Source organism: Dromaius novaehollandiae, chromosome W, assembly GCF_036370855.1.
Source record: "Dromaius novaehollandiae isolate bDroNov1 chromosome W, bDroNov1.hap1, whole genome shotgun sequence".
NCBI lineage: Eukaryota > Metazoa > Chordata > Aves > Casuariiformes > Dromaiidae > Dromaius > Dromaius novaehollandiae.
In genome coordinates this window covers 45500819-45789176 of record NC_088130.1, presented here as the reverse complement: position 1 = coordinate 45789176, position 288358 = coordinate 45500819, and the positions used below count along the sequence as shown (strand labels likewise).

At 38.3% G+C, this 288358-nt stretch overlaps 4 protein-coding genes and 1 long non-coding RNA gene across 11 annotated transcripts in view; 2 read left to right on the top strand and 3 right to left on the bottom strand.

Annotated features, from left to right (window-relative positions):
* LOC135324432 (cardiomyopathy-associated protein 5-like) overlaps positions 1 to 33168 on the bottom strand; it is a 45669-nt gene extending 12501 nt beyond the window's left edge. The window contains exons 1-8 of the mRNA XM_064500736.1: positions 33029 to 33168; positions 14470 to 26803; positions 11999 to 12094; positions 11117 to 11350; positions 9391 to 9413; positions 7263 to 7384; positions 2505 to 2654; positions 1375 to 1521 (exon numbers count right to left, since the gene is read on the bottom strand). Of these exons, the coding sequence (XP_064356806.1) occupies positions 1375 to 1521; positions 2505 to 2654; positions 7263 to 7384; positions 9391 to 9413; positions 11117 to 11350; positions 11999 to 12094; positions 14470 to 26803; positions 33029 to 33168 (13246 nt within the window). The remainder of the gene's footprint in view (positions 1 to 1374; positions 1522 to 2504; positions 2655 to 7262; positions 7385 to 9390; positions 9414 to 11116; positions 11351 to 11998; positions 12095 to 14469; positions 26804 to 33028) is intronic.
* Positions 25282 to 32352, top strand: LOC135324433 (uncharacterized). The gene is made up of 3 exons (XR_010385809.1): positions 25282 to 25409; positions 25668 to 25718; positions 32218 to 32352. It is a non-coding gene; the product is annotated as an uncharacterized LOC135324433 (long non-coding RNA).
* A 688-nt stretch (positions 33169 to 33856) lies between the features above and the next one.
* On the bottom strand, positions 33857 to 83831 carry LOC135323465 (poly(A) RNA polymerase GLD2-like). 4 transcript variants are annotated; one of them, XM_064500720.1, is made up of 15 exons: positions 83591 to 83831; positions 80986 to 81174; positions 80226 to 80351; positions 77735 to 77984; positions 76518 to 76632; positions 76306 to 76397; positions 75221 to 75287; positions 68129 to 68198; positions 64435 to 64511; positions 60884 to 61012; positions 56790 to 56833; positions 50217 to 50353; positions 44311 to 44402; positions 39721 to 39800; positions 33857 to 38267 (listed from the first exon to the last, which is right to left on the bottom strand). In XM_064500720.1, exons 2-15 carry the CDS (start codon positions 81138 to 81140, stop codon positions 38193 to 38195), a joined length of 1509 nt encoding a protein of 502 aa, XP_064356790.1. In that variant the 5' UTR covers positions 81141 to 81174; positions 83591 to 83831; the 3' UTR covers positions 33857 to 38192. The 4 variants fall into 4 exon arrangements, with proteins under 4 accessions (XP_064356790.1, XP_064356792.1, XP_064356791.1 ...); XM_064500722.1 differs by having other exon boundaries at positions 80226 to 80342; XM_064500721.1 differs by lacking the exon at positions 83591 to 83831 and adding an exon at positions 82941 to 82963.
* A 24844-nt stretch (positions 83832 to 108675) lies between these two features.
* Positions 108676 to 202911, top strand: LOC112987053 (homer protein homolog 1). Of its 4 annotated transcripts, none has more exons than XM_064500727.1 (9): positions 108676 to 108862; positions 133017 to 133173; positions 140575 to 140706; positions 145530 to 145622; positions 153533 to 153675; positions 178446 to 178602; positions 191611 to 191721; positions 193430 to 193510; positions 199166 to 202911. In XM_064500727.1, the coding sequence occupies exons 3-9, from the start codon at positions 140605 to 140607 to the stop codon at positions 199352 to 199354; spliced, it is 876 nt and encodes a 291-aa protein (XP_064356797.1). In that variant the 5' UTR covers positions 108676 to 108862; positions 133017 to 133173; positions 140575 to 140604; the 3' UTR covers positions 199355 to 202911. The 4 variants fall into 4 exon arrangements, with proteins under 4 accessions (XP_064356797.1, XP_064356798.1, XP_064356796.1 ...); XM_064500728.1 differs by having other exon boundaries at positions 108676 to 108933; positions 133057 to 133173; XM_064500725.1 differs by lacking the exon at positions 108676 to 108862 and adding an exon at positions 109075 to 110103.
* Positions 202912 to 211398: 8487 nt separating this feature from the next.
* LOC135324427 (junction-mediating and -regulatory protein-like) lies at positions 211399 to 282495 on the bottom strand. The gene is made up of 11 exons (XM_064500719.1): positions 281167 to 282495; positions 262666 to 262839; positions 249328 to 249478; positions 247124 to 247293; positions 237296 to 237461; positions 233209 to 233396; positions 227484 to 227570; positions 224880 to 224975; positions 223074 to 223626; positions 220301 to 220611; positions 211399 to 216872 (listed from the first exon to the last, which is right to left on the bottom strand). The coding sequence occupies exons 1-10, from the start codon at positions 282073 to 282075 to the stop codon at positions 220304 to 220306; spliced, it is 2802 nt and encodes a 933-aa protein (XP_064356789.1). The 5' UTR covers positions 282076 to 282495; the 3' UTR covers positions 211399 to 216872; positions 220301 to 220303.
* Between the last annotated feature and the right edge of the window lie 5863 nt (positions 282496 to 288358).

The following is a 288358-nucleotide window of genomic DNA, read 5'->3' as shown; positions in this document are numbered from 1 at the left end:
ACAGCAACACACTGAAGAACTGGTTTCTGTCACTATTGCTCACTTTTCCACCCTTGGTGTTAAGGGGACATAACAGTTTTGTCAGTGCTTCAACAGTGTTCCCACAAATCTACCTGGCAGCTTGACAGAGGGTGTTTAATGAGTTTAATTTGCACTAGCTTGTTTATTTTCCTAAAGAAAGAGGCCAAAACCAACCAAAGACTCTAAGAAATTAACCTCTTCAGAAGGCTTCAGTTTTGAGGAAAAGAATGGTGAGTCTGATGCCAAAAGGCAAATACAGTTCTTAAAAATAATAGCTTCAGAGAGGTGAGAACCTTTTTTAAACTATGATTTGTATATTAGAAATAACTCATTAATTATTTGACCATTTAAGAGGATTTCTACACTGTGCTCTACATTGTTGATATATAGTAAAATCTGAATTTCTGCTTTGAATTCTTTGGAAAATCATCTTCGCTAAAAATATGAACTACAAATTGAATATCAAAGAATTATCCAAAAATCTGATGTCCAGTGGATTAAGTAAAAGACTTGAAGCTATGGTTGCTGCCAACTGATTTCAATAGTTCACTTGGCGCTGTACAGAGTTACTTCAATATTAAATTGTTAAATATCTTTGTCCATGTTTTGTAAATTCATGAACCTAATGATTGTTTTTACCCTGCAGCACTAAAAAAAATCATCTGGCAAGAGGTCTCAGTCAACGTCTAGAATACAGGATGCTTCACTCTACTCATAATTCAAGAAGCAACAGTTTTGTCAATACAAATTATTTAAGAAATTAAATCTCAGAAAAATTAATCAGTCAAGTGAAGCTCATAAGAAATACTTGTCTAAATACTCATCATAATTTATACCACTTAAACAGCAGCAGAGCCTCTCAGCCACACCTGAGATTTGTGCCCCACTGGGCTGGATGCTGCACGTAACCACTATAAAGCAGGCCTTCCCCTGAAAAGTTCATCATTTAAATCAATGCAACGTAGATGTATTTGGAAGGATGGCAGAGAGGCAAAAAATGCAATGATCTCCCATATTTCCCAAAGGTGAGGCGGCAGCACAGAGCAGGCGGGTGGCTTTCCTGGAGCTGCCTTGAAGCGTTGCGGCACACAAGGGAAATTCATAACGTGCCCTTCCAGTGCTGCCTGCACAAGGCCCAAGATTTAAAACACGTTCAAATCTGAATACTTTCAACTTTCCTCCTAGGAACAATTACGCTGCTATCTTTTCACAAAAAGGCAAACATTGTGAGCTGCCTATGATCTGCCAGATGGACTAGACGAAACAGTTTCTTCTGTTTTAGTAACAGTATGACCTAGAATTTGTTTAAGAACCTGAAACCCATAATAATCAAATGCCAGAATATATACATACCTGTTTTAAAAATGGCTTTTTCACTGGGTAAGCTACATCCTGTGCAGTTCACAGCCATGACCCACACACTATAACAGCGATCTGGCTCCAGGTCCTCCAAAATGCAGTGGCTCTCCTTCACCGTCACTCTGTACTCTTCCACCAAAGCTAGGAGAAACAGACACGCACACAGGCCATGATACTCACGCACTTCATTTGCAGGGCCTCTGATTTCTCCTGTCAACTAATATGTAAAAAAAGAGACAGCTAAAAATTCAGAAGGTGTTACTAGGCAAGATCTCAATGTTTTACTCAAAATCAGTTTGGACAGAAAGTTTTTGACCTGCCCTTGAGTTCAGTGCCCTCAAATCCCATTGAAGGCAAGGGGAGAGTAGTCTTCAATATGATAGGCTGCAAACTTGGGACATACAATCAAGAGCTGTCAACTTTGTTTTCACCTCTCTAGAACATAATTTCTCATGATGGAATTTATGTCCGATGCATCCTTCAGTACACAGACACACACACGCACGCTTTTAAGCAGAACCCAGGTGCTTTAAGTGATTCTATGATTAGCCTAAGCTTTCAAATGAGCAAACATTTCAATCCTCTTTTCTCAATTTCCATATTTAAGAATTAAAATATCTTAATGTCATTTTGAAAAAATCTGTGCCCATACGTGGAAATACTGCATTTCTGATTATCCTTTCTTGTCCTAGTTCATTAGGACACATTTCCAAAGTACATGCAGGGCCCTAAATTCCTAATCAGACCCTTCCTCTTGGGAGCTCTGTCTCCGGTTCCTGTCAGTACCAACAGTGTGATAGGGACACATCCACTCTGACAGTTGGGCCACTTCCATAAAAGTGCCTAAACAGAGATGCTGCTTCCCTGGAAGCAACTGCCCTGCACTTTGTGGACCAAAATATTTACCTTGTATTTTGGGGAAGGAAGGGGAGGACAAGGAATGGCATCCAGCCTGCACTCTCCCGCTCAGTTACCTGTCCTTAGTCCTATGCAGAATTTCTTCACAGCCCCTCCTATCACTGAGCTGTGTGCACCTCCCCTGTACCTCGGCCTCCGCTCTGAACGGAGATCAGTGCAGCAAGGGCTGCTGCAGTCACAAAGGTGGGAGGCAGGTCGTTACACACCACTTTGGTCTTTGTTAGCTTGAGGTTCCTCCATACAATAGACCTGGAAGCAGTCGATGGCATCCCCTTCGCTCACAGTCCAGTAGACCGCGATGGAGGTACTTGTGGCTGAGTTTGGTTCCTGAGCTATCAGAATTGGTGTCTGCGGAACTGAAAGAAAAATCTTTAGCTGTTTGATTCACACGCCAGTATTTTGAGCCAAATTAACTACATGTTAACTGTGAGACAACCAGATCCCTTATTTTCACTCAACTACCAATATTTGAGATGAAAAATAATTTAAGTGAACAAATATGGCAAATATTTGGAATAGGGACAACACTGGTGCAGGTTTAGAGCAGTATCTTCATCTAAAATAGGGAAGAAAAAACTTAATTGTTCAGCATGGGATTCTGATTGCCCATTTCCCTCACAGTATGGCCAAAATAAGAACCATTACTGGGATCACCCAATAAAATAATCTTGAACCACAATACTTCGCCAAGCGCCTAGGCTGGACACTACAGATTGAAGGTAGATGAAGACAAAGGTGGGGCCCAGCGGCGATCTGAGGGGAAAGGAGCTTGCTCCTGCATGAGGAGGGCAGGGAAAATGCCCATGCTTTGCCTGGGGCAGGGTGACCCCAGCCCTCTTGACCTGTCCAGGTCCTTCCTCATGGGGAAGTGCCGCCCCAGCAGCAAGCAGGGCTCTCCCACGGCAGAAGGGAGACCTGCTCCTTTCGGTCACAGTTGGAGCTTTCCAACTTAGTGCTCCACTCGGAGGCACACATCCTGATGAAACCTCAGAAGATACCTAGCAATTTCAGGCCATGTCCTCAGAGAGTCCATCTCCTGCAGCACAGTGCAGGCTGCTCTGGGGGACGGACTGTCCTCTCCATTATTTAATCTTACCTTGCAGCACAGACATTAGAGTGAGAGATCACCCTCTGGAAAGGATGTGAGAGAAGAAAGCAAAACGCTTGCTCATAGCAAATAGCATAAGATTGCTCGCTGGTGGGAGGGGAAGCTCGCAGAAGAACAGAGTCTCCTCCAGATGCGGATGTAACTGATCCCCAGAAAGGTGGTCGGGGAAAGGACCCTAGGCACTGGGGGAGAATAGTTTGTCAGACCCACAAAAACCTTGACAACAGCAGGGGTGTGAAAAGAGGTAGGAAAAGGAAGGCACAGACTTCTCACACTTGGACTCTCACAGCTGGGGCAGGGGCTGCTGGGGAGCAGGTCCACCACCTGCAGAGAGGCAGGCTTGTGCTGCAGGTATGGGAACAGGACTCCTGCCAGCACAGCCGTGGTCCCCTGAGACCCAGAGGAGAGAAGGTCCTCTGCGGGCAAGTGAGCCCAAGCTCTGCTTTAGCTAAAGAACCCAAACCTCATCAGGCATCGCACACACATTCCTCACTAAAGTGCCTCAAAGCCCCCCAAGGCCCCCTAAACTTCTCATAAACACCCCAGACTCTGCTGATCTGCACATATCCAACCCAGATAAGACACTATCCCCTGCTAAGGTCATGGCTTAACAGAGAAGGAGTGGAAAGAAGGAAGCAACCCCCACACCCCCCATGTTCATTGTTAAAGTGATTGCAGGGAACAAAAATATGGTTCTCTCGTCGCCCAGTAAATTTCCATATTGCACGCATTCTGGTACGATCTGAGCAGAATGCTTTTGCTTTTTTCAGTTATCTTCACAGTAATGATGATGATCCCCTGTGGCACGAACAAGGCAAATGCAGATGCTGGCTGTTTCCTTATGATTTATACAGAGAGCTTCAAGTACAGCAGGATTGCATCTGCTTCCCATTGAAAAAGTTTTCCTTTTCATTGCTAAAAACAATCTACATTTTGTCTCTTGACTGCATCTAGATTTGACCCATTTAAAAACTGATCATCTTTAGGAAAGGACTTCCTTTCAATGAACCCAGTGGGTAAACCAGTTTTTTTCCTGTGAAGTTGCCTAGAAAGTGTTACTTACGATTACAGAAATCCCACAACTGCAAAAATTATTATTCCAAAACTGAACAGAAGATTTCTTAATGAATGAAACTTCTGAAAAAAAGTTATACATCAAAATTCAGTTTGGAACACTGGAAAACATTTGATTTCTAATTTCTGTTTGCATAATATGAAATAAACTTTTGAAAGGAAGCAATTTATAGCAAGAAGTTGACCTATTTTCTTCAGAAACAGAACATTTCCCTGAACAACAGGCTGGTCCCCTTTTGAAATGAAATTTAGTCAAAGAATGGAAACATTTGCACCTCAGGTTTGTTTGACTAAATGACATTTTCCAAAAGAAAAGTGGGTCATATTTTGATCAGCTTCAGTTTTCACTGAAGTGCTGTGGTATAAGGGAGTTCTTTCCTTGTTGTACCTGATCTCCACAGCCCCCAAGAGAATAAAACAATAATCCCAAATGTTTTATAGAGATATTTACACCTTGCCAGAGAAATGAGGAATAACATTTCCTTGGCTTTGTGGACTTGAAGAAGGAGAGCAGTTACACTCCTCTATGACTTTGACGGAAGATGGTGGCCATCAGCAAAGGTCCTCATCTTCTGGTATAAATGGGCAGGACTCATGGCAAGATTTGGAAATAATAATGTTCTGATTTTGAAATTATTCCCACCCTTCCTGACAGAGCCTAAGTTCTATTATGTTTAAGAGTGTGCTGCAAGGGTTTTTGATGCTTATGAATTTGTTAACAGGGCTGCTTATAGGTGAAAAGAGGAAGGATTTGAGGGAAAAGGACTTTTTTGTGTGTGTATGGAACACTGTTGGAAATGGAAAGTATTTTGACGAAAGCTGTTTCTGAAGTGGTAAAAATAAAGTTCTATGAAATTGTTCAAAGAGTGTTCCTTCTGAAGGAAAAATGTGTGGACTGGGGAAGCATGGAAAATTCACATCTATTTCATCAAATGCTTTCAGTCAAAACAAATTCTGAGAAAGGTTGACATTTGCCTCCAGTATTTGATAAATGATGTACTCAAGGTTTTCAATTCCAGATAAAGTTTTATGTATGCATTTACCTCTTTTCCTTCAGGAAAATAGGCAGGAAAAGGACAGAAACTTGAAAAATTGTGTATTTTTGGTTTACTGCTCACCGAAGTAAAAATAAAAACCACAAGAGCAATTAAAGTACTTAGTAGTGGAAGAGAAGGATGAAAATCAGGCATTTTAAAAAGAAAAGAGAAGAACGTATAAAGGATGAGGAGTTTTGAAGGTCAGTTGCTAGTGGACAAACTCATTCATCTACAGTTTGTCAAAGCAAACCCAGTCTGGAGCCATGTGGTGTTCAAACACAGCAGCTAATGCAAATCAAACTGAAAAGCATGATCTCAGCAGCATGGGGAAAAATATCTTGAACTGACCTGTGGGAAAAGGAAATACAGAATGACAAAATGTGTCTCTCAGGTATGACCTTACCAGGAGGTAACAGCACAGAAGGAAAGATTGGGACTCACAGGACCCATAAGACTGCAAGAGGGAATCAAACCATAATATGTAGCACTTTTTCACCACTCCATTTACAGAGGCTGAGAGCAGGTTACGAAGTTCTTTAGGAAATCGGACTAAGAGACATGAGACTGAGATGACGCTGTATGCATGAGCATCTATGCAACCTCACCTGCTAAGTTCTGAAGCCCTCATGGAAATTCAAACAAATTTGACAAGGAACCAAAGGTCTGAGAGATATTCAGTACCTGTAAATCTAATAAAACTAAATGACTGTGTGGAGGAGAGAGACTCCAGACGGAGATACTGCTGCATCCCCTCAGGTCGTATTAGACTGCAGCGAATCTGCACAGGGTGGTGCTATTCCCAGCACCCTGCTAGGCACTAGGCAATCCAAACAAGAGGCAAAAGCCCGTATGGAAACAGATGTTGTAGGTCCTCTGCTCATGCACCAAACTTGTCGGAGGTATTGCTTCAAAGCCAGGAGAGGGACAGCGACAACAGGGCATGTGTGAAGGTGAGTGGGAGGCCATGAGCATGGCAGTGTGATGCAAGTTCCCCAAGCAAAACATCTCTTGAGAAACACTGAAGTGAGACCTTGCCATAAGGAAAAGCCATCCACAGCTTAGTGTTTACAAACTCTTCGTTGACAGCTGTCCGGATCCAAATGATTTCTAAAGCTACATGCACGGGCATAACAAAGTCCACGCAAATAGGCTTTTTACAGGAAATGAAATACGAGATAAAGACATGAACATGGCCCTTTAGTGGTAACTTTTATCACTGGCTGCCAGAGTAGAGACTCTTTCCAGTTACAGTAATTGCTCCCCCCTCCTGTGGCCGCGTGGAGGGGTTTGAAGGTGCCTGTGCTCATCCAGCAGAAATGCCATGAGCTCCTCCGCCAGCCCCAGCTCTGCTGCCCACACCAGCTCGACGGGGCTGCCTCCCTCCAGCAAGCAGCTCAGCAGACCCCTTCATTACCTCATCTCTTCCTGCCCACAAGCAAACAGCAACTTCTTTAGCCTCCAGAGGTTTACAGCTAGAGACCTGCTGTCAGTCTGAGGTATAGGTATTTTAAACGATGCAAGAATCCCACATTTTAGCACTTTCCCCTCTGCTACTCATCTTAATGTCCTACTATAAGCCAAACACTTGTGCACAATTAGACTTCATTTTACATTCAACTCTGATTGCTAATTATATGGTTTGCAAATTTATACTTCTCAAATAGATTCTGTTTTTAGCTTTCTAAAATTTCCAAAGCATTGCCGAAACGTTAGCTTTAACAAAGAAGATATTCAGATATTCTTACCAGCCACATGATTTAAGGAGTGCTGGTTGCTTTTTCCTGGACTGTCTGCATAGTGTTCAAAAAGTGAAAATGCACTGGGCACCTTTTCTAAAGACAGAGTAGTATCCATTGCGGAAAGTAACCTATTTGGAAAAAACACATAGCCATATAAATCTCCTGTGGTACTGCATAGTTTCCAAAGGCCAGAAGCAAAGAACATGTGACATACACATCTCTAAATACTTCTCATGAACTTGAGGACAACATGCAAGGAGAAGCTGTTTTCCTAATTTTGAATATTTAGCACATATTATGATTTTACATAAGGAGCACAGTGAGAATGAACACAATCTGCATATGCTTGATCCATGAGAACGTGAGGATTTGAAGTTCATAGCAAAATTCCCAAGAATACAGTGGCTGGACTTACTAACACAGTGCCTTTAAAGGTTACAAACGTTAGAGCTAAACTAAGGCAGCTGACTCCAGAGACATAATGTAAAGCAGCTGCTTCTGACAAGCAAAAAAACAAGAAGGGAAATGGATTCCACCTAATTAGCCCACATTTTCTGAGTTCATTATAGGAAAAAACCAACATATTTTTAACTTTGAGGCAGAAGCATCTTCAAGGAAATGAAAGATTATCTTTTCAAAGCAACTGAATTTCACCCCCTGCCTTTTTTCAATCACTGAAGTAGTTAATTGTGTACAATCTTAACAAAGCACAACAGATACAGAATATATTTTCTTTAGAAAAACATGCATTGCTATAGAGATCATCATCTTAACCTTTTTTAGAAAATCAGGTATTATCAAAATAAAGTAATATCCAAAACCATGCGCAAAACAGAATAAACACTAAGTTTAGTGTGTAAGTTAATAAATAAAGATCAAGTATACAGAAAGTCTTGAAAATTTGTTTTGTCATATTATACCTGTTCTAACATTTTATTATGCAGTAAACTACATGCAGATATGTGGCCAGACTGTCACATCTTGGCATACAACAGGGAAATCCAGCTTTATAGCCCTGATTCTGCAAATTAATGGGAACCATAAAGGGGTGTTTGGCACAGGCTCTTCAGACCACTCTCCTGGAGTTGTAATTTGACCACAGACTGGAACCCTACTGTCATTTCTATACCCCCATCCATCAGCACACGTAAGCAGGCATGCGCTGTGATGAGGGAGTCAGCGCTGGCAGGGGTACGTTTGTTATGCACCGTGCAACGCCTGGGCCCCGCTGGCGAGGTCAGCAGGCGTTTCGGCAAACGGAGGGGACTGGGCAGGATTTCCCGCAGTGTGGGTGCTTGCACAGGAGGAGCCTGGAGCCAGCCGGTCTGAGCGTTCACAGGTCACCCCAGAAAATTTATTGGGAGAAAATGAGCTTGTAAGTGAGCACTTCCCTCATAAAGGTTGGGTCTCACCAAAAAGACTGTTTGGAGGCAAACCACGCATGGCAGAGAGCTGTGTGCAAGTGCCTCTCTGTGCCGGTCAGTGCAGGTGGGGCAAGATGCAGCTGCAACAAGGCACAAGCCCTGCGACACGTCCTGAATCAGGTGGTGCTAATGGGGGGGGACAGGGACAAGGGGAGGTCCTGCCCCTTGATATCCTGGTAAGCTCCTGAAGAGAGCAATGATGGAAATTGTGGTTAAAATAGCTATTTAATTTCAAATTTTTCTGGAGCTGTGTTCAGAATATAGTCTGGCAACCTAGTCCAGCCATGTGAATAATAATTTGCATTATGATCTTTCATGGAAACCACATAATACAGAATCAGGCTAGTGAAAACAGGACATAACAGTGATGTCTGAGAGATGCAAGCATGGTCAAAATGTTCTACAGTATATGTTTGTGTATTAACTACAAAGAACACCTGTTTAAGAATGTCTGTGTAGAATTTTAAGGTGAGCCGCCATTTTAAAATGCTCTTTAATTGATGCACTACAGAACACATGCAAAACACTTCAAACTAGTCAGTTACAGTAAAAAGTATAAAACTTCGTCCCTTAATTTTATTATTTGCAAGGTTTGTATAAGTAGCTACCATACTAGCAGTGTGTTTCCAAAGCTCGAAAACAGTAAACAAAGCATACAGCATGCTAGGCCTAGTACTCACTACAGTGCACTTAATGACTACTTCATATACCTTTTATTCAATTCTTTAGATGACTAAGGAAGGAAAAAAAGAAATGTATTAACAGTTTTTAAAAGCCTGAAAATATTGAAGAGCCACTCATCTAACAATTCTCCATAGACATAAAATACACACAGCTTTATTGACTCAGTGTTGGCTGGGATTCTGCTCATTCACACCAGCAGAGAATTTGGTTCCTTAAGAATATTCCACTTCAAAGCTCTGACTCAGCAGGCTATTAAAGTCTATATTTGGCTTTAAACTCCTGAGGGGGCAATATTCAATATCTAGGTATAAAGATTCGCGCACAGTCAAATGCTTCTCTAAATCAAGGCTTTTACAGAAGGAAATAATTTGTGCATTAAGAATACTTTTAAATCCAAATTCTGTCTGAAATCTTCTTTATAACTTCTGATTACCAGATGCTGGGTGAGATTTGCAGCCATGGAGTCAAAGTTTCTCCCATACTCTAAATCTTCACCTAACATTTGCTGGCTCATAGAAAGAAAGGCTCCCATACTGTATCACTAACAGAAAGTCTTCAAGGTTGTGGGAAGTCATTCTTCTCATCCTTTCCCCCCTCCCCCCAAAATAATTACAGATTACAAAGATTTCATTTTGCTAAAGGACTGCTCCAGTACCTAGTGAAGTACAGGAAAATATGATGTATTTTTCATCCCTCTCAAAATAGCCCATCTCCCAAGGCATTCACTTGGTTACAGGACACTAAGTCCTCGAGTAACTTGTAAGAGTGGGGAATGCCAAAGACGGCCCACTGCTTCTGTAACTGCTGGCATATGAGCTGGGAACTTCTGCTTGGGGAGCTGTTTTGCATGAATGATTAGTCTTTAAACAGTAACATGAACTTTTTGTTTCTTACAACCCAGGAGAATTTCTGCAGCTTCCAAACTACTGGCTAACTCCATAATGGGAGAAGACTGTTGTCCCAGAAATCCCATCCCCTTCAAAACTGCTGATACACTTCTATGGAGAAGGAAGTGCCACAGCTGAATTAGAGACAATTCCTGCAGCGCAAGAATAATCTTGGAGGCCTCAGGCCATTAATGTTTAACCTACAAGACTGTGAAACCAAGCTCAGGATAAGACTGACTGAGGATTGTATCAGCCAGGTAACTCGAGTCATGTAGATTCACAAGAGATGTTTTCTAAATCCAGAAAAGACCATTACAGACATGCATGCTACCTGCACGTTCCTAAATCTAGCCCATTTAGAAATTTTTCGGTAGTAAACTTTTAGTTTAGCCTCAATAATTTGAGTGCATAACTACACTTAGTGTCTGCTCATTTAAAACAAAAAACAAAAACACCCACAAAAAACTCATCTTCCAATTTTGATAATTTTCAAGTACACTTTCTTGTTTCACCTTTCTTTCCTACAGTAAAGTACCTTCTACTATGACATTTCCTACTCTTGAATGGCTAATTCTAGCTGAATTATCAAGCTGTCTCTTAGCCCTCTCTTCACTGGGCAGAACAGAACCCTTCTGAAGGCACAATGCATGTTCTCACCCTATGCATCACCTTTGCAGTCCTCTGAGCATTCACATGACAAAAGCAAACAATGTAGTGGTTTCAGAGTGGAATAACTGAGCTTGCAGGATTTAGCTGTCTTCAAAAAACCCCAAAGATAAGTAACTTGTTAGCAGCTTAGGTCCTGTATAAATGCTTTCCTAACTAGTATTATAAAAGCTGCAGTGTTACAGTCACTTATACTTACGTTTAGGAAAACAAATCCATCAAGTTCTTCCATTTCCTTTACTGTCGTCTCCAAGGTTTCCTTTGCTGAATCAATAGTTTGTTGAAAATTAACCATCTGTTCATACAGGTATTCCATTTTCATCTTTTTCACTTCCTCCAAGTTCTCTGATTTCTCATCATATTGCGCAACCACTTTCTTTATCATGTCTTCATTCTGCTTTTCCAATAACTCTGCATTTTGCTTACAGTTTTCCTAGAAAATAAAAGCAGATGTAAACTGATCTGTAGAATAAAATTACAGCAGTTAATGAATACACAGAAACTCTCAACTGCCCATACATGAGCCATCCACCAGACTCCTACTGGCATCCTGACAATAAGAGAATTTTATTTCTGTGAGCAAGCTCATCTAGGAGAAATAATGCTAGAGAAATACATTAAAAACAATGGCAGATTTTTTTGTATTGTGTTTAAAATCAAACTTCTATAGCTAAGCATAGAGACGGGAAGTCTGATTACAAAATACCTACAAATCCATACATCTAACTGAAGTTAATACAGTCCTCGAGGCTTAAGAACTTCTGGACATTGGGTAACATTCAGGTTTAACACAGGACTCTAGATATAGACACAAAGAGTGTAAGCTTTTTATAAATGCAAACCAAATTAAGGGAACTTTCTCCTCCAGTCACATATTCCATGTTGCAATAACATACAAAAAAGCAAATGTTTGCATCTTTATTCCCCTCAGTTAACTACTTCAGACAGGAGAAGTCAGTTTGAGGACTGGAGAAACAGCCCATTTTAGTGGAAAAAATGACACTACAAAACAAAGGAAACATATCTTAGAAGCAATTTTGTGGAGGGAAAGAAAACTAGCATGATAAAACACTGGACTTACCTCAACAGAGTTAAATAGAGATTCAATTTCACTCACGAACCCTTCAATCTTCATTGACTTTTCTTCCAATGCTATTAGCAATTCATCTAACTGATCCTGAAATTTTAAAAGTTTCAGTAACTATGTTATTTTATAAAGTTTTTCTACAAAACATATTTTAGATGAATACTTTTGTTTTGCCATGAGCTGCCATTGGAATAATTGCTAAATTAAGTTCAAGCGTCTCCCTGGCTACAAAGACATGCACAGAAATAGCAACAGAAACAGTCACAAAACTGTTTCCAAACCAAAAAAAAAAAAGAAAAAAGAAAAGGAAAAAAAAAGAAAAAAGCTCAGTTTAACAAGGTGCTAAGTGCTTACACAAGTTGTTGAACACTATGACTTTCAAAATAGCTATGCTGGAAGTCAAGGGTACTCAGAGCCTTATGAGGGTCCTCAAGAGACTGTAGAAACAGGCACATAAAAAGGAAGAAAATGCAGGTAATTATCAGGTTAACAGCTTATGCAGTAAAATCCCCTGCAGCAAACTGAACATAAGTCATGATTTTTTTTTAATTATAATTTTAAAGATACTTCTTATAAACCAGAATCCTGAACTGGCAATGCTGACAGCCAAATCTCCCATCGAAATCACCGGTTGAATTAGAACTGCAAACAAAAGAAGTCCTAGGAACAAAAGGCACCAGAGATGACACAGAAATCGCTCTTAGGCAGTAGTCCTTCTTGACCTTTCATGAAAGCAAGCTGGCCATCTGCTCAGATGCAATTTATAAAAATACTTCATTTTAATTAGCTGGCATAAATCTAAAAGGAAGGCTAACTTGCTTTGGTAACACCTTCCTATTAGGGCAAACTTCTACAGCTAGAGCTGCTTGAAAACTAGCATATGACTTTCCCTTAATTATAAATGTCATATTGGACTGTAAAATTGAAGGTTGCATTTATAAATATTTAGGGTCAATCACTGAGATTCAGAGACAAACTTCTGTTTGTCAAGATAACCGACATAATCTGACAGATGCCATCCATAGCTCATTTCTCTTATGGTGAAACTGTGCTCCTAAAGTTAAAATTCAGGTGACAAGCGTTTTGCTGTCTTAATGTTTTCTCAGTAATTATACAAAGGTAATAAGAAACATACGAATGCCGTCTTAAAGTAACTGGAGCCTCGAGTGCTAGAAATCATGTGAAGCCAAGCCTGCGTTGTGGCCAGATTTAATTACTGGCTCCATGTCCAAGTTCCACAGCCAGCGAATGATATCATAGGACATTTATTTGTGGTTTAACTGGACTCGCTGCAATGGGGTTACATTCGAGGGATGGCTGGTATCTGTGACTTTATTACTGATTTACTGTTGGCTAATTACCACTTCTGAGTGAAATATGAATGGCCATATACAAAACGTGATAACATTGTCATACCTCTGCACACCATGGAGATATTTTGTAAATATTGATGTTTGAAACTGGTACCTTAACTTCTCCTACTTGTAATGTTTGTTTCTTACCTATGAGTTAACATAAAAATAACTTAAAAATCAGTGACGTAAGCCCTTCCAGAATTTTAATGAAATTATAAAATCTCCATTATCGGTAACTGTATGTGTGCCAGAAGAGAGCTCACCTTTCAGACACTGGGGTGAGATTAAATAGCTGATAATCAAGGAAGAAACATCTGTTCTTGGACATGAACAAATCTGATGTGGCAGAATTGAGATGTCACAAACATGCCCTTTTTGCAAGCAGAACAGCATTTTAATGAAGAATGAGCTTCTACAGAAATGAAAGCATTTTCACCAGGCATAATCCAATGAAATGGATGGCATGTCTATCTTTTAGAATGGTACAGCTTAGAAATAGTGGGGAGAAGTAGGAATTGCTAAACCCTTACCTGCACTACACTTGAAATGCTACCAGGGGAAGCTGAACATGAACTGAACAGAAAATGAGGACACAGTTATAACAAAACTGTGTAGTGTAAACTGTGTAAATACTCTGATATCTCCAAGCAACCAACACATGTAACTGGGACGGGAAACACTTTATGGTGATGTTGGTACCAGCATATGGAGGTTTCTGTATTTTGTCAGGTGAAATGAGCTGCTCTTCCTAAAATTCTCTCTTTTCATACAAACATCACTCCTCCCATTTCTCCCTCTATGCATACAAACCAGACAAACTTACACAAACTAGAAGGCTAAAAAATGGGAAGTCTATAAAAGCCACATACAAATAAAGTCATTCAAACATCCGAATAAACAAAAACATAATCTTAGCAAGCTTATGACTCTAGAAAATACCTTAATGATAAGAAACTCTCTCTTCCAGCTCTCTCACAGGTTTTTAGGGAAAGCTTTCATTTTATATACTATGACTTAGTCTCTACACTACTCTCTGAAGGCCACTTCACAGAAGAGGTCTAGAGAAATTAGCCTCAGTACCTCCTTCCCCTTACCCAAATGACTTCTTACCTTCATCTTGCTTGCAGCAGCATCTAGTGTTGAGACTTCATGGTCTTTATGTTCTCCAAAAAGCTTATCAATAGCAGATATCGGGTACTTGCAGTGGTAACAATATGTATCTATTTGCGCTTTCTTCGATTCTCTTTGTGGACTCTCAACTTGAGGTATGTTTGTCGATGACTTTTCAGGATACATCACCACAAAGCCTGAATCTTCAAGTTCAACAGGTGTTCTTTGCTCTGGCTCATCTACGAATTCATAACTCTCACCAATATGCTCAAAAGAGTCCCTATCTTCAAATAACAGCTCCTCATGTGTCAGTTCAGAGGACATTTCATCTTGTAGAAGTTCTTCTTGTGTAATCACATCATAGTCCATTGCCTCAGTGAGATCTTCACAAATATCAGGGCGCTGCTCCTCTCTTTGCACATCTGGCTTCTCTGTTGGCTGAATGGTTGGGACATGTGAAAGATATGCCTGGGCATATTGATTGTCTTCACTATCTTCAACTGGTGTCCTGACATATGGGATATATTTTTCCATTTGATGAACTGCCGCTATTTCATGTTGTTCTTCCTGCTTATTGGCTGCTTCTTGAGGTGCAGCTCCCTGATAATCCATTCTTTGCCTACACTCTGGGTGACTTGTTTGCTCTGGTAATTCTTCAGTTGTTTCTACAGGTAAGTTTTCTTCTTCTCTTTGTTCACTGGTAGCACTTCTTGCACTTGAAAGATTTACTTTGCTTCCAAAAGGAATGGCATGCATTGGTTTACATATTGTTGCTTTAATGTCACTATCGACCTGGACTTTCTCTCTCTCCACAACCGCCCTTTCTGGAAGAACCTTAGTTCTGACAACTGAAACATCACTAGACCACTGCTTGTGTTTCTCCCTTGAGCTCTGAACTGAAATATCTCCACTAACAGGCTGATCTTCTGGTATCTGATCCTTCTGAGGATGGCCTACAGCCTTACCAGGAATTTCATCTTTAAGAATGTATTTTTCAAAATATATTCCCGTTCCATCATCTGTGTCTGAATTTCTACTAGGAAATGATGCATTAGAATTACCACTTTCCTCATCAGAAGGAGTCTCCTCCTTTGTCTTTGCTCCCACTGCTTCTGCATAGAGGTCCTTGTATAAAAATGACAGAGCAGGTGGCTCCTCTAGAAGCTCTGGATTAATTGCAGCAACAGTGGTAGGAAATAATAGAGATCGTTCTAACACTCCTTCTTCTGAATCAAACAGCGGGGTCCCTGGTGACTTCTGTTCATCTTCTACATTCATAACTTTTTTACTGCTAATGTCAATTGATTTTTGTACAGGAAAAAGTTTTGAAACACTTGCACAGGATTCCATGCTTTCTCCTTTTACGGTACCGTAAAAGACTTCATCCAGATCCTCAAGCAAGGAAAACTCCTCTTCCAAAGTATTTACCTCAGAGCTTTCTTTAAAAGATGGGGCTTCTTCCACAGGTTCCTTAGGATTTGCTGTCATAGAAACCAATGAACTTGGTCTTTCAAAAGTTGGCTTAATTGGAGATTTGTCATCAATCAAGGTATATTTTTCAAAATAATCCATATCAGCCATGCCATTATTAGGGTCCAACACTGTGTCATCATTATTTTCTGGCAACACCGACTTTTCCTTTTCTGTTTCTCCAGTTTCCACAGCAGCAGTATCTTTGACTAATTCTTTTAGTTCATGATTTCCAGGGTTTTCCAGCACTGAGCTTTCTGAAATTTCAATGGTTGTTCCAGAAGCTAAGGCTCTATGACCATCATCTGCTAATTTTCTCTTAAAGGAAGGATTTGTTTCCAGGTATTCCAGTTTATCTGGCATGTGTTTACTTTCTTCTTGATCCACAGAATAAATATGTGTAGGAGCGTGAATATTCAGGATTTCATAACCTTCTGAAATTATATTAAATAGATCTTTTTGTTCAGTAGGTTCTGGAGCATGTTGACTATCTTCTACAGCTCTCACATGCTCTATTTCTTCCTCTTTTCCTCTTGGGTGATGTTCAGGTACTTTGTCTACACCTGGCTGTTGCGTTGCTTCCATTTTTGTAGGGTTTCCAATGCTAGTTTCATTCTTTGGAACTTTTTCTGGACCTGGATTATCTCTTCCCAAAGATTGTAAATCATGCCTTTGAATTCTGTGACTAGTTTCTGAGGACAATCTGTAGGAAATTTCACTTGATACTACATCAGAAACTCCAAATATACCTGGTTTATTCTTTAAAGTTCTATGAACTGTAAGTTCTTTGCAACTTCCAGCTGGGAATTGTTTTGCTCCAAAATCAGAAGCTTCATTTGGAGAAAGCTGAATTCCTTGCTTGTCTACATCTGTAGCTCTTATTGGAGTAACTGAGCGAGCTTTCACCTCTTCTGCCAGCCAGCTAGCTAGCCCAAAAGAAGATGGAATATCTGGATTCTGCTTTTCATCAGAAGAAATGCAGCAAATGGACTTTGACTCTGCTGAAGAAAGGCTGCCCCCTTCACCAGAATAATGCTGAGGTTTGTGTGTCACAGTTTCATAAATAAGATCTGATGAAATAGCTTCTGGTTGCTCTGAGGGTGTGCATTTTTGCTCTGTAAAATATGGTTGCATTTCATGTCTATCCTTTCCTTCATTATAACTGCTTGAAACGATGTTTGATCGCTTTCCAAGCATGCCTACTATGCCTGATAAAGATGATGGAATATTTTGTTTCTCTTCATCATCAGTGAAAACCACTGACATTGACTTTTCAGGCAATGCATGAAAAGGTACAAATGAATCTGATGACACTGCTTGGTCTGCTACAGCAGCTGCCTTTGACTCCATGGTCACCAACCTTGTCACTTGCTGCACATCAGGTTGCATTGCTTGCTCATGCTGCTCAGCAGTGAATTTGAAGGGAATTCTTAGCTGCTCTGACGACAAATATTCTGTGTCCAATGACTGATCTTGAGATCCTTGCTTGCCTTGGTCTGGTGTGTGCATTAGACACATACTCTCTGACAGTGCAGTCTTCGATCTTGCTGTTTTAGATGAATATAGCTGAATTTGTTGCGGTTCTGTTTCATCATTTGGTGTAATTATATGTTTACACTCTGATTGTGCTGTTTGGGGAATATATGGCTGCATGCTTTGCTTTTCTTCTTCAGCAAGGGAGTATGTAGGAACCAAATATTCAGAGGCAGGTTTTGAATAAGATGGAATTTCTTGCTGATATGTTTCATCAACTGAATAAAATGTAACTGAGGGTTCGGACTCCAGTTTTGAAGGTACAGTTAAATAATCTTGACTTTCTAGGGCTTCTGCTTTATCTATAGGATATAATAGATTTAATTGTTCAGATTCTAATTGTGTAGTTGCGTGAAAGAAATGTGGAGGTTGCTCTCTCCCTGTCTCAGGTAAAATTGCATGTTCAGTCTCTGACTGTACAGCCACAGGTGAATGTAGATCAATTTTTGTATCCCTTGCAAAAAAGAAACCTGACTCAGGTTGTATCATTTCTGACTGCTGTGTTTTACAGGGGGTGTAAGACAAATCTGAGTGCTCAGGAGACAGGCCTGCAGTTGCAGGTGAAGACTTCTGACTTCCTCCCATTTTTGTTTCAGAAACAGAGTGTGAGACACCTAAAGGTACAGACACTGATTGTTCAGGAAGAGATGAATAAGGTTGAATTTTTTGACTCTCTGCTTCCTCAGCAGGAAAGGATAAATCTTGTTGTTCAGTTTCCAACTGAGTAGTTAGAGATGAAGTAATCTCAGAGTCTTGCTTCTCTGAACATCCTGCTCTCAGCGGGGCAGTTTCACGCTGTTCTACTTTGTCAGTAGAACTTGATAAATCTGATTGTTCAAGCTCCACTTGTGCAGTTTCCTGCTCCTCAGTCCTGCCAAAGGCACATGATACAGAAGGCGTTTCTGGTTGCTCTGTTTCACTAACAGAGTACTGCAAATTAACATATTGCAGTTTGGGTTGGGCACCCTCCCTCCGCTCCATTTCTCCTGCAAAGAATGATGTCTCTGTATGCTCCAACTCCAGCTGAGCAATCTGTGGCTGCTCTGTTTCACCGTTGGAATACAATAACTCTGGTTGTTTCTTTCCATGAGTCTCTACTTTGTCAAGAGAATATGACAAATCTGCACATTTTGATTTTGGTTGTTCAGTTTGCAATTGTTCTGCTTTCCCCATGGAATATGAAACATCGGAATGCATGAACGCTGTTTGTGCACTTGCCTGTTGTTCTGCTTTGTCAAGGGAACATAATAAACCTGGTTGCTCCAAGCCCACCTGTGCCTGTTTCTGCTTTTCTTCACCAAGGGAATGCAAAAAGCCAGGATGGGCCATTTTCTTTTCCTCTAGATTGCCAAAAGCCTCCAAAAACTCTGGTTGTTCCAGTACTACTTGGGCAGGTTGTGAATGCTCTGATTCACTAGCTGGATACGATAAATCCATTTCTTCCACCTCCAGTTGTACGATTTCATGGTGCTCCAATCTGCCAAGAGAATATGACAAATCTTGACAATTTGATTTCTGATGGCCAGCTTCCTGTTCTACTTCACTAACAAAATAAGATAGCTGTGGATGTCCCAACTCCGGTAATACCCTTTCTTGTTCTGTTTTGTCAGAAGAATACAACGAATGTTCCAATTCCCCTCGCACAGTTTGTATTTCACCTGTCTTAGCAAGGGCATAGGATAAATCTGGTTGTCCTAATTCCAGTTGTGTAGTTTCTTCTGGCTGTGTTTTGCTAATGGAATATGATAAATCAGGAAGTTCCCACTCTGGATGTGCCATTCCTTGTTGCTCTGTTTTTTCAATGGGATGTGGTGTTACAGGCTGTCCTGATTTCAGCTGCAGAGCCTGTGGCTGCTCTACTTTGCCAGTGGAATGCAGCAAACCAGGATGTTCAAATTCTGGTTGTGCCACTCCTTGCTGTTTTGTTTTGCTAGTGAAATGTAGCAAGTCCAGATGTTCTGCTTCCACTTGAGCAGTTTGTGGTTGCTCTGTTTTGCCAAGGTAAGATGATAAATCCGGTTGTCCTAACTCCAGTTGTGTAGTTTCTTCTTGCTGTGTTTTATCAGTGGAATATGATAAATTGGGATGCTCCAACATCTGTTTTACCATTTCTTGTTGCTCTGTTCTGCCAGAGGAATACAAGAATTCCTGGACTTCCACTTCCATTTGGGCACTTCTGGGCTGCTCTGCTTTGCCACGGGAGCGTGATAACATTGCTTGCTCTGGGTGTAATTTGTAATTTCCTCTTTCTTGTTGTTTGAACTCCAGTTGTGCAGTTTGCTTTTCTTTACTAATGGAAGAGGACAAATCAGGAGGCTCTACTTTGCCCAAGGAATTTGAGACGTCTGGATATTCAGACTCCAGTGGGACAGCCTGTGATCCCTTTGTTTTGACAAAAGAATGCAACAAATCATATTCTTTCAACTCTGATTGTGCTATTTCATGAGGTCCTACTGTGTCAATAGAAAATGACAAGTCTGCAGATTCTGATTTCACTTGTGAAGTTTGCAAGCCTTCTATTTCCCCAATGGAGCGCTGCAACTCAGGCTGATCTGACTGCATTCTTGCACTTTCTCTTTGTTCTTCTTTGCCATGAGATGACGAAAAATCACCTGGCTGTTCCAGTTCTGGTTGAACCTTTTTCTGTTGCTGTACTGTGACAATGGAATATGATAAATCTGGATATTCCAAATCCAGCTGAGCAATTTGTGGTTGCTGCGTTTTGCCAATTGGCCGTGATAAATCCATTTGTTCTGCCTCTGTTTGTATGATCTCATGGTGCTCTAATCTGCCAACAGCATACGATAAATCTGAATGGTTTGATTTTTCATGTGCAGTTTCTTGTTCTGCTTCATGAACAGAATAAGATAACTGTGGATGTTCCAGTTCTGGCTGGGCTTTCTCTCGTTGTCTGGCTTTGTTGAAAGAATGCACGAAGCCCGATTGCTCCAGGTCCTCCTGAGCAGTATGTGGTTGCTCTGCTTTGCCAGGCAAAGATGAGAGATCTGGTTTTCCTAACCCCAGTTGTGTAGTTTCTTGTGGCTGTGTTTTATCAAAGGAATATGACAAATCAGGATGTTTTGACTCTAGTTTTGACATTCCTTTTTGCTCTGCTTTTTCACTATGAGATGAAACATCTGGACCTCCTAGTATTGCAGCTTGTGGATGTTCTGCTCTACTGACAGAGTACCTTGCATCAGGGTGCCCCAAGGCTCTGTGCGCCATCCCTGGCTGTCCTGCTTTGTCAGCAGAGGATGACAAGTCTGCATGGCCCAGTTCCAGATGGGCGGGCGGGCACTGTTCTGTTTTGTCATGGGCATATGATGCATCTGGTTGTGCCACCCTCAGCTCTGCAGTTTCCTGCACTTTGTCAGTAAAATATGCTAGACCTGGGTGTTTGGGTTTCAACTGTGCAGTTTGCAGTTCTCCTGTTTCGAAAAGAGGGTAAGACATATCAGGATGTCCCAGCTCTGTCTGTGCCACGTCCTCTTGTTCTACTACACCCACAGAACCTGCCAAATCAGGATGTTCCATTTCTGGCTGCACTGTTTTCTGTTCTGTTTTTCCAAAGGAGTAAGTTAAACCTGTTTGCTCTAATTCTAGTTGTACTCTTTGTTGCACCTCTGTTTTGTCAAGAGGATATATCACATCAACATGTTCCATTTCTGGCTGGGCCATTTCGTAGTTTGGCTTGTCAATGGGAAGTGATAAATCTGTTTGTTCCAAGTCCTGTTGGGCATGTTTTAATTGCTCTGTTCTGCCAGCAGAATATGAAAACGTCGTTTGCTCTAACTGCTGTTTTGTGTTTTGCTGCTGTGTTCCTTTGTCAATAGAAAATTTGCTATGTTTCTGATCCAACGGTACTATTTCTTGTTGGTTTCTTTCATCAGTGGAATGTGACAAATCAGGGCATTTCATTTCCCATGGTGCAATTTCTGGTTCTTCTGCTTTGCCAAGGGAATATGCCAAATCTGGATATTTTGATTCTATTTTTGCAGTTGCTGGTGGAACGCTTTTTCTGGTCACTTTAGGCAAGTCTTGATGTTTTGACTCACACTCTAGAGTTGCTCGTTCTTTGGCACTACCCAAGAAACATGATAAATCTGGATATTTGGCACCTAATTGTGAAGTTTCTTGTTGGTCTTTTTGACCAACAGAACACGGCAAATTTGGATATTTAGATTCCACTTGCATAGTTTCATCTTGTGCTGCTTCAACCAGGGTTTCTAATGAACCTAAATATTCTGATTCTTGTTGTGATTTTCCTATGGAATATGCCAGCTCTGGGTGTTCTGACTCCCTCTGTACAGTGTCTCCTGGTTTTGTTTCACTGATTTCAGGTGAAATATCTGGATGTTCTATTGCCAAAGGTTCAGTTTCTCGTTGCTTTGAGCTAAATGGTAAAGTTGGATGTTTCAACGTCTCCTGCTGTTCTGCTTTGTCAAATGAATATGACAAATCTGGATAGTCTGACCTCATTTCTATTTCCTGTGGTGCTGTTCTTTCAGTGGAAGATGGCAAAAATGTTTGCTCCAGCTCTGGAGGTATTATTTCTTGTTGCTCTATTTTGCCAGCAGAGCGTGAAAAATCCGGTTGCTTTGATTTCTGTTCTATCATTTCCTGCTGCATTTCTGTACTTATGGAAAATGCCCATTCTGGATATGCTGGCTCCATTTCTATTTCTTCTCCTTGCACGTGTTCCCCACAAGAATATGACAAAGGCAGATGTGCTAACTCTGGTTGAGCCATTTCTTGCTGTCCTTCTTTGTCACAGTAATATGAGTGGTCTGACTGGGCCAAATCCGTTTGTTGCATTTCCTGTGGCTCTGCTTTCCCACAGGTTTCTGACAAATCTGAATGCTCCAGTTCCATTTCTGTAGCTTTTTGTTGGGTTGTTTCCTGTTGTTCCAACTCTCGTCGTACTACTTCTCGTTGTTCCATTTTGCCAAAGGAGTACAGTGTATCTGGCTGTGCCAAATCCAGTGGTGTACTTTCTTGTTGCTGACTGTCAGCAATGGAGTAGAAGGGAAGTGAATGCTTCTGCTCTGATGGTGCCTCTTCCCGGGGCTTTGCTTTGTCAGTAGGACATGAGGGGTCTGAAGATCCCGACTCCATTCCTTCTTGCATTGCTTCTCCAGTAGTAAATGAGAAATCAAGATTTTCTGAAGCTAATGGTACATTTTCATGTTGCTCTGCTTTGCTAATGAAGCATGACAGTCCAGGACCTTCTAAATCTTTTTGTACAGCTTCTTGTGTTGCTTCTCCACAGGAATATGGTGAATCTGCTTGTTCTAACTTTGGTTGTAACATTTCTTGTTCTGTTTTGCCTGTGGAATATGATGCATCTGTTTGTTGCAAATTCAGCTGTGAAGTTTTATGTTGCCTTTCTTTCACAGGAGAATATGATAAAACTGCATGCTCTGACTGCAGTTGAGTAGTTTGTCCTTCCCCTGCTTTGTCAAGGGAATACAGCTTATCTCTCTGCTGTGAATCCTGCTGCACTTCTACTTTGACACCAAAATACGACAAACAAGGATTGTCCAAATCTACTTCGGCCATTTGTTGCTGCTTTCTTTTATTTGTACGATATGGTAAATCTGAATGTTCTGATTGCAGGTACTCCGTTTGCTGTGTCTCAGCTCTTCCAGTGGAATCAGATACATCAGATGCATACACCAATTCAAGTTCTGTACTGTTTTCTTTCTCACCTTCTTCCATTGAACATGATAAATCTGAAGGATTCAACATGAGCTGTGCCATTTCTTGTTGCTCAGCTTCTCTGTGAGAATAAGAGAACTTTGGGTGTTCCAATTCCAAAGGAATAGACTTCTGTTTTCCTGTTTCTTCCCTGGAGAAACAGAGTTCCAGATGCTTGGTTTCCACCTGTATATTCCTCGATTCCAACATTTCTTCCCTGGAATATGAGAAATCTGGATGCTCCTTCTCTAGCTGTGCACTGTCCGATTCCTCTGTTTCTTCCCTGGAATATGAGAAAGCTGGATGCTCCATGTCCAGCTGTGCACTCACCAATTCCACTATTTCTTCCCTGGGATGTGAGAAATTTCGATGCTCTGTGTCCAGCTGTGCACCCTCTGATGGCACCATTTCTTCCCTGGAATACAAGAAGTCTGTGTGCTCCATCCCCAGTGGTGCACTCTCCAAATCTTCTCTTTCTTCTCTGGAATATGAAGAATCTGGATGCTCCTTTTCCAGCTGTCCACCCTCTGATTCTACCATTTCTTCCTTGGAATATGAGAAATATGGATGCTCCGTGTCCAGCTGTGCACCCTCTGATTCCACTGTTTCTTTCCTGGAATACAAGAAATCTGGACGCTCCGTGTCCAGCTGCGCAGTTTCCAATTCCAGTGTTTCTTTCCTGGAATATGAGAAATCTGGACATACTATCTCCAGCTGCACACCCTCTGATTCCCCTATTTCTTCTCTGGAAGATGAGAAACCTGGACACACTGTCTCCAGCTGTGCACCCTGTGATTCCACCATTGCTTCTCTCACATATGAGAAATCTGGATGCTCCATGTGCAGCTGTGCACTCTCTGATTCTACCATTTCTTCCTTGGAATGCAGGAAATCTGGATGCTCTTTCCCCAGCGGTGCACTCTGCAATTCTTCTCTTTTTTCCCTGGGAACAGAAAAGTCTGGATGCTCCGTGTCCAGCTGTGCCCCCTCTGATGCCACTATTTCTTTCCTGGAATATGAAAAAGCTGGATGCTTCTTCTCCAGTGGAGCACTCTGCGTTTCTTCTGTTTCTTTCCCTGTATATGAGAAATCTGGATGCTCTGTGTGCAGCTGTGCCCCCTCTGATGCCACCATTTCTTCCCTGGAATGCGAGAAGTCTGCATGCTCCATCCCCAGTGGTGCACTCTGCGATTCCTCTGTTTCCTTCCTTGAAAAGGAGAAGTCCAGATGCTCTGTCCCCAGTTGTGCACTCTCCAACTCCTCTCTTTCTTCTCTGGAATATGAAGAATCTAGATGCTCCATCTCTGGCTGTGCACCCTCTGATGCCACCGTTTCTTCCCTGGAATACGAGAAATCTGGATGGTCTGTGTCCAGCTGTGCACCCTCTGATTCCACTGTTTCTTTCCTGGAATACAAGAAATCTGGACGCTCCGTGTCCAGCTGCGCAGTTTCCAATTCCATCATTTCTTCTGTGGAATATGAGAAATCTGGATGCTCCGTCTCCGGCTGTGCACTCTCCAAGTCCTCCGTCTTCTCCCTGGAATACGAGAAATCTGGACGCTCCGTCTCCGGCTGTGCACTCTCCAAGTCCTCTGTTTCTTCTCTGGAAAAGGAGACATCTGGATACTCTGTCTCCATCTGTGCTCTTTCTGATTCCTCAGTTACTTCATTGGTATATGAGAAATCTGCATGTTCCATTTCCAGTTGCGTACTCTCTGTTTGCTTGCTTTTTTCAGTGGAAATAATGGGGTGATCCAAATCTACTGCTGTATTTACAGGTGAAGATTTCTGAGTTTCCTGTGTTTCTGTGTGAACTGGATATGAAATGCCAAAATACTTAGATTCTATTTTTTCAGGAATATGTAAATACGGTTTAATTTCTTGCTCCTCTACTTCCTGAATGAAGGGGGGAAAGTCTTGTTTTTCAGACTCTGGCTGAGTAGTTACAGAATGAGTCTGAATACTTTGCTTCTCTAAATGAACTTTTGGGGGATCTGGTACTGGGGTCTTTTGTTTCTCTGTTTTTTTAACAGAATACAGTAAAGCTGAATGCTCAGTTTCTGACTGCGCAGTTGCTGACGAGTGACACTCAGTTTCTTGCTTCTCTGCTTCATCTACAGAATGTGATAAAAACACATGTTCAGGTTCTGACTGTGCAGTTTTAGATGGATGCAGAATCACATCCTCCTGTCTTGTTTCTGATGGAGTGGAATATTTGGATTCAGCTGATGGAGCACTCGGTAAGTAAGACTGAATTGCTGACTTCTGCACTTCTTTCTCAGGATGTTCTGACAGAGGTGCTGTAGACATAGGGAAAACAGTTTGGGGAGCTTGTCTGTCTAATTCATTAATAGAATCTGCTGGAACAGACTGTGGCTGAATTTCCTGCTCCTTCAGTTCATCCAGAAGACCAGGCGCAGTCAGCAGTGATCGGTCTGGTTTCTGGTTTGGAGTCTCAGCTGAAAGAAGTGACATTTTTTTCTCTGGTTTATCACCAGAATCTAGTGGAACAGACGCTGACTGCTGTGTTATTGCTCTTTTGGCCACAGGTGAGTGTGCATAACTTCGCTGCTTCATTGCCTCTTCAGGAAGGCAGGACTCCAGTGACCGTCCCAATACCTGACCTGGAGTCTCAGATAGAGATTGCCTTTCTTTTCTTTCTTCACACTGAAGAGTTATTTCTGCACCAGAGTTTGAAAATGTGCTAGGTTTATCTTTCGTCTGAACAGGTTTAATATTTTGAGATGAAACGTCATCTTTATTAAGAAGCCGTTTCTCAAGAGGCACTGTAGGTGACGAATAGCTTTGATCTGTTTGTGATGCGAGCTGCCGTCTTTGCTCTCTTCTTCTCTCTGATGGTGTTTCAAGATTTCTACTTCTTGCTTTCTGAAAAGGTTTTGGATGTGTTCCTTCTGGAAATGAAGTGAACTTCTGTGATCTTTCTCTTACTGATGTTTCAGGAAAATGTTCAGATTCTCCTGAAATTGAACTAGATCTCTGGATTCTAGTTTTTTCTAGTGTTTCAGGGAAGGGCCCAGTTCCTCCAAAAATTGAATTGAACAGCTGGATTCTAGCTTTTACTGGTCCTCCAAGGATTGGCCCTACTTTTCTCAGTTTGCTTTCTCGAAAAATTGATCTTATTGGAGCACGTTTTACTGGTTCTTCTGCAATGTTTTCCAGATCTTCTCTGTCTTCTAACATTTCCTCATCTGTATCTTGTGCTTCCATTTGCTCAACATTTAACACTGAGCCCTGCACATCTGCTAGAACAGTTCTTGTTTCTTGCCTCTGCATTCCAGTAAAGTCACGTTTTTTATTGCCCTGGCCTCCCTTCAGATTTGTAGGCATCATCGCCCTACTTGAAGGTTTACGCTTCCTTTTCCGAATAATCTTACCTTCATCCATAATAAAAATAACTTTTCCTGGAGGAGAACCTACTGGTGAACTTTCCATACTATAAAGATCAGAAGTTGTACTAGTTTCTGAGGTCCAGGGAGTAGAACATCTGCTTGAGCTGGTTTCCCAGGTTATTCCACTATCTTCACTTTGAACTGTTACCATAGAAAAGGAAGGGTTATTCATGATGTACTGCAGCTTGGGTTTCACATCTTCGTTCTGGATAAGAGCCTTTAAACTTTAAAAAAAAAAAAACAAAACAAAAAACCTGCAGTAAAATCCAATGCATTAAAGTGAAAATAGTTTTCAAACTTGCAAAACTAATGCATATGCATGAATTAAGAAATATGAGCATAAACAATATTATATTTCATCTGACAAATATATTTTAGGTAAATTTTTGTAAGACTTCATGTTGCAAGGTTATTTCAATTAAGTGGAGATGTGTAAATGCTCTTGAGAATGCAGGAAAAACAGTCTTTGATCTGACCTTGCTTTACCACTGCGAGACTGAACTGATTCTGGGGCCCTATTCTCCAGTGCCTGGTTATCTCACAGTATAATTTAAACCTTGCACTAAACACACATAAGATACTGTCAGCGTTTTAACAACACTCACACTTGCTTTGCCAAAGTGTAAGCAATTATACAATGCGCAAAGCAGTAGAGTATCCACTACTTTGATATTTTCCCTGTGTATGTTTCATTCTCAAAGCACCCCACATATTTAACAAAGTAATTTATAGTACACTCAACAACGAAAATATACTAAGCCCCCCACAATGAAATAACCATATTTTATGAAGATAACTTTAAACCTTATAATATGCAACCAGTATGCTATCATATGCTGCAATTGGATCTGCTCTCAATTAAAAAAAGCTGGAGAAACATTTCTTGGGAAGCTTTAGAAAAAAAGTCTTAGAAATAAGAGAGTAAAAGAACGGTAAAAGCAATTAAAAGACAGTAAAAACATAGGATCACTTTTAAAATAATACTATTATAGTTAAAATACTTATTTCAAAAAACATAGAAAGGGTAACCCGTAACAGGCTGAAGCCCCATATTCCTTGAGTAGATAGTAGTTCATTTAGGGAAGCCACGTTAGCAGCTGACAGAGGGAAAAGCAGGGTATCTGCCGGCAAAGGCAGAGGCTTCAGCAGAGGGGAGCCAGCGGCGCAGAGGCGACGCCTTGGCCGCTCTCACGAGGGCTGCAAACCTGCGGCCGCACAAGGTCCCGCTGGTCCCACTAACCAGAGGGAGGGGTCGCTTTCTATGTGATTAAGGTAAAGCACTTCCTTAAAGAAAGGCGAAGAAACGCGGGCTCCTGCCTACGGGATCCGAGAAGCCGAACCGGCCTGACGGACCGCCGCAGGCCGGCGCTCCGCTCGGCGAGGGCGCTGCGGACACCCGGCCTGCAGAGGTGGGGCAGACCCCGACGGGGCGCTCGGAGCCGCTGCGAAGGGCGCCGAACACGCGGTGTGGGACAGAGGCCTCCCACAGAGGAGAACAGGAAACTGAGCAGAGCCGCAATGTCTAGATCCAGCAAATTCGTCAAACTGTGAGACTCTGTGAAGAGCAAAAACTGCTTGGTGTCTATCGGAAGAAAAAAGCACTTCTAATGCCAACGCTTCGAGCGCTGCGAAGGCTACGTTTCTGCGCCCGGGGGACTTTGCTCGCAGGAGTGCAGCAGGCAGGAGCTGCGCGGGCCTGGGCCAGGCTGAGGTCCCACAGCACGTCCCCGACGGCCTGGCCGGCCGCGTGAGGACAACGCGCTCTCCACAGCCCAGCGACGGGACTGGAAGCCAGCTCTGCTGACCAGGCTGGCCCGAAGACTGTGCCTGGCGGGACGGCCTGGGCTACAGCCCACAATTCAAGGCAGGTCTGACAGTGCAATACCAAATAATGATGTCTTAGCCAAAACGACCCCCTACCTCCAAACAAAACCAAAGCCAAAAAGCCTTGCTAGCTCCAGAAGGGAAGATAATACAAAGCAAATAAATCTATCTCAACTTTGCTGCTAGTTCTTCCTTAGCCAGTGTCATGGCTTGAGATTAGCTTGACTTGTGCGTACCAAAGAAAAAAAAAACAAACCAAAACACCAATAGCATTAGTACTGAGGAAGCTATCAAGGTTTATTTGAGTCCACTCTAAGAGATGCCTGATATACATATACTTTTTTTTTCTTTTTTTTTTAGGTTCTTTAACACATAGATAGCCTTCACTTTTTTTAACCTACTTTTCCACGCTACCTGGTATAACTTAAAAAAAACCAAAACCACAAACCCATGCAGAGCAGGGCTCCTACTTCAACTGATCTAACTATTTAACCTTCCTCTGTACCCTCTGATAGAGAACAAAAAACACAGCCAGGCTTTTCACATGTTTCATTCATATATATAGTGCAAAACATCTCTGCTACCTGTGATTACAGGTATACATTCGGCCTCTTTGCTTGAGATGACTGAAAATTATTACGTGCGTAAAGTTCAGTCCTTCATAAACAGTTATGGCGAGAAATACATACTTGACCTGCTTTTTCTTCAGGAAGCACGCAGAGCTTCAAAGTATAGAGTGGAGGGTTTTTCCCAAGTGTTTCAGCTGGTGAGTTTAACTAATCTGTGTGATAGAGCATACAAAAACCATCGCTACCTCAGCAGCACCCAGCCTGCCAAACGACACGTGTTCCCGTGCGACATGCTACTTCATTCCTCATCTTTGCAAAGATGCTGCTTTAACCCAGTTCAGGGTCTAGGAGAGAAAACTGAAGTTAGACACCCTTTCCCCACATCTTTCTTACTTCACTTTGGGGAGGGTACAGCAAACTTTTCCTTGTAAACGTGAGTCACCAGCATGGCCCTTCCCACCCCGTTCATCCCCACCACCCACCTGCTAGCGTGCGTCTCCTTCGCTCGCTCGGACGCTGCAGCTTCCCACGCAGTGTGGGCAGCCCGCTTCTCCGCTCGGCCTCCCCTTCCATCCATTTCACTGCTTATCCCAAGCCAGACCTGACTCTAAAGCCTCCACACCTCGGATCCTCCTACGGTTCCTTTGAAAGGACTGCTTCATTTAAAAAAACAAAACAAAAGACAATTTCCAGAGCTCCTGGTTTTTCTCCCCATTTCCTGGTAGGAGATTATCTCTAAATGAATAGATAAAAGCAGCCCCATATCCACTCCAGGCCAGCCAGCTACAGGGAAGTGCATATAAACTGGCTGCAGTGCCATTTTAATACAAGCCCTGTATACAGACAGGTCCTGACACTTTCTCACTGAAAAGGAAATCAGTTTGGAAAGGTATAAAAGACAGAATCATTTAACATGAGCTGTCTTGTAATGCAAATCAGCTAAATTTGAGAGAGAGAGATATTCTAGTGGATAGGTAAATCAGTTCGGCGTTATCCTTCTACAGTTGGACTTTAATCTCACAGTTAACAATACAAAAATTAAAACCTGTTAACTTCATACTCATGTCTGCTATTTTCCTTAAAATATACAACACTTCCTTCCAAAATATTTTCACTATTTAAACTACTAACGCTACGTGGCACTAGAAACAATAGACATCTGTCAAGATGATCATCTCCCACAGCAAAGTACCCAAAGGCCAGAACAGGCTGCACAAACCCTCCGAACATCGGAGGGGGGTTATTTATGCAGACAAGGACACGATGCCTTATTCCATCCTCATAACCCATCCTGACACCACATGGTAGTCTGTTTGTAAGAAAAACTGTATTAGAAAACGCACAATGATTTAAAGATTACATTGAAAAGACTGATAAAGACATAAATACCCAACTTTTCCACTCTTTATGGGCAATTACTCTCATAATTATTGGGCAAGTCATAAGCTCTGCTGCTGCTTTTTTTTTTTTCCCTCCCCCCATACACTCAGAAGAAACTTCTGGACTGTGGGAGGTTTCCTAGAGGAACGCACTTTCTCAGCTGGAAGTGCCCTGCGTGGGGGGCATTGCAGCCCCAGCTGCGGCAGAGGGATGGGAGTAGCAGCAGCGCAGGCCAGCCCGGGGTCTGGCAGTGACACAGAGGGAGCAGGGTCTCGGGGGCCTCTCTGGGAGGCTCCTCTGACCCTGCCCCGCAAGCACTTTCTCACCTTGGGCCTGCCACTTTGCAGCGTAATGCTTTTAGAAAATAAGAATGGGAATATTTAGCATGCTTGAGAGAGATTATATCCATTTCAATGGAAATAGAGGGAGGCAGTGAGCAGTTTCCTGCTGGTCGCTGCGTTGCAGAATCAGATGTTATTCAGCTGCGCGGAGAACAGAAACAGCAAAGCAGCGGGCAGCTCAGAGGTCTTAAAAATAAACCAGTGACATCAGGGTCCAGCACAGACTGTCTTTAGCCAAGTTTAGGTACTGGTCACATCTCCTCTGATATGTATTTTCAAACCACTAAAGAAGTTCTGTTCTGCAATAGGGGTTTTAAAACACGTTTATAAACTAATAATTAAGTTACAGACTGAACGAGTACATCTTCTGGGCTTGGCCCTGTATCCTTACTTAGCCAACACTTCCTTGGAGTTCTTCATGCACAGCAAGCATCAGAGAAGACCTAAAGCTCAATAACCATACTGACATTTGCAAAATTTAAGCATTAAAGAATCGGTTTTATTTAACATTAATAGGCTATTTCTGAGCTCTCAGTACTGCTACTATATCTGTGCCAAAACTCAAAATTTTACATCTTCATTAGACTAATTAAACTAATCAAAGTTCAATAGTATGGTTAAATATACTCGGTTACCACAGAGCACAGCTGTTTAGAAGCCTCTCTAGCAAACCCTGACCTATCTTATTATCAAACTGAGTATGGACAGATAATGAACAGTATGCAATTCTTAGCAATACCGAGAGCTAAAGGGAACGACTGCTATGATTTGGTCAAACACCAAATTTAACATCCCTGCGATGCAAGGCTTGAGTTTGCGCTGCAGAGGCTCCCAGCCAGAAGGTCTGCAGACAGGCCCCAAAGAAAAGCCACCGTCCCAGGAGTGGCAGGGAGCTAACTGCGGTGGTGAGCACACCCTGTAAGGGAGATGTCAAACACTCCTACCTGTGTTCTAATTTTGAATAGCAGTATTTGCTATTTAATTGTAGACAGCATTAAAAATACCCAGTTGATTAACTGTGTTTTAAGTGTCTGCAATGAGTAACTCCTTTCCGTTGGCTGCAGTTGGTTTTCATTTATGGTTATAGTTACACACATGTGCAATTAACCTTTTTAGTTATGTGGTCCATCCTCTGCCAGGATGCAGCTGAAAAGCGAAACAACCCTCAGAAGAAAATCAGCTTTTGCTTTTGGGAGCGTCCACCCATTTCTCTGGAAAACTAGCTCTTCCTTCTCGCTGCAAGGATGTTCTCCTAGTGTCCTGGCCTCCGCTTTCCTCCCCACAACTCTCAGGATGGTTTAGGATGTGCAGAGTCCCACCACCTCTTTTCTGCCCCCTTACTCTTCCAACAAAGATCGGTAAAGCTAGAAACAGCTTCGGAGTGTCACATACTCAGAAGGGCTGTAAATAAAGGATGGCTCCACAGCACTTAGGTTTTAGGAATTGCATGACTCAAATTTCTTAAGAAAAACATTAATGTTATTGGTTTTGGCTCTTTCTATGGTATCCACTTAAAACTGACAGGCTTTGCTCAAGATATGGAAGAAGTCCTGCAACATGATACACCCAGGTGCACTTTCAGGCCTCCCTGTCTCTTCTGGACGCCGGCACCGCTTGCGCAGCCAAGGGCACCTGCCTGCCGGGATCGAGTTGCAGGCGGCTCTGCGCAGCACGGAGCCCGATCCTGCGTCCTGCAGCCAGCCAGGCTCTCGCCACGCATTTTCCTTACGGTAGGACAACAAATGGTTTCTGCGCAAGACTTATTAAAAATCAAAGCAGTGTAATATGCCTCATTCCAGCCCCCAAATCAGCCACACACATCCCAATCTGTGGCAGAGGACTTTTAGAACATTTTTTTCCTTTTTTGGGAAAGGGGAAGAGGGAGGGACAAGCGGGAAGGAAGAAAGGACAGTAGAAGGAACAAATTAAAACGCACCATTCCAATATTCGACTATTTTCTCACTGACAGGCAACTCTCCAGAGTATTTAAGACCAATATGTGACAGGGAACCAGCCAGAAAGGGAGGAGCAGAGGGCGATGCCACTCGAGCTGGCATGCTGAAGGCTCTTTAAATAGAAAGGCTTTTGGAGAGCCAAGGGCAGGCATTTATTGCACAAAACTTAATTACAGCAGTATTCATCAGAAACACCCCCCATTAACACCACCCACGCATTTTAGTGGTTGCAGTCAAAAAGAGGGAAAAGGAAAAAGGGGGGGGGGAGGGAGGCAAGAAACCCAAACCAGGCCCAAACGCGAGCACTCGCCCAGGGTCGCGCTTTGTGCCGAAGCAGTTGGCTCCATCCGAGGCCACGCACCTCTCCGGGGAGGCCGTACCTGTTAGCCAGCTCCTCTGCTTCCTCGGGATCTACAGCTTCCTCCTCTTCCTCCTCCTCCTCCTCCTCCTCCTCTTCATCCTCTAGGACGGACGAGGTCTCGGAGGCCCTGTCGCACTCGGCGCCGTGGTAGCCCTCCATGCCGCTCGTAGCTCAGGCCCTCGCCGGTGATCTTTACCCCCGACCCTGTCCTCCCCAGGGTTGCCTGAAGCAACTGTCATGCCCCGCAGCGCCCGCTCCTCCTGACTCGGGGCAGGCTTTAAATAGCAGGCGGCAAAGTTACAGCACCGAGGCGCTGCTGCGACGACCCTGGGTCCTAGCACCAACCGGGTGCCCGCGTGGGTGGCAGAGCCCACGGCCAGCGCTCCAGGGGCCCCCCGGGGCCGCCCGCGCCGCTCACCGACCCGCGGAGCTGCCCTGCAGCAGCGAAGGAGCACGGCCCCGGCGGACCTGCCCCCACCGGCTGCGAGGGGCTCGGGCTGCAACACACGCGGTTATCCCACGTCCCCACAAAAAGGTGGATGTAGTACGCTCGAAAGCACGCTGCAGCCCCGAGCCCACGCGGGGATCCAGGCGGCTTCGGCTGCTTAGAAAGGTCAGGTACAGGTGCTGGCGGATGAGCCCAGCACACACGTTTAATAATTCATACAGCAGTGTAAGAGCTATCAGATGCACTGTAATTTTTAATGACATGCAGGGAATGTATCTGAACTCCTAAATTTGCTGAGGCATTAATTCACAGGGCATTTTGAATTTCCCCTCCTCCCCTTCCAACGGGCTGGAAACAATATTAATTGGAAGCAAAGACAAACAATATCACTATCCAGAGTTGACAATAAGTCACCTTTGTCCTTTATTGTTCTCCATTTTCATACAAAATTCAGTGCTTTTCACAGATGAAATGGAAACATTTCCAAACTGTACTAACCAAAGAAATCCCCCCCCCCTTTTTATTTTTTATTTTTAAATAACAGACACAGACTCAGATTATAAATAAAGAACTTCCAAATGTTTTCAGGTATAAAATATTGTATACACAGTATAACCCTATTCCCATTTTTCCTCTTTTGGATCTTCAAATAAATGGCTGATTGTAAGTCAATCAGCAAACCCGTCCTGGAATTCTAAGAACGGAAATACCCGAGCTGTTATTTCCAAGCACAAGCTTTCCCTGCAATGCAAAATTAAAATTCTACTGACAAATTTACATGTTGTAAAATATTTCCTAAACAGCATGTACAGAAAGAAAACATTTTTCCCCAACCTACCCACTGGGGCCTATAGCACACAATTTACAAGGCGTACTCTACACCAAAACATAATTTCTTAAACAAGTGTGCTAGAAATGGATACTAAAATTAAACTCCAGATTTTATCATGAGCACAGCGACAGGGAACACAGCACAATGGAGATTTTGCATTTAAGGTATTCCTTACATATGGAAGACAACAGTAGTGCAGTCTTGCAGAAATGCTTAAAGAGGAAGAATATGTACATGACACAAGTTTTGATTCAATCTTCAACACAAGAGGAAGGTGACAACCCTTTTACCAGGATGCATTCAAGTTATTTTCAGAGCTGGTGTATTTCTCACAACTTAATTTGTCTTGTAAGTAGACCAAAATAGCATGCTCTTTCATGCTCTTCTTACATTTATTATACAGAAAATATGATGCTTGTAAGAGTGGAAGATGCATATCGGTACATACAAGGATTAACAGATCAACAGGATTCCTAGTGAAAACAAGAACTCTACAGAATATACATGAGATCCCCAAAGCAAGAAGAACAGCCCATTGGATCAAGAGTGACATTCTCTGATAGACTTAATTTAACACCAAATATACCATGAATTGCGTCCAGAAACCTATGTTCAAGTAAAGCATCGCTTCTAAACAGGCATCCAGAATGCTTTTCACAAAGGCTACTTTAACTTAACTACAGTTCCCCTTCTATCTATTTACTATGGCTGCTGGATAAACGTTTCACCCTATATCTTCCAAATCACCATGTTAGCCTTCAGTTTCTCAAAACCATTATACATTGAATTCTTTGTAAAGGATTTCTTAAAAACAACCTCTCATAACATCAAAACACCTTTACATACAGACTACATTATGTATGCTTCATTTGATGCTATTTTTTTCCCCAAGTTGGTTCAAAACACATCTAAGGAGAACTAAGAGCAAGAAATTGGTAAGATAAACTAGGTTTCACAATACACAGCCTATGCCAATTCTGGTACTACAGTTATTAAATGGGATGCTCTTGCTCCCAAAGTCATTTGGTTCCCCCATACAAATCTGGGCCTCTATTAAAAGCACAGCTAGAGGACAAAAGAGAGTTCTTAAAATCCTATATGAGACATTAGCAAGTTCTGACATCATATAAAGTGAGAAACAGCACATGAAACAGATGCCAAAGCTGCTCCTAAAAAATAACAGAGCTGAACTAAAGCATTTTTCTTCAAGTCAGTGAGAAGCCTCAGAGATGCTGTCATCTTACACAGACACTGAGACCTCGGTCAGCCATGAAAAAAACAGAGCTTTTACAGAAGGTCTTCCAGAAAACTATTCCTAAGTCTCTATATGGAGTACACCAAGGTTTTTATTTTGAAGTTGAGGAGAAAGGGAAAACTTTGCATTAACACTAAGATTTTATGATAGCCATTAGTGGATTTCCTCACTCTGGTTACCTGCCCAGAGTAGATAAAAACCTAGATCATTAAATTTTCTTTCAACATCTTCAGCCTATGTAGAACCTCCACCCCCATCCCAAAACAATTCATTTTGTGATATTCTATCTGATATTTTCTGTCAAAAGTTACAGCCCACTATGTAACAAGTCTCAGGAATATGGCAGTACTCTGGTGGCCACTCAGCTAAACCAAGACACATCACCTTGCATTTGTCATTGGATAGTACCTGCAGCTTAGCTAACACACTGTGAATTACCAGGAGGTTTTCTGTCCTTAGACAGGATATGATGAACACGCCTGTCCCCCTACATTTGGGAAAATCACCATCTGCACTTCATGTTTCTGATTATAGAGCTTATCAAAAGTACAAGAATTTAAGAACAAAATTGCAATAAGATTCTTTTTAAATGCACAGGCCATTGTAGTTACAGATCTTGGCTTGTATTAAAAGGAACACCAAGTTGGTGGGTCTATAGGCCAACTTATCACGTTACAGGAAAATGAGAGAATTATTTTAAAACAGATGTTAAGAAGCAATTTCAAACATAGCACAATAATTTAAAGTGTGGGATATGTTAACTCCTTAGGTGGCATTTATTTTTCTTTCTGCTGCGAAGTTCTCAGATGCAAAGTCTTGTGGGATACACATACATATACAGTTTCATACCTCACATCCGGCTTGCTCAAAATGCAGTTTTTCCAAGTTTGAATATGCATGTCCCTGCCTAGTTATCTTATTTAGAGAGCGTTTTGTAGACAAAGAGCCACCACCTTTTAAAAAGAGCATATTATAAAAATCCATCTAGGGCTTGCAGAGCATGTTAGAAGCCAGGCATCATTCTGTACTAAAAACTTTGGTTACATTTTACATAAAACAGGTCATTTATAAAGTGAATGTTTCATTGAGACCAAGACTACCACCTTACTAAGAGGGGTGGGTAGAGGGGGGAACATATATACAGAATGAGAACATATTTGTGAATTGCCAGAGTCCGATAAAACCAAGACGACTGTTTAAAGTGTAGAAGGAAGCTGTTTTCCAAAAGCAAGCCAGAATACTAGATAGACTAGATCACAATCAAGTGTGAGTGCTAAGTAACCTCACAGTAGGCAAAAAGTTTACAGTTTCTAAACTTTAAATTCAAAAATTTGAAAAAAATTAAAACTTAAAATCTGCACAAGAAAAAACATTGCTTGTTATTTTACATTGTTATAAGGGCTTTCAGAATTTCATTAGAAAGAGCAGTGGATGAAACGTCTACCTGTACTCAGGTGCAGTGCAAAACAGCCATACAGAAGTTTGAGTTTTAACAAGGACCTTGACTTATACGTAGCATTTCCTTTTCTACACAGTTATAGGAAATAGCAAATATTTAAAATATCCAATACAAAGTAACATCAAGCTAGAAAAAAAGAGCTGTATTTTCCATATAAACTTTATTCCACTGGACACCATACAAAATATTAAACTTAAAAAAATGAAAATATGAATTTGACATCAATGATAAGTACAGTTTTAACAATGAATTGGTCTTCAATAACAAATACATGAGAGGCACAAACTGTGCTACAGCAGGTCTAAAAGAAGTTTCACAACTTTTTTTGGAAAAGCTAAAATTCTCAAGATTATTTAAATTTAATTTACAGTAGCTGACCAATTTACAAATATTTACACAAAATTAAAACAAAAGCCCGGCTTATTGTAGCGGGGGGGAGTGTTTGTTTGCAGACATTACTATTTCAAATATGTAAAAGGAAGCACTAAAAGTTATCTGGACAACTCTGTGTGAATACGAAGTATTTACATATATTGATTTGTCATTTTTTATTTCAACTTCTTTGTAGTAGATCTGCTGCTTGAAAATTCCAGTTTAGATTACAGTTCCTGGTATCCAGAACACTACCAAATATAATCTAGTTTAATTTTCATAAACTGTTGCTTGTTGTTCCATGTAAAAGGGAAATAAAATTGGAAGGTGCCAAGTTGAGCAAAAGTGCATACTGCGTTAAGCAGATGTAAAGCACAGGCTGTCTGTTCACTAAAGTGTGTATTGTGTGCAATGCCTTAAGGATACAGTCAGACTCGCACATTGTTTAGCTCTGAATTCCTTTATTTCATGGTTAAATGTGTCTGAATTACTGATTACACAGATTATGGAAACAACTAGTCAATATATTCCAATATTTTCCTTAAAATGGATTTATTCCTGTGGGCTGCTTTTTGAGTCACAACGGTCTCTTCTAGAAGTCAACAATGTAAGCATTTTCAGAAAACGTATCTTTGAATGAACAGCTGTATTAACAAATGTCAATAATAAAATATGCAATCTTTCTTATAAAGATTTCCTTAACAAAAGTTTAAAGAGAAAAACACGTCATAAAAAAACCATGGGGTAACTGCATCTTGATTTTGATACTGTTCTTTATTTCAGCAGGATCCAATAAGGAGGAAATGAAAGAAGTCGGTTATCTTTTCTGTATTGTTGTTCTTAAAGGTAATACACAGTTCAAGTCTTTCTTGTCTCGTAATATCTGCCAAGACTGGGAAAAAAGTAGAAGGTTTTAAAAGGCTAAATCATCTTCTTTCCCATTAATGTTTAAATACCATTGTAAGCATTAAGCCCCACAGAGCCACCAAAAACAAAACAAAACAAACAAAAGTTGGTACTTTTTCCCGCTTGAAAAGAGATTTCTTTCCTAGGAAAGAAGAATCCAAAGATGCACAAAATGGAATGAACTGTTGAGAAATGTATATCCTTTCAAGAAGGCAGAGGATTTGTGGAGACTGATGTTAACATTCTTTAAACATTACACTGATATTCTGACTGAAAAATGATTGTCTCAAATTCACACATGTGAAAGTGCCCGACATAAGAAGTTATCCTCTGACATTTCCTGAGCTTATGTCTTTAAAATAGGTTATTCCCACTTTTTTCTGTATTCTGTCCTGGAATCGAGGACAACTGTCATATCTGTTAGGCCATGAACCTGCAAATAATTGCACTGAACCTCCTGTCTTTATGCAGAGCCCATTTTAACTACAATGTGTAATAAAATCCCCTCAGGGAAAATAATCTCTCAATGGCAATGAGACAAAGATTCCTTAGGGTTTAAAAAAAAAAAAAAGAGGGGGGGGGCAGACACATTCACAAGTACTTCTTTTAAGCAACTGTCATTTCTTATGGTTCCGAATAAGGAGGAAGTGTTTTCATGGCCATAACATTCTAGTACACAGGTTTCCAGATATTTTGAACCAAACCACCGCTAGGACATTTTTTCAGAAAGCCACACAGCTTTAAAACCATTTTAAATTGAGAACTCTGAAAAGAAAGTTCACACTGATTTCACAATGTGTGAGCCCAAACTACTTTGTAAACCACTGCTGTAACAAATTCACAAAATCAAATATTTTGTGTAAAGTAGTGTGAACAGTTCAGTATTTTATACGCTTAAATAACTAAATACAAGGTAACTGACTTTTCTGAACAGAATTGCAAAGCAAAAAGTCACCCTTTTCTGACTATATAAAGACAACACCTTAAAATACTTATTTTATTGCAAATATCTGGCATTCATTTCCTTCTTTTTGCCAGAAATAGGAATGTTTCCAACAAATTATGGGATAGACATACATATACAGTTTTGAAATAATGAATGCAGATAAAGTTGTGATTCTAAAGCTATCAGCTATCATTAAAATATTTTCAGGTGTAAAATTTATAATTCTAAGACAAGGTTTACTATTTTAGGCACCCATTTCAACTTAAGCCAGATCCTTAATGTCTGTATGCCATTAATAAATACTTCTACCTGATTTCCCTCCCAAATTTTTCAGAATAAGTTTATACACACACACACACACACACACACTTATAAAAAACAAAATATAAAAGCAATCATAACATCAGAAACAGGCAGGTTCACTGACCACCATTTGCACAAATATCTTGAAGACCAAAGTGCCTGGAAAAATTAAATTGGATGCAATTTTTACCTTCATAAATTCGTCTTTGATAATGTCAAACTTCTGTTTTTCATGTACAGCTCTGGCGGTGTTTGTCCCATCAAAAGGCTCTGCAAGATCAAACACAAACATTAAAAGTGTTAAGAACACGAGCGTTAAGCTGTCTTCACTAAGCAAGTAATCAGGCAAAAAAAGCAGAGGAGACAACATACCATTACATCCCAAGAAGGTTTTTAGTAGCTGAGTCCACTTTGCTTCTGCATCTCTATGTATACATACTATTCATTCCTCCCCCCAAACCTGCAGACACTCTAATATTGGAGCAGTAAGTAATTCACAATAAAATCAGACTATTTCCAAAGTATGCTATGGCTGTGCTGAATTCATGCATCTGTAATTACTTATGACTGCTTAATAGTTTGAGATGACCTATTAGAATATGATTTGGCATATTAAAACACTTTGAAACTTACTGCACATATCCCCTCCTGGAACTGTCCACTTTAGATTCATGTCATTCAATAGCTTTTCAGTGAAATACATGAAGTACAGTAAAATATTTACAACTTTTTATGTAAAAACTACTAACTAGTCATAAAAATATATTTTATTAGTTAAAATCTATTCTATGTTATCTATTCATAAGTTGACGATTTGAGGCTTTCCTCTTCTGTTTCCAATAGACTAAAAATTTATGTGATGCTTACTGGTTTCTTGCCAGCATAATCAGTAGTTGGGATTTTTTTTTTTTTTTTATTGACAGATTTAAAAGTACTCCTTGCTACTGATATGGTTGCCTACATTACAGTAAACAAACAGATACTAATGAATAGTATTTGCATCATAATTCTTTACAATGCACTGCAAGCAGACTTAATACAGTTTTTTCTTGCCTTACCAGAGAAATGCTTAAATAACATGTGGCATATTTCACACTGGCAGAATGCATGAAACTCCTTAAGGGCCAAGGAACGACGGAAGTCTTTGCTAAATCAGGTAACACATTTAGTTGGTTATGAATTGCTTTTATTTCGATAGAGACATATAGAGTGAAATAACACATCAAGCACACATCAGAAGGGATTCTGACATTACGGAGACTGGGACTTCAAATCTGGAAAACATTCCATGGCATTGAGCTCTTAATACTGAAAGCTATTTAAACTCTCAATCAAGGAGATTGTTCCAAGCAATAAATGTTGCATTTAGCATATTCCTAGAAGGTTTTTCTTCAAACTACCTACGAAGTATTTTAATGGATGTTTACAGGTAGATTTTACTCTAGAAGGCATCGTACATTGGAGCATCCTATCAGAGCAGAATACTGGCAATCAAATAATAATAATAAAAAAGTATCTAGCCCTCTAAATCTAGTCACATAATTTGATACAGTGACTTACTGCTACTAAGAATTCCATATCCCTTACCACGTGAAGCAGTAGAGCATTTCTTCTACATTTCTTATATTTGATGCTGACTGTTTCTTTAATGGTAGGATGTTTATGTATTTAATGTTGTACGAAAGAAATACTTTTTAAAAGTAACAAGAGCAAAGCTGTACAGTCTTCTAAAACTGACGGGGGGGGAGGGGGGGCGGGCAAGGCACTCCTAGCCACAAAAGCTGACTCACATCTTCCCTTTAGTCTTCTTGCATATTTACCAACTGTTAAAAGACAAGTTCATTCCCTGGAACACAGCAAGAATAATTTAGCAATCAGCAACTATTTACACCACTAACATTTTCTAAGGATCAGGACAGTGAGAATCCGTTGTGAATTATTTTGGTCACACAGAATTAAAAGAAAAATGAAACAACTTCAACATTGTGATACTGGAGGGAAGGGGATCACCTTCCCCAACAAAAAAAAACAAGAAACCATAAAACTTCAAAACTGCAGCAAAAGAAGCTCTGAAGAATTATTTTTAGAAAGGAATTTAACATGTGGATTAAATGCTCCTGGAGCCGAAAGATTTATAAATACAGGCATGAATCAGGCACAGCATAGACAGTTTTCCCTAAATGACTGTCAATTAATGGTCTTACAGAACTGCCAAGTTCCTAGTTTTTCCAAACTATATCTTTTTCAAAAGGAGAATATATGATATTATTTGATATAGACAAGAGTTAAACTAGACCAGAATAGTCACTAGCATTTTAGAGCTTCTGACAAGGAATGTTCCCAAATGTTCACTAAAAACAATGTTCTTGGTATTGCCATTAATGGCGGTAGCTTGCCCTATCTTAAAGTAACTGAGAAAAGCACCCATACTACATTCATTCTTCAAACTGCAGAAATGCAAGTAAGAATCAGTATTAAGGTACATTAAAAGAAATTAAAACAGAACACAACTTTTTCTTTTAAAAAGCTTAAATACAGTGCTACATGTAGAATTATGGCAACTTGCAGGCAGATTTCTACAATCTATGATATATTTTAAAAAATACATTTTTAAAAAATAATATGCAACAAGTAATAACAGTTACTGAGATTTTAGTCCACTAAATGGAAAATCTGACAAAGACTTGGAAACTAGAATACGTCAAGCCGTTTATCTAGCTTTTAAAAGCTTCTCCTCCTCACAGTACAGAGAAGTTTAACTACTTATTTTCTGTTAAACTAGTTCACTTTAACAGGTGTTACAGATATGGAACCTACTCTGAGTTGAAGTAAGAAATCTAATTTTTCCTTCAAAATTATTAATAAAAACTTGATATGTGAGGATTAAGCTCACTAATAAAGTCTTGAAGCACTTGGTAACAAAAAGGAATCAGATGCACCAGCTATAGATATTTGCTTCTTCAATAGTTCAAATGCAAAATGCACTCTTAAGAAAAAGCTATACGTAATCAAGCACATTTAATACAAATTCTAAAATGCCCAATTTCTGTGCTGAGATTCTATTTTCCAACCAAATGGAAGAAAACACCAACTATTCAGGTACTTTCTGATGTCCAGGAGAGTGAGCAAGCCTGAGACAGCCCCGCGCACCACCCCGGCTCAGCAGCACTTGAGAACAGCAGACACAGCTGCAGAGCATTCCCACCTCCCACATTCAGAATGGCAATGCCTTGGCAATATCTGCACTACACTATCCCGATTCATTTCAGCTGTGCAGATACTCTTTAATTCTCACATTTCTTAACTCTGCATGCTTGACTTTGCCATCTCAATCTTTTTAAACAGCTTTCAGTGTACTTTTCCCTATGACTGGTAGTCGATTTCTTCCAGAAGACAAAGAACAGAAATTGTACCATGTGGCTTCGCACCCTCACCCATATGGTTACAGCTAAGTTGGATAGCTCTACTCCACAGAACAACTAACTTCACCAGTAGGTAATTATTCTCTGCAAAGCGCAGCACTAATAGAGGTAATCGCGTGCGCGCACCCCCCCCCCCCCCCCCCCGCAAGACCTCTGAGGAATGTTTACGTCTAACCACTGGACTTCTGCCTTATTCCCCTCTAAATTTTCCCAGTCTCTAACAATTCTTTCCATTTCATTTGGCTCCTCTCAAAATTCCATTCCTCATTTATCCTAAAACTTTACTCAATCTCCTGATCCTAATTGAGTCTCCCATTGAAACCCAGGGCCCAGGCACCCTCCCTCCTCATTTCAGACCTTTCCTCCTCACCCCAGTGTCCTAAGCCACTGGATCCAACTCTGCTCCTACTCCACCTTGGGTCCTTATTCATGATCTCTCGTCCAACCAATTTCCCTTCACTTGCTGTCTTCCGATTCTCACTTCCCTTTCTTATTTGCTTGTGTTAACTGTTTCTGGTTTACACTGCAGCTCCCAGTCCCCTTCCTGATTCTTTTTTCCTCTCCATTCTCCCTGCTAATATCATAATCCTGCTCTTAATTTATTATTTTTTCTTTCCCTGGTCCAAGCTTCATCTCCTATGCATGCAAACTGTTCATTTTCCTTCTCCCTGGAGTCTCCCTGTGGCAGCTCTAAGACCTCAAGAGGACACAAAACAGGTTCCATAGATAGTGCCAGTGCCTGACTACACCTGAGCTAAGATGTCTGAGAGCTGCAGCTCCAAAAGGAAGCCTGGGTTTACCCCTCCAGTTCTGGAGAACTTCATACAGTTACCGTGGAGACATTCCACAGTCAAAAGCCAGTCAAAAATAGTAGCCACAAAGGAATCAACATACGCACAATCGGTCACTGTTAGAACTTGAGATGTCAGAGCATTACTAGAACAAAGAATATTCTTAGAGAGGAATCTGATGATGTGCCCACTGTGTTTTCGCAGAAGCTCAAACTTGGCAAAACTGAAGACTATTTTTATAGAACAGCAATACACACATTACTGTCATAAGGGCCACTCCTTCTCAAAGTCCTGATCCCTGTTCCAAAAGTAACAGGGCAATAAGTCCTCTTGAAGAAAAGGTCAGGAGAACTATTTTTAAACACTACAGAACTTAAAGCTTCCTTCTCAAATTTTTGTAGAGAGACTGTTACATAACTACAAAACAATCTACATTGGTAACACTGTTTTCTACTAAAATGTCACATGTATGCATTATTAAAATATGACTGAGGTAAAGTCCAAGTGACAGATTTAGGTATTTAAGGTCTTAACAGTTAAAAATGATAATGCAGCTTTACATTTTACCTTCCACACAAATAAATTTGTTTCTCCACTCAATACCATCAGGTCTTGGAATAGCTTTGGCCTCACGAACCGAAATCATTTGATGGCTCCAACTAGGAAAAAGGAAAACAGTTTACAGATGTCAAACTGCTATGTCATAATCCTGGATAGCACAGTACTTTATAATGACCTGTAAGAGTGCAAGAGTTTCATCTTCACAATATGAGTAAGGAATGACAGGTAGGAAACAAGAAACATTTTTCCACAGAGACATTTATTTATGAAAACATTTGCAAAACAGAATACCATAGGTTTCCATGAGTAGCATGCATTCATGACAATTTTTTCAGAAACCATTGTCAACTTGAATGCTGAAACCTACAGTTTTTCTAAATTCAAAAGAAATTAAACTTTGTAAATCTATCTTTCAGAATTTTCTCTTGGGAGAACGGAAGGTAATGAATTTAAGCACAGATGAAGTTACATACTGGATTTGATTACAAAGTATTCCATGAGTCAATATAAAGATGCACACCTACAGGTCAGCATTCCTGGTGCAAGGAACCTATTAGAAAGCATTTACGCTTTGTATAGGATGAATTTTAGATCCTCTATAGCTGTAATGTCAGTGCAACAACTACACATTTGATGATAACCTACTTCCTGCGCACAATTTTATAACAGCAAAAACATTGGAAACGATCTTACCAAAGAGGGAACAGCAGTACAGTTTAGAGGGAAATCTTTGATAAATGTGCTTGGCATGACCATATGTCAAACACAATGGCAACCAAATCGAACCATTTGCAGTTTTATGATCTTAACCAATCCTACACAGCCAGTTCCCAGCTGCTCTTAACTAAACCAGGAAACTACCATATCAGCAAAGGCCAGGAATGCCAACAGTGGGTCACCACCACCCCCCGCCATTAGATGAGGACTAGAAATAGGCAGGTAGCATGCTGCCAGCAGCACTGGATTTATGTACAGCTGACTGGAGCTGCTGGCAGTATGGATCTTTTGCCATATCGCAAAGAGAGAGGAACCTGGCTGAGTGTAATTAGCATTCTGCAGTTACACAAATACCAACTGTAAATCAAAACACAATCTGTAAATCATCAGTTAAATTTGGAAGAATTCTGTGCTTCTTAGGTCATAGCTCAGCTGTCGTAACTCCATTGAGTCAACAGTGATAAGAGTTTACACCAGCTAATAATCTGCCCCCACAGATTCTACAAATTAGTTTGGAAACAACTCATGATTAAAGCCACTTATGAAAGTCAGCTGTTTGAACAAGTGTACTTCCACAGCAGAACATACACATTCTTCTTCTTCTATTTAAGAATATGAACAGGGTTGGGTTTTTTTTTGATATTTCAAAAGGTTGCAGGACAGAGCACATGAAGCATACTTTAGGATACCTTGGATTATTTATTCACACATGTCTGTGTATATTTAGATTCCTCTTGATCATCTACATCTGTACTGATTTTTTTAACAGATAGGTCATTTCTAGCATTCAAAGATTCAAAGCAAAGGAAGCTTTCATTCTAATCCATCACTCTTCCTAATTCCCAAAGTAGACCACATTTGTGAGAATCAGAAATATTGTGAAGTAGCAACTACTTTGCTGTACATCAAGCCATCAGGTCTTTTTAAAAACCTGCCATCAAGACAAGTTTAACAAGAAATTAAGATGAATCGCTTAAAAGAAATAAACAAACGACTTGAGCACTGAAGAAACTTGGACTGCACTTCCAGAACATTGGTCATGAGCAGAAGCAGCTGACTGTTCACATCCTCTGCTTTGTCCAAAAGCTTAGTTTAAGAAATCAGAAACACCCAGGCCAGTAAAAAAGTATGCAACAGAGTATTTGATCTATGTTTGGCTAAAACAAGTAGTATTTGAGCATTCTTATGAGCTCGAATTACTTGCATAAATACCCTCATTAAACTGGGTACAAATTGCAATTTTTTTTTTCTAAAAAATATGATCACTTTACTACATGACCAATCCTGCCCTGAGGAGAGCTAAGAGCAGCAATATATTTTGTCAAGATAATAAAACTGATCTTCTATCACATCCAAACAAATACATCTTCATCAGTGAATGAACTTAAACAACTGTTACATAACTTGAAACAATAAATAGAAAAGAAGTAGGGTCCCAAATGATAATCTCTAGTGCCCAGCAATATCTTCAGGATAGAGAAGCAAGGCCTTGCTTCAAGGTCTCACTTTGTGAAAAGCCAGCCAAGCAAAAACCTGCTGCCTTCACTCACAGCTGCACAACTGAAATCAGACACTTGTGAGAGGGCCTGGTAAACATGGGACAAGCTTCCAAATACTTTCTTTTGAGAACACCTCCACACATTTTTATACTTTATCAGATTAGCTGCATAATCAGCAGAGCTCTGATAACATGAAATACTGAAAGCTAAAACAGCACTAAAAGCATACTTTCAGCCTGCTGAATCGTGTGAAGTGTTATGCAGACTCTGAGACTTGTGTAGCTGTATGGCAGGCGAGTTACACAACCGTGCTAGCAGATTGTTTAAGCTTTGCCAGATGTGGTGTCTGAGTCCAACACGTGCAGCGATTTCCAAATAACATTGCTGATAACTTATGAAGGGGAGAAAAGTTACTTTCTATACAGACAGCCAAAAGACCCAGAGTAGGACTGTGGGATGGGCACTGTGCAAGCACATGGCAATCAGTCTCCTCTGAAAGAGCTTACAGTCTAAATAAATGAAGCAGATAAAACAGCAAAAGGTGAAAACACAGCACAAGGAGATAAACTTGTTTAAGGCCGCACAGCATTAAAGGCTCTTGTTTCTTCCTTTGTGCCCCACTCATTGGTCCCATCCTGCCATTAAGTATTACTCACTACCTCATGTAAAATAACAAAGATTTTAATGGAAATACCTACTGGCCTTTGTCGGACTGAGGGGGAAATTTAAAATAACATGTCTCCATCTTCCCAGCCAATACATGCAAATAGGTGATCAGTTAAGCATTGCAGGCAGGTAACTTCAGTGACTCATTCTGTCCAAAACGATGATGATCACACATTATCTGATCATTCTTGACTGCAAGTTGTTCTTTCAGCAAAACACATCCTGTGTATCAAACCTTGTAGTTCTGTGTCCTACTTCATAGATAGGAATCTACTAAAGTCACTTGTATGAATATTGTAGTAGTATTTTCTTTAGGAATCTTTTTATCAAACATATTACAGTTCAAAAGCAAAAGTTCACTGGCACAGTACAGGTCATTTAGATGTGACCTAACCTAACAGTCATGTTATCTGGAATATAAACTCAAAAATTCTGCACATAAAAAAGGCACTAGTAAATGTCTTACAGGAAAAGCAAAGAATGACAAAATTATTCATTACAACAATGAAAATATTTTACATGTTTAGGAGTAAAACACTAGTTCCGCGAAACGCAAAAGTAACAGAGCCCTGTGTTGTGTGTATTTAACTGTCATCCTCATTCCCACCTCTAATGATAATTCTATCCTCCCCAGCATGTTCCCAGCAGCAACCTCAAAGCAAAGATAACATACACTACGGATAGCTTGGAGCTACATTGGTTCTCAGTGGCTGGCTATCAGGTGCAAGAAAATATTTAAACACCATGTTCTGCTTGCTTTCTCCTGAGCAGGGGCACTAATTTGGGTTTCTCTCCTCCATCCAATTACCAATTTTCCTAAGACTTTAAGGAAGTCTAATACCTTTAAGACCTGCACCCTGCTCCTTTCAAACCATGTTTAAAAGTTATCAGGGGTACACAGAGGGTCATGGCCAAGTGAACAGAACAACTCATTTAGTTTTATTTCCATAGGAAAAATAGCTAAAAATAACATAGGTTGCTGCATTATGTGTGTCATTTCCTTATATGACTTCTCAGCTATATAACATTCTCAACATAGGAATTTTTATGAATATTTTCTATAGCTTTTTTAGCATACCATCACTAGTCAAAGTTTAAATATTTAACAGATAGTTAATGCTGAAAAAACTGGCAAAATGTTCATCACAGGTTTGGGGTTTTTTTTTTGGGGGGGGGGGATATTTTCTTCTCTTGACTTCAGCAACTATCCTATTGTCATTCTCTACTTATCCTAACTTTTCCTCTAGTGAGTTTTCATATCGATGCCCTCAAATCTTCATTTGCATTCCAGTCTTCTTTAGAGGGTCCAAAGGCCTTTTGATTCCCTTTTCTTCTGCTTCTATACCTACACTAAGCCCCTCAATCTTTTCAGCCTTTTTTTTTTAAACCAGAAGCTCCTCCATGCCTCTGAGATTAAATTTAGGTAACATCTTTTCCTTAGATGATGATCATTGCTAAAAATAATAATCAGGGATTATCATCAGTTCAAGTAATGATATTGCAGTGTTGACATTTTTCATACTTCCTAGTGCATCCTCAATGTCTTACAGCAGACCAAAAAAAAAAAAAAAATCCTTTAAGCAACAGAAACAGGGACCAGCTCCCAACTTGCACAGAAATCTGCTCCTGGCTGTATGTTGACAGGCACATGAACAAGGAGAGTAAAATTAGATATTTTTCCCAGATTTGGACAAGATTTTTCCTGCTAGTTTGCACAGGCAAACCAGAAACTTCTTCCCCAGTGGAAAAATATTTACTAAATAGATCACTTCCTGATAGGATGAGATTAACAACTCATTATACATATGAGTAGCAAAGGATGCATCTAGTGTCCTACACAAATTAGGAACTTAAGGATGTTCTTTTAAGGACCACACAGCAATATCCTATAATTTATGCATTTAGCAAACAGCACCTGGGCAGCTGAAGAGACAGCAACCCAATGAAATCTTTTAGAACAAAAGACAATTCTCTTCTCTGCAGAACTTGTTAAAGGAAAGCCCTTTATATGAACATCTCTCAAGATCAGGTTTAAGCACGCACAAAGTGCAATTAGCTCATGAATTGCCACAGGCCATATGGATTTAAGTTACAAATTCCACACGCAGTGCACACCCCAGTGATATTTGCTTTGAAGGATTTCATGATGATTAATTTCTTGCACTGATGTAGGATATGAACACTACAAAAAATGATAACAAATATCATCAGCAGTCATACACTTTGTTCCCCTTCCAGAGAACAGTTATGATAGACATATACAAAATAGACAGTAACATGTATGAATCAATGGCCTGAACAAAGTCTTTAAATGATCTTTAAGCTTATTTAAATACAACAATCTAATGTTTCATATGCACAAGCAATCTTTAAGAGATTCTCAACTAATAATTTGTTAAAACATTCATAATCTATGTTTTTTCAGATTCTCTCACAACTTTGTCTGTCTTCTATTTCTCTTTCACAGGAAAGTCCAGATGACAAAATTAAACTCAGATTCTAGCAAACCAACAAGGTTAGTGAACCACCTAGATATGGGAGAATTCCTCAGTAAAAATGGCCTATATTCATGTCTGTTATGGTTAAAGTAATGAGTCATCTGGTCAATAACCTCCATTGCCTTGGGGTGACAGAAAACAAGTGCAGCTATTAGGGTTCAAGTAATTCCAGATCATAAGCAATACCTTTAACTAAAACTAAGAGTAGATCTTTCTTGCACAGGCATATGCAGTTTTAAAACAGTGTAATATAAAAAAGAAATCCAGCTATTTTAGAAGGACAGAGCTATCTAACTTTTGGCAGCTATTTTACAAAATAAGTAGCTTCACTAATCAAAAGACTTTAGACAACACTATTTATATCAGCATTCCCACTGTCCTCAGTTCCTTTCACTTGTTTCCTCTCTGTCAGTTATCACTTCTGCATTGCTGTTATTCTTTCCTCTTTAAGGGACTTAAGATGTTGATGTATCAAACAGAAGAAAGCAAAATTTTACATGTTTCAAAATGCTAAGATGAGTTTAATACTTACTCAAATTCTGTGGCATAATATTTAAAGAAGCCTATTAGCAGATCTCCAAGACTTGATCCATTTTTTGAGAGGTAAGGAGGAATGGTACATGGGGCTTGATGAACAAGGTGCAACTGCATAGTAGGATCAAAAGAGTCCTGTCAAAATAAAATCAGAGAGTATATATACACACACACAGCTTTAATCTTGGCATGTATTTTTACTTACAACAACAACAATAAAAGTCTGCCTCTCATTTGCTTATTGGAATTTCAAGTACAAATTAAAATGAAAAAGCTCTATTTCTCCTGTGCTGCTGTGCTGCATACTAGTTACTCCCACTGAGCTCAGGTAGAATCACCTTGCCCATGAGAGTGAGACCATCCCTTATCTTCTGTTTGCTTAAGAATTTTAACACAGAAACACCTCTGAACTGAGCTTGTGCTTGCATACTAGTAAAACCACATGAGCAGAAGCAGAGTAAGGCAGCCTGCACTGAGCTGGCTGCAGCTGAGCTGAGATAGGGTGTGTGAAGCTAATGCAGGTATCACTAAGTTTCCATACCTGCAGTATAGAAACACTCACTCCAAAAGGAGGGCCTGACTTATTTCCCACAGCACAGAATTCAATTTGCATGTCAACCCCACTAGCTCTAACAAACTTGCATCTTCCCACATAATGAGTCCAAAGATTGTGGCAGCACCTCCTCTATCCAAGCTATCTGAAAGAATAAAAGGTGAGTTATACAACAGACCTGAATACACAGACCCTACCATTTAAGCTGAAGTATGCTTCTCTTTCAGAAATACTGCAGGTTTGCTAAAAAGGAAAATCACCATTACCAGTGTAGAAAGTTCCTTGCTCAAGACTAAACTAACATTGCTTTAAGTTTGCTACACTGCTTAAATGTCCATTATATCATTTAGGTTCCTCTGACAGACTGTAAGTTCAAGAAGAGAACATATCTTCTGCTTTGAAAAGTTGATAATACCAGGATGCTACATTTTACCACAATGCCTTGTGTATTTCAAGGAAAATAAACCCAACACACACACAAATTTAGGAACCTATTCTGTCTTCTTAGTGTATCTCCCCCTCCCCTACTTTCTTGTTTTAAAGAGTAACATCAGGCATGACTTTCTAACTTTATAGTACTACAGTATTACTGAAAACACTACACACTGTAATACTATTTCCATGTTCACACCAGGCAATGCTTCCTCCGAGTCAAATGTGGTTAGTGATCAAACCAGTAGGGTTTGAAAGTTTGGGACTCTTGTCCTTTTTGCCAATTCCAGCAAAATTTTCTGTGACCTTGAACAACACATCTTCCATTAAAAAAGGGCCATGTTTCCAGCTGTAAAAAATTTGGGCTTTTGTTCTCACATCATAGAATTTTGTGTATAAAATGCTATGACAGTTACCAGAGCTCAGAATTTAACACCTTACAATCCAGCAGAACACACCAAAAGCATGGAGGGGGACATAAAAAGTAGATACACGGCATATACTTAAAGATCTAAAAGGGGAACAGAAGCTTTCCATAGATTGTACATTATATATGATTTTGACCCTAAGGTAAATCAGATACCTACTGGAGTGAAAGCCACTCCTTGCCCATGCCCACAGAAAGTTGCAGAAGAGTCATAACAAATAGACCTAGTATGAGCATTATAACAGCTCATGAGGAAATGGACATGGGGAAAAAGAGGAACGAGAACAAGGGCTGTTGACTCTTAACGATAAAAACAGAAATGCAGGGAAGTTACCATGACAGATGTCTACTGCCACCAAACATTTACTTACTAGCATTAGTAGACATTTTTGAAAAGCTGAACGAGTTTTCCTTTATGCTCTATATATTCAAATTACTGAAAACCTCTCAGCTGCAAGAAAAATCTGCCACTGCAATGAGGTTAGTATACTGAGCAGCTAAAACACAAGACTATGGGTTATTATTTTTCAGAATAATAAATAACCTATTTTCTTTAGTACTATTACTAACTTGCAGAGGATGTTGCTTTTTCTTAGCTATCTTGGCATTAAATGTGACTGAAACACGGAAACAAGGATATTGTCTATGTTTTATTTACATTTTTATATATTAATCAAGATTAATTTGTATTAATGTTGTATTAATTTAAATTTGAATAAAGAAAGCAATGAACTAGTAACTGCCGTAACAACAGCAAAAACCAATATATCAGCTATTATTGTAATAAAGCTTATGGCAAAAAAGAGATGTACTTGCATTCTTGTGCATGTATATGCTTAAATCCAGAAAATGGAGAAGAGCAAATGGATAGGAAGGACCATTTTATCCAAACATTTTATCAATTTGATTTGTTGCCAGTTGATACAACATGAAGTTAGGAAAACTTGCAGTTTTATAATCAGAAAACTGTATTTTGAAAATGGTGATTATGACAGAAGTATAGTCCAAATGAAGGCATTTTTCAGAATATTCAGTTTGCCTGTTTCTTCACTGAATTTACAGTTGATCAAAAGTTGTGTAAGCACCACTGCAGCAAATATGAAGGACTCATTTGAGGAGCAGGAAACAGACCACATCCAAAGATTCCCACTTTTGGCAGAAAAGATGCAATTCCTAAATTTTCTATTTTTTTTTTTAAATAAAAAACATTGAGGGCTGCTGATCACCACTTGTAGAGAAGAAAAAGAAAGAAGTGTTTTGTCCTTCTGATATACAGCAAGCCTGCTACGGAGGAAATTGCTATTAGCAGATTAGAAATTTTTACATATAAGACCAAATTAATTATTGCTTTAACCTGAGAAAGGGTATAGGGAAGATTTAATGAAAATTTCTGTCAAAATACATCAATAACCTACAATACAGCCTGTTTAAGGTCATTTCTTAACAGTGCAATCACTCAGTGTCCAGGGAATAAGACAGACTGGCCACAGGAAATCTGGGCTCATTTTTCTGCTTTGCCACAGACAACCCATGAAACCTTATTAGCCTCTCCCCACCTTCATTCACCTATTGTAAAACAAAGATAACAGTTCTTTTCTTCCTGCTAGATGGACTCCAGGAATAACTAGATAAATGGAGCAAGGTACAGATTACAGATAATCTACCTAAGGGAGGCTGGTAATGAGAGAAAATTTCAAAGCATCCTTAAAATTAGCTCAGTTTCAAGTCGGCTTTTCCTGCAAGTTTTCCCTTCTTAACTTGCTCTAGAAGGCAACAAGGCAAGAAATTCAATGTCTTTGAGAACTAGTCCCTCATTTGCTTGCTGTACTTTTGCCTCATAACGTCTTAAGAAATGTAAAAGAAACTCAGGAGCTAATTGAGGGGGGTGGGGGGGAAAACAAACAAACAAAAAAATCAATGAGCTATTCATCATTTCAAAATATTCCAGAAAAAAGGAATGCAAAGCTTTTCCTTCCCCCCCCCCCCCTTTTTTTTGCCAGACCTCTCCTCTAGCTTGGTTGGCTGCATATTCTGTATGCTGAATGACTAGCATTCAGCAAAATGCATCATATTCAAGCTACAATAATGCTGACGCATGTTCTCTTTCCCCCTTACACACTGGAAAAGAATACAAGTGTACATCCAAAAAATCTATACATCAAGATACTCAGATGTAAAATGAGCTTAACTGACTGTACAAGATTCTTCCTCCAAAAGAAGTTTATAATGGTAACATCAGCATAATATTTTGCCTTTTTTGATAGGTACCTGTATTCATATATACACATGCATATATATTTACAAAAATTACCTTTCTCCAGTCTGACAAGTTAACATTTCACTAGTATTTATCAAAAAAAAAAAAAAAAAAAGTGCAATTCTAAGTGGGGAGCAAACTGCACCTAACTAAGGACTGACTCCCAATGTTTGAAGTAGCTACAGTAGCTTAAGCATCATCCCATCTCCTGCACCATCCTTTAGCAAGACACTACTGCTTGTGAAACTGAGACAGCAGAAACAAAAGCATGCTCACGCTAGAGTCACTGAAGTTCCCAATCCAGCGTACTAGTGGAAACCCACCTCCATCTGGATTTAACCCATGTGCCAGACTGTAACCTGGCACATGAGACACTCTGGCATGTACTGCCTTCTGACACCCAGTCAGTTACCGCAACATTTACCTCTGGCAGATGTTCAGGCAAAACAACCAGAACAAGCAGTGCCTTAAGCCACTACAGATTCCCCTGGGCTCACCTGTCAAAGTCCTAATTCAGAGGTAAGTTCTCGATAAGCTTTGGGACCGATCAAACGATTTTGTGGGCTACTCTAGTCTAAGCGGTCAGGCTGGAGAAGAAGGGGCTACCTGCCAGCCAGGAAGACCCAGAGCTGGGCTCCCACCTCTGCTGCACCCCAGTGCTCCCGCTAAACTCGCAGCTGCAAGACATCAGCTCTGTGCCAGCCGGAGACTCCCCACGGCAACCCAACCCGCGGGTGGGCAGAGCTGGGAGCCCTTCAGCACTTCGCACTCGCACAGGTCTGTGGAAGAGATATACTGAATCGGAGAATCTGCCTCTTGTTTCCTATTTGAGGCACATACGCCTCTTCTGCGGGACACCTGCAATTCAGAACAGGCAGTTTTTCAAAGCCCAGAAGTCTTTTCAAGCTGCAGTTAAAGCTGCAAATTTGATTTTGCAAAAAAGCTGATTTTAAGTTCAAAGGTTGTGTCTCAGAAGGGGAGACATAGTATTTGTGTAGCATTAGAATGGGTACACTGCTTTGACCAGCTACAGCCACAAGTAAAATATATCATTTCTTAGGACACTGACATTTTCCCATGCTTTGTAATTATCACCGTAAGCTAAAAGTAAAACCAGAATTGTTCTAGTGTATTTCTTATTTTAAATTTAAAATTTACTTGTAATATCAGTAATTTAAAATTGTAACTTTTACAGCACTTATTTAAACACTTAATTATATCCTTAACAGAGACAGCAGACCAAAAATATATTTGCAAATTTCTAGCGTAATTTAAGTATCTTAATCAATCCATAGGTTTGATTTGGTTTCATAGTAAGCAGGTATAGAATATATAAAATATTTTTATTAGTAATCTTAGAATATTTAGTCTGTCCTCCCAAACACAAGATAACTAACACAAATCTATGTTAAAACAAAATAAAATGTTACTCCTATCTCAGTGTTCTAGAAAGCACACAGCAACCTGCAAGTTTTACCACTTTCATAGGGTGCAAGAACCACCCTTGCACTTTGTACAAATTCAAAATTTTCAGTTTGCTTTAATCATTTAAACCATTAGTATTTGTGAAGTACTCTAAAAGCATTTACACAGTTCAAACTCTATAAACATAAATGTTTGAATAATTGTTATAAAGAGATCAGAAGCTACTGATTCTTACAGTTTTCTTTAAATCGCAAGCCACACAAAACTTAAAATACTGCAGCATGAGCTTTAGCCAAGTATAATTAGCAAATCTGGTAATTAAAAAAAGAGATTTAGATACATGTGCAAGAAATGAAAAACAGTTTCAAATGCTTTTAGCATTAACAATGAAGAAATTAGAAGGTGCATAGCAGAAAAAAAATCAAAATAAAAAAGATCAAAAAGATTTAACAAAGGTACACATAAACAGGATTACAAAATAGGGATAAAACTGCAGTTTACTGTAGTTCAAAGCCTTTTGTATCTTAGTTATCTTAATTATCCAAGCTGGCTGACATCACGGTCTTTCTCCTGGATACACAGTGACATCAATTCTTCCCATTTCAGCATAATAGGAAGTGTATGCAAAAAGAAAGAAAGGCTTTCGGAGACTAACTCAGCACAATTATCAGCAATATTAAACACACACATAGTTGCTATAATTTGGTCTCTCTGTCTATGAAAAAGAATAAATTTGAAGTGATACATGAGAAGGCGGCGAGGAGGAAGGAACAAGGAATTCCTCTAAGCAAATTGTTGCTTAGAACTATTCAGCAATAGCTCCTTTGTCCCAGACAAGTATTTAAGAGGGTAGCTGTTATTTGTAGGTAATCTTCCTTAGATTAAGGATCACTAGTTATGGCCTTGATTTTGCCAAGGATCAAAGCATACAGACCCACACAGTTCTCTGGAAATCAGCAGAGTATAATCTGGACATAACAGCAAAGTCTGAAAAAGGGATTTTCACGTATGAACTGAAGCCCAATTTTGTGAGGTCGCAAGAGCCTCCTTAGGAAACATATACCATTAATCCTCTGAATCAAGAAATATCAGCTGGATGACACAAGCAACTCAACAGCTGTTGGAAGTTATGAAATTCTGATATAGCACAATCAGATGGAAACAACAGTAGTTAATGTACTAAGAAATAACAGTCAGAAAGTTACAGATGACACCGGAGCATTTGCAGCCTAGCAAAGAGAGAATTTGGTGAACAGCACTAGTTATCAAGCGAGTGTAAAGTTCTCATATATTAAAAAACTGTTTTCACTAAAGAAATGATCAAAAGTAGCAACCAACCGTTCACACTCAGCATATTAATGACTATTTTAACAGACTATGCTTAGCTTAACCCATTATAGATGCTTAAGAATTCATATATTTTAGACAATCTTCATACACATATATGATGTAGTAATAATTCATAAGAAACACTTACTGGGTAATTTTTTTGGAGGGATGGAAGGATGGGTTCAGGTAGGGCTATAAAAAAAAGTTTAAAGTTGCTGTGATTCATGTAATTCAGAGGAAACAATATCATATCAGCTACACCAAAGGGTTGGTCTGAAATTCCATGTTAGAAACATCTACTCAAAACTTCACTTTCATGCATTTTGTAAAATAAAACTTATTCCACAAATCTTTATTACTACATTTTATCTATGGTAGAGTAAGAAGTTAATTCAGTTAAGGGAAGCTATTACTAAGATATTGCTATTTGTAGAAGACAAGAAAAATTCTACAGTAGCTGGGTACCACTTGCCTTTTAAAATTCATGTTAATTCAAGGCCATAGGAAACTCACCTAGACTCTCTAAAGAGCAGTCAATCATTTCTTCACACTCTCTCTCTTTTTTTTTAACCATGTAATATAGTCTGATTATATCAAAGCATGGGAAGTCTCCAGATTCTGAATAAGTACACATTCTTCACCTGCAAAGTTTTTTTTTTTTTTTTTTTTTTTTTTTTTTTTTTTTAAATGTTGAGTCTTCAAAAGTAACTTGAACTACAGCTAAAACACCCAACATATTTAGCAGCCATTGCTGGCAAAATCCCCAATAAAAAAATAGATACAATCTAATGCTGTTAGCTGGTCTACTAAACAGCAAGCAAGATAAAGGTTATAAAGACACTAGTGATACAAAAGAAACTAAATAATTCATCTTTTATGAAACTCATGGGCAGGTAAAACATATTGCATACTAAAAATAACAAGATAAAAAAAATCATCTCCCAGGTCAGGTGGTGCTACAGATACACAGAGACAGAAAAAAAATCCCAAAGCATTCACACCTCACTCAACCCTTACAGCAGCTACAGAACTGTTAGATCACCCTTGGTAGTAAGGTTTGAATGTCACTTCATTGGCATGTTTTTTTTGAACAAAACTGGTCTATATCATTCACTAGGGAAAATGATAATTATGTTCAACACACAGGACTTTGACTTGGGATTTAATTCACCCTTGAAACAAGATCTCACAAGGGAAGAGATGTTCAAGCATCTTTTTTCTATAGGGACGAAAAAAACTAGAATAGCAGAATTCTCAAAGCATGCTTGGGATATTTTCAAAGAGTATACTATATTCTTAGCAGTCCTGCTAGTTAATATGATCATAGCTGCTTTAATAATCATTTTATTTTGTTTGTGGGCATTTGGAAATATGAAAGAGTCTTATTTCTACAACATCTTGGATATTTTCCAATTCTCTCCTATACTGAAAGAACAGGCAACAAAATCTGAGCAGTATGAGTAATCAAGATACTTCATGTTAATTTCTGAGTCTGCATGATGCATTAAGATGACAGGGTTAAGGGGAAAAGCTACCCACTTACCACTAGCATTTGCCACCCGAGTTTTTCTTTTCCTACTGTACAAGATAATTGGACCTGTTACCTGGAGGAAAGTTCATGCACAAAACATTGATGTACCTACGAAATAAACTCAAGCCACACTAACCTTAGGTCAAAAGACTTCCACACTAGTATGATAAGAAAATGGAAATAGATTAAGTAGTACAGGAAAGCAATTTGCCTAATGAAGAGAGACCATATTTATTGCTAAAAGAAAGCTTTTATTCTTGACTGTTTTCCTGCCCAGTACCATCAATAAAAGCCCTACTAGCAAATTCTGAGGACACAAGCTGCTTTCAACAGTACCATATACACGCAGTAGAAATGAGAAAAAGTTGTTAAAACTTGAAGGAATAAAACATTAGGATTCAAACAGCTGGCACCAGATATATGCTTAGAGCCACGGCCCTTTTAGCAGAAAGGGCTCATGGAGCACAGGTTAGAAATCCCCACCTCTGGCCTCAGACTGCTGATACTTTATCGGCAGCTGACTGATCCCACAGTTCTGCATGAAAAGAATTATTCAAATCTTCTTCTTCCCCAGACAGCTGTGGCAGCTGCCACAGATGACTACAGCAAATGCCCTCATGCTTGCAGTCATTAACATTACTGCAAGCCTACACATTTATATTTGCTTGCAACTCCCACTCTCTTCCCTTTTGTGCATTACTTTTATGCACAGCTCAGTAATTGGCTATTCATGACTGCACACAGCACCTAAGAAATTCCACACTCCCAGTCTCCAGAGTTACTGTAATATTCTCAAAGTATATTTTCAGGGTAAGTTTCCAAGTGAAAAGGCCTGCTTCCACTAAAAGCCTAATACCAGCAGCATCAAATGCTTACCAAGTCACAGTTAAGATGGTCACTAATTGCTAGACAGTGTAAGGATACTTCTCCTCATCTCTTGCACATGCTTCACCTTTGCATAGCAATCTTTGCACCCAGTAGCGCTCACCAGTTTCACTTCTGTATCTAATCATCAGTGTGGCCATTTTATTTTTAAGTCGATTTGTCATTTCAACTCTTCCGATAAACAATTCATTTTTTTTATAGTTGTTAAGAACCTATATTAAAGATCTATCACCTACAATATTGTTTCAGAGCTGTGGTAACAGACTTTGCAGGATTTTCTTTTTCTTTTCACAGAAACAAACCTATGGAATACCACCACAGCTAACGTAGAGAAAAGGCCATAGGCACAGTATAGACTGACTTACATCCTACTATCCTGATGACTGGTACATTAGTAATATGCACACACTACAGGGATCAAAGAATTCAAAAGTAACCCTACTGGATCTCAAACAGACAAAATGCCTTCCTAGGTCCTACACTACAGATACTGTACAGCTGAAAGAAAACTACCAGCTTGAGTCAACTGTCATAAAAAGCTTCCAGGCCTAGCACAGAGTGGGTGTAGCACGGCCTTGGAACTACTAAACCCTTGGCCACCCACTCTACAGTGGGTATCTATATTCCAGGCCAAATGAGCTGTCAAAGGAACTAAACAGAATCATTGTCTCTTTTTATCCAATTAACAAAAACAAACAAAAAAAGCACTACACAGATTGACAAAGGGAAAAATCTAAAATGAAAATGTACACAGTTTATCTACAGCTGTGATCATAAAATGTTAAGAATACACTTATTAAAATAAATACAATGAACAATCAGCATGTTACAAAAATATTAAAGCAAAGAATGAATATAAGCAGCAAAATACAAAGTCCATATATGAACTGACAGGAATTAAGAAAATACTTCTACATTCATGTTACTCCACAAGACGTATGTCCTACCCCTGGCCTACCCTTCTGAAATCACCTGTCTCCCAATAAATGAGAATCTCATACTGACCTAAATGGTTTCTTATGCAAGTCTTAAGCAAGAATTGCAACTTACAAAATTACAAACATGGATTTCTCTAATAACCGAAACTAATAGGGAGATGAGCTCATTTCAATCTATTCTTTAGGAACACTACTGGACTACATAGCTTCCTTGAATTGTCAACAGGGATCCTTAATTCCACAAGTAAGGCTTCTCAGCTCCAGACAAAAGTTCAGTGTTTTGATATATTAGTCACAGTCGATATATTAAAGTCACAAAAAAAAAAAAAAGATGCTGCCACTGGCAGTCCCAACTTCTCATGAGACAGCAGTCACCTCACAGAAGACAGTAATCAGAAAATCCCCTAACTATATGTGCATTCTTGCATATATATGCTCCCATGTTAAGTCCTTGGTTTATCAAAACAGAGAAAAGTCACCTCACAGCATTTGTTGTCCCTTCAATTTTCTTGGAATTTCCCAAATACAAGAAATTTGAAATTGTGACGTTTAGCTTTTTCTCTTGGAATTACTAAATAATTCGCTACCCACTGCACAGTGGATTATCTAAAAAGGGCAGGTTTTTGCTAACAAGAGCTTGAGTTTATTTTATAGTTACACAACATCCTGCAGGTACATTGATTTTTTTTAAGCTGGTAACTCTGACTCCAGAGAAGAGGTCCACTTCTTAGATAAAAATGCAGCACTACGGAAAGGGAGTAAAAACACCACCTTGTTTTCAGATTTTTCCTTGTGGAAAATGATTGCTGTTGATGTTTAAAATTAAAGAGGAAAACTACACAAATACAAACTTTAAAGGAACAGTTTCAAAAGGCAAAAAATACTTACTCTGTAAATAGTGCAAAACCATCAATACAAGACTATAGCTGCTTAAAGTACCACGACTGGCATCATTTATGTCATGAAAACTCGCCCACTTCTTAACAACCAGTACTAATGGACGAACTCGATTCTCAACTGTAAGTAAAATAAATACTTATCAAAAAAGCACAATAACTAGACAGTGATCAATTAATTTTTATTGCCACCTGATCAATATGACACTTGTTTTGCACTCTAAAGTTACCTCTTGTAAGCCATTTATAGACTTTACTTAGTTATCCTACAACTACTGTCCATCTTAAAAAAAAAAAAAAAAAAAAAAAAAAAAAAAAAAAAAAAAAAAAAAAAAAAAAAAAAAAAAAAAGGAAAAAAAATTGCATTTGAAAATATCTTTTGGGTAGTAAGATCCACAGATGCATTACAAGGGCCATGCCAGGTAACTTGCAGATGAGACAAAACTGGATGTGCCAGTCAATGCAGCAGTTCCCTCCAGTTCTCAGTACAAATTTCCTGAATTAAGAAACATTCCAGGACAGACCAAATGTAAATTTTTTATTTAGATTATATAAGCTTCGAGGACAGAGAAAAAAAATTCTTCTGACTGCAGGACACAGAACTTATTTTTAATTTTTCCTCAGGGTCCATGAAAGCAGTAAACACTGCATCCAAACACTAATTCTAAAATTACCTGGTCCTCAGCAGTTTTTCATAGATGAGATCTATTAGATAAAATATCACATTAAATCAAGTTATCCTTTTCATCAGGAAAGACACCAATATTATAGTCACATTCCAGTTCTGAACTTCCGAATTGCAGGAGAATGTAGGTAGCCTTCTGTATGAAGGTTACAACACATTTTAGGGAGATGTTACTAACCAACATATCATAGGGAGCTCACAGCATACTTCATTTATTATTTGCAGATATGTGGAATTTGATCATCAGCCCAGTGAACCACCTTACAATGGACCAGATAATCACGTGTTTTGGAATATCTTTCTTACCCTGACATCTTTGTGCAAAGTTTGGTATGCTGAACATCAGGACATGAATACATAACTCACAACTGCTTCATCCAGGACAAGAGAGACTTTCTGTAACAGCGCCAGTTGTGTTCTGTGTTATTCTGAAAAATCCTGTCAAACCAACTGCCTCTTACAACTTATTCACAATGGTTCAGCAGACATGCTCCTGAACATGGCACTCTTCTTGAAATGAATGTCCTGAATTACGTCTGGAAGACTTCTTAAAAACAAAAACCCTTTCCATCAGTCACCTGATCCTCTACATCATTCACTAGTGGTTGGATTAAAAATTCTGACTGTTACTAAATAAGATGCAGAAGAATTAGTATACAGACAATAACAACAACATTCTCAATAACAGAAACATGATTTTTCATGAGACAAATGCAAATAGGCTCAAATTCTAAACTGGACTTTTCTTTGAGCATCACAATGGAAAGGATTTCACTTTAGTTAACTTCATTTTGAGATCAGGTTTTGTGTTTGCTAGTATTCGTCGTTAATATATAATGAAATCAGTGTGTAACACTACCAGTAAGTTTTTCCTGACATTCTTACATCAGTTAACAATCTATTACGGTGTATTTTCTTGAGGGAATGTCATTTGCTCAAAACTAAAAGGTCTGGCTTCCACTCTAACTGAAAAATCCCACCCATGAATTGCAGACTTACTCCAGACAGGCCTCCTTAGGTGACCAACTGATAACACAAAAGCAATACATTCCAGTTACTAGCTCTACTTAATCTACCTACATTTTCTCCTTCTGTGGACCTTCTGCTCCACTTAGTCATATAATCTTTGATCTCTTCTACAGCACCTGATGCACCAACATAGAAGGGCTGGTTTGGAAAAGACAGAAGAGCATCCACAGAAATATTTATAAATATTTTTTATCATGCTCACTAAGTTAACCAGCCCCTTGTTTGCTTGAGTATCTAACTCCATGGAACAAAAATATCCATATATCTTACATAATAGAGGTATTTTTTTTTTCTTGCAAGCAGGTTGAAGATCTTCAGCCATGCATATTTTAAGTGAGCAGGCTAATACTTTTAGTGCTACCCACCCTGGTTGATATGACTTCTAAAAGTATGTAAAGGGACTAGATGTCTGATAATAGTTTTCGTTTGTTTTTGTTTGCCTGAAGCCACATGAGAGTTGTCTTATCCCAAGAAGAGAGGACTATGCTTGACAAAGACTGCCTCTTTATGAAGGTCTTGCACATTATCTTTTCAGTCAAAAGCCTCCCTTAGTAACTCACTCCTTGACCTCAAGAAAATAGTAATATTTATCACTATCATCAGGAGACATTAAGTTAATTTTGACTGAGCATATTAAGGAGCCTGCAGTCCTTATAAAGGTGGACACCATGGCAGAAAGAAAGAAAAAAAGTTGGGCCACATAGACCCCTTCCACTGCTTTTTACCATCTGGATTCCTGCCTGTACCTATAGTGATTTGCTGAGAGGAGTAAGTGGTGAGACATAGAAACCAGTGGCAGAAACTGGGAACAACAATGTTAACATTAGACTTAGTGAAGTGACCCCATACCTATAGCTGTAACAAAGATTACTTTTCTAAACTATTTAAGCTTAGAAGGAAATCTCTTTCTAGGTGGATGCCTTCCTGGGTACATGAGGAAGTTACAGTTAAATAACTTTTCCAGGATGAGATCCCCTCTGAATATGCAACACTGTGAAACTACTCTGCTCTAAGTATTAGTCAAAAGTAGTTAGTAAGCATAGCTTGTACTGATAACTTCCTACCCTAAAAAGAAAGGAACTCATGTATGCAAAAACTGAACAAGGTGGTAAAGGGAGAAATGCAGGTGACCTAGAGGCATTAGCCCAAGGTCTGCTCCTTATGCATTTATCTGCCAAATGACATCATGGTGCTAAACAACAAAAGCTTAGCTTAGCACTAAGAGTGCTGTTTTTATTACTTCCCCTTTAGATGTGTGTTCCACAGTCTCCCACTGAAATGCAAACTACTGAGGAGACACAACCCAGTTGTGTTTTGGGGTTAGTCTAAAAACTGAAGTAACATTTCAGATTTCCCAAGGAAAGACTCTGTATTGTAAGACATAGCCTCAGCTAGCTATCAGTCACACATACCTATCAGTGGCTGCAGGGAAATAAAAGAAACAGAAAATGGTATCACACTATAATCACTGGTACAAAGGGAATAATACAATAATGTATTTGGTTCTGCTCCTCTTCCCCCACCCCATTATCTGCAGAAGACTGAAGCAGCCGTTGTAATAAATATGTGGACCTTAATATGAAGATATTTTATCATCTTCTGAATATTATAATATTCAATTAAAAACATAGCTAGCTGATGTTTTTCTCCATACATTTAGAGCAACAAAAAATTACATTAAAGCTATCTAATGCAGCTAATTAAGTAATTATACATGGTAACTTAATATAATACATTCAACTGAATTTTATTAGTTTATCAAGACTAAAATACAAACTAAAACTGCAGGCAAAAATTCACAGAAATAAGAAAATATATCAAAAACTTACTGTATGCATAGGTTCTCAGAAGGAATGTATTTCTTATTCCTACAACATTGTTTACATTCAAGTCAAACTCCACACAGCTATGGAAAAGGAGAAAAAGAAAAGAATTAAATGTTACGGCATTCAGTTTCAGAATATTTATTACCACTAGTGAAAGAGGTAAAGAAGTACAACTTTAAGACAATGTTCTAGGATTTTTCTTCTTCAAACAGTAAGAGTTTTAAGGCTATGATTTCCATTTTGTATTTGTGTATGGTACAATTATAGACTTGAATTCCATAGTTATCAAAATGTGGCTGTTGTGGGGAAGATGCAGGTAGAACTAAGTTTAGACCTTAGGACAACTTAATATATCAAATAATTGTTGGATTTTTAACAAATCTTTTTCCCAGCTAGGCTTCAAATACATGATTTTACTACAGATAGTGGGTTTGATAAAACATCTTTTGATGCCAGGCAGGATTCTCTGAGGTTTTAGTTTATCATAGCCCACCAATGAACTGAGAAGGAGAACTAACTATAGTAGCTCAGAAGGTAAGAATCTCCTTACACATTTCAAATTTAACTACTCTTATTCCTGAGACATTCCAATTTAACACGACATTTCAGTACCCCACTGTTGCTCGACTCTGTTACAGATAAGCAACAAGCACTTTGAAATGAAATTTATCAGTAAACAGTGCATGTTTTGTGAAAATCATCTTAACAGTTTCAGAGCATGCAATTTTTAGTAACTGTTTCATATGGTTAACAGCAAATAAGAGCACAACAAACAAGTATTACCTGCTTTATTTTACCACTCCAAATAATCTGAATTTCATACTGCATATGCAGCCTAAATACAGTGCTCAAGATACAATATCCAAATTTATGATCAACAAGCTATAACAACATTTTAACTTGCAACAAGAAGGGCCTCATATTGACAAAACAGTAGGTATCTGCAATATACAACTATTCATATTCATAAATATACGGAACAGATTTTTGAGATTAACTACATTAAAACATCCTTTGTATCAAAAATATTACACGATTAAAAAAATTAAACATGATTTTTTAGATGTTTTGAGAGGGTAGTAAACAATAACACAACAGGAAATAAACAAGCTTGAGCTACTGCTTGATAGTTGTTAAAATAAGCACAAACACCAATAAGACCATTATTTATAGGTGCAAATATAGTAAAGAATTGTCAGGCAGCATATGTAATTCCAGTTAATTCCAGTTGGCAAGATCACTTATTACCAGATGTTGATTAAACAAATTCTATTGTAGCTCTATTGTACTTTAATACACGCATTTAATAAATGTTGCAGTTACAGCAACTGAAAAGGGATTTGTACTGTTTTGACTCAAGTTCTACCAAAAGCACTAAAGGAGGGGAGAAAAAAAAGTCAAGTGCACATCAAATGCAGTAGAACAGAAAGCTTTTGCATCCTCTGCAGTACAGAAATGTTAATTAATCAAAGGCCTGACTGGTAACAGAGCTGGTATTATAATTATTTCCTGCAAAAGACAACAAAAAAATAGAGATAATAAGTCTTTATGTGCAAGTGACCTTCCCTTACTGTTAGGACATTAAGAAGCCTCCAAGATCAAAAAGTAGAACAAACAAAACCAAACTGATTCCTTTTTCTTCTTTTGCCAAATCAAATCAAGCAGGCAAGGTGTAATTTTCAGGCATTTATGGACAACACATACACTACAATCTGGCTCTGGCTGCAGAGATGGCATCCATTGCATTCTACCGCCTTCCCCAGCAGCTGGGCTTCAAGAAAATTGGCTTTGACAGGAAGCTTCTCACATTTAGTTTCTGGTTTTGGCTAAAACAGGTTTAGTCCCCTGGATACAGAGTATCCAATCCATTTTTCAAGATCTCTTGGAAAGAGTGAATGAGTGTGTATATGAACAGATGGAAAACACAGGGAAGAGGCTGGTAAGAGACTGGAAAGAGACAGATAGTTAGACAAAACATGGGTGGAAGCGAAAAGATACATAAGGGAAAGATATGGGGATGAGGAGGGAAAAAAAACCAAATGGTGAACTGTACTGTTTTTATTCTCCCCCCAGAATGTAATGGGCAGCTTCTAGTCTGAGAAGATATCCTTTGAGTTAGTAGGAGGGAAAGAATTCTTCGAATCCTGTCTGTAAGTATATGAATATTATGACTGTCACTTTTTTTGCAAATGACTATAGTATGGACTATAAATGCCTACAAAGAATGTCCATTTTCTCACCTAATCACTTCCATAATTTAAGTTTCTTTTTAAAGCCCAATTTAAAATTGGAAAAAAATATTTTTCTATACCTCCGTCATTTCTGCAAGATTTTTACCAGGAATTTATCATTTAAAGTATCCATAGAAAGACTAGCATTGTTGTGTGTAGGCAAGCTGTATACCCAAATTTTAACTTGACAAGTTTAATACTTTCAGAAAGTATAGGAGAAACAAGCTACTGTACTGTGTAAAAGAAAAAGTTATTAGACAAACGTTATTTGTATCTTTAAAAGATAGGCAACCACACAGAGGTAAATATGGGATTATGGGTAAATGAAAAAAGTATGTAGCAAAACCCTAAAAAGCATTATATAATCTCAAATGCAAGAGCTTAACTGGAAGGTGTTTATTAGTTCAAATTGTGAACAAAACAGATTCAGTTCTATCACAGCAGAGTTTTTGCTTCAATAAAAGGATACCACACAAAGAGAGACCAGAGAAGTGGGTTGGTTTGTTTTTTAAAGGTCAGAGAGACAGCGTTGCAGAATTTTAGAAGTGTGTGGGCAGGATAAGACAGTTACACACAAAAAAGTTGTTCAAAGTCCTATTTACTAAGAATAGTGAAATTATGCTATTGCATGAAGGCAATATACATAATTCTTATGCAATGTAGTCCTATAAATATAGGAAAATTTGAACATTATTCAGATTCCGAAAGTGCTTTGTACTTTTTTTTAAACTCAGTGTCAGATACTCTTATCACCAAGATAACGACGGCATGGTTCTCTATTCCAGTGCACCCCTCAATTGTTTTCATGTCTTCGTAAACAAAGTACAATGAATACAATAACATACAACACATCCAGTTCTGTCCAATTACTTCCCTCTTTTAAAAAAGGCCACCAAATCAGCACCTAACGCTGTGAATAGAGCATGTTATACTACACATTGTTAAAATACAGAATACCTCCCTAGAAAAGAGCAGAATATAATCTCCTAAAATGAATAGTTTGCACATTTTTAATGAAGAAAACAATGTCATTACAAGAGCTAAGGCTTGTTTTATAGTGTTTATACAAAAAACTGTGAATTACTCCCTAAGTAGCTCAATATTTAAGATGTCTGTACAGAAAGCTAAACCATCTTTCACAGCAGTTTTCTTCCCACCTTTATCTTCCTGTGAGGAAGCATCTGTTAACTGGAGTCTACCACACACAAGTTGACTATAGAAATACACCAAATAATGTTATTAGTTCACATCACAGAAACTAAGCAGCATCCCAACCACAGAAACTGCTGTAGGCTATCAAGGAGGTAAGCTGATTACCACTGCACATTAGCTGTACAAATTTGCAATCTTACTACAGTACAACGTAAACAAACAAAGCGTGACTTCAGCGGAACTACTCACATGCACAATACATAAATACTTTCCTGTATCAGAGTCTAAGAAATGATCTTGAACAGAGTACTTGCCTGACTTTATCCCTGAACTTCACTATTGGCACTTTTGCTCGAATCAGCTGAGGTCGCTCAATGTAGCTTGCTGAAAGGGAGAAAACATCCAATTAAAGTCTCATGCAAAATGCTGATGTTAAAACAAAAAACAAAAACAACCCCCCCCCCCAAAAAAAAACTGCCTATTGAGCTATGCGAGTAACAGCTTATTAAACGTAGCAAAAATATTCTCATAAATGTTGTGATAAACTAAGTAACCTTTAGCAACTGGCAGCAAAAATACAATCTAGCAAACTGTAAAAAGAACAACAAAAAAGCATTAGAGGAAGATTTTTATGTATATTCAGGAAATTTAAACATACAGAGCCCAGTTCTACAATGCCTTTACTGAGCAGTACTTATAATACAAATCCTGAGTAATTACAATCACAGTTCAAAAAGAAAGGGAGGAAGAACAGACCCATCCTAGATGGCCAGATGCCTAAAGCTGGCACTATGTTGTGGAGGTGACACATGATCATCTGCTTGCTTTTTAATCATGTCGTGTGCTTACAGTTGAAGTGATGCATTTTACTGTAAAAAAGTTAACCTTACTGTATCTTCACTACACATAGCTTAGGCTTAAAGCTTCCTTTACAAACTCCTCCTTTGACAAAATACGTACCAAGAAAGATGTTTCCTACTGTATTAATACTGAAAATAAGGCATCAGATTTGCAGCTATGACACCACTTTCCACCAAAGATGGGATAAACTCTATTTGCCTTTTGCTTTAATAGAGATAGGACATGCAAGAGATACAATCACGGGACTGCATCTCAGCTGATTATCCACACAGTACGGACATGCAGGCTTAGCGCCAGGCCATCCAAACCTACAGTTATTAAGCCCTGCCACCAAGTGCGTCTTTGCACTTTGCTCCCCAAAACTCCTGTAGCAGCCACATTATCTGTGATTTCCTAACATCTCTGATTTCCCAATTCAGATAAAAGGCAGTTGACCATAATCCTTAACAAGAAATGTGCCCAAGAAGGTAGTGGAAAAGGAAGAGAGAGAAAAGCAGCGTCCCTAGTTTAACAGTATGCATCTGGCCAAACAACACAGTTTCAGTAATTTATCTTATGTCGCAAAACATAGGACCACTTGAATTTGACCACATTTAACATTATATATTTCCTCCTTATTTGAATAAATTAAGCTAAAATTAGTATGATTAAGCATGACCAAAGTAGGAGCAGTGTAGATTACAAAATGACCTTAAAGAAAAGCTAATCTTCACTTTTGGGGAGAAAAAGGGCATTTCTTTCTGTCAGTTTGGATAGCAACCGTGATTAAAGAGTATCAGCTATATATTGCATTTGGGTGACAACTTCAGGTTTGAAGTAAAACCCTACAGTATAATACTCAATTAAAAACAAATTTTATTTTTATTTATTTTTGAGGCTTTCTGGAAGTAGTTTAATGGAGCTGCATGTTTGGACAGGTCTGCCCTTTTGTAACCCTTTATCTGAATTGGAATTCATTGTTTGATCCTAAGTAACACACAGACTGGCAATCAAAAAAGAGATAATGTTACAAGCTTACTAATTTTAAAGGAAGAATATTACAACTGGCATTTGAGAAGAATTCCAATCCATGTTCACTGACTGCACAATCCAGTACAACTCAGTACAAGTGTCCCCTCTCCCTACCTGTACCCACAGGCACATCTAAGCATCCCTCCTCCAGCATCCCAGAACACTCTGAATGTGAGGCTATAAAGCATGCAGAGCTCTCTGGCTCTTGCCTTGCACTGCAAGATTTAAGACAAAGGTGGCCAACACGCTGCCTATGGCAGATAAGTGCACATGTGCACACACATAAACACATGCTATAATAATTTCATTTTCCTTGCTATGATCTTTCTAAAGATCCCTGCAGAACTTCACTGGATTCATTCTAGTGGCAATCCCCTTCCAAGCGATATGCTTGTCTGCAAGCGATATGCTTGTCTGCAAGCACCTCCCAACCCTTGACGGTACTCATGCCACATTGGCAAACCAGGCAAAGAGGGAAGAAAAAGGAGAGAAGAAGAAAACCCACCCACCCCATCCAATCCAGTCTGTTCTCCAAGGGTGGAACAGAGCAAAGAGGATGTTAGAAGGCAGTGACTTGCTGCTGAGTACCTCCGTTTTGGCTCACGCTGATGGTGCCATTACCAGAATCTCTACTGTGCACGAGCATTACTTTTCATAAATACCAGGGAAGAGCCACATACACAGACTGTGGAATTCTAAGATACATTCAGATTGAATAAATGCCTTAGTAAACTAAATATCTGATCTTGCTGCTATGACGAGAAGGGCCAAAAACCACCATGCAAAGAATTCCACATAGCTGCTCCACAATTTTCAACAACTGGTATGTCTACAAAAAAATCACAGATGCCACTTCAGTTGTAGTGAAAAAGAACACAGTCACTTAAAAAAGTGTTTAGTCTTCTTTGATGTGTAACCCATTCATGCATAATTTCAGAAGAAACAGCTTAAATCTCTTCTTTCTTTTGCAGAAAAAAGTGCAACTGTGCAAAATATTAATCTCAAACATGGTACATACCAGAAAGATTTTTAGCATCCTGCACATGTAGTCTAGTCTTATAGGTATGATTATACTATAGAAAGAACCTGGGTGGCATAGAAGTTCAGATGTAGAATCATGAAGGCTATAGGAGGGTACAACTCAGGGTAAGATGAATTAGTTGTTGACACTTAGAATTCACTTACTTTTCTTTCAAACTGACAACTTTTTGTAAAACCATGCTTGTGACTAAATAGAAATGGTTTTCTTCCACTGGTATCAGAAAACATTTTATAAACTGAATGAGGACCATATACAGGCCTAGGGAACTATATACCTTTAATAAAAGAATACAGAATAAAACTTAAACAGTAACAACAGTGTAGTGCCAACTTATTACTAATAATACGTATTGATCATATGATATTTTTTTATTAATCACAACAGGATACCAAGAGTTCCAGATAGAGCAGCTACTCCAAAACAGTCTGAATGGGAGCAATACTTTTTTTTTTTGGGGGGGGGGGGGGAGTGGGGGGGGGTGTTTGGGGCTTTTTTTTTTAATCTATTTTCAGCTGAGAAGAATATTTGCACTTGAGTATTCTTCTAGGTAAGACAGACATTTTAAATTCTTACATGATGTCATTTTAAACCCATTAACTTTTACCATCTGTACAATGCAGCAAAGCAAGTTAGTCTAATTAATAAGTTAACATTTGTTTTTACAGCAGGAAGTTTAGAGATACTGTACAGTTGCAAAGAATATGCCAGGGAGACATAGCAAGTTTGAGAAATACTGTTTCCAGGTCACATTTATTAAGACACTGACTGCTTTACCTCATTTACAATCTTACCATGAGCAAGAAAGAGAGAAATGCTTTAAGATCTTAATCCTAATCAGGTAGGAATGCACAGAGAATGAAGAGTCTTTTTCAAGGGAACATTTTGCTTTCCACCCAGTGTTTAGGGAAAATTAAAGACAGACTTATACCTATACCATCATGCAGTATTTTATGTTCTCACCTATCAGTAAGTTTTTCAAGGCTGTTCACTCATCGATTTTGAGTTCGAGTTACATTGATTCCCCTCATTGTTGCGCTTTGCCCACCAGACAACTGTTGGGTGGATTCCATCCTGATATCTAGTCCCGACACTACTGCGCCTCTTTGTATAACTAAGAGAAAATGAGCTCCTCCTTATTTATTCAGATATTAAGCACCAGTCAACCCAGTACTGCTCGATTGATGTTCAAATGAATTCAATTCTGAATCTGCAGAAACACAGCACCTAAATTTGAGACTAGTATGTCCCCTAGAACACCGAGAGCTGAATAGATACTAGAAGCTTCCTCCCACTTTACACTGTGACCAGGCTATTCAAAAAAAGAGCACATCTTGATTTTAGTTAGTGTTCTAGATGCAGAGACTGACAACAAAGAAAAGCCTCTGCTATAAGTCTTTAAATTCAATGGCCTCAAATTCCTTACTCACGCTTGTTACCTTTTGCAAACTTGAAATCAAAAGAATCTGGAGTTTATCTAAACTTTGAATCCACTTCCCAGTCTTCCCAGAATCAAACAATTACCTAACAATCACAGTTAACCATATACAAAGGTAAAAGAGATGGCATATAAAGTTTATAAGATGATTTGCCTAAAAGAAAGGCAAACTGTGAAACAGAAACGAAGCTGAACTCGGAATGCTTCCCAATTTATCAATCAATCATGAAATTAAGGTGGGATAAGCAAAGAATCACTTTCTTTGTATTGCCTTCCTTTTGGTATGTACAGAAACACCACAGAGTACAGGAAGAAAGAAAAATGACGCTTTTAAGAAGTACATCTAGAAAAATTTCTCCCAAGTTTCTAAACTGAAGTTTCGCTCATTCTACAACTGAGGAAGGGCTAAAAATGCTTGGAACACTATCTATTCTGCAGATATCCTCTTTATCAAAAATTATTTCTGTTTACCCCTTTAACTCTTTTATAAAACCTGGCAGTCCAAGAATTCAGCTTTAAGTAGTATCAAATGACTTCTCCCTCCTCCCCCTTCTGGTCTCTCACACATCCTAGCACATGTTTACTTCACTTCATGCTTGGCCTAAACTATGTTTATTTTTATTCTCTTATATGAGGCAAGGAATACGTATAACAACAACTCACACACTTGCTGGGAATGTGAATACAGCTGCAGTCTTTCTATCCCAAAACTGAAGAAACTGTTTAAACAGTATGGTCAAAAAAGGATTTCTTTAACATTACAGGATACCATCACATGTATTAACTGGACAGCACAAAACTTAAGAATAATGATTAGAAGAGGTTTCATACCATTTTTGTCATTAAAAAGAGGAACACATGCAACAAGCTTGCTTAATGAAACTGCAGTTCTTAAAGCAGTTCTGTACAGACCAATCTTACACTTGCTTTTATATACAGTAGCAGCATACATGTACTCATGCTCTGCCTTTAAAGGCCACAAGTGTGGCCCTCGTGACCACTGCACCTGAAATTCTGATTCAAGTTTCTAAGCAACAAAAAAGCGAATTACAGCCCTAGATTCCATTTGTATTTAATGTCTCAAAAGAATTACAATTGCCACACACTTCCTCTAAGTATCTGTACTTGTAGATCCCACTTTTGGTGATTAAGCAGCAGATGACTTCTGAAGACAGGAGGAGGTAGGAAATCATTTAAACAAAAATTGCAGTGCTATAATAAAAAACAAAAAACAAAAAAACAAAAAAACCACACACACACACAACCACTAAACTTAACAGCCAGTCTGGAGCTGACAATGAACAGCCATACAAACAGAGTACCACTGAAGCATACTACTAAGACTGTCTACCCAAGAGTAGAGAAAAACCACATGAACCTATCTGACAGCTTTCAAAGTCTATCTTCAAAAGAAAAGTTATTCTGAACAAGTGGATGACAGCAATTGTATTTGCCTAAGTATGCTTTAATCAAAGTAACTGGCACACTTACTTGTTTCAGAGGTATTAGACTTCAGCATAGTTGAGCTATAGCTTGTAAATGGAGTAAGCCAAATGGAAAGACCCATATGGAAAAGCATTTCTATTTTGAACCATGTGAAAGTAAAACAATTTTCAACAACTTCTGTCTATAAATTCTAGCCCTGAGCATCCATACTATAAGAAAAAAAGATAAAGGGCTAGGTATAAGACAGAGCATCATGCCCATAGAGATGTTAGAATTAAGAAAAGATGATCTAAGAGTTCTAGATAACACAACTGACAGAGTCACGCAGGAGCTGTAAGATGAGCAGTGTTTTGTCCTGCCTCACCTTCCAAAGAACATTTGACTAAATGAAGCTCAAGAAAGGTACTTGCTTTCCTAGCTCCCTCTTGCCTTGCATCAGACATGGGCCATGACATAATAAAAACCTTCAGGGATCACTCCCACATGACAGCGATGTCTTTCTGTGACTGGTATTCCCCAGCACACAAACTTGATTTTGTCTAAAGCCATCTCACAGAACACAGCCTCTTGAAAAAAGAAAAGAGGGTCACAAGTTATTTAAACGCTCCCTTTCAGGTCCCTGAAAACACAACTATTTTATCACTGTGCTTCCTAGAAAGCACTGGAATAACTTGTATCCTAGCCATACCAGACTAAGCTCCAGACCGCTTATGCAAACATCAGCATATAATAGCAATAAGCCATTAAACATCAGATGCCTATACTGAGATAGATACATCAGGCTCTCCTCAAGTGAGCTGCTGAAATCCAGGTACAGACACCTCCCAGTGAAGATGTTTTGAAGTCTGCAATGAAATTTATGGTTTGTTCCTCTTACCATTGCAGGACGATTCAGAACAGCAACATAAGGAACGGCATCAAAGAACATATCACAAGTTTGAGAACTGAGTGGACAGTCACTGATATCAAAGATCCTGTTGTCTATTAATAATTCAAAGGATGGTACAGAAACCTCTTTGAAGCAGGAGGTTTTCACTTCTAAGTGAAGAACTGCCCCTGTGAATTCTTCATCTAAAGGGAATCTAAACAACAGCTTACAAGAACTATGAGTTGACCTGTTTCTCCTATACATGCAGATACTGTCAACACTTAATATCTCCTTCACTAGACACCTAGGATAACTATTTCACTAGTATCAAGGTCCGTAAGAAATTTCTACATGGTCTATTGTGAGTGACATCTTACTTTACAACTTTTTAGAGTACTGTCTTGAGGAAAGCACTGCAATCTAAAAGAGAAATAATAGTTCACTAACAGAGGTTTCCAAACAGAAATCCACTTTTGAATCATGGACCACAATTAGAAAAAGTCATTTTAAATGCTACCCATTCTCGAAATCTACTAGTTTGGAGGGTAGCCCTTCGGTTGTTCTGATTACTATCCATCAATTCCGTCATACAAAATAAGAAAGTCTGTTTCGCTTTTCTGCAAAAAAAATGCTATGATTAGAAACTAGACAACATGCAAGTACACAAGTAGTTATAACTGTACATCAACACTACTTCCAGAATTGCCAATAATCTTACCACCTCGCTGTAGCCTGGAACTTACAAAGTTTAGAACTGAAGAGTTTTTGGACTAAGCTGAGTATATGTCTTGCTTCAGTCTTCTGATTTACCTGAAACATGATATTAAAATTAAAGAATAAAAATGTTATAACCCATTTAGGTTTTTTTATCCTTATATAACTAGCATGCTTTACTTTTCAAATAAAGGGAAAGTCTATTAAGTCTCATAATAAAAAGCAAACATGTACACATGCATACCAATACATTCCTCAGTCTACATATATATTTAATTTGGGAAAAGCCACACAAACTAATTTAGATCTGAAGTAACTAGCAGACATTCAGAAATCTTAGAACTCTGAAGGAAAGCTAGCCCCACTTAAATAAAAATGTAATTCCTTTCATTCACGATGTTTCAATTCTTCCAAAAATATCCTCTGTTTACCTTTTTGGTTATGTCTTTTCTTTCAAACTCCACATATAAAAGTTTTCTCTCAACAAAAATGCTTAAGATAGTTTGTATTATCAAGTTCATTTTTGTGACTGCACACTAAAACTTTTGTTGTTACTACCTCTCTAAAAAAGCCTTCACATTATCTTATAGGATTTTATCTCAGTGGGAAGGTTGCCCTAGCTTTTCATATGACAATTTCACCACAGAAACAGTTCTAAAAAGGAGGAAAGTTATTTAACATACACTTATGGAAATGTCTGGTTTTGTTTTTTCAATGTGTTAGCTAAGAATCTAAACAATTAAATAAAACACAAAAGCACTTAATAAAAGTTGTTCCTGTCTCTAAAAGAATCAGAGCTCTTTAATCAACACTTCTCTGTTACTCTGTACTTTGTCCATTTGTGAAATTACGGTAATGCTTAATTTTCAAAGATTTTGCAGGATTAAAATGTTTTTAAGGTCAAATTCATACTTGCAACATTACAGGAGCTACAGTTCATAGCTACTATTAGTGCAAAAATATATTATTAAATCAAAAGATTTGACCATGTTTCTCATTTTAGAATCAAGCTTACTAAAAGCACATACATTTTTAAAATATTTACTGAATTTAAAGTGCTCTGGTTCCAGAAAGTGCACCAAACAGACTTTAATTATATTTTTAAATTACTTACTGGCTCTTCTTTAATCACGAGGCACAAGTCACCATCACTGCTACGAGTGCCAAAGCCATTCAGTGAGGATCCAACCAAAAAGAGTCTGCTCTCTGTAACAAGAGGATCACAGAAGAAAAACTGATGGGACATGTCCTTGTTTGGGAAGAAGGGAGAACTGTGAATGTGAAGAACATTCAAACTGATACTGAATGGTCAGATTTGAGACATACGTGGAAAAATTCGCTGAATTTCCCTCTGGAGTTCTGTTCTGCAGAGTTCTTTTCTGTTCAAATCACAGGTCTGTTGCTGACACGCTTGAAACAGCTCCAAAACCTGCTGACTTAACTTGACACACACATTCAAAAAGTAAAGGTAAAGGGCAGTAAAACATTCTTTCCTATCAGATGCGACTATATGAAAAATAGAAAACAGAAAAGATTGCACTAACAAGCAAATAAATTAAATGCCAGCATTGTTTCCCATAATCTATTCCTTTGTTTGGAGTTTTATCCTGCTTAAATTCATATTGAACACCTCTCCACAAGAAGTTTCTGCAGTTTTTAATATAAAGTTTGTCCAGTCTTAGAAAAGATGTCTATCCAAAGAAAATAAGTTTTGCTCCATCAGTATCTGCAGCTTTTCAGAGATCAAGCAGTGAAAGACCACAGATACCTTCTGCTGACTTTAAAGTCACTAGTTTGACCTATAATAAGGAGAAAAATGAAGATAAAAAACTGATTTAAGTTAGCTTTTTTAATTTCAACCCCACTCAAACTATCAAAGAAGTAGTCATCTTTGGTGGAAGCAGGTGTTAATTGTTTCTTCTTTAATGACAATATTGCTATACACTATAATCAACAGACAAATATTTATACTAAAAAACCTTCCATTGTGCTGATGCAAGATGAAATACAAAGAATGATTAGCTGCAAGGTTTTTTTTTTTTAAAAAAAAGAAACAGTTCCGACTCCATTGTCCACTTGAAGATGACATTCTCTCCTACATATATACAAATGAACAGTAACTTTTATCTCCTTCTGAAGAGAAGCAGAGGGCATCTTTACAGGCCCCATATCATATTTATTCAAAACAGGCTTCTCCCACGTTACTGGCTTATTTCACCAGCATTTCCCTCCTCTCCTTTCTTAATCATGCAACACATGGACCATCCCTCCAATTCCTACTATGCCTAGATCAGATAGGCTGATTTCAGGAAATCAACAACAAACAAAAAACCCTCCAAAACCAAACACACAAACAAAGAGGCTATACAGAACTGGGAGGACTATAGCAGCAGCTACATTTACTGACACACTGCTATTCCTTATAAATAAAGCTCAGCAGCAGAGAGATCATGACACTATCAAAGAACCCTGCGGAAGTTTTTGTTGTCTCCCACAGCATCACAGAGTCTCACCTTCTCACCAGGACAACATAAAGGTATTACCTTATCTTTGGCTACAGGGAGCGTGGTCTCTATAGGGTCTGAAAATGAAGCGTCACGTAATGGAGGAACACATCCAGTTAAATCTGGTACGTAATGTGCATGAAACAGTTGAGATGGAATTGATCCTGGGAAGGAGTATCTACGTTCTTCTGGTAAAGGCACTGTTTGGTTAACTACAGTTGTTTCGCGATGAGGCGAATGAAACCGCTGCCGTTTAACATCATATGGAACATTTTGTTCACTTAGTCTCCTACAAAAAACAAGACAGTAATTCCTCTAGCTTGCAAGCTCCAACATATAATTAAAGTATACTTGCTACAAAGTACAAATACTTATGATTAATTACTGTGGCTATTTCACTAAGACCAAGAAGCATTCTACAGAATCGAAAGGCATGCCCATCCTAGATATCAGGTGAAATAAACCTGGAATGGGAAATGCAAGAGAACACACAACTGCAAAAGTGCAGCTACCCTTGAAGTGGATTGATGCAACTGCTTAACAAGAGCACTTATATTAACCAGCTGAAACCAAATGGCAATTCAGTCAAGCAGGATAACTAGAAAAGATGAATGCTGGTCATACTATATTTGTGACCATATATTTTTTTCTTTTTCTTTTTCCCCAAAAGATACATACAGACTATGTAAGTGTATTTTTTTAAAATAAAAATCAACAGAAGTGCAGTGAGAAGTTTTGTGAGTTCTGAATACCCAGTGATTAATAAGAAATCCAACAGTGGGGAAGGGAGGAAAAAAATAAAAACTTACCACAATAGCCATTCAAAATGTAGCATTTGTCTGTGTAGGCTTAGATTGTACAGACAGTAAAATGTGTAATCTGGGCAAAAAAGAACCACTATTCATTTGACAAATCAAACTAATGATTGTATTAAGCTATGTAGGTCATAAACCTAATGTCTCATTTTGCAACATAAACTTTTATCTCCACATTAACTCATTAGTCACAGAAATTCATATGTACTTAAAAAGAAATCGTGATCTTATGTATAGCCCCTTGGCATCTGAACTCTTTATTAAGAAAAAGTTGTACTGACAGGTGAAGTGGTTGAATATCACATTCTACCACATTAAAGAATATAAAAGACGACATTCATGTTTTGTTTATACATTAAGTGCCTGCATATAAGCTAACCATTATGGGGATATTCACATGCTTAAAAAAGCATGACATTCAAGTGTTCATATTATGTATGAACAAATTGACTATCAATAAAACTACAGTTATCCCTTGTAGTTAGAAAGGTTGGCATCAGAACTGTTTGAGGACCCAGACAGATAATATTAATTAAAGATTTAACTGACAAGACCTCAAGTCATCATTTCAGTTTTCAAGTTTTCAGCTTCTGTCTGATAGAAGTTACTGATAACAGTACCTACGACAGTCTTAAAGGAACTCATAATGTAACATTAAATCAAAATATGAAGTTATTTCAGTATATTTTAGCTGAGAAGAACTTACATGAACTGATCTTCAGGGAAAATACCTTAAGAAGAGTTGATTCAAGATCTAAAGAACTACTTGACTGCAAATCCCTTAACACAGCATAGCTTTCCATAAGTCAGACTGCTCAAGGGAAAAATATGCATGCAGCATGTGAAACCAGGACTTTCTTTAGTTAATGAGATACCTATATAACCAACTATAGCTTAACACTATGTATTTAACTATTTGTATCCTCTCAACTGTTAAATCAAGAGGAATAGTGTACAGGCAAGAGTTTCAAAGATGGGATTACTTAAGGCTTCCTCCCTACCACCTGATTCACAGAATTATTAAAAATTCTACAAACATTTATCAACTATTATTTCTGAACTGATAAGCAGGATAGGAAAATCATTTTTCTAAAACGTTAGGAAAAAATAGAGTCGCACTCATCTGGAATTTCTCTTATTGTTGCACAAAGGAAGTTATCTAAATAAGTAAAGTTTTTCCAAAAAGGAGAAAAATTATGTTTTCATAAAATCCCCCCCCCTCCAAGTGCTTGATTTTAGAACTTTGCATTTGAAAAATAAAACTTCACGTAATTAAGAAAAGCAGGAGAAATATGTAGTGCATCATCGGAAGAACATCATGATTCCCAGAAAACACTGAAGGAACAATTTTATTCTCAACTTGATAAATCAACAAGAAAACATTCAACGTATTGACACAAGCCTTCTAACAGTCAAGCACACATAGACTAGGATCTACTGCAATATTAAAATAAAAGAAAAAAGTCAGTTCTGTTAGGTCACAACTGTAAGAGAAAAACTACACATATTAAATCACTAATGTTGAATAAAGTTCTCAAAAGCAAGTACATGAATGCTTTAAATTGCCATGACATGTGAATGTGGCCTACTTCATCAGAAAGGCTTTATTCACTATTAGAAGTTCCACAGAGATTATATAATGTATGTGCAACCTGAATTCATGTTATACACTGTAATCAGAATTAATTAATTATACACACATATGAAGAACTTACTTTCTTCCTCGGAATGACGTAGGGGCAGCAGATGTATGTATTGGACTGCCATTTCCATAAGTCAATGGCTGAGGCGTAACAGCTGGAAGAGTTGCAAGGTTCCCACTCAACAGAGCCCTAGAAAGACTACAGTCCATAATTATTATTCATACAACACCTAAGATACCTTTTTTGTTTGATTGCTTTTCTTCAGTAAATACAAAACTCTGCAAGTCCTGCCCTTTTTTTCTTAGAAACAATACACCTGTCCTTTCTATTCAAAAAGAAAGTTTCAGTATATAGCATATATTTCATTGAAAAATGGAAGGTGGTCATTCTTCAGAGCGCATATGTGAGAGCTTTCCAAACAAACTAGCTTAAGGCGGCATTAAAGTTAAGAGGCTAAAAGCACTAGTATTTTTCAAATTTCACCCCAAGCATAAATGTTTCTTCCCCTTCTCATCTCCTTCCTGGATTCCCCAGTGAACATACACAATTGAATACACATTTGTTAAAACTGAACTGTAGATTAACTGTAACTAGTGAAGTGATATCTCATGTATTACACACAGGAGAGCATTAAAACTTGCAGGTCACCAACAGAAGTGATACAGTTATATTTTTACACAAGAGACCTTTTTTATATTTCAAGTTTTATGCAGTACAATATTAAAAATACTGACAACCATCCTCCATAAACAGAAATACTTCTTTCAAAAGACAGTTAACTGTCTTTTACAGATCCATCCTCCCACCCCCAATCAAATCTTATTGTACTTACGCTGCATTCTGAAAGTTAAACTGAGCATCAATAATTTGCTGGTGAGAGAGAAGAGTAGGTGGTATGTTTAGAGGAAGCTTATTGAAGAAGTTACTGTGTTGTTGATGTTTTGGAGGGAAGGGTGGACGACCCAAGTTGGAGGAATTTGGGAACATGCTCTTTACTGAAAGCAAACATGTATCCTTTTACCTACCAAAAAAATAAAAAATAAAGAAATCAGGCAACAAAATAACACTAGTTATCTTTTAAACTTTGGGTTAAAAACCTGCAATAATCTAAAATTTATTTCTACAAATTTGCTTAAAAGAATAGTGATTGTGGATGAGTTTATCACCTTTCAGGAGAATATGCTGAACAAAAATACTATGTTCTCCAAGCTTCACTATTACTACTTTATTTATTTATTTTCAAAAAGTGAATTTTTATTAACTTCCCTCAATTTCAGCTTTTACTTTAGAAAGTTACAGAAAATAAAGCTGTCCACTGTCTCAAAGAAAATTAATGTATTTTAATGGAGTATGTTTTATACTTCAAAAACTCCCCCAAGATGCTCACAATATATAGGAAGAAACAGTTGACTACAACACAAGAACATGAAGATACAGCTGATCACAAACTATAAGCAAAATTAGTTTATTTTCATAACATGATACACAAATAGGCAGCCAAATGATGAAAGCAATGTGAAAGTAATCTATTCGCATTTTAAGAATATCACGTACATAATGCAGTTTTGTGTGTGTGCCTGCAGAATGGATTCTTTGATAGTAAGTATGCATTTTTATATCTTTTAAATTTAAAATGGATTCTGGCACAACTGACTGCTTGATCTTGCATCATTATATGCAAGATATTAGCATCATTATATGCAATACATTAGCAGAGGAGTTAGATGAAAAAGAAAATCTTTGCCTACACAACAGGTTAAACTGTGTGCGCACACTCTCTCGTTCTCACTCTACATATCATTTTGCAAATTACCAGTATTTCAGACCTAAAGCTCAACTTACATGCAGGAAACAAGTTTCACATCTTATCTGGCAAGACCACATTAGAAGTTTTTTAAAACCCAGTTACCCATACTGTATACATCTCTTAGCTGCAAAGAATACCCATCATTATTTTCAAGTTTCATCAACCAGTTTTATCTCAGTCTTAAATCAGAATTCTGCAAACAAACAAGTTGTGTCACTAACATAGCTGTTCATGCTTGATTTTAAAACTTTGCACATAAATATTTACCCATTCACAGCAATACTGTAACTCAAATACAAAGGAGGAAGTTTGATCAAATTGCTGTTTTAATTAGAACATTCTGAAGTCACAAGACCAATGGCACTGTTTCCCTAATTATTGTATAAAAACCTTTTATAAACCCAATGCTGCAGTAATATAATTGAAAAAGTACTGGTAGATCCATGCACTGGCATGGAAATCCACTTACCACATCCAAGGCTAAGTTTGGAATAAACTTAATTTCATTTTAGGATCTTCCAATTACCAAACAAAGAACTTAAATAAATAAATAAAAGTATTAACAGCTGCATTAATGGGTGTTCTCTCATACATTTTCTCACTGTTATCACCTTAAAGCCTTTTTTTACTTGTAACTGGGAACCGTTGCCATATTTCTACCTCCTTGGACAGCTCCTACTATGACTTCATGCAGCATCAACATGGAACCTAGGTTAAGTTATCTGAGATGTTTACCTTCAATTCTACTGAAGGGAGAAAATGAAACTGCACAATGAAAAAGTAACCTGATATTTTCGTGTAGTCTGAGTGACATTTATGTGCAATTTGAACAACATAAAACAGCACAAAAAAACCCCATACATATGCAGAAACACTAATTAGCTCACAGCAAAGATGACAGTGGACAGAATAAGGACTCCACTGATAAATTCATAATTTGTTAGAGAAAGCATTTCACAGAAACAAGTCTCTTACATTACCTTTGTAGTACTAGAAATGGAAAAGTGCAACTGTTGACACCTCATTCAACTCTGAGCATTCTGGAGGAACATTCCATAAAGTTACATAAAGTTTACATAAGGATTTGACAGATATCATTTATTGGTAGGAGAACTGTGCATTGGAATTCAGGATTTAGCTTTGAAAGTAACAGGTTTTTGGCCTTTATAGTAGTAAATACCAGGGCAAAAAAAGCAATTAAGTTACTTTCCCTAAATTAAAATCCAAAATAATGCAAGGTAGCAATGCTATTGTCTCAGAGAAACAGCAAGAACATCTATGGCGACTTTCAGTACTGCTTATCATGATGGGAAGCGGAAAGTACGGACTCCTCTCCAAAAAGGGGCTCAACGGCACCACAGTCCAGGCACGCCCTCCTGCGCGGGCCCTTATCCCGAGCCGGGGCGCTCTCGGGGCAGAGCGACAGAGGCGCAAACAAGTGAAGGCTGATGCGTTTCCCTGCACGGGAGCCGAGGACACACGACTGCGGCGCTCCTGCGCCCGCCGTTCCCCGAGCACTGCCCCTGCGGCCCCGCCGCCGCCCCGCCACAGCCGCGGAGCCCCGGCCCCGCCGGGGGGAGCCCCCGCCCCAGGCCCCGCGGCGCGGCCCCGCGCCCGCCGCGACACTCACTCCAGGCCTGGGGCTCGCCAGCGGTGCCAAGCAGCCCCCCCTCTCCGCTCGGCTCCGCCCGCCGCTCGCAGGAGCCGGGGCCTTGCGGCCGGGGCGGCGGCGCGGTGCTACCCCAGCCTCCGCTCGGCTCCGCCGTCCCCGCGGGCAGCGCGGGCCGGAAGCAAACAAACGCTCCTCCAGCTGAGCGCTGCCCTCTGACCCGGATCCAAAAACGCGCCGGCAGGAAGTGGCCGCTCCGCGGAGCCGTCTCGCTGCCTCCCCCCCTCGGCCGTGCGCCGGGGCCGCCTTGCGCATGCGCCCCAGGGGGAACGCGCGGAGGGCGGCGGGGCAGCCGTTGGGCGACGGGCGACCGTTGCGCGGCCGTTCCTCCTTCCCTTCCCCCACCCCCGGCACTGGCCGCGCGGCGGGGGGCGGGGGGCGGGGGGGGGCAGCGCGGCGGGCGGCCCGTTGGGACCGCGGCCGTTACCGGCGGGGACCCGGCCGCGCGAACGGGTAGGCTGCTGGCGGAGCAGGGGCCGAGAGCCGGTGGCGCAGCGCAAGGCGGCGCTGGCGTCTCCTACACGGTGCCCCGGCCGTGGGCACGCGTGGGTCGGCGCGCCGCGGGCAGCGACCCGGCTGAGGCGCCGCGGCGCTGACGGACGCGGGCGGTGTGGGAGGACGCCCCCCCCGCCTGCGTCCGCCCCTTTTCTGCTCGGCGCTGCTAGGCTCGGGGGTTTGGGCTCCCTCCTTAGATTGGGGCTGCGACAGCATCACATCCCTGTGAAGGAGCACGCCAAAACCCAACCCGGCCTCACAGCACCTCTCTTCTCTATCCCCAGCTGTCATTATTTGCAAGTGTCTTGTCTGACAAATGGCTGATAGCCTTTCTGTGTTGAAGAAGGAATAAAAGGAAGAGGTTACAGCTGACAGTGTTCCACTGACAAGCAGTACTGACTAAAGCCAAAAGATAGGAACAACAGTACAGGTATTTTGCCGTTTAAACTTACTGGTGGTTTGTAATTGAACTACAGTGCAGAAGTGTGTCAAAACGTTAATATTTGAGTAAATAAGTTAGAATTTGGCCACCAGAGATGGTAGATGTGCTAGGACAAATCTCAAGGGCTGGTGTCAAGAATTCCTTAAGATGACTGTACTCTGAAAAATTCAGATCAGAATTCAGAGTTCTGAAGATATGAGACAAATCAAGACTAAATTCCTTCCTGGGAAGAAGGACAATTATCACAGTGAACTCAGCACTCAGTAGGTGCTGAAATAATGAGTTTATTCATATACATGGAAACTGTTGAAGCTTCCTTCCTTGAGAAGGAAGGGTTAGGTTGAGAGCTTGTTCACATGAGAGCCTGTTCCTTAGTTAGAAGAGAGGTAAAGCTTAGGGGGACTGCTGGGGTGAGTCTGTGAAGGGCAGCTTTGTACAAACAAAAGAGTTCTCCCTTGAGAACTTTTCCATCTTGGCCATGGTTTGGGGTCTTTGGCTAAGATCAGCCCACAGTTAAGCTTAGGGATAGGGTAAGAGCTATGGCTTAGAAGGCATGAGTTGTTTGGGTGTTGGGAAGAGTTTGCAATGGGATGGAAAACGAATTATGCCCTGTGAAGGAATTCAGTCCCAAGGGAGCTTAAACAGAGGATGAGTAGTATAATCTTTATTTTCATGCAAATCCTACCAATGTGCAGTTACACAAGATTTTAACTTGATTTTCATCTGGAACTCAGCCCTCTTTATATTCTATTATATTTATTTGGAATCAAAACGTAACATGCCGTTCTTCAAGGCTTTTCACATTTGCCATGGCCCTACAATAAATTGTGTATTGATAATAGGCAGTGTTTGTAGTAGTGTATTAACTACCACATTTGTTGTACAGCTAAAAGTGAAAAAGAGAGAGGCTTAGAACTCTTAACACCTAACTTGTGTTGCTGCTTTTTTACTTGTCTGCTTTTCCTCCACTCCACTAGCAGGCACAACCTGCTATTTGTTTGCTTTAATCTAGATATTAAACCTAACCATTTTGGGCATAGCCTGCCCACACTTAAAGGTTCTTTCACATGTCATACCTGCTATCTATTTGTCAAAATAGCCTCACATTTCACTGAGGCACCTAAATAACCTGACATTTTATAAATCACCAACAGCCTTCTGAGACAAATCTCTGTGCCTTGGCATGCTGAGAGGTTTTGTTCTGATTTTTTCAATATGTGCATTGTTTCTTGCTTCCTGATCCTGACTGCGAACTCCGAAAGTTATAGCAGTAATAATGGTAATAGATAGCTTAGATCCTCTTTTGCCAGAAAAGACCTACAAGCCTTATTGCTACTTTTACTCATTCATGACAAAGAATCACAATGCTGGTCAAGAGACACTTTACTGAACAACCTAAGCAACAGGGAATTTGAGAACTAGCACTTGAGATTTCACCAGATCTCCCCAAATAGAATATGATTAGAAATGATCTTGTGTTTATACCTCCAAAGAGATTGTAGATATGGTACATTTATTGTAACAAAACAGTTTGTAGGACAAATTTATTAGAACAACAACAACGAGTCTGAATGAACAGTGAAAGAAGTTTGTGATCTATAATAGCAGCAGAGGCTGACTTCAGCCTTTAAAAACTATGAACAATATTTAGTCCTGAAGGATAGAGAAGAAAATGGCATGCAACATTAGAGTTTCTGTTTGGTATTACTCATAATTTTCTGAAACTTTTTTTGCACTAAAATGTTCCAGGTTTAGTTGCTCTCTGAAGGTGAATAGTGCTGGAAAGTTTGGTCAGAGTAGTTCAACGTTCAATAGCTCAAATAGAAGAAGTGGAGAAAAGCCTAATCTACGGAAACCTGTGACTGATCTTAAAAAGTCTACAGGCTTCTTTCTTTATGTTTTGCACCAGACAAGACCTATGGGAACTGGTCCAGGAGAATGTTTAGAATATGCTTTACCGTAGGAAGCTGAGCATTATGAAAGAGCATTGGATACTACAGCTTTTAAAAGTGTTATCTCATTGAGAATGATTAAAAGCATGTACTCAGTTAACTGTGATGTTTCCCTACTGGGAAACTGTTCAACTTTCTTGAAACATTCTTCAGTCTGGGATGCAGCTACAATGTATCATTTATTTTTTACTAGTCTCCAGGACCAGATCTGGAATAATGAAAGTTGTATCAGCACAGTGTTTCATTTTACATATATCCATTTTCATATTTTGCACTGAGACAGAACATGGCAAGTATATTAAAATAAGAAATGTAACCGCCAATGAAATAAATGGAGCTGTAACGGGGATTAATATGGCTCAGGATCCACAGTGAAGAGTGTAGCTTTTTAATCATTATATCCATATGATACACTTTGCAGTTTGTTTAGAAATCAGGATATTCTGGGATTGAAGCCAAACCAGAGACTTAAGTCTAAAATAAATTTTCTGTACCAGGCAAAAGCGGCTTTACTCATGAAAACAATATAGGATTTTAATAATAATGCAAAGAACTTAGATCAGATGTACATTAAGAAACAATATTAAAAAAGCACAAATCAGTTGCTAGGCGCTGGCAGATGTCCATATAAGTATCCACCTTAACTGCAAGATTCACAAGCTTAGCCAGAAAATACTGAAGGTAAAATTCATAGTTTTCTTCACTAAACAAATGCAAAAGATTTTATGTCAATATACAACAGCCTGTTTCTGACTTAGCAATGATTTTTATTTTATGCCTGTATCCACTTTCTCTAGTGCTTTTTAAGTGAGAAATCAGTTAATATAGTTATTACAATAAGTTAATTTATTTAAGTATATATACCTATCACATAACATACAATGCACTATTTATAAAATTCAATTAATGTGTCATAGATGTATGTATGCCAATGTACATTAACTATACAAATAGGTATATTACATTTATGAATTACAGCTTAAAATTATAAAATATAGATTTTATAAATCTATTATGCTGATCTATAGCAAAATATGTATGTATGATGATTTTTATTTGGGATGACCTAAAAATATGTCTACCCATGAATGATCCCCTGTCTCTTTTTCAGATGAGTTAAATTTGTACTATGCCATTTTAGATTATTGTTGAAAATACAGTATTTGTTTTTGATGAGAATTAAAGCTGTTGGGATAAATGGTCAATGCTGTGCACCAGTTAGATTTATGATTGTCTTAGATAGTAATTTCATGACTTCAGTGCTTTTGTTTTGTAAATTTTGTAATTAAATGCCTTTAGATTTAACTCTTTTTCAAGGAAATGCTAGATTCTGGATTTTCCTAAATTTTAATATATTCTCTTTTGTTTGAATAAAGACAAGTTTTAAAATATAGAAATGAGATCATGAATTTTGATTGAAAACAGTGGAGGATGCCAATTACTTCTGCACAGTTCTACAAAACTGTTTTGTTTCTCTTTGTCTTGTTTTGTTTTGTTTTAATCTATCCTAATCCTGTGAGGATATTCATGTTCCCCAAGTCCTAAATTAATCAGTAAAGTCTTTGAAAGGTTTGCATGATAAGCCAATTTCTGAAGGTTAGTCCTTTAACAGGGAATTTTAGTATGTTATGAAGGTGTAGCTGATATTTCACTGTGGCCTAGTTGGTCTTTTTACCAATAGATTAAAAAACCCCAACTTCTTGTTAATGGATCTAGAGGCTATACGTAATGATTAACTTAACTTTGTGCCTTAGAAAACCAAACTGGGGGGGAGGAGGGTGGACAGATGGACAGACAATCTTTTTTCTATCTTAAAGCACTAAGCACTTTGTAGAGACAGAAAAGCATTACCTCTATTTTATACTTGACTTTACTAAATTAAGCCTACACTTAGAAGTTATTAGGTCTCATCCAGCACACTGAGATTTGAACAAGCTGGAAGGGCCTACTCTGGGCTGATGAATAAAATATAGCTTGCTACCTGCAGTCTGAGTTCTTCTCCTAGTGTTTCATATATGCACTGCCAAAGGTTGGGTAGATTGTGAGAGCTAGCTGTTGGCGGTCAGCTTGAATTCCGTTATACTGCATTTCATCACTGTCTCCTTCAAGTTTTTATGTCTGTTTTTGTTTGTTTACTTCTTTGTGGAAAATGCAGCTGAACAGCCAGTTTATTTGATTCTGGAGTTCTCCTATGTTTAAGAACTACTTTTGTCAGCTAGATTTAGATGACGGCAATATTTTATGGAAGGTTTTTTCTCTAGTGGCTTTGCTGACAAGGATGTGTGTCTGTCAACTAATGCTGGCTATGAAGCAATTCTTTAGTCTTATCCCCGCTGAAAAATTTTTAAAGTTATTACTATTCTGGGTATTACAAACTTCCTTACACAAAAGCTATTTGTAAAGTTTGCCTAAATGTAAAATGCCACTGCACTTGGCAGAATGAGGTACATTCTTATGTACCATAAAAACTTTGAAATAAAATGTTCTAATATTTAAGAGTTTTTACTCAAGAAATCAGAACATTGTCAGGTCTTAAGATTACCTTAAACTAGACAATATGTGTATATCTGTTTTCTTCAGGGCTTTTCTATGAAGTCTCAAAATGGGAATAACTAAAAATGTGTTTTTTACTAGGCTCATCAGTAAAGCAGACTGTACAGAGTAGGACGTATATACTTTGGCTCTGAAAACCCAGGCCTCTCCCTCTCAAGTTACTAGAATTTATGCTACTATCCAACTATAAAAATAATTTTCTTTCTAAGAGGTAGCCAGCCAACAGATGGACAGATTATCTGTTTGCAAGGAATGCCTGTATGTATTCATAGTGAAGTGAGTTATAGATGTCTATCAAAAATTATAGGTTCAAAATTGAAACAATACTGTCCACTGTAGCAGTAATCCATAATGTTCCTTTTATTCACAACCAGCATTTTTCCAGATACACTTGGTATATGTTCTTTGATGAGTTGTAATTCAAATAATCTGATTTTTCCTCTTTTACATTTGCAGACATGTTCCTTCTTGCCTTCAACTTTAATCTAGCATTTTTCAGGATAGATTTTTTTTTTCAGCCAATGTCACAGAGGAAATGAAATAGGGCTCCAAAAGAGAAGCCGCCTACACCTTATCTATGAGGAGGCTACCACTTATCCATAATACATTACACCTGCTTGAGGCAAGTTCAGGCTTTTTCGCGAGATATGTATTAGTACAGTTTCTTCTGAATAATTTATAGTGTTGCTGTGCAAACTGGGTTAGTATTGGGAGCCCTAGAAATGTCAGGTTTCAAAATAATCTTTCTATTGGTAAAAGTGTTCAGTGTGAAATACTATATTAAAGCAACACTGAAGCTGAGCTTTTGAAATCACAAAAGGCAGGAAATGCAGAGTTAAGGTTCCCATGACAACCTTAACTCTACACTTCTAGGTAGGTAGTATGCTATGTTTTTAATTACTTTCTTTTTATACAACTCTATAGGTCCCCTCCTTTTATTATATGGATTCTAATTATATTGAATGTTAATTATAATATATATTAATTACACTGTCTATTCAGCAAACCTTAGAAAACAGGCCTTAACTGTGGCTGACTGCATGAAAATACCTTGCACAATGATATTGTGGTGACTATATGATGTGTATCTAGAAAAGCTAACTTATCTGCCTAGGCATTTGCAAGTGTTTTTTCTGAGTTAGAATAGCACAATATGACTAACTTCACAAGAAGAGAGAAATCTTAGAAAGCACAGGCAATTTACAGGAGGTAAACTGAAAATGGTACTTCCTGGAAAGTTTAAGCAAGATAATGGTCCACTTTTCCAGCAAAGCATGAAATGTGTATTGTTCCCTAACTCCAGCTTGTACTTTACAAGGACATAGCTCTTGCTTCTTCTCCTCCACTTTCCTTCCCAACAACTTGGCAAGCAGTATGAAGTCCTTGCAGAGATAGCATTTGCCTACTAAACTGCAAATTCTCCTGCCCAATTCAGGATTCCTGTATCTGCCTGCCAAAAGGGCAGATTTATATTAAGTTTTGTCTCATTTTAATTAACCTTTTGGGTCTATTAATATGTAATGGATGTACAGGTGTTGGAAGTTAGAAACCTCAAGTCTAGAGACCTGGCAGCAAGTCATTTAACCTCTTTAGGATGGTACCTTGAAAGGTGTAGCAGATTGTATGGTACATTACTCAGAAGAAGGATGTCCTCTGTCCATGACAGCAGGGAATGGAAACAGTTTGTATGGTGTTTGGGAGAATCTGTTTTAGGAGAGGGCACTTTTGCAGCTAAACTTTCCGGTATGTTCATTAACGTTTGGAAGATTGTCACCAAAATAATACGGAAAAAGGATGCACTGTGAAAAGATTTTTAAACATGCTTCATTGATTTTTGTTTCTCAGACTGCTGGTAGCACTTTTGGCAGCACTGTTTGGGTGATAGTAAATGTATTTCTAGAATGTACAAAAATTAAGACAGGTGAGCATGATGGCCAGGTAAAGTAAAATCTTTATGTCCACTGTTGTCATTGGCAACTACCTCCTAGAAGGCCGTAACTTAGGCTTTACATGTATTGATAAACTAATACATTTTTTGGGAGACACATTAGTTACTATTTAACATTGAATGAATAATTAGAGCGCTCACTAAAGCCAGTTACAAGGAAAAAAGAATTCAGAATTAGACTTTAATGGACAGTACTTTGAAAGAGAAATACCTCGAAGGAAAAATCTGCAATCTTGAAACCCATACACGTTAATCAATAAAAGAGTCTGGTGTAGAACTCCATTAAATATCACTGACTGCTTTGTACCAGTACAAACAAACTTACTGCAAAATCATAACCTACAAATAATTACTAATGGATTAGTGATTGGTTTTTTGAAAGGTTGGAACATCACTACTGGAAACAAAAAGGAAGATGAAGATTCAAACTATTTTCTGGGTTTCAACTTCTTTATCTAACAGGAAGATTGGATACATCCCTGTTACAACAATTGTAGATGCTGGGAAATTACTAGCCAAAAAGACCACAAAAAGTAGTCAGGCTTGCATGCTCTCCCTTCAGAGCAGAGTTGCCATTTTTGAGACAGAGTAAGGCATAGGTGGACTGCTCATCTGTTCTAGTGGGGTATCTATTATGCTGTTAATCTACACTATTCAGTGGCCCAACAAAGATGAATTGCACCAGAACTTCTGCTAATACAAGCTGATGATTTCATTCATTTCAATTCCATTGATTTAATTTCCATTTCAGCCATTCATACTATGGCAAGCTTTACTCTGTCTACAGCCCAGATCTTGGCTCCAGGAATTTCGACAAGATCTTTTCTTAATAACTTGTAATATGGGACAGATTTAGATTCTAATGGCCTGACATCTTAGCCCTTTATAAATTTTACTTTCTAAGTCACCTGCAAAGAAAATTTGCAAAGAATGAACAATTCAAAAATGGCTGAAAAAGCAGTGTCAGTCTATTTCCAAATATCAAGGTACAGACTCTCTTAAAAACTTCCATTTAATAAAATAAAAGTACAAATTTGGGGGCAGACCTGACCCAGCTTCATGGAGCTCCTGAGTCAGCAAGGCTCTGCATAGATGTGAACTGACACAAGGACCATAGCAAGAAGTGGCTAAGAGTGGCACCTATTTCAGGAACTCTTCAGGTTGGGGAGGCACCTGACAGCCAGCATGTGAGCAGAACATGAGAGGAAATTGCTAATATCTCTAGCCACAAGAAGCCAAGTAAAAGGGATCCTTCATATGTTCTACCACTGAACACAGTACTTCTTTAAGGTTAATTTATCGGAGAAGGAAGGACATGCAGCTGATATCTGACTTCAGGCTATAAAAGTAACTAATTCTAGTTTGCATTTCAAGTGTGATATGAATAACATGGAATCATGAAGAAAAATTGCAACCAGAATGTCCTATAGTGAAAAACAACTGATAAGAGAAAACACTTGGGAAGACTAAAATGGTGATTTTAGAGCATTAGTGGAGTGCTAACAGTGCTTGAATCTCAGTATTCCTAAACAGACTAGATTACTTGTAGTAGAATCTTAGGGCAGCATCAAGAAAAAAGATCAGCTAGAAGCAAATAGCTGCAAGGTTTCACTATTTCTTCCTGAGAGCTTGCTATATATCAGTAAAGAGAGAAGTTCAACAGTGCTAGGAGCAATTTTATTACAAAGGAGGATCTTGTTTTCACTTTTAATTCCAGCAAACTTTAAATTAGGTGTTCACATCTTCCCACAGAAATAATGTTTCTTTACAATATCCACCCAGGCTTCTTTACGATAATTTGAGCACCACAGCTATATTCCATCAGGAGACCAAGTGCACACTGGTGTGCCTGCAGTCCTGTCTTCCAACAGAAGTCCTGCTGGAGCGCGCCATTGCTTCCTCGCTGTCTGCGCACCTAGATTTCCTTGTAAAGGAAACCAGAGCAGGAGAGGGAAAAAGAAGATGTTGCTTCCCAACAGGTAGCTGGCTCCAGCCAGGGGACACGTCCATCTTTTAGTGAGATCTAGGAAGTGCTCTCAGATCCTGCAATTTAGATGTGTCCCATGGCAACTCAAAACTCCACAGTGGAGCTTCTGAAGGAAAACTATTTCAGAAAGTCTAGTTTCCCCATACTGCCCTACAGTGAACGTATGCTTCTCTAAAGGGTGTTTCAGAGCCGGAGCCTAAGTTAGCTCCATGTTATGAACTTCCTCCATGGCAGGGTTTCTTTTTGTCCAGCAACAAGAGATAGGTTCTAGGGAAACAAACTTCCCTGAATTAATGTACACTTACAAAAACATTCACAAAGCTAACATCAATGCACCAACCTATATAAAATTCATGTTTACATCGCCAGAGTTTATAAAATGTCCAAGAAATTTTATTATTGCATGTCATAGAACCCTACACTAATCTTTGCCTATTTTGCTCTTCTATTTAATCAGATAGCCCAGAGTCAATATCTGAAGCTAATAATAGATTAGGCCCTTCAAAATATTCCTTTTAAATATACCTAAGCTTTTTCAGTTCTAATGGTTTATTCTATGTTGCTAAATGAGATCAGCACAGTGAATACATGTCCTTTAATATAAAGCATTTCTTGCAGCTAATGCATCACCCCACTATTAGTGGTGTACAGACCTCTTTCCAAGTATTTATCCACAATTTTTCACAATCAGCACAAAGGATGAAATACAATATAACATATGCTCTGCACATCTTTTGACACTGATTTCCTTTTACCATTATAAACTTATTTCTTTATGGTGAGATTAAATGGAACTTAACTTGGACATGATCCAGATGGTTTATTGTACTAATAAAATCTTTAAAAAGCCAACAAAGAAATAATACTAGCAATGCACACACCAGCCAGGAAACACATTTAAAGAGAAGTAGTGTAGCAGACTTGGCAGGCCGCTACATTGGGCCTCAGAATACAAGTGCTATATTCTTAGATCTGCTGTTTGGCTTCTGATGACCTTTGACAGGGTTATTCATTCTGTGATTTTTTTTATCTGCCTATTATATGGGATAGTGATACTTAGCCCAGAGGTTAAGAAATTTGAAATATTTAGATGAAGAGCTGCATCTAAGAGTCATTATTAGAAAATGTAATTGAATTATGTCATGATTACTGTTTGGAAGCAAATTGCTATTTCTGCTTTCTTCTCAGTTTCCAGGGGACATCAGTAAGGGTCACAGAAAACATTAAATTTTACTTCTTTTATTTCCTGTTTATTTAATCTACTGTATGTGGGAACAGAAGTGCTGACCAACCTCCTGAATTAGAGAATTTCTTTGTTAGTTACTTCTCCTTCTCCTTTGCCTAATCGGTATTAGAAAAAATATGTAACTTTTATCGCAAAAAGAAACACTGTTTCTCTTCTATGCTTCCATAATGACGCACTTATAAGAATGCTAGTGCAGTTAAGTCAGTAGCAAAATTTGAGTTTAGCAGGCTAGTATTCTCCTGAAGACTGTATTGTTTTGGAGTAAGAAAAAGGTAAGAAGTTGTCGAAGACTTTGAGTTCTCAGAAAATTGTAGAATATGTTTAAATATAAAATGAATTGAATTAGCTTCTATTGTTTTATAAAATTATATCAATTTGTGTTTGAAAGACTGTTTCCAAGCTTGATGATCAATGGCTTAATGGTTTTTAAAATTTGTTTGAAGATTCTGTTACCTCAGCAAGTTTTTTCCTCTTGTGGGACACTGTCCTTCACACTGTTACTTCAGGCCATAAGGAATAGCCACTGTGGAAAAAAGACTGAATACAGGCCAATTCCCTGCAAATAAAAAAGTGTTTCTATAACCTGTATCAGCTCCTTCTGAAAGGCTTGAGGGTGTTGGGAAAAGAAATTGGAAGAGGAGAAACAATATTTTAAGTGATACTTCAAGGTCAAGCAATCAGAACTAGCTACCAACCCAGTATTGTCTCCTCCCACATTGTTGCGCTAGAGTTATTTTTCAGCCCTTCTACTGAGTACTAAAGGATGTGTTAGAGGTTCTTTTTGTGTCCTGCTCCACTCCTTCATATCAGCCAATTCTAGGATGTTTGCAAGTTTGTTATTTTCTAGAGCAGGTCATCCATGAAATACTTTTTTTCATTCTCCCACACTCAATAACCAGCTGAGAAGATATGCAGGTCATTTCTTTCACTCTATTCTTTTTTCTCTCTCTCTCTCTTTTTTAGCAGTGGACAGTGGAGGTTGCTGTTTTCTTTCTTATATGGACCTGCAGCAAGTCCTCGTTTCCTCTCAGAAGCAGGAAAAAAAGAGGCCTCTAACCCTCTGCCAAATTCAAAACCTTTTCTTTCTCAAGATGAAATCATTTTTGGCACCAGATAATTACTGTTTATGATTAATAGCCATTTTGGAAACTGTACAGCAAGTTTCCAATAGTGGTAAGCAATCTTGCAGGTGTAACCTACTTGCCATTTGAACCAACCAAAACTTCAAAGAAAAAGGTTTTGAGTATAGAAGCTCTTACTTTCCTTACAAAATCACTAACCAATCAGTATTGGAAAGATCATCTGTTGTACCCTAATACTGGTACTTTACATATGGGATAACAGTTCTTTGTAATACCAGAACACAGGGGAAGGATTATCTTTTAAGTCAAAGACTGAGAATTTTCTGCTTATTGTAAATCTTTGGGGATTTTGTTTGTTTTTTAAAAGAAGAGTGTGAGCTCTTTAAAGGGTACTTGGGAGGGTGGTATTTTCTGTAAGCTCTGAAAATTCAGATGTTGCATGTTTGGAGGTAACATGTAAAGGAATGAGAGATTGTGTATGGCAAAAAAGATCACAGGAGTATCTTTGGATATGTATATGCCTGGTGAAGCCTTACACTGAGGCATTTATAGAAGTGATATGTCACTCTAATGCGGTAGACTTAGTGGCTATTAAACAGAGTTGTTCAATTTCTATCAAGTTCTGGTTTTTGTTCCTGTGGTTATAAGCTACGGTGCAAGATATAAGCTGATCAGATACTTGAATGAGCAGGAAGGTTGGAGTACCAACCAGAAAAGCTAATGATACTGATGGTTTGTGTGGCAGAAGGTGAAGTGCTTGCACTATTAGCTGATAGCTTATGTGACTGTCTATCAGTATTTTAAGTTCTGGAAGAAGTGAATTAACCAACCTGTGATGGTTTGCTGATGGGAAATGTCCAGTCAGGAGGTGCCGCATGAAATAAATGCTCTAGTTTGCACAAAAGCGGAGACAATGGGACTCATCCTTGTAGGGACTGAAGCAGTGAAGTGGGATTAGTGTATGAATCTTCCCTTTAGCCTTGGTATCCTCTTCCCAGAGCCACTTCCTGCTGCATGGCAAGATTTCTATGGATCTGCTTGAGGCTTTCATTTAACGTTGCTGGACAGTGGTGAGGTCTGAGCAAAAACTTACTCATAATCCAGATCTGAAGCAAAGCTGCCATTTGAACTGCCCTGGCCTAGGAACTTTTAGGAGGTTATTTAGAAGTTGTCCTACTGCTGTTTTCAAATGCTTTTTGTACATGATTGTGTTCACTAAGGAATAGTATGGTCCATCTTTGAAGTGCTATCAGCATATATGCTTTGATACGAGACTGTCAACATGATACTTATATTCTTTATAATAACCTATAGATCTGTTTCCATAAAATCAAACACCAAACTAATACTGGATTTGTGTCCGAATGCATTTTGAAGCTTACCTACCACCTTTCCTGGTGCTGAATGGGAATGGGGACCTGGTCACAAAGGACATTGAGAAGGCTGAGGGACTGAATGCCCTCTTTGCTTCAGTCCTTACTGATAAGGGCAGCCTTCAGCAGTCCCAGGTCCCTGAAACCAGTGGGAAAGTCCAGGGTAAGGTAGACTAGCCCTCAGTGGAGGAGGATCAGATTAGGGAATATTTAAACAAACTGGGTATACACAAGTCCATGGGCCCTCATGGGAGGCACCCACAAGTGCTGAGGGAGGTGGCCAATGTCACTGCAGTCTTTGAAAGATCATGGCAACTGGGGGAGGTTCCTGATGACTAGAAGACAGCAAATGTCACACCTATCTTCAAGAGGGGCAAGAAATAGAATCTGGAGAACTACATGCTAGTCAGCCTCACATTGATCCCTGTGAGGTGATGGAGCAAATAACCATGGAAAGCATCTCCAAACATATGAAGGGCAAGATGATGATAGGGTGTCGTCAGCATGGATTTATGAAGGAGAAGACATGTCTGACCAATCCGGTAGCCTTCTGTGATGAGAAGACTGATTTGGTGGATGAAGGGAGAGCAATGGATGTTGTTTACCTTGACTTTAGTAAGGCTTTTGAGACTGTCTCCCATAACATCCTCACTGACAAACTGATGAAGTACAGACTGGATAAATGGACAGTGAAGTGGCTTGAAAACTGGCTGAACTGCTGAGGTCAAAGGGTTTTGATCAGGAGCATGAAGTTCCACTGGAGACCAGTCCCCAGTGGTGTGCCCTGGGGGTTGTTGCTGGGTCCAATACTGTTTCACATCTTCATTAATGACTTAGACCATGGGACACAGTGCACCTTCAGCAAGTTTGCAGATGATACAAAACTGTGAGGAATGGTTGATAGACCAGATAGATGTGCTGCCATTCAGAAGGACCTTGACAGGCTGGAGAAATGGGCTAGAAGGAATCTCATGAAGTTCAACCTTTGTTGAATGTAAAAGGTAATGCAAAGTCCTGCATCTGTGGAGGAATAACCCTATGCACCAGTACAGGCTGGGAACCAACTGGTTAGAAAGCACCTTTGCAGAAAAGGAGTGGATGTTCCTGCTGGACACCAAGTTGAACGTGAGCCAGCAATGTGCCTTTGTGGCAAAGAAGGCCAACAGCACTGTGGGCTGCATTAGAGAGAGCATCACCTACAAGTCAAGGAAGGTGATCCTTTACATCTACTCAGCACTGGTGAGGCCACATCTAGAGTGCTGTGTTCGGTTCTGGGCTGCTGCTGTGTCCAGTTCTGCAGCTGTTTACATCTATCTGAATTCTAAGTTTTGTACACAGGAGCTTTGAAGTTCAATTTTGTGTAAAATTTTAAATCTCTTGTTCATATTTATTCAATTTTCAATTATATTGAAAATGTTACCCTTCACTTCAAGCTGAAGCAAAGGGAAAAGAACAGGTTATTAGTGTGCATTAGTTATCTTTTTGCCCTCTTTGCCTACTGACTGATCCTACCTCCTACCTTTGTTTCTACTCTGAGACAGTAGAAAGAAAGGAAGGAAAGATCATGCTTAAAAGCTAGTCTACAGAGCAGAATACAGGAAGGAGAGAAGAAGGAGGCTTTTACTTTATTACTTTACTTGCTTCATCAAACCTTAGTTGTGTCAGGAACAGTTCAGCATGGTCCTGGGAGGGAGAAACGGTCTGGCCATGGCTTCCAACATTTTGCTCTAGAGGGAAGATAATTACCCTTTACCATTTTCTATCCTTGCCCTGGTATTGGGTAGAGGAGCTGTCAATGCTCTTTCTGTGGAATGATGCTGCACAGACTTTTTCCTGACCTGCCATTTTTCAGTTATCTCAGAAGATACGGATTTATTTGCTAATGTGCCCCTGAAGAAATACATTAAACAAATAACCATGCAGCACATGGTTAAAAGACTGTATGGACTACTGCCACACAGCCTTCTCGTGTATGAGATTTATTTAGTGTTCCCTAAAATGCAGATTTTGGGAATCTGCATTTTACGTACTGGCAGCACAGAGTCTTGGTGCCTCTCACCAGGAGGCCATGCTAAGCACAGCTCATCTGGTGCTTTGACTCCCATCATGACAGAAAAGCTGCAACACTGCACAGCAGTGGGACAATGTGTGCAGGAAAGCAATGTTTTACATTTCTCTGGCTTCAGTTGTGTCATTCCCCATGTGACGTTCCTGGCACGAGAATTGCATGCAGTGGGTCAGGAAAACGTTGATGTTTGTAACTTGGTTACGTAAGTGTTACAGATTTAGCATAGTTCTCATCCACTTGCCTAGGTAGAACTAAGAGGTAAGTTAGTGTAAGGGATGTATCATCTGAGTATCACTGATGCTATGAATCACAACACAAGAATACCTAGGTCTAAGCAGGCAAAGCACCTTTCAAGCTACCGTCAAAATAGACAGATAGATAACTCGTTTTCACAGAATTCTGTTGTTTAAAGGCATTTCAGTGCCACTTAAAGTTATAGTTTCTTTTTTCTCACTGAGCAAAATCTACCTATGTTTCCCTCTTTATCCCCTTGCCTACTGCCCATGAAGATTTCAGGTCTTCCACGATATAGAAAAGGACTATGAAAGAGGGCTGCAGAGCATAGTATGCTATTGCTCCTGCTACAAGGTTCAGGAAACTCAGGGGTAGTAATTTGCTGCAGGTTATTGAATTAGCCAGAACATTTTGGCTAGCATTTATTGAACAATAAATCCTGTTCCCTCTATGTCAGAGTTTCCACAAACGGGTCAAAGCTAACTCCAGTATTCTTCCTTACTAATGCTGTAACATATCTGCGAAAGCTACTTTGACGAGAGATTGTTCTTATATCTAAAAGGGGGAAGTGAGGGAAACTGGCGTATTCTGCTTACACTAATGGAACTCAAAACTACAGTGAGAGGTTTTAAATGGGATAAATTAAAAAATATGCTTCTAACAACAGATAAGAAGTAAAGTTATGTAAACAGTAATTGTATGCTTTCCATATAATTTCCAAATGTCATCCATATTTGGAGAGGTGACAAGGTGTTGGAAATAATATCCTAATATCTTCTTGTTAGATGCCAGTAAAGGATGAAGTGGGGCTTATTTTTTCTGTGCACATTTATACCTTGTCAAGTCTTTGGATAAACCATAACTTTCTATGGGATAAGCAACTGTCAATCATATGGGGAAAATGACTATTTTATTTGCTTGCTCTTAGAACTGAGGTAATGAAATAGCTGACGGCTCACTCTCAAAAATAACACAGACGTGAATACTACAAACAGGTAAGCGGATACTTTACTATCATAAATACTGGACAATTCCTGTACATAAGTGTTTACAATCTGAGGGCATAGCTAGATATCCAAGAACATAAGTGGATGTGTTTACCTCTAATTCTCCTCACTAGTTAAGGTTAAGGGTTTTCTGTTTTTTTAAGAATCATAGTGGTAAAAAGGTATAAAACTAGTTCTTCTTGAATGGACACATCATGATTTTCCTTCCTCATTTGAACATTGCTTTATAGACATAACTAATTTCACATCTTAATATCTAACATAATCCTAAATACATGTAGCAGGAACATAACAATTGCAAGCTGGAAGAGAACAACCAGACTGTTCTAAAGGAGCAGTTCTGGAGCTCCTTCAGGATATGTTTATTTCCTACCCAGTAGGCATAAATTCTTTAAGACCTTAACTGCTGCTATGACATCACTGTTGTACAAACAGTAAGCAAATAACTAAAGAATAAGCAATAAATTTAGTATTAGCCTACAGGAAATTGAGAGGCAAGCTGGCTTTAAAATGAGGACACATCAAAGGAACAATCTGAATGCCAAAATGATAACAAAATATGATTGACTTTATTTGTAAACAATAAAGAAGACACCCATTAAGGCTTTGAGTTTTCTCATTTGTGGAGGATTCAATCACTTTGGATTTAATAAAAAATATAACATATTTCCTCCTCAAACCACAGAATTTTCTTACTACAGAAAAAAAAATCTTCTGAAAATCTCCAGATAAACCCTTAAAAACTTAAGAAAGAAAAGTAAATTTAAGGCGGTTCCTCAGGAAATGCTTACTATCTTTAAAAAAAGAAAAAAAGAAAAAAAAGCACATCTTTCAAACATCCCACTGCAGCTCAGGAGAAGTTGGACTGCCCCTCATTAAGAGAGAACTGAGAGAACTCTATAAATTATAGCGCCTCTTCGAAACTGCTGCCCTTTCTGGTTCTTCCAAAGGGGGCTGACGTGTGAGTTGCTTGCTGCTCTGAGTGTAAGTACAGCTGAAGATAAAGAGCATTTCAGTGCCTCCTAATGGCTGAGGTGGCTGGCCTCTCTGAGTCCTGTGTCACTGGGATCACCAAGAGGACATGGCAGTCATGCTGAAGGAGGCCAGTTCTCCACTAGTTTGTCTATGGTTTTATTGTACTAGTCATCTGCTGACAGTGAGCCAACAGGGTACTTAGCCGCCCTCCTACCCCTCTTTTAAAATGCTGACGTTTCTGTCTTGGTCCATCATGACTGTTTTTAATATACAGAGGATGGGGCCCTTGACACTTGTCTGGATCCTCTGCATCCTTTATTATGAAAATCAGCAAAAAAGAATCACTAAGCCCCAGTACTTATTTTCAAAAGTCACATGCTGAGCCAGATTTATTTCCAGAGAAAGTATATGAGGAAAGCTGGAGTTATTTAGTATAACCTAGAAGACAGTTAGACATAAATAAGACAACCTTGTGTTCCAGGGAATATATTAGAACTGAAGAAAGAGGAGAAAACTGGTGTATCTCAGAGCATAAGACAAAGAGAGAGTAACCATTTGTAAGCTGTGCTTACCTGGCCTCTATGCTCTGCCCCCTACCCTTTCTCAGTTATACTGGCTATTGTGTCTGTAAAAAAGTTTTTTTTTTTAAGTTACATCACATCCCTATGCCATTAGAGATATAACAATAATTTTTGAGTCTCTCTTATTTATTATGTATTCTATGTCAGTTGAAAAAAAATCCAAACAAAAATTGTTTCAGAGTAGATATCAGAAATCAATCACAGAAGTTATTGTAGGCTTATAACTGCTCTACAATAAAGCATATTAAACCTCAAAAAAATTGGGATGATGGTTAAAAATCAAATATTTGGAAAGTCAAGAATGAAAAAAGAAGCTTAAACCTGTTTTATAATTATACACTGAGAGGGTGGTCTGGGTGGGAGGGTGGGAAATCTATGCTTTCAGGAAAACAGTTTACTCAGCTGTGGAACCACCAAACTGAAATGTTTTAACCTTGAAGCCACTGCACAGTATCATTGGAGGGTACACATATATGTTTTAGAATTCCTTCTGAGACAAGTACAAGGTTATATATAATGCAGTTAATTGAATAACTAAACCATGCTGGTTCTGAAAATCAGATTTTGCCTCCATCTCAGTTTCTTTTTTTGTAAATTTCCTGAAGTAGGAGTTGTGCTCTTCATGGCGTTTCCTATCAGATGAGGACATAGATATCTACCAGAAGATTTCCCAAGGTGCTTACAGTTCCTACAAGGTAAGTGAGTCTGTTATAAAAATTTAAAGTACTACCGTTGGTAGAATACTGTGTTTGTGAGGTGGGGTGGGGCTGTGTGTGGGTCTTCCTTATGGCCTGTGTGAGGATGTTGTGGCCTGTTTTAACTTTCAGCCTCAGACTACATGTACACCTGTATACATGACTACATGTAGTTGATGTATAATGCAGTGTCTACAGTTATATGGCTAAAATTAATATGAAGGAGCACCTAAGGAGATCTAAGGGTAAAAAATAAATATTTAGTCAAGGTGATTCAACCCTGTCTGCATTGGTTTTGAGCACTTCTGTCTGAGATATGTGGACAAATAGTAGCTTATGGTCCCAAATGTCTGGCTGCATACAAGCCCAGGAAAAGGCATGCAACTGCAGAACATTGTGTAGGCTCTCAGCAGCTCTCCCCTGTCCCTTCCAGGCCTGCCACAGGGAGGGAAGGGTGGATGGGACTGCAGTGAAGGCCCTACCCAGCCTGTGAGCCATTAGTCTGACAGACTAGAAAGGACAGAGTAGTGGAAAGGACAGAATGAGGTGTTTGAACCTGTCAGGAGAAGAGGGGAAACAGATTTTTCTTTGGAAAAGAAAAAAGTTTTTTCTTTGTGTGAAAGCAGTAGGAGGACAGCAGTGTCCTGCTTGATAGTGCAGCAAGACAGTGGGCATTGACATAAGGCTGGTATAGAGCTTGTTAAGGTCATTTAGACAAACAGGAGCAAGAGTGTAAGTGAACTGAAAAGACAAAGGTAATAAATGAAACACAGAAGAAAATGCGAACAGAGATAGAGGAGAAAGGTAATATCTCAGTCTGACTTCTCTATTTCGCTGATTTGTAAGAAGGAAAACCTCAAATAATGCCTCACTCCCCCTTACATAAATCCTCACAGAAACAACTACACCAAGAGAATTTAAAATATAAAGCCAAGTATTCAGAGGTTAGGAAATGGCAGAAATGAGTTTGCTTGTGCAACTTTAATTCAGCTACTTTGTATGTTTGCTGTTTTCCTGTAATGTCAAAGCTAGTCTAACATTTTCTCAAGCTGGTCCCAGTCTAAAAGTCTTCTCTCATAAGCCTGAGCTGCAGATTTGTTAGTACATCCCCCAAGTATGTATGAAGAGTCATATTTTTCAAAGCTCAGTCTGCTGTAAACTGGACCAGACTGACAGAGGAACAGAAAAAGAATAAGTGAAAAAAGATATTGAGAATGTTTGTGGTCAAATTTCAATTTTGTACTTCACAGCATGAAGATGTTAGTGCTTCTCAAAGAAAATTTAGGCAAAATTTTCTGATATGAACAAAACAATGAACATGCTAGAACTTCATTCTCAGCAATCACTGAAATTCAGGTGCATGGAAACTCTGTAGAAGTAGTTGGAAGTTCCAAATGATCTATATGGAAAAATTTACAGAAATGCAGGATAATTTTATCCAACTATGACTCCTTCAACATTTTAGAAAAAGTCATGTCTAAGAAGGAAAACTCAAGCAGAAAATTAAGCAGTTTCTTCAAATATTCACAGAGAGATTCTATTGTTAGAACTTCTACAAAAAAAATTTAAAAATAAGTGATAAAGAGGAACTGCTAAAACCAGAAGCTAATTATTCTAAGGCAATCTCATATGCACTAGTAAATGAATACTTCATATACTAGAAGGTTTCAGACCCTGATAAATAATCTTAAAAATATTAACCTATTATTTCCAAAATAGGAATGATACAAAGAATGGATACAGAAATCATGGGTGATATTTGGCATTTATTAGGAGCTTTACAGGAAATCAAACTTGGTCTGGTTTTGTGGGATAGATCAAAAAGAAAAATGCCATATGATTGCTATGACTTAGTCTTTCTGAAAACACAGACCATATGGTCTATAATGTAAACTAATGTATGACTGAAGATTTTTTATAAGTATGTGGTTTCTTAGATGTGACCCACAAAGTACATGCTAGAAGAGATGGCTTTTTGCTTTCAAGCACAATTTTACCAAGAAAGGAATGTTCTTGGAGAGGTTTCAGATCCAGAATACCATTATCGTTACATTTCAAAACTCATAAGTAAAACTACACTGTTTTTTCAATATTTCCAGCAATTTCAGCTGAAATTATGCAAGCTATCTGCAAGGATTTGGGGAACCAAAGCTGACTAATTAATCTAGATAAACTTGGAGTAATTAGACGGAAATGACAAGCTGACATAATCAGTCTGCTGGCATAAACTGATTCTGCCTCTTCAATGGTCAGAAAAAACATGGGAGGGAACTGCAGCCACTGATAAAACTGACTGAAAAACGAAAGCATTACTCAGGGCTCAGTATCTTTAAAAGATTCCTGTATGGGTGTACTGCCACAGAGCTGTGTAGGAGATATGTGATCTATTTCTGGTGGTAAGACAATGAGACGTTGAAAGTGGGTGCCGGAAAACTAGCATTCTCTGGCAACAGGACAGAGTTAGAAATATTGGACCATAAGGCATCTCAGGGAATTATGTCATACAGTTGGTTTCAAAAACAAATCTAGTCCTAGTTTAAGAGTACCACATTTACTTGAATATAAGGCAACACGTAAGTTTCTTCATCTATTCTGGGAGAAAGAATGGTGAATTTAAATTCCTCCAAAATCTGTCCAGGCCCTCCAACCATTCTCCCACCTGATATGACAACGAAGATTTTTCTAGACAGATGAAAATGCAGACAGAAATGTTGGTCTAAGGAAGAAGATGCCATTTACTCTCCCCATCTTCCCTCTATTTCATTTATAAATTAAACACAGATCCAACAAGGGAAAATGAAGGAGAAGTGATCCCACTCACTGAAAGAAGCATGTGTGTGGGGAGAGATTTGCGATTAGACAGGAGAAAGGAGGGCAGGGAAAAGACATAAGAGAGTAGGAGGAAGGAAGAGACACGGAATAGCAGTGATGTACAAAAAGAACTGAGGAAAGAATTAAGTGCTAGCTCCCTCATCTTCAAGGGGAATATATATACTTGGCTTCCTTAAGGATTTTGGAATTCACACTCATCTGGAATTAAACCAAATGGCAGCTGATGGAAGGGAGCAGCACCTTGGAGGCAGTGGTGGCTGCATCCTCCAGCTACCTTCACCTCTCTCACATGGAGGCAGTGAGGGCTGCTGCCTGAGTCCTGTGATTACTCTTCAGTCATTGTTTCTTTTGATCCCAACACTTAGTTTGGAAGGCTGCTTTTGTCCCAGCTTCCTGAAGATCAGCAACCTTTGGATTGCTGGGAAAAGTTATTTATAGCAAGTTTACACCCATTTGTTCTTTTGCCCTTTAATAGCTCTTTTGTTCCCTTGTTTGTGTTGTTCCTACCCAAAATATTTAGAAAGCATAATAGTATGTTGTTTCAGATTTTCATCTCATAGACCAAACAAGCCAATTTTTAATTCCCTACTTGCAAATAACAGCTCTCAGGTTCCCTAAACATCCTTACAGTTTCTCTCTGCTTTTGGTGCAACTATAGTTCCCTTTTTGGAATGTGTTGAACAATGAATTACAGATCAAACCTTTTCAGTGCTTTAGCCAATGAAATGGGATTTCCCTGTCTCTTGTATGAGAACATTTGCCTTTTCCATAGCAATATCATGATGGTGGTTCATAACCACTGCATGATAATACAGATAATGCATGGAGAATGCAAAAGTACAGTGTAAGGTTAATCAAAATGCAGACCTTTGTGGTGCTCCTTGCTTTTGCAGCTCTGTTCCAATGCTGTTCCAGGACTCTGGCCATGTCAGTATTCAGCCAGCTTGAGATCCAGAGGGCGCAGCCATCTGTTTTTTCCCATCTACAGGTATCCCACCAGGAGGTCCAACCCAACACTCCTTTCAGACGTATTGATACTGCTGCCAGTTTTATAGGTTTTGCTCCAGCTGGGGTGGCCACTTAGGGCATGGGTGTCAGAACAGGGTTTGGCAGCTCAGTCATTGGCTATATATGCCAAGAATATGTTGCTCTTAAGCTTTGCCTTGTCTGAAGCCATCAGTCTCTTTCGTTCGATGGTGGCATTTCTTACCAACCTTGCCAAGTCACAGGTGCTGACCTTCTCATGCTTCCTGTATCCTTTCAGCTCTGTTCCCCCACCCAGGATCTTAGCTGTCCCAGTACCCATATTTAATTACTTATAGAACAGCATGAAATGTATGTGGCATTTCACAAGTCAGTACAGACATTGTTGGTACGCCACACAGGGTTGTTCTGGAGATACTAGTTTTTCTTTTCCCCTGAATCTGTTCACACCTCTGGTTCTCATGTAAACATGCAATTCTTTCCCCTTGGGCTTGGTGTGTGTTTGGTTTCTTTTGTATTTTTATGTTCAGATTCATGGAGTTCTGTTTTTGCACCTATGCGGTGGGAAAACATCATACTTCATGCAAGCCCAATATCTGAACAAGTTGAAGGGCAGAGACAGATGGAGCCATCTCTGGGATATCTAAACAAAATACTTTGGACATCATGAAATACTAAAGCATTTTTATTAGCGTGAGAGCTTGAACTGAAAGAACAAAATTGATGCAATAGTTACTCATGTAGATTTAGCCCCTTAACTTCTTTGCTCTCGACCTGTCATTACTGCATGCAAAATGTCATGTGGGACTTTTAGAAGCTAATGAATCTAGGCTCCTAACTACTTGACATCAAGGAATATATTTATAAGCCTTGTTTTGTTTACATATGCATAGACTGAATTATTTTGATCATGGTCTCTTTCACTCTTATCGCTATTATCATATGGAAGAAACAACTGGTGTGGATCTTCATGTTTCCCTAAAGAGCAAAGAGAGGCATACAAACAGTTTTATGTCTAAAAGCCTGTAGCTCTTACCCGATTTTAGTGGAAAATGCATATTACTTCAGATGTTTCAAAGTTAAAATGTGAAGCACAAACAAAAAATGACAATGGCAGTCCAGAAAAGCAATGCAGCTTAACCATAACTGTGCATGTTTTAAGCATTGCCCACAACAAACCTCAGACTAATGCCACTGAGTCTAAAGCTAAATTTTTGTAGCTCTGCGCCTACACTTTAAACTATGAGGTTGCATGTGAGAAATGTGAAACTGAGGAAGCTGTTGTTTTCTCCCTTGTGAGGCAATCTGCCTAACACCTCACTGCTGCTCATAGGAATGATTCATGCTAGGTTTCTTGTGCTTATTTTTTGTTTTGAGAAGATTTCCCTTGCTATTTGTCATCTTCATCTTCACTCTTCCCATAGCTGATTACTTTTGTAGGTCAAAATGTTAAGGCAAGAAACTGTAAAACACGTGCATGTAGAAACTAAAATCACTTTTGAAAATGGCTGTTGTTACTCTGGGGAGATGAGATTGCTGTGTAAATCCGTTCACTATGTTTCATTCCAGCCTCTTTCTGGAATACACTTGGTCTCATGTAGTGGAGCTCTTAGCAGAGGACAAACTTGCTGTTAAAGGAACAGCTATGAACAGATCAGTCTGGGTTTTGTTGTGTTTTGGAGTGCCATAAATAACACATTTGTAAAGTCAGCCTTCCACTTTTACTTGGAGTTTGACATCTAGCACCTCATTGGTATGTCCCCACACGTTGCAATGAACGTTTGACATGCCTTTGGTGGCTACGACACTGCTTAAACAGGAAAATACCCAAAGTGCTCCTAGAAGTAGCGATTAGCTGAGATGCATGTTCTGTCTTTGGTATCCCAGGGCCATTGGCATTGTCGAGGAGTAATTACACCTAGTGTTTATATAGTCAGCAAAACTTGGAGAGTCGATGGAGATATTTGTTGAACCTGAGATGAGGTGGCTGCCCAGCAAGGTAGTGGGGTGTGCTGGAGCCTGGGCTGCTCTGCTGAAGTGGAAGCAGCAACACGTGTTGTCTACTTGCATGCTACTATTGAAGGACGGACTGAGCCAGAGATACTATGGCCTGGCAAGCTCATGATGCTGGCTGTCTCTGTGCTGTACTACTAGCAGGGACGTGTCGGAAGGCACATTTTTGCGATGCAGTCAGAATGGCTGCCATGTTTCTTTCCTGTTTTGCTACCAAGGCTGCAGGGTCTGAAGTCTGAGAACCGAGTGCTAGGCAGGTGTCTCGGGAGCAGGACCAGGCACACTCGGAGCGCTGCGCCCGTCATTCCCAGGCCCGCGGCAGAGGGCTGACAAGCTGCTGCCGCCCGGGGCCGCGGAGCCCGCGGCTTCCCCGCGGCGGGCAGCTTGGCCCGGTTCTGCTCGGCGGCCCCAGCCCCGCGCCGCAGCGGTACTCGCGCGGCGCCGGCCCAGGGCGGCTCGGGCGCGCCCCGGCGGCCGGGGGCGGCGGCGGCGGGCGCGGCGCGGGCCCGAGCCCGAGCGCGGCGGCGGGCGCGCGCGGCGTTGCCGTGGAGACGGCGCCGCGGGGGGCGGGGGTGGGCGGCGGCGGCGGCGCCCCGGGGAGGCGCACGGAGGCGGCCGCGCGGCGCGGCGCCGGGCCCCGAGCCCTCCTTCGCCTCTCCCCCCGCCGCCATTCCCTATTATAGAAGCGCTTCCGGCGGCGTGGAGCACTCTGACATCATCCCCCGCACCCCAGTGACGTCAGCGCCGGGAGCGGTGTGTGACGCCGGTGCGTAGGGGAACGCGGTGACGTGTCCTATTTAAAGCTCCTCGGGCGGAGGATGGAGGCAGAGCGGGCAGGTGCCGCCGCGAGTAGGAGCGGGGCGGCCGCGCGCGGCGGGCTGTAGGGCGCCGGGCGCGGCGGGGCTGCGGGCGGGCGGGCGGGCGAGCGAGCGAGCGAGCGAGCGCGGCGCTTCCCGCGGCGGGAGCGGGACGGGGGCGCGGGCTCAGCGCGGCGGCGGCGGCTGCGCCTGCCCACCGCGAGAGGACGGGCGGGCGGCGGCGGCGGTGTGAGGCGGAGGCGGGGGCCGCGAGCGGGCACTGGAAGCGGCTCGGGGACGCCGGAGCAGCTGGGCACCGCCTGGCGCGGCGCTCCCTCCCTCCCGCCGTCCCACCGGCGGGGCTGAACCGCGGGCCCGCCGCAGAGGAGTGCGGGGCTCGGCGGCCCCTCCCGCCGGCCGTCGGTAGCGACCGACCCGCCGCGCCCCAGGACGATGCCCGCCCGCTCGCCGCAGGAGAAGGCGTGACGGCGAGCAGCGGACCCGCCGCCGCGGGAAGGAGGAGCGGCGCCCCGCGTCTCCGCAAGCGGGGGTGGGCGGGCGGGCGGATCGGGGGAGCGCGGCCCCCGGTGCCCGCGGGGACGCGCGGCCGCAGCCCGCCGCTCGCCGCCGCACGCCGGGATCCTGATGCCAGCGCCGGAGCAGCGGCTCGCTCTGCCTCCTCGGGAAGATGCCTCGGTGGCCGCCGCGCTGCCGGCGGGGGTGCTAGGGGGAGCGGCGGCGTGGAGCTCTGCGCGCACCGCCAGCCCCATCCCGCTCCGCCTCTGAGGCGCGCGGAGCCCTCGGCGGCCGCGCAGCTCCCGGCCAGAAGCGCCGCAGCCGGCCCGGCGCGGAGAAGGCGAGAGCCGCCCCGTCTGCCCGCAGCAGGGGACCCGCCAGCCCCCGGAGCCGCCGCCGCCCGCCGGGGCCCGGAGCCGCTGCCTGCGGGCGCCTAGCGCGGCCGGCGGCCATGGGAGCCCGGCCCGCGGGGGGCGCTGCCTAGGGCGCGGGCGGCCCCGCTCGGCCCGGCGGCTGCGAGCCGGCGGCGCGGCCCCCCGGGCCTGCGCGGCACAGCACGGCGAGCCCAGCGCAGCGGCCCGCCGCCACGGGGCTGCGGAGCTGCCGGCGCGGCGAGGCGCGGCGCGGCGAGGAGCGCCCCGGGGACGCGGCCCGCGCGGCACCGCCGGTGCCCGGCGCCGCCGGCCGCCATGGGGTAAGGATCTCGCGGGGCCGCCGGGCTCGGCGGGGCGCGCCGGGGGGCCGGGCGGGGGCAGCGGCAGCGGCAGCGGCTGCTCGGGCAGGTGCCGCCGGGCGCGCAGCAGAGGCCGGGGCTTCGGCGGCGGGGGGCAGCGCGCCCGTTGGGGCTGGCGGTGCGCGTAGAGCCGGTGCGAGGCGGCGGCGCGCCGCGTGCGGGCGCTGCGTGCGGAGGCTCTCCCCGCCGTAGCCGCACCGCAACGCTGGGGGAGCCGCCGCGGCTTGCGGATCCCCGCCTGGGAGAGTTTTCCCCGATCTCTTACGGATGGGCAGCCCGGAAGCACCTGCTTTTGCTCGGTGTGACATGGTGAAACTTTGGAGCAGCGAAGACTTGCTTTAGCTCTTGTGGAGTCTTCGGTGAATATAAAATAAATGTGCGAATTCCTCAGTATAGTGAGGAAGGCTTCTGTTACAGAAACCTGCTTCATAGCAGGTCCCCTAGGTAACCTGGGTCTTCCATTTGAGGTTCTAAAAAAACCAAGAATGGAGAAATTTTTTTTAAAGAAAACTCATTGCATCTCATTTACTAGATATCAGAGTGACTTAGATACCCGTGAAAACTTCCCACCGTTGTATTCTTAGTGATTTTCATAGTGAGTTCATGAAACAAACCCTTCTGCCGTGCTTGCCTGATAACCCCTGAATGGAATGGAAACTCATCCATATTCAAAAGCAGCAGAAATCCAGTCATGATTTGGCTGACTACAAGGTGGAGGCAGGTCCTCAATGTATTAAAGTCTCAGAAATTGTTAAGAAATTGTTATTACATTATTCATATAAACACATGCTTCAAAGTTTAAAATTTGCAACATGTCTTTTTGGTCGTTCAGGAATTTTTCACATTAGTACACTGATCTGGAAGTGAAAATTTTCTTTTTTTCCTCCTCAGAAGCTATTAAAGAGACTTTGATTTCTCAAAGTATTAACTTTCTTAATTACAGGGCAACAAGAGCTGGGTCCTTGGCTCCATCCTAGTCACCAGGGCACACCATACAAGATGTAGGATGGAATAACTTCTTAGGCTAACTCTTTTTCTCCTGTTGTCTCCTCTTCCATACAAAAAAAAAAAAAAAAAAAAAACCAAAAACCCCACAAAATAAGCCCAAGCTGTTCTTAGCTTGCAGCTGTCTACATGGAGACAATATTCAAGAAAGTGATAATGCGGCATTTCAAAAGCCTAATGAGAGTATAGTATTTATGGGATGTACTCTTAAAACTACTAAGCCAACACAGAATTATATAGCTTATTTAACTCAAATAATGGAAAACATCTTGTTTATTTCAAATTGGTATTGTGTTTGTAGATAGGTTAGTTAAGTACATCCTATTGCTAATACCGAGGAATTGTTGAAGAGTAACAAGCTTTTTACTTTCTCTAGAATTAAATTTAGCACTTTTAGAAACAAAACCTGACTTCTAAAAAGGAAAGATTCCATTTCACGAGTTCCAGTACTTCTGGTGTTCTAGTGTGGTAGCTTCTTAACAAACAGTATAAATCAGTATCTGTGTGCAGAGGGAGTAGAAATACTCCTAAATACTAAATATCTATTAAAAAAAAATAGTTGGAGAAATAGGGTGAAGTTGTTGTAAGATGCTCTTTAAGCAGTATCTTACCCATTGAGGTCAGGAAGGCAAAACTTGCTGGCACATACTCTGAATAGTCTTTAGACAGTACATGTTGGGATATTGCAATATAGAATTTTTTTTACAGAACACCTTTTAAGGAGAATGAGAACTGTAGGTAGGTGTTACTAATAAGCTGTCTGCTATTTAACTGTGAGTGAGTGCATCTGAGCCAGGGTAAACACCAGCTCTGTGGATCTCTCTGTTAAGAATAGGTCATTTGCTAATGTTCAGAGCAGAGATCCTATTTCAAAAGCTATTTTGCGTTAGCATCTAAATGCAATTGCCCATGGATTTCAGGGTGTTTAGAGAGCAAAATACACTAGACTCTTAACATTAATTCACAAAAAAAAAATTTTGATGTTCTACTAAGTTCTTTAAATTAAGCCCTCTAGAAATAAATTGCACAGTAAAATGTTTGATAATCCATGTACTTGGCCAGACAACGGTCAGTGTACTATACTCACTATTTAATAGGTACTGCTATCCTTCTTAAGCTTGTAAATTGAGCTTGTAGTACCTGGCTGTGTGAAGAGTTTACCTATTCCAATAACTAGAACACAAAAAAAGTTGTGATGAGGGAAAGGAAGTGGCTTACCAAAATAGCAGTGGCTTATTTAGTCTTATGTATTATTTAGTCTTACATATTAAGTGTAGTTCAGCCTGTTCAGCTCATTGAATATCATGAGGCAAGCAAGCTGATCATGTGCTGTGTACATGGTGAATACCAAACTGTGGGTGACTGGTCTCTAAAACTGCTGCTGTTAAATGTTTATTTTGAGAAACATGAAACTTCACAATGGTATATAGGGTCCAGTAGTTTAGGAGCAATTCTTGTTTGTGCTGTATCTCGTATGTCTTTGGGTTTCCCTCTTATCTCACAGGAAAAGGTAAATGAGTCAAACCTCCAAGACTGTGCAGACCGGACACTCTAGCATAGGATGTCCACTTCTTCTCCTCTACCTGAGCTCTCTCCTTATTTCCCGGTTCCTCATTTCTTTTGCATAAAGAGAAACTCTTATCATTAACTGCTGTCATGTGATAAACACATTTATTTGTGCAGGCCTTTCTGTTGGGTTGACACCACTGAATGTAGTGTTCTTCAGCAGGAAATTTTTTTTTTTTTTAATATAAATCAAAAGACCTCCGTATCTTCTGTCCTCATTCATAGTGTGTCTTTTGTATTGCCAATATTGAGCAATACAAAATTTACCAGTATTGAGCAATTAGACTTTTCTGAGCAGAAGTTTATTTCTTCAAGATTTTTTAATATAATCGATCTTAAGTAAATGTACTCAATGTATATTAGTAGTCCAGATTATTCCCTTAATGTACACAGATCGGAAAAATAACATGTTAAAAACTGCAATCCGTTACCTTATTTTACTGATCCGTGGAACTATTTCTAGTTCAGTCAGGTGCAGAGGAGTCAGGGATTAATATTTGTGGATTACAGTGTAGTCATTGCTCAGACTAGAATAAATACACTTCATGCAGTATGGAAGCTGCACAGCCATGGATGGTGGTAAGGTTGAGAATCTGGTGTTCTGTTAAATTTAATCTCCTGGATTAAGGCCTGGTTTATTAATCAGTAGTCTCTCCATAACTGTGTTCCTTAATGGCCCTTTATGCTGTGAACAAATGTCCAGATTTACCTTACTAGCTTTTCCTTTTGCTCTTGCTGAATGATCAAGGCATTATAAGTAAAAACTTCCGTAAGATGTGCTTGTCTCTGTCACGTCATGTTAATCAAGTTGTCTTTAGAAAGACTTTAGCTACTCTTTACTTTTGTTGGACTATATTTAGTGTGTTATCTTAACAAAGATAGTTATGATATATGTCAATTTGAGATGGCAGAATTAGAATCTAGGGTTCTTAAGTTGGCTAGAGAATATTGTGGATGATGGGTATTTTAGGATGTGCTTATTAGGCTTGTAGTCCCCTAGAAATATGGGGGGTGGCAGTTGAGGGGAAAATGGCTGTTACTAGTTGGTCTGCTACTCTCACAGTTGTTGAAGGATGGGGCATTAGTCAAATGCATTTTAAACACATTTAAAACACATTCATGACGTAGGATGCCATTTTAAAGAGAGGATAGTAGAGGTGTAGGAGAACTGGGAAATCATGCTGATTCTAAACTCTAGAATGTAATAACATTTACAAAACCATTTTGAAGCTTTAAAATGAAGTGTGAAATGCTATTTTGTTTGTGCGTATGGGATAGATGAATTTTGCTGTGGAAACTACTCTGTAGACGTACTTTCAAGAATTCACTTCTTGGTTCACTACCTGTTGACTTTTTTTTTTTTTAAGATCTTTCTAAACCAACGTTTGGTCCTTAAAATTTTCAGTTCTCTTTCTCTAGCTGGGTAGCAAGACAGTGCTGTAAAGCTGTTGGTGTCTAATCCTATATACCTAGGAGCCAGAAGCATGGTTACCAGCTGAACTTGACCTCACTTAAGTTCTTCAACCTGGCCTTTTCCTTCCCATACAGATAAATGATGCAGCTCTAGCTCTCTCAAAACTTCCTCTTAGAATAGTCCCTTACATCAGCTGTGCTTCTCTGACACAGAAATGTTGCAGATAATGCAGCAGAAAGTATGGCATCTTGGCAGTAGTTTAGTGTTACTGAAATTCGTGGTCATTTTGCTAACTTAAGGGTAAAATGAGGCACTTATTGGGGGGTGGAAAACTATGGCAGCAGAGTAGTTTACACCATCTTCTGTGGCAGTGCATAGAGTGCAACAAAAACAGATCAACATTACTTATCTATAGTAACACCTGCAAAACCTGATTATCTGAAAAATTGCTAAATGGGTAAGGTATAAATACCTAGATAGATGGATTTTATGTGAATCAGCTTGAAATGCTTCATAGAAGACTGTCAGGCAGTAACATGTGGAGACCTCTACCATGCTGAAATTATCTTCTGTCACAGTGGTTTTATGACCATGAAATAAGCATGAAAAAACTGAAACAGCTCTTCTGGCCTGGCAATGCATAAACCAGCCTCCTGAATGACATGGTGGTTGGCCTTCATGCAGATTTAATAATGATATTAAAAATACCTTAGGATTGCAATTGATCTGTTTCCATGTTGCCATGTATTATAAAGGTTGTATAGACCATCTCTTTTGGTGGAGTCCTAGCTCTGCAGGAAATTGGGATCCTTCTCATTCATCTTGAGATTATTTTTACTCTATCTCAAGACAAGTATCAGATGAATGTCTTGTGTGTGTGTTCTTGTGATGTCTCTCTCCCAAATAATGTTTGCCCTACCCCAAGTCCATTATCTTGCAGGACTCAGAACCAGATGTCATGCCAATACCTGAGGAAATATGTAGTTTTAAAGCTGTAGAGACTGTAATAACTTGTAACAATGTAACTATCAGTTCTAATCAGGGAAAGGCAATGAGCTCAGCTGTGGTAATGAATAAAAATAAGTGGAAGAAGATAGTTCTAACCTGGGAGCAAGATACCACTTTTATGGAAGGTTCATTGGATAATATTTATTATTGTTGTCTTTTAAGACTGTAATTTGATTTAAAGCTCTTAGCTGATAACTCTTTAAATCAGAACTGTTCAAGTCTATGTCTATGCATCAGTGTACTGCAAAGAGAAGAGCATTATCTAGTGATGTAACACTGGTTTACTAACAGTTTCTCGTTAGTATAGGTCCCTGGAACATGTTTCTAGCTAAGCTCGTGGTTTTCTGGTGTATTCCAGATCAATGACTGACTAAACAATAGGAACACTTCTTACAGACTAGAAACTTAGCTTTTAAAGTTATGTCTAACTACAGTTTCCCACTCAGTTATCTTTGATTTTTGAAGTTGTTTAGGCCTTCAGTAAGTGTCAGGGGATGATGGCTCTTCTCTTTCAGAAATTATACTTTGAGGCATCTGGTAAGGGAGTGACTGTTTTGTAGAGACGCCCAAAGAGACTGAGATCAGACCTGGAACTCTTATTTGTGGCAGGCTTGATTTGGATGTCCTTTATATATGGAATTTCAGCGTGCTTTGGTTTTAACAATGTGCCTTTCATGTCTGAGACAACTCTGTACTCTCTCAAGAGAAAGTGGGTGTTGTGTGTTTAGAAGCTCTGAAATCTCAGGCTTCCACATGTGTGTGGTTATAGTCATAGTAACAGGAAACTGACAATGGATAAGAGGACAAACTATTCTGTATTATTTAAAAAAATAGAGAACTCAGTTCATTCCCTCTTTTTCTTAAGATACCATGCTAGGTAAAATGTGTATTTAAAGGTCCTACTTATGTGAAAGCATTATGCTCTCGCAGAACTTTTTCTGCAGGCTTTCTAGTTCAGGGTTTCATGCTGTTCTCCCTGCAAGGCTTTCTCAAATGTGTCCAGTCTTAAAGGTAAGGCGCAATGTGTGTGGAAACATTGCACTATTAAAAATCAGGTTTGGGTTTTCCTTTTAACCTTATTCTGATAGTAGGTCTCTTCCCCTGTTCTACTGTGAGTATCTTAGATTTTTGTCCACAACTGAGCACTTTAGGATCCACCAAAATAAGTATCGTGCTCAGGACAGGCAGGTTAGAGAGGAGAGGATAATAGAGGGACCTGTGGTTTTATTCCATCTGGGCCTTGCACATGCAATGTTGGGCTCTGTTGCATCTACACAGAGCCCTGGTGGTAGTATTAATGTTGTCTGCTTCATTCTGTAAAGTAATGGAACTGTGTTTGAATACTATATTGATTTTCTGGAACTGCATCACAAATATGCTTCTAGCAAGACACTGCATTCAGACATTTTTCTGGTGGCCAATATTGGTGAATGCCAGTCGTCATTAAAAAAATTAGACTAGGGAGACGCTGTTTAAGCATGCAATAGATCATGCTGGATTGCCAGATACAAGCATATAATAACACTTCCAGTATCTTGTAGTGATTTTTTTTAACTGTAGATATGAAGTTAGCTGACTTAAGCAGTCAGCGTGACTATTTTTGACTAATGGTTTTTACCTGACTAGAGAGAGGAACTTGACATGCGTAGTTTCTCTCAGTTTTTTCTTCTTCCTCCGTATACTTGCAGACTGTTCACAGGCACTACTTTGTCCACCTCCATGGCTATATTCCACTGTCAGCATCTTGATCATCAAGTTTTAAGCTGACCCCCCCCCCCCCACCACCACCAAAAATAAGCAGGGACAGCAGAAGGTGGGAACTGCTTTTCCTGTTGGTTTTACTGTAGCATGAACCTTTGACTGTTCAGTGAGTCAAATGAGTGCAGTAACCTAGCTGACTACTCAGCTGTACAAATACTTGGGTTGGCACAAGGGAAGTATCGCTATAGGTGGATTAGGCTACCTTTTGCTACAGTAGTGTCTGTTTATCCAGGCAGGAAGTGCTCAAAAGAGGAAGAGGGGGGGAAAAGGGAGAGGGAGAAAAACAAACAAACAAAAACCCAAAGTCACAGCTATGCCTGTCCTAGTTTACTCCTCAGTTCTGGAGTTGAAGTCTGGAAACTTCTTTTCTGAGACTGCACTAGGTTGAGTGTCTCAGCTCATTGGGAAATGGCATTTTTCCCCACTTCTGTCTTTCATAGTAAAAACCAGAATAGGTGGTATTGTCAAAGTTCTTGAATGTGGGTTTTTCTTAATGCTTTTAAATTATTCTTATGCCACTCCTGGTATTCTGTAAGCAGTGTACTATAGTCTTGAATCCATACTTAATCTTGAAACTATTCTTGTAACAGTATATACAATGAGATCTTCTGTTAGTTTTGAAGACTGAAGAATGACCTTTAAATGGTCAACACTTAACAGTGACGTGTTGGTGAAATAAATCATCTTTGGCATGTGTTCTCACAATTCCTACTTCTTGTGCCTGTTCATTTCCGCTAATCTGCTAGCCCTGGTTGTCTGTACAAAAACCTAAAAGAATGTACTGTGCCATATTCAAGAAAACAGTGAAGAGGCTCCTGTTTTCCTACGTTAATGCAAGTGAAATTGATTCTGACTTTCTAGTTGTCTTCAACAAAATTCAAGACTTGTAGACTTTACTGCTTAAGTCCTTTAGAATACTAGTCAGGTTTTCTCCAACATGTAACTTACTGTGGAGTATGCTGCCATGTAGGGGCTTATTGGGATGCATGGTGTTTTCCATGCTAGTGAAAAGAGGCACAGGAAATAAGGGATGCTGTGTAGCTTTGTCAAGTTCTTGTATACAGTAACTGGGACCCTAAGCAGCTACTTGGCTAATTCACTTCGAAACGAGGAGTTCATTACACGCTGCTTTTGCACTAGCTATGATTTTTGACTGACTTCTGTGTGACTAAAATTCAGAGTTAGTCTGCAGTTAGGAACAATTTCTGTTGGCTTAATGTAATTTCAGTTTCTGGGTACTCTGTTTTCCATGTGCTTTGTCAACAACCTGCTCTACGTCCCTTCCATGTTTCTTGTTCTTCTATGGAGCATACAGGAATTCCCTGTCTCTGCTTTATCAAGCCTGATACCCAGACATCGAGAGTGCTCCGCATCTAGATTTATGTAGAAATTAGCTTCCTAGCAGGAAAGGATTGGCCATGCTTGCAAATAAGTGATGTCCTGCTGGTTCAAATCTTAGCTAGACTTCATTCTCCAGAAGCACCACACATCTTAGAGGGTGTCATGGCTGTCTATACACAATAATAAAGCTCGCAGGGCCTTTGGGAAGTCTTCTGGAAAGACATGGGTGCTGAGGCACACATGGTTGTGTAGTGATCCATTTTGATGGGATTTCTGTGAATCTTGAGCACCAAATTCTTAGATGCTCAAGTTACCTCAAGTCTGGATGCAAATGGTCTCCGTGTCACTTACAATGAATCTTAATAGGCCACTCAAAATCTCGGATTACTTTTCCTGATAATTATTTATTTGGTGACCTTATGTTACAGTGTGAGATTAAAAAACAGTCCTCCCTTTTGGTCCACATTAATTAGAGTTTAAAAAATCAAATTGGAATAAAAGCTAGAACAGTTCTATTACTGGAATGTAATGAAAGCTTTTGTAGGGACCTTTTCTCTAACAGCTGTGACTTGCTTACTTTTATCATTTGGGAGTTGGGAATTAATGTGAATTTAGAGCTAAGCTCCCAGGCAAAGGGGAAGATCTGCTATTTCCCTTATGGTTCTGACAAACTACTGCCTTTACTTAGCAAGAAAATAAGTTTGAACAGTCCTCCTCTGCTCCTTAGTAACATCCTTAAATCTAGGTGTTCAAATCTAGATTTGAAGAATATTGCTACGCTTGAGTGCTAAAAGATGAACGTTGTAATCTTCAAATCACTTGCATGGACCCAACCTGTACAGATAGGACCAAAATCTAGATCTTGTAAAGGATACCTTCTATTTTATAAAATTCAGCTATCGAAACAGATCTGCAACTTTAGGAAACTACTTATGTAGCAAGACTCTGAAACAGAGGTTTGATTTGGTGTCCTGTATGGCTTTAGAGAAGTCCTAATGAATCTGTCTAATTCCTAAAAATTTCTGGCTCAGTGATCCCCTGACTTGTATATGAGACTACTTTTCTCAAGTTCCTCAGGAAGAAAATGGGTGGTGTTTACCTAGTTATTAAAATAGTCTTCTGTCTCTACCTTGTACAGAACATCGTGCTAGCTTCCTCATTATAGAGGAGAAATACTGGGAGGGATAGAATGATGATTTCATGCTGTGGATAAGTAAACCATTTTCTGAAAAAACAGATCATTGAATGATACCTCATATAAATACCAATTTTGCTGCAAGGAAGTTGGCTGTTTGCTCCTATTAAGATCTTGATTAGAACACAGAGTTTATGATTAACACTGTTAGATATGATCATTAAGTCAAATATCTTTCACATTTGAAAATATAGCTAATATTCTATGAGAAGCTTGTATTGAACAAGAAGTACTCCTAAACAGAATGCTTGTGGCACAATAGCAATTAACCTTCTTAGCTGAAACTTGATAATCATGCTGATCTGTTTATGTCACCTGAAATCTTAATAAAGACAAAAAAAAAAAAAAAAAAAAAAAGACTAGAATTCTGGTGTCAGATGCCTTCGAGCTTATAAACTAATATACCCCTAAGGCAGAGGTTGTGCAGATCGGTGGTCACATGGTAAAACTTCACACAGAGCAGATTAAGTAATGATTAAAACTGATACTTCAAAATCTAGCTGGCAAATATGAAACTTTGTTCTAAACAACCAGCTTATATGTATGCTGCTTATCTTCCTAAAGAACCATTCATCTTTGCTTGCTTGTGAACACTGAGGTTTGTTTGCAATTAAGTACAGTATTACTACTTCCCACTGTTCTAGTAAACATTGTTTACTAGTTTAAGCAGTTGTATAGCTTAGTATTCTCTTTCTAAACATAAAATCTATTAGAGAGTAGGAAATACCGGTTTTGGCTACCTGGACTTGTATTTGGTGTTTAATTAAGCTGCTTTGGGATGTAAACGTGAGCACCGAAAGTTCCAGTTAAGTAAGACCACCAGATGTTTTGCATACCTGAGTAAATATTTTGAAATGGAGCTTTCTTTAAACCTGACTTTGCTATGGCAAGCATTCTGTAAGTACCTAGTAAACCTTGCTTGCTTCTGGCCACTTCTATTTCAAATATAATAAGAGTAGGGCTTGATATCTTGTGTTTAATATCTATTCAGATATTTATGCAAAAGAGTGGGGGAGAGAAGTGTTTCTGTTTCTTGGCTCCTATATAGTTTTGAATGTTTTGAGCCCTACCAGTTCATTCAGGTGCCATGTAAGGAAAGTAGTTCCTGTTCATAAAAAGAAGCAATATTTACTGAAATAACTAACTAGCTCTTAACAAGCAGGTTGCTGGTCTTCAATCAGACATTTTTCTTAACTGTAGTAGCATATATTTGTTGCCTGAATATTTTTATTAAATTGTTTTATTAAGTATAGGCGTTAAGGTAGGTAATTTTATCACCTATGGATATTGATAAGAAAATTCCAACTTGTCACACAAGCAGTTGAGCTAGTACTTCTGCACACACTGTATGGTATGTATTTTGTTGTTCTGTCTGTCAAAATGCTAGGCAGTGTCCTGAAATCTGATTTTGTCCTGTAATTACACTTCCAAAAATAGAATAACTTGCATGTGGGTGAAGTCCTGATACCTGCCGGATAACTTGGGGTTAGAACTACAGTCATTGCAGGTGACTTTTCTGAGGTATAAACTATGTCTCAAACTATCTACTGCAAATGAGGTGATAAGTAGTTCCAGTGCAGCTAATGCATACTTTGTCTTTACTAGTCTCCAATGGTGCAACTAAAGCAAGAGGTTGAGCAGCCAGTGAATAAATGTTTCTTTGCATTGATCAGTCAGCAATACCCAAAGGCAATACTGATATAGTTGGTGTACTTCCAGCGTGCTCTAAGGATCATTTCTCTTCCCTGTGTCATGTTCATCAGTGAGGCAGTCTAGTCCGGGCACAACTGCACCTCTCCAGCAGGCAGGGCCCATCCGCATGGCACAGTAGCTGGCATAATCCCTTGGTTGACACATATTGTGTGGACCTGTATACCTGTGCCTGCATCGATTTCTGTCGCAGATTGTGCAGGGCATTATTTGCTCCATGCACAGCATGTGGTCTGCTGGTGTGTTTTAAAAACAGTGCGCCCTATATGCTTGCTGTGACAGAGTCTTGCAATTACTTTGGGAAGTGGCGTGACAGAGCAAGGCATGCAGCTGGGGACACGGGATTCAGAGCCGTTCTAGGGCAGTGCCTTTAGCTATCTGAGGAGCAAACTGCTCTGGAGGCCTGTCAGGAATGGGGTCTGGGTGTCCTGCCCTAGAAGGAGTCTCAGAGCCTATTTGGCATCCATGTAGTGTGAACAATCAAGGAAATGGAGATCTGTTACTTTCAGTAATGGCTCAATATAAATGCAGCTACTGCTTCCTAAATTCTGTAGCATTTACTAGGCTGTAAATTATCAAAAGGGAGGGACTTGCTGGCATGGTAACGGCATACTTGAAGCAAATTAAAGAGGTTTTATAGCTCCTGCAGTGCTCAGTGGGATGATTCAAATTGATTTGTTAGTTATGAATATAAAATTAATTTGTTTACCTTTCTAGGAGTTTAATTCAATTCCTCGATACAAATGAAATAAACCAATTCTCATCTTGTGGTGTGGACCAATGATTTTTTTTGAAACTTAGCATGCTGCTGTAGCAGTCTGGAAGGAAATGTGAATTATTTGAAAATCAGTTGATGGTGATAATGAGGAAATGAAAGTTTATTCAGTCTGGTTAATTTTTCTTGCTCCATACATGAGTTCTGATACTTTCACTGGCGTTGATGAAAGTAGATGTCTGCAGTCAAAGTGCAGGTCGTGATAGTGAGTTCAGTGTGTGTAGTTTTGAGTGTTAAGTGTAAAAGGTCTCAGAACTGACTGGTAACTGATGTCTTCTTAAAGTTAATGTTTGGGGGGGGAGGGTTAAGCTGGAAAGGAAAGGAATGGCAAGTGCTAAGCCTGCTAGAATAAATGAATGCCCTAGAATGCCTATAAAAATTAGTAACTTGGAGATGAAGAGAAAGGTCAAGTGGTCATCTTTGATGTGGCGAGAAGTGATAAGAACACTTGATTGTTTCTGTATGAAGATGTACAAGGAAGCAAATGGAAGGTTAAAGCTGATAAAGAGGGTTGTGAAAGGAAACTGGTAAGAAATTACAAGAGCAATTTGCTAAAAACGTTGGTGCCAAGGGAGGAAACCTTCTTTTGATACCAAAATATGATAGAGAGAAATTCCAGATGATTCATAATAAACAGGGAACATATAGTTTTTGTTTGTTTTTCCTACTGTGAACAAGTTGCTGAGAAATTTATTTTCTGCTGCAGTAACTGAATTTTGTTAAAGTACTTGAGCCAAAACTAGGATTGGCGTTAGTTGAGTATTTGCTCTCTAATGCAAAGATGATCTGAAAAAACAGCAGTTAAATTTTACTTTTTCTAAGAATACTCATTTTTAAGTACTATTGCTGTTTACCATGTCATTGCTGATTATCTCAGTTGAAACAATTAATGAATTTATTCTATGATCTTATCATCCTTCTATTCCTTTTTTGGTTCCAAAATCCTCTTCTGTCCCTTTGTTGCCAAATACTCCATCTTTGTCTCTGTTGCCACCTACTTACGAAATACAGCTATCAGAAGTTTTTGTCATGGGCAATGATGAGACTTGATAGTGCACAAAAATCACATTTAATGTCAAATAAGAAAATACTGCATTTCCATTGCATGTTGAACTAGTCAGTGTTTTATGAATTTAAGCTAATGTAAGATTACCACTCTATAATTTCATTGCTCTGCATGACCAAATGCTTTGCTTCCAGCATGTGCTAGTGCAAACCCTCTCTTCTTGGTTCCTTCTTCCTACAGTGACACCAGTCAATGGCGCAGAAGGATTTCATGATGGTAACTGAATTGATCTAACCAAACTTGAGAACAGTGTGTTGGTTTTTGGACAGTCTTATGCTTTCATGTCAGAAAAAAGCAGTGGTTTTCAGTCTGTCAGTTGTTTGAATGTGCTGATGTGTTTGGCATTTCTACCATTGCTGTCTTATGACCCTTATATCCCACCAAACAGTATGATTAACCTCAAAGAGTCTTCGTGTGCTTGCAGTGTGCTGTTCCTTCCCATCTGTGCCTCAGTGACAACACCAAAGTGGCCCAATCTTGTTTGGCTTAATTCTCACCTTGTTCAGTCAGCATCCATTGGTCCAGTTACTCATTTGGCAGTGGCAGTAACTTCTCATACACTGAAAATAGTTTTGTGAAGGAAACCAGTGAACTCTAGATCTTGGGGAGTCCGTGAACTAATTCTAAGGTGTTTGTGTAATGTAATAAGGAAAATGTGCCTGATTGCAATAGATTTGTGTTCTGGAAATTGCAGTAAACTGAAAATCTTGTCGTGGTGGAGCCTTTCTACTCCTCTGGGTCCCTGGGAGAGAGCGCTCTGCTGTGTGCCTGCTTTTTACCTGCTCATAAAGCAGAGCACAGAGTTTTGGCTCACCAGCAGCTTTTCTGGATCCCAAGGCAGCTCTGTGCTCTCTCTCTGGAGAGAGCAGTGCTTGTTCTGCTGTTACAGCTTTTCTTATTTTTTTTCTTTTCCTCCAGCTGTAGTTTCTGAAGACTGTAGTTACTGTCCCTCTGTATGCTGAAGACTGTAGATATTGCGAGCTCCTGGGGTGAATTCTCTGGGTTTTAAAGATCGTCAATTCGATTGCTGAAACTCAAGTTATTCAAGAAGAGGAAATTGTCTTTTTAAATTCGAGAAAATTGCTGGGGGTGGGAGCAAATGTAACTTATTCATTGTATTACTGTGTGTTAAATTGCTGTGCTAAGTAACAGTAGAAGTTCAAGCTTAACAGTTAAGCTGCTTTGTTCTCCATTAAAATATTTGCATGAATGGTGTAAGAGCAATCTGACTGATACACAGTGCCATTGCATGGGACATTTTACATGTAGATTGCAAAGGAAAAGCTGCCTCTATACAGAGATTGTCGAAGAACTGGAGGGATTAAAGAAAAACTGGTTGTCAATTGCTTTTGGACCTTTCTAAATTTTCTTTGTGACAGATATGAATGGCATTATTTCTTCCCTTCCTACACTGTGCTCTTTAAGATTCATTCCTCTCACTTGTCTCTGTTGCAAGGCTGACAAGGTTGCTTTTACACACGGGAGAATAGAGGGAAACAAGTATTTTAGACCATTACCTGCTTGTTTCTTATTCCAAATGCAGTTTAGCTTGGTTTACTGTATGTAAGGGCTGCTGCAGGAATATTAACCTTAAACTACTTCAAGAAATGTCTCTTTAGTGTTTGTCCTTCCAGGGTTCTGAGTTCATGGAATATAACTTGACATTAGATTCAGTTCTTTCCTGTGTGTTTCTAATTAACGCTTTTAGCAACCAGATGTGAAAAATAGCTACACATCTTAATTGTCTAGTCACAAAGACAGAAGAACTCATCTTTTGACTTCCTTGGCAAGAATTTTTGGCCAAAGCAAAATACAGGAATACGGTACAGCTTCGGATCAATTTTTGCTATGCTGATTACTTAACCTATAGTGCAAATACTACCCAAAAATACAACCTAATATAGCGTAGCTGCCCTGAAGTCATTAAAAGCTGAATAGCTCTTTCCAAACTTGTAATTTAAAAACAAATTTAAGGTAAAAAGTAGTTCAGAGATACCCTTGTCCACTTACTTGCACATTTTGGAGGAATAAACACTTAAGAACCTTGAAAAATTCTGAAGAGATGATTGTACCCCTGGAATAACTTAATAGACTGAAGTGAAAAGAGTTAAACTAAAGCGGAGTACTTGTCTGTGTTGATGGCCTTGTTATTCTCATCTGACTCGCAGAGCTCTCACTTGGTTCATGTTATGAAAATGAGCTTTTGAAGTTTGGGTGGAAGGTCAAAAAAAAGAAAATCCTAGAGATATGGACCTTCATGCAGTCATTAGTGAAACTTTCATAGTCAGTGATAAATTCTTGGTGTGGCTTTTTTCCAGAAACAGTCCTTCTGGATTGCCTTCCCATAGAACTTGAGCAGCACAGGATAGCTGGGGGCAATGGAGAAGAGGCATTTCTTCCAGTTCGGACCTTTCAAAAAATACCAGAATTATAGAAGTGAAAGCAACTCCAGTGTTTACCTATTTTTCTTCCTTTCTCTGTTATGTTAACTGTATGCTGTACATATCCTAGAGGTACTCTTTTTTTGGGGGGGGGGGGGGGAACCCACTCTAGCCTAAATCCAGACAATAACTGACATTATGCCAAAGAAACTGAAAGATTTTGTTGCTTTTTCCTTGCTGTAGAATAGAAGCTTTAGTTTTATCTAGTATCTGTTTTATTCAGAATATAGTCATTGGCATCTTAACTGGAAAATATACTCTAGTGTGTATTGCTTCTGTTTTGACCAGAATTTCGAGGGCATATTGGAGGCTCTGCTTCTTAAACCTAAGCAGGTGTGCCTTTACAGTCTTGGGAGCCCCAGCAAGCAGCTAGACTACAAGCTGTTTGTACAGTTAGGAGAATGACTTCTGGCTGAGGTTCAGTATGGCAAGAACAAACAGCTATTGAGATACTACCTAGATAGTAGAATGAAATGCTTGAGTTACAGGTGTCATAATAACTTACATCAAAGTAATGTTGGATTTTATTGCCTAATGCTGTGGAGTGTCTCCTTTTCTTTGTCCAAAGAATGTGCATACTCCCAAAATCAAAATACTTTCAGTTTTTGCTATCTATGAGTTGTGAGAAAGCAAAACATGAGTTTTTGCTGTTGATCTGGAATTTAAGCATACCTGGTAAGACCCACCTGATTCCACTATATCAAGGACAAATTTGATCCATTGCTTGTTTGAAGGAATATGAATGGAACATTGTCATTCAGATTTTCATTTTATTCTGAGAAATAGTAATACAGCTAGTAGATTCAGTTAAAACTTCTCTACTGTTACCTCAAACTTGCTTGGGAAATGAAAAAGAAAGAAATTTAAAAAATCTGTTGCACACAGTGAAGTTAACACTGACCTACTAACGTCATTTATTCCATCGATTTCATAAATCTTAAATTAACCTGTCGAAGTCTTCTCCACCTAATGTTAGGCATCTCAAGAGGAGATGAGACAAAAGAGAGCTCTTGGCTTCTCAGTGATTTTGCATCTTCTGTGACTGTTGATGGGGGGGGAAGGGGATAGTGAGGGGGTTGCTGTTGATACAAGATATTCAGGACAGATCTTTTTTCTCGGTGTGGCTCAAAGTATGTTAACTGAATTACAGTTACCTGATCACTTTGTTTTGAATTGTGCGTGCATCTTATTTACTGTTTTAAGAAATCTGAGGTAATTCCTAGTGCTTCTTTCATGTCCATATAACCGTGTGTTTAACATACTTTGTGGGAGATATCTTTGAGATACACACACGCACACTTTATACGTATATACATATAAACATTATTCAGAGTGTGTCAAAATGAATGTGACATTGGGGTCATGAAAGTGAGTAGGACAAAGAGTATCAGAGAAAAACACTAACGGGGCAGCTGTTTATGGGACTTTTGTCCCTGCTTTTTGTAGGATTTCACAGTCAGTGAGATTCCTTAACAGAAGTGTTGGGGAAATAGATTAGTAAGGTGTATTTTCTAAGAGGGAGGGACTCAAGGAAGAGGCAGTTGAGTCAAATGAATGACTTGACAAGAAGGTAAGTCTTTGCCAAGGATCAAAGCCAGATGACTTGGGCCCTGGTCTAAGATTTGTTCCCTTCTCCTGTGCCTGTGTGCAGGCACATGCAATAATCTCTCCTTCCATCACCACCATCCCTACAATAAAATTACTGTGCTTGGCTTTTCTTGTCCTCTGTTGAAAGTGGGAACCTAGGCATTGATTTGTCCTGTGCTTTGCAAATTGCCAACTTCCATGCTGTTGATGTTAAACTTGCGAGATTGTAATGTCTGTGCTGTGCTCCAGTTAATTTAAAATCCCTGCTGCAGAAGAAGCTCTTCATTATTCTAAATTTTACCAGTAGCTGCTACCCTTCACTGATCTCTTATGAATGGAAAGCTCAGGCAGAAGAGGTATGAGTTTAAGTGAGCTTTTCTCATTGCTCTTCACAATCTTAATTTTTTTTTAACATGAGCCTTATTTTCCCTCGGTATGGTAATTGTAGCTCTTGCAATTTTATGATGACTATAAATTGTTAGTGCTGTCTGCAGTCATCTTACAGTGCATGCTTAAAGGATACCCTTCTGACTTTCTTCTCTCCCTTCCCTCTCTGAAATGTCTAATGTATGGGCTTCTCAAACATTCAGCTGAGACTGGCACATATACAGTAAGTAATTTTTCTCCCAAATGGACTATTTTATAGGATTACATACTTGTAAAGATGCCATCCACATCAGTGGATCTGCCAAAGCTTTATCAGAAAGAATCAGATTCAAAAAATCATTCCTGCCCTACTTTTTGAAGTTACCTGCTTTCCTGATGCGTCGCCTGTGTCATACAGAAACTTTTATTCATTGATGCATATAGTCATGAGTAGACACTTTCTCTACTGATGAAAATCAGTCATCGCTGACTTCATTGGAGTTCCATTTACTCATAGGTATCAAATTTAATCTAGCTTGTGTAAAACTGTATTCTTTGCACCTAGTTGCATACATATAAGTCTGGTATATAGTAACTCACGATAAAATGTTGTGAGTTCTTTTTTAAAAAACTTGGGATTCCTTCTAAGGTATGCAGATATAGTGCAACTGTTTCCTTTCCTGCCTGGATAACTCTCAGATTTCAACCAGTTTTTATAGGGACATTGACATCTCAAAGATAGTAGATTTCAGAGAGTTTTGTGAAAATAAAGACCTAGGTTGAAAAGACTTTATTAGTAGGCTTGTTGAGAGAGTGAGAAGTCAACTCCTGTTAGTTGCAGAAGAATCTGTTGGGTTGGATGCTCTGACCCGAGGACCAGGAAAGATTTAGGTGGAAGCGTCCTTTTGTTGGACACTGGAGATCCAACCATGAGATATAAATTGGTCTAAAACCAAGCTCTATTAATTCTGCTATTTGTACAAATACTTTAAAAATCTTTGGTAAAGAAGAGGGAGAAAGGTTGCCGTCATCACTAGCAACTTCTTATTAAGTGAACAGAGCGTGGGACTGTATAACATGCCGTCTCTTTAGGATGAAACACAATGATGCAGGTGTAAAATTGGGTGAAGTCGCTGTCAGATTTCCACTGGAATGGGTAGCACAGTATTTCTGTTAGATCTTTATTCTCTCTTTTTGTTCTCTCTTCTACAGATCCATCTGTCTCCATTAATCCCTGTATTCAGACTGTTGCTCTGACATTGATTCATAGTTATCCATGTGATAAATTTACGGTCAACATAGCCAAAAACAAATGCATAATTGCCTGCCTTCACTAGAAGTAATACCACTGCTCTGGAGTCTTTTTCTGTAAGATATTTTTCAGGGCCTTTCATATGAACTGAAGTAACCATCACAGTATCATCCCCCATAGTAAACCAGAATAACCCTTTCAGCTTCAGCGATAACTTATAGCATCTTGTGACTTCCCATTCACTGGACTAAAGCTACTTAATTTGAATTCTAAAAACAGCTGTGACTCAAAGTCAATTCAATAGTAGTATTGCCATTATGCAGTTCAGTTGGTCTGACTAAGAGGGGAGTCCAGCAATGCGTTTGCTTATTTACATTCCCTTTAATATTAGAAGCTTTTTCATCAATTCAGTAAAAGTTTCCCTTTATGTTCTAAAGTTACTTGACATCTAAGGATATTTTCAAAGGATATTTTCAAAATCTGATATGTAACTTCTTAGGATTGTAATTATTTCAAACCATGCTGTGTGTTTGTACCATTCTTTGAAATATTGTACTGTTGTACATATTGAAATATTGTACTGTATTTGTACCATTCTTTGACTACAGCAAATGAGAAGAGGAAGAATGGGAGACAAAGCATAGGACATACTTGCAGTGTGGACAAAGGCAGAAGGGAGGGAATAGAGTTTACAGGCTGGGGAGAGAAATGGGATAAAAAAAAAAAAACACTTTCTTGCAGCTTTGAACGTTTCCTTTGTAAAAAATATACAATGCTGGGCATCAAAATGTCTATTGTAGGCTTTTAAAAATAAGTGATGAAAACATAGGCTAAAATTTACACTTGGAAAAGCAAAGTGTTAGAGCTGACTAAAGCTGATTAAGCCAGCAAGCCTGGCAGCTGTCTTGTGGCTTATCAGCAAGGCCTTTTTTGTGATGATCCATAACAAAACCTTAATTTCATAGAAATGAAAATAGGAATGGACTACTAAATCTTTTTTTGAGTTCCTGTATTTTATGGCCATTAAGTAGTGCACAATATCTTATTTCAAGCCTAAACACTTCAATTGGTCAAAACTTTAGATCCTTGAAAAGTAATGTTGTAGAAGTTCGTAACTTCTTTGGAGTGGGCTTTTTGTTTTTACAGTAACTAGGACAATGGAATTCCAACCATGAGATGTTATAGATATTATAATAACAAAAATAATAACTTAGAAGTCATGGTAAACAAGTGTGAGGAAAGAAGTAAGAGCAGGAAGGAGATCTGGCTTAGAATCATAGTCTTTATTTCTAGTGTTGGCAAGATGTGGAAGTACCAGACACATTGAAGAAGGATACTTCCTTTTTTTAAAGTGAATATTAATGATGGATTAGCAAGGAAAGTTCTTTCTAACTTTCTATGTTAACTTAAGCTTCTTTTGTGAAAACTTTAATTAGTCTCAGATACAGGAAAAGGAACCGTTAGATGCTTATATTTGTTGGTCTGCATTTTTTTGAAATTGGTGCATTAAGATGTCAAAATGGAACTGGGCTTTTATCCGAAGCCTAGCCTAGGACTGATCACATATCAATGAATGATGGAAGAACACTGATGACTATACCCCCTGTGTGTGGTGCTTATCATCTTCCTTTAGTCCTTAAGTCTAGGCGTTGCACCAAGTACTCATTTTTAGTCTGTGTTTGACTATTGTACTGCTGAAATATTAAGTGAATTTAGAACAGCATGTTAGCCTTAATGTTTCTGCTATATGTTAGCAGGTATTTCTAATAGCCTAACTGTGTTACTATGGCAGTCTGTTAGTTTCTTTTTTTATTGTTTGACATCAATTTATTTCCAGAAAAACAAATGACTTTGCTTCATAATTAGTGATTAGTTCTTTTCTTAGTTCTTACTGCTGTCTTTTAATGAGTACTAAATGCTCTTCGTGGTAGTGAAGGAATGATAAGAGAGGGAAACGTTAGGATCTGGTAGGTTTTTTACAGGATTGCTTTTCTTATTGAAAACTTCTTTTCTTCCTCACATCTATGTAGGCAAGAATATTTTATATATTTTTTTATATATGTATGTAAATATATAAAAATGTGTGTCTGAGCATTTACCAAGGGAAAATGGAAACTATTCTCCCATTTAATGTAATTAATACGATTTCAGCTGTATTAATTTGAATCAAATTGAGGTAGTTCTGTATTAGGAGGGCACTGTGTCCTACGTGGATAATGGAAGAACAAAAAGTCTCAAGAGTAAAGGTTGATTAGCTGAAGTTGTAAATCTTGTGTATGTTTTTATATAAAGCTTCTGTTTGTATCTGAATGTTTTAGTAGATCTAAAATGTAAGTAACTTTGTAGTGTTGCCATAGACAAGTACAGATGATCTAATTTTACAGTAGCTCTAGAGGTCTTCAATGCAAATCAGTGACTGATTCTATGATGAACTTCATCCTGGAGACTTAACATGTGCAACTTCCATTTGCTTGAAGAAATAGGTGATATAGATGTTCACCATCAAATGTCAAAACATATTTTATGTAGCAGTACTGTAGGGCTATCTGAAGTTTAGCACCCTTGTAGGAAAGAACTCCCGATTACCCCCAGTAAATAGGCACAATCATGATTTATCCATCTAGTTTAACTGAAAGGGGCTATGCTTTTTGCCAGAGAGCATAGACAGCTTCTCATTCAGCAAACCTGTAGTTTCAATGACACCTTGGACAGACTGTAGCTCTAGTTTATTGAAAGCAGTAAAAATAGTGCAAGTAGGCTTTACTAATGCTCTTCTATACCTAATTGTAAAGTACTCTGGTTTGTCTTTGAGAACCACTGTTGAACAATCAGCAGGTGTATGTAGGCCATCCAGCCAAACACTGAGGATGCTTAGCAAGGACTATGGAAGACTTTTTGTGCTGGAAGCACAGGACAGCATCAACTCAGGGCTGAACCATTGAATTTTTACTGACTTAACTTGCTTTAGTTGCATATTATTTTTCTACCTTTTACATGTTAAAATTCTGACCTATGGTGTGCTGAAAGTCTCAGTTGTATGATATCCTGTACTATGATAGAATTGAATAATAGTTTGGGTCAGATGTGTGTGTATTAACTACATATCTAAAATTTGGATTCAGCTCTTTTTTTTTTGTCTTTTTAGTCAATAGAGTCAGGGCCCTTTATTTCCTCTCTAATTGTCAGTCTTTATCCAAACAATTATGAGGCTTCTAAGAATTTTGTTCTGATGGGCTCTTAAACTTTCCACTGTTACAGAATTGGTTGTGTTATGGTAATATGCATTAGATTACATTTGGATATGCTTAATTGGGAGGTAAATGGAACATGTTTATGTCTAATATTGAGGACAGGGACAAGAAAATTAAATATGTTTGAAGAAATAAGTGTAGAGACTCAAAAGAATGGTAAGAATTGGTGTAAAGTTTATGTTAAAGGAAAGAGCTATAAAAGTCACCTGAGCATAATTTTTGCAATTGTGAAAGGAATTGGGATCAGAAAAACACTTACCCACCCTCATATAGCTTGATGATTTAGAGGGAGAATGTGAGTTGGTGCTGAGGGTACTGTGACGTTTGTATGCAGGACTAGCATGTGTACTGATCACCCTGGCCCTTCTTCCTTTTCCTTCAGTTTTCAGTGGTGCAGTGCTGTCTTTGGCCTGTTCTATATCTGTCCTATCACTCCTTCTAACACCCAACAAAGAACACCATATCTGCTTCTATCTATCTATCTATCTATCTTCTAAAGTGCAGTAATTAATTTACCTTACATAATTTTATTCCCTAAGTAGTTAACTTTGAACCATGTAGGTTAAACATATTTAGAGTCTTTCTATGAAAATATTCAGGTGTGAAGCTCCAAAGAGTAAGGGTTTCATAACACATGTTTCTGATCCTAATGAATGTCAGTTTTAGCATAATTATATTGAACCAGCTGGTTTAGTTTCAGATTATGACCTAAGATTGATTTGAATAATCTGAGTATTAAAAAGTTTTAAAGAAAATAAGGGTGTAAAGATATATGCATTCTGCAATGTAATCAGTTGAAGTTTCACATGTGTTAACAATAGTCAGTTTAAAGGGGTAGATGGAGGATGGGGACTGGGGAGGTAGTGGATCAGTGCTGAATCTATATTTAGAGATGTCTGTCTTTATTTGACTGTACAGCTGGGCACTAATTTTTTGCTTTAGAAGGCTTGCACTTTGCTTGCATATTTATATTAATGCACTTTATCTGCTGTATGCAGCAGCACATAAAGTTCTTAGGAAAAATTTTTCATGCAAAGCAAAGTGCGTACATCCTAATAAGCAGAACTGGCAAATCACTTGTGTGCAACCATATTACATCCAAATCAGATTAATCACTTTACTTTCTACTCCTTCAGGGAACAACCCATCTTCAGCACCCGAGCTCATGTCTTCCAGATTGACCCAAACACTAAGAAGAACTGGGTTCCCACCAGCAAGCATGCTGTTACTGTGTCCTACTTCTATGACAGCACAAGAAATGTCTACAGGATAATCAGTTTGGATGGCTCAAAGGTAAGTTCTGTTTCAGAGAACTTTCTTCCTGATTGATTTTGTTGTTATTTTCCAGTCTGATGTCCTTCATATATCTTCTCAGATGCTTTTGTGAGTGTCTACCTGAGAAAGAGATTAATTTATAAAATTTTTAAGTATTCACTGGAAAATGCTGTTTTCCATGCATTCATATTTACTTTAATAAATACATTACTGAACTTAAGCAATGGCCTGTTACTTTGATAAAAAGGCGTTCTCTGTGAGGAGTGCTAAAAAGTACAAATAGGGTTACAAGAACCTGTGTTCATCTTTGGTTTTGATCACTGGTTTCAGCATTATGAAGGACATCTGTTCAGTGCCAATAATCACTTTGTAAATCCTTCTTTGTTACGTAATCTTCCATTTTTTTCTGTAGAGACTGTGATGATTCCCTCCTAATAAAGCTCTCCATGGTAAGCTTTTATCAAAACTCACTTTCAGGGGAGAGGTTGTCCTAGTCTTTAAAGTGGGTATAAAAACTAGCTTTACACACAGCATTTCAGAAATCTCTAAAATAGGGGCATTAAAGGTATACAAAGTGTAATCAAAAGCTCTAATCCTTTCGAGAGATTTTTCACTTGCAACTCCTGAAGATGTATCAATTCACGATGGTTGGAACTGAAATACTCTGTTAGAGCATAGCAATATTCACAGAGATTTCCTGGCTATTATTGAAAGCTGAAAAGCATTTTTTTTAAATATCCAGAATATTTTAAATGAGGAAGGAAAATTTCTCGCATATAGAAGTATGTAGAATTTTCTGTCACAGATCCCTCTATGGTGATACTTTAGGTGATTTGAGATGGTATCAAAACATAGCAAAATTTTTCTGCCAGGTTTACTTCTTACCTTGTTTCTTCCCTTCCCAGCCTTCCTTCAAATGGCTTTCGGTTCTGCCAAATAATGCCTTTTGTGTGACTGTTTATAAAAGACTTTGGGATTGACACAAGATGCTATATGAAATCAAGGATAGTAATTGTAATCTATAATACCTAAATTGATTTGCACAGTTTACAAAATCCTTATTCTGATATCCACTGATTTATTTTTTTCTGTCTTTGTCTAAACCTGCAACAGTTTCAAAGTGGTTGCTGAGTTGTGTTGTTAAGCAGTTGTTAGCTGTTTGTTCTTTGTGTACTGCACCGTTTCTTTTGCATTTACAGCACTGTTGGCAATGTATATTGATAATGCAGTCTATCACTCCTATTTCCTCTCTCTGTGGTTGCTACAACTTTGATACTATCGTCTTCTGAAGCATTATGTATCTAACTGAAATTTAGGACCCCGATCATGATTAAGGCCCATTGTTTTAGGTAAGGCCCATTGTTCAGAACTACACCGCTCTGAGGTATACACAGGTGAAGTGCTAGGGCACCCATGGAGGAGTTTTAGGAGGCTTTCAGCATAATTCCCAGAGATTTTTTTTTTTCTTTGTAATTATAGCACCATCTTTTTTTAAGCATCTCTGTGCATATAAAATGTAGTATATATGAAGGGCTAAATATAAATATAAAGCATTCTTAAGTTCAGAGCGCATCCAGATCATCTCTCTGCTATGTGGCATACAGTTGGCTGTCAGTAACGCTACTAGCATCTGAGCCTGCAATGCCTTGTAGTGTCCATTCGTCAGACAGTGGTGTTAGCCTTTTCTCTTTTGAAAATTTATGCAATATAATTTCCCAGTTTTGAGTTTTGAAATGACATTGAATAAAAAAATTTTTAACAAATTTTATCTCAAGAATATCTCAAATTAACATGTTGACAGCTGCCAAAAAAATTTGTCATGCCAAATTTATTGCTTTGCAATTCTCACGTGCCTGCCTCAGTGGCAATAGGTGTATGATCCAGCTATGTTTTATTGAAATTCTTGGTGCTGGTGGGGTTTACTGCACCCTATGGGTTTGTACTTTGGAGAGAATGAAGTGCACGTGGCCGCTCAGTTACTGCAGCTCAGGTGCTGAGCAGTAAGGTCAGTAAGTGATAGCAACTCAAGTGTATGTCCATTTAGACTGTAGTAAGGCATCTTTGAGAGAGAAATACTTGAGATTTGAGTTATAGTCACATTTCTGTCTCCCACTTTGCCTCCTATTTAAGTCCTTCCTCTATCCTCAGGGTGTGTGATAGAGCATTAAGGGAACTTTCCTAGCTTACTTTGTGCAGTCCTGAAGGAGAGTAAGGAGGCCCTAGGTACTCCTTACTCTGCAAGAAGCTGAGTGTTATGAATCAGAGTACAAAGAGATCTTCTATGAGAGCTGTTCTCCATATTGGTTTCTAATCACATTTATTTTTCTGAATTGGTAACTGCAAGACTTCTTAGTTTGGTTACATTCAGAAAATACCTTGAAGCAAAGTAGTCTTGGTCCTGGTTTGAAGGGGAGAAACACAAGCTGCACATGCTTTCTCTTTTTAATTCTGTACTGATTGTCCCTGAGCATCAATAGATATTTATTCTTGAAAATAAAAGGACATTTTTTAGAGGTGATCTTCACTCTCTTCTGAGGAATGCTACCATACATTGCAGATTGCCACCTGAATTTGCTTGTGGAAGTCTTTGGTGTGTTTTGTGAGAGTTTTTTTGTTGTTTTTCCTTATTCATGAGCCAGATTTGGGTGAGGCAGGTCATGTTGCATCATGTATTCAGCGAATTAAAAGGTTTGTATTCCTCCACCTGACAGGTTGATTTGGTTCTATAAAAACAAGGTCTGTTTATTCTTTCTGTAGCCTAAAGAAATAAATATACTAACTGTGTGATGCAGCAGCCAAACATAAAGTCTTATCCTTCTCAGAACTGTATAAACTCCATCAATCTTAATTATAGATTGATGCTTATGTAAAAGAGAGCATAGCTGGTCAGGGCCATTGGGTTAATAGCGATTCTTGTGAATGTTGGCAATCCGGATATATTTAACTGTCCTTTCATTAATCTTGGAGGAATAACTCCAAAGGGTGTTATTGTTTTTCCTACATAGGATATGGGCTTTTAAAACCTATTCACTGTGATTCTGCCTCTCTATAGTGTTGTTCTCTGACACTACTGTCTCCTCTTAAAATACCTCATGCAAGAAGTGCATCACCCTCTAACTTGACTATAGAACATGTTCTAGGATCATAAGGTGTATGGGCCATATTTTATAATCATATAGGGTATCTTGATCCCTGTGGCCCATGTCAGGGAGATCCTGATGTAAAATAGTAATTTGATGTAACTTGAAGTTGGTTTCTATAACCTCTTGAGTAAATATCTTTTATGCAACCTTTTTTTCGTACCACTCTAGGAATTGAGAGGAGGCCTGAAAAATAAAATCCCTTATGTAATATGACATGACAACATTGAACAGTTGTTGCTAAGGTTTTCAGTTCTCACTAATTATATAATCATTTCTTATCTTCTTGGAAAAGGGTATCTTAGTACTTCTTTCTCCCAGGTGATGGAAGGAAGCCTCCATTATTTCTCCACTAACATTGCAGACAGATCTTAGGATTATTCCCATAGTCCCTTTCTCTCCTCCATTCAATCTCTGGCAGCCTCTGAGAAAAGAAAGGAAATGTTCCTGCACTACTAGGTAACTCTCTGATAACATTTTCACAAATGCAAAACTAGAAAAAATACAATAATTTGTGCTCATCTAAAATAAAAAGATTGTAAAGAGCGTTTTTCCAGTCTGTAGGTTCCGTGGGCTGCACGCATGTTATTTGTGAGCCAAAAGCCACTCCTGAGTGTTACAGCAATAGATAATCTTTACATTTTAACAACTGTGTAAAATAAACTAGTCACACGTTAAAGTGGTAGTCTGCTTAATGCTAAATAAAGATTTCAAGAAAGACCTTTAAACTCAGGTCTTTAGTGATTTTTCCTTTCAAGAAGTTCAAAGATAGTATGTATCTTATTATCATCTTTAGTACAAGATAAAATCATATTTGACTACTGCATATCTTGCAACTGTTGGGTGTGCAGTCAGTCAAAAGAACAGCTTAAACATGTGTCCTATTTTCTCATAGCTAAACTTATTTGAAAGGAAAACATGAAAGCTAGTTTATTATTCCAACCAAATTTGGAGAAGATAAAAATCAGTTTTCTTCAAAAGCTAAATGTCTGCCTGTCAGATTGACTCTGATCTGTTTTTAAGATATCCTTGTACATTTATACTAAAAACGTTCTTAAAAGTTGATGAAATATCTGACACTTCTTGTACTAGTGACTCAACAGTGAAATCTCCTTGTGTAATGAGCAGTTGAAACAGTACCTATCTGAGTAGACGATACAGATCTAATTATTCTAATTTAAAAAAAACCCTTTCTTTTTTAAGCTGAAGATATGAGAGTTTCAAAAACTAGTATTTTTCAGAAGTAGCTGACACTACTAGTAGTCTAGAGCATACTAGTAGTATAGAGCATACCCGTAGTATGCTTTAGCATTGCACTTTATTGTGTAATTAGTTTGATGCATAAGAGATCTAGCATACTAATGCCTTTAATTTAGAGAGAATTGAAGGTCTTGATTTCCTTATAAAATGGGTTTATTTAATGAAGGATTCTTCTTCTTTATATCAATAGAATCTGAATGTAATCTTCACATCGAGAAACTTCTATCTTTGGAGTAATACTTTCCACGGGAATGGAACCTCCTTGTTTTTCTCTGCAGGAGAATAAAGGGCAGAGTGACAGCAGCCCTTTCTCAGTGCAATTGTTTTTTTAAAAAATGTTTTCGTCCTACCAAAAGCAAGGAGGCAATTTGGCAGTTGCTGTAACCCAACCTAAATGCAGACTGCTGACAAAACAGATATCCTACTCTGGCCTAGGCAGCCGCTTCCTGGGTTCTCTTGTGCAGCCAGCTGCGTGGTCACTGGATCAGTAAGTGGAGTCAGCTGAAAACTGGTTGGTTTCTCCCAGGTTTTCTGTTGGGTTAGTCTGCAACTCGGTAAGCCACTGTCACTGCAGCAGATTGTAAACCTCCAGGCTTTAAACCTGCCTGTTTGATGGTCATAAGCCCCTATCCTGAGAGCCTTCTTCCAAAGAAGGTAGCATCCTTGACAAATACTTGAAGTCCCAAATCTGTGACATTAGTTAGAATAATCAAGCAATGGCTGGAACTAGTGCCTAAGCAAACAGGCAGCATAGCTAGAGCTGAGAGGAAGACCATTTTCTACACTATCCTCAGGATAGTTAATTCCAAATGTTAATTTTGGCAGCTTCCACACTGAGAGAGAGACAGTAGTGATAGCTTCTATCTGAAAAGCATTAAGTGAACTTGCACTGCTGTTTTGGGCTTCCACCGGATTATTTCAAAAGGAGGGCTTCTAGTACTGATAGCGCATAAGAGGACAAGAAGCATATAAGAAAAATAGAGCTCCAGAACACTACTTTTCCAAGAGAATTGTTCATCTCCACTGTCTCATGTTCTGTCTTCTGTCTTATGCAGCATAGACAGCCCTTTCTTATGAGGTCAGTGGGAGGCCGTAGTGCAAATTCCAGAGATGATCTTTACTTAGCTATGAGAAACTTTGTGAACACCTAATGCTGGAGATGGTTCTCCAGTCTCTAGTAATGCAGCAAATCCTAGCCTTTACCTGTTGAGGTGTGTTTATTCAAACATAAGTTTTCAGGCATTTCAAAATTCTGCAGGAGTTGTCCACAATAGTAGCCAAAACATGCATTTTGAGGCAAACATGATCAGAGAGAATTGCCTGTTTGATATCCTGAGCTCCATCTGGATTTGCTCTTCCAATTTAATGAGAGCATAACAGAGCTGGCAAGGCCACTGTAGAAGACAGCAGTTTTGTTAAATTCCACTGTGCTGCATTATGTTTGTTTGCCTCTCTACATGTTGCAAAACTCAGTGTTCTTCTGAGCTTTCCTGCAATACTCCTCCCCCACCTCAACTGAGAATCAGCGTATACACATTGGAAGCTGCTTGTGGGCTTAACTGGCCCCTTAGCTGTAAATTTTTCAGGTTTGCCCCTTAGAATCCAGACAAAATTGTTGATGGTAGCCATGCTCCAGTACTACACAAATATCAGCAGAAGCTAAGGGTGTTGATTAAACTCCATAACTGCCCATTTTAATATCCATCCAGAAGGCCATCTTGCCCAAGTATTGTAGGCTGGACTTGGCTTCTAGAAGATCTCAAGCTTGGGAAAGCAGTACTTGGTCTCTATGATGTTGAAGTTTCTCACTGCTACCATCCTGAGAAAAGTCTGTTATTCTCTACACATCAGTCCAGCTTCCTCTACTCAAAGAAGAGGGGGGGGGGGGAAATTTCTTTATCTGCAACAGAAAAGTTGATTTGGACCCTGCGGATTTTTGTTGCTGTCCTAGGATTCCTCAGTAATCCCTGGCTTTGAACTGTGAAGGGGGTAAGGGGCTCTGTGGTTTCATGGAAGCAGGACAAGGCACATGTACACACTAATATTCAAAAGGTTCCTAACTCTGTAATGTGAGATAGTTGCAGTAGGGTTTTGACCTACTAGGAGGATATCGACAATAACCTTTGGAGTAGAGTAACTGACATGTAAGAAAGATGTAACCAACAGGTTTTTAGTTAAGTGTAATCCATTGGTATAAGACTTTGTCCTGATATACTTTAAGTTAACTGGACAGTTTCACGTCACAGATTTAGGATAAGTTAGACAAACTTTAATGTGCTAGAAATACTGGTAAAACACCATGAAAATCCATGGTAAATCTTTAGCTGGGTTCAGTGGAACCAGGATATCATCCAATAGTTGTATTTTTTCTTTACATTAGCAGAAGTGTATGACAGAAGATGTACTTGCACTCTATGCATATCATAAACTATAGGAGAAAAATGTATTCCAAGCGTAGTTGTTCTTCTATAGTTGATGTATGACCGCGTTTTGTAATCTTGGGTGTGTGTATATCAAGGAAAAACAGATTCTTGCAATACAGAAGCTTGCAAAGTAGTTGTGCTTCTTGTTTTATTGCAAGACTATTGTTTTTCAATGTGAGTGCCATATGCAACAGGGGGGAATGCAACAAATTTACAGTGTAGCTTGAGAGACATTGTCTTAGAGGACAAAGAAATACACTTGTGAGGCAAATAAAAGATATTGCTAGTTCTCTTCTTATCTCATTAGCCTGTGTGGATGCTTTAATGGACCTTTTTTACACTTACTAACTATTAAATTACTGCTTGCAATTGTAAACAGGTGGTCCGCCCAGCTTTTGCTGCTGCTTCAGAATGTGTGCCAGTGTACGCTCTCATAATTTTAGCTGTGACTGGATTAGAAGAAAACTGTTCCCTAGTTGCCAGTGTGTGGCTCATTCCTTGTGCACAAGTACTTGTCTGTAATTTTCAGTTATGAGTAGTCTTAAAAAACCAAAACCAAAAAAACCCCAACGTTTACACCTGTTATTTTTTTTCAGGCAATAATAAATAGCACTATCACCCCCAACATGACGTTTACTAAAACATCCCAGAAGTTTGGCCAGTGGGCAGACAGCAGGGCGAATACAGTCTATGGCTTGGGATTTTCATCTGAACATCATCTTTCAAAAGTAAGTATGACTAATGAAAACCTTTTGGGCAATCAAGTGGCCTGAGAATATTTAATTACTGCTGGTTGCACCTTGACTCGGTGTCCACTACTGTTGTGTTATTCACAAATTTTGTGTATCCATCCTTACAGTGTAAAAAGACAAGGCAGGTAATGGTGGCAGTAAGGTTTTAATACTTTGATACCTGTCTATTTTTTTTTAACTCCTTGAGGAGAGGAGGGAGGTTTAAGCTATTGCAGTGCATATTTATGCCTTCTCTGATTATTCATTTTTTAAAGTTGTTATTCCATTACAGTTTTTCATGATGGAATTTAAAGGAGTGAGGAATTTTGAGTTTCTTCTGTATTTAGGTCTTCTAGGAAAAAATGTAGATGAACTTCAGATGATTTTTTTCTTTTTCTTAAATCCATGTTCACTTTCACTTTTCTGCTATGTGGTGCATGTTATTACGTTGGCAGGTTTAAAGTAAAGCTAGTAGGAAAAGTAACGTAAAAGACAAGACAACTAAATTTTCTTGTTTGACTACGAAAGTTGAAGTGTTTAATAAAGAAACATTGTGCCCTATTTGAATTTTTTTCTGGTCTAGTTGTGCAGGAAGGAAGTCTGCCCTAATCGAAGGAAACCAGTAATCCTTATCTTCCTGAAGTGATAGCATAGTTACTGTGAGCACCCCATCTACACTACCTTTTACTATTGATACTCTTCTGACAGATGAGTCCAGGAACCTGTAGGAGCCAGTGTCATTTTCTCAGATAAAGAATTTCTGTTTCAGTCTAGGAATATGCCCCTGCCTGAAACAGAGAACATTTGTCTTCGAAATGTACAAAAGATCTGGAAGCCCAAGTGCGATAAAAAGGAATGTATAATACATGTTTGAGTAAGGAATAATGATTGCCTCACTTATTTTAAATAAAATTAAAAAATAGCAGCCATTTGCGAAAGTAGTAGTCATTCTACAAGGATAAACCTGGGCCTTTTAGAAAAACAGTAGAAAGAGAATCGGTACATCTACTTTATTTGGACAATATGATACATTTATAAGAATTCTTCCTTTCATAATCAGATGGCTTTCATTTCTACAAAACAACCCAAACCCCAGGAAATTCTGGATAATATTAATATTGCATATATGCTTGTGCATTTATGCACGTGTCATTGCATCAGTAAGCTTAGAAACTTTGTTATTTATTTAAACTGGTGTAAACTGGCTTAAATATATGCTACAGGCACTTGCTCACCTAAATAATGATAACTTTTGTTAATATTTTAAAGCCATATAGCATAAGTGCTAATTTAGTTTGCCTCTTTCTTATACTAGTTTGTTTTCCTTAATCATGGGGTGCTTCTTTGGAAGCAAAGTACCATGCTGTAGTCATGCATGCACCTTGTTTGCTTGCCTTTCAACAGTGGGTTATCCTTGTCACGGAAAATGTTCTGTTTTTTTTTCATTCGTTTTTTCCTTCACTTTTTCATTGCTCTCCCCAAGTGATACTGCCTTCTCAATCACAGTTGTTTCATTCTCATTCTTTAGATGCCCTCTAACTGACATGTAAGGGTTCTTGATATGCCCTTGGCTTCAAACTTCATATTGCTGTTGTAACAATTACCTGAAAAGCTAAAGCAGATACTTTGTTAAAAGTAGACATTTGAATAGCAGTTATTCAGATTGCTGTGACTTTGGAAGAATACACAAATCTTTTGAAAACATATGAAGTCTCAGACCTCTTCAGAAGCTTATGGTGATGAATCCTCAGGACCTTTTAAGCAAACTGTTTCCACAGTATTATATCTGAATTATTTTCATGTGAGTTAAAATTGCTAATCGTTGCTACTAAAATTCATCAAGGTGAAACGTCTTGTTTTATTGGTGTAAAATTAACAAATGATTATTTGATGGGGAGAAGAGAAACTTTCGTCACTTCAGCTTGATAGATATATTGGTCTGGGTATCAGAAAACCTGAAATCAGCTGTGAGGCTTTAGACAAAATCACATCGATCTGAGCAAACAAACAAGACAGAAGATTACTCGTTCTCACTTCAGTGCTCTAGCATTGTAGTCAAGTACACTAAAGCACTCACTTTAATACATGTGGTACTGTAAGGCATGAAATCTAATTCAGGGTTCAAGGTAATACTGAATATTAGTAATAGTGCTGACAAATAAGGTGTGTTAATGGATATATTCAGAAACAGATTATTCCTAGAAGTTGCCTAGAAATTGGTTTTGGAATTTCTTTTCTGTATTTGATTTAATTAAGTGCATAAGTGAACAGCCCTAGTATATGTAATTTGCTTTGCAGTAGTGTCTTTGGGCTCCGGAGAATGAAGCAAATAATCAGGACAGAGAATAAAATTTATGTCTTTTAGCAAACTATATATTCTCACATCATTGTCAGCTTAGCTGTGTCACTCTAATTAAACAGATCATTTCTAAAGCTTGTAGTAAGGGTTTGACTCTTGGACTGTTCTTTTTTGGTTCATGTGCCCTTGTCCTTCTAGGCTGATACTGTTCACTAGAGTAGATTACAACAGTGATAATCTCTTTATCTGTCATAATAGTGACTGAGAATTAGCTGAGTGAGAATATGAGAATATTCTCATATCTTTGATAGAAAAACAAAGGCATTTTAATTAACTCTTCAGATGCAAACAGGATAAAAGAAAATTAAACATTTGTTCATCTTCATCAGACCTTTTCTCAATGTATCGGACTACGAGTTCACCACAAGATTGTTCATCAGGAGTCAGGCAGAAGTCAGTAATACCTAAAAAATGATTCCTATGTTGAAGTACATTCCTTTCCCTCACTGAATCAGGGTTTGCTAGCAAAATTCCTCTTGCTGCTGTAGTAAGTGGAATAGAATGTCCTATAATATTTGCATAAAACTACTGAGACATAATCTCTCAATCACAATACAAGGCTGTGTTTTTGACAGAATCCTGCTATTTGGAAAGAAATATTCTTTCTCAGGTATGCTGTCTTTTCTCTTTGAAATAGTGACCTGATTTATTCCAAATAAATGGCAAAAGTACCAACATAGGTACTTGTGAGATCTCATAGTCTCCTTCCACAACTTTTCCTTAGATTATTAATCTTTCTTTTCCTTAAATTATTAATCCTTCAGAGAACCCTTCTTCTAATTCCATGAGATTTGATCTTTTTTTAGAGATTTTATCAAAAGAGATTGCCGTTATCTATCATCTCACTGCTTCAAGGAATTCTGGTAAATTTGTGAGAATTTTCTCTGCACTAGCTTTGGCTCTTTCCCAGAATATTATCTATTTATCTCTCTATTAGTTGTATTTCTTTTTCAACAGTTTATACCACTGCCATACAGAAGGTTGTATTTACTGCCTTGTATTTCTTGGGTCACTTATTCTAAACATTAACATCATGTTTCCCACTTACCAATCTTCTGGTCCTAATGCTGATTTAAATAATAGGTTACCCATTGTAATTTGAGATCTATCTGCAGGTCTTAAATGAACATCGTCTAGTTATGGTGATCTGTTCCTAATTTTATCAGTCTGTTCTGAGACCTTTTTTGCCACTGCATTTGAGTTGCAGGATATCTTCTGTGTCTCTTCCTGAATATCCAGGAAATGTACGCTTTTAAATAACCCGACAAATGAAACATAGGCTTCCAGTGCAGAAGAATGATATTTCCTCAAATATTAATAGTCCACTGGGAGAAGAAGCTTACAAACAATAAGGCTTTTCAGATATTGGATAGTAAGTGAAGTTTTGATTGAAAATAGTGGTGGAGATTGTGACATGCAGAAGTAGCCTTCATCCCTTCTAAATGCTTGCAGTGCGAAGCAATTTCTTTGTATTCTACTGCTGGAGAAATTTAGAAACTGTTGATGAAGTTTTCAGTGTTTTTAAAAATCAGTTCTATCTTAAGCTGATCATAATAAAATTACATTCTATATAAAAGCAGTAGCAAGCAAAAATGAATATTTGGATACTGTAGTGATTATTGTAGTATACAGTTGAGAACTATGAGGCTAGATTCTTCTCTAGTAAGAGAATCTAAGCCATTTTAGTAAATTTAATCTCTCAAGTTTAAAGGCACATGCATTTCTAAATTTCACCTTTAGCTATTTTCAGGAAGAAGGTACATGTAGCAGAGAAATCAAGCTTCATATGACTGTTCAATGTGTAACTCTTGAATTTAGTGTTCAGTATACGTGAGTGTATAGTTCAACAAATTCATTCTTTATTTTGGTCGATGTCAACTGGCTCAATATTCCTACTGCTGCTTATTTAATTAGCTATTGAAATTACAAATGCTGTTAAAATTTGGGAAGAAATTAGTATTGTTTCAGACATCAAAGAATGAAAACCACTGAAGACTTTAGGGTAATACTGACCTCAGTAGGCTTCAGAACCAGATTATCCATTGTAAGGAAGACAATAAAATCTGAACCTGAAAGCTGCTGTAAGGCAGTTTATCATTATTATTAGCCATATCTGAGGGGGTTTTTTTTCCCACACTATCAGCAAGAGATAAAACTTTTTTTGTTGTAACATATTTTTTTCTGTCATATCAACAGTATGTAATGGTATTTGTCACTGTAACTCACTTAAATGAGTATCTAATAAGGAGAAAAATTAAAAAATTCTCCTGACAGAATTTGACTTTGTAAAATGTTAAGTATAACATTCTGTTCTGCATGTAATGTAACTACTTCACGCCTACTCTTTCTCTCTCTCTCTCTCTCTCTCTCTCTCTCTCTCTCTCTCTCTCTCTCTCTCTCTCTCCCCCCTTCTCTCTCTCTCCCTCTCTATCTCTCTCTCTTTTAACATATGTACCTTCAGTTTGCGGACAAATTTCAGGAATTCAAAGAAGCTGCACGACTGGCAAAGGAAAAATCCCAAGAAAAGATGGAGTTAACAAGTACGCCCTCGCAAGTGAGTCTTACTGCCTGGTTGAAGCCTAAACCTCAGAGTCTGTGCTACATACTGTTTTAAGAATTTGTATTGTGTCTTATTCACTTACGTCATATTAGAAACAATCAGGATACTTCCCAGTTTACCCTGAAGCCTTTCTACAGTCAACTAGAAGTGTCAAATCTAAGAATATGTATAATGTACACTATGGAAGTGTCAAAGGAGCTTGCTGTAAAGTAAAATTAGGCCTTTGGGTTTTTTTACCCTTCCTTTCTTTGAGCCTCCCCCAAAAATGTTTTGAGTAAACATAGTGAGCAGTTGTGTAAGTAAATCTATAATAAAGACCATTTGTGTATTTCTTTTATTGTGTCTATGAAACTGAAGAGGATACATAGTAAAGGACTTCTTATAAAGAATCCTTCCAACAAAAATCGGAGTTAAAATACCAAACACTTCTTAAAATTATTTCAAACTATCTAGTATTCAGCTGTGAAATGTGTTGATGCAAGAGGGCAGATTAATATGCAGATTCTGGAGTTTTATTGCAGTTAGACATGTTGTGAAAAGAGTTTAAAAAAAAAATCTCAAAACATATGAACTGGGTTAATACAGGCCCAACAGGAAGACAAATTAATATAGTCATATTACATCAGTCATACCTAAAATTAATTCATTTGAAAGTGAATACTCTGAGTTTGCTTTGGGAAAACAAATTGCATGAGGCTTTTTTACACTCCTTTCCAGTGTTTCTGGCTCTGGGTGTAGCTATTTGTTTTATTTTAAGCAATAGTAAAGGTAAGGGTAGTTCCTCCTCTTGAAGCAAGAAACAGCTTTAAAATTTCAGCAGGGATTCCTGAGTTCAGTGGGATTAATGCAACAGAATCTTTTTTTTTTTTCCAGGGAGTGCATCTTCATTCATTGAATCAGTGCATCTCTTAGATGCTTTGCATTGCAACGTGCTCCTAATCTTTGATGAAACAAGGATTTCAGGCAGTTTGCAACATGCTGTACAAATAGGTTTGTTGCCACCAGAGAGCTACATGTGGTGTCCTTCCAAGGGAAGTCAGGGAAACAACCACAAGAATATATACAATGAACTAACCTCATGGTTTTTTTCCTGGTAGGCAGGGTGCCCAAGTGCTACATCGGCTTTCAGTATTAGAAGGGAGTGGCTTGCTGTACTGCAACAGGAGAAAAATGGGACAGTGTTTTTTCATTAGTTTCCTTGACCTTCTGTAAGCCTCTGATAAATTCTATAAATAAGCATGTTGATAACAGAAATAAGAATTTCAGTATTATAACCTAGTATATACTTAGCTTTATATACAGTGAAGTACTTCAGCTAGACCTCTAGAGTTACTCGATATTATAGGCAAAACAATTACTGTGCTTCTCTTTTGACATGTTGAGTAATAGTCTGGACTCATAAGTTAAATCTGACATTGTCAAATGGAGTGACTTATTTGGTTTGGACATAAATGTGACTTACTCAGAGACAGGATGCCCAGGGTTAAAGCTATCGTCTTAATCTATATGAGCTATTAATATTGTTCACTTTCCTGTACAGATTACTCTTTATACCTAATACTGGAGCCTAATGTTTTATACTGTAGGCAGTTACAGAAATGTTACCTTGAGTGATTCTGTAATGCATGTTGAGAGCTGCAATTTAATTACTGCACACTTAGGAATAATTTTGTATTCAGGCCTTACCTTTCATCTCTTGGCTTTTAGCTGTGTTGATAAGTTAGTGTATTATTCCAAAAGACACAGTTAGTGCAAGTGCTGACACATCAGCATAATAGTCTTCACATACTTAATGCTTCTCGTTAGTTCCCCAAAGAGAAGGGAGTTGAATCAGGAACTTTGGAGTTGGGAGCAGATGAAAAGCAATGGCTTCATGGTGGGCTGCTGCACTTGCTGGCACTGGGACTAATTCAAAGAGGGTGATGACTGGGGGGAAGAAGGGTGCTTGGCAGTGGGGACGCTAGGGACATTTGCAGGAGCACTTGCTGACTTTGATCACCTCCCCAAAAGTGGCTGTAAGGCACATAATGTCAGTATTGCCTGCCTTGATCATTTTACAGCTTTTCTTCCCCTTTTGTATAGTGATCCTTTGCAGAGAGGGAGAGGAAAAGAGGAAGGCGATATAGTCTCTTGCCAGTCAAGATGTCACAGGAACATGGCTTTTCAGGAAGTTTTTGACAGGAAAGGCATTGGGAGGTAGTGTGTGAGTGATCCTTGGTAACACTAGCCCAGTTACCTACAAGTGTCAATTCTTCTTCTCTCTCTGGCTTTTACAGAGTTCTTTTGCCTCAAATTAAGAATAAGTAGGAAAATACTGCACATCAAAACTGGAAAATATACATGTAAAGCTTATACAAAATGTGTTATTTCTGTTCATACTGCTTTAAAAAGTCTCTTATTATTTACCTGTTATTTAAAGTACCAGATACGGTACATTGCCTGCCCTCTTTGCTACGCAGTTCTAAAGGAAAAAATATAGATGTGCCTTTTGTTGCATTCAGTATGTTCCTACAGTTTTATTAAGCTATCTCTGTGTAGTGCAACAAAACCTTGCATAAGGCATTTACCATTCAGCTTTGACATAACCCTGTCAATATTAGTGGTGTGAGTTTCAATTCTGAATGTTCTGCACTGTATTCATGCTAAAACTTGAAGTGAAACTAAGGATTAATAGAAAATAAAGGAAAGAGATGACAAATCTCACTTAAATATTTGAGTTCTAAATACATTTTCTATTTTCCAGTTATCCCTGTTTAGAAGGATAACTTCTGAACAAGAATCTTATCTAAAGCCCACTGAAGTTAGGCTGCTTCTCTAAGCTATAAGGAGTTTTAGCAAAGTGTTGGTACTATTTGGTAGATTTTCCTCCCACCAGAAGACTTGCTCAGTGACCAAGAAGTAGTAGTTCCACGTGGGAGTATTTTTGGATATGCTGTTTTGTTTGATGGCATGTATTCTGTGGATATTTTTTATTGTGGAGCATGTAGTAGAAAGAAAACAATACATAGCCCAATTTGCAACTACTTAATTACAGAAGTTCCTTTCCCCTAAGCTATCCTGCTGCTAAGTTTGAACTCTGTATTCTTGCTGTTTCCTTAATACTGCCTGTTCTCTTCCTTTTTACCAACAGGCTTTGCTTTAATTTCCCAGAATATCAGGTGATATGTAAAGTCACTATTTACCTTGACTGTAAAAATAGCTTGTCCAAAGAAGGACAGTGCCCTGGAGAAACAAATTACAAGAGAAAAGCTGCTTTGCTATGTATAAATTCTACTGAGTGCATGGTGCTTTCTTACAAATAAAAAGTGCACATTATATGCATCCATCCTATTACAGAGGGCTAGAAAGTGCAAGTTCCTTCACACAGAAATATTTTTCTTTTTATTTGATCTGGTCTGTTTGGAGGCTTCTGTCTTAAGTGGACTAGAAACAAGTTGCCTATTTTGGTACTTCTAAGACCACCTGTGCACATAGGTACCCGATCTGGTATCCATTTAACTCAGACCTAATAAGGCTTTGTGAGGCTCTTATTTTGTTTATATAAAACTAAAATACTCTCTCTCTACTGCTGTGCCACCTCCTCTATCCCAGACTCCTCGTTGAACACCGGCAGTTATTTTGCTCATGACATAAAACCATGGATCTTACAGTGACAAACCACCCATGGTATATTTTCAGTTACAGGTTTGATTATGAATTGAAACAGTAATGCTTTGATCTGAAGTTTACTGAGCCTTGCAGGAGGCTACAGCCTGAAAACCGTTGGTTGGTGGAGGGTTGGGTTTTTTTCCTCGCTCCTTTTTCAAATTAAACTTAATCAGGTTCAAGTATACAACCAAACAGTTCAGGTTGTGGTTTTGCACCCTTCCCCATGAGTCTTACACCAACTGGAGTCTGGACCTCAGTTCTTTTCTAAACCAGAAGCTGTCCTCAGATCTTTCTTGTGACACTGGTCATTTCAAATTAAGACTCCTGTCAATATCTGAAATTGTGTGGAGAGTTACTTGTTCAAAACTGTCAGACTCTTCTTTCGGTGTTGGAGAATGCCGCCTGTGCAGACTCCTAGGAATAGTGATTGGCTGGTAGTTTTTGGTATCACAATGCTTTTGTAGAGCAAGGAGTAGGCTGGTTTTGGCAAAATAGTCATGGCTTTTTCTTTGTAGAAATACAGAGTTTACTTTAAAAGCTTGTGAGGGACTACCTTTCTGGGATGTGTGAATTTCTGTCGTGGAGCAAACATTGCATGCCTACTATGGCATCTGCATCCATAGCTGTGAGCTATTGCCAGTCAGTATGAAATACAGAAGCCCGTTGAAGAATGGTGACTACCGGGAAAAGTAGCGAAGGTTTCCTAAGAAAACAGTATAACAAGCTGGAATTGGTTTGCTTTGTTCATGTTTTTGGAACCCAGACTTAATTGTTTAGCACCTCCTCCCTATTTGTTTCTGTTCCATACTGAGTCATTGTTAAAAGGTGGCCTAATCTCTGTTAGGGAATCTGCTTGTTTAACTTGAGAGGCTTTGTTGTGAGTGCATGCGTTTCACTTAAAAGATTGTGACATCTGACTGGGACATCTTTTGATGAATTCCCCTATGCTATGCTTAGTTTCCAGACTGTAGGCAGTGTCCTTTTTATACTGCTTTGCATCACCAGCACCCTACCTACTGATTACTAGTGCTAGGGCTGCTTTTGACGGTGCAGATCTCTGAACAACTCTTAAATAGCAAAATACCCCTGATTCACACACTGATGTTTTTTATCACTTTAAACAATTCTAATCCTCAGCCCATGTCAAAGTCCAGGGCTGATGAGTGATTTAAAGTTCAGTATCCTCCAAAACCTTAGGAGGTAATAGTGGCTTTATACTATGGAAGAGCTGACAATCCTTTCTTGTCAAATGTATAAAGTATCTATTTGTAATTCTCATGAACGGGAAATATCAGGCCTTAAAATATATCATTGGTTTACAGGAAGGTGTTTGATTTTTAATGTAAGGACTGTTTTTTTTCCATACAGTGTCTACAAGTTGAATGTTAGAACAAAGTTATCCTGATGTGTGTGTGTGTGTGTGTATATACATATATATATATATATATGTATATTTTAAGTTGACCATAATTTCTCCCCAGACTCTCTAAAATTTGAAGTGGATAAGAGAAACTAATAAAACTTCATTACTTGTGAACATCTCCCAAAAATGTTTCTAGAATCCTCTTATTCCTTCTAAATACTATAAAATATGAATATATTATTTGCAAACTTAGTTTTATTAGCTTAATTTTGTGGCTTTTGTAGCTTTTTCTGTTGTATTTGGTGCTTTATTCATGGCCAGCTTCATTATAGTTGGCTGCAGATAAATTATTTACCAGGCAAGGATAGTTTTGAATATGTGAGAGCACTGATTAATCTATATTATTGGAAGAAATACATACTAGAACTTGATGCTTCTCTGCTACATAAAGATCTACCTGTCATGACTTTGCAAGCAATGAGCCTTTAGATATTATATAGACAGTGATACTTGCCTGCATTGATTTAGCATTTGAGTTTCATTTGAATTAAAGTCTATGAAAGTGCCTTACTGAAAAATAAGCCTGACCAGAACTTGCAGTTTAATTTTTTTTATACTGAAATCATTTTTATGCATTTATACACAAAAGTTTTTTTATGAATAAGCTCTTGCTTTATATATCTAACAGCGTTGTAGGAATTTTAGCTTAAAGATAAAAGTAAACCAGACTTCTGGGGGAAGGTGGGTTTTTTTTTTTTGGTTTTTTTTTGAACATCTAATGTGGTTGGGGGAGAGGAGGAAAAGACCAAAATTCATGGTTTGTATGGAATAATGCATATGCTTGATTACCTTGCCAACTCTGCTCTCCTTTTACACTTAATTTCAATTCAGTTTCAGTTCAGTAAAATTCAGTTTTGTGGAAATCAAGATTTAGTTTTGACTTCTAAATATTAACAATTTTGAGAATAGTTCTGAGTATAAAATAACAAGGTTACTTCTGAAAGAAGGTAACATTTATATAATAAATATTAACATTTATATGGTAAATAATTTGCATTTATATAATCAGTGAAAGGTAATTATTTTCTGCTTTTTAATCAATAGGAATTTAATAGGAAGGAATTTAATAGGAATTTAGTAGGAAGGCACAGAATGGAGATACTTGTGCATGTGCATTGCGTAACTTGATGAATGTTAAATATAATAAAACTTTAAATCAGTATTAAAATGTAATATAATTCTATATCACCCACTAATGCAAGCTGTACAGTACGAGAAATACTGTATGTGGGAATAAAAGCAAAATTTTGGTGTTTGAGCTCTGTGCTGCAAATGCTGAATATAATGTAAAGTGCAGTGAAAACTTGGAACTACAATATTTTAGGTTAAGTGATACTAGTCCTTTGTGGAAGGTGATGATGACACCTGGATCTTGTTTCCTTTAACAGTACTGAATTTTCTCATCTCGTTAAGCCTTGAAGTCAAGGGCAACTTTTCCTATACATATAGATCAGATTCAGTATTGGCTTTCAAAAAGTCTGATCCCTGTAAACTAGTTGAAGGGTACAAATGCAACTGAAGGCTCAGAATTAGAAACTGATTTTTTAAGGTCCTGAGCATCTCCAGATACTTTGTTTTCAATTCCTTTCGGGATTACTGTTCTTCAGCTTTCTATGCAGAATGTTAAAGAGCTGAGAAGGGTAGGAGCTAGACTTCCAAAGACTGTGCTTGTGCTTCAGTTTAAGAATGTTAAGTAGCAGCCTTTTCTCTTCTCCATGCAGGCAGTAAGAGGCTGCAAGGCCATAGGAGATGCTTAGCTTTTGGAAATGTTGAGTCCAGCAGTCCTCTGCTGTATATGCCTCCTTGCCATCCATGGAACTCTGTTCATGAAACCCTTACGTCTTAGAGTTAAATGTTACTGCTTGATTACTGAACGCCTACTAAGACATTCTAAAGTCCAAATGAGCTACTTAGCTTATATGACTCATTTATCTCCTACAATGCAACAATTCTTACTTGGAAAGAAGAGTATTAAACCATATACAGGGTTTGAAAAGCCCATGATATTTTAACTTAGGATGTGGGCTACAGAGTGTTCTTTGGGATTTTGTTTTGTTTGTTTTTGTTTTTAAGAAGAAAATACTAATCAGTGACCAGAAACCAGCAAATAGTCTTTGTTGGTCAAAACACAAATGCATGTGTTGGTGTGATGAGGTGTGATAAAACTGCACCATACCTCCTGCCAGCCATTAAGTTTCTCAGGTATGCAGCAGAGGAAGCTGCCTGAGTGTAGCTGGAGTATTTTTCCCAGACAGAAACTATGAACAGCAGGGGCTAGACCGAGGCTAACATGTCTATGCAAGATTTGCAAGGACTCTGCTGAACAAGCCTTCTTTACAAATGGCTCATAGGAGAAACAGTGAATGTCATCAGCAATGGCCCTTCCACTGTTCACTTTGCTTAATAAAAATATTAAAGCTAGATTTTGAAATAAATATCAAGATTGCTTGATTCTCCATGTTAGAATACAAAGTAAGAGATAAGAATCCTGGATGTGAATAGTTGCCAGTCCTTCAGCTGGCTGAGGGCTGAATGTAATATCAGATAAGAGACAGAAGTCTACAAAATCAATAAGCGAGAAACTGGGTACCTGCAAATAAATCATAGGTCAATTGTGTTTTGTGTATGATAATCTGAATCTTATGGTAACACACTTCTAAGTCATCACATGATAAAATATGAATATGAGACATGCTGGAAAACTGTGAGCCTCACCTTAATACTGCCTAAAATTTTTTTATCTCATTTAAGAATTAATGTTAAAGCTTATATGCACATTGTCTTTCTGAGTAGGTCAGTGTGTAATTGTACTGTGTTATTTGTTTTACTTAAGGAATCAGCTGGAGGGGATATTCAGTCTCCTTTAACTCCAGAAAGTATTAATGGAACAGATGATGAGAGAGCAACGCCAGAAGTGACACAGAACTCAGAACCAAGGGCTGAACCAACCCAGAACGCATTGCCATTTACGCATAGGTACAGATTCCATTCACACATCCTGATTAAGTGATACCTGTTTCCTTCCTTGTTAAAGGGACCTTCTTCCATGAGGTGGCTTCCAAGTAGCATAGTTATTAAATTAATTGATTTAAAACAAAACAGATAAAGGACCAGCTTTCAGATTTTCAGTATCATCTTTGTTTCCACAAAAAAAAGGATGAGGAAAAAAAGATTTGGGGGGGTAGTTATTTTATAAATTATGACTACAAGCACTTTGAACACTAGTGAGTGCAGATGTCCCTTTAACAGGAAGCAATATTTAAATGTCTGACCTCTTAGTGAAGTTAACTGCTTCATAGATGTTCCAATTAAATTATTTTTGCGGATTTTCTTTAAATGACGGATGGTACTGGATGTCAGCCTTTCAGCAATGAGTTACCAGAGGATGAGGGATTCTTGGAACACTTCAGGACTGTACAATTTAAAGCAGCCTTTTATTAAAACAACTCTGACAGTTGAAAACATTTTTCAACTTTTTTTTAAAATATGAGAGAAGCGTAGTTGTGCTTCAGACTGAATTATAATTCATTGCACCAGGAATGTTGTACCTCATTGTTCTTTAAGAAATCTAGGACTTTTTACTTAATGATACAAATAATGCATTAAGATCGGTATATCTTGGATATTAGATATTACTGAAAGTGGAACACTCACAATAAAACAGGTTAAGTACTGAGACCATAGAGAGTAACTTCAATATATAATAAACTAGCAAAGCTAGAAACACTAGTGGGTTTTTTGGCCTTTTTTTTTTTTTTTTTTTTTTTTTTTTAGCATGGTCTTGATTCCTTGTAAATAGAGTTGAGACACTGATCAAGAGCTCTTAAAAAGTTGGGAAACTCTAGAACTTGAAAATGTCGTGCAAATAATTCAGAAGGAGCAGAGATGAAATTGGATTTGTTCAAGAATTTTAATTTTTTGTAACAATGTATCTGGAAAAAATCATTTACATTTTCAAATGATAAAACAATTTTGCACTAATTTTTTAGCAGAGTGATTGTGTTTATTTTTATACTACAACTGTTACTAGTGCATCTACTCTGTTGTTGAAGAAATGGTGCTTTGTAAGAGTGCGATCTGCATGTTGAAGGAATATTACAAATGTTGCACATCTATCAGTGTTCTGTAAAGAATTCATTTGAACTTGTTGTTTGTGCGCTGGAATTCTCTATTGATATTTTTGTGAGTTGTGATAAAGTCCACACATTAGTAGTGTCTTTTTTTTTGAATAGATAGCTGCAAGATCTTCCCTCTTTTTTCATATGTAAATGTTTTGTGATATGCCAATATGATGACTACACTTTGTATTGAGAATGACTGAAGAAAGTTTCTAGATATTTTTTGAAACTGCCCACTTGTAATTTTTGATGGCCTGGAATAGAGGTTACAAAACTTATATGTTTTGCATTTTTCTATCTACTTCACATATGCAATGGGAATGCCTGTTTTTGGTTTATCGTCCTGTTTGATACCACTAGCTAGAACTGGTCTTCCAAGTGTCAGTGCTACATTTAGAGGGTAACTTGTCATGATGAGTCGCAAAAGACCCAAAGTTTTGTCTTGCTAATGGTAGGTACAAGTTTGTCAGTGAGCTATTACTCAAGAAAAGGCAAGTCTCTTTTTAAAAACCCTTTCACCTTAATTGAATTTTGGGCCAGGTAGGGGTTTTGCTGTTATTAGACTTGTGTTGGCCACTCTTATTTATATTGAAAAGCCCAACTGAGACTATTCATATACTAGTATTTAACCAAGATTGAAAATGGTCTCAAGTGCTTTCTGACTATAGTTTCATATTTAAAAAAAGAAAAAAAGGCAAAAATAACAAAAAAGCCCACAAGCTTTTTTCCTCTTGTCAAGGAACACTGTCTTAATTACATGGAAACTAACATTAAAAATATATATATATATTCCAAAAGATGCCACTTATGTCCCAAGAACTGCTATGTTTTTCAGGTTGATGTCAGAACGTAGTTTGGAAAACAGCTACCTTAATTTGATTCAATTGTTAGATATAGTGGAGATTTGCTAGCACAGCACTCTAACACGTGCATGAAAGATGGAGAGTGAACCTGCAGGACTGAGCTAGTCATGGTTAAATGGGTACATTTTTGAAGTGGCATTTCATAATGTTAAGTAGGCAATTATGTGGACATTCCTAGTTCCTCGTCCTGGCTGGTAGGATGTTCTGTGTGGTCAGCCTGCTTGCCCCAGTTTAGAAAAAAAAATTTTTTTTTTATCTGTACACCTTAATCATCAGACTCCCTGGGCTTGTCCCAAGGTGTGGAAAGGGCTTGTGCTCCTTTGTGTCCCAGGCCCTTGTGATGCTGCTGGCTCTCAGCAGCGCTCCGTGTTTGATGGAAAGGCAATGCCACGCTGAACTCTTTTCCCTGGGTGACCTTTTAACTCCTGCCAATCACTGAACCTCTTCCTTCTGCACCCAGTGTTTGAGCAGAGGTAACTTTTAGTCAGTGCTTCTGAGCAAGGAGGGTAATGTTGGAGGGGCACGCGAGTGTTGTCTTGTGTTTGGCAATGCTTTGTAGCTATTTGCTGATTTTTCTGGAGCTGCTGATTAATTGCTAGGTGCTTTACAAGAGAAGAGATGATGTGATCTTCCCTCCAAAGAGTTCAGATACCGGGGAGATGAGAGTTACTGAGTCTGGCCATGCTTCATCAAAATACCACTAGCATAACGAGTTCATGCTCTCTGTAACCAGGGTAGCTGTGTTCTGCTCTGACCTGACAGTACCTGCTCCTTCGCGATGCACCAAAAGGAGCGGGCCGCAGCATAGGCTGGAGTGCAGGGAAGGCGGGCGCGGGCGGTCACGGGGCAAAGCTTTGCAGGCCAGCCGGCACCGTGGCTGTGTGCTCGGCCGGGGAGGCGAGGCGGGTGCTGCGCAGCAGGGAGGGCTGGTGCTCCTCGCCGTGGGGACCACGCTGCTGCTGAGCGGGGCGGCGAACGCAGCTGAGAGCGGGCACCTCCGCACAGGGGAGGGGGGCATGGTTTGAAGCAGGCTGTTAGCAAAACAGTGCTAGGGAGGGATTTTCTTGTCTTTGTATGAACTGGAAGGGACTGATAGGAGTTAACAAAGTCAGAAATCAGAAGTGTGGAGGTCATGCTTTAGTCTGCATCTTATTAGTTGTCATCTTTTATCTGCGCACCTGGAAAATGCTTGATTTTGTGTTGTTATAACATATCCTCTCCAGCCAGATATGTCCCCTTCTGCTAGCGTTCTTTTCTGCGCTTTGCGTGTGTTAGTGTAGGCAGCTGTGGGGCTGTGTTATTTCAGCAACATAGGTGTAGACTGCTTTGGTGTTTATATTTGTTTCCTGACCATTTATATCCAAGAACTGACAAGAAGCGTTACTTAAGTCACCAGAGTTTTGTTGTTAGAACTTTGATTTCTTATTATCTCAGTAAGTAATTGAAGTATTGAGTATAACCTTCTCTAGTAAATATATATAATCCCATTCATATCCTATGAGCACAATACAGCAACAGTCAGTCTAGCTGCTTCAATTTATCCTCAATTGGAAAGTCTTAAAGCCGTTCAAAGGCAGTGTGACTCTAGTCAACTATTTGAGAGGAAAGGATATTACATAGTTAAATGCGCATTGCGCAGAAAGATAAACTCTTGCAATTAAACTTCTTGCCTTTTTTTAAAGTAATTGTACTGGTTAATGTTGAATTACTGAGAAATATTACTTGGCAATTCCCATTTCTTATAATATAGTATAGCCTGAGCACTGCTTTCATTACTAAATGTTGCTGGAATAAATGAAAATTAGAAGGAGTCTAAGCCAGGCATTAGAAGTTCTAAAAATCTTGTTTGAGACTCTGATCAGTCCTTTTCTGAGCAATGACTGCTGAGGCAGCATTGTTTCTAACAAAAGCTAGTGTATCAAATCTAATGTTTAAAATAAAGAAGACTAAAAAAGGCGCATGTCTTCTTTCCTAGCTACTCTCAATCTCCTCAGAAATCTTCCCCTTTTTTGGCAATAGTTTCCACATTCTTAAAATCTAATTTTTTTTTAAATAAAAGAAAAATGTTGATTGTAAAATGGGCTTTGGAGAGAAAAAGGTTGCTCAAACATTTGTAACCACCTCTGATGTGACTGCACCTCACTTTTAAGCATAGCTTTTCATCATGTTGGTGCATAGTGTACAATTCTTATTCGTCAGTATAAGCCCAAAGGAATAATATTCTAAGCTTAATGAGCTTGAGATTATAGTTTAAATAATAAAGATGAAGAGTGTATCTGATGAACTCTGCCACTGCTGCTTGGGCTTTTTGGTAACTGTTTGGTAAAGTGGCTTTCACCCTCTTAAAATCAATACAGTTGTTTAAAACAGGTTTTATACCATTTCGTGGCACCTTATAAAGCTGTGGGATAAAACATGCATTTTCAGAAAGAAGACTTAAATATAAGAGAATTATTTTGAGACAGATCTTGAAAAATCTTTAATTTTCTGTTAACCATGACTTGAACATGTTACCTCATTTTTTCATGTAATACATGATGGTGTTCCATTTAAACTTGATGAAACTTGGAGTTTCTATTACATAATGTTTTGATCAGACAATATGTATGTGTGCTTGTTGCTTGTTCGTTAAAATTCCTATTTTTGTATTCGAACAGGTTTTTAATATGAAATTTTGACTCATTGCCTTAGTGAAAATGGACTTATTTCAAATGATGTTTATATCTTAGATATTTTATTGTCTAGATAGCTTACCATTTAATAATGCTGCATGTAAATCCAATGCTGTAACAAAAATCCCCAAAATCGTGCTGCTAGTTCATGTTCTTCACTGCATTTTCATTAAAGGCTGTATGCAGAAATCCGTTTAGTAGATTTTTCACTTTGTGTACTCACTTCTACAAGCTTTAATGTTTTAGTTATGTTACGGTAAAAGTACTCTGTGGATCATATCGAATTGTTAAGTTGGTTTTAAAAAAAGTTTTTAACTTAATATCTTTTTGTGATGTTTTGCAGTTTGAATTTATACTCAAATCCCAGTATTTGGATATTCTGTATAGTGTTTTTTTATATATGTATCTTTCTAATTTTTTTTTTAATGCTGTTTAGCATGATCATAGGATAGCTTCAGGTTGGAAGAGACCTCAGGAGGTCTCTAGTTCATGCTCCTGCTTACAGCAGGTCATCTGTGAGAGCAGATCAGGTTGCTCAGGACTTTATCCCAGAAGAATGGAAACTGATGAAACCAGGCTTTTTTAAAAAGGTTTCTCTATAACATGAAAGGCAATAACTGTCTTCAAATTGTGTAGTATTATAATGAAGTGTAACATTTTAGGGCATACTAGAAAAACTCTTAGTAAATTTGGTTACTTTGCAGAGAAAAGATTATTTCTTGAGGCACGCTTAGAAGAAGCTCAAAGGTGATATGCTCCCACTGTAAGCAAAGAACTGTCAGTATAGCAGCTTAAAAGCAGGACTTGACTTCACCTCAACCAGTATTTGGTGTTGTGAAGGTCTTGGCTATGCTGTTCATCTGCCTCTTGTGCTCTACCAGCGCTATGGTAGTCTCACAAGCACACTGAGGAATTGCTGTCCCCTCATTCTCTGACCCAGTTTCCACTGCTTCCCACATTTCTGCACATTTGCTTAGGCTGCCAGGACTTAGCTGTTGATAGGTGTTAATAGATGTTGACTTGTTAGCTAAATTTTTCATGTCTGTCTTGATTGTGACAATTTTTGAAAGTTCTGTAAGGAATCTCTGGAATACGTAGTAAGCCATTACACATTTTCAAACCATTAATGTGTCAAACAGTGTAACAAAGCTCATGTTGTAACATAAAATGACTCTAGGTATAGGGGGAGAGGTGGAGAAGGACTTGTATCTACTATTGGAAGAATTGTTATGGAGTATGAGCTGCAAAGCTCTTTAAAATGAAGCAACTCTGCAATTGATAGAGCTAATTTTAAAGGTTGTGGGAATGAATGAGAGCCAAAACTAAAAATAACTGAGCACTTAAGAGAATAATTACACTATCTCCCTTGTGCATCTAAGCACATTCTTGTTTGGAGCATCTGAATTACCTACTTCCTGCTGTTTATTTAGCGAGGACTCCAAGGGGTGATTCAAACATGATGTGAGCTGGGCATTTGAAATTAGATGATGTAAATACCATCCTCAGGGACAATTCAGCATTCTTCCAACATGTCTGTCAAGTACATTCTTAGAAGAGGAATACAATCCTTATGTAACTTATATTAAAAAAAAAAAGTCATACGACTTGGGGCATGTAATTTTCTTCTTTCTTTAACTACATACATAAGAATTAAAAAAAAAACTAGTAAAATGAAAAAAAAGATTGAACTAACTTGATTAAGGAATGAACTTTCATTTTCTAAAAGAGTATACCCATTGTCTTCAGCTAATCTAAAAGCTGGATGACTTTAAAAGATTGTGGGATAGTACTTTGGTAACTGTTAACACTGGCTTTCTAAATTGGGACATGTGATACGTAATTCTTTGTTTATTCTATTGATTGCTTGCAATAACTCATAGCCATGAATTTGCTTTAGGCATTTTCATGAATACAGTTCTCTGAAATGTGTTATTTCCTCCTTTTAGGAGATTGCTCCTAACACATAGTGACTTTCTTGTTGTCTTCAGGCATTGGTGGAGGAGCTCTGCATAATCAAAGTTGTAGATTGGTTATACATGTTTATTCTTGACTGTTCTTTTTATTCTAGATATTCCTAGCAAATTAGTTGAATAATGAACTTTTTCTATTGTAAGTTTGGTTACCATGTGTGTATGCTTGTTTTAATTTGTGAGCAGTATCTGTGAGGTTTTTATATGGGATGATTTGTGTGTTTATATTTAGAATATCCACAGTTTTGTGAGTTTTAGGCTCAAACATGCAATCATCTTTTCAAGAATTTAAATTATAGGAAATCTTGTGTAGACAGTTGATACCTCCTGTGTTCTTCACTCATTCTTCCATCTTTCAGTGTCTGGCATTTCTGAGAGTCCTCATAGAAAAGCCTTTTAACCAGTGAGCAGGGTTAAGCTGCAGACTGAACTTTCTCAGGACAGCATGAAGTCCAAGATACTGTCCTTAATAAAGCAGAGATCTGTCTATGGCAGGGTTTAACTGAAGTTAGGTCAGCATTTGCAGCTGTCACAGATATCTCTTCCAGCAGCGTATTTTGAAACATCTTTTATAAAACTGAGGTCTCATTAGAATCAAAGCAAACAGACACTAAAGAAATGCTGCAGGTCCCAATGTACTGCTCTCCAGAAAAAACACAATGAAAAATTTTAAGAGGAAATAGCCACTTTATGGAATTGCTGTTTCTTAAATCACCTGTGGAAAGACTTCATATTTTGAAACTACAAATGTCATGTCTTGTTTGGACTGGAAGGCTCAGTGCGTAATCACATACATTTTAAATGGATGGCTGAAAAATATATCTTTTATGGAAACAGAAAGCCAATAACCCGCTGAAGTTACTAGGAAAAAAAAAATTAGTTATTGATCCTGCAAGTCCCAGGTGAATTTTCTGACAGTCATGACCCTTGAAGAAAGGAGCCTTTTGTGAAAAACAAAGGGAGAGGGGATGTTTTGCAGGTCCAGTGCAAACATGTTTCTAACAAAGTCTGATTACTCAAATTCGCTGTCTCATCCTGATTCATTAGGGATGTTGATGAGTGAAAGTATTTCATGACCAGGATACATGAACCATTCACATTCTTACCTTCAGTTTGGGATTAAATTCTTTATAAGGAGGTGGGGGGCCTTCTTCAGTCTGGAATTTTGGCTTTTTGCAACAAGACTTTCCTATTGCAATCTATTCTGCAGGTAAGAATATCACCCGGTTTGCACCCATTTGTACACATGCATTGCCTCTTTCCAAAGACAGACCTGATCAAATTATGCCCCAACAGCCAGTTATAAATGTAATAGGTTATAAGATTAAAAGCTTCTAGTAGCCAGTATCTAACTGCTTCATTTCTAGTGCAAGGCTTTGTCCACTTATCTTTATCAACACAAAATATAACATTTATATAACTGTCTCTGTTGGTAGACAAATACTAAAAAAACTTTTTCCGACTTGTTAGTTTTACTGTTTTCTGTCTCTAAATAGACTTTGTGGTCGTAGTCTGGTTATGTGAAACTGGAGAATAATCTAGACTTGGGTTTCAGGTTACACATTCCCATCTCCATAGAAATTATTGAAATGGAGGCACACAGTTTTAAAGAAAGCAATTGAAGAGAATTGAAGATTTATGGCCTTCAGATCACTTAAGTATCCTGCAGAACAATCTGCATCACTGGCTTTTATTTCACTTCTTGTTTATCCTACTCATCTCAAGGTTCATTTGTTGTCAGCTTTAGGTTATTTTGTAAAATCAGGGTACAGACCATGAATGAACTTGCGTAACTTCTAGCAGTGATCGTAGTCATGGTAAAATACCTCCATCCTATTCCTTACAAGTATAGGAAAATGAACCAGTACTGAACAATTTTGAGTTCAAAGTTCACAGGCTGAAAAACAGCTTAAAAAAAAAAAAACTTGGAAAATGAGTGAAAACTATTTCATACTTCAGAAAGCCAAAGTGCGTTTGTCTACTGAAGAAATATTTCCAATTGTCCAATTGCTCAAGTACTTACATAGCGTCACCCATATGCCAGGAATCAATTTCCTACTTTACTGAGATGGCAAGAGCTAAAATGAAGTGATCTGAAAGAAAGAGGCTGTTTAAAAGGAAAAAAAAAATCAAAGCAGACAAACAACTGCCCCCCCCCCCCCCCCCCCGGCCCTTTCAGTTAGTGTCTCTCTTCAAATGCAGGCTCACTGTGTTTCCAAGTTGCTTTGCCCTTCTGCCCCATTCCAGGTATATTGTGTGTTTTGTCCATTCACCTGCTCTTCTGAAAAGCAACTCTTCTGTTACCGTACCTTGCCTGTCTGCTTTATTCTCTTTGAAGACAGAGGATCTATGTTAAGTTCCTTAGGCAGCAAGGCCAAAATCCTGATGGGTAACTTGAGGAAATATTAAAAAAAAAAGAAAAAAGTCTGTAACCAAGTACATTTTGTTGAAGGTGAAGTTCAGTTGAATGCATCTGATTGACATAAATTTAGCCCTTCTCTTACTGGTACCACCTCATCACACTGCCTTCTGTATGGTCTCAGCTGTAGTTGTGGATTGTGTGAGATGTAGACTTCTTGTATTAGATTGTGTGTATTTATAAAATAAACTTCTGTGGATAGCATTTGCCTTTGGGTGCCATTCCTGTTTCCTGTTCTAGGTAAAGGAAAATGTTTGTGTTGAATGTAAGGCAATATGGTAACTCAGCCTGATACTTAATTATAATTGGCAAATGAGAACTTCTTAAATACTAGCTCTTTTAAACACTGTTCTTTGGGGGCATCAAACGTTGTTTGTCTGGAGTTAGAAAAATGCATGTTAATATTTGGGTTCAATCTGAGAATCTTAAGAATGAGCATGATTTAAGGTAGCTACCTGGAATCTGGGAAATTTGTTTTCTCAGGGGCTGTTTCTCTATGGTTATAGTTGCACATTGTATATATAGATATCCAGTTTTGAAATCTTTTATATATTGTGTGGCTATAGTTGCTGGCTTCTGGAATACCCGATGATAAGCATACGAGTATGGTGACAACATTAATGACTGAACAGTTGTTATTCTTGAAGCAGTATAAAACTGATTTTTCCAGAACTTCCAAGCAGAGTATAAATAAACATACCTTCAGCCTTTGACAACTCATTTTGGAGGTGAAATGATCATTTTACTTTATGTATTTCTGTATTCCCTCTTCTAGTCTTTTCTGTATTATTTTCTTCTTAACTGCCCCCTCTCCTTGGGGGAAGTGGACATTCTGGGAACAAGTCAGTCTGACTAGCACCATCCTCTGCAATGATTTAAACTTAAGACCTTGTTATTTGTGTTATTCTTGTTGGCATTTATGAGGACACTAATAGATATGGGGCAGGGGAATCTCACTTCAGTTACAAGATACCAAACACCCTAAGTCACAGAGTGCTTCCACTTTCCATCATTGTGAATTATTAATTGTGGATTCACCTAAAACATGCAAGATAGTTCCATAGAGGAATATTTTGTCAGCTGTAAATCAGGTTGCGTTAATGAAGCCCATATGGACTTACAAATTAGCTAATTTTTAATCAATTAGATATCTTTCTCCTTGGAGATTGACTATAGAAGTCAGAGACAATGATAGCTGGCAGCAAGTAATGAACTTAAGTTATGGATACTTTTTCTGTTGAAGATGTGAGGTAGACTTTCAGCTGTGCCAAGTTCTGCTTGGGTTTGGAGGAAACAGTGATAGAGTGAGTTTAGGAAGTGGCTGCAACTCTGGATCCTTTGCTACCCTCTCACACCATAGTTAAAGCTAACTAGAAAGTGTAGCTTGAGCAGCTAGTGTAGACACTTCCAGTGGTCACACAGTAAGGGGGATAGGATAGAGCTGAGTGAACACATTTGTGCCCTGGAATATTTTTTACTTTCAGGCATGCATGGAGCCTGACCTAGGAACTAACAACTATGCTGTGTCTGTTGGCTTTACCAGTTCAGAGTCAACAAGGTGTTTCCTGTGTCGCACAAAGCAATTGAGGTAAACTTGGTGAAGCCACTTGCTGGTCCTTATATATTTTTATTGATGGTATTCAGTCAAATGAATTACATCTGTCCACTTCTTGAAATAACTAATTTAAAAACTAAACACAGATAACTTGAGATTAACAAAGCTCAGAAAAGCAGTTTAGAAAACTCTTGATATTAATACATAGCGTGAGTACTAACAGTGTATTTTTAAATGACTGTTAATCATATTTTAATGAATCCCATAAACAAACAATAGTTTTCATCAAAATGATTTTTTTCTAGAATTTATCTGAAATAGAGTTGAATGAATTTCATATGCTGTACAGCTGTGTACCCTCTGAGGTATCCCTTTGCATCCCTGCAAAAGATGTATGGCCCAGGACCATGAGTTCTTAATTTTTGCATAAAGTAAATAACTTGGTTTTAAGTCTTATCCAAGGGGTCCACACTGTGTTACTAATATGATCCTCTCTGGAGTATGTTATTTGTGTCAGATGAATTAAGATTGCTGAAGACTTCCCCTTATTTAGGAGTATGCTTTGCAAATAAACCTAGGTAAGGTAATAATTCCTTGGAGAATGCTGTGGCCTGGATTCTCTGAGGGAGAATAGGCAAACTGCCATATTCATGTAATGCTGGGCCTAAAAATTTATGCCAGAGGGGCTTCCACAGTGCCTGATGCATTTTGTCTTAGGCACCTAAGATGAGTCCGATGAGTGGCCATCTGAGGTTACTTGCTTCTCTTAGCTTTTGAACATCTAAACCTGGGGAAGATGAATTTCATCCACTAGGCTATCTTTACCAGGTTCAGCATTAAATTGTGCATTGTGGCTACATTATGGTTCGGAGTTGTGCTTCTTGTTTTCTATGGAGGCAACACAGCTCTGCATCCTCTGGCACCCTGTCACCCTGCAGTGGCTCCCTGGTCTGCTGTCTCACTCAACCTGCTCTCCTGATGATGGTTCCTTTCAAGACAGCTTAAGTCTCCTAAAGAGTCGAGTAAAAATTCATTGATAAAACTCCAAAGCTGCTTTATTATAAGCAATTTCAGTGCATCAGAATGCATATAAATAACATTCAGGCTTCACCTGTAGCAGCTGTGTTATTGACAATAATTGAGTCAGGATGGCTGTCACGTTGATCATTTTCTCTGAGATTGTGATAGGCAAACCCCTTGCAGTGAAAGTTTAGTGTGCATCCTGCACAAATGTGGAGGTTTGAGGCAGAAACATATTTAACAGTAGAGGCAGAATATTTTATCTGTCAAAAACAAATACTTGATATATCCTACTCTTACTGAGGGAAGTTAGCTTGAAGAATAAAATGTGGAATATAGCTAAATGAAGACCAACATCTCCTGTAATTTTCCATCAATTTTATGATTTAGGGGAGCTTTCAAGTACTTGTAGTGTCGTGTCTTTTGATTTCCTTTAATATCACTGCAGATACCACTGGCAATTTTTAGTACAGGCAGAAAGTAATTTGTGTTGATCAGTGTCTTGAACATATAACAGGGGTCTCTGCTGAGATGAATTCATGTTGTTGAATAGCACTTGGTGAGACGTTGACAACTGGTAATTCATAAGCATCATCAAAGTATTTCACAGTGATACTGAACAGCCATGAAGTTTTGTCAGTAATGAATTGAGTTAGCACAAATCAACAGTAAAGTGGAATGTAAGAATTTTTTTATCAACTCATAAGCTATTTGTCAAATTTTAAGTCATTTCATTAAATCAATATAGCTTAGAGAAAAAAAAAAACCTAAAACTGAACTGTGCTTCATGCCTGTAGTAAGTTATTCAACTCTGTAGTTCGCCAAAGAAAAAAGAAAGTAATTATGAGATTTTTTTTTTCTCCTTCCTAAAGTGAGAATAGGTGTTATAGAAACAAGCTGTGGATTGTCTCAAGCCAGTTCTTTTCTTGTGTGGGAAATTCATTTAGATTAAGTTGGTTTGAATTTCAAGAGGATAGCTAAAATAGTTTCCTATATGCACGGATTGTCATCTAATAGATCACTGCATAAGACTGAGATTTATGCATTCACTTTATTTAGGAAATACTCTGAAATTTAGAACTAAGGCGATTACATGACAACACTGCTTATGGTCTCCTTTTTATACTTGCCAGAGACTTTAATATTATTATTTACTTTAAGACTTTAGGCTGCCTCTGTGCTGGGCCTTATATTCAGTATGGTGGGAGGCTCAGGAAAGCTGGCTTTTAAGTGTCTTGACATCATGCTGTTTTCCCTGCTCTTTTCCTATTCTGGATGCCATTCATGAAAGTGAAATAGGGATAGCAATGCTAGAAAATAAACATGTTCCAGTGCTGCTCAATTAGTGGCACATAGACATAGCCTTGGAAAAGGAGAGGAACTCATGATCGGTTCTGCAGTGAAATCATAGCCTACAACTCATGTGAAGCTGTTTACTGTTTGCATCCCAGTTGGGTTTGTGATGAGTTATGTAAACTGCGGGGGGAGTTTATATTCTTCTTTGGGACTGTTGTTTCAATTAAGTGTTGAATTGGGAAGAACTGGTTCTATGAGTCGTCTTCTTTTAAAACTTCCAAGTGAATTGTGAGACAAATCATCTGACCCAGGTAGTATTCTGAAAAGAGCCTGAAGGAAGGCTCAGATCATTTAGGACCCACAACTGAAGTATAGACTGACTGAATGAGAATTAGCAACTACCAGTGAATGAAGGAAGATGCCATGTTCAGTTTTTTCTTGATCAGAGAATGTGTGGTTTTGGTTTGGTTTTGTGCAGATTTTTTTGTTTGTTGTTTTTTACCTGGAGAGAGAGAAACTTGCATAGGGACAGCTTCCTCACAGTGTGAACCCATGAGTACAGGTCATAGAAAAAGCTCCAGTGTCAGGGCCTTTCCATATATCATAATTTCATCCATTTTGCCTTTTTAGTAAATTTGACTGTAAGAATCAACACACTGCAAGAAATTCAGTCTTTCTCCCTGGGATTCAGATTTGCTTTGAACAAAGAAAATTTAATATTTCCATTCTATTAAAAAGCTGAGATGGAAAACAACACAAGTGGTAGTATTCACTAATAAGTATTGCAACTTGCTAGCAAGTTATTTTTTAAAACATATACACTCAATGTATGAATTATTATGATCATACAGTCCATTCAGCATAATGCTTGCTCTTTAAAGTGCCTCTGACAGCTCAGTGGATTATTTAGTTTGGACTTTATATTTAGGCTATTGACTCTAAGTAATTGTATGGTTATCATAGGAGGTAAGTGAAGCTTAATTAAATTTGCCATGATCTCACATAGCTTCTGCTTCCTTAATGGAATAAAATTATATTGTTGTCATCATGTAAACTGACAGTTCACCTCCTGCACTAATTGTGCAATTAATGCATGTCACTGTATTTACTGGGATGAGCAAATTGACAATTGTAATGCAACAATGAATTGTGCCAGTAGTTGTTATTTGATATTATAACATAACCTAATGTACCAGCTGGGCTGGGGCCAAAGACTAATCATTCAAAATCCTTATCCAACTGCCCACTCGAATATAAGTATTTTTGTAGGTCCTTCTATACAATGTGTTTCTGTTCTTCATCCTGGAGTTGTAAGGCCCTGTAGCTGTACTAATTGTTCTGCTAAGTTCAGTGTTTGTTACTGTAGTAAAATTGGAACCAGGCATTAAGGAATCTTGGAGGTTTTCAGAGATATCACAGGATATCTCGGAAGATTCAAATACATATCTAAAACACTTGTAAATCCTTCACCTTCAACCAGTCATAATACCTGCTGCCATTAGCAGAAGTGCAAAGCAATACTGTTGAGGTTAAGCTGTGACAAATACCTAGAAATGCAGGCAGAGACTTGTGCAGAGGGTCTCCGCCCTTCGCATGTGGTATATGCCAGATTTAGGTGGGGAGAGGGGGCGGCATTGCCCAGCCTTCCCCTTAGCCCCCTCCCTGCAGCACGTGTCCTCTACACTGTGCCACCAGGCTCCCGCACAGCTGCAGCTGCCTCTGCTCTGTTGCCACAAACCTGATGCTCTCCACTGCTCCCTAGAGAATTGCGCTGTAGTTGTAACAGTCTTACTGGCCCCCTCCATACAGCTAAATAAAACAGGCCAAGGGCTGTGGCCCCAACCACCTCCACATGTTGTAGCAATGGCACTTAATCTCTTCCGGGTCCGTGCGGTGCCCTTGTGGCCCTAAGACACAGCTAGTATTTTGCGTAGAGGCCTTTTCCAGTTCCGAACATCTGCAAAGATTTGAGGGCTGCGTTGCCACCCGCTCGAGTGGCATTCTCCTAGATGTACACTGCATGCCCAGAGGTTTTTCAGGTGGGTATGGCAGGGTGGTAGTTTGTGTAAACCCTGACAGGGTTAGTGTTGGAAGACTGGGTAGACGGAAGGACGCTAAACCCTCTATGTGCATGTTTTATCCTGTGAACTGGGTTCTGGGTCTGTCTTGGATAGCTGACGCAGACTGGAGCAGTTTGGGGGAGGGTGCTAGCTCCTGAGTAGGGATGGCAGATTCTCGGGGCTCTGTGGCCCTGCTTTCCTCAACAGTGGAGTTGTGGTCACTGGGAACAGAATGGTTCCTTGTCATTGCTGTCACAACATATTTGAGAGAGAGAGAGAGAGAAGAGCAAATTCTTCTGTCAGTAACTGTGATGAAGGTAGTGGAGTTCCTGAAATTTAGGCAGATATAGTTGAGGGCACAATTCAGTGAAACCCTTAAAATCAGACAATTAGACAGTGAACGAGAGCCCAGGTGAGAGAGCTCTATGGCAGGAGAATACTCGCTTACCTTTTGTTACGTTACTGATAGAGCATGGTTCGTACCAGCGCCCACATAAATGGTCATTATGGGTGGGATTTTCAGAAGAAACATAGGGTTTTGTCTAGCCAGGGGGCATCAGCAAAATTAATCTGGACTATTTCAAAGTTATTTAAACTGCTTTAAATCTGTGTGTATACTAATGAATTCCAGAATGAAAGTGGCCATAATTCAGGTCATTTTAGTGTCAGGTTTCTTGTATCTGTCTTGCAGATAAGCACATCATCTAATTCCTTTTATAAAGTGATTAAGTGCCATAGTAGCCCATGTCAGTTAAACTTTCTTTGCAGCCAAATATCTAGTCATTTTAGAAGGTGGGACATAAGTTCCTAAATAACTTAGGTTGTTTTGAAAGTGTGGGTTTTTTGGAATATTTGAAATACTCAGTACCACAGCAACAACGAAGAATTACTGCTAGTGTTCTATAGCATTTTAATGCATTCAAAGACTTAGTGGCTATCAATAGTGAAAAATATGAGTTGGATTACAAGTGTGAGAGTAAAATACTTCTAGTGATACTGATAAGTGATTTCAGTAAAGGACCAAGGGCAAATCTTTTTTTTACTTTTTTAGAAGATGTGATAAAATTTTAGATCTGCAAGATACTAGTATTTAGTGGGGAAAAAAGGTAGAAATTAATTAGCTCTGCTTGCAAAGGTATAAAAGTTATAAAACAGAGTTAATGATTTTGGTTTATGCTATATGGCCTTTATGAAGAGATAACCTAGTGTCTTTTTACTATATAAAATTAAATTACTAGGACAAGAATGCAATCTTATTAAAAGTAATAATAAAAATAAAACTTGAGCCTCTTCAGAGAAGTCACGGATTTTCTTAGCACTACTCTGATGATTCAGGTTAAATACAACTCATTGATTTTTGCATTATGACGGTGTGCAAAAGATGTACGTAAAAATGTTAACACCAAAAGTTTAACAAAAAAGCAGAGCTTAAATGTCACCCTTGTAAATACACCCAGAACGCTAGTGGACACTACAAGAAGCTTGGAAACTTCCTTTCTTGATGAAAACAGTGACTCTTCTCTTTTTTCCCTCAGTATAACTTGGGTCGGGCCTGGGATCTAAATCCCTGTGATAAGTATCATAGCTGAAGCTTTTTTAATTCTTGCACACTTTAACACGCAATCATCCGTGTCCCACGGAGTACCTTTCAAGAGCTCTTCTATTGCTATTGACTCATAGTGTTTCCTTAGGCAGTGAACACCACACTTAGGAATTTTTGTCTCTGGCTTTACTATCTTCTGCTAGAATGCCGTGCTGGGTTACTCTGGAGGATATTTCTGTGAAATTGTCCCTCATTAAGAAGATTTAATTCCTTGTGCACTCCTCGGTGGCAAGTTTCCATATTGAAGAGTTGTCTATATAGTGGTTTCTGTGAGCCTTGAATTAAGGCTGTATTAGGAAGTACAGAACGTTGGTTTAGGTGGTGGTATAGCCACCTATTTACCTTGCATGGTGTATGGCATGTGGTCAGCCACATGGTGGAAAGAGTCTGTACCATTATTCATCCTCTTGGTCAGTGTCATCCATGAAGTCCCGTCTGCAGTGATTTTGACCCTAGCCCAGTGAGCTAATAATCAAAGTGTAAGAAAAGACACATCTAACACATGTGTCTGTAACAGAACTATGGATACAACTCTTCTCCTGTCTACAGGCCACATGTATGCTCCAGACAATTCAAAATCTGAGATCATGGTCAAACTGAAAGGCTAAATGCAAATGAAACATCATATATGGGAAACAACACGACAGAGAACTCTATAATCACTTCATAAGCACCCCTCTTCTGAACTTTGCAGAAAAGGCCTTCTGCACATCCTGCCTTGTACACTGACACAGGAGTTTGGGTTTCAAGCATGTTGTAGCTCTGAGTTCAGCAAAGGGATGTGCAAAAAAAGGCAGATCCTGAAATGGGATAAACTTTCAACATTTGTAACGAACAATAGACTCTCAGCTAAAGTCATGCTTTCACCTGGCAATTTCAGCTATTCATCTGCCTTTGCCACTTTTCAGTAGGTATGTGTGTCTTTGTTATTAGTCTCCTCACTTTAAGTATGATGTGCTTCAAGAGCCTCCTTCATCTTTTCTGCTATGATCAAATCTGTCATTTAAGCTGCGTATGTTATTCCATCTGAAGAGCTTGATTCACAACTGTGTTTCCCTTGTTTTGTGCTGATGTAACTCCATTGAGATCATGTAGATATTCCTTATCCCAAAGGAAGGAACAGATCCTTCATGCTCAGTTAATGTTCCTTCTTCTCTCCCCAGGGGAGCTATCCTCCTTTGCTAAAAACTCTTTTGAATACTCTAATTAAGGATAAGGATCTCTCTGAATATTAATTAGTTTTTCATTGGCCTCGCTCAAAATATTTAACTCGCAGCAATTTCCTACTAATTATCTCTTGATTATAACTGAGGGGACTTCCCCCCCCCTTTTTTTTAATAAATTCCAATTTATCAAAACTTCAGTTAATACCCAATATGACTTCCTTTCCCATATGCCCACTTAATCACAACTACAGGTAAAAAGCAATAGCAGTAGCCACCAAGAGGCAATTTTTCTTTTTAAAATTTCCTTCTTGCAAAAGCTGTCATTCTTACCATTGCTCTCCCTCTTTTGCTGGCCCTTTACTTGAATTATTTGAGTATATTGTAGATGATTGTCCCTCGTGCACATAAGCTTAGAATCTTTTGACTGGTGGAATCTGTTGGGCCTGTACAAGCAGACGGCTTTGGACAAAGACAAAAATGGCAGAACAGCTCAAGACTTATTTCTTGAGTCTTCCTGGAACAGTGAGATAGGAGCTGATGGCCACCGAATCCACTATTCCTTTTTCATTCCCACTCACTCTAGATTTCCTAATTGGGTATAATTAGACAAATGGCAGAAACCCTTTCTGCTTTATTTCCAACTTTGAATATTCAAGAGAGAGACTAAGAAACTTCAGTTTCATGCCCAAGGGCATATGATACTTTGGACTGGCTGCAGGAAAAACTCTGAAACCATCATGTTTAAATCCTTTCTGTCATGAAGTGATTTTATGATTTTAATAGACAGTCACAGTAAATGCCCTTTCTAATCTGTGAAAAAGGATGAAATTCCCCAAATGCCTGCTTAAAATTTCTTCTAAATCAGGGCATGAAGTGAGGAGCTTAGCTTTCATTCTTAGCATGAGTGAGAGAGGAAGCTTCTTGTGAGTTTTTCAGAATAACTTGAGGGATGCTGCACTCATCTTCTGTATCAAGAAAACGATCACTTTTAATGGGACAATCATGTCACTTGGATGTAGACAATAAGAAACGCAACCCGTTGCAGAGTTCTCCTGTTCCAGCCTGGGAAATCAGCATTATCTGAAGCCTATGGAGTTAGCCTAAAGCGCTCTTCAAAGCTTACCCTCTTATTCTCACAGCAGTGTTTTCAGTTTTCATTATTTCAGCCAGGAACTGTATTCAGTTTCGAGTGCTTGTGGAAGAACTCTTTCGTGGCTTTATTTCTTATGGAGGACTCTCTGAAGACCTTGTGCAGAATTCGCTCCCTAATTCACCTGGGAGTTTTACATGAACCTAAATTGTTCCTTTGCACTTCAAAAGTGGAGAAGAAACTCTAGGTACACTAGAGCTCTCTGATACTAAGATAACAGAAGCAAATCATTCACAATCCCCCCTTCTGCTCCCTTAAGCTTGGGGAAGAGCTGCTCCCCAAGAGCAGGATTCACCAGCAAGATTGTCAGGAAGGATCGCCCCTATTGCACAGCTAATGCGTTGTTACCAGCTGGCTGACATACCTCTCCTGCAGAGTGGTAATGCTCGCTCCACCAGACTCTTGGTCTGCTTCCAAATCATGTCACTTTTTATATTCTGCACAGCAGCTATGTGGAGTATGCTCCATTCATATTTGTCAAGTCTCATGGATTCAGTTACTACAGCAGATGCCAAATTTTGTAGAGAAGCACTCCAGTCTCTAGTCAACTGAATTCCTCATTTCTGCTGTCCCGAGATAGTACTGCTCACCAGTTATCTGCAGTGCAGATCACAGCAACACTTTAAGAATTTACTTACTCTTGAGTAACTGTAGTTCTTTGCAACTGTGGATACAGTGGAGTACAGTTTTAAATTTATTCCTTTTTTAAGCAGCAATTCTTTTATTGAATCCAATATTAAAACATAAAATATTAATAAAGCATAATTCTGCACATAACTTATTTTTATAAATCTGAAATAAAACTTAAAGCATGTTTTATATTATTTGTATTACATACAATTCAGCAAGCTGGATAAGTTACTGATTCTAATTCAAAGAGCAGAAAATCTCTCTTGATTGGGACTGCTTTTGTTTCTTTGTTTCATGAAGGCATCTCTTGAAATAACTTACATCTAAATGCAACTCATTAATGTGTGCCCCCACCCCCACCTTTGCAAGTCTTTTCCTCCAACTGGCTAAATGTGGTGACTGGAGCTTTTCAGATTAATTTTCATTAAGTGACCTACTTTGCTGAGAAAGATAATCATGCATTTATAGCCTCTGGCACTCTATTCAGGTCACAGATGGACAGATAGCAAAGCTATTCCTCAGTGACTTACTGGAGTTGTAACTACTACCCAATGGGAATGGCGATAGGCTCAATGTTAATGGGTCAGAATGCCTAAAATTACTTAAGATCATTGAATTGTACTTTAATTTTAAGGGGGTGTCACAATTATGTCATAGGATACCAGTAAGCAGTTGCTCTAAGAGTGTTTTGCATTAGTGATTGAATTACTCTGTCATAGGTGTTAAATATTAAAAAACATTTGAAATTAAATCCTTTGCCTTGAAAATGGAGCATCATACACTGTTCTGGCTGTAGACACATCTGATATTAAATTCATACTAAATACCATGGTCTACACCAAGGATCTGAGATTTGGGGAGAGTTTCTAGCTCTTGCTCACGAGCAAGTTATGATCCTCTGTATAGCTGGCATTCTAAAGATAATTTTACAAACAGTTAATATGACCTAAATCTCGCTTATGGAAGCATTTTTTGTATACCATTATCAGTTCATCCAGTAAAACTTGTATTTTGCTGTTGTCCATCACAAGCTCATTTTCCCTCTTCTGTTTGTCTCATCCTATCCTATTGTGGCTATGTTTGAAAAATGGCTTGTTACTTTATTTTCAGACATTCAGAAGTTTCACAAGAGAAATGACCAGGCTTTATCTTACATTCTGATGTTTTAAAAAATTCAGTAGAATTTTTCATGCTTGGAAACAGGCAAGAAGCAGAAGTGCTAAGAATATTTGTTTTGAAAGACATATTGAAGCTTAAAGCATACCAGGAAGTCAATGATGTTACTTCTGACAAGTCTGAAGAAATAAGTATTAAAATTCCGATATTGCCTGCAAAAGGATGCATGATTTTTGGAGCAAAACAAAATATAAATATAAGTTGAACTCTTATGCTGCAGGATTCAAAATGTGTGTGTCCTCATGTCCTGTATTTATACATACAGCTCTGCTTTTTGCACTGTGGTGTAAACCTGAAAGATGTTCTGGTAGAAGTTGCGTTGCAATTTTGATCACTCTGATCACTGAGCAAGTCATTTCATGTGCTTTTAGGACAAATAATCTCACAGCACATGAAAGATGCTTTGTTTTTCATTTAGATAGATATTTGCAACTTTTAAGACGATCTGACAGAACTCTCTATTTCTTGTTACAGAATCTAATGCTTAGAGGGTAAAGTTGATTCCTTTTAATAAAAGCCTTTCAAATGGGAATTAAGCAAAGGTTTTGGAGAGAAAGAGTATCTGTAGTCCTATCATACCTATCCTCAGGGACTGTAGTGCAGCTGTGTCATGATCAAAATTCTGGCCATGGGCTATGGCGGTGGTTGTGAGCCCTTTGAATTTTCCATACCTGTGCTTTCAGCTTCTGGATCTGTGTATTTCCTGTCACAGATGTTAGCCCCAGTATTTTCTTAACTGAAGGAGAATTTTCATTGTGCCAAAAGTGTGTGTTTCTGGAGTTGTCTATAACTTTGAACCAGCATAGCCCTATAGATATAAGCATAAATGCAGATGCTCTTAGTGTGGCTTAAGAATAGCCTGCTGTAGGTGTCCTTTTACCTGTTCCTAAAATAATTAATTTAAATCAAAATAAGACCAGTTTTAACCAAAATAATCCACAAAGCATAACAACTTTAATTATCATTTCTTAGTTTATCTGGAATAACTGTGGGCAGATTGAAATAAAGCACCCCACCACTGTTAATTTCCATGCACAATCTTGCCCTCAGGGGCAATTTGTACCCACTGAGTATGTGTGCCGTGAGTTAGATAAACCCCCCATTTTGTGTGAAAGTACGTGGAGGGTGACATTCCACAGCCCCTTTCTTTCTTCAGTGCTTAGGGTCTGTAGATAAGATCTTTTTACATGTAATTAGGTTCTATTGGTGTCTAGTTAAACATTCTTATTCTCTCATATCCTACTTAGCGGTGCTGACCCCCAGTTTTAACAATGATCACAATCCTTCTCAGTTTTAAGTGTTTTCTGTGTTTTCAAACATGTAGTGGAAGGGGATATTGAGCAATAATTATGTTGTTACAAGAAACTGTTAAAATTGTCAAGAAATTATTTGGAAAAAAGTAAATCAGCACTACTAGGATTAGTTAAAGGTTATTTCAGCCAGATCCTGATTTTATCAAGCATGGAAATGCAAAGCCTTGAAGTCTTTGGTAGTTTGTATGATATCCATCCTGTAGTTATATTTATTTCAGAGAATGTGGAATGTTATAAAGAGAAATAGAATAGGCCTAAATAGTTGGGAAGTACTATTGGGAAGTATGTATTATCAGATATAATTCTAGACTAATTTAAGTAAATATGTTTATATTTATGGAGCTATAGTACAATCTGTGGAACGTACAGTAGGAATTATTTATAGAAAAAACTATGTATTATGAACAAATAACATGTACATTACAATAGATGTGTTCATGCCGGCTGTATAGATTACTTAGGGATAAAAGTAAGCTTGAGAAATTATACTGGTACAGTCCTATTGAAAATGGCCAGTTTAAATAGCTCCAAAGACAAATTCAGAGTTTTAAATCTGGGTAACTACAGCAGTAATAGAAAATACATGTTCATATTTAATGCTGATATTCTAGTATAGAAGGAATAACTTAAGAGCACAAGATTTTTTTTTGGCAGGGTAGTAAGGACTTTGGAAAAAGTAAAGGTGAAAAACACAAGGAATCCCACTTACATTCTTATTAAGCAACAGCTAGGGATCTGGCTTCTGCAGTCTTCATTACTTATACATTTACCTTGTATCACTGTGGGCATATAAATTATTATATTGAAAAAAATCCATTCGCTACCCTTTTTGCATGTTAAATTATGATATTAAGTGATCAACGAGTTCTCAGCCTGTAACTCTATTGGATACAAAGCTTTTCATCTGCTATGTTACATAAATATAAAATCTTGTATGTATAGTTCTTCTGTGAGGGAAGATGGGTAGCAAGGCACATTTTGTAAATGTATACATGTCATACACATACAGTTAGCTACAAGTTCTGCCGTAGCAGGGCTGCTGGATGGAACTACTCATTTGCATGAAATCACTGGTGTGGATATTTGTTTACAGGATCAGAACCCCAGGGAGGAAATGCAAATACGATAATGAACTAGATTTTTGTTAGCTTGTTTTTTACAGAATTTTGTTGATCTGTTTTGCTACCTTAAATGAAAAGTAAATCTGATCAGAGAAACATATGAGTAGACGTTGTTACAGAAATTAGTCCTTACCTTCTCTAATGTATGAGTCAGTATTCCCTGATGAAGTGGGATTATCATTATTCTAATTTAGTCATTTAAGTTTTAAAATTTCCAGTGGTGAGCTTCTAATTAGTTGAATAGATCATGAAATGCTACAGGAATTAAAAGAAACACTTGTACTCCAAGGGTAAGAAGTATGTATTTGGAAGGAAATGCAGGAGCATGGAAGAATCAGACCTCATATTTTAGTGGAACAGTTGATGTGATCTGAATTGATAATGATTATTCTTTAGTGGCTGGCTGGTTTTGAATACCTAAGGATCTTTTACAGGAATCATAATCTTTTGAAATGTGCTATTGTAGGATGGGCTGTGCAGATGTATGAAGTGAAAAAAGGAAAGTTGGTGGGTAAAATGGTGACAGAATGATTAGCTGTTCATATGTACAAAGTTGAAATCACACACCAGAAATGTATATGCAAAATAATATTCATATGCAAAATAATTTTTGCCAGAGTTAGAGATTATCAGTTTTCAATGATGTGTTCATTAGTAATTTAATTAGACAAAATGAATGATTTTCTGTATGTGTTTTCCACATAGGCGTGCACCTCACATTCTATTGGCATTATACAAGTAAACATTAATGACCTATTTGTATACTAATACATTCACCTGATGTGTTTGAGATGGTTTTGCTTTGCATAACGTGTGCAAAGTAGGGACTGTGGATGATGGCAGACTAATTAGCTATGAAAATTAAAGCCCCCTCTTTGCTCAGGGAATAAATTGTTCCTCCATAGGCTACTCCAGTAAACCCCAACCTCAGCTCCCTCTTTGCAATAAAGCAGTAATAGCTCTGTGCTCTTTAATCTTTAGTCTCTTTGCTGATCTTGCTGAAGAAAGGCATATTAACAGTGATAGTTTTATGGTGGTGAAATTTGAGGTCTTTGAATTTGTAAGTACAAATTAAATATGGTATTTAATAAAGAAAATATATTTCAGGCATAGAAGGCTTGCATTAAGGCAAATAAGCTGTAGTTCCAAAGCACTGCATTAGTTCTTTTTAATCAGGTTGGTGACAAATCTTTTTCTAGAATGTATTTCATAAAGTAATAGATGAAAAAAGTACTAACGCTCAATACATATATATTAAAATGATGACTAATCATTTACATATTCTAGAATTAGATGCTGTTGCTTTTGGGACGCCGATGTGAATTTCGTTATCCATAGCATCTTACAAAATAAAATGCAATATTGAACTGGGAGGTTATAGTTTATTTTCCCATAATGATATCCCTATATTAAGAATTCTCTTGATGAGTATTTTCTGAATTTAAAGTTTTAATGATTTTTGAGCACTTGCATTCTCATTTGAACTTTCAGTTGAAAGATTTTTGCTTAATTCTCTTACTCCTGAATATTTTGAAAAAATTTTATAAGACATTTAAAGAAAAAAAGCAAGAAGAGATTTGCAGGGTTCTGACCATTCTCATTTTGTCTGTGCAGTTCGACAATCAGCAAGCATTGGGAGGCAGAACTGGCCACACTCAAGGGTAATAATGCTAAGCTCACAGCAGCCCTGCTGGAGTCCACTGCCAATGTAAAACAATGGAAACAACAGCTTGCTGCGTATCAGGAGGAAGCAGAACGTCTTCATAAGCGGGTAAGTAAAGACAAGCAGCAAGGATCTTTAAAGATTATGATACGAAAGTGCTGGTAAGTGCACATGCTCATTTTGGAGTAAAGCAAATAAGCTTAATGTTGGGGGCTGTAGGTAAATCTTTGATACAGAAATTAATGATCACTTTAACATACACAGGATTCTCATACAAAGCACCTGGGCAAATGCACCCAAATGTGCTGACACTCCTTTGAGATGTCACTATTCTGTGTGGATACCTGTCACCCCTTAGCGCACTCAGATCCTCTTGTGAGAATCCTTTCTTCCGCATGACACAGAGGACTTAGAAACTCATCTCCATATCAAGGATACAGCCTGGAGCCTGATGACTAGGTAAGCTGGAGGAAAAGCTTGCAAAGAACAAAATCAAGGGTGGATGGAAGAGCTCTGCTCATTTCCCAAGCTATTATCTTTTTCCCACAAAATCTCCAGGTGGAACTCCAGAGCAGCTGTAGCTGGGGTGTCCCTTGGAGGTGGAAAGGAGCTAATGAAGGAATGTTCCTCAGTTAGGAAATACTCTTTCTTTTGAGCAGTTTCTTTTCTGCAGAGGTTTTTGTTGCAGGAGGAGTTATATAAGCTATGATACTTAGGACACATTGGCTAGTTGCTCTCTCTTCGTTTTGTACGAGCTCCATCACATCTGCTTCAGGACCTTCTCTACAGCATTACACTTGACTCCCTTTTGCATTTTAGCCCACAGAAACTTGACCTCAGATCTGTAAGTTAAAGGAACCATGTTCCAGCTTCCACATATACCAGAGAGCAACACTGTCCTTTCATCCTTGCACCTAAAGAAAAGTATAGAATCAAGCTCATCATGTGCAATTAAAGATCTGTTCCTGCGTGTGTACAGGAGGGGCAGGATCCCATCCCCTTCACTGTGATATTGCAGACCAGGAATTAGAGTCCAATGGAGGCAGCAATGAGTATTTGAGGAACTATTCAAAATTAGAGATTGCATTAGGAAAACAAGTATATGATATTTTTCTCTTCTTTTTTCTCTTGTAATTGTTTATATATTGGTATAATTTGTCCACCTTTATCCATATCAATTTGTCATCATAGCTTAGGACATATTTTTGTGCAAAGTGAAGGCAAAGCTAGCATTTGTATGGAGGAAAGCTGTCTTTGATTGAACTGTGTTATAGCCTTGTTACTATCAGTTGACTTAGAAAAATATCATGGAGCAGGAAATAAAAACAAACAGAAGCCCCATATACATTTTTGCATGAAGGTCACTTTCATGGACATACTGAGAGAAGGAAAACGCCATGTAGCAAATAGGCCGAATCTTTTAATTTGGTAATGCTGTACTCCCTTTATGAAATAAAGTATGGCAAATACAGTTAGCCGCATCTGCAAATTGCAAAGGGTTTTTTAAACCTGTGGGGGACCTATCCATATTATTGTTAGAATTAGAGATTGTTAGCAGTCACTGGGACAAGAATCGTAGTGATTTGAGAATGAGAAATTCAGCAGGCTGCATCTACGTGGAGGTCTGGAAGAGTAGCTAGAATTCCCTTGGGCTTGGAAAACTGGGAAAATGTCAGGTTGTGGGGGCTGTCCTATACCTAACTGACTTGAAGACAAGGATCTTGAAGGCCCAGCCAGAGAAGTTGATAGGGAAGAATGGCAGTTTCCGGTGGGCCCTAACTGCATGTGTGATAGCTGGCTGAAATGCATGAAGTGTAATTAAAACTGATGGGTTTTGCAAAGTTCTTTCATTTCAAGAAACTGGCAGTTGCTGACAAAACTGTTTTTGTTCAGAAAATTTCCAGCAGGACACAAGCTTGTCATGTGTGTTTGTATAAAGAGAGATTTTTGTTTTGCCACCTCATTTAAATTTTTCCTTTGGAAGGGTGAAAATTCTAATCATAGTGTTCCAGGTTTGTGAATAGATGATAGTGCTGTCATTTGTAGTTAATATTAATTAAATTATAACCTACTAATTAATACAGTGCAGAAGATGGGGTGGGTTTGACCTCCAGCATAAGTCTTCCGGTGAAGAAGGCGTCACTGAAGTGCAGACCTAGCGAGATAGCATTCTCCATAATAAAATGTATTCACAGCTTTTGTTGCAAAGACAACACAGGCATGGCAGTATGGTAGAAAGTCTCTTTTACATGATGATACTGTCACTCTTAGTCTTGTCTTATTTAAAACCTGTTATTGGAAAATAGAATTAGTGAATATAGGTAATTTTAAAATGAGATTCTGCTTGTACCTCACAGTACAGTTAACAAAACAAAAGTAGTAACCAAGTCTGTGGCTACATGCATTAATGACTGACTGTTTTTCATAACCTCTGCCTAGCAAATTTCCTACAATTATCTATTATGTATTTCTGATGAAACAGAAAATCTTGTAATGTGGAATCATCTGTGTTGTGCTGTTATGGTTGCCTTTTACATGCTTGTATTAAATCTTTTTCTTACTGATTTCTCACATGTAATATAGTAATGCTCTGTGCCTATGACTCATTGTGCATGCCTGTAAATTACTACAGGATAGTTCATCAAGAGTACTGTTCTCTTTTGAAATTGATTTTAGAAAAAGATAGACTTGGCTAACCCAGTAAGTCAAACTCTTCAGGCAAAAGTATGCAGATCATGTTAAAAAAAATCAGTCTCAGTCTGTTTTCCGTATGATGGGGTACAACAGCTGGTCTAACCCAAGAGTGATCTTTCAAATGTGAAATATTCTCTGGTTTTAACAAGAAACTGCAAGTCACATACTTCTCTATTACACAGGCAGAAAATGTGCTATTAAAGGGCAGACCTGGAGACTGCTGGCTATGGTGTATGTGGCAGCAAGCAGCGTTAGGTTGCTGGATGGTGTTACCATTCTTTTAGGTTTATCTGTTAAGCTTAATATAAACGCATAGCTGAAATTGATCAAAAAACTGTTCCTTAAATTGAAATCCATCTCACCTGAGTTTATGTAAAAGTTACACATCTAGTATAAGGTGGCCATCTTATTTTCATAATTCATGGAGAGACAAAAACATCGTGAAGAGTAGGTGTCCCATAGCCCTACTTCTAGTCAGGTAAGATGAACTCCATCTTTAGTTCACAGAATCACAGAATAATTTACTTTGGAAGGAGACTTTGGTTAGGTTATCTGCTCCAATCCCCCCACTCAAAGCAGGACCAACTTTGAAGTTAGATCCAGCTTCAGGGTAAGATCAGGGTGGTCAGGGCCATGACAAGTCCTGAAAAATGGAGATCCCACAGCCTCTTTGGGCAACACGTTCCAGTGTTTGACCACGCTTATTGTGAAGATTTTTTTCCTAATGCTAATTGGAATTTGCCGTGCTGCAACCTGACTCTGTTGCCAGTGCAGAAGAAAAATGCTGTTTGATCCAAAAGAAACTTTGTTGAGAAAAGTTGAATAGACCGGGTTTTTAGAAATGCTCTTAGAAACATTGATTTAAAGAAGACATGAAAGTTTGGAAATCAGTTTGCATGTTAAATTGTAGTCTAGTTGCTGTTTTATAGGCTCTCACAGCATTTTACCCACTGGAGAGGAATAACGTATGTAGACATGTGTTAGAGCGATGTGCTTGCTTGATAAGAGCACAGTGTTGTAGGAAGTAGACCAGCCTCCAAAATGAAGAACAGGTCTTCCACCACTGTTTGCTGTGTTTATTTCAATTTAATAATGTATTATGTGGCTTGTATATAATGTACCTGTGGTATTCATTCCTCCTGTGCTCTAGGTGTATATATAAGTTTTGATGCCTGAGTCATCTTATCTGCAAGCTACAGCAGACTTATATCCTCTATGTCAAGTGTGGTGTGTGGGGGGAAGTAATGCATATTGATTAGTAAACTTTATCTTATTGTTTTTATCTTTAGTTTCCTCTTTATTTAATAGCTTTATGAAATAGCCTCATTTATATAGTTTCCTTTTTATATAAATATAGAAATATATTTCTAATTGTTAGTAATATCTTATTAGTTGACTTCTTATGTACCTTTTTCTGCAGTTTGAATTTTGTCATGTCATATTTATAAATATCCTTTGATTTTACAATTATATCTCACCCCTCTCCTATTTTCCATTGTTCTCATTCACTGTGATAATATGGGTCTTTGGGGCCATACAGTACTCATTGCAATCTTTACTTTTTAAGATGTTTTAAATTATTTTTAACCCAACCTTTTTTATTCTAGAATTGTTTCTAAATTTGACTGAAATAGTTTTTCTGTATGCCACATTATTTATATTTTTTAAAATCTTTTAAAACATAGAAGCAAAGCTAAAATGCTTTCTTTGATTGTTTTTGTTCCTTTTTTAAATTAATTTAATTTATTATCTGCTATTTCTGATTAAGTGTAAGATTTCCTCATCTATCATTTCAATTATTCATATTAACCTACATTATTTGCTTTCTCTGATGCCTTTGTCTTCCTTCTCCCATTTGTTCTCTGCATTAGTAGTGCCTAAAGCTGAGAGGAAATAGAATCCACATTCAGTGTGGCTGAGTGCAAAGTTCTCAATAAATTAAAGTTTTGTGCTCTCTTCTGATATACTGCGAGCTCAAGTCAGAAATACTGCACTTTGCTATTTGTCACACATTCTATTTTTCAAAAAATTATTACCTTTATGGATTTTTCCCTCTGAAATACAAAAAGATAATTTTGGGAAGATATGATGCCCAGTCAAGAGCTTAAGTTAGAGTTCTGAGCCTTCTCCCCACTAATCTGCTCAGAAGCAGCTTAACAACAAGGATTTCCCTTAAATGGGGTCGGGGAACACTCCTACACACCCTGCATAGCTTTTTGAAGTTAAAAGGGATTCATGAGTTTAGAACAGCTCAGTAACAGATATAAAAAAACTGAAGTGAGCTACTTCAGACAAAAGAAATAGCTTCAGTACTAACATTAATCCTGATAGTGTGGAAAGGAAAGGATTGAATGGTGATATGAATTATGCAAAATAACCCAAAGTTTCATCTCTGTCATGTAAAAAAGGAAAACTGTGCATTTTTTCTTGCATGCTAACTGTTAAAGTAAATCATCCTATGACACTGGGCAATGGCACAGAGTAATAACACCAGTGGATAATAAAAGAGCTGCAGTCCTTGAAGATCATTCATCTGCAGGAAAAGAATCCTGAGATAAGAAGAGATGAAGGCAAATGACCAAGCTCTGGGTATTCCTAAAAGAATAGAGAGGTAACTAGTGAATTCTAGCTTGTTATTTTATGATTTCCTAGGAAATAAGACAGAATTAGCCTATTATGTTCTGGTTCTTCATCCATCTGTTTCATTCGGTGAATGAAACAAATATCTTGCCATCTTATGTGGTCATAAAAAGAAACCCTGAAAAATAATGGGCCCTGATTTCACTACTGCTAAAAGAAATTCTAAAGTGGATATTAAAGAATGCATGTGCGTAGGAAATAAAACCACAGTTATTTTCCTGCGCTACTTCTGTGCTACTTAAAGAAAACAAGTATCTTTAAATGCAGTTAGCAAAGTCCACAAGAGGTATGGGACTCCATACAAGCCATCTGCTCAGATTATCCGAAAATACTATAGAAAATCTTTTTAAGTTTTGCAAGCTCCTTAGCACTAACTTCCATGTTTCCACTATCTGAACTAGTAATAGAAGAACAAAGACCCAATTTTGAACGTGCAGATGTGTGATAAAGTTGCTTGCTGAATCAGAGCCAGGTTGTGGACTGCTTCCATGCTGAGAAGTCAGTGCTGTTGAGTAACTCATTAGCACTACTTTGGGACTAATTGTGTGAGTAACTGTTCATAGGAGCCCATTAACATGTCTCAGTTTGGTCTCGTATGACTGAGGAAAGACATTTTCTAAGAGTGGAAATTTAAAATAAGGTGGCAGTGTGATAGTTAAAAATTTTTGAAAGGAGTTTTGATCCAAAGATTTATTGACAATGTACCTTTTATTATGTGATGCCCATCTCTTGTCATCTTCCCCTCAAGTGTGTGTCCCTCCTACCCCCACTGAACTATCTGAACTTGTTACATTTAAATTTAGTTTGATTAATTAAAAGAAAAAAGTTATGTAAATATAACTTCCTTCCTAAACTATAATAATTAGCATGTGGCTAGATAGTAGCTTGGGACCACGTGTTTATAATGAAAATAGATAAGCGTTTTGCAGGGTAAGCATAGTTAGTTTGGTAATTTACTGCCAAAATAGTGGGATTATCATTTTGCTAGTATTTGTCTATGCATTTTCTATGACTTCTTATTTAATTGAAGTAAATGTGTGTGTGCAGATGGACCAAATCATGACTGCATACAAAATGGCTGCAGTTATGTGCAAAGAAGTCCGTATTTTTATGTATATAGTCCCTTAATCTGGATTTACAAGTAAACCCTTATTACACTAAAAACTCCCTAGAAAGCAAAGGCAGCCTCATAAAGTGAGGTCATGATGTTAAATGTCAACCAAAGTTCCAGAGATATGTTCTGGGTGAGTATTAGAGTTAGGAACAATGCAGTAAGATCTGGAAAGGCTAATTGTTTTAACTGTTACAGTTGTGTTTTTAGAAGATATGTGGGGGAATAGCGACTTTGTTTTTTATTTTTGTAAGACAGGCTTTTCTTTAAAAAAAAAAAAAAAAGTTTTATGTTTTAGAGCAGGCTGTAATTATCTGCATTAGAACTGTTATACTGATCCTTCTCACCGAGGAACTAGTTTCTAATAAAAAGAAGTCTAGAGTAATATTTTGAAAACCTTGAGAAAAGAAAACATTGTGAAGACTAACCACCTCCTTTGCATGGAATTAGGGGATAACCAGAGGAAAAGTAAGAGCATTTTACTTCAAGTGATGTGTGTTTTTCTCTCACACCTACATTTTTCCTCCTCCAGTATGCATTTCAGTTATAATAAGCTATTGTTTTTTTATTGTTTTTTATAATAGGCATATTGTTTTTAAAATGAGATTTGTTGTCAGTCTTGAAGTTAGAGTATCAGAGCATTTCCTGGGACAAGATTTCTGAAATCTTAGCACATAGAGCAGGTTTGCATTTATGACCCAAGATTTTCATCAGGTTTTTGTGGGAAGGCACCTTCACTGAATGTGGTATCATATAAACGTGTCATAATCAAGATTCTGATTTGAAAAGACAAGCAAACCACTGTCACTCTGGGAAAGAAAAAAGTTTTTTTCATTGAAGAGTCCCTTGTCCCCATCTTCGTCACCATTTTCAAAAAGCTAAGAAATGTTTAAGATCCTTCTATCTGCAAATTATAGAAAATATTTTGAAGGGGCATGCCAACAACATTTTCTTGTAGTCAAGGCTTGATAAAATGAAATATCTCTTATAATTCTAAAACTCTGTTGGAAAATGAGGAAGTAACGAGACTGAAGTCTTCAGGATTAAAGGAGGACATATCCGTACCATGTTTGCTGTTGTATGTATTTCGTGAGCTGGTGAAATAGCTGGAAAAAGTATTTTCTAATTAGACTGTAGACAAATGGATGTCTCCTGAAATTAGTACTAGCAGTATCAGTTGCATGCAGTCGTGGAGGGCTGAAGCTCAGACCATTGCTTTTGGTGTACTTTGTATATTTTCAAATATTTCTACTGCAATTTCATTACTTCCTTCACAGAAATCAAGCAGATGATGGATTATTCCTCTTTCATCTCTGTAGTAATGAATAACTGTGGAAAACATTTTGATATTTCCATGGCTTGAGGCATCAGTGCCCACAGAGAAAAATGTGTCCTTTTCAGCAAAATCTTTAATTGTTTTCTCAGTTCAAAAAAGTAATATATTATTGGTAGGGCACAGAACTTGCCCCTACCCCCAGGTTATCATTTATCTATGGGTAAATCTTGGAAAACTACAATATTTAATTTGCTGTCAGAAATGATGTATATGAATAATACTATGGTGTGCTTTTTGTTCCTTCAGCAGCAACCTTGAAAAGCAATTTTCCTTGTATCCTGCATTTTCACATTTCTTAGCATGAAAAATCTTTCTAGATTTTTATTTTTGAAAGCTATACTGGAATTATTTTTCTGATCAGCTTGTTTGCATGCTATCTTGCGTCTTTACTATCCACCATGAAGAACTGAGAAGCTGCTTCTGCATAAATCACACAAAGCTTTGTGCAGTTTTTGCTAGATTTGCTGAGCCACACAACATTTCTCTTCTCATTGTAGAAAGCAGAGGGCTTGTAGGGGCTACATCTTGAATTACTGATGCAATATTTTTATCCCAGTCACAGTTAGGATCCATTTAGGGATGTAACTCAGCTAGCGAGAAGCACATAATTAATATGTATATTCAGTCTTACACATGAGCTCTGTGTCTATTCTGCACTGTAGCCTGGGTCAATAGACCTCTGATACTGTGTTCCACAATAAATACAAGGGATAACAATATCTTTAGGAAACAGCAAGTTATCAGCATCAGGTGTATCTATAGAACAGGCCAAAGCTATGCTGAAAGTATAGTTTAACCTGTCTTTCCTTGCATTTCTGTGGTAGTTGAAGTAATTTCTGTATGAAGTTTAGAAAGAAAATTACGATCTGTTGTTACCAAATTTAAAGTACCAAATAAAAAGTGTTATTGCTTGAGACCAGAAATGTACGAATTGGTCTCAAGAAAATGGTTCGAGAACATGAAATAACCTGCAGCAAAAGTAGCTCAGATTCATTCAGGCAGCAGTTGTTCTGGGAGGGAGACCATTCCCAATGTTTCTGTCGTTCCCATCTCTTCACCTCTGTCTAACCAAACTCTTCAATTGTCAAGCAGTCGTTTGGGCAGGGATTTGATAGAATCTCTTCTCGTCGTTTCTTCGTGTTTTGATATGGTTTGTTTTCTTTGAGGGATTCTTCAATCTTCTGAAACTCTTGTGCAGTCCTTCTCTTAAGCTCATGTCAAGTCTGTTTTTCTTTCTAGTTCTATTACATGGTCCAAAGCCTCCCTCCTCCTCCAGTCTTCTCAGCAGCTCGGTGTATGCTAGCTGCGTGCTACAGTGAAAACTTCTGCCTGGACTTCCTCTCTCTGTATAGGCTGCTGGCCCTGGATGAAAAATTCCAGAAAATTCTGGTATGGCCTCTACTGAGAAGGTTTTAGGCTTTGCCAGAACAAGTTGGCTTGCTGTCCTGTTTTAGCTGACTTACGTTTTTCACTGAAGTATGCACTTAAAAATAATAATGGCCATATACTAGAAGAATTAGCTCATTAAACAGTCACTAAAAACACTTTTCAGACTTTCTTTCCGTTCATGCAATCCTTCCCTGGATATTAAATGCCAAAACAAACAAACAAACAAAAAAAAACCAGTAGAGGCAGTGAGATAGAGTGCACTATCCTTTTTTTTTATTTTTATTTTTTTTTAAATCTCTCGTATGAAGCCACAGCATTGAGTGTTTTGGCTATGCAAGTCAGTGCAGTCTTATAATAGCACAAAAGAACCACCTTGTTTAATCTTTGCAATCAGTTATTGTTCAAAGACTGTTTTTTCAGCCCAGGTTCTGTACTGGAAACAAGGCTTCATCACAGTTACATTGCTTACTGTTGCTGTGCAAATGCTTGAATGATTGATCGAGCCTTTCTCTTAAACATGAAAAAATGAATGAGAAGATGCCCCTGAAAATAGCAGATGGGAGGGTCAGCTAAAGCATTTTAGCCTCCTTTTATGCCCCCTTCTGTGTGTAACGCATAAACAATTATTTTTAATGATTTTTGGACTGCTGGGCATGAGAATAACAAGTTTAATTTGGAACAAAGTAAATAGAGCAAGTAAAAGCTATCCAGATTTTTGCCTAGAGCTTTATCTTTTGTTACTTCTGTTTTCAATTGCACATTCTTTATACTGCATCATTTTCCAGCCCATCTTAGTCCGCAGATTTTTTGAAAGGGTCACAATACAATTTTCTTTTTTATAGGTACATTCAAGAAGAGAACATGATGAAGATATTTGAAATCTTTCTGTGTCTCTGTAGGAATGGGCATTTAAATAAGACTGTGGTTAAAGTAAACCTGTTTTTAATTGATTTTTTTTCTTTCAAGTTACTGATTTTTCAATGAACAGTGAACAAAATAGTTGAACAGCACATTATTTTCTTTCATAGGCAGTGAGAGGTGGATGTTTGCCCAGGGAAAACCTGGACCAGCGTAAGACATTACAGCCCATTTAGCTGTGGATAATTAATTGCCCTGCTGAGAGAGGGTGCTGCCCTCACTCTGTTGGCACGAAGGTGTGTGAGAGCACTCCCTCCTCTGCCCGAGCAAAACCAGCTGTGTTTGTTTCAGCAGTTCAATAGGTGTCTTGAGTTAGTATTGCGCAGAGCATACTGGGGAGAGTTCATGTGACCCACACAACTGGCAGGGCCATTGCAGGAGGCATTTCCAGCCAGTACCGGTACAAGCAGCTGGGACCAGTAACGTCTTAACCACACCAGTTCAACCTGCCAGCCTCCGACTCCGGGGCTGCACCGGCAGCACGCACGCATCCTTGACCTGTGAACTAGCCCAGAGGAAACATCGTGGAGAGCAGTGGGATCCAAGCTCTTTTTGTCATAGGATCAGACACTGGACACAAGGACAGAGGTGGTTGCGGGACTGGGTTTTCCCTGTCTGTCCTGTTGAGGCTATTGCACTTTGTGTAAATGAGTATTTGCTCTGCCAATGCTTGCGAAGACTAACAGGTATTGCCAAGTGCCACACCTTTAATGGAGAGATTGACCTGCTTGGCGGTTACTGTGTGACACAGTGGTTAGCGTGCTCGCATTTCCAGTCTGTATTACATAACAGGTAGAAGAGGGCTTGAAGCTGGTTTTCCAACACTATGGATTCACAGAGGCTTCTGCCTCTAATTCAAGACTCAGTTCAGCATAAGAGCTTGAAAAGGTTTAACAGGTTAAACTGGAGGAGGGAGGGAGGTGGGTGAGAACCCAGCTTGAGAGCTCCAGTAAAGCTTAGGAATGAACTAGGGCTTTCTATAAGGCACCGTGTGCCCAGGGCAGGAATATAGGGGCCTGCATGTGAGTGTGGCAGCTCTGGAAGAAGATGAAGGATTCTTGACTGGGTAAGACCCTGAGCAACCAAACGTGACTTCTAATTTGGCCCTGCTTTGAGCAGGGGGGTTGGACCAGGTAACCTCCATGGTTCCCTTCCAGCCTAAACTACTCAGCGACTCTGTGATTCCAGTTGTGTCTAGATGTTGGTTCAGACACTGTTTAGCCATGGATTTTTCCCAGTCTGGGTAGTGCAATTCTGCTTGTTTGCATTTGTGTAATTACAGTGGTGAAATACTTCTATTGGTATCAGTCACAAAGAACAGATATCTGAATAGAAATGTCTTTGTTTAATTTTAACAAATTGAGAGAGTGGTCTGAGACTGTAACAATAATGCTCAATGTCACATAAGACTGAACTAATTGCTATTTTTTTTTCCATGAGCACAGATATTATTTCTTTTGGGACAATTCGAGCAAATAAGATGGTTCTTGGGGTTTTTGTAGCAAGTTACTCTCCTTATCACTCCCAAGAATGTGCTGTAATCTTTGTTTGTAAGCCTAATATGCACAAATGTCTAATCAGTTTTCCAGTAGAAGAAACTAGACTAGTCATGGCTGTTACAGAGGGGAAGTTTATATCCCGTATCTCAGAAGGAAGAAGCTGATAGGGATTTTAATTTTCTTGTATTTCACCCTGGCTTTCCCTCACTTCTCCCTGCACTCAATAATCTATGTTTTGAGCCTACAAAGAGTTTGGAGTCTGCAATCACTGTCATCGCAATGGCTTCACTAGCTGGACTACATCAGTACTAGAGGGCACCAACCTTGATTCCTCAAGATCTTCTTTGTCCTCTAAGAAAGAAAATTGTCCTGGAGAATACATGCCATACCTCTGTCTAGGGGCTACTTCTCTAAAGAAGTTAAATGAAGACCTAAAGGTTTTTTGGTTGCAGAATTGGGTAGCACAATAATATACTTTGTTCAAAGAAGTTTTAAGCCCAATTTGTTAGTTTCTGTAGAGAGATGTTGCTGAGATTGACAGGCATATATATTCTGGGAAAAATGAGGTATTTGGCTTTAAATAGTAGTACTTTTACTATTTTGACAGTTTGTTATTAAACAAAAATGTTTTAGTGCAGACATCCATGCAGACATGCAGTGTGAAAGTACTCTAATATTTTGGTCTGTAGTTTGAGAGGTACATGAATGAAGATTTTTCTACATAAACTCTTGCTGCATGGATTGTATTTCACTGATGCACAAACTACTTTTGATGACCATTTATCTGTGAATAGCAGGCATATTAACATCTCTTCAATTAAAAAATAAAATAAAAAAAGCACACCACTGGCATGTATCTTATCTTATCCAAGGGCAGATGGAGATAGTATGCTGCCTGCTAATAAAGAGGAACTGTACAAATCCAAATTGTGCCATTAGCTGTTGGCTTTGTGGCTGAGAGAAGAGATCTGAAACTAGAGGAGGTAAAACGTTGGCAGCTGTACACTGGTAGCTAAGTATCCGCTATTACAGTGTTGATGCAGAGTCAGAAACTGAAGCTGTGAAATGTTAATTAGCTTTCTAGGAAGTGGGTGAGCATTGTGGCTTAGTTGATTAAGATGGTGCAACATTAAAAAGTGTCAGATGGAGAGGTAAGTTAGACTGACAGATCTGTGTTTAATCATTTATACATTACTGGTTCTGAAATGGTAATTCAGCTTCTTCCATAAAATTTTCAATAATTAGTAAGTATAACTTTTAATTAATGTTCTTTTAAACTGCAACATATTAAATATATTGTCTCCAGGATATGACAGTAAACATTAGAAGTCATAGCAACCATTTTGTGCAAAACAGTTTGGTAAAGAATTTTATGCTAACTTCATAGAAACACCCTCACCAATTTAATACATGTATGTCACTCAGAATTAATGGTTTATTTCAAATACAGCTATTCATGCAAAGAAGGAATAGTGCCTTGAAATTCTTTATATGAATTCTGTATGTCTTCCTTCTCCTTATTTCAACAGGTGACTGAGCTAGAGTGTGTGAGCAGTCAAGCCAATGCAGTCCACACACACAAAACAGAATTAAACCAGACAATACAGGAATTAGAATCTACACTGAAGAAAAAGGAAGAGGTATTTGCTAACATTTATTCTTACCTTTTCTGGTGTATCATTGCTAAAGGCTTTCAGTAGTAACCTTGTGAGAATTGATAAGTACTGTGCTATTTCCTATAGGTATTATGAAGTAAAAATTCATTTTTCAGCTTTTTTGAAATGGTTAATATTTTTCCTTGTATATAATTACATCAGTCCAATATAGAGATGGGTGTCTGAACAACAAAATATATGATTTTTTTCCTGTCTGCTTTTACCAGGCATCTTTCTTTGCAAAAGTAAGTCTGCATTGGGCCACACATGACTGTTTTGGAGCTCTCATCATAGTGATGCATTCCAAATTCACTGAGAAGTGAAGTAGTTGTAAGTGCAGCTTTCCCTTTTCTGGAGAATAGAGTTCATAGCAAGAAATGGATTAATCTCTTTTTGAGGCCAGTCTGTTTTTCAGACTATTTCTGACTAATATAGCTGACTTCTATGATCCCTACGATCAGTCCTTTCCTTAAATGTATGCCAACCTCCCACCCTGTATTTGATGATGTTTATTGTGCCATCTGCCTTGGGCTGGACCAGCAGCAGGAAATATGAGGAATTAGAGTAACACCTGCTTTGGCATGCGTCCTAAGGGAAAGCGGGTTTGTATCCTAAAATGATACAGAATTGCCCCTTTTTAGTGTTGGAAAAGGGAGGTGAAAGGACTGAATTTGAGGGAGTGTTTGCCCTGTTTCTCTTGAGGTTCCTTGAGATTTCTGTGATTCACAGTAGGCATTGATGTATCTGTTCAGATGAGCAGCGTGTCTGCATCTGTTTCTTGACTCCAACAGTGGCTGTTGTTAAGCTGCTGTTTCAAAGGAGGATTCAGAAGACACAGTAGTTGTAAAGAATTTCCCCCCAAAATGAAAAGCCTTCTCCAAACTCCCTCATACTTAAGAGATTAGTATCCGGGTGTTAAGGTTGCCAATTTTGGTGCCCATATTGGTGCTCTTTTGAATTATGCTGAGCTGTTGGATGCAAAGGTCTCTTTCAGAAAGGAGTTCTAGGAGTTAGATGTACCCCTCTTTGGGAAAGTATTTATTAGCTTTAAGTTTGAGACTTTTTAGTTTCATTAGCGGTTTTTGTTCCTTTCTCTTGAGGGTAAGCAAAGCAAAGTTCTCTTTCATTATTCATTATTTTATGTATTTTTGTTATTTTTATACCTTATTAAAGCTACCGTTTCTTACAGACTTTTTTTAATAGAAATCAGTGGTCAAAGCAGACAATTCTTTTATGCTCAGCCCCATTGTTAGTAACAGAAGAAGCAGCTCACAGATGAAAATTGGATTTTTGGTTTGAAAAAGATGCTGAAGGGACTAAAGACTAAACTAGAAACTAGAAGGGACTAAAATAGAATTTAAAGTAAAAGTTGTTTCTGTAATTGTGAGCACCCTTAATTTTCTACAAAAAAGAGTTTCAGATCTTTTGTGTGGGAGTGAGAGTCTTGGACTTTTATAGCAAATGAATTACTTACCTATATTGTTTATTCACACTGGAATTGTTCTTTTGGGATTGAGATGCAAGAATATGGGGAGCAGAGCTTCAACTCCCTGTGCCATGATAGGCAGTAGCCAGTTGGCAGTTTTGGTGTCACTGGAATGGTTTGCTCAGGAGAAGCATCAGCAGCCAGCTTACCTGTGCTGAGCCTCGGTCAGGTAAGGTGTTGCTAAAGAGATTGTTTCTTCTCCCCCAGGAAATAGAAAGATTGAAACAAGAAATTGACAATGCCAGAGAGCTCCAGGCACAGAGGGATTCTTTGACCCAGAAGTTACAGGTGAGCCACAGTGTGTTATATTATTTTAGATAGAAAGGAAAAATGATTAACAAGTGAGCAGTTCACATGAGCAGCTTACACTCTGTGTACTGATGTTGCCAGATAAATAAATAAGTTCAATTGTATTGCAAAGCTTCAGGCCAGGATGCTCCTCTGATATTTGTACCAAAATTTCCACGTGCTGTAACATGGTATTTTTTTTCTTGAGGGGAGAGTTTCAAATCTCACTTACAATTCCACAAATTATTCTCTTATTAGCAGATGTCCTTCATTAATACGTGTGCTGGGCAGTTCGGATCTCATTTTCACAGTAGTGTCTTCGCACAGGTCTGGTGTGCTACTAAACTATCAGGCATTGTATCATCATGTTGCAATGAGTCTGTATTTAGCTTTTAAACGTAGGCTGATAAGGTAAAGGTTAAAGTGTTCTTGTGTAGTACAGACTTTAAAAGCAGAAATTGACATTTTCTTGGAAGTATTTAGAATCGTTTTGTTTTTATTGTTGTTCTGGGTTGTTTTTTCACTGTGTAAAGCTAGATACCTTAGCCTACTACAAACAGCATATGCAGCCTTCCACTTCTGTGAATCAGTTTACAGTAAGCCCCAGTATAAAGGCTGTTAGTCTGCCTGTTTAGTAACCTTGTAATAGAAATGTTTTCACTCGGTGAACAGACAGTAACTGCTACTGAAATCTGTGGGATCCATAGGGCAAGACTGCCTCATTCAGTAATTCCTAGAGTCATGCATGGGTGGCTAAGGCCCTCCCTTGCTACAGGTGAACCCCCCTGTTCTTTTGTCGCTGGGCTAACTAGCCAACACAGACATGCCTCCCTTGTGAAACACCAGCCTTCTGAATGAGGCTGCCCCAAAGTTTAGATGGGTTTAAACTCTGCATTCAGACCTCGGAGTTTTACCACAGCTGGAAACTCAGGCATTAAGTAGCTTGAAATCTAAAGTGCTTAAAGATGACCCGCACTGTTTCCACTGCTTGACCTAAATCATGCTAAAACCAAACTTCATCAGACAATCCACAACTCTTAAAAATTATTATGCAGATTTCCTTTGAAATTGATTATATGAATTCAAACTTCCTTGAATCTCATTTTAGCCTGCAGAATGAACCACATAAGAACAGAATGAGTTAATCATTCTCCCATGTTCTTAAGTCAAATTACTTGTTAAAAATATGTTATGGTGTTTCTTTAAAGACCGTTTTGAATATATCTGAGCTAGCCTGTTCCAGCATTCCTAAAAATTGTTGCTGGCTTTAGACTAAGCATGGAGGTTTTCAGATGCAAAAGAACTTACTTGAGACATTCCAAAAGGGAATTATAAAGAAAGTTGGAAATTGATCTAACAGTAGCGTATACAACAAATGCAGTATAAGATCACAAGAAAAGTAATAATGAGCTGGGAATCATCTATCCTTAGCAAGCAGAATTATGAGAGACTAGTAAAAGACTAAAGATGTTTTAGAATTAGAAAATGCCAATCCTTTGTTAAAAATTATACTTTATAGAGTTCAGTGGCCTTTTTTGGTCTGTCTTTAGTAACTAAATGAATATGGTGTGTATACCTGTCCATATGTTACTTTGTAAGTAATCACTTAATTTCTCAAAATGGTTCTATACAAAAAAGTTTAAAGCTGTCGTAGGATCCAAGTTAAAAGTTGTCTGTCTTCATCTTAAAGTTTCTTATTGACCTGAGGCAGCCAGCGTAGAAGGTCTTGCATCTTTGCTTACTGCTACGCTCTTTCTGCTTTGATAACGCTGGCCCTCCCTGAGCCATTTCACCCTACACCTGTGACGTCAGTGCAATAGTGTTTTCTTCTGTAGCTCTAGACTAACCATCCCACATCTGTTCACTTAATTGACTCATCATTTGTTTTCAACGTGATTGTCTCCGGGGTCCGTATCTGTTCATCCTGCTCTTTTTTCTTCTGCTTTACTTTTTCCCCCTTGTGTTTGCAAATAGATTATGTAACTCTAAAATATTTTGGAATTCAGCCTATAAAGAAACCACTGTATAAAGAAATTATTATATCAAGGTGTACTGCATTTCTGACACACTCTCATAAGAGAATGAATTAGAAATCCATCATTGGTGAATTCCAGTGAGGAGCAGTATGTTATCACAGTGAAGGGTAAGTATTGAGGGCCTCGTTACCTAATAATTTCATTAGCAACATAGAGAAGGCATATCAGTGAGTCATAATCAGTATGACTCTCAGTAAATCAGGACGTCTTTATGACTATGGCAGATCCCAAAACATAGCTGTTGTGTATAGTTTGAATATTTTATTCTCATCCTTGCACTGAATTCTACAAGAAATTATTACAGTACAAACAACAAACTTAACTTGTTGCTAATTTATGTCTTTTCTAAATGAAGAAAATATACAAGAAATGTATATACAAGAAACTAGGCCTGCTGTAAGAGGAAAAAAAACAGCATAAAATAAACCTTCTAAAGGCCCTGAATTTGTTAGACGAATCAGTTGATTATTGGCTGAGATTAATTGCAAACAAAGTGAAATGACACAAGTAGAGGAACAGAATACATTGCATGAACAGCTCTCTATTGCTTCCCATCAAAAAGTAAAAATTTTGAAGCAGACAGACTTGTAATAGTAAACTGCACATGAACTGGATATGAACTTGTAATGCAATGCCATTGCAAAGATCAGAAGTACTAATCTAGGATACATGTGTATAAGGATCTAATGTAGAAGTTGGGGAATAGCATTTGCCAGAAGTTAGGAGCAAAAGCTTCTGGCATATTTCAGTTAGTCCTACTTCCCATAAGTCATTAAATATGTTAAGCACAAATTAAGGAAACTAAAACAGGAGGAAGTATGGGAGAAAGTATATCTGAGAAAATATTTGGGAAACTAAATGGATATTGATTAGAAAAGAGATGTCAAGAATGGAATATAAACTACTGCAGGCATACACAAGCTGGAAATTTAAACAAAAGAAAGGAACTTGTCTAGTTTGAAGGATGCAGGGCAAGGAACAGTAATGGAGAGTTAGAAGCCTTATGGTGGATATGGGTAAGGAAGTTACTACATTTACAATAAAGGGTGTTTTTTGTTTGTTTGGTTGGGTTTTTTTGCTTGGGTGCTGTCACCCTAACATCTCACAGCAGAACAATTCCTAAGTTTAAAAGCATTTGAGGAGGGCCTGAAAGATGATGTTCAGTGCTAGATACAGGCCAATGTGCTGTTCTTCAGACCCAGATGGTATGTGTGTCATCAAATAAAACATTCATATCCATGGATTTGTTGCAAAATGATCCCTTTTATCACTGGCTTCCCTACTTAGAGAAATTAATTATCTCTTGGTTAAGAACAGTGGCAAGGAGAACTCCTAGAGCATATAAGGTTGGTGAGTGGAAGATGAATACTGACAGGAGAAGCAGGAAGCATGAGGCAAAGTGAAAAACCAGCAATCGGTTATGTGCGACCAAAGAAAGGAATGACTCGTTACTGCAGAGCTAACGGAACCCTAGATTTCTTTTTTTTGTCCTCTACTACAGTCATTATGCCACAGTGGATCTCGATTTTGTGCAGTCATTTTAGTGTTTGTCTAATTCGATTTGGAGTGCAGGAGTAGGCCCAGTGGAGGAGAACCTACAGAAGATATGGCGTCAGTTATAATTGCTCATTTATAGCAATTGTGAGGTAGTTATTCATTATGTAAGTAAATGTATTTTTATTTATATTGTTTCTTTTTCAGTTAGTTTCCCATAATGCATCCACAACTATATTAGTCCATGTTAAACTAATTGAAATAATTCTTTTGTTGACCCTGGAAGCAAGAGGCAATTCCTGCTTTCAGCTGTGCTATTCAAGATGAGTGATCAAAACACAGTGATTTTTAACTAGCCTATTTACAAACAAGAAGCAAGTGAAGTATTCCAGTTTAGTTTGGAGGTAACCCTTGGCTATACTAGTATTCATAGGCAGGAGAAAATCAGATCTGGCTCCCAGCCTTATCACAGTTCACAAGGGTTGTGGTTCTAAGCTCTCTTTTATGATTCCCTGATGTTCTCTGCCTTTTCCACCTGCACGGGTCCCAGAGCTCACCCCCGTGATGGACACCGGGAGCCAACACAGAGCATTGGTCATATCACCTTATAGCTCATCTGCCCAGAGGTACAACAGCTGATCAACACTGCCATCTCACCCCTTACAAGTGGAAATATGTTTTAGGCAACTGACTTTGGCACAAAGTTGCCTTTTTATATCTGTCACTCTTGACTGCCCAAATACATATTCTGTATGGGTCAGGGTGTCTCATGTGATGCAGCTGAGATCACTCCAGTGTAAATACTAATACGTGCATTCGCTTTGAGGAAGGGAGAAGAATAAAATAATAAAAACAGTAAAAGAGTGGGAGGGCAGAAAGGAGAGTTAGTCATAACGGGAGGAAACGATTGCAGCAGAATGCCAAATAGCCCTCTCTAGCGACTGGATGAAACAAGTTGTAAAAACTCATAGCAGCTCCATTAAGAGCTCCAAATACAATTTTATAATAGTCATTTGTGACACAAAGGGCTGCTATAAAGGTAAGTGGTGATTAAAAAATGTTAATGTACATAAATACTAATCTATTATTCACTTTTGCAGAAAATGACTGTGCAGGGTATATGGTGTACTAAGTGCACAGTCCTTGTGCTGTCTTTGAAAGCGCTTTTCATAACTGAAATTATTAAATTCATTATGAAATTAAGAAATGTACAGTAAGTGAGACAAACTCAAATAACAATATGCTGTTCCAGACCAGATATGCTGGTAATTTGAGGTAAGAGAGGAGACCCAACCTGCATAAATCAGAGCAACTGTAACCTCGCTTCTCTTTCATACACAACCCAGAGCTGCTAGCAGCCCCAGCACAGAGCTCTCCCCCTCATTCTAGCTGGCATGAGGCAAAGTGGTGCTGTGCTGTTACCTGCAGCAACCGTGGGCTTCTCTTCCCCACGGAAGTGAGCAGAACTTGCTCAGTGTCGAATCCGATGAGCTACCTTCCAAGTGCTGCTGCTTCATCTTTGCACCTGTTATATTAAAACAGCTTGTATGTATGGAAGCTCACTAATAATTCACATGCTTTCTGTGCTCTCTGTGTATTGCAACAGAAGCTGTTGAAACAAAATTTGAAAGACTTGTCCCAGCAAGACAAGATACTCAGCTAGCATTTGCTGTTTTAAATTTGTTACAGTTGATTTCACCTTGTGATCAGTATAGCTAGTTTATATTTCAGTCTTAATTTTCAGTGTGAAAAGGCATATAGTGTGGGACAGTATTAAGGTAGTATTCGTTGACACACAAAGCAGTAATCTTTGTGAATTATGAGACCGTTTAATATGGACTATACCCTTGAGCAAGTCACTGACTAAACAGTTTTATCCATATCCAAAAGTTTCTGTTCTTTAGATGAATTAATGAAAAGATAGAAGAAAGGAGTTGCTTCTGATAGTGCATATTCAATCCTAACAAAAATTTGGATTCTGATTTTGGTTTAGTGGAAACTTTGAAGGGTCACAAATGCTTCTAAAAAACAGAATTGACAAAAATAGCACATGAATGCCAGCAGAAGGTTAGACTGCTTTCTGTTTATAGACAACACATTAACATATTATGTATTTTCTCTGAAGGAAGTAGAAATTCGAAACAAAGACCTGGAAGGACAGCTGTCTGATCTAGAGCAACGTCTGGAGAAAAGTCAGAATGAGCAAGAAGCTTTTCGCAATAACTTGAAGACACTTTTAGAAATTCTTGATGGAAAAATATTTGAACTAACAGAATTACGAGATAACTTGGCCAAGCTAATAGAATGCAGCTAAAGAAAATGGGATTTCAGTGCCAATCAGCTTAAAGATGCACTGTCTCTCTTCATAGGACTGTGTTGGGCTCTGCATCAAAGTTGCACAAAATTAGAAAATGCTCCTCTAAGAGGGCTTGTTTTAAATTTGAGTCATATTTGAGTGTAAAATTTAGAACTCAACTTGTAGCTAGTTGAAGAAAAAAACAACAACAAAAAAACTTGAATTACAAATTACCTCCGTGTACATTATTGGCCATAGATAACTTGAAAGATATTAACAGTAATTGAATGCAATCCTTTTCTAATTACTAGTGATGGAAGAATTAGCAGTGTCCCAGGTCACATCCCCTTTTTGTTTTACACAGAGTAGAGGTTATCTGCTGTTTTATTTATTTAAGATATTTAATTGCTGTGTTTTGTGCAAAAACTTAGTGATGACAGCCCTGTATTTTGTTATAATCTTAATAATTTCTCAGGATACTTTGCACTGTTGAGAAGCAGTGCCATTACCAATTTATTCTTGCCAGGAGTGAGAGAGTTGCATCTTTAATTGAAACAGAGTTACTATACCTGCTTGTATAAAGTTCTTCCTTTGGGTTTTTTTTGTTGGTTGGTTGGTTGTTTTTTTGGTTTATATATATATACATATATATATACACACACATACATGTATATATATTATATATTATATATACATGTATGTATATATATACTGGAAGATACCGTATTTCTTTATGAAGTTTACTCTGGTGTTCTACAATATTGTCCAGTGTAAGGTTTACTTTTTCATATGAATTCCATGTAATTACAGTGAGATACTATCTTCCACTTTACTATATATTTTGAAGCCAACCAATGATGGCAGGTGAGTTCCCCAAGAAAAAAGAAAAAGAATTTTTAATGTAAAATCTGACTTGCACAGATAAAAAGAAACTGCCAGTGATTTATTTTCTGGCATTATTAAATATCAAATATACATGTTCAATTAACTGTTAACCTGTTTTGCAGGAGACTTTTTCATTATGTCACATGAATTTCAGGTTTTGCAGATAATGGCTTATGGGGAGCACTGTTTATAATAGACATCATTAAGGGCATAGAGCTTTTGCAAGGGATTACTTGTATACTGAATTTGTCCAGCCGAGAAAGCTGTTTCTAGAAGTTTTGTTGTCACAGCAAATTGAAATGGAGACACGTTTACTCTTTTATGGGTCTTCATATCACATCTTTATTGAAACTACACCAGGCAATATTTTGAACTGTTAACTAAATGTTTAAAAACAGGAAATTGAATTCAATTATCCTCAGTGAGCAGGTTTTAAAGTTGTTTTGATGTAATTTTAACAGACTTTTGGCAAACACGCATTTCTTTATATACTAGATTTATTTAAAAAAAAAGAACTCTTTGAAAGGTAAGCCAAGTGTCATGTGTCTCGCATCAAAGTACATTCTTGCCATAAATTGCTTGTAATGTTGAAGAGGGCTTTTTAAAAATGTATGAATGAGTGTCAGACTTCAGAGTCGAAAGATGCACTGACCTTTATTTGCTCCCCAAATTAATTTGAATGTTAAACATGAAATCTAGCTGCTTATTAAATTTGTATAATACAATTTTCTCCCTTTAGAGACTGCTATTCAGAACTAGAAAAGATAGATTTGTTTTCATGTGTGTACTGTATGTATATACCATATAATACACACAGGTTCTTGTTTATATTAGAAATACGTGCTTTATTTCTAAAATACATTTTTTTTTCTTTATCAGTGATTTATCAGGTGTCTCCTGACTAGTCAGGAAAATGGTTTAGGTCAAATGCTAAACCATCATGTATTATACTGTATGAAATGTACACAATGTTTAAGTTTTCTCCATATTTTTAGGGTATTTTCTCACCTATTTTATTTATTGAAGGGGTGGGGGGAGCTTGGTTCAGCGTGCTACTGGTTGAAAACTTCACGGTGAGCTACTGGTTTTTCATTTGGTGGATTTTAGATGGTGATGTGTATAGCTTTATCAGATCCAGGTGAGAAGATGCCACCAGGTTTTAATTTACCTGAGGATATTTGGGCCTGATTCTTCTGTCACTTGCACTGCTGTAAACCAGATGTATCCCTAGTGATGTCAATAACGTTCAGTTGTTATCACATTTGTGAAAGTGTACGGAGAATCTGGCCAACTAGTGCTCAGTGGACATAATTAGGAGGAAGAAAGAATAAAAACAATAGAAAGTTGATGCTGGAATAAATGTAATATTATTTTTAATGATATTATTATTGACATTTTTAAAGATATGATGTCATTTACATGTGGGAGAAGAGTGGACAAAAATATTTCCACTTAAATTTTGTGTATATGTGTGGTACATGAGTATTTCTATGTATACGTACACACACATATGTATATATAGAACATGGAAAAATTTAGATGTGCACATTTTTAATATTTTCCTATTGAAATTAAATTTAAAATTGGAAATTGATACTTGAGAATTTCTTTTCTCATACAGTAGATATGCTTCATTACACTTTTTTAAATAATATGATTACTGAGGGCTGCACCTTTGAATTCCCAAATAGTCATCAAACATATATATGGGATAAGGTGGACATACGTGCACATATAAATAACATCCTGTTATTGAGAGTACTTTAGATGTTCATTTACAGTAGGTGAGTGTTTAGAAAATTTAATCTAAAGTTCATATTTAGGTGGCTATACCTACTGTAGCCCCTCCACTTTTGTTTTAAGATAATAATTTGCCTATTTGAAACATGACTTTTCCCAGAGACAGGTATTATGCATTTTATTTATCTTTAGATGAACATATATATACCAGAAAAGTTTCGAGTACTATAGCCTGAAAATGCCTACATGAATTTGCTCAGGAGAGGAGAGCAATCACATTGTGCATAACTTGTTATATGGCAAGTATGGAGTCTTGTAGAAAAAGAAGGCAAAAGAATTACAAAAAAAACCTAACAAAAATACCTAAGGAAAAGAAAAAAACAAAAATTTTATTTTGAAATACACTTGCTGTTCTCTGGAGAATGTACTTTTTATTTTTTTCTAAACTCTTTTCCAAGTATGTGCAAGTGATAGCAGCAGCTACCTTAATCTTTCAGGTGCTACTGGATTTTGCATTAGCATGTTATGTTGTGAAATCCTGACTTTGACATAAAAGATTTTTGTAAGTATATCCCCATCTGGATAGGTAGTTTTTGGAGTGTCTTGTTCATAATCCATATGCCTCAATGATCCAGAAACTGCATTTTTCTATGTGTACAAATTAAAACGTGTGAACTGATCTGTCTGTTACAGACTGAGAATTCCTTTTCCTGGCTAATATCCAGGAAAGAGGAGAAAAAATGATAATGCAGAAATCATTGTTACAAGGTCTTTAAGAAGAAACGTTTTCAGGTAAAATATAAATAAATAAAGGGCTAAACCAGATGCAACACAAATAAGTATTGCTTAATGCTATTGGTGGCATTCCCAGGATAATTCTTTTAAAGAAAACCCTGTGAGAATGAACAATGTGTCAATTAAAGATGAATATTTTGAGGTGTTCCTTTTCAGTTGTCAGTTGTGGAAGGTTTCTGCTTTCTGCTCATTTTTCTACCAGGAACTAACTTCAGGTTTAACTTAAATAAGGGTCTGAACCTCAATTTTTTAATCATCTTTTATATTCTGTATTGAAATGGCTACTGAACAGCATTCTATGTACACCACATTCATTAGGAAGTTCATTTCAAAGGCAAAATCAAAACTTTTTCAGAAATACATCATGGAAGAGGAATCGAACAATGTTGCAATCCTTAGTTCTCTGCAGAACTGTGAATGTCAATAAAAGCAGTTAATTTTGTTGATTACAGGAATCTTGGATTAGACTGAGGCCAAGTGTAAATCTGATTTGAAATCAGCTCCTGATATCAAAAGGCAATTAAAAAAACCCCAACCATCAAGAAATATTGGCCAAAAATGTGTATTCTCAGTAAGTGAACATGCCAGTTAAGTGCACAGTTAGACACTGTTTTTTTTCAGGAAGGGGACCTAACTGTGCGAAGCAATGTTCAAATTGTCTTGTTTACATTTTCTTAATAATGCTGCATATATGCACTACCTCTGATTGGTGCTAAGCAGAGAACGTATCACTGAATAATAGATTTTTTTTTTAATCTCTATTTTCACTTAGTAGTATTAGTTCTTTGTTTTACTCCACTTATGTCAGATAAGTATGATTAATTTTACCCATTATGTTAAATGCTTGGCAACAATGAACAGAGTTTGGGGATAGATCCCGGATTCCAGTTCAGCTGTCTCCCCTGTTCTGGCTGTGCGAGGCAGCCAGAAAGCTGGGGCAACTCTCTATCGCAATACCACCCGCACAGGCGAATCTCTAGATAGTGCAGTGGGTTCTTGCACCATATGGGGTCTCACAGCTTGCTCGTCACAACCTCTCAGGGACTTCTGGCTGCCAGTACTGCCTCTGTGCTTTCGGCAGCTCATCCTAGGACCAAAGAAACACACGCGTAATTATAGCTGCGTTCTCCCTCATAGCCTGGTCTCACATGAGCAGAGCTCAGCTGGAACGATACAGCTGGCATTTTGTGTCATTTTCAAACGTCAGTTCTTATGCTGGTAGGCATGGGAAGGAGGAATAACCTTCAAAGATGTTTTAGACTTTGGGGGAAAAAACAGTTGTCAAAAGGATTCCTTTACCTGGCACTGGTAGCTCTAAGATGGGCAAGAATGGTTTGTACAGCAACAGAGAGAGCACCTGACCTGTGCATCAACAACAAAAGCTTTGTTAAAAGGGGTCTTGCTTTTCTTAGGCGTTCACATCATGCTAATTTTGAGCACATCCAGCTTGCCCCTAAACCCTACTACCAAATGGGTGCCAACAAGATGACTGCTATAGGCTTTGCAAGGGCAGGATTAGGTCTGCTTTATAAACATCCAAAGCTCTGGCACTCTGCAAACCCCACTTCCTTCCATTCTTTTATCTTCACAACTCTAGAGATCTGGGATTGGTATTAGTCATCTGTAGTGGCTGAAGACAACTCCTGTTTTTCTGCCATCAGTGCCTGTCCCCTGTGGTGTTGGAATAACAAAGTTTTGAGCTGGATTTGGGGGTTTTTCTCATCCTTTCTTTAGTTTTGAAGTAGTTTCAGATCTTGTCCATCCCTGCTCTGGGAATTCTCATCTGATTCTCATCTCACTGCATGAATCCAGCAGTGTGTCAATCACTTTTGCTTCCGCTAGACACAGAATAGCAAGCCAGAAGTTTTCTATGAAGAGAACTTCCATTTCTATGACTGCAATAATTTTTGAAGAGGAAGAATTTTTCCCCGTAAATCAAGCAGGAGGCAGAGTGCAGAACCTTCACAGACAATATGTGCATCCAGGGGCTAAGGAGAGAGGAAGAGCTACACTGACAAGGTATGTTTAAATATAATCTGTGTCTGGAGTTCCCCTTTTTGAACTAAATTAAATATGGTTATTTAGATACTTGCAAGCTAAGTTTTTCAGAGTGTGAACAAGACCATTAAGATTCTCTGAGTTTGGGTTGTATTTCATTAAATGATGACAGGAATTCTCTTTAAACAAGAAAAGGAAGTAGGAAGTAGAATGATCCTGTTGCAATTCCCTGCAAGAGAGGCATTACAGGCCTTAACCAGTAGATGGAAATGTAAAAAAAAACATTATATTCTCTCTATCTGAATATACTGTTCTTTTATAATTCCAGCAGTGTCATTTCTTAGTAACCCTCAGCAGTGTAAGGAACCAGAGAGACATATGGCTTTAAAAATAGAGAGGCACAGCGGTCCAGCTATCTCACCCTTCATGAGAGGAGCCAGGATAGTACTGTGTCGCTGAGCAACACAAGTATGCATCCAGTGTGGGCATCCTGCACTGAAGTCCATACTTAGACATCCTCACTGCTACGCATGTAAAAGCAACTCAAACGTGGCTATATAGGCTTCACTTGCTGGCTGTCCCAGAGGCATCCCCAGAGGGTTTTGTTGTCCTTTGTTCAGAAACTTCCGTTTCTAGCTGTAGCACCAATGTTACTAAACCAGTCCTTTTGCTCCAGAGCATTCTGCATGCAGGGGGAGAAAATGGAGGGAGAATTTTGTTCAGCAGATCAGAGAGAAGCGGAATAATGTGTTGGTTTAATACAAGCACCATTTCCCCACCTCTTTGAAAGAAAAAAAAACATGAAAGCATTATTTTGGGTGGTCATTGTTATCATTTGCATCTTCAAGTCAAAAGACTTTTTTTTCCCCTCTTTTTTTTAACCTGGAGCAGCCAGGCACATGTTTACAATAAGTGTAAGAAAGTGTTAAACTGTATCCTGGAACCAGATGGATGAAAAAAAACCCAGTGCCTTCCTCTCCAAGCAGGGCACATCAGCAATCCAAAAGCACATAAGATAAATGTAGGTGCAGTGGAGGTGCGCTTTGTGTTTCTGAATATTTCTTACCTCAATGAAGGAGTTGGGAAAGCCAAAGCAGCAGAGAGGAGAGGCAAGAAGGAAGCATCAGGCATGCTCTAAGCAAGCATTACTGGGGAATGCCAACATGAAGAATTCTGAGTCAGAGCAGGCTACAACAGTGAGCAAAACAAGTATTTTCAGAAGACAGGAGTTTGTATGCTCTGTATTTATGATGACTGCATTGCAGAAACAGTTGACTGTCAGCAATTTTTCCTAATAGAAAATTCCTATAACATGTGTTTAACTCTTCAGTTAAGATACAGTAATCTGTCAGGATTGTCGGGCTGTTTTCAGAGGGAAGAAACTTAGCTGATTTTCCTGCTAAAAGAAAGGGACTGTATGCCAGGCAGCAGAAATTCTGCTCAAGCCAGAGGATTTCAGTGAATATCTAGGATAGGAGATAAATATGTTGCAAAGGAATTAAAGCTTGTACAAAGATTAGAGCAAATCTCTGTACAGCAGGTACAATGTGTCTGAATCAGATTGGGAAATCTAGTCTGGACCAGCAGGATAGGTAAGTAGCAGACTGTGCTGTAGGGCCGAAGTCTTTCCAGGAAACTGAGAAAAAGAATGCCCAATTGCAATAATGAAGCTGTAACAAGGACCTCTGTAATTAAAAATAAGATCCAGAAAGAAATCAAGGCATTACAGACCACAGAGGAAGTCAGCCACATGGATGAGCAATCAGGCACACGGGAGAATCTCAGTGCATCCAAACATAGGCAATCACTTCTGTAACCCTGGTGGAAAGGTGGACTTTTTTGTAGATAAAATGACAAAGCATTAAACTTCAGTTGAAGCTCAGGAGTAGCTTGGTGGCTGTGGAATTTGTCATGATGTTTTGAAAAATCACTCTTGATGTGTTGCAACCCGAAAAGGGAGCCACTGCTTGAGGAAGTTGGAAGCTGACTTCCACAGTTGCAGTAAGTATAGCTTGGTTTTATTTTAGACAAAAGCTGGTGTGTATCTACTTGGAAAATAAATTGGCAATAATGGCAACAGCAGTGTTTCAGGGGATCACGCCTTCATTGACTTAAGGGTCCTGGCAGATCCAGGTGAAGAAATTTTAATTTACAGTATTTCAGTATATTTACGAGGCTTTTTTTTAAAGGCACCACAGGACTTCCTAGCGCAACAACATGCTGATCGGTTAATGGAAGAACCTTTTAAGTACACTTGGGATTCAGCTGCTTTCCTCCCATTGGGCGAGTCCAAGGGGAACAGGATCTAAAGTCTGCATTGTTTTAATGCTTTAACCAAGCTGGTAGTGACACTACTAAATGCTTTACTAGTCAAAAGGTGCCATGTAGCTACGTTGCTTTTCTTGATCCAGTCCTCTGGCCATGAGCACCTGCCGAAGTGACTAAATGGTCAGACCTCTCAAAGGGAGCTTTAACATCACCTATGAAACCTGTTAAAAAAATCACATCAACCTGTGACAGCCCACCCCCTCCAGGGTTGCTTAATTTAAAGAAACATTGGTGGGGAGTGGATAAAAGGCTGTTGCAGAGAGGATGGAAATAATTTGTTCATACTGTGGTAATGGGCAGGTAGAGATGTCATGAGCTTATGTTTCAATTAGCTATTAAGAAAAAAACTTCTACCAGTAGGTACTGAAATAGATCATTTAGCGAGGCTGTGATCTTCCATCAGCACAGTCCTTCAGGAACTACTATAGGAATGCCATAGGTATATGTGCTCCTGCGACAAAGGGCTATGCTATGTGTCGGTGGGTTCCCCCCACCCCCCTGGGTTGGTATTCAGAAACCAAGAGCAGTGGTCTCTTTGTCCAATTGTTTTTACAGGTTGCAGTCAGTTTACTCACAGCAAGTGGGGGGGACAGGGGGACATTTATATGATGCTTCATATAAATCTGATTCATAAAATAGCTGTAGTGTTGTTTAAATTGTGCAGTTAACACGCATGGCAATTACAGCATGCATTGATGACTTTGTAAGATAAGAGCTGAGTTACATTCCTACAAAAATTTAACGGGATTAAAATAAAAATCTCTATTGAGGAAAAAAAATGTATAGCTAATAGAAATGCTTTGTATGAATTGCATGATTCTTAATTTTTCCTCATTCCTGTGACTTTTAGATAATAGTGCATGGAGGGAGTGCGATGCAAATTAGAGCAGAAGTTTAAGCTAAAAGAATGACGTAAACCGTTAAGTTACATTTGAAAGACCATGAATGTCCTCGACCTTATGTAAGCAGCACAGGGCATAGTGAGATGTTTCCAAGAAGTTAAGTCTACTGTCTTTAGTGATGAGGAGAAAGAGTGAAAAGAAGATATATATATATAGATATATATATATATAGGTAGCTATTGCATTCACAAGCATCTCCAGCAAACATATCCCACACACAGCACACAAATAGAGCAGGAATGAAGGGAGGAGAAGGCAAATGCAGGAACTAGCCTGGAAGGTAAAGTCTGATTTTTTTTTTTTTTTTTTTTTTTTTTTTTTAGCTGGGGGTTTGGTTAGTTAATGAGGAGAGAGTGAGCCCCAGCACTAATGCAGACAGACAGCAGCTGTAGCGGCACAGATAAGAATCTGCACCATTTTATCCACTGGCCCTTCCTGTTGCAAGCTGAACCGGGCTCCAAAGGAGATATGTTATCTTTTATTAAGCTTATGAAAGTCTAGACAGGAAACATGACAGTGGAGTAGATCTGCATAAAGTACAGATAAAGTGACACAACTGAGAATTTGAGAGCAAAGGGGAAAAGGAGAGGAAGGCATCTCAGTGGTAGTAAGACTGGTCTACAGTTTTGCAGGACAGAAAATTGGCCAGAAGCTTGCAGTGTTTCTGTGAACAAGACAGGTTATGTTGCAGTGCTGGTATAACTGACTGGTAAAACCTTTGAAAGAGTCTTCTGCTATAGTGCAGTTTGTATCAGCAAAGTGATGCTTCCAGCAGGTAAATTAAATGGCCTACATGCTATACTCCAAAGTTTACAGAGGATGTTACAGTTACTTAGGTTAATTACATCGCTCATCCCTGAAAGATATAAACATGGTGGCAAAAAGCTGTATGTAGCATTAGAGCTAGATAAACTATTGGTGAGCTCAGGCTTTGCTGGCAGTGGTGAAACGCTGGTGGTTTGTTGGTTCAGAATTACCTCAGAAGTCTGGGATTCTTGTGAGCATCCCTCCTACTCTAAAAAGAGTAACACTTGCAAAATGGGTTTCTCTCTGTGAGAGGAAGCAGTAGTGAGAACTGCTGAGAAAAGGAGCATTTCATAGGTTTTGACAGAAGAGATTTGACAAACTCACTTCCCCTTTTTAGCTCTCTCCCTTCCCCACATCCCTTCTGCTGAGTATTAACTGATGTAAAAGAAGCTAACCCTAAATATGCCAATGATTTCTGTGAGAAAGAGATGTTGTTTAATTTCTGTAAGTTTGAGGAGGACTGTGGCCCAATGAGGATTTATTTACAATGTACCTTTCCTTTACATCTGACATGTAACTAACAAAAATAATAAATGGTGGTTATACCCATCTCCCATCTTCTATGTGTCATACAAAGATTTAGGCCTTCTTCTGAGTAACTAAGCACTGCCTTCTAAATGTGTCTATTTACTCATTAATTTGCAATTCCAGTGCATGCATTAAATATACTTCTAAGTTGTTAAGAATACTCATAAAGGTAAGTCATAAAATGCTGCTACTTAGCTACTCAAGCCAATGCCAAAGTAGGCACCAGCTGATGGCAACAAACATTCTTAAATGCAAGTTGACACTGCAGAGTAGCAGGTGTGGAGACACGCACCAGACCAGGAGTGATCACACACTGCTGAGTGTGCAGTGAAAGCATGTAGGAACTGCCCTGGTTGCAAATATAACCCTGATCTTTTACAAGAAAAGTCACAATAATGATTAAGAACTCAATGATTTCAGGCATTTCACACATTTCCTACTGGTTCTAGCACAATCCAAAATTAATAGCATATGCCATTATCATCTGAACTGAAAAACCATACTAGAAAAACTGAGACAGACCTGTACTATTTTTTGATGTTTTGTAGTGTTCAATTGTACTAGAAATACAACCTGTTTCACATTGGTTTTAAAAATGTGAAATCATGTAGTAGCTTCTTCCTGTTTTCCCTAGATTATATGTGTAAAGTGGTGCCTGTTAAGATGTCCCCCATAAGTATACAGTCTATTTTTTTTCTCACGTTAATGTATCATCTGTGCTTAGAATCTTGCCTACACCGACTTACCTGGAATATAGTTCCTGCACCAGAAACACAGGAGTGAAAGGAAGAAGATGCACAATACAAACGTATTCCCACACACCATGAGTATTTTTAATAAGGTCTAAGTCTAGATTAGTAATAGCACAAAACAGAGATAGATATATATATAGAGATATATAGAGAGATATATAAATCAAATGACAAATGTAGTCTGGGAAGTGATCAGCTGTGTATTTTTGGTTTCTTTTCCTCCAGAAAAAAAGGTAAAATTTTTCAAAACACTCAAAGTTACTGTATAAATACAGTGTTATAGAAGTACACAGCATGATGGCTGTGTTTAGGCTGTCACAATTCTTACCATGGAAAGTGTTAAAGACTCTTTTAAAGGTGCTGTCCATAAATTGCACCAGAAATCTGGCAGACAGAAAGGCTTTGGGGTTTTATTTTCATCTTTTAGTCAACTCAAACCAGAATTTCATTAGGTCACTTAACTATCTCCTCCTCCCTGGGTATCTGGTAAAATATAAGGGGGTGAGAGACTGATGTCTCTCAACACACAGACACTGTAATACAACTTCATACTCCCTTTGGCATCACAGAAGGCCCACCTAGAATTGCGCCTGCTGTACTTGAAATCAGAAAAGATGTTCATAGACAAAACAATGCCATTTCTGCAGTCAACCTCAAAATGCCCACTTAACAGAAAACCTAAACTGAGGTTGTATAGGTAATGTATTTTCAAACCTTTTAAAATATGAGTCCTTTATACGTAATTGAGTTTGCTTTCAAAATGATTATATTGTACATATACAAAAAAACAAACTGGAGAAGTTAGATGTTTTAATCTTTTACGTTATAATTGTTACTCATCTTTTTAAATTGAGTGAGTGCATTTGGAAGCTTGTTCTTTCTTCATGTTATGGTATTGCCACTAGTTAGCTTGAAAAAGGTAAGAGAGTTTAGGGGGTCTAAGCTCTTATTTCTTGGTTTACATTTCTACTCTTTCCATATAGTGTTTTTGTCTTTTGATTAAGAGATGGAAAATGTTTTTGATCTGTATTTAAGCTCAACTATCCTGCATCCTTTAAAAGCAAGATTCTTCTATAAAAGCTCATCCTTTTATGTGACTTAATTTAACAAAGATGTTACCTAATTATAATTATTTTTCTGGTGCAGCATAGCTTAGGCACAACCATCTGCCCTAAAGCAATGACCGAGTTAGGCAGCTTGCGGAAGTTAAAAGAATGATAACAATGGAAACTTAAATGAATGATGTATGAAGTTTTCTGTGGGAACCAAACTGCACTAAATTTTTTTTAAAGGCAGGTATGCATTTGAGTTTAAAACAAGACAGTGGTCAAATAAATATCCTTTAATAAAGAAAAAAGGAATCATGTTTAAGCACCAAAACTGTGAGTATGATGTTACATCGCATGTACAAGAAGGTGAGTTCAGTACTTTGTGTACAGGTTTAAACTTGAGTCATGATAGCAGAAAACATGAAATACACAGCAATAAACTTGCATTGCAGAAAAGCTGCACTAAAGAAAAAAAGAGCAAAAGGCAAACAGTTAAAACTTTTCAGTTTTTAGGTATTGCTAGAAATGTTTGCTTACTTTTTTTTTTTTTTTTTACCTTTTTTTTAAACACACTTTTTGCTTAATACTTTAGAACATTGAGCATTATTAGGTATAGTAAATTTGCAGTCATTTACAATAAAATATGCATTTAATAGGTCCTTTGAATATAATGGTGTGAAAGAACTTTCTTAAAGCCAAGCACAATGTGCTAGTGTTTGATTCTACCTATAGTATTGCACAAAGCTAGTGAATGGCAAATCAGTTTTCCTTTGATTATTTTTCATTTATTCAACAGCGTTAAAAAAAAAAAAAAAGTTAGTTTCATCAACCTTCACTGGCTTCATTCATGCAAGACAATCTGCAGCCGTCTGTATTTCTTGAGCTTTCATCTTATGATAATGTTATTTGTAAATATGTAAAATGAAATCCAAAACATATATAGCAACCACAGTAACATCTTGGGAGATGCTAAGTGAGCGTCCCTAGTTCCCAATGCCTATTCCCCAATTCAGAAATCAAAAAATTCCTAAAGGAATCTTAAAAATCAAGCTAGTCTAAGGCAAATTAATTACTGAATTGGTGACAGTCTCTTGAATAAAGGTCTCTGCCCTGTTAAATTATACTCACCAAAACAGCAATCATCATTCTTATTTTTTTTTTCCAAATGGACACGCTACTGGTTAGTAGCCTGAGATATCAGCTTTAAATAATAGTCTACATAGATATTACACTCAGCAGAGCAAAATTCATTGCTTGGTCATTTTCCATATTAGAGGTACATCAGAGCATTCACATTTGAGAATGGAAAGACGACCTTTTCTGTCAAATTCTGAAGCTCTGGGCCACAGAATAGAGAAGACCTGAATCACAATACAAATACATAAATGTCAGGTTGCAGATTCACCACAGTCAGAGCTGGGAGTTTTGGATTAAGAGTCAAACTGAACAGGAAGTGCAAAGAAATGTATATACAACAACAGCCCCTCCCAAAAATAAACTGGCATGCCCACCCACCCTCGCCCCTCCTAAAAATTCTAATTTTAAGTACATGTATTAGGCAGCAATTAAATATAAATTCATTTTGTAGGAAAAAATTAAATTACAGTATATTTATAGGTTAAAAACAGCCATCGCTGTACCTTTTACAGCATTGATAGCAATATGTCAATGTGCTTACTACACCAAAGAGCAACTTGCAATCAAGTTTAGAATGTGCTACTGTGTCACCTCCAGCAGCAGTCAAATTATGCAACACACTCTCCCAGTAAGGTGCTTCTATTTACTCCTTTTCTTGCAATAATCTTTGCTTGTTCTTAACATTATTTCTCTAGCACTAACCATAACAATATGCTGTTCGTGCTTATGGAACCATTACCAGAAACAAATACAGGTAAGGTAATTACATAAGCATTACAATGAAAATATTACCTGCTTACACATGTGAGTAACCTTGAGTTACAAATTACACTCTTGAAATTCAGTGCAACAAATGGAATTAAGGGTTACATTAACCAGTAAAAGTTTCTGCTTCCTCTTCTCATGATGTTGCATCTTCAATAATACTCCCACCATTACTTTAGTATTACACTTTACAGAATACAGTGCTCATAGCCAAAATGATTCTTTACACGTAACAGAGTGAAGTATGTTGAATTCCACCCCGGATGCAGCCACAAAAGGACACAAAATATGATCATATTATTTTTAGAGATATCTGGTGTAGGATGCAGGCTGTCAGATTTTTTTTTTTAACCTTGAAAGGGATGTTTAAGAAAAAGCTTTCATCTACCCTAAAAAGGCAGCTTAACTAAAACATGAAACATAGTAAGAAAGTGAACAAAATAAGAATATTGGTTATTTTTAAAGGATCTGGAGCCTCTATGAAGGAGAGAATGGAATTCATGTAGATGCAAATTCCATTTCTGATGAAAAGGCTATTGTTCTTAACCTTACATTTTAGTTATTTTAGTAGAAATTTAATATTTCATTTCTTATTCCCAATCATGAAAGATTTTTCAGTCCTCAAATATGCATCTGTAGAACAAACGTTATGCATTCTAACTCTTTACCTCACTGGATCTGTTATACTAAACTAAAACTGTTTTGGTCTGAACAAAGCAAGCAAGTTTCTAGGCACAGAAAGCTCCTGAAAGCTGACAAGTTGCTTAAGATAAATGACTAGCAATAGAACAACGTCACCACAACAATGAAGTCCCGCCACAAATAGCAAGTGGAGGCTCTTTCCTTGCATATATTTAAGAATAAGTGCCCTTTCCATAATGATGCTTGCTATGATTTCTCAAGCACCAACACCTTTATTAGAGCTTTTCTCAGCTAGACAGGTGCCAAACTCAATGCAGGACTGTCGTAATTTAAGATTCTTGTGAATATACTTAGACTTTTCCCATTAGCTGCTCTAGCTGTCCCACTACAAATTTTCACATTACCGAGAAGGATGGGAATAGTTTTATGCATTAGCCTATGTCCTACAAATGCCCAATTTTTATACCGAAGTGGAGAATTATGTGAAATTGTGACATCTAGTGACTTACAGAAGATTAAAATCTGGGATTTTGTTTAGCAGTATGTGGAAAAAAGACATTTACTTCCCACATTGAAGATGGCAATTGGAACTGATATAAACCGCTATGCTCAGCATAACTAGTTTTTGTGTTGGCATAAAATACATTTTCCTATCAGAAATCCACTTCTATAAACTAAGCTATTACAGGAATCTAAGATTTTAGCTAGGTATAAAACAGCAAGAACAATTATTTTTTGAAATCACGCACATATTTTCAAGGCAAAGTTGACAGACCACACGGAAATAAATCTGAAAACCCTGCAGTACAGTACAGCACAGAGCTACTTGGATATATCACAACACGGTGATAAACTGTGGATGCAAACATTGTGCAAGAGGACCATTACACCTATATGTTAAATCATACTATTTTCCTTTGACTGGGAATTTTGCCACTGTCCCATATGCACACAGTAAGGAATAAAAATGCAGGCTAGAAAACAGAATAAAATGGACATAGAAGCTGCACAATCACCACTATTAATTTAGCACTAAGTTGCACATGAACTGTATCATCTGAATTACCATCCGAAATCATAGATCTGCTTTGTGCTACAGCCATAAATTCATTTCATTTTAAAGAGTGGTGTGACTGGAAATACAGACAACCGCAGAGCAGAAATACACCACTGCCTTCAGTACAGGCTATGTCAAATGATTATGAAAAGTTCTGAAATTACTGTAATTGCTGCCCAAATACAGTGTCAGACAATTTACAACCACGCCACGCAAATCTGGGTTCGCAGAAGCAGGTGAAAGGGGGGGGGGGGAATCTTGTATTTTCAGGTCCTTGAAAAGCCTGGGAACACTCAAGTGTTTTATAGAGCTGGTCTTCTCATGAGAGAAGAACACAGCTCTGACAAGTAATTCATACAGCAGAACTGATACAACTCTGAAATGCTGCTGCTCACAGGTGCTTTGAAAATGAGTGTTCACTAGCTTTAAAAATAAGGCAACAAAGTTAAGAGAATGCCTGTCAGTAGCAAGGGTAAATTGACATCCTTTTGAGATGTTTGATAAAACTTTAATTTCAGGACAGCCACAGCAAAACAGCTGACAGGTCCAAGATCTGAGGTTCCTTTAGGCTATATAACCTATTGCTAAGGTAAGTACTCTTGTTCCTATTTAAAAAAGTAAATGGCAAGACGTGAAATCTCCTGTTATAAACATTAACTCAGGATGTGTTCCATTATATGACAGCAGCAATACTTAACTCCACTTAAAAAAAGTCCACATAGTAATTTGTCTTTCACAAAAGGAACAGTGAATGGAACATATCCTGTAAAGCAAAGGGATGGTATTTTTCCTCAAACACAGTGTATGTCATGCTAGTAAAAATGAAATGCTAGTGAAAACTTAGTTTTCTTAAAATTGTAATAGAGCTTGACTTTCCAGATGGTACAAGACTACTTGTATCTCTGTACTGACATAACTCTTATTAGAATTGTAATATCGTAAGACTAGCTGCCTGCAGCCATTAGTCATGAAATTTACGGTTATTTCGAAGTATACACTGCAGAGGAAGCTGCAACTCTCCTCCTTAAAAAAGTCAGGATCAAAAGGGAACTTGTTTTTCAGCCAACAGGCTTTTGGGTATGAAACAGAAATATTTTTGTGGCCACTAAAGGGAATAATAAAACACAACAAGAGAAGCATATTTTTCACAACTGAACTATCAGGATGTTTAAGTGCTTTGATCTTTTCTAAAGAAGGTTACTTACAGTAATCAAACAAAAGCCATTTCTAACCAAGAGAGAAAAATAATTTTAAGTATGAAATTACAAAATATTGCTTCTTATAACAAATGATTAAAGTATAATTAACTTCGTTCAGCATAGCTAAATATTATTTTTAAAAAAGCATGAAAATGTCTACTTTAAAAAGGTGTAAGACTACATATGTCCTTCAAAAAGGAGCTGCAGTATGCCTTGCTAAATGTACCATGTTGGAAACAAACACATTCTTGAATACGTACTGAATTCAACTCTTAATTCTCATTATGCTGTAGTCACTTGTTATTTTTCATACTGACATACATTTCTTCACACTAAGAAGAAAAAAATCTTAGTTGCGCAATACTGAATTTCAGCTACTGTAGTGCAACTATCCCGGTAAATTAGGAATTCTGCTCTTTTCTGTAATATCACACTGCTACATAGCAAGCTTCGCTGCAACGAGCTATTTAGTCAGTTTTCAAGCAGATGATATATTCAGTGCAGTGAAGGGCAGGTTTTATAGCTGTTTTGATGTTTTAACTGAATCCCAAAGTTACTCTAACAACAACTTTTCTCCCCACTCAGAAATGCCCTCTCACTTAACTGGCCACACATTACTCACGCAAATGTTCAAAGTGCTTAAGAACTGGGTAAGCATCCTGAAGAGCTTTTCTTCTTGATTATATAAAATGCACATCTAAACAACTTAGCTTGCTGTCCAACTCAGAATTTTTAGAAAAAATTAAAGAAAAAAGTGACCTGAAAAATCAACATTTCAGGCTGTTTTTTCCCCACATACTGAATCATTTGCCAAAGAAAGCCCATTTCTTTGCCAAAGAAAGCCTACTGTGGAATTGATGGTCAAAACTGCTGGCTCTGAATTTTCAGAAATGAAGAGGAAAAATAATCTTCCACTGGGGTTTCTTTTCTCACTTCAGTGGCTGTGAATCACCTGTTTAAAAAAACAAAAAAAAACAAAAGGAACTGCTGAAAAGCTAAACAGCTGAACAAATCCCCTCTGTTCAATGCAGCAGGCAATTCCAAACATGCAATACTGAGCAGTCTGTCTAACAGCCTCGATTCTCTCTTTGCTCCCAGTGTAAGGACACTAACTCAGGAGCCAGGACACACAGAGTATGACCACGGCTTCTTTTGCCTTATGGTGATGTTGGCAGTGAACGCAGACTAGAGCTTGAAGAGGCCTGAAATACTGCATTAGAAGACTATGGAGAGCAAAAGGTCTTTTCTTCACCCACTTACTTTGTCCATTACTCCCAGGAACCCAGACTTCACATCACCTACAGCACTCGAAGTGCGCTATTGGCATTGGTGGGTACCACCATTATGTATATACACACAGAAGGGCTCAGGCTACTTTGATAACCAGTAATTTTCTGTTTTCTCATATAGAGCTACTGTATCTTTATACTGCTTGTTCAGCTAGTACTTCAGATACACAAAATGCCTCAGTATTTTTGTACACAGTTTAGTGCTACTGTAAAGAAGAAACTGCTCTTAAAAAAAAAAAAAAGTAGTCATGTAACTTTATGTAGAAGTTAACTCACAAAACAGGTAATACAAAAGATAAGTAGACTGCCTGTAGCAATCAGTTACTGTTATTCTGTCTTCAAACTTCAATAATTAAAGAAATGACTTCAGCCTATTAGTCCTGCATTGTTAATATTCTCCTTTTCCACTGCTGCATATACTTTAAGACACTTTTCTGCATTTGATAAACATATATCATTATATCAGATTTAACTTTCATTCTTAAGGCAAATAATTGCATTACATTTAGCCTATGCAGATGTATATATAATAAACTATGTCATGTATGTGCCCATACACTTTTATATAATAGTTTTCAATCTAAATTCTCTATGCAACTGTTTTTTTGCATGTGCAGAGTGTACAGTTTAAAAATCAACAGATCAATCTTTTTAATAAAGCGTGGCATTACACTGCTAACCTTACAGTAAAAAAACTATTCTGCCATTTCTACAACAGACTTTTATTAATTTTATTCTTGTGTAATGAATTCTGGGTAATCAGTTTATACGTTCAAGTAAGCACACTCATCCATGTGAAAAGTATTTCTTCAGCTGAATTTCACTAGGACTATGTTTCAGTCTCTCCGTTCCTAAAATCAGATTATTTCATGCACTTCCATTGCATGGGCAAGCTTTTACTTTCTGACTTGCCAGCTTTCTTATACATTTGTTTCTTAATCATCTGTTAAATAATCTCATCTAACTACATTATTTTCATAATAAAATATGATGCTGGTGAGAGAAAAAGTCCCAGATGTGTGAAAAATCTTCAAGGAGCACACCTAGACCTCAGCACTCAGCAGGACTGCATCTTAAAAGGGGAAAATGTCATAACTGTGGACTAGTAGAACACTTTATATTCAACACAGTATGTCTTGAAAAGGAGAGAGCAATTGGTACCCTAAAGGTACTTGATAGCAGTGACTTTCAGCCTGCACTCTGACTTCCTTCTAAAGGGCTGCAAAAGGTAAAAAGCCCATTCACATGTGTATTGTCCAGCAATGAATAATAAGACTTCTAAAAAAGAATGTACTTCCACTGGAAAATGTTTAGGGGTCCACCAATTAGATTAAAACAATTCATACCACTCCTGCATATATTCCTGCCATTTTTATGTTCCATAGTATTAAAAAGTATTCCTATTAAAAATGCAAACAAGATCCCATACAGTAAGTTAGGTTTACTAAAACCACAAAGTCAAATCACAAAGTTTAAATTTGGTCAATTATCTAGGAAATTAAAAGAGAATAAATGCACTGAGAAAGTCAAGTCAATTCCAAGGTATGTCTTTTCTTATTTTAGATATGACTTAATTCCTGAATGGCTGTGGCAGTAGGATTTTTCAGTACATAAATAATATAAAAAGTTAGAGTGGTCAGTGACTACAGTTAGATCCAAGCAGAACTGCTTCCACTATGAGTTTCAGCAGGAGTTAAGTACAGCTCCACTCCTGGATTTCCAAGTCCAAAACTAGCAGTACATTTGGTATAAAAGAAGCATGCCGTAACTAAACAGTATTAAATTACTAGGGTGGCCGATGGCTACTTCATGAAGAAATAAAGGCAACATTTATTTTCCTTTTTAAAAATTTAGAATGTAGGATTTAAAAACAGCATACCGATGGAACAGTTTGAAACACACTATTTTATAATCAGCACAATACACAGGAGATGATGGGGTAAGTCACCATCACTTCTCAAACTGCTGTAGCACTTTATCAAGAGTCACTCCTCAGCTATGGTAATAAGGAACCAATGTGGAAATGCCTCACTGTAAACATTCAAAAACATTACCTTCTTCCTACTGCTAGATGAATTGCAAGATTTATAAATATTTGTCTTCCATTCTTTTTAAATATCCTTTGATTTCTGAATAGGTTTTTAAATTCTTAACAGATTGTCATACATCTCTTTTCTCCAAATTGTAGATAGTTGCAGAAAAGCTTACTGGAACCCTTCATTTACACTTAATTTCGTCCATGTGCCAAGAGCAGAAAAGAACCACCACAGAGGAACAGTGCTGTACGCAGTTGTAATCAAGAATTTCTTTGTGCTACTAGCACAGCTTTAATTATGAAAACTAATCTCTTGCCAGTTTCTGTTTTGTTCTGAACCCATTAACTTAATCTGCTGAAGTCTAATATCTGTACTTTCAGGCACTGAAGCTTAATATAATGTAACTTGGTGGGATTTGTATGAATAGCAGAAGTTAAAGTTGTATTTGTAAATATACTGTTTATATTCTGAAAATTCAATGAAGTCACTGTCTTCACAGATTTGAAAGCAAGCTATCAAAGAGCCAGCCACAAAGGTTAATAACCAACGAGATTTCAGTGTGTACAGCGGTCAAATCTAATCATCCTCAATTTGGAGCTATTCAGTCTGAAGTGTTAAAACACACTATGTTTTTTACAAGGCCAGAAGCAATTAGAAAATATCTGAAGTATAGGGTGTGTCCAAGAGTGATTGTGCTGCTTTGTTACTTAAAAGCTTTTTAAAGCTTTTTTGTAAGCTGCAAACAGTCCCTTCAATTTACTAAATAAAATAGAGCTTTTTACAGGAGCAGTCCTGTTAATATTCAGCAAAAGTATTCAAACCAAAAAAGGCTAAGATGGTGCCTAAAAAAAGTTTTTTCTTACTATAAACCTTAAATTCCTTTAAAAAGTCAGTGATACTAAGTTCATATTTGCACTTTTATCGGTTTGGAGGTCAAGGATAGTTTAGTTGCATTCATACTAAGTCTCCTAGAATGCATAACCTGAGGCTTAGCAGCTACCTCTGTATACAAGAAGTGTTGAAGAAATAACTTTTTTAAAATTTAGGTTAATTACAGGTTAATTTTCCCAGTCTGTGCAAGGCAAACTCTCCTCTTCATCCTCTGATTCAGGTGATGCTTCCTTAATTCGTCGCAACGCTTCATGGATGCTCCTTGTCAGAGGGTCAGTATCAGGCAGAATTGTAAAAGATTCTCTCAAAACATCTTTTTGCACTTTCTTCAGTTTCACCCCCTTCCTGATCTGTGCCAAGATGTTATTGCTATCATCTTCATCAGGAAAAGGAGGGAGACTTCTCTGCTCAACTTTTCTTAAGTGAAAGCTACCACGCTTCAAGGAAGCCAGTACTTCATCCATCGGGGAACTCACTGCAGTAAATCAAAAGACTTTCAGTATTATTTTTACTAGATTTATTCAGTCAGGATTTTCATTTATATTTCCTACAGAAGAAAAAGTAGCCACATGCAATTAACGCAATAGTTCCATATCATAAGTATAAAGGAGACTAGCATTTTCAATTTTATCATTCTGTAGCTGTATTTTGGTTTTAGCCTACAAATTTATCTTCCTCATTACCAGGTCAAAAGTGGATAATACAAACAAATATAATTTCTGAAACCAATAACCTCACATCAGGTATGAAGTAAAACTCTTGGACAAGATGGCTTTCCTCTTTGCAGTCAGGAAAATCAAAATGGCTACAATGAATAAAACTCTTAGAATACATCTTACGTTCTATGTCCCGACATCAAAACTTAGGTAATAAACATGTATCCTAAGTACTGGACTGCGCAGTCACAGGAACACAAGCACAGAGGAAAGCCTACACTCTCACCAATTGCATTTTGTAACTGATTTTACCTAACTGAATGACTACTACTCTATGCCAGTGAGGGAAGCAGCAGTATAGTCAACTGCAACAACATATAATTTTCTGCTCCTCCACTTTCAACATGGAGCTTTTGATTCATGTGTGTATGAGCACCTAGTCACAGTATGCCCATATAAATACTCTTCCCTCATAATTATTGAGAGCAGAGAAGTAACAGTTATTATTTTATCACCAGTTCTTCCTTTATCACCAACCTGAAACTAGTCCTCTGCAGAAATAAAATCAGACTTTAGCTCTTTGAAGAGCTGGAAGTAGGCAAATCTCTATGTCAGAGAATGTGATATAATATTCATGGCATAACACTGCAAACTAGCTAGCACAAGAGAGCACACACAAAATGCAACATATATCAATCAATAGAAGAATATCCATCTGCAGTTCTTCTATGTCTGTTGTAGAATACATTTTTAAAACTTTGCATTTACGAGTGGACTTTGCCCATCTGACTAAAGGCACTGGCAGGAATAGACAAGACAAAAAGACTGGAAGTAAAAGAAGAAAAAAGGATTGTATGTTTGAAGGGGAAAAGAAAGATCTTAATAAAACACTCATCTGTCAAAGAAAAGAGACAAATTTCTGAAGAGATTTGGAACATACTAAAACTTATGGAAGAGAGAGCAGCAGGTAGAGTGCAGGTGCAGATACTAACAATATCCTCAAGAGGGAGGATGTAATTTGATTTTATATTTGCCATTTTATGATGTATATCAAATTACCCACACAAAACATGTTTTATGTAAAATTGATAGATAAAATGGGTCATATATCCAAAGCTGAATTAGTGGAGAAACAGTATCAGAAAAATAAACGATAGGACCACAGGAAAAGAAAAATGGCACAGCAGCACCAAAATTAATAATGGACTTAAAACACTACACCTGCAACGTGCAAGGCTCTTAAGAACTTAACAGCTCTGTAACTATTCAGTTGCCTCAAGGTATTTCAGGGATTTAAGAATTCTAGAGAAAATGTACCTCTTTCTGTCTGGTAAGACAAAAACATTCCTAATTTTGATTTTATCTGGATGAGTGAAAATGTCGACCATTTCCTGTAGTTGTAACTGACAAAGCTATGTGGAACTTTTAATAAAAGGTTATGGTTATTCCAATCATATTACACTAACGTGAATCAAGGCACTTTTTCTCAGCGACTTTTAGTGAAACAGTGCAACTGAGTGCTTTCGAAAATCCCATCACTGATTTTCAAATAAAAACTTAGCTCTAGTATAGCATTCTTCATCTAAACATCAAGATTGTGATGTTCAAGCATGGATATCGTTCTCCCTATTTTATATGTGGGATAAAGGATAAACAGATGGTTAAAAATATTTAGCACAGAATCACATAATGAATTCGTAACAGAGCCTTGTGCTCTATCCACTCACCTCAGTCTCCCATTGTTTTTGATCTTTCAATTCTTTCTTAGCATACTTTACTGAATGATTAAAGATTTAATTCTTAATTATTATTAAATGTATATATTGTCACTCAGCTCTCAGGAGACTTGAGGATTTGTGGATTTTCAGACAAAAATTTGGAGAAAACCTGAAGGAAGCATTCTCAAGGTTTCCTATGTCCCAAGACAGGCATTCATTTTACTAGGTCATAAATTATGTTAAATTCTGTTACTGAAAAACAATGAACCCTCAAAAGCAGCACATCATGCTTAGTGCTAACTGCAAACAAGACAGAAAAAGATTCTTTGAGCCAGTGCTTAGCTCCCTCTTCTAGGTAGCGTAACATGGTCTATCATACAATCCCTTTCATAAGCTTTTTCTGTTTAACCAAGTAAGTACACAATAGCAACAGTCTGCAGCTGAAAAGAATTTAACAATTTTTGCATTAATAATTTATAAATCAGAGTATACACTTTTCTATATAGCAATTAAAAAGAGGAATTGGTACATTACAACTAAATACACTGAAACAAAAACATTACCTCTCCTCCTCTGTAAACCCTCTAGATCACCTGTCTTCTTAAGCTTCTTCTTGGCACTGACTAGCTGACTACTGTCAAACAGGTGCACTGCTGGGACAGTGGAAGAGTGCTGGACTCCCTTCTCCTCACTTTGCCGTTTAACAAGGCTATCGGTTTTCTCTAAGGATTTGGTGGCATCTTCCTTGGAAGGCAGAGGTGGGGGAGGAGGTGGAGGTGGCGGAGGCAAAGGAGGAGGAAGTGGTACTACAGCAACAGTCTCTGGTTGAAGCTCATTACTAATGTGTGGAGAAGTACTAATATGAGGCAGTTCAGAGGTAACACCATTGGGAGGTAACAAAATATCTTGAAGTTGTTCTAAGCTTCTGGGTTCCTGCACTTGCAAAGGCTGAACTACATTTTCCAATTCCACCTCTTCACTCTTCTCTTGGGTTTGTATGGTTGCTGGCAAAGATTGAGGCTGATCTACACAGGGTATCGAGCTGCCTGTACATTTTCTTCTTGCATGAGCCAGTCGTAGTCTGGTTGATTTAAGTATTACTTGCCCAGGGTACCGCTAAAGTGAAGCAGTTATTTACAATTAGGTAAGTACCTGCAACACACTATTTTAGATATAAGTAATTGTCATTAGGCTCTGCCTTTCTAATAAGCAAAATTCATTTAAATATTTTAATTCATTTTGTTCTAGAGGTAAAAACAAAGCAAGAATATCCTCACTTTTACACAAAAATGATTCATTTTCTTAATTTTTATTCTTGGGTAAGCCACAACATAGATCTGTTGGTCTAGTTAGGGATACACATGGGTTAAAAATGGGATTCACTAAGAACCAGATTCTATATTTGAAATAGTGTTTTTGCTGAAAACTGTAATTCAAAATTCCCTCTTGCTTCCCTTTTCTAAAACAGGCCAATGGTTGCCTCTGCAACAAAGTCCTTCCTAACCTGCTGATACGCTGGTCTTCGATGTGAATCTTGCTACTTAAGAAGGTATCTCTTGAAAATATCAAACATTTTGAGAATTTCCAAAGTGTTTTTAGTTTAGTTCCTAAATTTGCAGCCTGTCTTTTCAAATTACCGTTTCATCCATAGCCATTTTTATGCAAAAGTAAAAACTGTTTCTGAAAGTCAGGTCTAAAACATTTTAAACACTGTGGCAAGCCCAAAGCAATAGAATTCATATCAATACAAACATATTCATATATAAAATAAGTTCCTTAACACGTACTGGTTGTAATAAGTAACCTTGCTTTAATGTACAGAGGCTACGCAATTCAAAAGCCTTACAAAGAGTAAGTATTTAAATAGTGTTTTGCTGAGCAACACAACTTCCCAGTAATCAAACTTCTCATACCAGTACTTTATTACATATTCAACACAAACAAAAATTGTCTTCACCAATGAATACAGTTTCATCCCTCTCCTCATTGCCTCCCCTCCTCTCCATCTTCTATTCCTTTTCTGATACTTAGATTGTAATAGGGAGGGCCAGGAACTGGCAAGTGTTCTAAAAATCAGTGGGAGCGGGTGGGTATATGCCAAATGATAACACTCTTTGTGTGAAGTATCACTTGGATTACACTTCTGTTAGAAATGCCTGGTCACAATGCGTATACATGACAGCAAACAGAAGCTTATCACAGCATTGGGAAGGCAATGGCCAGAGAACTTCACTGCCACCAATGCCATATTCTTCTGTAAATTTTCTGAAGAACATTTAATTATTCAGTTACTCTGTATGCTCCTGGAATGCAGTGAAATTTTCCTCTTCAAAAGAAAATAGCAGAAAGAATAACCCTTCTTCTGTTACCTGTTTAAATGTGCGAAGTCTGTCCAGTGTTTTCTGTCGCTCCTGACTAACCCAGGAACTCTTTCTTTCCTCTTCATCTTGTAGTTGATCTCTCTTCTGAAAAAAATACATGGAAAACATGTTGGACACTACATCCAGTGCTATGTTTAACATAAAAAACTGCATTAAAATAACTCTTCTTCTAATTGTTAGAAACTATCTAACAATCTCTTCTCTAACAAACATATTTCTGAACTTTGCAGCTTTGCCTTTGTTTTCCCCTTAAAAGAAAATAGCTATTATGTATTTTGTATTTTATAACCTTGAAGAAACATGACACTCAATAAAGAAAGACTGAAAAACACTGGAACCTTTTACCTTAAAAGACATGATAGATTATTATCCTGAAAAACAGTATAAACTAAAATGGTATAAATTAGCCAGAGAGCAAACCAGTGTTCATTTTCCCTCATACCAGGAACAAAAGGATAATAATTGCAAGGCTGCACATTTAAAATAAGTAATATTAGTATTTTCATAGTGCAAGAACCCACAGAACTCTGTGTCGCAAAATTCTGAAGCTAATATTTAGCAAATTCTTTGAAGTAAATTATTATAACTGTTATAATAGTAAACTAAAATTTTGTATTTAATGAACCTAACATATCATTATTTAATCCAGCCTGATTTTCTGTAATCTTCTCTAAATAAAGGTTTGAAGCTCTTCCTCACAGCCAAAACAGTTACATGGTTTTCTCCTCTGGGGATCTTACCTCAGTGAAAACACACATTTGGATCCACCTCCTTTAAGTAGTCATCCATTTTCACAAAACTTAAGCAAAGTTCCTACATCTTTGAAATGAAACACTACTTGTCAGTCAGATTTATTGAAAGTGGACACTAGCTATCAAAAGGAAAGTTAATGGATTTGTATGTTCAGAAGTTATCAAATGGGAAAGTAACAAAATGATAGAACAGATGACTGTAAAGAAAACTTTCTAAGCAGAAAGAGCAGTGTTAATTCTTACAAGTCTCATAGCATTAAGTGTTACTATTAAAGGCTGATCTTGATCACTAACAGTTCAGATCACCTCTGTGAACTTTCATGCTCAGCTAGCCAAAATAAAAGCAGTGCCTGCCTACCATTTTCATAAGCCAGTGACTTGCCTGGTATCCTTATAAAGGTCCAATTTCTGCACTTTCAAAGGGGGTAAGTATAAAGGCTTTAGGGAGAGGAAGAGGAGGACATGGCTGAAAAAGGACAAGAAACAGAAAAAGGAGGCAAGGACTAGAAGCATGTGGTTAAAAAAAACCAAAAAAACAAAAAACCACAATGGGGCTAAAAAGTTACAAAGGAAGCACAAAGAAAAAGTTGCAGCAAGAAGAAAGATGGGTAGTTCTCCTACCAGCACACCTGAATGTTTAATATGCAATCAAGTCGAACTTTTCCTGAAACAAAGGCTTGAACTTGAGTTTTTTTTGTTTTTTTTTTTTAATATAAGAATGGTGAATTTGCAATTCTTATCTGGTTTCAGGTTTGGACACCTTTGAGGTTATGTTTTCAAAATTTTTCATGAATGCAAGTGGCGGAAAACCTATTTTAAATAATAGTAGAAAATTTCAGTCAAATTATTAACAGAAAAAAGATTTAAAATAGCATAAGGTTCTTAATATAATATAAATTGTCAAGTCCGTGAAATAAATAATTAAAGAAAGAAAGAGTAGTGTCTGAGAAGCAAGAAAAAGATCCTCAGCATCAGCAAGTCTTATTCTTAAAACTGATAAATGAACTGCAATCCATATACCAAAGTCTTTGCTTTATTGTTCCAAGTTCCTGCAAGAGTATGCCAGTTTGTGTTGTCTTTCACTAGTAGCCTTCTCATAAAATAAATTATGCAGCTGACTCCCTGGACAAATATATCAATGTTAAAAATGTATAAGAATGAAACAGAATCACTTTCACTGATCTAATTGGAGCCTGCATTAAAAAGACTTGCATTTCAATGCATCTTTGACAAAGTCATCATTATTAAATATTGATACTATCTCAAGACCTAGCCCAGAATTTGAGTATTCTCTATGATAAAGTCTACTACGTACAACACAACAGTTGGACTAACTAGCTTACTTTCTGTGATGAGACTGCTCAGAGAATCATGGAGCACATGTTTGGAACTACATACTTCACACAATTCAAATGATTTTTTTTTTTTTGTAAAAAGCAAGTGAAAGAAAAATAATGAACAATCTTATTACAATGCAAAAATAAATATGTAAGGTTTCTTTACTCATTTCAGCATATCTGATACTGTACTGAGGTGTCCAGAATCATTTATGTGCAAATGTTAACAAGCCCTGCATGCACCTTTAGCCTAACAGTAATCACTTAGACTGCGAACCTGCTACTAATGAACTGTTTTATTTGTTTAGGTTCGATGTCATCCTAACACAACTATATACTTCCTCTTGCCAGTATAACATGGTACAGAAGTCCATGGTCCAAAGGACAAGGATACACTTCATCTGTTTAGAACAGCTATCACTGAAAACTGCTAATGAAAGTATAATGAGGAGTACAAGCAATTAGCTAAAGGCTAACCTCACTAGCAGAGAGCTCAAACTTACTAGCTGCACAGTATGGTGCATTCTGTACTGCTCCTCGCTCTGGTGACGCTGCTGGATCTTTTCATTATGCTTTGCGATACAGATCTCCTGCAGAGACATAAAATGTTATCTATAAAATATACATTTCAAATATCAATTTACAGTATTAAATGTAATATTTAGCAAACAGCACTAAGAATTAGAAAAATAAAAGTTACAAAACTAATCTCAGACAACTGTTCAAACAAACTAATTTAATTTACAAATAAAACCATAAAACGTAAACAAAATTGAGACAAAAACCCAAACCTACTACTTTTAACTGCCAAAAGAATATATGCAAGTAGCAGTGCTTGACAAGTCTGTTCTACAATACCAGTAGAGAAGTGGCAAGACATGATGATTTGTCAGATAGTTGGGGGATCATAAAATCCATGTGCAGTTCCATGTATTAGCATACGTGGATAACAGTAACTAACTCTCAAATACACTATGTATTTCTGTTTATGCAACTAGGCAGCTTCCCATTTACAAGTGTCAGTTCATCTTTTGCATGTACAACCAATCTGTAAGTACAAACATTGATAAAATTGTTATAATAATACAATAATAATTGTTATAATATAACAAACAGGTTCCCTTATTATGCAGAATTCACGTCTGAAATGTCAAGTTTAAAAGCAAGCATTTATTATGTTGCCTGAGAATAAGGACAACAAACTGAAAAGGAAACAGGACAAGTTACAACAGGTGACAAGATGAGGCATGACACCCGAACTTCAGGCAGATTATAAAAGAAATCTGCACTGCATGAAGCACCAGCTGTGAAGAAAAGGCACCTGCAAGAATTTAGAGCAGCCAAGAGAGGGACAGTGCCCAGGGCAGTACTGCAGGCCGGGAAGTCGGACAGCACAGGCAGTGCAATCGGGCCCGAACGCGGTCAGAGGCGCAGCTGGGACCAGGCACCGGAGCTGCGCAGGAGGGGGCCGCGCCAGGCAGCGGCGCGCAGCGTGAGCACGGCGGGGAGAGCGCTGCCCCGGGGGCTCCCACCCAGCTGCACAGCCCCGGGGTTACGCGGGCACCTGGGGGCATCAGCCCCCACACGTGGTACTGCCGTGGTGCCAGAAAGACAGGCCGTCAAGGTGGGGAGGGACAAAGCAGCCCAGCGTTAACCTTTATGGAGCTGCAAAAAAAGCTCTGTTCTCCTACTAGCTGCCTGTGGGCACAATGTGGTTACGTAAGAGGTAGACGGGGTTCCTGTATACCCAAGAAATACAGCACCTCAAAATATTCCTAAACAGTAAGAGCATCAATTTTGCTACAGTATACAGGTAATGCTCTGACAAGAATACAGGTTTCTGAGGAAATACTATTCCCAGCTTCATCGGAGGTAAATATATAGCTAAAGAGTATTGTCGGTGTTTTGTTTTGTTTCGTTTCGCATAGTGGGGTTGATACTGATGAAGAGTTAATCAATACAACTGGAAAAGTTAATCCATTAAATTTTTAACCGTAAGAGTACAAATTACCTGATATCTGCATTTCAAAGATACAGCAATAACTTCAGAATGTTATAGAGATGCTGAAGACTTTTCGTGATACTTCTATCTTCACAGTTTATTCCCTATTTACGTGCTAAGTTTTATTAAAACAGTATTGTAAAATAATAAGGAAGATCATGTTTTAGGTTTGGAGGGTTTTTTGACACTTTGGCAAGACTAAAGAAAAGAAAAACAGTATGAGAGAAACTTTAATATGCACATTACAATAATATACTCTCACAAATCCTTTAGGGGGTACAACTTTCTGAAACATTTTCTGGTTAGCATCAATATTCAAATCTTTCTGCTTAAGAACAATAATGCTAGATATTTTAAGTATGTAAAGAAAGAGGATAAAATGGACCAAAACATATTTGGTACTGACTTTATACTAAGAAAGAAATGACCTACTTTAATGTAATTAGGTCTCTATGACTTGAAATAAAGCAAAAAACTAGGAGGGGCTGAAAATGTTACAGCACAGGATTAGCATTCTGAATCATCTTTAGTAATTACAGAAATGGTCTAAAAAAGGCTGCAATTTCATAGGGACACACGCAGGGTTCTAATCATAGACAAGAATAAATGACTGCAAATAGAGGATGAAGAACAAACAGCCAGGCTTCAGCACGAACGAAATGATCTGGAGGATTAAGGCGGATGACAAGCTGACCATAAAAAATGAACAGTCTCACACTGGCAAAAACCAAAGCATCATGATTGGGTGTATGTGGCCTGCAACACATCTCCAGCAGTGCTCCTGTTCTACTCAGCACTGGTAAAGCTTCAGCTGGAGCATCGCGTCTGGCTGGAGCCGCAGGTCAGTCAGGACGCTGACCAACGGTACAGAATTCAGAGAGCACCAAGAACCACTGCTCATCTCTCTTTTAATCACCTGCTTTGGCATGAGCTATTCTTTAAACTGCATGCTTGTAAAGAATCAAAGGTGACATGTTAACGCGACACAACAGCACATCAGGAAGCTCCCTAGGCCAAAGCACGCACTATGAACATAATGCAAACAGCTTCACCAAGCAGTTGCTTTTCCCTGTCCACTTACGGTAAGGAACAGTTTTCCTGTACATACAATAATTCAATTTCAGAAATATTTTTCTAGACATCTTCTGCAATGTCTTCTTCACCTGGTCTCTTTGCTATCTAGCTCCCTAAGAGAACAGCTGTTTCATACCATACCTGAATTGATACTACTGTGCAGCCAGCAGGGGGTGGACTGGGATAACAATAGATAATGAGACAACTTAAAATCCGATTTTTGAGTAACTAGCTCACTAGCATCAACACAAAGGAGCATCAGGAAATGATTGCTCAACAAATGCAGATATGTTTTGTGTAAGAAATTACGAGAGAAGAAAGTCTATGCCCATGTTAGTACAGCAAAACAGCAGATAGAACATCAACCTCGGTAAAACCATAAACTTAAGCAGCGCTGGCTCAGTAGCTCAAAATCACAACTGAATGAGGGCTCTAACAAAAGATCTTTAGCCAAAGTTTCTAAATAAAAAAAAGTTTGTTACGATTATTTGACAGCAGTATTAAAAAAGCATCAGACAGAAAGAAAGGGGAAAATTTCTAAAAAACAGAATGAAAAGAAATTGTGGTCACAGAAGTATATAGGCTTTATACTACCTAAAGCCTTATTCTACACATAGTAATTGATCCCCTTTCACTCACAGACAAGATTTTCAAATACTTGGATGATGAAACAGCCTTTTCCAAAAAATAAAAACTGATATTAAGAGAATTGCTTCCTATTGTTTTGTTAATCACAGTATCTGCTGCCAGAAAGGACTCTTAATGGTACCTTCAGTCACCAAAAAGCTAGTAAGCAACAGCTATAACGTCTATATTCCCACATATATCACAACATTGTGGTACACACCACTTAATGCACAGCTTGCTATTTTGTTTTTGATTACAGACCTGTCAAGATTAAAAAAAAAAAAAAAAAAGAAAGGTACCAAAACCCCACCAACCAAAACAAAAACACTTGTTCACAGTCATGTTTTAAGACACTTTGCTGAATCAAGCATCTTCAGGAACACAATCTGAAAAGCACTGAATAGACTCTTAGACTCTCAGTTCACCAATAAATGTTTCTTAATCATGAGAGACAGACACACTTTCAAGAAAGAGATTTACCACACAGCATTCGTACTTTCCAAATCCACCTCAACAACCCATTCTTCTTCCGCTTAGCGCTCAGTCACCGACTCACTCCTTCTCACCATCTAGATTCCACTTTTGCATCCCACCTGCATCGTTGCTCTGCATGCGTAAATTAAACTGCAAACTCGTTCGAACAAGAACCTTGCTTCCTCACAGGTTTGTAAAGTACAGCTACACACAACAGGCACTATAAGTAATGCTCATTAACAACATGATTTGCAATATCACTACAATAGCAATTCAAACATAAGCAAGCATTGTATCTTGAATCGAAGACACAAGAGACTTGATTTTCCAGGTAATTACTAGTAAGTTTAGCAGGACTCAGAGATGCATTCAGCAATCGTAAGAGCAGCTACAGTAAATACCTATTCAACATAAATGTTCATAAAAACAGCTGTGTTCTTTTCTCCCCAACAAGTACTGTAAAATGGCACAGAACAACTGATTCTGCCTATTCTTCTTGCTCATATCAAAAATCTTCAATTTCCTCTTGCAAATTCAAATGCGCTTTATTCTAATCTGTGGTTTTTTTGGTAGCTGAAAGCTAAGCATCTGACTACAGCACTCAGTTGAAGGTATTTCTACACCGGGCAATGAAGTTAGTACAGAAAGCTGGAACTAGTTCAGAGTGCTGTCATGTCCACCGTCAGCAGTAAAGTTTCACACGGACAAACTGCCTCAGGTCCTGAAAGCAGTATAGCCACACTATTTCAGCATAACGTCAGGCAGACATGACTATATTACACCTAGACGCAGAACCAGATGAGCAATGCTACCACATACACCCTGCTTCGTGTTTCAGTGCACAAGTAGGCATGCTGCACCTAGTCATAGAGCATAGAACAAGCAATTCCTTCAGCTTGAAGAAGGTATTTTATCATAGTAGAACCTTAAAACAAATGAACCAGTAGAAGGTGACTAGTTAATTATACAGATAAGTCGTCATGCTAAAAAAAAATCTCTATTCCTGCTTCAGGTCGCTTCTCAACTTCTCCCTAAGTAAGTGCGGAACAACCACCAGCTTCTAGCTATTGCTTTATTTCCTCTGTTACACTTCAGATTTAGATACAGATGTATCAGTTACGAATGAGAGGACCGATCTTTACCCTGAGCCTACCGAAACTCTTTATAGAGGTGGCACCTCCCCCATCATGTGACATGATTGGGAATATACAACCATCCCATGCCCTGGTCCTAATTTAGAATGGGGTCTTAATGGAGATTTCTGTATAGCTTTATACTGTACAGCACTAGGTGAAAACATATTTTTAAAAAAGTATTGCACTGACATCTCAAAATTTTGATATATTATATTCATTAAGCTTCCTTGCTCATTAATAATGCATACTGATGTAATTGCAAACTGCTAGGGAACAATAAACAAATTGTTCTGGAAAAAGGAATGAACATATTTACCTACACTTGATATACAATTTCAAAACATTAGCCACTTTACAACAATTTTCTGCACTAATAGTAAATAGCACAAAGTAACTTAAAAACACTACCTAGTTTTACAAATCAGGACTATATATTGGATTTAATGTATAGTTGATGAATACAGAAAAGCAGAGGATCAATGGCACAATACATAAGTTAAAAGGAAGAGATGAGAGAATGAAAATAAGTAACTCATTAAGGCAATATCCTTAAAGATTCTCTTCAAATTAAAAAACAAGAGATAAATCTGCTCTCTGTAAAAACATGCTAAAATCTCCACATGAAAGTATTCTGATTAATAGAAAAGAGTAACTGCTGATTTCCTTTCCTGTTCTGCTCCTGCGGTTCTGATTAAAGGTTCCCTTAAAGCTAAAAAGATATACTGAATCTTAAATATGTCAGTTTGATAAAAATGTGCCATTGTATTTGTCTAGTAACAGTGTAGAACAACTTTAAGTAAGTAGCAAATATAAACCATAAAAATTCTGAGAGACTCAGAAGCTGCATCTGAAATGCAATCTTTCAAAGTTTCACTAAATTTGCTAATTATGCTAGAATTTTGCAATTTAAAGTACCTTTTTATTTCTGAGGTAGGCTTTCTTGGCTGAAATACGTCCACGCCTTGCTTCCAGCTGGCGGATTTTTTGTTGTAATTTCTGCAGTTCCTCTTTTTGCAGATGTACAGATGTTACCATATCCTCTTTTTCAAGCATGGCTTCCATACTTTCATAAGTGTCATAATATACCACTTCATCTTTCTTCTCTGTTTTAAAAATGTCAGCAACAAAAAGTCAAATCAATAGTTTGTATTTGATTAACATTCTGTTTTGTTCAACAACAACCCTCCCCCCCCCCCCCCCACCAAGTAGCAAGATTTAATGTAGAAGAACTCTATAGTCATTTGAGAGGAAGAGCAAAAACAAAAGGTCAGAATGACAGCGCTAAAGAGCAAAGCCTGTAAGGCTTTTAAGTTTATAAGAACAGAAATCAATACTAATGAAGCATAGCCTGTTATTCAGGTAAGCTCAGAGTATTTAAAAAAAAAAAAAAAAAAAAAGCAACTGTAAATGCATGTTCGGGTCTGCAGCCTAACTTCGACACAATGCCCACGCATATCTTTGGGTTTCTTAACTAGCATAAGTTACCTGTGACGCACCGTAATACTCTCTGGTCTTCACTACAAGGTTCAGGACATACAGGCTCCTCGTAAAGCCTTTGGCATGAGATTCCTCTATCACAAACTACTATTAATTTCATGAAAGGGGAGGTTAGACAACACAACAACACTAAAAATTCTCTGTTAAGAGGTTTTTGACCTCTCAGTTACTGCTTCTGCTCAGAGGCAGCAGTGGGAGGGTAACTTCGAGGCCATCCTTCAAAGCATTGCATGCCTGAAAAGGAGGTCATTACTAACACTGTTATCAACATTCAGGCTTTCTGGCCTCCTGAGTGAAGCATTCGGTATAACATTGAGCTCATCTCTAATGTTGGCTTCTCATCTCTTGCCAAGAGGGAAAAGAATGAGAATTATAAATCCTCGCAGAATGCTGGGATGAAGGAGAAGCAAAGGCTTCTTGTTCCCTATTTCACTAGCGTACAGAGTAGGATATGCATTGTAACACACCGAGAGGGATACGTATTATTGCCGGCTTAACAGGCGGACAGGGCTGGCGTGATTGTCGAGTGTCCACTTTGCAGCACCACCAAACCTTCTCATTTCTCCTGAATCAACTGCCTTTCTGTAACTTCTGTTTCATTCAGCTTTCTCCTACTCCTGCTACTAGATAATTTGGAGAGAGAGGCAGGGATTTTTTCAGAACGCTATCCAGTTTAAAAGTTGTCATCATGCATGTTATTTGTACATAATGTCTTTGCTGCAACCAAAATTCACAGAATCACAGAATAGAACAGAATTCAGATTTTATCATGCTACTTTCAGCTCTGCAGAAGACACGATGTTACCAGAAGAGGAGGAACAGCAGTATATTAATCCTAAATAAAAACTAATACAAACAAACCTACTTGCGTCTTCACTTGAGCATTCGACTTTAAAAACAACAAAAACAACAACAACAATTTCATCCATAGTTAAACAACCAAGTCTCTACAGCCCACTTGGAGACATCAGTGAGTAAAAAACAAAACAAAAATCAACCTCCCTCCCCCCTCCGCAAACCTACATAATTAGGATACAAACGAAACCCTAACAGCTCAGCTACAGACCAGTCAAATATTGCAGTTCTAAACCATAATGTTAAATGGGGCTTATAAACACCCGAATGTCTGAGAAAGCTTGGCAATTCTACTTCATCCTCCATCAAAAAACTCAAAGTCTTCCACAAACAGCTTTTGAGCTTTTAAAATTAATATAAATTTGGCAACTGCTTAAACTGCTAATAACTTGAACACTTAAAATAAACCAAATAAAATAATTCCAATTTAGTTAAGGTCCACGACATCTGCATTTGTTCAAAAGAAAAGAAAAAAAAAACACAACCAAACAAAACACCTAAATCAAAAAGAGCCAAACAAAATACAAACCACCTATCATGTTCTCTGTTGATAGCACTGCAAACACCAAAAATCCATCCTACAAGGATGCACGGATAGTTTGTATGGATAGGATAAGACCCTTTAAAACTCTAACCTAATAAGTTTACCTTTTGAGAATTTAAGTGCAGGTGTTTGATTAATGACAGCAAGATACTGCAGTTTATAATACTACAGTTCATTATCATTCAGTACTTTTCAGATCCCACGTGCTGAACTTGCAAGAAAATCTTCTCCTACTCCTAACTCACAACCTGGAAATTCAAACTGGCAGTCAAATCAGATCCTGCTCTCCAAAGATGCTCTGCTGGGACTTCATCCTGCTCTTCTGCTGATTTTGCACAGATTAGAACAGAATCTAAAACTCTGATAAATCACTGCAGAGCCAACACAGTTGATGAGAAAACAATAGCAACAGCTTCTAGAAATCTCCAAAATGCATATATTCCAAGTCATACAAATGTGTTCAATTAAAAGGCTAGTGCTATACTGATTGTAACCACACTTTGAAAAGGAAGAACAACAGAAGATGCAAGCCAATACTTCTCTCTGACTCAGTAGGAAACACCACATATTTTTGAAATATGCCTTCACTCAGACTAGATACAGAATAGTTTTCACCAGATGTGGCCATTTAAATGTAACATTTTTCACAATTGTTCTATCCCCACCTCGCCTGAGTAAATTCCAAAGGGAGAATTTCATCCTTCGAACAAAGTTCCCACAAAGTTAAGAAAGGCATTTTTCATTTTCTGTCCTATGGGTATACCTGAGAGTTGTTAAAAACAGTTACTACTTCTAACATGAACAGCTGCCTTTAATAAAAAAAATAAAAAAAACCTTAAAAGATTTTTTAAAGAATACTTTACAAATTTAAAACAGCAAAAGTAACCAGAATAGTGAATGATTAAGTTGCCATCAGGGAAGGAGAGGGTTGGCTGGTTAGTTGAATGGGGATTTTATTTCATTTTGGGTCAGGCTGTGGAGGTTTTTTTGAGATTTCTGGGGAAAACATAAGCGACAACTCATAATGACCTGTGCTGTTCTTAGAGCAAGCTAAGTCTCTGAGGGCCCTTAGGTTTTGCTATTACTACCTCAACAAGGTAAGGATTTTGATCCACATTTCCTTTCTTCTCAGCCTCCTCCTCAAGGGATTTCCTTCAGTCTGCATGTAAGCAAACTGTATAGTGATTTCAATATCAAAATTAAGTGTATCATTTCCCAAGTGCAAACAACTATCCGTCTATTAAGCAGTAACTAGCTGCCCACAGAGGCACAAGGTCAAAGCTGCCACATTTCTTTAAAGTCACTTACAAAGTTTTCAATCCTCTGCTTCCTTACATATAAATAATGTTGCTGCCATGAGATGACAAGCATGAAAGGAGGAGATGCACACAACAGTGAGTGGGAGAGAAGGCTCCATGATGCCTATGTTTTCTCTTTCCCCAGAGGCAACTCACAATGAAAACCTAGTTTCAGGCCTCTGCTCTTAAGTGACTTTTCTAACCTCAACAAAAGTTTTCTATGTAAGTACTGTGAACTAAACATTAACACAGAGCTTATATGACTAAAAACATTAAGTGTAGAAAGGTCCAAAGGACAGAACAGGATTCCAAAACACTACAATTTGCCTGTACCATTTCCACAGTCTGTGAGTACAAATGATACAATATTCTGAAACCATAAGGTTTGCATCACTGCTCTAACCAGTAAGACAGCGATGCAACAAGCTTCAAAGTTTAGCTGAAGGATTCTGATTTGCAGGAATTCCTTCTGAGAATCGATAACTTCAAGAACAAGAGTAGTACCAATGCAAATTTTTAACGAGACAAGTCCAATAATTAAGACTTTTTTTCTCCCTAAACTTGTTTTTTCAAATTTTACATAGTATCTTACATGCTTATTTCCAGACAATGAGAACCAGACCAAAACTTCTTTATCTATATGTATATGACCTGATGCAGATTTTAATTTAACAGTACTTATGTTAAAAGATTCAGCTCTTCATATGGTAAAGAAACTGTTCTCATTTCATTCCCACAGACTTTACTGGAATCTTACGAAGAGAATTATCTTTTAGAGATTACAGGTTAGTTATTATGCATAAAGTACCTGACATCAGTCTTCTGATGCTTTCAAGTTGTGCTGTCAGCAGCAGCTCTTCACATTTCAAGATCTCAAACTGCACTTCATATAATTGAAGCTGTAGATCATAATAATCAGCTTCTAACTGGTCCAAATGGGCTATGGCTTCTGTACCACCTTTCAGACTTTGCATCTAAAAGTAAAGAGAAAAGGAAAATAAACACACAGTTCTGGGATATCAGGAGTCTGGTACACTAAACATAACATGATAAAATTACACACAACAAGGAAACAAAACAGTTTTTGATCAGCCACAGTTTCATGCATCTCTAATACTTGTTGTATTTTACATATGATAGTAGCAGAATCCAAGGCATTGGATTACTCTTTGTGACTATCAAGCCATATAGTAAGTACAGCATGAAATATCCCCATCACCCTTTTACTCTAGTACTTGATTCTCTGAAGAAATAAAATGAAATTAGTATTTTCTTATCTTCAACCAAAAAGTCTAAAAGTTGCTTTGCTAACAGCATCTAGAAAATGATAATTAAAACTGTTATTAAAGCCAAATTTGTGGGGAAAAAAGTGAGAAGGGGTGGGAACAAGCAAAATTACATGCAGTGATCCTCTTGAAATAATAATTTAACTGAGGAATTTCTGAACAAATAGAAAAGTTTAGGTGAAGGGATAAATGGATGCTTTTTAATCATATTTTATATGCCTATATTATATAGGCATAGGATATAGGCATAAAGCAGAACATCTGCCTACCACAGGCTTTTATACTACTTTTTTCATTTCTTTCCTCCAAAAATCTCATAACCTCCAGTACTGCAGCTTGAAAGGAAAAATACTCAGAAAATTCAAGTTCTGGATAATGAGAACATATAGTCTCACTGTTTCTAGAGTTTTTCATAGGTGAAAAAAGATCTAGATTAAAATTTATACATATTTTAGCACTTTTTTGCATCATATGTCTGACACAGAAAAGTGACACAAGAAACAACAGAAGCGAACTCAAATCATTCTCTTTCTCAAAGGCAAGCACGCGTTTCAGCCAAACAAGATCTAGCTGCTGAGTACAGCTGGAAATTTGGATCATATTCAAGAAATACTGATCTACAAGGGGATCTTACGTGGTGTCTCACTTTGCAGGGAATTCAAAGCTATGCATCTCTAAGACCTGCTAGGGGGAAAAGAGTTACGGCCACACTCAAATTCTCTCTCCCTTCTCAAAAAATAAATCTCAGACTTTCTCCTATGTGAAGGATGAAAGTAATTCTAAATTGATCTACCTTGTCAGTCTGCTGAAAGGGGATCCAGTTTCTCTATTACAGACATTCAATCATTAGAAAGGGAAGTCTACCAAGGAGAAATAAAGTACCTAGTTAACTATGTATTTTTAAAAATATTTGCTAATAGATTTTTACATTATGGTGGTTTCTTCAAAGAGTAAAGCTGTATCTGTAATTATGCCAGAGATAGGTTTCCTAAGTGTTTTTATCATGAATGCTTAAATATAACTGTATTAAAACAGAAAAATATCTGTACTGAATCAGACCAAAGATCAATCTTACTCAATATCCTGTTTAAGACAAAGGATAACAGCAAATTTCTGGAAGGAAGATAAAACAAAGTAGGCAGTGCAGTGATATTTCCCCAAAATGCTTCTCCAGCCTCTAGCAAAACTTGCAGCTCAAGAGTTCTTAAGTCACAGTGCTGCCTTTTATATTACATAGTCTTACTGGATGTTACTACATGAATCTGTTCAACCCCTTTTTGATGGCGTGCAAGCTTTTAGCATCTGCATCATCGTCCATTGACAGGGATTTCACAGCTTAATTAAACACTATGGAAAAAGTTCTCTGAACTACGCTTCTTTCCATGTAAGACTGATAGACGGAAGACCTGTGAATCAATTCTTCTAATTTCCATTTTTAAAACTGCTTCTACTTCATGGCATATTTACTGAATGCATTTTATGTATATAAGTTATCAGCCCAAAAGGATCAATAAGTCCTTAAGTGTTATATCATTTATATGTTTCAGGCCACAGTGACACCAAGACATATTATTATGTCAGTCTATTACTCTGCATCCTTACTAAGTTACTAGTTGTGACCAAAATAGTAAGTGACATAATGAAGGCCCACTTGTAGCCAATTAGAGGCTAGTTTCCAGAAGGATAAAAGGACTGATTCTCTTAAACCTTCCATTTTTTTTCCATAAAAGAGAGACAATGTTAATCTGCCAGGCAGGGAATCCTAGTATTTAGCATTTTTAAAGGATTTTCTCATTGTAAAAAGATATACTATAGCAAAAAAATACTTTTTCATCAAATTAATTCAATGTCATTCAACCTTCTGCCACAACCAAGAACTTGTGCTTTCTCAGTTAGCTGTGAAATTCACCCGGATTTAAACAAGTATGCATTTTTTCTTTAAACACGATGTTCCCAAATTTAAGTCCACAGATTCTGTATACAGACTGCATAGAGATGTAAACTGGATATTTTTAAAAGTATGAACTAATCAAGTTACAGTAGCTCAAAATTTCTTTCGGTTGCACCACGGTCTGTCTGCTGGATAAAGGTGCTGTCCAACAACCAAAGCATAGAAAGCCCCGCAAGCGTACATTACAGATGCTGCCAGCTAACTCGTCTTTTTTAGGGTTACAACAACACTGTGTTCAGTTCAAGCGCAATAGCAATGGGAAATTACTTCTGTTATATGGCCCTCAGCCAGATAACCTAGCCATATAATAGCTGAGAAAGAGAGGGGCAAAGAGAAAAAAGAGGAGAGGACCTTTAATTTAAACCATTTTTGTATTAAATCTTTGTGCGAGATATTACATACATGTCAAAACTCTAACATCTGCACTATGCGGAAAGCTTCAACATGCTTTGTTAAAAATTTAACATTGAGTATTTTCAGTCTTCAAGAATGATAAGAGTTGCCATCTAGTCTGTACTAGTAACTTGCTGTATCCTTGGTAGGAAAGATAAGAATGTAAAAAATCTCAGACCGGTCAACACAGTGAAAGAAGCATGGAGAACTTCTAAAGCAAGAATGTAATTACAGGAAAGAAATATTTTGCAGTTGGACAAAGAACTAGAAGTTGGGAGATCCGAGTTCAATTTCCTGCTGTGCCTCCACTTCCTGCATTAACTCAAGCAAGTAATTTAAACACTGTTAGCTAAATTAAGGCTAGACAGATTAAGGTCTTTGTTATCTCATTCATATTAAGCAAAGAACTTCAACAGCAACTTAGCTTTCTTAACAGTTCTATGGCAAAAAATGACATCTGTAAACCAACGCAAAGATAATAGAGATACATGGATTAACACAGAAAGCCTCTGACGAGCTATAAACACACATGCTAAGAGAACTCATGACAAAGTTAATAGAAAAATAGAGAAATATGGAACACAGAACCAAGGGTCATCCTGTCCAGCTCTCGACCATCACAGAACACTTTCAGACAACCTAACTAAAATTAACTGATTTCACAAAGTGAATTTTTAAAATAATTTCCATGTTGTTATAGTTGTGCTGCATTTGTAAAAACAAAATTAAAACATTAAGCTTCCACAAAACGTAGAGTTTGATATTCCTATTGGAAGGCTGTTCCACATCCTCATTCGTAACTGCCATAAGTTTTCTTCCATATTTCCAAATGTATTCACAATCAGATAATTCCACTCGTTCTCGTGCCAACACTCCGCATCAACACACATGGCTCTTCTTGACTGGTACTTATTGCCATTAGCATATTTGTGGAGATTAATTATGTATCAATTTAGCCTTCATTTTACTTGCCCAAGCAACCTTAACTGGGCTGGGCAACCTGCCCTAGCTGACCCTGATTCAGCAGGGTGAGGGTTGGCCCAGATGATCCCCAGGGGTCCCGGCCAACACCAGCTCTTCTGTGATTCTGCAGCTCCTTTTGTAAAATAAACTCACAGTTACTGGGATCATCGGAGTAGCCCTTCTCTGTGCCTGTTCCAGTTAGAACTAATCTTTCTGGGGTGACCAGAAAGGTGTGGAAGTAAATCTTGCAAGTGCCCTGCACAGTGACACCTGGTTTGCCAGCCTGGAGGGCATCTGCTGCTGTAGCACCCTGTTGCACTGCTGGCTCAATCACAGTGCTACCAGCTAATAAGACTATGGTCATTCTCATCTGCTGTCATTTACAAACTGACTAACTTGCAGTTCACGGTAAAAATCCCTATTACTCATCCCTTGCAATACCTATTAATAGCTATTATTAAATTTTCTATTACCCAGTTTTTTAAGTCATCTGCTGTTGTTCTGATAAAACACAAAGTCATGTTTTAATAAACCTCACGTGAATACTGACTGTTCTCCAATTCAAACATTCACTTTAATTCATCACTGTTACTCTCTGAGAAATCTCACAAGGTGAGTAAAAATCAGAAAAAACACTCCAGCCTTGAAGTGTGAATATGAATGTGCATCTTCAAAAGCAGCAGAAAATCATTTTAAAGAATTCTTAAGTGGTTTTATGGGAAACAAGAAGCACTCTGCCAATGACGATAGGCAAGTTCCTACTCCTATCTAGCAACTTGTGGAACGTAAGTATTCCTTCATCCAACCAGGTATCAAGAGTCAATTATAGTCAGGTCATGATATTACATGATACATTACAGAAAATGAAGTTAAGAGGATCACGCATGATTAGTGTGCTAGACTATATAAAAAACTCCAGCCACTAGAAGAAGCATGTTTCCCCCATGATGAAAGTTTACCACTATCATAATAAACTTTTTGTTTTCCAAGACTAAATATTCAAAAATACGTAGACAACCTGTTGAACCAACACTGTTCTCATAAATATTTAACAGTAATATTGTCTCCTATGAAATGTCATTTTTCTATTATTTTTCAACTAAAGCCTTTCCTATTAAAGCAATTTTTCCAGCACTTTAATCTTTTTAAAGGCCAACACTTCAACCTTTTTAAAGGAATACCCAGCTTTTATCTTCCTATCCATAGGAGGAAAAAAAAGGCAGCTAAATGGTTTGCCCTGAGAAAGAATTTTGGTTTTGATTTTCTAACCTGTAGTGAGTTGTCTTCAACTGACTGTAACTATCTGATCATCATCTTTCTTTGAGTAAACAGGAACTAAACCTCAATGATGCACACTCACTCAAACAAAAAAGCCTCTTCAAATGCTGGATTTTGCCCTTCTTCCTACTCTTTGAAATAGATTACCTAGTCATTAGCCAGGAAAAACAGTATAAAAGTAAATTAGGTTCTAATTACGTAATTTCAAAGGAAGTTATCTGGAATTTTGCTACTAAAACCAAAGTAGGTTATTATTATTAATGAATAATTTTCTAATAGTTTCTCATTGCAGTATTAGAAGCCTAACTATCACCAGAAGTTTTGTCGATAGAATGCACCTCATCTTTTACTTGAGGTGCTTAAAACTTTGTTGTTGTTGTTGTTGTTGTTTTAAGAACAATAACCACTTAAAATAGGTTGGGTTTTTTTTAATACTTCAATCAAAAGTTAAAAAAAACCCTTTTGAACAAGAGAGTATTATACAAATATTTTAGGTAGCATTAAAGGAAAGAAAATACAATGGTCATTTGTACTGTCAATTTTAGTTTGCCAATTTGAGCACTGGAAGTGAAGAATGCAAAAACATTCCTAAACTGTTTTTAAAACTAACAATTCAAATACATTTAAATAAATCTTCAAAATTTCCCAATTTATGGGACCATGGACAGATCTTAATGTTTCCCAGAACACAGCATGTACTATTATCAAGCTATTATTTAAATTCCTCAAATTCAAATTATTTTAAATTTGAAAATTAGTTTGCTAGTTAGCCTTTCCAAAAACCTGTCCGAAACAAAAAGAGTGAAAAAAAGATACATGGAAAGCTACCACAGTGAAATATACTTTTCTGAAAACTATTACATTGCATCTTTACCAATATCACTATTCATTTTTTACAGGAAGGAGATCAATTTGCTAGAGATAGCTAACCATGCCTTTTGAATAGAATTTAATAGAATTCTTATTTTTGCTGATGCCTCCAACTCAGGCAAATTTAAATGACAGTCATGGCTTCCAGGATGTGCTTAAATCCTCAAAGTCATTGGAATCAAGTATATCTTTGACTGACCATGCTCAATATACAGGAAAGAAGTAGTGTACTCTTAGAATTATGAAACTGCAAAAAAAAAAATATATATATATATATATAAAAACAGTACTTTGATGGAAAATGATTTTGTTTACAAAAATATCACAGAACATTTACTGTTTAAAATAAAACCTAAAGTTGAATCCTTAGAAGCATCCACTTCTAAAGGGAAAAAGAGTACACGAGTTACTGAAGCCTACTCCTGGAAGAAGGGACTTGTTGGAATTTAAGTGTCCAGTCATTCACTTCCATTTGTCCAAACTATTTTACATACTTAGAGAATTACAAAAGAGCTCTCACTGTGATTTAATGTTTCTGTTTACTGTCATGAGAACAAGACTTGGCAAACAGTCCACAAAAATAGACTCTGGTCTACCTCAATGGGAAAGTTTTCATTGTTCCCTTCAAACAAAACCCAGGACAATAACAGATGGAATTTAAGAGGTACAGATCAGGAAAATAAAGCTCTATATGTAGTTTGTGGTTAAGCTTTTCTTCTGTTTTTTTTTTTTTTTTTTTTTTTTTTTTTTTTTTTTTAAATATAGGTAACAATAGGCCTAACAGTTTCCACTGTCAGATTAAAAAAAAAAAGTGGTTACAACTAACAATCTGCAATTCAGACTTCACAGACATTGTTCAAATTCCAGGTATCTACATCTGCAAAGTTACATGCCCTAGTTCACAACTAAAGCAGCTCCTCCTACTGCACCTCAGCTGCCCAGATCCTTCATCACACTGTAATTTTTAATATTTTCCTTCCGCGTATGGAGATGCATCAGTGGCAAATTATAATATCTAATTTTTCTACATAAATCGAGATCTTATAATTGGTCTTTTACGAAAATTTAAGACACTATCATTCACTTGGCCATATTTTTAAGCAGTTTTTAGCATGTGACTGGAGTATTCTTTAAACAACCTATATATGAAAAAAAGCAAATACTAATATTTGGTTTATTTTTTTTAAACAGAATTTGTTAAAATGGTAAAAAAAAAATTAAGTGAAACATTAGAAAGAGGACTCTCTTCTTAAAATTCAAGCCAACTCCCACAGTTTTATGACGTTCTACCCACTAAATAACATCCACAAAGATTCAAAAGAATCAAATAGCAGCAGACCAGCTATTCCTCCCCAAAGCTACAGGTAATTCCAAGTAAATCACTTCATAAGCTATATAATCCTCTAACAACATTTTCCACATTACCTTCTAGCATCGTTTCTTTCTCTTCACAAATAGACGTTCCCTCTAAACAAAATGACTATGTATCCCCGAATCCTATGTGCATGGTACACCTGTTTGGCAGACCAGGTATCAGCTGCACCTAACAGCCTCACAAAGCAGAAGACAGGCTGCAGCACGTCTAGCAGGAGAGAATATGGCTTTGGTGGCTTTGGGAAATCTTGAACCCAAACCTTCATAATGCAACAGATGCTTGCTGTATAGGTGCAAGGAAGAGGAATAGGCAGCAGTATAGACCTGTCTAGAGTCAGGGGCTACATGATATCTATTATGGCTCCTTAAGGTTTAATCCAAGAGGTACATTCAGCAGACAAAGACATATTCTCACTACTGTCCATGGCACTAGCTTTTCTTCTGCAATAACGCATGTAATTTTGGTTACCTCTATTGAAGAAACAAGTGGGAAGTGGAGCAGCTACAGAGAAGGGTTACCAGGACAATCAGGTGAACACAGAGCCTATCTTGGCTTGCTTTTTCCAACAAAATGAAAGCTGAGCAGGCATAGGACTTTTCCATAAGTAAATCAGAGAAAATAAAGACCAGGAGGAAGAAGAGCTATTTAAGCTAAAGACCAGCACTGGCAGAAGAATAAACTGTAACTGGTCAGAAAAATTCTCAGAAATTATTAATTATTTTGGCCAGTGCCATGGCAATTTGACTGTCATTTCCATTATCAGAACAGGCAAATTTAGAGTTAACTCAGGTATCTCAGCTGCTACTGTATGGTACAGCATATGCATGTACATCATCACTCTGTATTCAAGTAGTATCTCCAGGTATTTCCACTGCTTCATTATTTCTAATTGATGAACCCATTTATACTGGCATATTTTTTCTAAATTAGTTATCACATGCTGCACTTTGCAATTTGTAATTTCATTCTGTTTCTACAATGTTAGTATCTAGGATTATCCAGTTCTTAGAGTATGATATGACATTTCAATTCTTTGTAATAAAGAAGTCTCCCAACTTTGTCCTCAACGGGTTCTACCTTTATTGTGACTATATACTAACATGAAGAAGATCAATTCAGAGATTGACTCTTGAGGAACTACGCTAACAGACTTCCTTCACTCTGATTCTACAATTCTCCTTCCAACACAGCCTGCTCTTACCTGCAGTTTATACAGGCCTCATCGACTTTGCAATTTTTTATGCTAATCTCTATCTTCTCCAGCTACACTAACAATTTTTCCACACAGTACTTGGAAAATTCTGTATTAAAATCAAACTAGAAGATGCTGTTTCTGCAAATGCAATTATTCATAGAAGTCTTTTTAAAGTATTATACATAGTGAAATACATTTTATTACTACCCAAGTTAGAAAGAGGCAGATGATTTGCATATCATGGTAACCTGGAAAATGTGGTAGCATTCTAGATACTTATAATGTGAACACTTCTCAAGAAACAAAAAGTGCTTGATCAATATACTAAATGAAAACTACACAAGCAAGAACACTTCAACAGAAGCTCTAAAAGAGGCATGTAGTTCTATCAGGCTTACAAATCCACCAATCTAGACAGTGTTAAAGCCTTGAGTTCTCTGCATAATCCCTTCATAAAGGAGCCACCAGTTCAGTGAAATTCTGCTGACTGACAAGCATTTGAAAAGCACTCTAAAAACAAGTAACTGTATGGATAAGATGTAAAATAACACTAGCATGATAACACAGTTCTTAGCACAGAATATCCACAAGATAATGAGTTTTAGAAGAGGGAGAGAAATATTTTTGCTTCAGAGCAGATGTCATAAAATCCAGTGAGTGTGTTCTTTTTCTGCCAAGACATTTAAATGCAGTTTAATGTATGTTGTCTCTTTCCTTAGCAAAATTGTTGCTAGCACCACCCCCTCCAGAACACTGCCTTAATAGTTAGGGTAAGCAAAGAAAGGGAATGCAGTACAAGAGGCTAGTGCTTGTCTGCATATTTACTCATGTTCAGATACCTTCCATCTGGAACGTCAAAATTACTCCAAAAAGATATTTAGGCCTCTGAGAGCTAAAGCGTGGAGATTACACAGCAGAAGATTTCTGTTCCCATTCCTTTTCCCCATTTTATTTGTCTCAGTGGATAATTGTAAAAATTAACAGTAAAAAGATGCAACAGTTGTTAATATGCAAAGAGGTATGTCAAGGTGATGTTAAAACGCCTTTGGGTTTTATTAGTAAGTAGATTAGTTAGGAAAAGGTGAAAGGAAAACATATGTAAGTGGCACAAAAAATACCACACAACTCTATTTGCCTAACATGGTAGAATGGGGGGGGGGGGGGGGCAGAGAGGGGATCAAAATATAGGTTTCTGATTGTAAAAAGCTGAAAAATAGCGACAAGTCTTTTTTATTTCAAAGTACATCAGCCCTGAATCTTTCTCTATTAATGTTTATTTCCTTCTGCATGTTTTATTTTTCTGTTTAAACAGAATGAAAAATTACCTCCTCTTTCAGTGCATGTTTCTTCTGCTCCAAACAAATTTCTTTAGCACGCATCAACTGCAAAGTCTCCTTAGAAACGGCATACTGAAGCTTTTCCATACGTTCCACTGCTGCTGCCCATGCTGCCTTACCAAATTTTTTCTGGTCTGCTCGCATTCGATCGTACACAGCTACAAAACAGGAGATAAAGCCAGTCAGCTTAGCAGTTTACTTTTCAGATCAGCAGTGACCCTATTGCAAGACTATGCACGCATCCGTATCCAAAACACACAAAGCTCTCTTAGCAAAACTAGTCATTTGACAGGCTCTGTGTTCTTAAACTGCATCCCAGGTTTTCCCTGCTTCTGAAAGCCCCAATCAACAGCTACTAGTCTCCCATTTCCCTTAACAACTTCTACAGTGCAGTCATAAGTTTAATACAAATCTGCAATAGAGTGAAGTAAGAACTATAATTTAAAGCAAAAACTTCAGCTAGACCTCAAGTTGAATACTATAAGAATACTGAATTGAATTTAAATTTAAATAAGAAAAGCATCTATTTTTAAATCCAAAAAGCAGGTTTCTTCACAGTATTAATTCAAATTAACTAAACAAAGTACAATATGGCCTTGTTATGCAGAGATGAATCAGAATTTCTCCAGGAAGACTTCAGAGTAGCAGCAATCCTTTGCCTGATTCAGACTTGCTCTTCTTGAGCCCCAGACAACACCTAGGCTGACACACATGAAATTTTTGCCATTTTTAATATACAGAGCAGTCACATGATGCTGTATGCTTAGCTTTGCAAAGCAAAAGCCATGAAAGTCACATAATCAAAAGGGGCAGCATCCAGTCCCTAAGTGTTAGAAGATACCACATGCTGTCGTTAGGTAACTAAAAGAAAAAAAAAAAAAAAAAAAAAGAAAAGAAAAAAGAAATCACTCTTCTCATCTGTTTTCTCCCTTCTGCTGTCTGTTATATTTTGGTATGTGAGACCTCACTGTGACAGACTAGCAGGAGGCTAGGTCTACAGTTGTCAATAGTCTCCAGGCATTTCATTTTCCAGTGTTTTTCCCCAATAATCCTGACATTAAAAAAAATCATGTATATAAAAACAGTATGTGAACAAAATGAAAGTAAGTAACAGTAAAATTACACTCTTTACCAACTAAAAGGGTATTTTACTTGGTGTCTTTGTTATGTAAGAAAAGGAACCAATTTAATTGAAAACATTTAAAATGTGCTCTAATTAAATGGATTCCAACATGCTTGAACTGGTTTGATTGCTTTTTCAAAATAAGGTGCAGTTTCATTTTATTCTTAATTTGATTTATTTTGCACTGACTGCTTCCCTTGAGACAGATCTAGCAATCATACAGGGAGATGACAGGAAAACTACTCATCAATAACAATTTTCTCCCAGGAATACAGCTCATTCATCTGGTTGCCCAATCACTGTTACCAATGCAAAGAAAGAGACAGGGACCTGCAGTCAGGCAGGGAAGAGTGGGACACAGACTCTTTCAGTAGCAGCCCACAGCTAAACTAAAGTAAGTAACGTGAAATGACATCCTCAGGTTTGTTTGCCCTAATTAACTCATGATTTAAGTTAAAATGATATGAGCAAAAGAGTGCAGACGTACATGCAAGTCTCATGCCCTGGTTTAACTGGAACAACTCTTCAGTAAAACTGCTTCATTCTTCAAGCATAGAAATGCCAAGGACCATGAACACTTCTAAACACAGAGTAGTTTTCAACGAGTAGATAAACTGAGTTGCTGCATAATATTTAGAGCTATGAAAAAATTTACCGAAAGGCAGAGGAGACTGGAAAAGGAAATGAGATGGAGGGGAATGAACATTTGCTAGAGTGGTCTGCCACATCCAGTACAGAAGACAAAATCTATCAGGTACTCTGGTCCATAAATCCTTTGCAGACAAACAGAGCAGCTAATGCAATCACATTGAGAAGGTCATTGGAAATTTTATTTAAAAAAATTCTATTCTGTCTGCTTCTGATCACGTTCTGGAAAGAGTCGCTTGTGAAAGATTCAATAGACACACAGTAAAAAATGAATGGGCAATGATGACTGCATTTTCCTCAGGGAGGAATAATCATGGGGGTGGGGGAGGAGAATCACATAGGACAATACAGAATAAGGTAAACATTAAATCAACTTTTAAAGATCTTTTATTTGAAGTATAGGGTAGTAGAAAATAACTACCTTTTTGTGCTTTAGCTGTTATTTCAAAGTATTTAACTGTAAGATCTTGAATAGAAAGCACAGCCACGTGGGCTTTTTTCTGCCAATCAGCATCTTCTTTTTGCAGACTCTCAATTCTTCTGGGGCCTAGGTAATCATTCTCAATCGAGATCTGAAAATAAATCAATCCATAATTAATAACACAATGAACTGCTGCTATTTTGCCAACAGCAATCCGTTTCAGGGTGGAAGGAGGGAATGCGGGGAGAAGGAAAGAGGGAAGGAAAGGAAAGAAAGGAAAGAAGGAAAGAAAAGAAGGAAAAGAAAGAAAGAAAAAAAAGGGGGGGGGGGAGCCACCAGCAAACAACCATGATTTCTACTAAAAGGAAAAAAACCTTTAAAGTGTTCCTTTCTGTTGAAAAAGGTACAGTCAGGGTTTCATTACTATTCTTACTGGAAGCACAACAAATTCAAATATAAGTTTGATTTGCCAGTATCTTATTATTAAATATCTTATTATCTTCAGACAACAAGCATGTTCTACCCAGGCTTTCTTCCAGCAGATAATACTCCATTCTGAAATAAATGAATGCTCTTATCTCAGAAGTGAGGGGCAGGGGGGAAGAAGGTGAAGTAATCTTCTACATTTTGTTATATATGACTTTTCAAAACATATTTTCCTAGTGACTGGGAGTTTAAATATCTTCTCATTGCTAAAACTAAAACAATTTTGTTTTGAAGTGATAACTACCTTTTAAAAATTAGTAAACACATAGCTTTCTCTCCCAAAACTGAAAATATTTACACACTACCTTCCACTGCAGACAACAGACTATATATCAAAGTAATTAAGTATTTAAGTCTGATCATGCCAGATCAAAGCCTTAATTTTGAATATTTTTCATGTATATCAGTCAAGAAGACACCTCACTAGTGTAGACACTTAAAAAAAACAAAACAGAACAAAAACAAGCAAAAAAGTACTCAATCTTCTGGGTCATTAGTTGTTTTAACCTGAAGCTCTAACTGCTCTATTTTTTTATGTTAATTTCACAAAACTTCAAGCTGGTCTCAAACAGCAAACTACAATCAGAAATGTTTTAAGTGACTGTTCAGGATCTACCTTTGAATTTCCACTTACCGCATTTCTAAGATGGATGATTTTTAAAAGCAAAAATGCACAATGCCCTCTATGTAATTGCTAATTTCTTGGAAAACATAGTTCAATATTTTAGTCTATTTCTTGTATATTTCTAAATCCTTTGTAAAGGCAACAGGCAAAATAAAAAATGTGAACAAATGACAGGTGAACATTAATTTTACTGGATGGGTTGTTGTGCAATTTGATGAACCACGAATGTTCCATGATTTCCACAGGGAATGCCTACGAGGGGACACACAAGAAAATTTCCAAATAAAAGTGTATGTACATATCAGTGAATGACGACTAGTGAAGTGAATGCTTTCCAAGTACTGAGAACTATGAAACAGCATGTTCATTTGAAAAGTAGGATTACAAAAATGCAGTCAGAAATCTTCCTCCTCTATTCCTAGATAAAGATGATGTTGGAATTGACATGGGATCACTGAATAATGTGAGTAACATCTTTGTCAGCCATTATTTCTAACAGAATAAAAAGTCCCAAAGTAACAGTTCTTCATATGGTTTTGCCTGCCAAAACATTATTACACACATTATATTATATACACACATATTATAACACACAGCGCAAGCTAGAGATCTATGATGTACAAAGTACAGTTGGATCTTTGTTCCCTAGGGCAGGTATTTACAAGCAACAAAAAAAAAAAAAAAAAAAAAGGAAGCACCTTTTCTTTAGCCGCAATCCCAAATATTTCATCCATACCTTCATTCACGCTGAGGGTATACATATGGCAAGGCACCAAAAACACAAGCACCCCTGTCTGGAAGGAGGTCCCCAAGAACCAGACCAACATAATGCCTCAAGGCTTCAGCAACAGTGTCATGCTTAATGAAAGCCTGAGGAGAGTTCCAGACAGCAGATACACAGGATGGACGCTTTTCACTAACCCTGCTTGAGCCAGCCTGCCCTGCTGCTTAGCAGTCTCACAGTCTGTACCTACATAGCTTGTTATTTAGCAAAGCAGTCACACTCTTAAAATTATTGAGGGTTCTTCCTGAAGCTTCTTGTAGAATAAACAAAAAAACAAAGGCACATCTAATGTTCACAACATACAAGGACCGTACACAAGGCTGCTTCGGCCCTTGCATTATGCAGCTTGGATAAGACGGGGGAGAGAGAGAGAGTCCGTCTCTCCCTCACACACACACAATGTCCATTTCCTGGCTCCGAAGCTATGAAACGATGGAGGAGGGAGCAAGGTTAAGGGACAGACTCCTAGGAATTAAGAGATGTAAAATGCTCAGAATAGGCTCTTGGGCTGATTCAGAGGACTGGTCCTCAGTCAAAGAGGCATTTGTCACTCTTTGGAGAGTGTACTTAATTATAAGATAATACACTGTGACCACTTGCTGCCAGCTGATGGCATCTCAAACAACTCGTGGAGCAGCAGGAGTCAAATGAATCAAACAATATCCAGGGAAATTAACTGTCTATCAGCATGCCAGGAGCTTGGCACTGTGTATTATAAACAAAAGTCATCTTTTACCTAGAACAGCCAGAAATACTCTCATGCAAGGGGAAAGAAAGCAATCAAGTTGCTTTGATATTTCACTTCAAGAGAGGATTTCATTCTGTGTGAAGCAGGCTCTGCCAGAAAGACACTCCAGAGTGGTATTCAGTGAACACGCTCTACACTGTGTCCTTAAAGGCAGGTCCTTGCTTCCCAGCTTTGTTTTTATTAGCTCACTGACTTTCTCAGTGGCAGCAAACTTTGCAAAGTGCCATTTGGTCCCTTGGAAGTTGCCACCCCTGAAGCCCAGGTGCCTGCTTCTCCCGGCAGCATTGCAGTGTTTCTGCCCAAGCCAGAGGCTCCCTGCTCTGAGCTTGTCTGTCACACAGACCCTGTGGTGTATGGGAGTCTCTCCAACAACCTGAAAGTGCTCCAGTGCTGCCCAGAGGAAGAGAATCTCTTCCCCTCTGGCCAGTGGGTTCCACCCGATTTAATTTCTCCATCAAGAAATGTAATAAAGTCATTAAAAATAAGATTCAAGTGTAAAAGAAAATACTGATAGTAACCATTCCAAAGGTAACTACTGGCATTCTTTATAGCCTAAGCCAAATAACTAATACAAATATAAACTAAAAGATGGAGAGCAATAGAGAGCATGCAAACAGCCACTTTTGGCCATGTACCTGGCACACTCTGGGGAGACAGAAAAAGAAAAAACAGAGAGCCATACTGTGAATGTATACATTGACAATCATCAATTACTTAAGAGAGAGGGAAAAATAATAATAATAATCAGTTTTCAAGTGCAACCTACCCAGATAATTAGATTATCTCAGTCACTGATGAAATTTATGTTTGTCACACCGTTATGCAGCAGGATAGACAATCGACAGAGAAAGAGAGAGATGAACAGCCAGTGCTAAAATACACACTGCCCCCCTTGCCAAATCGTTGTCTGAGCCTTACGTTCCAGTTCACTTCTCCATTTAGACAATCCTTCCTCCACAGTGGACTCCACTTAGCCCTGTACAGTACCACTGCAGCAAATATACAGATACACCCAAACATTTTATATTATTTAAAATTAAGATTTAATATATCTTTATATAGAAAAGATTAAATAACTTAGAGTTGTGCCTTATTACAGGAACTTGAAGTTGAAGGCAAGACCTAGACCCTGGTAGTTTAAATAAGGGAAGATAACAGCTGTAATAGGGAGAAAAGTTGGGGAGGAGAGAGGGAGAACCCTTCTACAGAGGTTGCAACTCATGAGGACCATACGGCAGCTCGATCGATTTTCTCAAACTGGCAAAAGTCCTCTTCACCTACACCTTCATGCAATGGAGAAGACGACTCTCACATCTACAGTTTATCCTAGCTGAGAATTTAATCAGGAAATGGGAAACACACATGGGCCATTAAACAGCAATGTGAACAGGCCCATGAGTTTTGAAGATCTGTTTTCTGTATCCCCTTTAATAAATAATCCCCTTTAATGAATATATCTGAAGGGAGTAACCCTCAATAAGAAATTAAAGGAAGCTCTTACATACTTCTGCGTTCCATTACTGTTTGCAATGCATGCATAACACGTTTAGGCTTCCCTTTGCTTATGGCACCTTTATGATGCCAGCATCTTTTGCTTTTATAGTCCACAAAAAGAGCACAGGAATGTTTTATAGAATAAACAGTAACATATAATTAGGATGACTATTGTCCAACTTAGACATGACTAAGAGAAGGTACCAAAAGATAGAAATAGACAGAGGGAAGAAAGAAAAACTAAATCACACTGTCATCTAATTGCTACTTCTTTAAAATATATGTATCTATTTTTGATTCAGTAAAAATTTATTTTAGTTAAAAATTAAGGAACTGACAACATGGTTGAAGTTTTTTCTAACTTATAAGGCTTTTCAATTCCCTAATATTTTCTCAAACTCACTTTTTTGGTTTGAAGTTTTCTCATTTGGACTCAAAGTTCCATAGAAAAAAGTGTGGCCTAAGAGAAAAAACTCTCATCTCGCAAGTAGATCACATTGCCAAATCTACAGTTTTCTTTCTAGTAATCATTTTCCCAAAAAGGACATCCCAGCTAATTCTTCCTAAGCTATATTCACTTTCAGAAGAATACAAGCCTTATGGTAAAACTGTCTCAGGAAAAAAAAATTACCTTAAGATAAAATTTGTATTTGAAGACTTTTATATTTTGCAGGCTAAAGCACTGGATAATGCACTGGAACTAAGAAAATTATGATAGCTTTCACAAAAGTAGTTCTTGGGAAGCACACAAGAGGAGGAAGAAACAGCAGAAGCCATTAACTTCAACACTTCCTGGAAACATCTATTTCCATTGACCACTACTTCAGAGTAATGAAACATAAAAGAACACATTCCTACACCATAGGGATATGTTCCTGGAAGAAAAGCAATTAGTTCTTCAGAGGAAACAAATTGAAAAGAGGTCTCTATTCCAGCCTGTGAGCAAGTGAGTTTGAATCAGAAAGGCAAGACTCCTGCACTGGAGTACAGAGCCACTTTTCTCTAGAAGAGTTCACAGATAGTTACTATGGCTCACTCTGCCTCCCCCGCCCCTTAAACATTCACAGTAAAGAGAGAGTAAAGTAAGCTTACGGAGAGAAAGCATGAGAAACAGATCCGCAACTACAAAATTTTGTTACGTTTCAGAGAGTATGTATCTAAATAAAGGAAGATTCCTCAATGTCTTCAAGGTTCTTTCTGAAGACAGCTATGACAATAAAGGGCAAGACCGACAGAAAACAAGATTTAGGCCAGGTCACATTATAACTTAGACAGGGATCTGTCACCTTTCAACCGTTCCCTTTATTATTGTTCTCCTAGATGGACTCATAATAGGCAGAAAAGGAGAAAAAAAATAAGCTATACCAACAACAGGTTGGTTAATCATAGGAAAGAACAAAAGCAAGCTGAGAGCACACTACAGGCAGCAGAGGCAACGTATTAGAAAGAAAACGGCTTCATACAGGAAAGAGTGTTTTAGCTCAAACATTTAGCAAGCTTTCTTTGACACAGTCCAAGAAGCAACTCACAATCCCATGATCAAGTTTTTGTCTCACGAAGACCTCCTTAACTCTTTCCTGGCCCTCCACAGCGTGTGGAGTATTACTGCAAGGTCTCTTCCTTCTTTCTTTCTTTCTCCTTCTCTCCAACACTGCAAAAGAACATTCATGCACTTCCAGGTTTCACCCTTCTTTACTCCTTCCCATGCAGGAACACACAATTTCATATTTTCTGCATGCTTAAAATCCTTGCAGATTTTCATCAAGATACCTTTTTCAATGCATACTCAGTTTCCGCATCTTTCTTCCCCATTTCCTCCAATATTCTAATCTTAGGTCAGACCCAAGGTTGTCCTAGCCCTGCTTCCAACTGTAACCATTACTAATACTAGGAGAAACAATTTAAGAAACAAGGTTATGGCTTGTGTGATATTTCCCAACTTCTATTACAGACCAGCTCACAGGCTTCTTGAGCTGAAGGCTAATCACTGTTAATAACTGACGGGGCTGCCTCTTTTCGGACTCATAATTATAACTGTGGAAATTACTGCCACAGAGTAAGTGATGTCCTTTTAGTAAAGGGAGGGGGGGGAAAACACCACTTGGTTTTCCTTTGTTTGCAGGCTGTTTTAAAGCACCAAAATTTCATTTGAGGGCCCCCTATTTTTTTGCGTGTGAAATAGTGAAAGAAATCATTCTATATTTCCTTCCCCATACCATTCACGATTGTATAAACCTCCTTCTTATTTTCCATGAATTGCCTCTTTTCCAAACAAAGGTGATCTAATTTATTCTCTCTGTCTCTGCACTGAGGCTATTCATAATGTTTATCCTTATGATCCTTGCTGCCACCCTTTAACTATTCTGATTCTACAGTATAGTTTTGAGAGGGAGAGACTGCAACTACACACAGTGTTTAAGATGCAAGTATATCACGGATATATACAGAGGCACGATGTTGTTTTCTGTTTTTTCTTTTCTAATACTTCAAAACCTTTACTTTCCTCTTAAAAGATGCCAACCAGCAAGCTCTCTTCAGAGAACTCCCCACAGTAATTCTCATACCTTTTTCCTCAGGAGTAATAGCTAATTAAGTGCACATGAATGCGTACGTATACCCACAGATGTTGTCATCAGCGTTCCACCCATGCATTACTTTACATTTATGGACAATGAAATTGCCATTTTATTGCCCAGTCTTCCAGTCAAGCCTTTTGTAAGGAAACTTTTGGAGGGGGGCGGGGGGAGAAACAGCTCCCAAACATTGGTTACATGCCATGGTTTTGTAGTCAGCAGTCTCATACCAAGAGCTCGGGTTCCTCACTGACTCAGACTACCGGTCTGCCTTTCATCATATTGCCAGTTTAGAGCACCTTTTTTTCCAAAAGTATATAAAATCTTAAGTTTTAAAATCAGTAATACATTTTGGTATGAATTCATATAAAAATGAGCCTTATAAATCTACAGGAGAGTGTAACTGAGAATGTAAACAGAGACTGGCATACAACTTTTCCTAGAAAGAATCCAAGAGTATAAAAGCTATCACAGCATAATTCAATATATTACACCAGTTTCTCAAATAAGAAAAGAATATTTTCAACAATGTTTGTTACCTTCATTACAAATCCAGTCATTCTGCATAAACTTAGATTACCATTTCTCCCCAACTCTACAAGTTTTTCAAAATCCAAATTTATCTAATTATAATTTCTAGTGATGTGAGGACACATCCTCAACTACAGATATACTATACAGACTTAGGAATTTTTCAGTGTTTCACTCTGCCCACTGAGTGATATCTTAGTTTTTTTTTTAATTAGATATTTTTTATCAAGTTGTTGTCAACAAGTCACTAACTAGTCTGTAAATACCTGAGAGTGTTGTTTGCCCAAACTAAGGAGTGAAGTTGAGCGGACTGGCATGCAAGTAGTCTTGACATTTTAATTGTTGCTGCTTTACAGTCCTCTAATGCGCCTTATATGTAGCTTTGCTTTCACATTTTTCACTGCAAGATGACTACACACTCAAAAATATAACACAAGATTAAAAAATAAAATAAAAATCCTCAGTTCAAAGACCAGCTAAGACATCAACTATTCTAGAAAAAAATCATGGGTTTAGCAAACAGAGGTCATCTATTTGACGTTTGGGAGCAAGACTACAAATCAGTCTGTCGGAGATTGAAGACCATTCCCCTCCCTAAAACATCTTCAGTTGATTTCCCAAGCATAGGCAATGAATTTTTAATAAATATCACTCACATGATACTCATAATAAGAATGGAACACATATTCATTTTTCATTCCAACCTAGGAAACAATCTGAGATTTTTTTTTAAATATTCTCTCCATTTTGTTAGCTCTTCTTACAATTAAACTTATCTCCCGCTTTGAACTTGCTTTCAAAGTATGAACCCTTTTTTCCAAAAGTTAAAATGTTAAATGCAACATAATTTATTTCAAAGTATTTTATTTTAAACAAATCAAAGTCAAATTAGCTATGCGATTCAATACTACTACAGTTCACCATCAAGTATAAAAACAAAAAATAAACCACCATACATCTGAGCCAAAGTTAGATTTTCCTGCTTAAAGGAGCTTGAAAGAGCAACATAGACTAATAAATGATTCTATAATTTCAGAAAAACCCTAAATTATATTAAGCTATTTATCAAGGTAATTACTGCTCTAACCTCTTACTTCCAGTGTTAGATCTCAACATTAGTACATATAAAGTCCTTAAGCCTTACATTCAAGTGAATTCATGTATGTTACTCAAGATAAGGAAAATGCATCCAATGAAACTAAGAGTACTTTTAAGTATATATAATGTATAATTACATTTTAATGTTCTCATTTCCCAAATCTGAATTGAGGTAGTTACGACTGTAGTTTCTCACCTGTACAGAGATTGTATCACTACTCGGTTAAGCAAACACAATCCAACTCAGATCCTCAAGAATGCTTGTGTCAAAGTTTTGCTGACACCTACATGTTGGCTATGAAACAATTTATCTTATGTTTTATTTTTAGTCTAATCCCAAGCATAATTTTTAAAATGTATCAACAAAAGAAAGCCTCTCATTGACAACACTTGGGTTTTGATCAAAGACACAGTGCTTAGTCACCATGACTATGAAGTACTGTCCAAAACAAAAATCCAAAATAAGAAAGTAGTTTCTTTCTCTCTCTGAAGGCCAATAAACACTATCATATATATGTAAAAGGCTCTGGGTTTCTTGGCCTGTGAAGTTATTCTTTTGAAAGACACTTTTGAAAGAATAATCAGATTTGGTAACTCGTATCAAAGATCACTTCATATCTTGCTCCTAAAGGGCTCAAGGCTTGATCCTATTATCTGTCAGTAAGTTCTACAGCCAAATACCAACTACTAAAGTGGGCTGCTCCCTCCGTAATTTCAGAATGGAATAACTGGCAAAATTCAGATTTAACTGTCTGAAATCAAAGGCACCAGATCACAGTTAGCTACTCTGCTTCTTCCAACTTTTCAGAGAGACATTTCATCTCCAGTTTTCCAGCTACTGATGCTACTGATGTCTAATACTTCCCAGCTTTCTGCTATCACAATCTGTAATGTAAAGAAAATTAGCTAAACTTTCACAGGAAAACAATCCCTTTTAGTAAGTGGAAAAAAATGTTTCACATTTCTATCCACAAATTTTAAGATCAAAAACATTACAGATTTTTGTTTGATTCATTAAAAGTCTCATTTCTAGCAAAAAGAATATCTTAAAATCCATTTAGAATTCAAATGTTAAAGCTAGATAAAATAATCTGTAAATATGGTTTGCACTGTGGTTCTAAGTTCATACTTCTCTTCAAGGTCTCTTGGGAAAGATACAGATATAGACAGACAGCCAAAAATATATATAATTCAGCAATTGTACATCAAGCTTCATTTGCCTGATGCCTATGTTACATCTGAAAATCTGAAATCAGAAGGAACAGATCAATAACCCTAACAGTGAAATTAACAAACTAAAACTCACCAGTTGAATGTCTTCACGTGTAATTTTAGCTAAAACAGCAACAGCCCGGAAGTAAGGACATTAAACGATGCCTGTACAAATTGAGCACAGCTTATGTGTGTTCAGTTCCTTGATCATACCTTCTCCAGCATTCAGTGAACAGAAATACAGTGCTGACTGTTTGGCTGAATTACCAATGCAACTTTTCATACTTACCATACCAAATACAGCCCCTTGCACACACCAGCTAGTTAAACAACATTTCAACCTTCGACTGAATTTAGGACTGCTTTTCTAGCAAGCATTTCTCAATCTGACATTACAATTCATTACGAAGAGGCTTATATTTGTCTCCACGAGGTCTTAGAGCAAAGTGGGATTATTCCCACTTTAGAAAGAAAAAACATAGGTCCAAAACACTGCTCTGCTTGCAATCCCCACTTTTTCAAGAATGTATGATGGCTGGACACCATTTTGTTATGCTTACAGGAAGGTCCCCATTGATTTCAGCAGCACTTAAAACATTAAGCATTTCTGCAAACAAAACAGGTTTCTGAAGCTGGAAGCCCACAAAATGAGAAACACATCACTGTCAAACACTTTTGCTAGGTCAGATGGCTAGTCCATAATCAAACGGGAAATTCTGGCAGAATCCAATTTTCCAGAGTTGCATTCCACTTCATAAGGCCATCCTCTGTCCTTCCGCAATCTTGTACCTTTTCATTACATGTTTTCTAAATTCAGCAATAATTGAGAGGAGTCCTTCAAACTGTCGGCCTCACAGAATGGCTTTGATTCCTCATCCATACTGAATAATCCATCTTTCACACAAAGCACCCTTTGAGAAAATAGCACGCGATCAGTTGGATGGGGGGAGGGGAGATAAAAAGATTTCTACCATGGGCAACACTAATTCTGCATTTTCAAGCTTCCAAATACTTCAGTTTGTTATAAACAAACTTTACATTATTTTTACTGTTTCCCATAAAGGCAATGATAAACACCCTGGGAGTGATTCCCTAAGTGCCACAAGAGGAGAGAACACATTCAGTGCGGAAGGCACCTGCAGAGAATCGAGCTGTCCTACTCTAATAGGCCTCTGCTGAGTGCGTGCAATTTTGTGCATTTGTTTGTTTCTCCCTTCCCTCCCACAAACTTGTCCCTTCCCTAAATTTTCAAAGCAACAGCAGAAAATTAATACCTGGAGGATCTATCTTCCAATTTTTACATCATACTCCAAAAGGAGAAGACACTGAAGACTGTTCTCAAGCATCATAGGCAAAGCAATTGCTTTTTCCCCTAATCTCATTCTGAATGACAAAAAAAATTCTTAAAAAACAAAAACAAAACAACTTCCACACAAATCAGTCACAGACAGATACCCAAAACAGAAAAGCAAAGCCCTAAAAATGTTAAATAGAGTAATTACAGAAGGCATAGGCAATCCTGAATAAATACTGCTATTTGTATTCAAGCCGAATTATCCTTGTAACTTTTTTCTTCAATTTTAGTAACTCATTCTACATGTTCTTCTTTCCTTACCCTATCCTACATCCAAATTTTATCTTTCTCCTTGCGAGACTTCATTTAAACAGTATTGTATGTCCCCAGCTCCCATTTCACTGAGGTACTACACTTCAGAAATACTTCTGTTAAGCATGAAAACAGAGCTAACCCCAGCCCTAAGGGTTTATAAAAACCTATGGAGCTTTGTTCCATTATTAAGCCTTCCAGAAGCACATATGCTGCTAGTTAACACAAACCATCTCATGTACAAGTTCTATTTATAAACCAATTCCTCTACCCTAGCTACACAGTGTAATATATATTTTGTCATCTTAGATACAAGTACTGCTTTCTCTCAGACAATGAAATGAAAAACAAGAGATGGCATCTTTCTCTACCACATAATACAGATGACCAAGTTTTACAGCTCAAAAATTGCCAAGTTAGGAAGAGAACTTAATGTACATTAGATGCAACAATGTACTACTAAAGTAATCAACCACAGAACACGTCTCTGAAGTTTACCAAAGTTACTGTTTCAGGAAAAAACAAAAAAGAGATATTTTAAAACTGAAAATGAAGAGATCAATGTGGTTTAAAAAAGAGAGAGAGAGAGAGAGAGAGAGAGAGACAGACAGACACTCTTATTTCATGTTCCATATTCAATATAGTATTTATCTTTTCTTGCCTGACAGAAGAACAAACATTTTTCTATGTTACAAATTCAAGTAAAATGGGAACTATTTCATCGTACTCTGAACAATGGTTTTTATTAAGCATATTGTTCATAATCCTCAACAGGATAATACATCTGAAAAAGATATGCACCCCAATTATCCATGCACTGACACTTATCACACGGGGAAGCACTTCTAGTTCAAATACATTAATTCACCGAGTTTCAAGTTGCTGAACCTTCTGAAAAATTACTTTAGTTATAGACATAGAAATAGGTCAAAATAAAATTAGTTTGAAATCTTGAATTCCCTTGCCTGCCTCCCTCATTCTATACTGAAACTCAGAGAAGAACACTATCTTTTAAAACCAAAACCAGGAAAAACGATGCTGGCTACCTGAATAAAGAGCCAAGCTTAGACAGAATGACGATTGCAATACAAACTAAAGTAGGCCCATTTTAGCTCCTGTGTCACAATATATAACAACTAAGAAAGTTACAGTCTAGGATCTGTTTAGAAACTGCTGGTTCTGTCAGAAGTACTTCAGAGATGCAATAGAGGGCAGTTGTTACTTTTGGTCAAGTCTCTAAAAGAAAAGGAAAAATATCTAAAAAAATTAGAATTACGTTTTAAATAAAGTCCCCATATATAACTGTTATAAAACAGTTTTACAAAAATGTATTATTCTTTAGCTGGCTATACTTTTTTAGCTCTTTGGAAAATATACTTTTAAAATGTTACAACACATTACATGTTATTAATACACTTTCCACGTTTAAGTGTTTCACAACATGAGAAGCACTGACTCCTAATGTTTTATCATATTATCTCAGCAAACTAAAATGAAAAATAAACTACTGTATAAGAAATCTTTAAAAAAAATAACAATAATACCCATCTTGTAAACATGTGTCTCTTTCTTTTTTAGATACTAGTCATTATTCCAGTAATCACAAAGTCGTAAGTTTCACCTATTCAGTTCAACAATCAATTTAAAAAGTCGCGCACAGGAAGCTGAACAGTGATAATTAGCCGCGTATGCAGAGATGTGCTTGCTGTTCAAAAGTGCTCTTCTGAGTGCAGAAACCAAAAGGAATAGGGACAACATTTAGTGGTGAAACCTGCACTGCATATACTATACAGCAAAAGTAGTGTCTAGGTACTTTTATGACTCACTTCTCAATAGGTATTTTAGCACTCACAATAGAGGAAAAATCCCAACACACTTTAAAATAAACACGTACAACACATTTGCCGATATGAGCATAGCCTTATATGCACAGACACAAATATATTTTGCAGTGTGTACTGATCTGTGCAAAATTAAGGAGAGCCAGAGAAGGCCTTCAAATTGTCTAAAAATGTATTTTAGAATAGACAAAAGTTTACAAGCAGCAACGACTTCTTAAAAATAAAATTTATCCAGTAAGAAGTATCTAGGTTACAACTTTACATGTAAATAAAAGGTAAGATTTTCCATTAATATGGAAAATATTAATATATTCATATGGAAATATTAATATTTCCATACCTTTATCTGCTGTCTTCGAAGCATTGCAAGTTCCCTCATATCTCGAAATGGCTGTAGTAAGTATTGATAGAGTTCTGTGGTAGCTTCTGCAAGACTACTGTAGGCTTCATCTTCCATTTGATACAGTTCAAGCAGCTCTACCATGCTTTCTGTGTTCTTATGTTTTTCCAGAAGCTGTGAAAAAGTGAGAAAAATGCCAGTTCAGTGAATGTGTTCAAACACTCCTGCTAAAAAATTTTAAAACTATTTATTTGCCTATCTTCTTCTTTTATCTTCCCTCACCCACAAAATCATCACTCAGACATACAAAGAAAATCTTAATCCCCACCCACATCTTGAACTAAGCCAGTCAAGTATGAGCACTTCTCTGATAACCTTAACTCAAAATGTTCATTGCTCCTACTTACCACTGCTTTCCAAGGGTCTTCAAAAGCTAATAAATGTGAGCACAAAGACATAAGGAGAGCAGGAAAAGCAACTCAGTATAAGAATCTGTAACGTATTAATCAGATAAGCTATTTCACACATTTCCCACCTTCGGGCGGGGGGGGGGGGGGGGGGGGCGTGTGATAGTAAAGGAGACAAAGAGGAGAAAAATCACATTTTTATCTTTCCGGTCCTTATTTCTTGTAGCCTGCCTGCACTTTGGACCCACAGAGCCCCACTAAATTGGTGCAACTACACAGGCACACACAGACACAGATCGGTGTTAAGCAAAATACTAGCGATCCACATGTCTGGCAATTTTACTTTCTGTTCTATGACTTTACCTTAGACAGTTCAGGCACAAAAGTTCAAATCCACAGAGTTTCCCTTAGATTTTTTTTTTAATGAAATTATCAAAGTATTTTAAACTTTAAATATAGTACTAAAATTATTTTTAATTCATCTAAAAAAAACATGGCTTCCTAAAAGGTCTCCTCATTCCTGTTTGGTCATATTCACTACTATTTTTTTTTAATTTACATGTTTGCTTTGCATCTATTTTGGGCATTTGCCTGGGCAGACCTCACATGCAGCTGTAAGTTTTTTACGATTTCCAAAAAGTTATTCAACTATTTAACTATAACTAATCTCACAGAGACGTATGGAAGTACTTGATGCATTTACAAAGACAAGATTATCTGAAATTAATTCTCCTCTTATGTAATTTTCAGACACTGAAAGTCAAAGTCTCTTGTCCTTTATATCATTATCTCAAAAGCACACATTCACAGTCCAGATTAACCTAAACTGATCACAGATTACGGAAACTAAGGAATAAGAGTATTGTATTTTCTCTCCGTTCATTAAAGTTGAATGTCCACCTACCTGAAATACTCTCAGTATACTCAATTGCATCATGTGTCATTAGTGAAAGAGCAAATACAAGGAACTGCAGATTGGCAGATGACAAGCCAGGAGGAACTTTCCCTCAGCTAGGCTTGGCAGAGACAAGAGATCTGTGAGAGATGGAGTGAAAAGGATGCAACATTCCTCAGCAGCATGAAATATTTTGTTGGATTACCTAGACCATTTCACGTAGGAAATTGTTTCTTTGCCAGATCATTTGCTATGAGCTTCTGCTCTCTTCCAGCACCACATAATATCCTGTGGCATTTGAATTCTTACTGACGATATCAGGCAGTATTTTGTGGCTTGCAGGCTATAAAACTAATGCTTTATGGACTTTGAGTTGAACACACAATTTTGCCTACAATTGCAGGGACAGGAGTCATCTCAGATGCTCCTGGCTTCGAATCCTAGGTTCCTACAGATTTTATGCGTTATTCTAGCCCACCAGGAATTTCCTAGTCTATAAAGCCACCTTTTCCTCAGCTCCTCTCACTTGCTGCTAGCGTCTCGAAAGAGTTGCCAAAGCCTTCTCCTACTTCCACCTGGCACTATCATAAAGCCCTTCTATAGTCCCAAAGCTGTAGTTATCTCTGTCAAAGTTCCCACAAAACAAACTTTTCTTCTAAACAACCCATTACAAGAAGGGTCTCTTATTCTTAACAGCTCCACAACACTCTAATGTTCATTTCCTTTTTAATGTTCAGGCTACTAATACCTGCTTATTAAATAAGGAGATACACATTTGTTTTACACATTTGTTTCATCTTGAAACCTCTACTATTTTTTAGGATACAGATCCCACAGAGAAAAAAAAAATTAAAGTAAACTTTTCACCATTTAAAGGAGAACCTTAAATAATCCAATATCAAGAATAGAACAATAAAATATAGGGGATTTTTCCTCCTTTCACAGACCATTCTTAAGGCACATTAAATAGTTCTGAAATTCTGGATACGGTCATAATTCTGTAGAAGGCAGACTGAAAAAGTGCCTGGAAATGAAGGGCAGTCTCAATTTTATGATCGTAAGTGTAGTACGAGGACCTTTTTAGACAATAAAAGCATATATAAACTTATAATTAGTTGTTTTTTAAGTGAAAAATCATGTCCATAGCTGGAAATGGTATGGATAAAGTAGTGAAGTATCATGATGTTCCAACAGATAGAAAATACAAGTAAATGAGGATCTTTACAATGTCTTGGTAATATCCAATTCTATTGGTCTGCTGCTTCTAGTGGAGTTTCTTCAATCCTAAACCTAGAATATAAGCAGACAGTAGATCCAACTATTCCTCAACTCCTCTGGAAATACTGAGCCATCATGGAGTAAAAGCCTAATAAATACAAGAGAGGGCAAGTTATTCACATGTAAAATATGCATTTTCAATTTGTTAACAAAAAGTAAGCAGCTATTTTTACTTCCTGAGCCAAGCACCAACACAGATTCTATTTCCTGTGCCTAATGAAGATTTTTTTGAATGGAAATGGAGATGGAAGGCTCATATAAACTACAATCAGAGTATCACCTTGTTTGGTTTGGACCAAAGACCAGATAGCTATCTACTAGGGACAATCTTCAAAACATGCAGGAAGGTTACCAAGCTGTGACAGAATGAGCTCTGTAAGAAACAGCCTCATCACATCCACCAGCTATTAATATGTTCCTATACAGACTCAATCAGATGATGTTTCGGGGGAAACACCTGATCATTAACCTTAGAAATGCTGCAAATCAGCTCAAAAGCACGTAATTTAGTCCTGTCAAATCAACAGCGTAATACTGCTGCCTCAAATTTCACTTGAGTTAAAGGCTAATGAGAGAAAGAAAATACTGGAAAATTATGAAAGCCTCCAGTTTTGGAAAATAAAAACAAAATACCAAAAATTTATGGTTCTCATTTGAAATGACAGTTATGTTTAGATACTTAAATGTAAGAGTCAAAATATTCTCTCCCACTGTTTGGAACTGATGTTATTACCGCTAAAAGAACAAGCTTCATCAGTCAGATACGGCTACTAGACAGAGCCTTATAAATCTGATGAGGAGTCCAGGCTGCTGTAGTGCCACAGAGCAGCCTACAAAGGGGACACTGATGCAGCAGACAGCTGGTGCTAAGTGGCCTGCCTAGAGGACCTCTCCCCACGTTGCTCTGCAAAGCAGCCTGATGGAAGCTTTCCTGTCCCAGATCAAAGTCAGATGAACCAATTTTTATCTGGCTGCCATTCAGCTTTTAGCTTTCCAGACTGTCACGTAACAATAACGCCGGGTCTAGCACAGAACCCACTGAATTAGTAATGTCATAAGGCAAACCTGACCCTCCACAGTCTCACAGATCATTAATTGAATACGTTCAAATTTTCACATAGCCAGTATCAAAAGGGTACACTCTATCAGATACATGAAAATTCAGCTAGTACCTTTTAGTAAGATAGAGACATTAGTTAAGTTGGCCAAATGCCTAAATCAACCAGATACCTTAGAATTGTGCAGTTTTCAGTGTATTAGCATACAAATAAATGAACAACTTTTGTGGCATACTTTATGTCCCACTGATGATTAATTCCCAACACAGGCATTCAGTGTTACTGTTCGTTTACTTCGATGGCCTCAGAATGAATTTCTGACTTTCACAATTTTTTAATTATATTATTAAAAGAAGTGGGTGGAGGAGGGAAGGGTAATATCCTGTACAGGCCTGACTAGTGCTAGACCCATTGAATAATGCATTTATTTTAAGAATCATGTTTCACAGATGTTACATTGTTCACAACTAAATGAATCCATATATTTTGGGCAACCATTATGCAGATAGACTCTAACCCACAGGAAACGCATTTTCTTTTCAATTTAACAGCACATTTATTTGAACTATAGAACAAAGATTATTTCTTTCTTCAGCATTTAAAAAAAATACTTTGCCTATAAAGCTTTAAAGGCATTACAGAGGACAGTACAATTACATGCGAGTTAACCTCAGTTTTCAGCAAAATCCAAAGCTTGAATTAATCAATGAAAAGTCTTTTCTTACATTTCCTTTGCTACTCCCAAAACTTCATCTGTTATTCCCATTTTATTTTGTGTATTTTTATAAAACATTGTAAGCAACCTATCCAATTTTAGCTAAAACAAGCATTAAAAGGTACTTCTCTGTCACTTACTAAGCTTTTTCATAATTTTAAGACAGTAGCAATAGAATAACCTATTGTCATATGAATTTAGGTTCTCAGAAGCCTGACAGTACTGCTTGCCATTTTCAGAAACAATTTTAAAGCTTTTTAATTGGAGAAGCATATTTAAAATCACAGGTAAACCTAAGGAGCAGTTATTTTCAGAGAGCAGAAGTACACTGCTGTAGATGAAGCTGTTGTTAGATATTCCATCCTTTCCACAGAACAGCAGTCCTAAGTTTAAAAACATCAAATCCTCCTGTTGATAAACTAGCAATAGGCTACAATGAGGTCCAGGCAATAAGTTCCAAAGAAATAAAACTCCAGAGTGCATAGAATTTGGATGCAATATTTCAGCAATTGAACATAGACTATACATTGATATATTAGAACATGCTTAAAACTGTTTCTATTCTCTTTTAAAACTCTCTTTAAACAGCAGTTTTTAAAACAAGAAACATTCTTATTAAAAAACAACGCACCCGCAACTCCTGGTAATCAGCAACAGACTCAACTACATGAAATTTGTGTTACAGGTAATTTACTTTTCCTCTCTCTTATATAGTTCATAATTGGTACTCAAAGCAATCATCCACCTATTGAGTGGACAAAACGCTGAAGGGTCCAATTTTTCCAACCAGGCTTTTGAAGATAGGAGATTGAACTATATGCCAATGCACAGCAAAGGTTAATGTCTGGGTTTTGGTAGGGGTTTCTGTATGGCTGTTTACAGAAGGACTAGGTTAATTAAAATAATCAAGCCAAACCAAAAGCATGTATAGCAAACAAGTTTATCAAAGTTTGTAGTTATTCTAAGAAACAAATAGCAAACAAACAAATGACAAGGTATTGGGAAGTAGTAACATGGGTGTTCAGCATCAAAGAAAGCAAAGAACACTTTCACCGAATGTTTCATGCTGTCTCCTAGGCCTGTGAAGAGCTGTGCTCACATCAAGTGAGCCACATCACTCCTCTTTAAACCCTGTTTAAAACAGTCTTTTACCATAGTATCTACTAGAGAAATTGACTGTAGACAGCACACCAGCAGGCAAAGACCAGCACTCTGCAGACTGGCCGTCTTGGCCATCTTTCGCTCTTACCAGTTACCTTCCTTTACACTTTGTTACTGCCCCAGGAGCTGTTAACCTGTTGCTTTTGTCAAGTTCACTTATAGTGCCTACCAAAATGCACTTCATTTCAATACACTATCTGTAACACAAGTCAGCAGAAAGAGGAAAAACTGAACTATTTGGTAAGAAGAACTGAAGTAGTATTTTAAGGTAGCTAAGTGAGACAAAGCATCATTTCAATGTATGCATCACTACTGAACAACATAATTTCTCTCCTTTGACACAAAATTTTAAGTAGAAACCTCAGCAGAACTATGTATATATAACTTGTTGGAATATCACAAGGCTCAAGGTTAAAGCTGCCAACTCTGACTGCAAAGTATGGCACATTAGATCTTTTCTGAAAGCTCAAGAGAGAGGTGCCAACGCTTAAAAAATATGCATCTCCTTTTCCATAAAAAAGACAAATGTATGTGTGGCAGCATGGTAGAAGCTTCTTCTAAGTTGGCACTTGTCTGATCTAAATAACTCACCTTATTGCGTGATGTGCCATTCCAGAGTTACACCATCATGTCAAATTAGTGCCAGTAAAAGCCAGCTATTTGTTTGCATTCGCTATATTACTTGGAATGGCATAGCCACAAATAAGCTAAATAAATCACAGCAAACAAGAGCTAATTACATAGGAGTGCCATGCTTTTTTCCTGCTGTCAGTAACACAGAAATAAGTATTTACATTATAATGCAATTTGATGAATAAAATAGATGAGTTTTCCATATTTCAAAGTTAACTCTGGGACTCCTATTCCTCCCTTTGGAAAGAGGCAAAATAACTAAAAGATAAAGTCATTAATGAATCACTGATCAGTTGAAACATAGTAATATTGAACCAAAAGACTTCTAGGCAACACCTCACCCTGAAGGCTTGGCAAACAGCTGTAGTCTACTCATGGCCTAGTAAGTCCTAACTTCTCCTGCAGGAGTCTGATCAAAAAACACCCCAAAACCAGGAGAGTGAGAACACACATTAAGGTAAGTGTTTACGCTGTGCCATAAAATATATTAACTTTTGGTCCACAGACCCTCTATTCTGTGCTTCTTACCTCTGCTGTTAGTTAGGAAAACATTTCCAAGAATATCCAAACCAAGAGCCATCTAAATTGAATAAAATTTGCATACAATGAATGCACTTACTTAAGTGAATATTATCACATTACTCTCAGAGCCCCTTCCTTTATGTAACGTTTGCAATGTGGAGCACATAGGTCTAGCCAAACACTCATTCTGTTAAAGAGGAAACATTTTTCCAGGAAAAAAAATGTGAAAAGAAAAAAAAATTTTTTAAGGTATAATCAACTTCACTTGGAAGTCAGCCCATGGGACCTGCAACATCAGCACTGAATTAGTACTCTTACCAGTTTTACAATGCATTTGGTGTGCTAGAAGATATTCTTAAATGTCTGATAATATAATATTTCCAAAATTTGGATGTTAGACTGATCTGATGTTAGACCTCTTTAAAAATCTAGTTCAAAGGAGATAGAGCATTGTGGCAAAACCAGACTCAAAGCACTAGCAAGGGTGAATCTACTTCTTAAAGCTGAACTGAACTAATGGCTTGCTCCTACTGAAAGGAGATCCCACTTTCCATTCCCCTTCCTTTTCTTCTTCCAGCTCCACCTCAGTTCCTTGTTCCTTCTGCTCTCAGGAGCATTTTCCCACCCCCTCCATTACACTGGCTTGGTCCTTCTCAGACCCTTCAACAAAGTAACTGAGCATCTGGCAGAAAAGTACTTTTGGAATTTCTCTCAGATTAATTTCCTGCAGTTTAATGAGTTGAATTAGCACAACTCAAGGAAAGGAAGAGGTAGGATCTCTCCCTTTCAGCATCAGTAAACTGATGAAAGGTAAGTTACGTATTCGGACATGAACCAGCTCATAGTGACGCATGAGCCAGCTCTCTTTGATAGGGTGGCTGGCTAGTCAGCCACCTTCAAACATTAGACAACAGCTGCGGGGTAATTCAAATGGACTTCTGTGCGACTTCCAAAGGCTACTACAGTTCAACATGGATCCAACCTCTATAGCACCTTATCCGAAGGTGAAAGCATGGAAAGTCAGGCCTAAGAAGGAAACAACGCTATGCATGATTAAACCAAATTTTGAAAGTTTCTAAACTAAAATGATTTTTGATTTAAAAGCTGAATACAACACTAAAAACAAACCCCAACAACAAAATCCCCACATTTATAGCCAAGTACTATTAACTAATAAAAGGCTAAATGAGGTATTAAGAAACTCCTGAAATCACATATTGTGCACAGTTTTTCCTCCCACTCTAACAGCAAATAGCATCTAATTAGCAAGCTATTAAATCACTTTCCTAACAGTACAACATTTCAGAAGACAGCAATTTAAATTAGTATCAGAATTGTGTTCTATGTTGTTATCCATTTCGGTTGATTATTGTTCCTGTTTTCACAGAGAAATGGGGGGAAGGATACACAGATGAAATGTTAGGGAGAAACAAAACCCAGCCAACTCTAATGTGGGTGTATAGTATTTCTGATAAAAATCTTCACATTGAACCACAGAGATATAAGAAGCACAATAAAACACAGTTGAAATAATACATACAGTTTACCTATTAATCAAATTCTTCCCAAACTGATCCAATATTTCAAGCACTTTGGGATTTTTTTTAAACTCCTGTCATACACTCTTCCCTTCCACATGTGGAGTATTTGCTAAATTATACTACTGTGAAATGAAAAAAAGGTTTAAATTATATTCTGAGACACATGATGATTGTAAACAAATAGTGCTCTCCTTCAAAGACCGAAAAACCTTACTTTCTACTGTAAGAAGTCATTTGTTTCTAGTGGCGGCAAAATGCAATAATTTGGGCTGTGAAGCCATGGTGCTATTTTTAGGAAAATTATAACTTTTTAGAAATGTCTAAGACTGATCTACAGTTTTTCCTCCCTCAAAAGCTTTACAATTGCATTCCTGCACTTTTTCCCTTTAATTTTCCTTAAAACAGAGACGTAAAGTACACAGTATTATTTGAGCTCTTTTTTAAACAAGAGCTAATCTAAATTGGTCCTACTTTGAGCATGGGACTGGACTTGGCAGCCTGTAGAGGTCCCTTCTAACAGAATAATCTTCTAATATAATAATCTATGACTCCAAGTTATCAAAAAAATCTTTTACAAAACTCTATTCCTAAAGTGTCTGAAAACAAGCCATGATGCAATACTGTTATGCGAAAAGTTGTGCTACAATTCATTTAAGATGACCCACATAAATTGTCTGCAAGTCATCACAAACAAATGCTAATTAAATCTTTAAAACATATTTTTCAAAGGAAAAAAAATCCTGTTCCATCACACCAATAACATAACAATTTTTCTAAAAGAAGGTTATATAAACAGTTGTACACAATTGCATCTTGAAAAGTATTATAATAGTATTGTAAAACAACAATTTTAGTGTCTTTTCTGAAAGCAGAAGTACTCAACTGTACTTTGAGAAACCACGAAAAACACTGCTGAATGACACACTGGAAGTGTTTTATAATATCTTTTCAGGAGGAACTTGTAACCAAAAACTAAATTAATGTCCACGAGACATTCAAACTTTTCTGAATGGCTAATGTTTGTCTGCCTCACAGATTATAAAACAATTCCTTACCATTCCACTCCATCGGTAACTTTTGCTGTACAAATACCACAAACAGAAACAAACAGATGGAAAGGAAATCCAGAGAAAATCCATAGGAAATCTTACCAATAAAAGGTTTTCAACTGAAAACAACCTTTGTCAAAATTTCTGCAACCAGTCAAGAGAGTAAGAAGTAGATCTATCACCAGCATTCTATTTACATCTGCTCTAAACAGCTTTAGATGATGAGTTTCAGATGCCAGCCTGCCAAGGGAGCTGTCTTCACACCAAAATTCCTCTCTGGCTATGACTAGGACAGTTAATCAAAAAGTAAAATCCAAACTCCACAAATAAACCTCTAACAGGAAGTTATTAAGAAGAAGGGACACAGATGAAAAGCAAGAATTAGTAAACAAGGAGACATCTGTGGAGAAACTGCAAGTTAAAAACTAGTACTGGTTTTACAGCAGAGTGTCTCCAAAGCCTTCAGTAGGGTAAGTAGTTTTTTATACTAGGGATGAATTTAGCACTGTTTGTTAAAATTCTTAAGACTAATAATGGTTTAGTTTAACTATATTCAGGCCCATCTCCTTCAGAAAATGGTTGGCCAAGTTTCAACAACTAACTAAAACAAAAACATATTTCCCATATTAATTTATAGCATTTATGATTACAAGATGCTATGAGATCACCCAATCTCCAGGTCCAAAAGATTTGGACCATTTTTATAATTTGTTTCGCGTTATCCAAAGGCTTCAGTAATTTTTCTTAAAGACTAACCCATATTCTAACAGATATCACCATCAGATTTCTAGATGAGATCATATTATTACTTTCTGTAAGGACACAATAATTCTTTCATTCTCATTCTTAAACATTCTTGCGTGTTTGCTATTAAATAGCACTGCACTCAAAGCAGGGATTTTCAGTGAACTATCTAAAGATCTTTGTTCTGAATGGTTATGGTAATGCTAGTACCCTAAAAGACATATGAGTAATTCAAATAAACTGTTCCAATGCATATTAACTTCGGCTCCCTTCCTTAAAAATTCTCAGTCTTCTAATAAAGATCAGTATAAATAATATGGTTAAAACCACAGCTGCCATTATCTTAATATGCCACTTTCCCAGATTACTGTCACACTGAATACCAGCATCAGTATAAAAATTCTGAACACTCATTTTTTTAACATAGCAAACTGCTTATGACAACAGTGTATCTTATTTACAAGTTTCTATTACATAGTAAATTAACATCAACTTGTGACAAACCTTTAAAAATAAAATTCTTGGTAAATGGTTCTGCTTGTTTTCTGGGATAGAGGGAAGAAAAAATGAGTAACTTTTATATTACTGGCACCTGGCATTGGAATTACCCAAAACTGCAAAATATGTTCTAGGCACAGATTCCTCTATAGAGTTCAATAAATGTTCATTTGTTTCTCTTACTTTTGTACAGTACACCCATACAGCATCACCCATAGCAGAATTACAGTATCAGCAAACCTGAAGAGTTGATTCTTCTCCGGAGAAAATAAAGGATGAGGTGGATTGAGCTGCATTTAGAAGATACCCTCAACAGCTAAAGCAACAGACTCAACGTCTCACAACACAACCTTATTCTACTGCCAAGCAGTATTTAACAGATAGCGTTCTGAGTACCAGCTCAAATATATCTTTGCCTCTACTCAGCACTGGTGAGGCCACATCAGGAGTGCTGCATCCAGTCCCGTGTTCCCCTGTACAAGAAAAACATGGACCTGCTGGAGCGAGTCCAGCAAAGGGCCACAGAGATGATTAAGGGACTGGAGCATCTCTCATATGAGAAAAGGCTGAGAGAGCTGGGACTGTTTAGCCTAGAGAAGGGAAGACGCAGGCGGAATTTTATCAATGTTTATAAATATCTAACAGGACAATGTAAAGATGAAGCCAGACTCTTCTCAGTGGTGCCCAGCAACAGAACAAGAGGCAATGGGCACAAACTGAAACACAGGAAATTCCACCTAATCATAAGAAAATGCTTTTTCACTCTGACAGTGGTTGAACACTGGAAAACATAACCCAGAGAGGCTGTAGAGTCTCCATCCCTGGAGAAATTCAAAACTCAACTGGACACAAATCCTGGGCAACCTGCTCTTGGTGGCCCTGCTTGAGCAGGGAGGTTGAACCAGACTATCGCCAGAGGTCCCTGACAACCTCAACTATCCTGTGTTTCTGTGGTATATCAAATAGTTAATCAGAATTATGATATCCTTAAGACCTATTCTCTTTCCCTCTCTCCCTACCACATTACTTATTGTTAAGTTTCTGCCTCCTGAAAAAAATAAAAGAATCCCCCAAATGTATTTTTAGTTGGACAGAGTCCCTACTTTGACTGACGTCCTCTTGAATAGCAGCAATTTCCTGGTGGACTATAATGTAGAATTCTACTAATATTAAAGAAAGGAATGCTAAAAGCACCTCCCAAAAGAGATCACGTAACTACCTACAGAAAAATGGTAGATCCAGCTTTTCAGAGGCTTCTCCAGCTCTGCAGTAGCAATATTACATATATAAAGAGCAACATGAACCCTACTGATCATCTGTGAGCCTTTATTATAAAAAGAAGCGTAAAAAGATGTAATGATTAGAAATAATCTGCTTTCTTATGCTAAGCTGGCCTGTGCAACACTAACTCAGCCAGAAACTGAGGGGAAGAAAAGTTACTGGATTTTGAAAGCGATGTGGAAAGACATTGACTTAATGGCCTAAGTCCTGTAGGACATTTACTATAGGAGGGAGAAAGAAAATAATGCTGGGAAAAGGGAGGAAAAATATGCAAGACGACAAAGTAAGGTAAACATGAAGAAAAAACAACTGAACACCAGATCTAAACACTAGGAAATGAAGTGGGCTGTAAATTCCAAGCAGCATAATGGATAACAGAGAGTTTATTACACAGGTTATACACACCTCTTCAAAATATTCTGACATATAAAAATGTTGCAACTACATATCAGCTAGAACAACTTTAACAGGAAATGGAGGAAGGTCTATCCCTGTACCTTGGGAAATGAACAATTCACATTCTGAACTGAAATATAAAATAACTTTATCTTGTCATCAGAATACTCACCAAACCACAAGACAAAAATTGTTCCTCAATCCCAGTTCAGACAGTTAAACAGAGCCTATATTGTATTTTATTCCTATTTTTCTTCTCAGGTATTTGGATAGGGACACGAACTATGAGATTGGCAAGCTGTTTCTTTAATTTCTAAAAATTAAGGTCAAGTTTACTGGGCTAAGGGTCATACCGAACAGTATTGCTATATTTTTATAGAATGTTACTATTATTTTTGATGTAAGACTTAAGTTTTGTCAGGTAAGCAAATTCTTCATGCAGCTGTCCTTTTCTTTGTGTATGTATCATTCACATTTCCCTGTGTCTTGAAGGAATGCACATTATTAGAAGCATTCTACTCTTTTCAAATACAGTAGTGTTCCCAATCATCTTCAGCTAGCTCTTGTCAAACTAACAAGGCATTAATAAAACAACACATGAAGTCTATCCACATATGTATGCCATATGTGGCTTGCAGAAAGGCAGGGGGAATATTACATAAAATCTAGAAGTATCCTACTGAGACTGGAAAAGAGACAATACAAAAAGATTGAGAAAAACAAAAGCAACAGCCAAAACTCTAATTAGCGTACAATCACAAGTCTGTAGATCTCTGAAGCAATTCATGATGCTACCCATAAAACAAAATTAAAAGCAAGAAGCCATAGAAAAAAATAAGCATCGAGTCAGGAAGGTAGCAAATGGAAAAAAGACAAATGATAAAAAATTTCTAATTAAAAGGTAAACAGTAATTTTGCATAGGGCTTAGAACATTTTACTTCACAAGCTAAGGAGAGAAGCAAACACTGTAGTAATGTGCTCTAATGTCCTTTAGATATTGAATCCTAGAAGCCATTTTAAAGCACGTATTTTAGAATGGTATGTAATCACATCTTAAGACTTTCAGCAACTGTATGTTCACCATATGATTAAGCTGTTCCACTATTTAACTACCCTTTCTGCTATAAGGGTCCAGGAATCTCAAGCGATATAAAACTCTATCTTCCTTCTATGTCTTCCAGTAATATTATCTGTCATAACAGCATATGTAACATATATTTACATATACAGACACATTTCAGAAATTCACTGAAACACTTTGAAAAGAAAAACATCAATGTGACTTTAACTTTTATTATTTCCAGAAGAGAAGGGAGAAGGCGTCATTCCACATGTCATTCTGCTTATCTGAAAACGTAGCACAGTATCCTTACTGCTGGGTCTCATGCTTACAGAATGAGTCAGGTGTGAACTTCCAACCTCTACAGATGCCAAGCCTTTAAAATTCTTATTAACTTAGGACTAGTTCAAAACAGCCAGAAATAATTGCTAATGACTCCAACTGCGGATTATATAAACAGAAAGATGATGGCTGGCAAGGATAAACACTGAGAAAACATCTTCAGGTGGACAGCAACAGAAGTACTAGCCAGAATATTATTATCATGTGGCTGTTTCCTAATAACTTGGAGACTACTTACCTATTCTACACTGCACACCCTACAGCTGCTAACAGATACTAAGTTTTGGTTAGCACTAACTTATAGTACTGGTACAGTACTTAAACAGCCTATTTATGAAGTATTCAGGAGAGAATCAAAACAGTTTTACTGAAAACAAGTGTTGTCACTACAGCTAATGAGCACATACAAACAGCTTTCAAGCAAAAATAGGTAGGATTTCCAGAATGTTCAGCATTCTGTTCTATTCACGTCAATTAAAAAAAAAATAAATATAGATATCTATATCAACCGTACATCTTCCTTTAACCCTCTGTGTTCCCAAAGTTAAATCTGAACCAGTGTTCTGCTTTGTCACAAGATACCTTAGGGATCTTCTAAATCCAACTACTGCAGTTAACATACAGGGTTCAGTTGTCTTTGCCTCTTGTACAGAAAGATATTTCACTGGTTTGGATGAAAATCTTACTGATAGTGATTTCAACACCAAACTGTTCAGTAATCCAAAAAGTAAGTAATACAAAACAATACAAAAAGTACTCAATGCTTCAGTAATACCAAAAAAAAACCCCACACCTCTGTAAACTGCAGTGCACCTAACAGTACAGCATCAAATAAAAACAGCTACCTCACCTCTGGAAAAGTCACCTTATTCATATAGTGCCCTGCTACCTAACATATACACATTTATTTTAGTACTGAATGCACAGAAACAAGGAAATAAAATTTTCCTGGTAACTGAGACCATCATGAATATTATTTTCACTAAATATTAGAAGAGGCTCAACAAAACAAAGACTAAACTATGGCTACTACTTAGGCTTTTTTGATGAACACAGAAATACGTGACAACATTCTCTGAAATCAGCAAATGTGAAATTATACCAGTTATAAATGGACTAACTTATTATCCATTTGTATGATTTGACAATCTTAGTTCATTCATTCAAAACCAAACTTCTCTACTACAGCTGTGCAAAGGTCATTAAAAAACATGTATATACACCAAATAAGAAAGGAAAAAAGTAAATGACAATACAGCTTCCTGACAAAAAAAAAAGACTGTTTTCTTCTCATGCAACAATGAGTTTTTACCCATAACAAAATAGATAAAAGGTTTAGATGAAAACTTTTCTTAATCTTTCTAGCCCTTTGAATCAAAAGTAAAATGAAGCCTATCAACATCAAATTAAAGTCTCCAGGGCTTTTCTGGTGCTTAGTAAAATCTTCCAGTGTACAGGGGAAAGAGTTTAAAAATATCAGTAGGTCCTCACTCCCAAGGCAGTCTTAAACTAGCCACAGAAAACAGTCTCAAAATGTCTTCAGAATTTAACCATGCACTAAAAGTGCTTCTGAACTTATGATTAAAGCAACTAAAAGAACACACATAGAACTTGCAGAGATGCAAAATGACCTTTCAACAGCCTGCCTGCAGATACCAGAATTCAAAGATTTTCCTGAATAACAATAAAATGAAAGCAAATCTCTAGCTTTGTAACTGGCATTAAAGATCCTATAGACTGTCATCTGCCAAACTTCAGACCACTGTGGTGCTTAACAGCTACAGGCAACAGAGACATTCATAGATCCCATCAATTCAAAGATGCTGCAGAAGGCTTATAATGTACAGATAGGCTTCCCAGGCCCACAACTTGCTATGCAGAAGCAAGTTAAAGGGAAAGTGTGCAATGGGCTACGTTTGTTGGCATGAGTAAGTCATCAACCCTTCTTAATCACAGTTTGTATTATACAAACAACAACACTTATTCAGTAAAATGGTGACCACATTCGACCTTTTTCCAATATATCAATGACAAAGAGATACAACAGCATCTTTGATATTACTAGACAAAAATTTACAAGCAGGTACACTTATCCTATAACAACTCCTTCCACATTGTAATAGCCAGGAAATTGGCAGCGACGGCAGTAAGGAAAGGAGCTTCTTCTGCCTTCCAGAGGCAGAAGTTTAGAATATTGGTAATGCTGGCCAAGAAGCTGGAATCCCAAATGAGGATTCAGTGGCATCCTCTCTATTAAAATATCATTTTTTATCTAGCCATTAACTGATTCTTTGTCATGTTTACATTTGGGAGGTTAGTCCTCTAGTTAAGTATCCAATTAATTTTTTAAACAGGCATAAACTTAATGAACAAGGGCTCCAAACAAGTATGTATTAGTATTCAAAAATAAGGTGGAAAAATATTTCCTCCTATAGATACAAGTTCTTACTTTAGCATAAATTAACTGTTCCTAAATTATTTCAGAAATAATAGTTTTATTTGAAAAAATAAAAAGGTATGCTAGTTCAAAAAGGCAAATTATGCAGAAGAAATTAATTCCAGGTCATATAGTTCCTCTGCAACTATTTTTTCTTCCTGATCTTGGATCTGTTTCTACTTGCAACATTTTTCTGGCTTATTAAAGGTTTATAATTGAAACAGATAAAAATGCCTATTACAAAGGGCAGCAATTATTAACTGCTGTGAAAATAAACTGGCTAGTGTCTAACTTATGAAACACAGCAGATGGCCAAGTAGGGGATGCTGAAACAATGAATGCAAGAGATTTTGCTGCTCACTTTGCTTCTCCAACCTGAAGACCATAATCAACAGATTCTGCAAGCATTTCATAAGTAATATTTTAATGGCACAGAAAAATCTGTCCTGGAAAAAGAGATGCATTAAATAATTATAAACCTCAGAAACATATTTTAAAATGTTAAGCCCAAGTCTTCATGTTCTAAACTTGCTTTTTGACCAAGTTTACATTCATGAAGACCCTCCGTATTTGTTATACTCCTTGATATTTTTTTCAGTTGCAAGTTCTACACAGTCCTTTACCCCCCCTCTCCCCAAAGTTCTGGTAAGAGGTAAACTCATTTAAAATTGCAGGAGTCCAACATTCCCAACAGCTAACAGGCAGATTTCAAGTACAGATGGAAAAGTAAATAAAACAGATGAAATGTTGATTCTGTAGGGTTTTCTTGACACTATAAAAAACCTGTATTTCAGAAATACTCAGCAATACCCATCATCCATTGCTTCATTTTCTTAGAATTACAATGACAAATGATATTGCTATTTGCTCAAAAAAAGACATCATGAATGAAGTAAACCACTAACAAGTAAGGAAAAAAGAAACCCGAGAGCCAAAAGGGAAAGAGCAGGTCACTCTATTGGTTTCTTTTCTTAAACATGAACTACCTTTAATTAAAGAAGGATCAATTTACACAATAGACAGTGACAGAAGCACAGCTGTACTGACTTTAGGTACACTACTAGATTGGTTACCATGGGGAAGGAAGGCGGCACTGTGGTCAAATACACATATACATGCTAACATTTCATCTGCGCCAAGATCTGAATATTAATCAAAAATAAGATGCTGTAGTTTCAAGATCTTGATGGATAAAGCTTGCATAACCTATCAATAACTGATTTATTTTTTGCCCATGCTACTAGTGCTAACAGAACTTGAGATTCTCCCGATAACAAAGAGTTCTTGCAGAGTAATTCTGAATCAGTGGTTCTCAAGAAAACACGCACTTCTGAGTTAGATAATCATTCCCAAGTCCACGTATTTAACAGAACTGTTCATACTCCATCAGGAAAAAAAAAAAAACTTCACTACCACACATTTTTGAACACGCAGTACTGGTAGGATACATATAAGCAGCTGGAGCAGCCAACCTTGATTTATATCCATACAACAGAATTTAGATGGTGTTTGCAAAATGAAAAATTCCATAACCCAACTCACACATATAGCCATGTCTAGCTAGACCTTTGTACATTCTGGACCAAGGCTACACAAACACAAAAACAAGTGTAAAATTCTCGTAATTACTGGGAAAATCTGGGTCCTCGTGTACCTCAGTCCACAAAGAAGTGGAAAAAAATCTCACAGGCTGAGGCAGTGTTAGCAGAATCAACTTCCTCAACTACTTTTCTCAAAACAGAATAAAGAGAAAGAGAGAGCTGGTATGACTTGAAACATCCAAGTCTTGTCAGATGCTGATTGACAATAGCAATGCAGTAAAAACCTGCTAGAACCAGATAGCTTGCTTTTGTAAAATCCTACTTCTAAGGTAGCTTAATTTTAAAATTCCAGCTCCAAGAGCTTACCAGCTCAACATAAGTGTAGTTAATCCAATTCCACTGGAAACATCATTTCACTTGAAATACTAGATTCAGCACCCATAGCCTATAGGAACCTAGAAATATGTGGCTTCAGAAGCCTAAACTGCACTGCCAAACACTACGCATTGTTGCGCCCATTAAACAGAAAAATCCAGACTCCAACACATCCTGGTGCAAAGCAAATGCAACAACAAAAGTCTGGCAGTGAGACCTTGCCAAATCCATCAGGTTTTCGCTCACAAACCTCTAAATTCTACTGCACGGAATGAAGTGCTGAGCCACACTTTGACAACCAGGGAAAATCTGCATCTTCTTAATCCTGACACTAGAGATCTTGGAAAGGGTTAAGCCTCATTTTCTTACTTAGATTCTCAAAGTTTTATCTTTAAGCTAAACAGCTTTCTCTTCCTGTACCTTTTTTTTTTTTCCTTCTGTCCCATGGATTGATCAATTCTGCAAAGGGAGAGGGGAGCAGCAGAGGAGAACAACTAAACGAGATGGCACAGGCTAAAAAACAGATAACATCAAGGTGGAGGGACCCGGCCAGTGTGGCAGCCTCACCTCCTGGATTCGCCTGCGGGCCCTCTGCAGCACCTCCTCGTATCCCTTTTGTCGCAGCTCACTCAGGCTCTCATAATACTCTTCAGGGTCGTCAGTCTCGGTGAAAAGCACCTGCGAAAGGATCTTCCAGCCGCAGGTATCCAAGCTGTGGACCAAGTAAACTTGTAGTTTGTAGCAAAGAGCGTCCATCTCCTGCTCGGAAAGCTCCGGGGCTCCGAACAGCACCGTCCACATGCCCGAGGGCTCCTCGGGGAAGGCAGGCAGGTAGGGCTCCAGCTCCGAGTTCACGGAGCACAGCTGCTGGTGCACAGCCCGCAAGTCCTGGAAGGAGAAGAGGCCGGCCCAGCTGCACTCCTCCCCCGCGGGCTCCACGTCGGGAGCGGCCGGCTCGGCCGTCGGCAGCGTGGAGCACGGCAGCGACAACGAGGCGGCCGCCGCCTCCTCCTTCCCCAGCTCTAGCACTTCGATGTCCTCGGCGGCATCTGCCGCCTCCGGGCCCCGCGGCGGCCTCCGGGCCGGGCTGCTCTTGGCGCGCAGCGGGCTCCTCGGCGCCGCCTCGGCCGCCGCGCCCCGCTCGGAGCCCCGCGGCCCCGCGTCGGCGCGGGGGTGCGAGGAGCTGCGCGGCAGGCCGGCCTCCGCGCCCCAGGCCGGGCTCCGGCGCACCGTGGGGCTCCCGGCCTTCGGGGCGGCTCTGGGCTCGGCGGCCGCGGGGCTGCCGCGGCGCAGCTCGCGGGAGCCGCTGCGCTGGCGCTGCGCCGTGCGGTTGTGGCAGGTGATGGCGAACTTGCCCTCGATCTCGTTCCAGGCCACGATGAAGACGAACTTGTGCTTCTCCCGCTCCTGGAAGGCGTGAGGCCTCACGGCCACCCAGTCCGCCTCCAGCGTCTCCTCCAGGGCGAAGGCGGACATGGCGCTGCGCGGCTCCCCGCGGCCGCCGCCGCCGCCGCTCCCGTCCCGTCGGCCGCCCCCGCCCGCCCCGCCGCGCCGCGCGCCGGCCGGCAACGGCTGCCCACGGCCCCGCGCGCCGCGGCCTCACTGCCCACCATCAGCCATCTTAGCGGAGCGGGGACGGGGGAGGATGCGCTGGAGCCCGACCGGAGCCACGGGGGAGGGGGAGGGAGGGAAGGAGGGGGGACAGGGACGAATCACCTCCCCTCCGCTCGGGGGCCGCCGCTGCCGCCGAGTCCCGCCGCCGCCTCTGGTCCTCAACCCGCCGCCGCCGCGGACAATGCCCCGCTCGGCCCGCGCAGGTACTTCACGCGGGTCACGTGGGGCAGGCTCTGTTTACAAGCGGCGGTGGCGCTGCGGCAACTCACCGCCGGCCCCGCCCCCTTCCCCGCGGGGCGCCTTTCCCATTGGCTGTCGCTGTGGTTTCCGAGGTCCCACTTCCCTCGCTCCGGCCGGCGGCGATGGGCGAAGCCTCTAGCCCCGCCCCCTCCCGCCCGCCACAAGAGGGGCCTCTCGCCCGGCCGCCTGCTCTCTCCTGTGGTGGGCGGGGGCGCGTGGTGCCCCGCCCCTTCCCTGGTACGTACAATGCGGCCGTTCAGCTGCCCTGTGCTGGGGCTGCTGGGAAGGGCATGTGCCGCTCGCAGCCGTTGGTGGCGGGGGTTGGGGGGGCGGCAGGTGCTGTCCGGGCGGCGCGGCCCCGCCGGGAGCACTGTGCGGTGCCCGGGCGAAGGAGGCCGTTGAGGGCAGATCCGCCCGCCCCGTCTGTCACGCCTCAGCCCTGATTCCCGGGGCAGGGAGGAGGCAGCGGCCTCTGCTTCCTGCCGTGACTGACGCCGCCCTAGCTTTGTCTGCCCCGGCTCCATCCTCTGCCTTCTAGCCCGCGGCCCCAATGGGCCCGTTGTTCCCGGGAGCTGTTGCACATCTCCGCTCCCCGCCCGCTCGTACTGCCTGCAGCTACTGCTTTCCGGGGTCTCTGCCCCTGGCCTGTGAGCTCGCAGGGGATTGCCAGGCGGGGAGCAAAGGAGGCGTGTGAGGGCAGTGACCCTTCTCACAGGCAGGCTATACCTGCAGAGGATGTCTCTCTTCTTCCTGTTCCCCGAACTGGTTTCCTGCACCATTAGAGGCGAGGATGTGGTGCTTTGGCAGCTTATTTTAGCTTGTCTCTAGTCATTCTGACTAGAGGTTGAATGCAGGTAGTTCAAAGGTCCTTTACTGAGAGTGTGGGATGGTGCTCCACGCAGCCCTTGCTGTTAGGCAGCAAAAGAGTGAGTGCTGCATCTGTGATGAGAGCTGGGGACAGCTCTGAAATAGCTTTTGTGGACAATTTTAGACTTCTGTAACTGTAGTTAACTGACTGCGCTGAGACACTGCGCTTGTGTGCTCATTTTGGCCTGTTCTACATAAGAATTGGCAGTGCCTTCGGTGCTCTCAGAGACTTCCAAGTGCATTGCAGAGCACGTAGGTTACAGCAGGCCAGCATGGACAACTCTCATAAGCACGTCTGAAAGGAATGATTAATCACCTGTGATTCTAAGGCCAACAGTCAGGTTTTTGGTGCCCTTTGGGATATTCCATTTCACTTCCTGTATAAACGAGAAAGGAAAACATTTAATATAGATGTCCCAAAATACTTGTGTCAAAAGATCAGTAGACAACCTTCATTGCCCCATCAGTGATATTGTTGCCCTCTTCTGAAGTAGGGGAAGCACTGGGGGAATAAAACCACCTCAGCTGAGTTTGCCAGAGAAGCTGAGTGAGTCATAGTTACTCCTTTTTTTCTAAGGTTACTACATTGACTAGCATCCTGTTTGTGAAGGCTAAAATATTTGAGGAGAGCCTCTGACAATCCAAACGTTCTCCAGTCATTAACAAAGCAACCTCCTATATCCAGGAGAATCACAGTTATGTCTTGAATATCCAGAGTCATAGCTGCTGAAAAAGGACAAGCCTGAGGAAGGACCGTATCTGGGTCCTAAAGCTAAGGGTGATGCATGCTTTACCTCTGGAGAAACAGCATTCTTTTCTGTTAAATTCAAACATCAGATCAACACAAATGTGAAATGACTTGGAAGATTTGATTATACCCCATCTAGAAGTAGCCAAGCCAGAACATCTTGGGGGAGGGACTACAGTCTGTTTCTGTTATTTATTTAAAAATAAATTTTCAGTGGATGAATGTAAGTAGCAGTCCAATTTTGTCTTTAATAATGCATGAAAGGAAAAATTAAAAAAATAAAGACAAGCCAGAGTATATATCCAGGCTTAAGACAGTTGAACATGGATTCAGAACTTCTCAGCAGCCAAAGGATCAGAGCCCTGGTATTCCAGGCAAGTTACTGTGGAGGCCAAAGTCTCTGAAGCAGTATTAGTCTGGTTGTTCTCAGACAGTGGAAGGATAAACTGGTATAATTTAAAGCAGATTTCAGGTAAATGCAACATTTGGGAACTGGCTGAGAACTAGTCTGAAAATCACACAGCTACAAACAAGTTTCTGATAGGCCTGTCTTTTTCATGCAGCAGAGAGGCTTGGCTATCAGCTCTTGAGAACTGTTATATTTTGTCAAAATTGTACCCTCACAGCAAAAATGTTCCAAGGAAATAGCAGTTTTTCAAAATTACATTATCTAGGAACACTGAGTAGCCTTCCCAGTGACATCCATATTGTGGGAAATGCATAATTTGACATTCATAAAAGTGTAAAGGGCAAGCTTTTCAGATTTAGGTGAATTGTTCTTGAGGGTGATTACATATTTTCACCTTGGAATGAAATAGCAAAAAATTAAAATAACATTCTTAAAGGCTAGTAATCAGCTTTTGAACAGGACTTGTGGTGGAATATACTCTTCACCATCACAAAGCAGGAGTGGGTTAAAGAGTTCCCAGTCAGCCTGGCTTGTGATTGATTTCTACATTTTAAAAAGTTGAAAAGTTTGTGGGACTCAAGCACTTAGTTGGGAATGTCTGTCTCTTAAGACAACCTGGACAGTCTGGAGATAAGTGAGCTGCTGGAACACTGCTGCCTGGGACATGACACGTGCATGTGGATCCCATCACTAACCTGGAAACTGTACACATGAGAGGCCTAGTTAACCTTCTGAAAAGGGCTATTGATGTAGCAGTTACTCAGCTGACAAGATGGATTATTATGTTTCAAGGAACCAAAGCTTTTTGAGAGCCAAAAGTCTTCTATCCCTAGTGAGCTGAAACCTAAGGTTAGAAATCTAATTGATGTCTTTTTCAAATTATATCAAGCCCAGAACTTCTAAGGCAGGGAGTACTTTGAGTCATTGCTGACACTGGGCAATCTCCAGCAGTAATGTTTAATATGATTTTGAGTTAGCAAGCCAGTGAAGGGTAGGTTCGCAAACTCCCATGAGTACCTCTGTGCTTTTTCTGCCTTGCGGTATTATTTTCCTCAGCCTATACCTACTGGTTCTCAGACACAATCTCAGTTCACGCTGGTGTTGGGAAAACAAGGCAACTACAAGACCCAAGTTCAGCACAGAAGGACACATAGTCAAAGATCGTCAGCTGAATTAAGTGTAGTCTGCCCAGGCAGATCCAGATCCCTATGTAACAGGTGCAGAATAGGGCTGGTGATGAGATGAAACCCTATGGAACTGCACATATGTACCAGCACATGTTTAGGGTAGAAGAGTTATAGCTTGTGACGAAAGGTTTGGTCCTCTCTCGATTGAATCACCTCAACCGCTGTGAAGTGATCTTACCCAATGATGTCTAAATTGTCTTCTGCAGGCTGATGCTGTGAACAAGAGCAGAAACACGCCTTTAAATGTTTATACAAACATTCCAGCACCTAGTTTGTGACTCCCACAGAATGCTTCAGGCTGAACTGAAATTACACCCTTAATCTGAATGTTTAAACACCTTGGATAAACTAGTTTTAGTACAAAGCATTTCTGAGAAAGCCAGGTGTTATCCGAGAAGCCTGATTTACAGTTTAATCAATTCCAAACTGCTACTGTTGTAACATGATTTTTGTCTAAATGCAAGACTGTTGTATTCTCAGTTAACCAGCTGCAGCGTTTCTTACAGTAGTTGAGATGGAGGGGGGAGGGTATTTCATACCATGCTTCAAAATACTGTGGCACTGTGAGTGTCTTTTAGATGCCTGTTCTGAAATTGCTAGTAAGTATTGTGCTAACAGAGCTATGCTGGAGGGGCATTTTTAATAGGTTTCCGTTGACAGTGTGATTCAAATTTTAACGTGGGCAAGCCAAATAGCAACGTCTGTTTGTTGTTAATGGGAGTCTCTTTCTGGCAAAAGTTGGAGAGTGTTTCTTAGAGTATGTCTATGTGAAGTGAGGCAAGAAGCTGATTGCATGAAAGCACTGTTGACTTTGTGATGGCTTAGTAGCGCTCTTCCAGTCAAGCATCCACACAAAAGCATGCTTTGTAGCAATGGTTGGATCTGCATTTTGGGATACTTTAAATGTCTACCCTTAATTGTTTTGATATAAGAAGAGATTTGGAGTAGTTTCCAAGCACAAGGAGTTGCATTGTATAGTAGAACCAGGATAACTGTGGTGCATTTGATAGCCCATGTATTCTAAGGAGGAAAACTGTATACACTGAATATTTATGCTGGCTCTGAACTGAAGAATTTCCTGCAACCAAATATTATTACAGTTGTAGAACATGTGGAATTATTACTGTGTGGTGAGCTTTAGAAATGTGTGATAAGCTAAACAAGTAATATAATCTCTCACTTATTGCTGAGAGGACCCAGTAGTTTAAATACAAATTAAACTTTCTTTGAGATAAATCTTTCATAAAAGTCATTCTTCTCCCTTTTAACCAAACAAGTACTCTAACAAAGTTAGTTTGTCTGTTTAAGTGAAAGGCAGACTGAACTCAATGAAGAAAAAATTATAATTGGTATTGGTATATAAAAAATTATAAAAATTGGTAATACTCAAGAATCCCCCTTTGAACGTAGAGAAGATACAAAAACAAAGTTTCCAATTTGAACATGTAATCACAGTGGAAAAAGTTCTAAGTTTAAGTAATAAAAGTAAGAATTTTACTAAATTATATAACAGTAATCAGTAGTCTCTGTGGTAAATAAAAAGCAATTTGCAAAAAGAGGCACAATTGGAACAGTGCTGTGTTGTGGGCTAGATGAGTCAGGAATGATGGTGCTTGCAGCTCTCTTTAGTGGTTTACAAAGCAATTCTTCAACTTGTTTATTTACAGAAACCATATTGTGATATGCTCCACCCAAGTACATGGGGATAGGGAAAGTGATCCTGATGACAGAAGGAGCAATTTGTAGCTTTGAGAAATCTGATGTTTTAAAAGTACTTGTTTTCTTTATATTAAGTGCAAAAACGCAACAAATATATCTAACTTTTTTTAAAAATACATTTTTTCATGCTTAGTCTTTCATAATTCAATGAAGATAACTCTATCAAAGAGTTTGCAAAAAGTGGCATTTTCTTTGAGGATAAGAGTAAAAACTCCAGTCTGAATTATTTTCAGATTCCTTGAAATAGATATGTAAAGAGAATGCCTGGCTCTAAGTACAGTATGTCTCGCTGTGCAGCACTATCAAGACTGTAGCAGAGCACTGGAAGATATTATTCAAGAAAAGAGGAAATAATATACTTAGCCACATCCACAATTCAACTCAGTCAATCAAGAACACTTGTAACTAGACAGGGGAAGCCACAAACCACAGAACAAGCATTGAGCTAGACAAAATACCTACATGAATCTTAAAAAAAAAAAAAAAAAAAAAAAAAAAAGGGGGGGGGGAAATTATAGTTCCTGTAGTAGTGAATACAGTCTGCCTTCTGACTGATCATTATCAGCATGACATACAACAAGAAAACTACTCAGTTTTTTTTAAGTAGCTTTAGATGTTCCCTTCTCTCTATCCCTGATAGACCAATAGAGAGACTGATAGGCTGACAGACTGAACTATCTGCAAGATTATGCCAGGCCTATACTAAAAGAATTCGAATGTATCCATAAAAATTTATCTGAAGTCTAGAATAAACAGATAGAAATCCCTCACACCCAATTGAGGATGAATACCTCATTTTGGGGCACTAAATTTTTCCTTCCTTCATATAAAATTACTAAGATGTGATATTTACTTTAGTTGGAAACTTTAGTCTTTCCCCATTTGCAAAAAGGAGATGAAGCTATAGGATTCTAGAATTATTTGTTCTGGATAGTAAATATTTTTTAAAAGAGCTGCTAAAATGCAGTCTTTGTT

Excerpts from the sequence above, each read along its gene's own strand:
- LOC135323465 (XM_064500720.1), bottom strand. The coding sequence starts at position 81,140 with ATGTTCCCAAATTCCTCCAACTTGGGTCGTCCACCCTTCCCTCCAAAA. Across the intron at positions 61,013-64,434 it reads TCTGAGAACCTATGCATACA|TTGAGAATCGAGTTCGTCCA; the intron begins GTAAGTTTTTGA and ends TTTTACTTACAG. Across the intron at positions 44,403-50,216 it reads TATTATGCCACAGAATTTGA|TTGGAGCCATCAAATGATTT; the intron begins GTAAGTATTAAA and ends CCTTTTTCCTAG.
- LOC112987053 (XM_064500725.1), top strand. Across the intron at positions 133,174-140,574 it reads TCAGTTTGGATGGCTCAAAG|GCAATAATAAATAGCACTAT; the intron begins GTAAGTTCTGTT and ends ATTTTTTTTCAG. Across the intron at positions 193,511-199,165 it reads CTTTGACCCAGAAGTTACAG|GAAGTAGAAATTCGAAACAA; the intron begins GTGAGCCACAGT and ends TTTTCTCTGAAG.
- LOC135324427 (XM_064500719.1), bottom strand. The coding sequence starts at position 282,075 with ATGTCCGCCTTCGCCCTGGAGGAGACGCTGGAGGCGGACTGGGTGGCC. Across the intron at positions 249,479-262,665 it reads TTCGAAGACAGCAGATAAAG|ATCTCGATTGAGAATGATTA; the intron begins GTATGGAAATAT and ends ATTTATTTTCAG. Across the intron at positions 224,976-227,483 it reads TGCACCATACTGTGCAGCTA|AAGAGAGATCAACTACAAGA; the intron begins GTAAGTTTGAGC and ends TATTTTTTTCAG.